The 260,989-nt window shown below is 43.2% G+C and overlaps 4 protein-coding genes across 22 annotated transcripts; 3 read left to right on the plus strand and 1 right to left on the minus strand.

Annotated features, from left to right (window-relative positions):
- Window positions 1-3,239: 3,239 nt before the first annotated feature.
- On the plus strand, window positions 3,240-53,634 carry IKBKE (inhibitor of nuclear factor kappa B kinase subunit epsilon). 2 transcript variants are annotated; one of them, XM_035123119.3, is made up of 21 exons: window positions 3,240-3,639; window positions 6,607-6,903; window positions 7,499-7,639; window positions 13,245-13,374; window positions 14,054-14,235; window positions 15,838-15,998; window positions 16,182-16,292; window positions 17,770-17,949; window positions 19,465-19,661; window positions 20,048-20,112; window positions 27,480-27,571; window positions 30,473-30,574; window positions 34,218-34,293; window positions 34,749-34,858; window positions 38,389-38,465; window positions 39,736-39,775; window positions 40,346-40,447; window positions 44,494-44,590; window positions 46,042-46,142; window positions 46,607-46,678; window positions 46,847-53,634. In XM_035123119.3, the coding sequence occupies exons 2-21, from the start codon at window positions 6,817-6,819 to the stop codon at window positions 46,872-46,874; spliced, it is 2,151 nt and encodes a 716-aa protein (XP_034979010.2). In that variant the 5' UTR covers window positions 3,240-3,639; window positions 6,607-6,816; the 3' UTR covers window positions 46,875-53,634. The 2 variants fall into 2 exon arrangements, with proteins under 2 accessions (XP_034979010.2, XP_088530467.1); XM_088674341.1 differs by lacking the exon at window positions 13,245-13,374.
- Window positions 53,635-61,325: 7,691 nt separating this feature from the next.
- Window positions 61,326-158,565, plus strand: RASSF5 (Ras association domain family member 5). 3 transcript variants are annotated; one of them, XM_060277129.2, is made up of 6 exons: window positions 61,326-62,001; window positions 93,542-93,663; window positions 149,910-150,032; window positions 152,325-152,622; window positions 153,741-153,856; window positions 156,050-158,565. In XM_060277129.2, exons 1-6 carry the CDS (start codon window positions 61,341-61,343, stop codon window positions 156,200-156,202), a joined length of 1,473 nt encoding a protein of 490 aa, XP_060133112.1. In that variant the 5' UTR covers window positions 61,326-61,340; the 3' UTR covers window positions 156,203-158,565. The 3 variants fall into 3 exon arrangements, with proteins under 3 accessions (XP_060133112.1, XP_088530480.1, XP_034979561.1); XM_088674354.1 differs by lacking the exon at window positions 61,326-62,001 and adding an exon at window positions 62,432-62,452; XM_035123670.3 differs by lacking the exons at window positions 61,326-62,001; window positions 93,542-93,663 and adding an exon at window positions 114,146-115,369.
- Window positions 158,566-159,358: 793 nt separating this feature from the next.
- Window positions 159,359-183,429, minus strand: EIF2D (eukaryotic translation initiation factor 2D). 3 transcript variants are annotated; one of them, XM_035123667.3, is made up of 15 exons: window positions 181,599-183,429; window positions 180,201-180,391; window positions 178,698-178,781; window positions 177,657-177,747; window positions 176,671-176,778; window positions 175,744-176,051; window positions 174,306-174,423; window positions 173,443-173,488; window positions 172,038-172,141; window positions 167,157-167,318; window positions 166,685-166,774; window positions 164,859-164,954; window positions 163,010-163,130; window positions 160,636-160,810; window positions 159,359-159,563 (listed from the first exon to the last, which is right to left on the minus strand). In XM_035123667.3, exons 1-15 carry the CDS (start codon window positions 181,652-181,654, stop codon window positions 159,493-159,495), a joined length of 1,821 nt encoding a protein of 606 aa, XP_034979558.3. In that variant the 5' UTR covers window positions 181,655-183,429; the 3' UTR covers window positions 159,359-159,492. The 3 variants fall into 3 exon arrangements, 2 of the variants coding, with proteins under 2 accessions (XP_034979558.3, XP_034979559.3); XM_035123668.3 differs by having other exon boundaries at window positions 180,201-180,420; window positions 181,599-181,845; XR_015951107.1 differs by lacking the exon at window positions 163,010-163,130 and having other exon boundaries at window positions 181,599-181,863.
- Window positions 183,430-190,761: 7,332 nt separating this feature from the next.
- On the plus strand, window positions 190,762-208,659 carry DYRK3 (dual specificity tyrosine phosphorylation regulated kinase 3). Of its 14 annotated transcripts, none has more exons than XM_060277132.2 (5): window positions 190,762-190,917; window positions 193,545-193,660; window positions 193,981-194,038; window positions 204,312-204,390; window positions 205,739-208,659. In XM_060277132.2, the coding sequence occupies exon 5, from the start codon at window positions 205,760-205,762 to the stop codon at window positions 207,308-207,310; it is 1,551 nt and encodes a 516-aa protein (XP_060133115.1). In that variant the 5' UTR covers window positions 190,762-190,917; window positions 193,545-193,660; window positions 193,981-194,038; window positions 204,312-204,390; window positions 205,739-205,759; the 3' UTR covers window positions 207,311-208,659. The 14 variants fall into 14 exon arrangements, with proteins under 14 accessions (XP_060133115.1, XP_088530472.1, XP_088530476.1 ...); XM_088674346.1 differs by lacking the exon at window positions 193,981-194,038 and adding an exon at window positions 198,245-198,388; XM_088674350.1 differs by having other exon boundaries at window positions 193,549-193,660.
- Window positions 208,660-260,989: the final 52,330 nt, after the last annotated feature.

Genomic DNA, 260,989 nt, shown 5'->3' on the forward strand with positions numbered 1-260,989 from the left:
CACACCAGTATAGGCAAATGAGCTGGTATAAATACATCTCTGGTATACTCCTCTGGTATACCTTAGGGGACCCAGGTGGCGCTGTGGGTTTGACCACAGAGCCTAGGGCTTGCTGATCAGAAGGTCAGCGGTTCGAATCCCTGTGACGGGGTGAGCTCCCGTTGCTCGGTCCCAGCTCCTGCCAACCTAGCAGTTCGAAAGCACATCAAAATGCAAGTAGATAAATAGGAACCGCTACAGCGGGAAGGTAAACGGCGTTTCCATGTGCTGTTCTGGTTCGCCAGAAGCAACTTTGTCATGCTGGCCACATGACCTGGAAGCTATACGCCGGCTCCCTCGGCCAATAATGCGAGATGAGCGCGCAACCCCAGAGTCGGTCACGACTGGACCTAATGGTCAGGGGTCCCTTTACCTTTATACCCCTCAGGCTCAATATCTGTAAAATGGGTGTTTTAAAACAATATTCCCTATGTGCTTTATTTCATGACCGTGTGTGAGAGCCACCTGTAGGTTGTGGCTGGTTCACTTCCTTAAACTATTTTATCTGCATTTGGATTGTTTCCTGCTTTCTGGTTGCAGTCTGAATCACAAAAGCCACCATGGTTAGAGTGTCAAACTAGCACCTGAGAGATCAGAGTTCAAATCCCACTCAGCCATGAAGCTCATTGGGTGACAGACCAGTCATTTTCCTTCAGGTTAGTTTACCTCATGAGGCTAAAACTGGGTGGGGGAGAACCACGTACAGGAAGATGGGATATAAATGTGGGTGGGTGGTGAAATTAAATGTGTTAAGGTCAGGTATCATGTGTGGATAGTATTGCCAAGATAGCCAAAAAGGTGTAAGGATATATGTGGCCAGGACCGGCACAAGGTGTTTTGCTACCTGAGGCAAAGGACAAGGTGCCCCCCTCCCTTCATGCACTGCACAGATAAACCTCATTTCAACTTCTTTGGCGATCACTCGGAGCTGAGTAAGATTGTCTTCCATGAATATGGTCTTAACAGTGTGTGCATAAGTGACTGTGGAGGCCATTTCTGGATCCACACGTCCTTCCACAGTGGGGACATTGGTTTTTGGGCAGCAGTTAATCATGGCGAGGGTTTGCCAAACATGCTTTCCTCTTAGCACGTTTCTCCCTTTTGTCCTGAGTTCGAATGTCTTCAAAGCCCATGACACCATTGGTAAAGGCTGTTCTCCAATTGCAGCGCTCGCAGGCCAGTGTTTCCCAGTTTTCGGTGTTTATACTACTTTTTTAAAGATTTGCCTTGAGAGAGTCTTTTGTCGAACACCAGCTTTATGCTTTCCTTTTTCTTTTATTATTATTATTATTAATTAATTAATCTTTATTGAATTTAAAATAGATATAAAACAAAACATTCAACTAAAATACCAACAAAAAATACACAACAACAAAAGTAATACACAAATAAACAATCAAGAACCTTCAAATAAAACTTATCCTATATTCTGCCATATTTATCAATCTAACTTCTACATCTTCATTTCAATATAAATATTCACCTCTTCTTCTCCATATCGGCTTCCCCTTTTCTTCCTCCCTGGCTTCAAAGTTTTTAACTTACCTATGCTTTCCATTTTCAAGTTTGGAATAGAGTACTATAGTGGCTTTGGAAGATGATAATCGGGCATCTGAATGACATGACCGTCCAATTAAGTTGATGTTGAAGAATCACTTTGACACTGGTGATCTTTTTCCAGTACACTGGCATTAGTTCGCCTGTCTTCCCAAGTGATGTGTACAGTGTTAAGACAACATCCTTCACCAATGCTAAGGGGAGCAAGCTTCTTAGAAGATGCACACACACACACATCTGCTTTCCATCCCTTCCCTGCTCCTCTTTGCCCGCAACCCTCATCAGCATCTGCCACCTGAGGTGCCAACCCCACTCTGTCTAATGGTAGGGCCGGCTCTGCAGGTGGGCAACCAGCAACCTCGGAGCAAATTTCAAAAGCCACTGGCCAGCTGGCAGCGCTGACCTCTAGCAGGAGCAACCTGTTTCCCCTCTGGCAGCCTGCAGAGAAAAGAGGAGGTGTAAGAAGCGACCGGGAAATTGAGGAAGGCCCCGCCCACTCCTTGATTCAGCCCCGCCTCCAACTGAGTGGCCCTTGACAGGTGACCCCTGAGGCAAAGTGAAGCTTGGCAGAAAGAAAAAAGGAGTGAAGAGAAAGGGCTCTGCTAGCTATTTTTACTTTTAATTTCCAGAATTAATAACACTGCCACTTAATTGTTGGCGAGTGGGTTCCACATGTTCAAGCAGAAAGGGACACGCTTCAAAAGTAAGTCTGCTTCAAAAGTAAGTCTGCTTCAAAAGGTTTGTTAACAGGCAGGGCCAGATTTAGGTTTGATGAGGCCCTAAGCCAGGCATCCCCAAACTTCAGCCCTCCAGATGTTTTGGACTACAATTCCCATCTTCCCCTGTTAGCTAGGGATCATGGGAGTTGTAGGCCAAAACATCTGGAGGGCCACAGTGTGGGGATGCCTGCCCTAAGCTACTGAAGGTAATGGGGCCCTTTGTATGTCCAGCTGTCCTTTGTCAACAACAAATTGTCGCTGTTTTTTGTGTTGAATATATGGTAATTTATGGACCTAGTAGGTATCTAAAGCCATTTGCACATAACAAAATATGTGTTTTATCAAAGTAATTGTTGAACGGAAATCTATTAAGAAGAAGTATATTAAAAGTGAAATACAATTTAGAAATACTGTATATGAATAGTGAAATAATTATTAAGCTCTAGCTTAAAATGATTTTTTATTAATAACAAACTTAATAATGCAAACACATTGACATTTGGCAATAACAAAGTTCCTCTAAAAAAAATATATCCTTCCAGTAGCACCTTAGAGACCAACTAAGTTTGTTATTGGTATGAGATACAGTATCTGAAGAAGTGTGCATGCACACAAAAGCTCATACCAATGACTGACAAAGTTGGTCTCTAAGGTGCTACTGGAAGGATTTTTTAATTTTTGTTTCAACTACGTCAGAGCAACACAGCTCCCTACCTGTAACTAAAAGTTCCTCTAGAAACAGAATTTTCAAAGACTCATAATCTAATCTCTAGAAACTTGCTATAACATGAAATAATAATAGCAAACCAGTGATATTTTAGGGAGCCAGCTAGTACCGTAGGCGCGGCCCATTACTTACACCATAGGAGCCTACACAACACAAAACACTGTTGCTGTATGTAGATTTTATTTGTGGTTTTTTTTCTTATATTTTGGAGATGTACACCATGGTGTTTTTTTCTTTAATTTTTTTGGCGGCCCCCAAGAGAGTGGGGCCCTAAACTATAGCTTGTTTAGCTTATACGTAAATCCGGCACTGACTGGCGGCGCAGAGGTGAGGAAAGTGAAGGAGGATTCGGCACAGCCGGCGCCTGATTCCTCCCGCCAGCTGCTACGGGGAGGGCCGAGAAGACTGGTGTGTGTACCTTTAAGAGAAAAGGAAAGCAGGAAGTCGCTCTGGGGCAACCAGAGGAGCCGCAAACTGACTGGGTCGCCTGCGCGGAGCTTGCACGGGGTCTCGCTGAACAAGTCACCAAGCCTGCCAGTCCCTCGGAGGGGAGTTGAGCTGTGTGATCTCTAGAGAGGACCGACTGTCCGATTTCAGGTAGGATCCTTTGCTCGCATATACCTGTGAAGATCGGCAACCGAGCTGCTTGATTGATTACTTCCTTGCGTCCGGCTTAATTGGCAGTTGTTGGAGATGAACGGTGCCTGTACACTTGCTTCCTGTAGGGTGCAATTCCTATCCTATTTTTGGTGTGTTTGTTCCTGCCTGCAATGCCGTGTTTGAATTGCCTTGACATGTTTTTGTTTTTTTTTTAACTTTCTGCAAGGCATGCAAGGAACGCGTATAAGGGCTAGAGAGATGCAAAGGTGGAGTGTATATTTTCGTGGAAGCATGCTTTATAAGGAAACATTTGCTGTATTTCTTTAATGAGCCCCAGAGGCACTTCTGAGACTTTTTCACAGGGGATGCAGCAACTGTTCATTTAATTTTGACACCCTATTTATTTTATTTACTAAATCGATGCCCTGAACACCTATATAATGGATATTAGCATCACAGCATTAACGCCACAGCCTCAATATCTTTTAAGACTGTGATGTCCTCTCAAGAGTGGAGTCTGGGTGCTTCCATTTAATCAAAGGTGCTAATGCACTTTTAACATGACCGCATCTATTTGAGGTACATTACATGCTAATATAAACATGTCTTCTTGTCATGCCTTCATAAGGAGTGCTAAACGGTGTTCTTACCATAGCTAGCAAAACGGCCCTTTTGAAACAGTGGTATCTGCTGTTTCCTTCTGTGCTCAGGGGAATAAAACAGCCAATATATCAGAAAGCCTGGTGGATTCAGTTTCTACTTGCCATAGTACAGTACAGAAATTAGGGGATTTTTTTAAAAAAGGAAATTGGTCAATGTTCAGGGAACTTTCCTCTCCCCCTGTGTATGCTGTATGTTTTGGGAATGACTCCACAGAGGATATGCTACAATCAACACTAAAACATTGTGCCTTACTAGAATAGCAGGGATACTAGAACTTTTGTTAAGAGGTGTGTATGTTTTGGCCCATTCATGTGGTGTGAAGGTGGCTGCCAAGGTTGTGAGTTCTTCACATTGGTTGACATTTTATTTGCAGCCAGCATTCCTATAGCTTACTAGGCTAAGGTGGAATTGATATGGCCAGGGGTCACCAATGGCGGAGAGAACACTGTTGAGATCTGCCTTTGTTTCATGCTGGACAAGAAATTGTGTGCAATTGATATAAAATGGATGAACATAGTTTTGGATTGAATTTTTAAATTAATTACCCTTGAGCATGTACAGGAGTGTGCCACATACTGATGGACATGAAGGATGGGGCTTTCCAAGGTTACTTCATGCATTATATGCAATATCTCTTAGGCCTGGCAATTGTTCAGAGATCACATTCCTTGAGCTCCTCCTAACATGGGACCAAATCCTGATGTGGCTGCACTTTTGCTAAAAATACACAACCGAACATAATAGGTCAGCGCCAGCAATTCTGACAGCTGAGTGTGTGTGTGTAGGCAGAACATAGCAGTATAGAGAATATGGGGAACTGCCTTATACAGTGGTACCTCTGGTTAAGAACTTAATTCGTTCCGGAGGTCCGTTCTTAACCTGAAACTGTTCTTAACCTGAGGTACCACTTTAGCTAATGGGGCCTCCTGCCGCCGCTGCCGCGCCGCTGGAGCACGATTTCTGTTCTCATCCTGAAGCAAAGTTCTTAACTTGAGGTACTACTGGTATTTCTGGGTTAGCGGAGTTTGTAACCTGAAGCGTTTGTAACCCGAGGTACCACTGTACACTGGTGCCTCACTAGACGAATTTAATTCGTTCCACGGGTCTATTCTTATAACGAAAAATTTGTCTAGCGAATCCCATAGGAATGCATTGAATTTTTTTTTTTTAAAAAATTGCCCATAGGAACGCATTAATTGAATTTCAATGCATCCCTATGGGAAACCGCGATTCACTAGACGAATTTTTTGTAAAACCAATTTGTCTAGCGAGGCAACCTCCGCTAGAAAAATCCTTTCTTTAAGTGAAAATTTTGTCTTACGGGGCGTTTGTTAAGCGAGGCACCACTGTACAGTACTGAGGTAGGCAGCTGGTTCATTTAGCACTGTTTTGCATACATTGACAGTGACTCTTTAGGGATATAGGCAAAAGTCTTTCCTTGTCCTACCTGGAGATGCTATAAAACTAAGCTAAGGCTCTTGCCCAAAAGAACTAATATTTATTTATTTATTTAAATTTGATTTATGTCTCACCCTTCATCATAAGATCTCCCTGGGTGGTTCACAGAATAAAATGTGGGATAAAAACAAGTAAGTAATTAAAAACAAAACAGCAATACGATAACCCCCCTTTCCACAGACACGTTTAAAAGGCTGTAGAATGGCAATCAGCCAAAGGCCTGGTTGAAGAGGAACTGGTGCCTGGTGCCTAAATTTATTAGATTTCGATATAAATATATAAAAATACATGAAAGCCTCGGATCATTCAGGAATTCTACTAAATGCTGTAGTACCGTAGAATGGCTGAAAGTGGTGCTGATATAGAAAAGGAGGTGCCAAGTATACTTTTGGCTCCAGATTTGCATTATCACCAGACTGATGTTCTCTAGGCATCACCTTACAACAGTTCATGCTTTGTTTCTAGCCGCAATGCAGATCTGGATGCAAATGTATACTAGATTTCCAAATGAGATTATTCTAATAAGCATTCAGCCCTGTATCTTAAGGGTTAGCTTAAGGTGCTTAGCTATTTAAAATAAAAAGTAGAAAATGGCCACAAGAGATACTACTGTCTTTGATGAGGAACTAGTGAGATAAAATCTTAATCATAGCCAACTGTTGCTGCAACATGGAATTTCATTATTCTTTATGCAAGAAGCCGAGCATTTCCTCTTTCACCTGCTGTTTTGCAATCCTTTTGCTTTCTGAACTAACATTAGGGTTAGGGTGGCTCTACCTCGCTGGAAGGATTTTGAATGGTATTTTAATCCTGTGCCCTGACCATTTTTGCTTACTGCTCCAGGTGGTTTCCTATCCCACCTCAGACTTCCTTGCATTCAGAGTCTCTCCTGGAAACGGGACTTGGATTTCCCAACATCATTTTGCATAAGTGAGAGGAGAAATTGCTCAGTTGATGGAAAACCTGACCAGCTTGTTTCCTGTCTGCTGGTGACATTTGCTGCCTGCTTCCATCTACCTTGCAGCGCGTAAGCAAACCACTGCCTTTCTGGCCATGCAAAGCACGCTGAACTACCTGTGGAAAACGGATGATGTGCTGGGTCAAGGTGCCACAGCCAGTGTGTACAAGGCCCGTAACAAGGTGAGGAGGCTATATATATATTTATATATAACTAGGATGCCCTGTGAGTGTGGTGTTCAATTAATTTTATTACTTGTTTTACGCTTCACAAAGTAATTGCACAACATAAAACTGAGGCATAACGGTAAAACGAGTCTTAGAGCTGGAACATAACATAATTGTTATTTTCACCTGCTCACTATTTATCCCCCTCCTCCTTGTTCCTTTTCCTTTGGATGACAAGCTTTATCTGCTCTTTTGCTTTTTATCTTCTTCTAGGTCTTTTATTGCATTTTTATTATTTCTGAGCACCTTGGGTGCTATATGGAGGAACAAACGATATAAATGGAATCTGTATCTGTATTGTATTTGAATCTGCGTTTTTTAAATTGTTAATCACTTCAGAATATTCTACAGAGAATATTCTACAGAGCAAATGAAATAGCTGGAACTCATGGGAATAAGTAAACTAAATATGGTGACTTGTCTGCTGCATGTTTTGGAGATGTGCCTCTCTCCTCTTTCATGTTTACATGCTGCAGGGTCATATACGGTAGAATGAATAAAGGTTCCTGAAACCCTCCCCTTTGTTTCCTCCCCGCCTCCGCCCCCCCAGAAATCAGGAGAACTGGTTGCTGTGAAAGTCTTCAACAATGCCAGTTACATGAGACCTCAGGAGGTGCAGATAAGGGAGTTTGAAGTGCTGAGGAAGTTAAACCACCAGAACATTGTCAAGCTTTTTGCCGTGGAAGAGATTGTAAGTTGTGGTTTTCACTCTCAAACAAAGGCTGATATATGTGTTATGGGTGGTGTGATAACGGTGGCATTGTGTAACACCCCACTAAAACGTATCTTAACTGAACACTGTGTATATCAGGCACCCCCAAACTGCGGCCCTGCAGATGTTTTGGCCTACAACTCCTATGATCCTTAGCTAACAGGACCAGTGGTCAGGGATGATGGGAATTGTAGTCCAAAACATCTGGAGGGCCGAAGTTTGGGGATGCCTGGTGTATATGTTCTCCCCTCCATACATAGCGTACTGTTACTTTAGCCTTGCCTGAACAGCACTTCTGTTTATCTGGTCACTTGTTTATACTAAATCTGCACGTGGAGTTATTTGTTATTTTTGGCAATGGCACACCAGCATGTTGGACAACATTGCCTTCTTCGGCACAGCATTCAGATCAGAGGTAGGCAGTGTGGTGCCCTCCATATGCACTTGGACTGCAGCTCCAACCTGCTCCAGCCCACATGACCTGTAAGTCCAGCTTGATGGGAGTTAGGAGTCCAACTTTGTCTGGAGGACACTACTTGGGTACCCTTGATTTAGGCACTTGCTGACCTGCTAGCCCATCAAAGAATCCCTACTGCTGCCTTAATTTGTGCCAGAGCTCCTTGTCAACATCCATTTTCAATGAAAGAATACGGCCATAGTTCTGTGGTAGAGCATCTGTGTTCAGCAGCTATTTAAACAAAAGGGAAATTCCATGCATGCAGGAAGGTTCTTGGCTAATTTCCTGGCATCTTGAGGTAGGGCTGGGAATCCAGGAATCCTGGAGTGGTGCTGCCAGTCAGAGTAGACAGTATTGAGACGGATGGACTCATGGTCTGACTTGATATAAGGCGGCTTCCTATGTTCCTATTTTACAACATGCCAATGCCTACATCTTTCTGGGAATTTCTTTCCATATCTGTGTACCACAGAATGTTATTAACCTCTCAAAATCCTGAGGTTTGAAAGTGTTTCCAGACAAAGAGAAAAGCAACTTAGGCAAGCGTAGCCAATGTAATACCTGTCAGGTGTTTTAGACCATAACTCACATCAACCTTAAATGCCACATTGGCTACCTCTGAACAAAAAATTTGTCTGATTGAAGCTTTTCCTAAATAATAATAATAATAGGGTCCTCTCAGCTTGTAGAGAGCTAGTAAGACAGTAAGACTCTAGAGTGCTACAGGCAGGGCGGTTTTTTAATTTAACACTTAGGAACACACAGACTTCAATCATACAATTTTTCCTACCTGCATTCTGAAGTGGTATAGTCTCAGGAGAGCTGTACTGCATAGTTTTTTTAAAAATTATTTTTGCCTAAGCACACTTGAGCTTTAAGCACACTGATGAATGGGGGCGGGGAATTCCCCTCATAAGGGAATAGAGGAATGAGTGTTCATAGCCATGAAGGAAGTAGAAAATGCAAACAAGGATAAGAGGCAGTTCCTCTGCCTGCTGGCTTGCATGTAAGACATTGGATTGTGGTGTCCCTGGTTTCCAAGTTTACTGTGCCATTCTATCTTTTGTAATCTCTCCTGAGGACCAGTCTCAGCATATGTTGTTCTTAGGAATGAAAGGCAAAGGTGTCGTTTTTTTAAAAAAATAATATTTTATTAATTTTTTGCATAATAAAAAGAACATACATAAGCAAACATAACATATTTTCCACCTACTTCTGTCCACCCTCCAAGAGCCCTCTCCTCCCACAAGAGGATCCCCCGAAAGATGGGCAATCGACAGTGGTTCATTTTATGATTGAATTTCTCCCCACTCCTCCCTCCCACCCCCAGAGCCCCCCCTGCCACCAAGAGGCTCCAGGTTTGCAGGAGAGACGCAAGTGGGTATCCATCCAACCATCTATCCAATCTTAGTACGCACTCAAAAAAGAGGAGCCAAAAAAGAAAAAAGAAAAAAAAATAGGAAGAAAAAAGAAAGAGATTATTATTAGCTAATCATTTTTCATAAACATTGTTTTTATGTGGGCTTCCCCGATCCCCCCTCTATCTGATTTTCATTTTTGAATCATATTTAACAGTTTTCTTATCATATTCCTCATTCTATTTTTAATCTTTCCAATCTTATATTAATCTGCTATCCATATTCTTTAATAATTCTCTTTTATTCCCATTTCTCACCCCCCTCCTCCCCCGTCCGCCAGAACCCCTCCTGCCACGAGGAATCCCAGAGGACGGAAAGAGGAAGGGAAGTGGATCTTTTTCCAGTTGGATCCCTCCCCCCTCCCCGTCCCCCCCACCCCAGAGGCCCCCCCTGCCACCAGGGGCCCCCAGCCTGGGGACGACCGACAAGAGAGGGAAAGCACCCAACCATCCCAAATCGTCTTGCCAAAACCATTTTTCTAATACTCCCAATTACTATTACATCCTAATTCTACCAAACATACAATCTTGTTCCCTCCCTTACCATAATTTTCTTCCAAGGACCTCCTTATATTTTGAATCTCTTTTTTCTTTTACCTTCCCAATCTTTAATTTATCAATTATTCTCAATTTTCCCTCCCCCTCCCCTGATCACGGCTATTCCCTTCCATTCCAACAAGTTCCAAAATCAGCAATCCAGTTTTCAATCCCTTTTTATCCATCCTAGTAAACAGTATATATTCCATCCTCCTTCAACCCTCCCCTTTCTTGACATGTTTTACAACCCCAATGTCTCTGTCCTCCCCCCAGTATTCCCATCTTGTTTGCACATTGTTTTTCTTGTGGGTTTCCTGCCCCTCAAACAGCACTTGTTCCACCCCCTCCAAAGGGGGGGTATTCCAGATCTGAATTTGGTCTTTCTCCTCTTGTATATCCAAATCATCCTCGTCTTCTTTGATTGAATTATGGTTCGATTCATATGTCCTATCATCTTCTTTCACTGTTAATTCACTTATGTCCTGTTTCTGTACATCCTGATTTATTTTTTCCATTTGCTGTTGAATCTTATCCATTCTGATTTTTATTTCCCACAAGAGTCCCATGACTTTTCTCTGGAAACCAGGTGCATAGTCCATTGTTGACATTTTTTCCAGCTCTTCAAGGCCAGAGCAGAACTTGAATAACAGGAAGTGGTCACCAATAATAACTATTCCGATTTCAGCCAACTGGATGCATTGAGTCCATTCCAACTATTATTACCTTGCTTTTTATTTCAATCTGGCTACAACAAATCCGATTTAAACAGTCCAATCTCTACTTTCCCTCAGTTCAGCCTTTTATTCGCTTAAAAGTCTCTAAAAATCCATTCCAATATTTCTTTTATCTCCTCCCCATCCGCTTGCTGTTCTGTCCGGGTTGCCGCTTTCGGGAGGGGGGAGGGGCTTCTCTCTTAAATTTCCACTGTTTGCAGGGGTTTCCAACCTTTATATATACAGCTCTCCCCCTTTGCCCTGCCTCTGGGGGGAGAATCCTCTTTTTTTCGATCCTTGGAATTGTTTAAGCTACAAACTTCCTTTCCCTGGCATCGGGTAATACTCCTTTTACTGCTTCTTCTTTTCATCAGTGGGGGGAGATCGGCTTCCGTTTTTAAATCACACCCCCGTTCCGAATTTGAGATCCATTAAAATTTTTAAGTCCTTTTACTCACGGTTCCTGATCTTTTCAATCCTTCTTTAGAAAGTATCTAGCGCTCTCCGCCTCCGGTTCGGAGCTTCTCTCCGCAAGGGCAACGATCGTGCTCAAAATGGCCCCCACGACTTCAACCCTTCCTGCACCGGCGCTCTTATTAGAGCTTACCGGCGAGCTGGGGAGTCGGAGTTGGGGCTCCGCTGAGCATTTGCCCCAGTGACGCTCGACACTGGGTTCTATGGGGTGCAGTGTCGCTCCCGCTGCTTCCCCCCCCCTCGCGAAGACGGGCTGCCTCGGAGCTCGAAGCAAACCCCACCGGACGGCGCTGGCGCTAGACCGGAAGCCCCCGGCAAAGGTGTCGTTTTGAGTGCTAGCTGCTTTTGTCACCCATCCGGTCTATATTCGCAACGAGCTATTAGTAGACTGGAAAATCTTACCAGTCCAGGGGCATTGAGGCAGCCAAGTGTCTGCGTTGTCACGAATCTGTTTTTAGTGTACATTTAAGGGCTAGTGCAGGCATAGGCAACCTTGGCTCTCCAGATGTTTTGGAACTACAACTCCCCTGACCACTGGCCCTGTTAGCTAGGGATCATGGGAGTTGTAGTTCCAAAAAATCTGGAGAGCCAAGGTTGTCTATGCCTGGGTTAGTGACATGTTGTGTGGAAGCTACGGTACATTCCAGATGCAGCCCATCCCAATTTTTAACAGATCAGTATATGAAGAGTTTATCCTTTCCCTCCCCAGCCATGATCAGGATGAAAAAATCCTACCCTCTGGCACAGCTACCAGGGTTAGAAACTAATGGGAACTTTACATGCCCCCATAGCTTGTGTGTGTGTGTGTGTGTGTGTATGGGATTTTTGTCCTAATCATGTCTAGGAAGAGAAGGAATAAATCTTCCCTGAATTCTCATGAGCTGCGGTGATTCCCCTGCACCTGTAATTAATTGAAGAAAAAACAAGACATTGCTGCATGCTAAATTAGGTCCGGAACTGGACCTAATGGTCAGGGGTCCCTTTACCCTTTACCTTTAAACCCCTGTTATCGGCATGTGTGACAGTTGTGTGAACTACAGTGAATCACGGATGGGATGAGCACAGTTGCACACAGATCCTGCTTGTGGGCTTCCCATGGGCATCCGGTTGGCCAAATGAGGACAGAAATGTTGGACTAGATGGGCCTTTGGCCTCATCCGGCAAGACTGCCCTCATGTTAAATAATATGCAGATTTCCCCCCAAACAGTAGGAATTAACTTGAGAACACTGCTATGACCAAGAGGACTCATTTTCATCCTACGGTGGGAATGTGCTTTGAGATGCTGACCCAAAAGGACTATGGGGCTCAAACCCAGATATATACACAGGGATAATTAACCCTTACTGGTCTTTCTGATTTCAGATCAAGTGCTTATATGGTCTCATCTTCACTTCCTTCTGCACGCTACTTCCATCCTATCATTTGGAAAGGGACTCAAGATACACAGAGATGAAGTGTATCAAATGGGCAGGGACTGGGCTGTGTCTGAGAGTTGCTTACTTGCCCCCATTACTGTACTTTGCTCTCTTCAGTTAGCTCTTTTCTGAATAGAAAAGTTGATTAGCCAGAAACTACATGTGGTGTATAGCTAAAAAAAAATGCACACACCTCCTTTGCTCGCAACTGCTTTTACCTTTTAGGAAAACAGATTAAAGCCCCCATATATTTTTACAAATGAGGTTAAAAGCAGCTTTGTGGATTTTCAGCAGGGGGAAAAAACAGCATAAAGGGAAGGCTTAAGAAGCCCCCTCCCCATTTGGTCTTTATCTTCCTCTTCAGATAACCAGACTCATCAGTTGTGTTGTGTAATCATATGACATGTATTAGTGCCCTTAGTCTTGCAGGGGATTTATGCTAGCTTCCACTGTAGCAGCATGAGATGTCTGGAGCACTAGCACATTCTGTAATTGGGTGCATGCTATCAGGCATATGGTTCAACCCCTATAAGGTGGGATTTCATTTTTGCCCTCAAATTCAAACACAGGAAAGCTGCAAACAGAAGGTGTTGGTAATGGAGTACTGTTCAGGTGGGAGCCTGCTGAGCCTCTTAGAAGACCCAGAAAATGCCTTTGGCTTGTCAGAATCAGAGTTCCTCATAGTGTTGCACTGTGTAGGTAAGTAAGTGTGACTGCTCTGTGGGCCAAGATGAATCTTACATCCTCCACATGACTTTGCACAGCCTTCAACATAATCATAGCTGCCAAGTTTTCCCTTTTCTCGCGAGGAAGCCTATTCAGCATAAGGGAAAATCCCTTTAAAAAAGGGATAACTTGGCAGCTATGAACATAATGCTTCCTGTGTTCCGATACAGTGCCATACTAAATGCGACATAATAGTGTGTTTACTTTTTAAAACATAAGTAGCCAGCATGTGGGCAGCCAAGCAGGATCAGGATCACAGTATGGGAGGGTGGGGGCTTTAAGCCTTTTCCTCTGGCATGGCCCTCATTGCAGTTGCCCCCACCTCACATATGTGCCTAGATAAACTATTCACAAGTGAAATCTGCCATGGTCTGGAAGGATCAGTTCTAATCAGGACCCTGATAGGGACAAATACATAAATCCCCCTCCACCACAAACTGTCCCAATCCAGTTCCAATGCCCCACATGCATTGGTTAATAAACAACTTATAACCATAGATCTAAGCCATGGTTTAGTTTTATGTGTGAACCAGACCATTGTGTATCTTCACGTTACTTTTGTCATGGGAGAAAGCCCAGAGAGACCAGAAAATTCTGATTCCTGTTAGTGCCTTTTAATAGAAGAATGTTCACATCTTCCTTCCTTTTTTAGTTGCTGGCATGAACCATCTCCGTCAGAATGGGGTTGTCCACAGAGATATCAAACCCGGAAACATCATGAGGCTGGTTGGAGACGATAACCAAAATATCTACAAACTGACTGATTTTGGGGCTGCCCGAGAACTAGACGATGACGAAAAGTTTGAATCGGTTTATGGGACGGAAGAATATCTTGTGAGTAAAGTGGAATGCTGGAAATCTTTTTATTAGTAAAAGAAGGCTGAAGATTCCAACTGACAGATCATTTGGGGGGGGGGAGATCCAGAGTGGACATTGCAATCTTCTGTTTCCAGAAGAAGGGAACATTTAGTGGGGGTTACTGTGCTTGGTGCTATTAGGGTGGTTACGTGTGGGTAACCTGCAGAGTAATCCAATGAAGCTGGAGAATAGGTGATTCAGAACAGATGAAAGAAAGTATAGGCTGATTAATAAGCTAAAGAATTTGCTGCCCTAGGATGTGGTGGAGGCTTTAAAATGGGATCAGACAAATTCATGGATAATAAAGCTTTCAATGGCTGCTGGTCATGATGGTTGTATTCTGCCTCCAGGTTAATCAAGCTATTGATTAAATTTGCATAAATCTATATCTGGATGAAATTGATATTTCTGAAGCAAGAAGCACATATTCTTCACTTTAGGTTATTCCCATTTTATAGGCATTCCTCTTTTTTGGGATAGAAAGGAGAATACAGTATATTTTTAAAAGATGGTGCTTTCCATCTCCTGCTTTTAGACGTAATATTATTTAAAAATATATTTGCGTGTTTAGACCTTTAAACCTCCCCCTTAAATAAATTCAGACAAGAAAGACTCAAATTTTGGTTTAGTTTTTGGCATAATTTAGGCCACAACTTTATTGATTACAGCAAGTGAGTGGTTGCATAGGCTCTGGTTCGACTAGCTCCCTGCACCCTTGCAGGTAGTGTTGACCCAGGGCACCAGCATAGGTCAGCCTAGGGTGAACACCTGGAATGGTGGAAAGTCGGGGACATGCTATGTCCACCACCCAGATATCCCCCTGGACTCAGGCACGGGCACAACCCCCTCTCAGGGGTTGACCAAACCATTGAGTCCCTGGGTTCCTTTAACGGAATACCCTTCACATAGGGATGGTGAGAGCGTTCCCCCATCCCTATCACCTGAACCAGAGCCTATCCGCAACCTTACAAGTTGTGACGCTTTACTACGCGGCAGGCGAAACCCAAATGGCACCAGCCAATCAGCCAAGTGGGGGAAATTCCTGCTGTGTCCCTGTCCCAATGACAGACGATACACAACGGCATAGCAAGGTCAAGCGCACAAGCCCTAAAAGTAGGGAGAGGTGGGCGGGTGTTCTGATGCACACACCAAAAGAGAAAGCTCTGGGTCATGTGCATAGGTATATATAGGTCTCTCGATCTGTTTAGCCTGCGTCCCATTGGCCTGATAAAACCCTGCATCGAGGGAACTACCAATTGGGTGTTGTGGCTATCCAATCATACCCACCCACAACACAAGGGTTTGGTTGCCAGGTCTCACCACAACACGTGCCCTCTTTAAGGGAGGACCCGATTTTCTAAAAAACTGCTGCTTGTTTTAATGGGAGGTAGGGTTTTTTAGTTCAGTCATTCATCTGTTCTAATCTAACTGATCAACTGAATATTGCAGATCTAATTTTAGCATGCATTACTTATTTTACGTATTCCCTATTTTCATTTGTGGGTTTGAAAAGCTTGAATGGCCTTAATACTCAAGCCGTCTTTCCTTTTTCCTTTTCTTTTACATTATCACTTAAAGCACCCAGACATGTATAAGCGAGCAGTGCTGAAGAAGCCCCAACAGAAGGCTTATGGGGTGACCGTAGATCTTTGGAGTATTGGGGTGACATTTTACCATGCAGCCACAGGCAGCCTCCCATTTATCCCATTTGGGGGACCACGCAGGAACAAGGAAATCATGTATGTATTTCGTATGTTTTCTTGATTTGCCTGCTTTATCTCTTCACGCACTAAAAAGTAGGGTGGGGGTGGGGAGAGAGGAGGGAACACAACACACCCAATTTGATGTTACTTATATCTGTGTAAGGGTTATAATCTCACCATTCTTGCTAACTCCTAAAGATGGGCTGCTTCTTTCAACAGGTACAAAATAACAACTGAGAAACCTACTGGAGCTATAGCAGGAACCCAAGAGCAAGAGAGTGGAACCATCATTTGGACCTATGAGCTTCCAATCACATGCCGGCTTTCTGTGTAAGTACCGGTAGAAAGGGATCGGATAAGCTAATGATCAAGAGTGTTAGAAATTCTGCAGCACAATTTCTTTCTTATCTTAATCCTTACCTGGGAGTAGACAATTTGCATCTGAGAGACTGTGGAACTCTGGCAGGCTTTAAGAACCTCCATCAAATTGCCTAATCCTCATTTAAATACCGTACATGTAAATCAGTCCTTATCACCACCTATCATCAACACCACTTATCCACGAGTTTGTATTTTCAGCTGTAAAAGGCTCCCAGGTAGCTTACATATATCAGTGAAAAGACAGTCCCTGCCAAAAGGCTTACAATCTAAAAGACACAACGCAAAAGGAAAAGAGGTGGGGAGGGAGCATGAAAAACTTCAGCCCAGGCACTACTGGTAGTTCTTAGTTGCAAAATTATGCACTGTATGGAAAAAGTTACTTCCCTTTGTCTGTCCTGAATCCATTGCCACTTTCATTGGTTGACCCCAAGTTTGGATGCCTATGAGAGATGAATAAATATTTCTGTCTATTCCCTTACTCCATACCAGAGGCAGGCATAGGCATGGTTGGTTGCTACATGCCCTTGGTTGATGTCTATTCCTTACCAGTAACATTTGAACTGAATATCCCATAGAGTTGCTAGGATCATGTGGATTCCACTTAACCCAGCATCCCCCTACTCAGTTGTGTCCACCATGTACGACTGTGTATAGTACATAGGTCAAGAGTATGGAACTTTCTTTTTTTGCTCTTGAGGGTTGTATTCCTGTGAAGCATGACATCTTGTCAGTAATTGAATGTGAATGGGTTTTTGTTTGGGATTTTTTCCCATTGGAAACATATCCCACCAGGCAGGGATACTATTAAAACAGAAGTTGGGCCTTCTGTTTTAGCAGTTTCTGGCCACATTAGTTAAGAGCAATCTGATCAGGCAGACTTAATAACAACACCCTCTTTTCATGCCAGCACTTTGACAGACAGCCATTGTGGGGGGTAGAGCTTGATTGTCTCTGCAAGACTGGCTGCTTTGGCCACCTCGCCAGCTGCTCTGGCTTACAGCATCCCTCTGTTCTCAGACGAGGAGACTCTTTAGGGAAGGGGGCTTATTTTTACTCATCAGGCTGGTTTGAATGAGGGAGCAAAGAAAGCTTCTTGAGTGGTTTCAGGAAGAAGAAAGAGTGTGACTCAGGCAAGAGGGAGGCTGCAGCACAGAAAACCAACTGGAGCTCTGGAAGCATCTTTAAGATGCAAGGGGCCCTTCGTAGAAATCTGATGAGGGAAAGTATCTATTGTGGTATTAATGCCGTGAATCTCTCTACCTATGCTCAAACTGAATCTTTGTAAATAAACACAAATATTACTAAATGCCAGAAGGGTCCTGTGCCCTTCTTCCAAAGGAAACTGATTCACACTGGAAGAACGTCTCACTGCTTGGAAAATTGGGGTCAGCAGTAACACCTGGGTTTTCTCCTCTACTCCTTACAGTGGACTGAAGAGGCAGCTTGTCCCCATCCTTGCAAGCATCCTAGAGGCTAACCAAGAGGAGTGCTGGGGCTTTGATCAGTTTTTTGCTGAAACCAATGACATCTTGCATAGAAAGATAATCCACGTCTTTTCTTTGTCGCAAGCTACCATGCACAAGATCTACATCCACTCCTACAACACGTAAGGATTGTTGCCTTGGGCAGAGAAAGGAGTAGAATCCAAGTGCCCTAATCTAATGCTCAGGCCAGAGTTTTACTACAGGTTGGCAAATTAGCTATAAAATAGTTGAGAAAGCTTAAGTTGCATATACCGTAAATAACAATATCCAGAACTCAGGATTGCTGTTGTGGCAGCACTCTGCATTCTAGAGGTGGAAAGATGAGTTCTGGGTTTTTGAATATTGGAGATAAAGTATTTGGTTAAATGAATAGCTAATGTGCATTGCATATTAGGCACTAGGTGTTTTGGAATTGCTATATAAAAAATAGCTGTTTCCTCCTTAAATTGCTGTTTCCTCCTAGTTTCTGACAAGATCAGAATATTCAACTGCCTATTTTTTTTATGAATGACTATTGATTGAGAACCAATTAATTCTGCATGGCTGACTTCACTTCTAGGAAGCAGTAGGTGGGTCACAGTCATGTTCACCTGAGTGACTAATGATATGATGGCTGCCTTAGGGAGAGTAGTCATCTAGAAGAATAGTAATCTACGGTAGAATATATGAAATAGGTTAAGGCAGAAAGCCTGAATGATCCTGCATCAATTTAAGTAGGTCTAATAAAATATCATATTATTATTGATGATGATGATGACTATTATCATCATCACCATCCACTACCATCAAGGGTTTTTGCTTTGCCTGGTGTTCAGAAGAGACCAGCAGGCACTTTCTCTTGAAATGTCAGTGTTCTGGGAGGAAGAGTTGCTCTGTAACTATTCTTTTTATCTTTGTTTTGAACATTTTATCCTGCATTTCTGTTAAAATAATCACGGTGACTTGGGAGACTAGTATGGGCATCTGGTGTGATCCTTAAGTAAGTCTCTGTGGTCCCTATTTGACAATATTTGGCAGGGGATAGAGTGTCATTTCATTCCCTACATCAGGTATTTTTAACCCAGTTTTGAACATTCGCATTCACCTGAGTGCCTACCGTACTATAATAGGTACATTTTGAATAATTTATTGAATGTGAGAACAAAGCTGGCTTGGCCAGCTTTCCTTGGCCCAGTATACCCGAAGGAGCATCTCCACCCCCATCGTTCTGCCCAGACACTGAGGTCCAGCTACAGGGAACCAGGCAGAGGGCCTTCTCGGTAGTGGCACCCGCCCTGTGGAATGCCCTCCCATCAGATGTCAAAGAGATAAACAACTACCTGACATTTAGAAGACATCTGAAGGCAGCCCTGTTTAGGGAAGTTTTAAATGTGTGACATTTTAATGTCTTTTTAATATTTGTTGGAAGCCGCCCAGAGTGGCTGAGGAAACCCAGCCAGATGGGCGGGGTACAAATAATAAGTTGTTGTTGTTGTTTGTTGTTGTTGTTGTTGTTGTTTGTTGTTACTACTACTACTATTATTCCTGGGGAAGGAATTCTAGAGAGGCTACTACTGCCTGTCTTGGATAAAGAAGGGGTGCTGGTTCATTGTAAATGAAAACAATGATCCTTTATCCCTCTGCTTTGTGTTCTTCAGAGCCCCCATATTTTTAGAAGATGTCTTCAGGCAAACAAATATACCTCCCCATCACCAGGAGTATTTCTTTGAGGGTTACCCCTATGAACTGGAGCCTAACTTGCAAGCGCATCGTTTCCCCAAAACCACTGAAACCTGCCCTCTTATCATGCTGAGCACAGAACTTCAGGATCCAGTGATGCTGAGATACAGAGATCGTGAGTTTGTGTAGTTTTCATGCATGTAATCTCTTTGCTTACTATGATTCTGCATTCAAAGCTAGGTCTATACTCATTTTACTCCATACAAAATTGACACCATAGTCCTGTTTATATGGAAAACAGATATAACCCAGGAAGTTCCCTGCTCTGTCGCAGACTGGAGTTCATAATCACCATACATAGCCATATTTATGGATTGCATTTTTTGGTCACTAGATGTCAGTGTAGCTCCACAGCTGCAGAGCGACAGCATTTCTTTCCTAATGGGTGCACATTTTGCCTAATTTTCACTATGGTTTCTCTTGCAGCAGTGCCTTTTCCTTGATATGGAATGTGGGGAAAGCTTGTGCTTTGATTTTTTTTATTTTGTTTTTGTGTTTCAGCTGCTTTGGAGTTCCCAAAATTCCCCCCAAAAGTTGATGTCGTTGCAGATTGCAGCACAGCAAAGGTATACCTTGCTTTCAAGCTTAGGAAGACTATGGGCAATTTGGAAGGGCTGTTCCCTGTCTGTTTCTCACCCAGGCAATACAGGAATTGAAGGCTTATGGCTGGCATCCAGGTCCATGTGCTCTGATATCCAGGAATGGCTGGGAAAAGGAGTAGACCGGGCTTCCTCAACCTCAGCCCTCCATGTGTTTTTGGCCTACAACTCCCATGATCCCTAGCTAGCAGGACCAGTGGTCAGGGATGATGGGAATTTTAGTCTCAAAACATCTGGAGGGCTGAGGAAGCCTGGAGTAGATTATTCAGCACACCCCTCTTTTTCTATCATCTAAATCTGTGGTCAGAGAGAGATGAACCACTCCAGCCTAAGCCCCAGGTGATTCAAGTGATGGGAAGGAGGAGAGAGAGAGAAACATTGCCCAAACCATTCCAGCTCCTTATCCAGCTGCATCCCTTTTGATTCCGGGGGCTGACTGCAGCTTAAAAGGATAAGCAACCTGCTGGATCATGCCCAAAGTGTCGCTCATGAAATTGTTTGCAACTGTAATAGATGGCAAGGAAGGCTGCAACCTTCACCTGTGTCACTTAGCAGATATATATCTGTACTTGGAGCTTCCATTGAGTGATATCCACTGATATGCAGACCTTTCAGAACCATCTAAACTAGACTCCAACCTCACTGTCTTTGGAACATGTGCATCAGAATGCTTCCTCCCCACAGCTAATTTGCACTATAAAAAATATCTCTGCTTCAGACAGTGACTCTTAAGCCTTGATCTCACTGAACAAGGCATTTCTTTGCTGTTATGAAAATGGAGCAAAATATCTCACTGGAAATTGCACTGAAAAAAGGTTTTGTTTTCGGGGTTGTTGTTGTTTTTGCTTTGGCGGCTTCGTTAAACAAAAACATATACGGTATTTACATTAATATTAAAATGCTGTGGAATGCAAGTGTGTGGAAATGCGACACCCATCCACTATGTAGCAAAATCGTTAATGGATGTTAAAACTCAAAAGAGCATGATCCAGATCCCCCTCCCATGATGATGGAAACTGGAGTGTAACTGTGAGGGACAGGGGATATCGCGAAGTCCCTCCCCTCCTGAGTTCAAGCCAATCACCGAGCACAGGGGAAAGCAGAGAGAGTTCCGATTCCAGTAGGGAAGCAGGAAGTCGGGTCCGAGGCTCAGGCAAGGTAGAGGAGCCAGGGTCCCAGGCGGGACAGGAAGGGGCGAATAAGGGAGGGAGACCCATCCCCCCAACGCCAGAACTACGCAGAAAGAGGAGGGGAAAGAGGATGGGTCTGCCAAAGCTTTTGTGTTGGAGAAAGACGCGCCAAAAGCCATTAGGAGGTTCTGAAACCGACTGATCACATCACTCCGTGTAAATAGCAATGACTTTAGCACTGTAAATACGCAGCACCAATAAAAGAATAAAATGCAGAGCTGCGTAGCGTCGTTACTCTGAAGTAGTCCGCTCCGGCCACTGTGACAGCAACCTCCTAATCCTTTTTGGGCTACTTTGGAGTTGCCGGGATGAGCGTGTCAGAGGCGGAGAAATGGCGGCAGATCGCGGAGCAAGCCCAGCAAGAACTGCAGCAGCTGTCGCTGCAGGCGCAGGGGGAATTGAAGGCAGCTAAAGAAGAGACTAGGAAGGTCCAGGACGACCGGCTACAACTTGCGGAACAGGTGAGAGCGCTACAGGAAAGAGAGCAGGAATTAAGGGCGGTGGCGGTAGACCTCCAAAACAAGCTGGATGCAGAGAAAAACAAGGCGGGAGGGGCACCCCAAGTCCAAGTGCTGCCAGGAAGGAGAGCCGGGACCCTAGTAAGCAAGTTCAATGGAGACCCGAGGGAATATCAGGGCTTTGAGACTGAGATTGTGTATGCTCTTGAGCTGCACCACGCTGAGTTCCCTGATGATGAGCACAGGGTAGCGTTTATTGTGGAGCACCTTACCGGGGCAGCCAGGGAGTGGCTAAGACCGTTAATCGCAACAAAGAATCCTTGCATGAAGAATGTCAAACTATTTCTAGAAGGTTTGAAAACGATGTATTCGTCCGATAGTCATATGGACCAGACTAAGGAGGAACTTCATAATTTACGCCAAGGAAATATGACAGTTCGCGCGTATTGGGCGAAATTCACCATGCTGGTGCACAGATTGGGGTGGGAACTCGAGTCACCCCCAATGCAAGCGACGTTCTACTTGGGGGTGCATGAGGAGGTGAAGGATGAGCTCTCAAGAGGTCCAAAGCCCAGTAATATGGATCAGCTGAGCAAAGCGGCTCTGGCGGTGGGGGTGAGACAGGAATCCCGGTGGAGCGACAAGCAAGCAACGCGCGCAAAGCGGGCTTGGTTCCCACGGTCGCAGGAGAAGCCACTCCCCCAACAACCCTTTCAAGCCACGCCTGGGGCCAGTCAGGACCAGGAACCCATGCAGATTGATAGCGCGCGCGCGCGCGGGCTTTTCAAACCCCAGCGGCGCCAAGACGCAAGGAGGGAAGGGGCGGGAATTGCTTTCTCTGCAACTCCCCCCAGCATCTCGTCAGAGACTGCCCACATCGCAGGGAGTGGCAAGGAAAGGCGGGAACGGTTGTGCCCTCCCCCACTGACGCAGCACCACAGCAGGGAAACGGGAAAGCCTGGCTGCAGGAGACAAGGGGCAGCAGCCAGGCACAGTCAGCAGACAACAGCCCCAGCCCACCCACCCGCACAGAGAGGAGCAGAGCCAGCCCACCCCTCCCAGAGCAGGAGTGGTTCTAGAAGTGACGCTCACGCTCCCAAATGGCTATCCCCTGACGGTCCTCGCCCTAATTGACAGTGGTGCCTCAGCGAACTTCTTCTCGAGAAACTTTGCAGAAGAGCACCAGATCCAGCTTCTGCAGCTGGATTTTCCTCTGCACGTGGCAACCATTGACGGCAGAGAGCTGCTGGGAGGGGCCATCACTCATCAAACCCCCCCCATGAGAATGACGGTGGGGAGGCACTCAGAGACACTGGCATTCAACGTCACCACCACCTCAGACCCCCCCATCGTCTTGGGCATGAGCTGGCTGGCGCGCCACGACCCCTCCATCAGTTGGCACCAGAGATGCATCACTTTTGGATCGGACTTTTGCCTGGAACATTGCATGCAGCACCAACCAGGGGAGGGGCCTCCCATAGCCACGGTGGCCACCATGCACGTCAAAGGGGGTGAGGCGATACCCAAGCCGTACTGGGACCTGCAGGAGGTCTTCAGCGAAGCGGAGTCCGACCACCTACCCCCACACAGGCCTTTTGACTGCCAGATCAACCTGGTGCCAGGGGCAACTATACCCCCAGCCAAGCTGTACGCCATGTCAGACCAGGAACTGGAGGATCTGCGCGCTTTCATCGACAAGAACCTCAAGCGGGGGTTCATCAGAGAAAGCAAGGCAGCAGGGGGCAGCCCGGTCTTCTGGGTGGACAAGAAAGACACGCAACAGCGCCGTCTTGTGGTGGATTTTAGACGACTGAATTCAGTGACAGAGCCAGTGGCTTTCCCCATGCCCAGAGTGGATGATCTCCTGACAGCGGCACGCAGGGGCAAGATTTTCACCAAGCTAGACCTGAGGGGGGCGTACAACTTGATCAGGATCCGGGAAGGCGATGAATGGAAAACCACGATGTTCACGCCTCTGGGCTCCTTTGAATATCTCGTGATGCCCTTCGGGTTGCAAGGGGGCTCAGCATGCTTCCAGGCCTTCATGCACCACGTCCTGGGGTCCCTCCTTTTCAGGAAATGCTTGGTCTTCCTGGATGACATCCTTATCTACTCCGATGACCCAGTGCAGCATGTGAAGGATGTCAGGGAGGTGTTGCAGCGCCTGAAGGAGAACCACCTGTATGTGAAGCTGGAGAAGTGCAAGTTTCACACCAAGGAGGTGGACTTCCTAGGCTACAAGCTGTCAGACAAGGGGCTGGCGATGGACAAGGACAAGGTGCAGGCCATCCTGGACTGGCACAGCCCCAGGACGCGCAAAGATGCCCAACGCCTGCTAGGCTTCGCCAACTTCTACAGGAAGTTCATCAAGAACTTCTCCCGCGTTACGGCTCCCATCACTGACTGCCTGAGAGGCAAGCAGAAGTTCAGGTGGACACCAGAGGCGCAAGCAGCGTTTGAAAGCCTCAAGAGGGTGTTCGCCTCAGACCAGAACCTGTTCCACGTGGTTCAGGACGCGCCCCTACGCGTGGAGACAGATGCTTCTGATAAAGCTGTGGGCGCCATTTTGTTGCAACTGGACGCCAACAGAGAGTGGAGACCCTGTGCCTTCTTCTCCAGGAAGTTGACCCAGCCAGAGCGAAACTACACGGTGTTTGATCGGGAACTTCTTGCGATCCACGCTGCGTTCCAGCACTGGAGACACTTCCTGGTGGGCGCCAAGCACCCCATCCAGGTGTGCACAGACCACAAGAACCTGGAGTTCTGGAGAACTGCCAGGGTGCTCAACCAGCGGCAGATACGGTGGGCAGAGTTCTTCTCGAACTTCAACTTCTCCATACACTACATCCCGGGAGAGCAGAATGTCAGGGCGGATGCCCTCTCCCGCAAGCCAGAGTACATGGAGGAGGAGGCGCCACCGGCACCCAGGCACATCTTCCCCCCGTCAGCTTGGTCCTGCGGAGCAGCAGTGGTAAGCGAGGCAGAACTCACAGCACTGACGGCAGCGGATGAATTTGCCAACCGCATCTTCAGAGAACTGAGAAGGGGGGGGGGAGCAGGCAAAAGACTTTGCAGAACGCAGGGGGCTGCTTTTCTACAAGGGTGCACTGTACCTGCCCACCACCCAGCTCAGACGTACGGTCCTCAAGCAGATGCACGACAACCCAACGGCGGGTCATTTTGGGAGGGATAAAACCACTCACCTAGTCATGAGACACTTCTGGTGGCCAGGGGTGCGGGAGGATGTGAGGGATTATGTAAGGGGCTGTGACACCTGCCAGCGGGCAAAGGTGGTCAGAGCGCCACCAGCAGGTTTGCTGGAGCCCTTAGCCACACCGCACAGGCCGTGGGAAGTAGTGTCCATGGACTTCATCACAGACCTGCCCTCATCCAGGGGCAAGACCGCAGTGTTGGTGGTGGTGGACCTCATGTCCAAAATGTGCCACTTTATACCGTGTGCCAGGGCGGTCTCTGCAGAAGAGACAGCCAAACTGTTTGTGGATCACGTATTCAGACTGCATGGATTACCTTTAAGGGTTATTTCGGATCGTGGCCGCCAATTTGTTTCCAGGTTCTGGCGGCGGCTCATGAACCTCCTGCAGGTGGAGGTCAGCTTGTCGACGGCTAGACACCCGCAGACCAATGGACAGGCGGAGAGGGTCAACGCCATTCTGCAGCAGTACCTGAGATGCTACGTCAGCCAGCGGCAAACGGACTGGGTGGATCGCCTGCCACTGGCAGAATTTGCCTACAACAATGCGGTGCACGTCTCCACAGGGGTGTCGCCCTTTAAGGCCAATTACGGGCGTGACCTCAGATCTTTCCCAGAGAGGGAGGAGGAGGAGGAGGAGGAGGGCCCACAGGCTGAGGATTGGGCAGAGGAACTGGAGACGGTGCACCAGCAGCTCAAAGAACACTTGGAGAGAGCCAAGGAAGCGTACAAGAAGGGGGCAGATCGCCACAGGCGACCGGGGGAGGTCATTAGGGTGGGGGACAAAGTGTGGTTGTCCTCGGAGGGCCTTCCCATCAGAGGGCGATGCAAAAAGCTGGCGCCCAGAAGGTTGGGCCCCTTCACGGTCACGCAACAGGTCAACCCGGTGGCATACAGGCTGGCACTGCCAGAGGACATGAGGGTGCACCCTGTGTTTCATAGATCGCTGCTGTCGCCGTACAGGGAAAGCAGCAGGCTCCGAGACAGCGAACAAACCCCTGAGGGAGGGGGGGAGAGGGAAGGCAGGGAGCAACTCAATGAGGCCACGGCCATCCTGGATTCAAGGTGGGGGGTGGGGGGACTGGAGTACCTCATGGCATGGGAGGATGCTCCACCGTCCCAGAATGAATGGGTCCCAGCCACTCAGATACAGGAGGAATTCCTGGTAGAAGAATTTCACGCCCTCTTTCCCCATAGACCCAAGCCCTGGCACATGGAAAGGGAGGGGGAGGGGGAGGAAGCACGGGAGAGCAGTTCACCATGGCGCTGGGAAGCGGAGTTTGAGGAACCAGAGGATGAGGTATGGGTGTCACCGAGATCCACCCAGTCAGAGGAAGGAGCAGATTGGCAGAACATTTTTACCCCCACCAGCTCTGACGCCACGGACTTTTTGGGATTCCCATCCTCCCAGGCGGAAGGGGGGGGCTTGCAGGACTGGGGGGAGGTGTTCACACCAACGGGCTCGGAAAGCACTGAGTTCTTAGGCTTCCAGTCGTCACCGACACCTGGGGGGGACCTGGGGAGGGGTGAAGGAGAGCTTGGGAGGGGGGTGGATGTGAGGGACAGGGGATATCGCGAAGTCCCTCCCCTCCTGAGTTCAAGCCAATCACCGAGCACAGGGGAAAGCAGAGAGAGTTCCGATTCCAGTAGGGAAGCAGGAAGTCGGGTCCGAGGCTCAGGCAAGGTAGAGGAGCCAGGGTCCCAGGCGGGACAGGAAGGGGCGAATAAGGGAGGGAGACCCATCCCCCCAACGCCAGAACTACGCAGAAAGAGGAGGGGAAAGAGGATGGGTCTGCCAAAGCTTTTGTGTTGGAGAAAGACGCGCCAAAAGCCATTAGGAGGTTCTGAAACCGACTGATCACATCACTCCGTGTAAATAGCAATGACTTTAGCACTGTAAATACGCAGCACCAATAAAAGAATAAAATGCAGAGCTGCGTAGCGTCGTTACTCTGAAGTAGTCCGCTCCGGCCACTGTGACAGTAACCATATCTAAAGAGGCACAGGTTAGCCTCCTTTGCTTTAAAGGATAAATATTCTTAGCTCACAAAATCCCCCTTCCCTCATCCTTGCTTCTGCTCCATTTTGGTATCAGTCACCAAACTCAAACAGCTCTGCTCCACTCTTGACTTCAGGCAGGGAGAGGGTGGGTATTTCCTATAATGGCCAGTCTCTTTACTATTCGGCATTCTCCTTCCATCTCCAGCCACAGACTATCTCCTGGTTTCTTGTTGTCTACGTCATCTCCCTCTAAGTGGTAACTTTCTAGAGTATTTTTAGGGTCCAATATTAAAACGGTTTTTTAATATTGTGTTTTAATGTTGTGACGCATCCTGGGATCTTCGTGTGAAGGGTGATTAATTCCTCATCATCTCTGTGTGATCTGGATCATGTCTGTGTATATCTGGGAACTCTGCAAGGTGGCAGCTCTGCAGTATCCAGGGCAGCCATATACACTGTTGCTTTATCCTTTAGGGTGTCCTGACTGCAACTCACCAGACGTTGAGGATATCTCAGTCCTTTCTGCAGTGTCAAGAGCTCATGCTCAGAGGCCTATATTGGGTGAGGTAAGTAAAATGTCTCCTGCTGGTGTGTTGCAAGTGATACAGCAGGGTCTTTTTTGACAGCTGATCAAGGTGCCTTGAGCTTCAGTTCAGGTCACTAATTTCCTCCAGCTTTCCCAAACAGCTTACAGCATGCACATTTATGTGGCTGCCTATAGGCCATATACCACTACTGTATAGCCTATTATAGCGAGTGAGCAAATGTTCACAACTGCTTGCCTAATTTGGGCCATTGTTCTCTGGCTAATAACATGTTTTCATTGTTGTTGTTTTTTTCCTGTTTCTTTTTCCACTCAAGTCTCTTTTGCTTGGCATTCAGAGGAGGGCAACCAAAATGGTCAGAGACCTGGAAACAATGCCTTATGAGGAACGGCTTAGGGAGCTGGGTATGTTTAGCCTGGAGAAGAGAAGGTTAAGAGGTGATATGATAGCCACATTCAAATATATAAAAGGATGTCATATAGAAGAGGGTGAAAGGTTGTTTTCTGCTGCTCCAGAGAAGCGGACACGGAGCAATGGATTCAAGCTACAAGAAAGAAGATTCCACCTAAACATTAGGAAGAACTTCCTGACGGTAAGAGCTGTTTGACAGTGGAATTTGCTGCCAAGGAGTGTGGTGGATCTCCTCCTTTGGAGGTCTTTAAGTGGAGGCTTGACAGCCATCTGTCAGGAATGCTTTGATGGTGTTTCCTGCTTGGCAGGGGGTTGGACTGGATGGCCCTTGTGGTCTCTTCCAACTCTATGATTCTATGATTTGATTTGCATTAAGGTCCCTGTTATCCTTCTACAGAGCAGTGAGCAATGTAGTGCCCAGAGTGCAGGTTTTTATTGGTGCTCCTCATTCACAGAGTCCTAGAATTGTAGAGATGGAAGGGACCCCGAGGGTCATCTAGTCCAACCCCCTGCAATGCAGGTATTTCAACTAGATCATACATGACAGATGGCCATACAACCTCTGCTTAAAAGCCTCTGAGGAAGGAGATTCACCGCCTTCTGAGGGAGTTCATTCCATTGCCAAATATCTCTCATCATTGGACAGTTCTTCCTGATGTTTCTTGTAACTTCAGCTTCTTTTTACCCACTTTATAAACTTAAAAGGCAACAATAAAGCACTTGGTGCTTTATTAAAACAATATACATAGACCCAGATGAAAACTTTGAGTAGGAGTTTTATAGATTCAGTGTTTCCAGCATAATGAATGATATGTGATAACATTTTCATTCCTCTGTGCAAGTTTGCTTTCCCCCCCTTCAAAATAACCAGTTTCCAGCCTAGTCAGTGGAACACCATGAACTTGCTTCATGTTACAGAAATAAACAATAGTGGGGGTGAGTGTGTGCAGAATGAATGGATACAGTGGCTTGAAATTGTCACACTTTCCAACATGTCAGGAATTACTTTCTGAATATAGAATGTCAAAACGAGACATGGAGACAATCATGTGGCTAATGTGGGAAGGAGCAGCTGAGCTGAAGGAAACATTAGCTGGTTTATAGACAATGTCTGTTCCTGGCTACTCCATACATTTTGTGGAGAATCCAGTTAACTAATAAACTCCAAGGCATTCTGAGAAAAGTCATTTCTCACATTGTGCACAAAAGGCCTCAAGATCCATTACAAGAAAGGGCTTATATAAAGAGGCATAGAGTTATAATCACTCATTATATAATATATTTATCTAACTTAAACAAGGCTGCTTCCAGTGCAGTGGTATACTCCAGAGCAGCAGTGGCTGGAGTGGGGATGGGACTAGAACTGAGCTGAAATTCCTCAGAAATATACCTCTGTATTCAGCAGCAGGAGTGGAAGGGCATCACCTTTGCTTCAGAAAGGACACAAGTACTTTGTCCTCGCTTTCTTCTCCAAGCTCACATTTCCTAAAAGGGTAAAGGTAAAGGGGCCCCTGACCATCAGGTCCAGTCGTGTCCGACTCTGGGGTTGTGGCGCTCATCTCGCTCTATAGGCCGAGGGAGCAGGTGTTTGTCCGCAGACAGCTTCCGGGTCATGTGGCCAGCATGACAAAGCTGCTTCTGGCGAACCAGAGCAGCGCACGGAAACGCTGTTTACCTTCCCACCGGAGCGGTTCCTATTTATCTACTTGCACTTCGATGTGCTTTCGAACTGCTAGGTGGGCAGGAGCTGGGACCGAACAACGGGAGCTCACCCCGTTGCAGGATTCAAACCGCCGACCTTCTGATCAGCAAGCCCTAGACTCTGTGGTTTATCCCACAGCGCCACCTGGGTCCCTATTCACATTTCCTACACCCATGTTTTGGTACTCCCACACTATAGCCTTCTTCTTTGCTTTACAGGAAACTAATAATTGGCTGTAAGGGCCGGACAAAATTGTGTGGAGGTCCTTAGCTCGTCGATTGAGACATCCATGTCCTAGAATACAGAGGGGGGGGGGGTGTCAAATCAACCTTGCCTTTCCTTCTAAAATGCACTGCAAACAAATCAGTGGTGTCTTAGACTCACATACTCCTGACTGCTGTCATTAAAAAGATCGCCAGAGGCCGAGCTATATATTGCAAGAGAGATCCGTGATTGGCTCCCCCCTTCCCGAACAATAATTGAACTCTTGTTTTGCAGGCGGCGGCAGCAGCAGCAGCAAGGAAAGGCAGTTCAATCCTTGCTTTTGGGCACTGTTTTCCAGATCAGAATCTCTCCCAAAGTTGCCCTTCACTGTGCAAAGCAGGGGGTGGGAGATCCAGGCATTTTTGCTGTGGGTGGGGAGTGGACAGTTCAGTTCGAGGTTGTCAAGAGAAGATAAGTCTCCATTTAAACAGGGAATAAGTGGAAGATTGTGAAATGTGTTTTTACAGCATAAACGCAAGTCTATGCAAGAGACCTGAGGCCCATATAACCAGAATTTTTGGTGTTACCTTTTTTTTTTTTTGCAGTGAGACCCTGAAATTGGAGTGTCTGCGGATTCTAGAGAAGAAGCAAGGTGTGATGGCAACACTCAGTTGCTTGCAAAGAGAAGAGATGAAGGTTCTGCTGCTGTAAGTGTTGCTTTTCAGTGGTAATTGATACAGCAGCCAACCTAGAACCCAACATGCATTACACCAGTGATACCCCTAGGACAGAACCTGCCCTATTTAGCAAAATTTGAATGAGCTGGCCCAGACTCAGCTGGTCAGGCTTAGTGCATTTTGAAATTAGTGAAGAAAAACACATTGTCATCTATAGAGAGGGGCCCTATAAGACCATTAAATTAAGAGTCTTAAATTACTTAACTGCCCTGCTTCGTTGCATAAGAGGAGTATTCTGTCCTGCAGAAAAATGCCAGGGTCTGAAGCCCAAGCTCAGAGAAGTGCTTGGATTATCATGGGGTTAATAATGCTTTGGGATTGCAACTGCCTTCTCCCATTAGATGGACAATATATCTCTTGTCACGGGTGCAATGGGCTTTCTGCTTCACATATGTGTTTTGTATGTGTGCTTTCCATTTCCAAGAGGAAGGTGCAGAAAGCCTTCTTCCCTCTCATTCTGCAAGATGTTTGTGTGCATACATATACATATATATGATCAAAGACATATCTCTTGGGGACAGAAGGTTGGAAGCTGCTTTGTATTCCCCGTTTTTAAAGGGGGAAATGCTTCAGTAAATGGACAAACTGTTAGGTGGGCCAGTTTGCAATATCTGGACAGAAAGCAAGCAGTGCTATGTTCTTTGAGGATTGCTGCATAATTTGGCTTTCCTGTGTTCACAAAGGGAGATAAATCAAAGTTCTTGGTGGGCAAATAAGAGCTTTCCATGAAGCACAAAGTAGCGTTAAAATATGTTGCCTGGCCAACCCAGGAGGGGTGAGACGCTCTAAACCAATCAAGTCTCATTATCTCTTTTCAGTTGCCCAGTTTGCCTTTAAAAAACAAACAAACCCAAAAACCATCTGCCTCTTGAACAATATGCAGGGCTGCAAAAATTCAAGTGCCTAGAAGCCCCTGACACCTAGGTTGGGTGAAAGGTCAGATGCTTGGTTTGTCTTCCTCCTGTGTGTGCTGCTGTTTTTAGAAGCAGATGGGAGCAAAGAATGGATGGATCAGCATGTTTTGTATCACATGTGTTCATTCATATCTCTGTTCCATCCTATTTTTTGTGTTAATTTTCAGTCTCCTGTGAATTAGAAGCCTCCATGAGCACAGGAGGCTCCCTGCTGCAGAGGTTTGCTCTTCGGGTCGGGCGGGGGGGCTGTATACCAGGGGAAGGGGTTGCATGAAAGCGGGTGGGCCTTGCCAGTACATACAACCCACTCTTCCTCATGTGAGTTTCACAGCATGAAGAAACAGCATACCTGAATAGGTTTGGCCTTTAGTCCGCTTCCTCAGCAAAATACTTTTCCTCACTACTTCAGTGCACAAACTATAGCCACTGGCTAGGGCAGAGATAATCAAGATGGTGCCCGTGGCCTAGCCAGGGGGCAGCTCCCCCTCCCCAATCAAGTAAATAAATAAAAATACCTAAACCAATTGCATCACAGATAACTTGGTTCTGCCTCCCCCTAACATGAAGCCTGCCGCCACAAAATAAATCCTGACTGCGCCCATGTTGGTGCCCTTCCAATACTTCCATCACTGGCCACATTGACTGGGTCTGCTGGGTGCTGGAATACCTTGGCTGCCCTTGGGCTAGAGCAGGCATCCCCAAACTGTGGCCCTCCAGATGTTTTGGCCTACAACTCCCATGATCCCTAGCTAACAGGACCAGTAGTCAGGGGTGATGGGAATTGTAGTCCAAAACATCTGGAGGGCCGAAGTTTGGGGATGCCTGGGTTAGAGGGACAGCTCAAGTCAAATGATGATTATTTCCATGTACGCTTCAGCTCTGTCACCTCACAGTTGAGCCCTGTCTGAATGGAAAGCAGCAGAAGGCAGCAACAGATGACCAAAATCGTTCCAAGTCAACTATCCTCTCAATATTAATGCTCCATTCTCCATCTCACCAGCTCTTATGTTTGCAGCCTTGGGAATAGATTTCTTCACAGAGCAGCCTAGAGCAGGGGTCAACAGACTTTTTCAGCAGGGGACCAGTCCATTGTCCCTCAGACCTTGTGGGGGGCGGGACTATATTTTGAAAAAAATTAAAAATGAATGAATTCCTATGCTCCACAAATAACCCAGAGATGCCTTTTAAATAAAAGCACACATTCTACTCATGCAAAAACACCAGGCAGGCCCCACAAATAATCCAGAGATGCATTTTAAATAAAAGGACACATTCTACTCATGTAAAAACACACTGATTCCCGGACCATCCGCGGGCCGGATTTAGAAGGCAGTTAGGCTGGATCCGGCCCCCGGGCCTTAGTTTGCCTACCCATGGCCTAGAGGCTTGTCCAGATACCTCAGGGAACTTGGAGCAGTACTTCCCCAGATCCAGAGGGCTTGTGCTGATTCCCTAGCAGCCAGCTGCACTCAGCTTGAGACCATTTGTTTGGGATCAAGTGTTGCTTGCTATCTAAATAGTTGCCTTCTCACGTCCCAACTGTGAAGCTGCCCTGGGGGAAAAGATATCTTGGGTTGTTGTTTTCTGGAATGCCTCCCATTTGCCCATTGGTGCCGTATACTACTGAACCGTGAATGTGGAAACTCACCATCTGGAGGAGCTAGGAGATCACATTTTTCCACAGCAGGAAGCTCTTAGTGCCTATTAAGTGGATCAAGATTCATTGCTGTTTACAGCCAGGTTGTGCTAACAGACAATTAAGGCCAAAGAAAGAGGATATAATTTGGGTGAAAGGGGACAATAAGCAGCCTCTTCTTCTTGAGGGGTTACCAGCAATAACAGAGGCAACTGCCCTTTTTGAACATTTGTCCCCTGTTTCATAGGAGCTTAGAGTAGTGGCCGTGTCTGGCTGAGATTTCTTATGTTCTGTATTACAGAGTACAGCAAAAATAGTGGAGCCACAGGGATGAAGTCAGAGAGCAGCACTGCAATTTTGAGCTTTGTGCAAGTGGGGGAAAGGAGACTGACTGCTTATTAAAATTTTAAAAAGCAACGATGTAGGAGGATGAACATGTTTGCAAGCCCATAATTACCCAATGCCATCATCTGCCAGGAAATGGCCCAATAAATGCACAACCTTCACTTCTCCAGTTGACACCTTGGCTTCTCTTCCATGGGTAGCAGCTCTCCTTTCCCACCTCATTCCCTGGGTCTTCTCATTTCCAAATACAGCTGCCTCTTTGTCCCACTTGTGTCCCTGTGTTGTTGATGTTTTCCCTTTCTCTCTCTGCTCTCCATTTCAGATTCCTAAGCTTTGTTTTTTCTTTCCCTGCAGCTTGTACGTAGCTCCAAATTCCTTTCCCCTTTGCTTCCTGGGAAAATGTGGTTTTACATCACCACCACACAGACACCAGCCAAGAAAACCACTGCATTTTAAGTGCTGCTGTATGTGGACTGTTACTGCATGAGAGTTTCCTGTGATGCAGTGGGTAGCGAACAACACTTCTCTTCCCCACTCCCACCATTCCATTTTGAAAACTTTTTGCAACAGTTCTTCTTTGTATTTATGAAAATTTCTTGGGTAAATTGATTTCCCCCCCCTGTTTTGGTTACTTTGCAGTTATAGAGATTGGTAAGCCCCTCTGAAGACTGATCAGAAACTGTTCCTCTTTTTTTTTGGGTCCCATTCACCATAATAGGTGCGAAACTATTGCTGGGGTTGGCGAGATTCCAGAGATTAAAGGCCTGGCGGAACTGAAAACAAGACTACAAGCTGTGAGTGATTCCCATGACCACCTGTTAATAGCAACTTAGACAGCTGAGAGTTCTGTGTGGCAACTTCTCTTGTCTGCAAAAGGTCTGATCTGAGCCAGAGCTACTTGGGAAAAGAGGTGGCTGTGTAATGATTGATAAACACAAATGGGTTAAAGGAATAGAGTGGGTGGTCTTCTTTTTGATTGATGGTTATACATATATACATGTTGTACATACATGCTTAGCATTGCTGTGAGAACTATGATAAAGTTGGATTGTATCTAATGACTTTATATAAGTATCTATAATAATATATACCTAATGCATGTGTGCGAGCAAGAAATGCTGGTTTTGTGTGAGAGAGAGAAAGAAAAAGAGAAATAAATAAATGTAAGTTTTTGGTGGATATCAATGCAAGATCATAGATGTTCTGTAGTGAATCCTTCTGGTCTTCCTTTTTGTCTTTTCTGGCTCAGGTTGAAGAAATTTCTAAATGTTTCCAAAGCATCTCTGATCACCAGTCGGTTGTACAATGCATTCTGTCTGATGTGGGAAAGAAAAGGAGTCAAATAAAAGAAGTCAGAAGGTTGGTAGAATAGTATTTTCAGAGTTAAAGGCTGCAAGGCACTTACGCAGGAGTAAGTCTAGGTGAGCACAGTGGGGCTCAATTCTGAGTAGACATACATAAGCTTGAATTGCAAGACTTAGTATAAGAGTAATGGTTGCTTAAATATCCGTATCCTAAAAATCTAGAGGGTTTTGGTGATATCAAACCATTCGTTATAAATATAGTACAGAGGTTGATTTCTTACAAGTGATTTCCTGAGCCTGGTCCAATAAGGGCTTATGTCTCTGATTCCATTCCAATGGTTGCAAGAGGAGGAATATAATTTTCCTAGGGAACGAGATATTGTGGCCTTTGTGATAACTCCACAATAGATGTCCTCTTAGGAAGGGTTCTCTTCTAACCAGGCTCTTGTAGATGGACCACCTGCTCTATGTGTTTTCAAGTAGCCAAAAGAATACTTGTTTGTTTGTTCATTTCAAATTTCTCGTCTGAGGCTCATGGGGCGGTTTATAATATTAAAACACAAAAATATGTAACATAACAGCAAATGAAAACAATAACACTCTCCCCGTGGAGTGGAAAGACTCCATTTTATTTATTTAAAATATTTAAATGTCACTTTTCTACCACAAATGCATTCAAAATAGTTAACAAAATAGGAACACTAGAACAACAAACCTGATGTTCATTACTTCAGTATCAATGTATAAAAAGAACTAAACCCACCAGTAAGCAGCAGATAAAAACAGTATCCCTTGTATAGTCTTTCTTACCTCATCTATGCCAGTCTAATCAGTTCAGGTGGTATTGCTTATAATAGGTTTTGGTTATTGGCATTCACAAGGAACTAGTGCTTTTTGTGGACTGTCACCTCTCTAAGCTTCCTTACCAAGCCATATTATTAATGCTGGCCAGCAAATGACTTTGTGACACTGACTATGATGAGCACACCATAAAAATAAGTGACAATGTAAACATAGCCTTGATTAAACTCCAGCCACTGGGGAAGCAAACAGCAGGTTTCCAAGTGCAATCTATTTTGCCTCTTCTGTCTGGAGAAGCTCAGCCAGGCTCTGTCTTCGTTGATACCTTAAACCTGTCTCAAGAGATCCTATGTTCAAGCTTCGGGTAATAATAGTCTTGAGACCAGAGCCAAAAACATCCCTCAGTCTGAATATGCATAATCCTCCAGCAGTAAATAGCACATTCTCAGTGAATGGAGCAGTGCCTGATACCCCGCCTCCCAAAAAAAGCAGCTACAATGCGAATGAGTTGTGGAATCATGTTGATGAAATGTGAAGGGCAGTACTGATAAGGTAAGGTATCGAGCATATATGCAACCCAGGGAAGGAATGATGCCCTAGGATGTTTCAGGCAGCAGTTTGAACCTGGCAGGAAAACCTTCACCAGCATGTAAGTTTAGAAATGAACACCTTCCTACACCTGTGAAGAGGTGGGCTTGACTAGTGGATAGCATGCAATCTCTGTACATAACCGAGACTACCAAAAATGAGTTCTTGAAGTTGTGATGCAGCCATATTGGCAGCTAGAGAAGTATTATGTGACTTCTCTGAAGCATCATTTGGAGAGAGATCATATGGATAGGGTGTGGTCAGGGAACAGGGCAATATATTAGAGGTAAAAAGTGAGAAGCCCTTGGTGGGAAACTATCTTGCGCTGGGGAGGAGGAGGAGGAGGAGGACGCCTGCCCATGAGTTCAGACCTTCTGCTGAAGCTCTTCTCCAAGTGCCTTTCTCAGCTGAAGTGTGATATGTGACAAAAAAAGAAGGCTTCTTTGGTGCTGGTGCCCCAGTAATGGAACACCCTTTGTATATTTTTGGTTGATGCTGCAATATTATTGCAAATATTTTAAGTGCATGCAGCCTGGTGAGTAACTGGGCTCGCATTTCGAAGTCCTTTGCTACGCTGCTGCTGGAGAGAGGTGAGGCTTGTAATCAGGGAAATCTCCATGCCAAGCATCACAGGAAGGAAAGGAGCATCACTTGTTTTAGTGTCCGTTCTTGGATGTGTTCATTCCTCTCAGCTGACTGTCTCAATACTTGTCAGCCATGCAGAGCTTGTACTGATCTCATGCTTGCCTATGCAACAATTGTGTGTAATACTGGCTTATATGTGGGTGATGCATTTCATGTTGGTGCATAAGACACAGTTCATTATAGCTTCGTTTCTCACTTCCAACTTTGTGCCAAATTGCTGAGCAAGCAGAAGCTCCCATCCATATGCCTTAGTAGGAAAATAACTTTTCTTCATTTAATTTACATTTCTCACATTACATTATCTTAGCAATTTGGCTGGTGAAAGTGGTTAGTTCACATTCTCAATTAGTGCTAAGGCTTCCATCAGATGCATCATTCCAGTGTTTGGCACAGCACTCAGGTATTTGTACAAGAAAACCGGCATCAACATTGGCCTTACTGAGACAGATTGAGTATACCAGGATGGACGTTGCTAAAACCAGCTGCAATGTTCTTGTCTGTCTGAGCTCTGTCTGTGTCTGTGCCTGAGCAAGTCTTTAAAACTGTCTGTGCTCCAGTTTCCCTTCTGCAAAATAGGATTAGCAACTCACCTCTTTTCCTTGTAAAAATGGTGTGAAGACTTATGGAAAAGAATGTAATGGACCAGATACTGCAGTAATGGGGAATAAAGAAATGGGGGGCGGGGGCGGATAGAGAGTTAATAGAGAATAGTGAGCTTAAAGTATAGGCTTTGAGCCTTTGTTTTCTACATGTTCAGAAGAGTCATGTGGTGCAGAGCTATTGCATTTGGATGATCCTCCAACCCAACATATTGAAAGTGAGAACATCAGGAATGAGACTAGGCAAGAACACATCTTTCTGACATGCAAATTATTCTGAACATGTAGCTCAGCTCTTGGCTATCCTAGCAGGCAGTAGATAAACATAGAATCATAGAGTTGGAAGAGACCACAAGGGCCATCCATTCCAACCCCCTGCGAAGCAGGAAACACCATCAAAGCATTCCTGACAGATGACTGTCAAGCCTCCGCTTAAAGACCTCCAAAGAAGGAGACTCCACTACACTCCTTGGCAGCAAATTCCACTGTCGAACAGCTCTTACTGTCAGGACGTTTTATATTTTATATCTAAATTGACTTTGTAATGATGCAGTTCATTTTACTATTAGGAGTGGCACCAGAAAGGCCAACAAATCTTTCTCAGTATCCACAGCTGATTCTCCTGTTTGTGTCTTCTAGGGACAGACAAGTGTTGGTTCACTGACATCATTGAGGGCTTGCAAGAAAAATTATATGATTGTGCATCAGTTTCTAGATTTCTGGTGAAGGCTGTTCATACCAACATTGCTTCTTGAGATGCAAGACTGTGCTTGGAACAGAGCTAACAACGAGAGTTAGTGCAGTAGCTGTCTTGCCTCCCACTCATTCCTTTCTGGACCAGGTCCACTGGGAGTTTTGTTACAGCAGACACAGCCCTTGGCCCATGATGTCATTGAACTGATTAGTTCATTTCTTTCTATCTTACAACTGGCTTCCCAAACTGGTTCTTCAGCATCCAGCAGATGGAGGCTTGCCTTGACAAGATGCAGCTTATCTACAACCAGTTCAAGAAGACCCGGAAATGCAGGGGTGAGTTGTTGATGATGATGGTAGTCTCTCTTATATAATCATCAGCTTGCACAGATTTCATAAATCAGAGGTCTGTTAGCCACTACCAGGGCAGGTACATCTTTAAAGGGTCTGATTAGGCAGATTCCTTGAAATACTCAAATAGCCCCAAGCAGGCATCTTGGCAGCAGTATCTTGAAACAAACAAAAATGCCACATGAGCACTGCTGTACTTGGTGATTTGAGCCATCCATTCAGCAGCACCTGTACCGATAAGATAACAGTTCTGAAAGCTGTGGCTAATCTCAAGGCTGCTCACCCCAGTCTGAAAAGCAAGGGACTTGTGGCTGCTTTGCGTGCAGGTGCTCATATCTGCTAAGTGCCTGTGTAGACTGTGTCAGAACAAAAGTTTATTAAGTCTCAAGTGCCAACAAAGTTTCTTCTTTCACAACAAAAGGGAAAGTTGTAAGCCTTGTTTTATTTTCTGTGTGTTTCATCCCTGGGGTCCTCACAAATTGAGAAAAATGAAGGAACGGCTTCTAGATTGCAGGCAGAAGCCAGTGGTAGTGATGTGCTGGAAGCACCTAGAACAGGTGTGGAGGGCCTTTTGTTCTGCTGCATCAAAGTAACATGTATACGTTTCCGAGCACAATTCAAAGTGTTGGTGCTGACCTTTAAAGCCCTAAATGACCTCGGTCCAGTATACCTGAAGGAGCGTCTCCACCTCCATCATTCTGCCCGGACACTGAGGTCCAGCAATGAGGGCCTTCTGGCGGTTCCCTCATTGCGAGAAGCCAAGTTGCAGGGAACTAGGCAGAGGGCCTTCTCGGTGGTGGCGCCTGCCCTGTGGAACGCCCTCCCAACAGATGTCAAAGAGGAAAACAACTACCAGACTTTTAGAAGAGATCTGAAGGCAGCCCTGTTCAGGGAGGCTTTTAATGTTTAATAGATTACTGTGTTTTATTTTTCTGTTGGAAGCCACCCAGAGTAGCTGGGGAAACCCAGCCAGATGGGCGGGGTATAAATATATTATTATTATTATTATTATTATTATTATTATTATTATTATTATTATTATTATTATTATTATTTAGCTGGAAGCACCTAGAACAGTTTCTCCCCCACCCACCGCTCATTGGTTTTCACTGGAAATGTGACACCTCCCTGTTTCCTATTGGTCTATCTCGTAATATACTTTATGTGAATGAAGTACTGGTATTAATCTGTGAAACTGCAAAGTCCTGAAGTCATTCCCTGGAAAATCTACTGATAAGTTGCTTTTTCTTTCTAGGCCTGGGCTACAATGAGCAGCAGATCCACAAGCTGGATAAGTAAGTGTAAGAGTTTGTGTATAACAGACCAGCTGAGTATCGGATACTTCTGGTTTGTATTCTGTTGGTCTGTGGTTGGCCATTAAACTTTCCTGAGCTGCTCATGCTCAGATTGTCTGATTCAGGAGTGAGTCACACTATATCAATCAATAAAGTTTCATTGAGGCACTTGAATAACAACCACCTCATAATAGCCTTGTGACTGTTGAGAACCAGCACCCTTCTTTGTAGTAGTAGGAATATCACATGCAAGGGGAAAACTAGCTTCTCCTCTTCCATCAGCTGAGACAGGGAACTGGCTTTCCCTGCTCACAGGAACACAGCAATATGCCTTATACCAAGTTAAAGTATTCATCCATCTAGCCCAGTGTTGCTCTAAAGTCTCAGACTGAGGTTTTTCACATCACTTATTACCTGATCCTTTTAACTGGAAATGAACTGAATTTGCGAGGTTCTTTGTGGCTAATAATCTTGTTGCATTAGTGTGGGTGTTTGCTTGTGGTTTTTAAATGCTTAAATTATGAGAAAAAATGATGAAATAATGTACATTTTATTTTGTTTCATTTTCAGGGTGAATTTAGGACATTTAGCAAAAAAGGTTCTTTCAGTTTTCCAGGACAACTGTTTGCAACAATACAAAGCTGCTCTTTTGGCACATGGAATTATAATGAGGTAACAGTGTTCCTAGCACATACTCTCACTGGCTGCTACTAAAGCAACAATGCTCATTTATATTATTACACCTAGATCCTATCTTTCCTAGAAGGTGCTCAGGGTGGCATACGTGGTTTTCTCCCCCCTCATTTTATCTTTGCAACAACCCTAGGGAGATAGGTTAGGCTGTAAAAAGCTGGCTGGCCCAAGGTGAGCTTCATGACTAAGGTGGGATTTGATTCCTTGTCTCCCAGGTCCTAGTCCAACACTCTTACCGCCACACCACAATTTTCCCCATTCCAGGCTCTTTCATTCCATATGGAAGCCTAATTTGCTATGTTACCATCATTGAATTGTACACACATAAGGTCAATTCATGGATGATAAACACAGACCTCCTCGAAGAGACAAAATGCGCTTCATTTGGAAGGTGAAAAGAGAAGGGAAGTTCAAGAGAGGAGCTGAAAGCTGCATTCTACATCACCTCTGTGGATATAAGTCCTGCCCCTTATTGACCGTTATGTCCTGTGCTGCTTCAAAACACATTTCTGCCAGGGAGGAGATTTTCCAACTGGGCTTGCTGCCAAGCCTCATAAGGAGGTCAACAACAGAAAGTTGGGCAAAGGCTTCAATTCATAGCCCCCTCTCCAGCATCTCTCTCGAGTATTCCCCCAACAACAAATTTATTTATTTATTATATTTCAAGTATTTATATACCACTTTTTAGAAAGGATCACAAGTGTTTTACATAAACACACACACCAGAAATAAAAATAGTACATAAAGCAATGAAATTTAATAATATGCTCTAGAAAGCAAGCATCAGAATTCAAAAGTAGGATTGTACTCATTCAAGACACATCCCCTCACTCAATACCCACACAAATTTCACATCTGCTACCGTAACACATCTGTATCTCAGTCAACCTCATCTATTTGTGAGGTTCTCTGTTTGAATAGTGTTTATGGGATCTGCAAAATGCATCTTGTCCTAATTTGCTATACCATGCCAGCAAACATTTCCAGACAAAATGAAGACCTTTGAATCAAACAAAACGGAGGTGAAATCATGCTCATTGGCAATAATACGGTTGCATCCAGTGAAGTTGTCTTGTTGCCACAATGACTTCCACGTTTGCAACAGGATTTCCTCTCCCTCTCCTTTCCCTGTGCAATAAAGGGTTGGGGTAAATCCCCAAAACAGATTGGAGGTTATGGAGGTGTGCTGGGAAAAGAGAAAAAACCCTCACCGCACAGGAGAAAGTCCTTATGCTAGTGGGATGACTTTGTTGGGTGCAGCCCATTGCCTTTCTCTGCAAGGGACATTGCTTCTTTTCAAGCTCTGTATCTAGCTTTGTGATTGGTTGTCAGAATGAGTTGTGTTCATTTTTCTCATTAGCGTCCAGTGCCTTTCTGAAATCTTGGAATTAACTAGGCATAAGAGTTTATTTTTCCCTTCATGATATAGTGCACAGCAGGATAGTTGACATTATAAACAAAGACATGCTGTCGAGCCGACGTTAGTACCCATTTCACTGGACTACACATTGCAAATTTTCCCAAGCCTTTGAGTTGGAATATTGATGAACTTCTTTGTTTTCAGTATCAAGCAAGTTTCTCATATTGGAATGAAGCCATTATTAAGACAAAGAGCAGCACTTAGAAAGAATGATTTTATGTTAAAGGGTGTTTGGGGAATAATGCAAAGAGCAAATTGCCCAGTGGTGATGGAGAGTCATGCATTGACTTATTACTTTGGAGAAAAGTGCAGTCACTTAAGGAAGTAACTGCAACCCCAACTGGGGGGTTTTAATTGCAAAATGCTTTTGAAGCACAGCAGCTTTTTCAATCAGGTTTCAAAGGGCCTGAAGGTTTCTGATGATACTAATCATAATTAGGGTTGCTTGAGGACTTCACTGGGACTGACTTCTGAAGTGTACTCATCTGATCCACATCTACTAGAATAGGTTGTGGGTTGGACTTGTAGTCCTTCAGTATCTGGACTCCCATCAAATTTTACAAGGTGGTCTAAGGGCGGGCTATTTGTTTTTAACAGGTAGTAGCTGCTTGCATATGGGACGCGGGTGGCGCTGTGGGTTAAACCACAGAGCCTAGGGCTTGCCGATCAGAAGGTCAGCGGTTCGAATCCCCGCGACGGGGTGAGCTCCCGTTGCTTGGTCCCAGCTCCTGCCAACCTAGCAGATCAAAAGCATGTCAAAGTGCAAGTAGATAAATGGGTATCGCTCTGGCGGTAAGGTAAACGGCGTTTCCGTCTGCTGCTCTGGTTCGCCAGAAGCAGCTTTGTCATGCTGGCCACATGACCTGGAAGCTGTAACGCCGGCTCCCTCGGCCAATAATGCGAGATGAGCGCGCAACCCCAGAGTCGGTCACGACTGGACCTAATGGTCAGGGGTCCCTTTACCTTTACCTCTCTAGCTGCTTGCAGTGGCTCCAGGGTATATTGCTGCTTCTGCACAGTGAAAATGAGACCAAAATGCCCCTGGAACTGTGGAAGTAACTTACTTCCAGAGCTCCAGGGAGATTTTTTTTTGGACACGTTTTCATGGTACAAGGCAGCAGTGCACTTTTCAGCTGCTCCAGAGAGCTAAAACATTTTTTTATGAAAGAAAATGAAATGCAAAGCCTTGAAACACATTGTACGTACTTTTTTAAAAAAGGGAATTAAATGTGTGTGGATTTTTGTTGTGAAAAAGAATCTATCTTTAGTCATGATTAGTCTTCCCTTGCTGTGACAAAAGCTGTCACACAGGTTGTCAAAACTGAGGAGTTCAGAATCAAATTAAGCAGCAATGACATTGGAAGGAGATTCAAGAATCAGTTCCACCTCTGAATCATGCTGAAGCAAAATATAATTGCATCATCATGATGAGTAAATAAAACTATTGTACTAGATACTGTAGCTTTGTTGCATCCTAGTAGATACCATGAGTGAAAGATTTGCATCAGTAGATTTAAGGTGTTTTTTTTTTTTTAAAGATGCCTGATAAGTATCAATATGATCTGCTTTAAGGCTTCCATTCTACATCCAATTATTTCAGATTAAGCCCCATTGAGTTAAATGATTTACACATATAGGTTGATTTCAAAGGGAATGAGTGAAGCATGTACATACCTTTCCTGTTGAAATCATTGGAACCTAGCTCATGCTCTGCTTTTAACATTAAATCTATCCACTTCATTGAGTTAATAACCAAATTACAGTTTACAGTTTTCACAGTGATAACACATCTCCCTGATCTCTTTATAGGTTTTGGTTTCTAGTATTTTAACAGTGTATACCCATGGTATAGCTTTGGCAGATATATGATCTTGCAGAAAAGTATAAATATTGTTAACTAATATGTGCACATCATGTTGCATCATTTCATTTACTGTTCCTTGATATCCAGCAGTGCTGTGATCTTCAGGGGTTGTTGTTTTTGTGTATATGTGTTGATTTGTTACTTTGTTTCTAATTGCCTTTTTTGCTCTTGGTCCAACAAGTTCCCTATTAGCTCCTTTCTCAATCCCCCCAAGGCACAGAGCAGAATGAAATAGAATTCTGTGTATTTTACTATTTTTATTATGTTTTAATTTTTAATGCATTCTGCTTTGAGGGGCTTCCGCCCAAAAGCGGTTTGTAACTTTCTAAAATAAAATTCACTTGTCTATTTATCTTACCTTTGTTACTGTGAAAAATGGCCAATCGGATGTGGCTGCTTTGATGTGGAAGGACATGTGGATCCAGAATTGGCCTCCACAGTCACTTACAGACTCACTGTTAAGACCCTGTTCATGAAAGACTTGGCTACAAGTGATCGCCAAAGAAGAAGCTTTGATGAAATGCCTGGCAGGGTGGTGGTGGTCCTAAGTAGATTCCCAGAGACTCCAAAAACTATATCACTTTTTTGGAACATCATTAGTGCTGTATGACGTTGCTATTCAAATCCATGGGGAACTTGTGGACCTGTGGCTGAGCACTTCTTTCCGTTTTAGAGCAACCTAAGCTCAAAATGCCTCCTTAGAAGAACTGTTTGACTACACTTGTTGTCTTATCCCTTCAGGAAGGTGTTTGACCTGAAGAAGAGTCTGAAGAAGCTGAACAGATCTTTAACCTCCTGTGGTGCAGAGACCTCAGGGTGCCAGGATTGCCTTGATAAAGTACAGTGGCGATTTTTCTTCTTCTGCCATTCAAACCATTTCAAAAACCAACAGCAACCTGAAATTAAATTTAACTATGTCCAGTTTATTATAGCTCTAATCCATGGGTGTGTGTTTGCACAATCTGCTCTGGGGTTTCCCAGAGCCTCTGGTTCAGATTTGGGAGCAATGCAGGGGGAGGAAGGGAGGGAAAGTTCTGTTGCACGAGCGGAAGTAATTCTGTGGTGGCTTGGTTAGATTCAACCTCTTATTTGTACCTCAGTTGATTTAAGTGTCCCAGCTATCCAAATCCACAATGTGACCCCCGTGTGTCACTCTGTCAGGGCCGGATTTAGGTTTGATGAGGCCCTAAGCTACTGAAGGTAATGGGGCCCTTTATATGTCCAGCTGTCCTTTGTCAACAACAAATTGTCACTGTTTTTTGTGTTGAATATATATGTCCATGCAGTCCATGCAGAATGTAGGCACCCTATATATAGAAATGAGCAAACTAGTGATATTCAGAGGGAGCAGGGGAGCAGGCGGGGCCCGCTACTTACACCATAGGAGCCTACACGACATAAAACACTGTCACTGTATGTAAGTTTTATTTTGTTTTTTATCTTATTTTTTGGAAATGTACATCCAGGGGGTTTTTTCTTTAAAATTTTTTGGGACCCCCAAGAGAGTGGGGCCCTAAGCTATAACTTGTTTAGCTTATACGTAAATCTGGCCCTGCACTCTGTCATAAAAGTTGGCTTTATTTTCACATTAGATTAGCTCCATTCTCTGAGGGGTGGAGTTGAAGGGTAACTAAGCAGAACGGCAGAAAAGTAATACAAAATTGTCCAGGGATGGGCAGCACTTGGGATATAAGGACTGCTCTTGCTTGTTTGAATGCTTAGTCTGCTCCTCCACAGACCACTCCCCAAGACTCTGCCATTTCTTTTTGTCTTTTTCTTGATACCACCTTGTGCTGGAGGAATTTTTCAGCATCTTTTGGACTTCACCAGGGTTATTTCAGGCTGGCAGGAGTCCAGGACCAAAAGATTAATTCAGACTGGCAACTAACCAGCTGTTTATGTTGTGAAGGTCTCACAACTGGCAAGAGTTCCACCCAGTGATGTAATGAAATAACGGTTCAGTGGAGAGTCGCCCCATCAAAAGCAATGGAACCATAATTGCAGTTACTGTATGCATAACATAGTTGCCTAAATCACTTGTTGCAAACAGGATCCACCTTTAACGGGTATATGCAAGGAACATTGTACGTACTCACTCCATTGTTTTTGTTCTCTGTTTTGCATTTTGCTTCCCCTGAATATTTTCCATTGGAAGTAGGACCTTTCATATATAATACTTGATTCTCGCATTTTGAAAGGCAATTCGCTTTTCATAATTTAATGTACAAAGTGTAGAAGAGTGCTTGGTACACCTGTAGTGATCTGTGGTGTTTTTCGTTTTCTTGACAGGCTTTGGATGAGTTGCCTCAGAGAATCCTCCAAGGCAACAAAACACAATCTGCACCTACACAAGTTTACATGAACGAGAAGCACCAAGACATGGTGTTTGGGTATGTGCACACAGATGTCACTGTCAAGGCATATGGAGTCTGGATGTTTTCTGGGTGTGCTTCTTTTGTGCACCATTGTAATAATTTATGATGAAAAACAACTAGTGTATGGCACATATTTTAAATATATCCCTTACCCCTCAGGCCAGTGTGTGTCATGTGAGTTGATATATTATCACATTCAAAACGTGCTAAGCCACCTTCCACCAGTAATTCCAGTGTGGTTTACAACAATAGAATATAACTCCAGTAAGAACAACATAGTGAAATACATCACAATCTACAGACCAGCCAGATATCACCCAGGCATGGTATTAACAATCTGCAAATGCCTGGGTGAAGAAAATGCATTGTCCAATGTTCTGGTGAGCATCTGCTTGGTCATGCATAATTAATAATTTTTAAAATGCATAATTAAATAAAAAAAGTTGAACTGTACTTTTTTGTGTGTGTGTCTTGAACAGGATGCAAGAGCTTCAGGACCAGATGAAAATAGTAGCTCACAATCTCCAGCTCAACAATAGCATCATCCAGCGGTAAGAGGTTCTGAAATCTCTTTAGCAGCATATAAAGCTATGCCTAAGAGAAAGTACTAAGTGTGATAAGAAAGCATTGCTCTCCGAAGACTGAAAAATGTATGCATTCAAAAGGCGAGTTGTGACTACTTCTCTAATCCAAATGACCTTTTTGTTTTCTTTCTCTAGGTTAAATGGTGTTGCACCAGGACTGTAGGGATGAGAATAGGCTGCAGAGCCTGAAATTATAATGTGGGTAAATCCACATCGTTGAAGACTTATTGGGGAGAAAACTTCATTGTTGAGTCTTAAAGATGCCTATGCATTCTACCTCCCTGCTGTAGCACTTTGATGTGGATTTAAGAGAGTGGACCGTCTAATCAGCATACCTCAATAGAGAACAAAATGTGTTTGATGTGTTAGTTACATTTTGAGAGAGAGAAATATTGTTTCCCACCCACCCAAATTTTATTGTTTGCTTACTCCTGTCAATCTTCAGCAATGGAACTGGAGGTTCTTTTCCTTGGTTCAGTGAGAGCTGGCATTTTGAAGCTTGTCATGCACTTTTAACAGGCACTGGAGCCTCACTGAACCAAACCTGGCTAGCCGGCTGCCTTGAAATGTTTGTTGTTAAGTACTAGAAATACTTATCTCGGAAGCAAAGAAACTATACCTCACCGTACTGTTCCTTGGTTGACCTTTGTTCATTGATGAGCCCTTTCTGGTACAGTAGTCTAATGTAAAAAGGATCCTAGGTTTGAGGGACCAAAGTTGTGTCCCCCAGGCTTCAAGCAGTGACTCAGAAACTAACTTCAAAAAGAGACGTCAGAGAGTCTGGCAAGTGGGCATTATCAACCTACAGTAGTGCTGTCTGCAAACAAGCCAGGTGTAGATGCCAGTACAGAGACCAAAGTAGGATGTGGCATGTGAGAAGCTGGAATCCCCCAAGGAACTAATAAACTCTGCACTGAAGCCCTCACAGTTTTCTGCCTTTCTTGACAACTATGGCAATGAACCCATCTGGAAGCATCTGAATAGTGGTAAGAGATGAGACGTTAAGACAGGGTTGGTTTAAAAACTGCATTCACCAAAGGAGACACACGGGCTCTGTTTGACATGATGGAACATGATGGAGAAAGTTGTCCACTTCCCGAGAGCTGTCCTTCCTGCTACAGGGCTTGCTTGGTTTGGCCATGTCTCTCTCTCTCTCTCTCTCCTGGGCTTTTTGATTGTCTGTTGGAACCTGGCATTGTATAGGAAGACTTACCGGGAAGAAGTCTTGTGTAGGAAGCCTTGCTCCTTGCCTGTAACTGCCAGTCAGGTGAGACTCACCCCCCCACCCCACTTGTCAGGGCTGCTTAGTCTGAGAAAACAAAACTAATTTATCTTCTTTTGATCTGTTGGTTAGAGTGGTTCAAGGGGCACAATAGAGCCTTGGTCGCTCACAGTGCACATACCCTTTTTAATAAGAAAAAAAACCTTACTCTGATGAGAAAATATTTGTAGAAGGTTTAGTATGTAGGTTGTATTTTTGTTTTAAGCGTATTGATAGTTTTAGTGTATTGATAGATATAATGAGCTGTTGCATTGTTTAAGCGATGTGGTCACATTTTAAAACATTTTAGGCATACACATAAAAAAGTAATGCAAAGCGTGTTCCTGTGTTTACCAGTGCAATTGTATTGCATCCCCTGAGATAAACAACAGACATGTTTACTGAAAGTACAACAGGAAATCAGTGGGGGGAAATTCTGTTTTAAAACACTCAAGGACTTTTTGCCTTGCATAATGGTCGTAGTGTTGAGTTAAGAGTACTGGTTGTGTCAACCCTGGGTCCAACCCTGGATCAAGGCTCTTATCTTTAAAATTCAGGAGGAAACCAGGGTCACTTATGCATATCTTCTTTATGCCAAGTTGGAATGGAGATGGGAGCACTCTGGGATTCTCTCAGTACAGTCATACCTCGGTTTAAGTCTGCTGCGGTTTGAGTACTCTCGGTTTGAGTATTTCGCAGACCCGGAAGTAACACTTCTGGGTGCCGCAGCATGCGGATGCGCAGAAGCGATCTGTGCGGTGCGCACATGCGCAAAAGTGTTCTATTGGCGCTTCGCGCACACGCAGAAGAGGCGCTCCGTTTAAGTACTGCTTGGGGAGCAAATGGCTCCCTGGAACCAATTGCGTCCTTAAACCGAGGTACCACTGTATTGAGTGTCACTTTCTGCAAGGGCTGCGGAACATTTTAATTATTATTTCAGCTTGCTTTGGGCTGATTTCTCTGGTGAGTTTATTGGCTGTTTTACTCACTGGTTACTGTTTGGTTTTATTTGTTTTTAATCAAAGTGGCACTGAGTGCTTTAGAAGACTGGACCAGACTTTTCTTTTCATAACCATTTGTTCCAGACCTGTCTCCTAGTCTGCCTCAATATACTTTGCTGGATTCAGGTGGTTCTAGGTGTTGCCCACTAAATAGAAAATGGCCAGGATATATTTCAGGCTTGCTTTTGGAAACAAGCCAAAATTGATTAGGATAAATGGATGAGAGAGGCAGGTGTCTTGTTGCTGCATGTATGTTTAATTATAAATGTTTTGCTTTCACCCCAAAGCAGAGCAGGCAAGCAACACACTTCCAGGTTTCTGGTTTGATTCATCTCAAGCTTACAGGCCTGGTGTGTGTATTAACTTTTTCATCCCAAAAGGCTGTGAGCCAAGTAAAGAGTCTTCTGCTTTCCTTTGATTAAAACAGCAACAACGAAACAGCTGGGCAGATAAGTTAATGTCAGCACAGAGAAGCTAAGGCTGACGTAGAATTGTTTGGTTGTGATCCAGGAGATTCCCCCTTAGAGATGGACAACAAGGGCTGGTGCCCTTACATTAGGGCAGGCATCCCCAAACTGCGGCCCTCCAGATGTTTTGGCCTACAACTCCCATAATCCCTAGCTAACAGGACCAGCAGTCGGGGAAGATGGGAATTGTAGTCCAAAACATCTGGAGGGCCGAAGTTTGGGGATGCCTGCATTAGGGCATCTTCCTTCCCTGCACCCCCAGCAGCAGCTGCTCCTCAACCTGCCTCAGAAGCTGCTTTTGATGTACAGTCACATCTAGTTCAGCATTTTCTACCCTGACTGGCACTGGATCCCCAGGTTTTCAGACAGTCCCACTTGGAGATGCAGGGGACTGAACCACGAACTTTGCGCATGCAAAGCACATGCTCTGCCACTGAGCTGTGGCCCTTCCCCTCAGTTTCTGGCTCTGTTAAACCACACAGACTGAACCACATGGGAGCTGCTGCTTTATGATGCTCCCCAGCAGAGATGCAGTATATAGGTCACCTGCATATTCCTGCACTGCAGGGCGTCGGACTAGATGACCCCCAGAGTCCCTGCCTACTCTACAGTTCTATGAAATACTGCAGCCACGTGGGCAGAGCCAAACACCTGGTCCCATCCAGTGAAAGGGGGCTCAGCTATGGTATACAGCCCTGTGGATCATGTTAGCAATTTTGCTCTTGCAAATTAAAGATGGAAACCGGTGGGTTTCGTAGACCAGTTGAAATGAATGAACCCGAGTTAGTCATGCCCCTTGACTTCAGTGGCTCTGCTCTGAATAGGACTAGCATTGGCCGCAACGCAATATATATATGTAAGTTAAATATTTGAAGTTGACCTTTTAAAGAAAGGGGAAAAACCTCAGTGCAACCTAATGGATGTGTAAGCCATTCAAGAATGATAATGAAGACAGATTTTATTTATGCTGCAGCAAAGTAGTATGCAGGAGTGGTGAATCTTTTGGGAAAGGCATACAGTGGTACCTCTGGATGCGAACGGGATCCGTTCCGGAGCCCCGTATGCAACCAGAGCAGTACTCAACCTGAAGCGCCGAATCTGCGCATGCTCACTGTGCGATTCAGCGCATGTGCATGCGCAAATCGCTGAACCCGGAAGTAACCCATTCCGTTACTTCCGGGTTCAGCACATTCGTAACCCGTGTTGTATGCAACCCGCAGCATTCGTATCTAGAGGTATGACTGTATTACTAAGTGCCAAGCTTCTTGTTGCAGGACTACCGTAATTGCAGATTGGTTTCCTGATTATTCCTCCCTTAAAAAAAACAAAACCAGAATAAGCTGCCTGAAGATGGGTGGGTTGGGTGTGGGAAGGTGGCTGGCAGGGTGAAGTATTAAGCATTTCATTCCTCCCCACCCAAACCTCCCCCCTCTGCTTCCATTCAGTGCTTCCTGAAGCAGCTTTTCCTCTTTAAAATGACAGTGGAGTACCTTGGCATGCATTTGAGAATGACATCTTTTGGTCTGATACTCTCTATTTTCTCAGAGGTGTGCTGTGGGGCTAAGTGAAACTGAGATGATGGGAGCCTGACCGAATATTTAGTAGCTGGTGGGTATTGCTGAAAACAGCATTTTAGCTCGGTGGTGAGGCATGTTGACTGCAAGGATTTGTCATGCTCTGCACCTTTTAACCATTTTTTATCCTTGGGCTTTACAAGCCCCTGGGTAATCCTCAGAGGCTGCCTGCTGACTCAGCTATGTGCCAGCAGCCGCAATGTGTCAAGCAGTGATATAGGAAGCCCAGGGGTCTCTGGGGAGCCAAGCATTAAGATGATATCAGGAAGCTATTTGCCATTGGAGAAGCAGATGCATATCCCTGCCTTGCACCCTATCCAGCCTGCTTAGTAGGTGATTTATGTGCCCAAACCCCAGTGGACGGGAGCAGGCATAATGCAAGGTCTCCACACTGCAGATGGAGCAAACCATTTCAGTGATAAATGCAGTGTGCAGAAAAATTGAACGGCTGCGCCGAACATGACAACACCTCCCCTTTCTGAAAGCAAATATTTTAGAATTGGGAAAGTGGGTGGTTTAGAAAGGAAAGGCATTCCCTTGGCTGCCCTTTCTCCCACCCCCTAGACACAAATCACTGTCCATGGGCTGTTAATTTCCCTTCTGTGCTAATAATGCTACCTCTGCCGAGTGACAATGAATCTTCAGAGCAGGCACCTGCTACCAGGCGGTAACCCTGGTGACAGGCCTAGTCGACAGACTTGAACTATGAAGCCAACACAGGGATGGTTAAAATGGAGGGATGGTTACTTCAAAATATGGGAACAACAGCATATTATTTGAATATTTGTAGCTGGAAAAGCTGGGGGGGGCAGGTGCGCTGTTTCCCTGCAATGTGGTCTCGTCCTATTGGGAAGGGTATGTGAATGAAACAACCATGTGAAGTGGGGTTAAATGTGTGGGTCTTTCTTACCCAACTGGCATCCCAGGGGAACCAATCTTCTGGAAAGGTCTAGCCATATAGCTGGCCCCCACCCACATGGTTGCGCCATTCAATGTCTCTTGCACGCACACCAGCACCATTGAGATTATCCATGGTTGCTTCCAGACAACCTGCTTGTTGAATGTTCAGTCTGATTTGCTTGTGGAGAATGGTATACAATGTCACATCAAGCAATTGTTACCCCACATTTTCCTGCCACCTTCTCTACTGCCGAAACTCTGTGTGTTTGTTTGGAAGTAGGTTTGCTGTGCAAGAGCATCAGACCCGTTCTAATGACGTAACCTGAATTTGCCCCTATGCGCTTGAATCCCACCTGCGAAACAGTGACAGATTGAAGACACCCCATGCTTGAAGACCTCACATTAAAGCACCTTGTGACGTGAGTTAGGTTGAAAAAGAAAAGAAAAGAAAAAGTCTTGACCACTGTTCTGTGTCTTCCTAGAATCTAGACCATTACCACATTCCTTTATTTCCCCCCACCGCCCCCATTGTTTGAATAACCCAATAATGTAGCCTATCCCAAGACTTTTAAATAGCACACCTCATAATACATTTTCTTGGCATGAAATGCTGACTCTACCACATCTCTGAGCAACCAAAACCTCTCACGCTGAGGCAACCTGACAGGGCCCCTCTATCAACATGATCTAAAGAGACTTCATGTTCCCTCCCTAAATTCAGACTCGGAAGCGATGACTGAGTCTGTCTTTCACTTTCTGATGCTGCAGCTGGGCTCACATTAAATAGAAATCCTTGGTGTTGTGCTGAACTTTGGTAGATTTGCTTGGTTAGTTGCTCACTCTGGTTCATTACCCCTACCCAGCAAGGGGCAAACTGCATTTGGAAGAAAGAATCTGCTTACAAATATCCTAGCCACAAGAAGCTGTTTCAAAAGCTTGAGGGGAAATCTCCAGCAATCAGCCTCTGGGATTTCATGTGTGGTGTTTCTCACCTCAGCCCAGTCATTCTCATCACCGCTTGAAAACGAGGGATATCAAGACTGACAGGACTGATCTCTGAAAGGATGGTTCTTCACTGAGCAGAGTTGCCCTTCATTTTCTGACTATTGCGTTGGCTAGCTCTAATAAATGAATTGTTGTTGAAGGCAATGTGCAAGGGCAGTAGCCTGAGAAGCTGATGCTTGCACTCCTGACAAAGCAGCTGTTGACCACAAGCCAGTATCTACAATAGAAGCCCACTTCTGTGTCATGTTTGTCCTATGATTCTAGGTGTTTGTTTTTTTCTTAAATGTTATGCTGGTGCCTGTGGGCACTCTGTTGCAATGGAATCACCCTATTAAAGTAGATTCATTTGTTCTTGTACTATTGCTCCATGGAAATTACGGTAAATGGAGATGGCCAAGCTACACTGCTTTGTCGATTCCGCCCTAAGTGGAATAATATGTTTACATCAGCAAATACTTTGATGTGGAATCTCTTTTGGCCTCCCTGGAAGAGCTTTCTAAAGCACTACACCACTGTCAAAGCTAAACCGCCTTAAAGTAGCAATTGCACATTAAACATTCCTTTAATGTGCAGAAAATAGAACTCTTTTTGTCGGGTACATTTGGCTTGTTCTTAAATGTTTACTCTTTCATAAGAAGTATTTTCCCTTCTGACTCAGATAAACATTGGAATGTCTGTACAAGAAACTTATAAACTCCTGGGTGTTGTTGATGATGTTGTTGTTGTTGTTGTTATTCTTTTAAAACTGATTATCTCACAGGCTTCTTTATAATTTTCAATATTTGATTACTATGCTGCGTGGCTCTGCTGAGTTTGCTGGAGTACATTAACTGGAGTTTCCAACCAGTCTTTCTTGGCATGTACACAAATATGCTGACACATGGAAATGCAACCATTTCCCGCCGAACAAAATATACTTTCTGCGCAGAATAAAACCAAATGACTGATCCAGAAAGAAATATGAGAAGGGCTTAGGTCTTTAGCAATTACAGTATATGTTGAAAAGATAGATACATGAGGGAGGTTAGAGAAGTTCCTAGATCAGGCATCCCCAAACTTCAGCCCTCCAGATGTTTTGGACTACAATTCCCATCTTCCCCAACCACTGGTCCTGTTAGGTAGGAATCATGGAAGTTGTAGGCCAAAACATCTGGAGGGCCGCAGTTTGGGGATGCCTGTCCTAGATGAAAGAAGGGAGGCAATACAGATCATGTGTTTTATGATGTGCAGGAGAAAGGAGACATGCTAAAGATCCAGAGATAAGTCGTGTTGATACCTTAAAAATTGTTAGATTTTTTTTAAAAAAGTATGCAGGCATCTTGAAAAATTTCAGAGTGGAAATGGAACTACAAGTAGCTAGTGAGTGTTTGCTAAAGAACAAATCTTATTTTTTTTTCTATAATAAGGTACCCAGTTTAGTGGAGAAAACAAGTAATTGACAATATTCTTTTTATAAGCTTGAGACTGGTGGACCTCTGAAGTATTGCATCCTGTTTTGCACACATTTTAGCAAAAGACAATATTCATGTGAGAACAGCAACAAGAAGAAGACTGTAGTGGGGACTGCAGTATTTGGCATAAGGCTGCCCCCCGCCCTCGGCAATACCAAACACCCTCATTAAGACAACAGCAACAGAACTCATTGTGTACAAGTGAGCCCTGAGATGAATCATTTAAGCTAGCCAGGTAATGCTCAGTGGAAATCTGGACTTCCACACTTTATGCAATGTTTCTTGAAAGAATTGGGATGGGAAGATTTGTTTTTCAATCCAGCCAAGACTGCTTTTAATAATAGTTATCCAATGCAAATGTATTAACATTTTTAGTCTGCAATCGAAACCCCCTCTGTGTCAGGCTGGAGGCAAGGAAGGGTTTGAACAGAGGTGCCCCTCCACCCAGCCTCGGTGACATCTGCTTACAGAGTAATGCCAATGACACTCCACCAGTGTGGGTGGTAATGCTGCCGTCAGGATCTCTGCCTGTGGCCGTTCATGGAAATCCTGAAATGGGGTGTTCTGGGGATTGGGGGGGGGGCTGAGCATCCCTTGATCCTAAGCCAGCCCCGTTGACATCATCTGATGACATAGAACCCATCACTATGCTAGCTCAGAGCTGGTGCAGCAGTTTCTCTGGCTGCCCACCCTGGATGGCATAAAAAGCAGGGCTATATATACAGCAGTATCCCTGCTGCTTCATTAAGCTCTGCCACTCCCCAGCTGGGGATTGGATGGCCACCTAAATTTCCTGGCATCCCGTTAATGTTTTTATTTTGATGGCTGTTTCATAACTACTTCTTGTGGTTAAAAGTTTTAAAATTTTAATATTTTGGCCTTAGTAGGGATTGTTACATATTTTGACTTCATCGTGGGGGTGGCTGCCTTGTCTTTGTTCAGCTTTTGAAACAAAATGAACACATTGTAATGCTTACTACATTTGTTACTAATTACAGAGCTGGGGGGGGGGGGACGGCAGCATGGTGGTTGTCCTATTGGACAAGGACTAGGGAGAACCAGCTTCAAATCTCCACTCAGTTGTGAAGCCAACTTGGGCCAGCAGCCACTATCTCTCAACCTAACTTCACCTCACAGGTAGGATTAATCCTGAATGAGGATTTTAAGAGGAGGAGGAGGAGGAAGATGAACCATGCATGCAGCCTTGAACTTGGAGGGAAGAGGGGGCATAATGAAATAAATGGACACTACACCTCTGTCCACAACCATGTTAATGGAAAACCCTAAATCGGTGGGAGATGGGACCTCTGACTTAGGAGCAGAATACAGGCCTCTCCCCAGACTGCACCTCATGTCTGTGCCCACCTCAAATACTTTTGCCTGGCTGAAATGTGCCCTTGGAGTATGGTATGGCCTCTCGCTTGCCTTGCTCGAGGAGTGCTGTGTCTGTAGAAAATTCTAACTTTTGCATGGCTGGAATGTACAGGAACATCCACTGCTCCACCCACTTTTGTCTCAGCACTACCCAACATTGTCATGCGACCCATGAAAGGTTTACCATAAGGTCTTCAGGCTGAAAGAGGTTCACCACCCCAGACCTAGAGCTTTATTATTTCAACAAAATCTATTAAATTGTGATTTTCTTCCTCTTTGAAAGCACCACCATGGTTTTTCTGTACAATAGTTGTGTTTTAGTATGTTTTTCTTTCTGTGCTAGTATCAGTGAGTTTCTTTAGCGTGCCTTGCTATCTGCAAACATCCCTGGACTTAAGAGTTCAAGGCTTTAAACTCTGTATGAACAAGGGTAAAGAGATGCTGTGTGCAAAGAGAAGGCCAGTGTGATTGTATTGCACAAGACAGTTCCTCTAAGGGATAGTTCAGCATCTCTTAGAGAAGCGTGATCTCTGGAAAAGTTCCCAATTTAGACTTCTCAAATCCACATCCACCAGTGTGTGACTCTATGCTTTCAAGTACTGGGAAGGAACTTCTAGAGAGGGAACTTCATCTGGGTTGAACAACGAGTTAAGTGAATTAGCGGGGAGCAGACAGTTGGGGAAATTCCTTAACTCTCATTTGAAATAGTGAAAGAAATTGAAAATAAAACTACTTTTCCTACCCATTTTCCCAGTTAAACCAAAATTTCACAGTGAAAATAATCAGCTGGCACTTAGGCCTGTAACAGGCAGAACTTCACAAGAGACTCAAAACTGCAAAAATTGGATCTGGACACAGTTGGGTGATTCCCCCCCCCCCGCCCTTGGCTGAGAGTTCAGGTCAGTTTAGCAGCCACTTAGAGCTCTGACCCCTTGGGAATGCTGTGATATTCATGAGGAGGATTACATTTAGATGTTCGCTTCAGTTAGGGCTTGGAAATCCAAAACTTTATCCGGGCTCAGGTCTCACAATTATAGCGACGACAATGGAATCTGCAACAAAATGTTGCAGTGTGGAGGTGTGCCCCCCCTGCTCAGAATTCCAGCTACTCCATTCCATTCCTCCTCTCATCTTATCTCCCCACCTCCAGTTCCATGGCCATTGCACATACTTAGTCCTCATTGGGTATTTTTAGAGCTTTCCTTCCTTATGAAGGTTTTTTTTTGTCCCCCACCCCAGCCCACCCCGATGCCTGCTGATACCTCCTATTCTGGGTGAGTGAGTGCTATTTTGGCTACATAAGTAACTGCACTCTCACCATGAACATCAGAAATACAGGGAAACATATTTTATATTGCAATCAGAGTATCACCCTTCGACTCTAAGAGTTTACCGATCACCCCCCCCCCCCAGGAGATATTCCAGGAGTAAATGCTGTTCTGGACTTCTGACCCAGGATACAGTATACAATATCTTCCTGAAGGAAGAATAGTCCTGAATTTATGTTGCTTTGGGAAGGAAAGAATGGCTGGATATGAATGACAGAAGCTCACCTCTCTTAAAGTTGGGCTCCAAATCCTATTGTAAAACTGTAAAACACAGGTAGTGTTTTAGAGTACTAGTGGCTACTAGTACTATATACTGATAAATGCAAATTACTGGTTTTACAGATTTTTGCATTTATCAGTATATAGTACTAGTAGCCACTATATAAAGGGCTCTTATAAAGATCATTTAAAAGATAAATGCAAATTACTATATCTTGGATACAATATATTCAATAAGTTCTATCACATTAGCCAGTTACAGACATCCCTTTCATAGAATGATGCCCAATGTTAGCCATATTCAGAGCAGCTCCATTGGCATCAATGCATTTAAGTAACTTACATTCATTCATTTATTATTAAGTAATGCAGGTTCAATTATCTACTCTTGAGTAAGACTAACATTGGCTAACCCATGATCTTTTCTGACCTTCATTTAGGAACAGTGAGTTTATGGTTAGGGGTAAAATATGACAATTCCTTGAGCCAAAGTCAACAAATTGCTACTCCCAATGGAGGCCCACAAGCATATTGTCAGATACTAACTTAAACATCTGTACATGGGTGCGGTGCTAACAGACCATGCGTCCTGTGTTTTCCAGAGTGGCCATATAAATCAGATTTTCTTCCTTGGCTGTCAGAGCTAATAATCTGCTCTCAGCTGTGGTCTTTCCCCTATAGAATTGAGATCTAAAGGGCAAATTGCTAATTAAAGACAGATTGTATTGAATTTGTGACTCAGTGTGAAATGGCAAATATTCTTTCAAATGTGCCTGATGGATTAACTATTTTAAAGATATTCATGCCTTCCAGGGGGGAATATCCATCTGATTTGTCTTATGCTCCTCCTCTTAGATGAACATTTACTGTGTTAAGACTCCAAAATTTGTCCTTGTCTTAGGTCATTCATTCCCTTGAGACCAGTTACCTGTGATATAGGGGAAATGGAGAATTCATCTAGCTATTCCAGACTTTACCCAGTTTATGTGAAAAGCAGGTCTAAGAGGTTTAGATCCAGTTCTGAGCTGACCTTTTCAACTGTTCTCTATGGTAATATCCCAACGTGGTGGGCTAGAAGTATTCTGAAATGATAACGAGCGGCAAAAAAATCAGACATAAGCTGGCTGTAAGTGTAAATGAAGCATCTAGTTAGAAAATAAAATCAATGTACCCATCTGTCTGATGTGTGTTTAGCCAAAAGTTAATGACCACCTTTGTTATTTAATTAATTTATGGGGTTGTCATTGTGGCAACCATGAGAGCAGTGGTGTCTTTGAGAACATCCCCTGGTGCCTTCCAAGCCTTTAAGTTCCCCTGTCCCATACATTGCCCCCTTCCTCATGAAGTGGCAAATGTGGTTCTCCCCCCCCCCACTTGAAAACTGAATGATGAGGCTGGAAGTGTGATGCTATCTCCTACTTCCTCTTCCAGCTTGTGAAGACTCAGCAGTCAACCGAAAGTGAAGCAAACGAGGAGGTAAGGAAGGAAAAGACAGCTATTGGGGAAACACAGAAACTGGGGCGGGGGGGGGAGTGTTGTAGGAGTTTTATTTGAAGTTTTATTCTGTTTTAGTCCTCTGTTGGGAGCTGTCCAGAGTGGCTGGGGAAACCCAGCCAGGTAGGCGGGGTATAAATGATAAAATTATTATTATTATTATTACTTTCTCCATGCAGTGCAGAATTTTATAAATTTTCATCATGTTACCCCCTTTTCTCTAAACTAAAAACTCCCAAATCTTTCTTCATAGGATATGTTTCATCCCTTATTGATTGTTTTATATGTACAAATTGTATATGATGTGATCCTACTCATTCTTTGAGAATTCTGTATCCATGACTATTCATGGATGGCTTCATGTGGTATGTGTATTGGGGGGCCAGAGGGGAAATGCAATTGTTGCTGCAAGTAATACTGGCATGTGGCATTATTTGGAGGTGGATGATCAAGGTTTTGCAGTGAGAGGTTACTGAGTGGGTTGTGTCCAGAACTGTTGGTTCTCTTTCCCTGAGAGGAGGGAGCATTATAGGTGTGATTGCTGTCACTCTCATTTTGTGATATCTACTTTCCTCTGCAAACTTTCCCTTTTGGGTGGAAAGGCAGACCCAGCATGTTAGCTCTAAGAGGCAGATTCTTTATCTTGGTGTTTACATAGCCTGGAATTTCCCTGAAAGGGCTCGCTTAAATCCGCAGAATTAGCTGAGCTGGGTAAGCAATTAGGTCTGGATAAAGTTTACATGATCCAGAGGCAGCACAAGCTAGAGTTTGTAAGTGAATGTAGTGATGTATGGAAGTGAGAGCTGGACCATAAAGAAAGCCGATTGCCGAAGAATTGATGCTTTTGGATTATGGTGCTGGAGGAAATTCTTGAGAGTCCCATGGACTGCAAGAAGATCAAACCTATCCATTCTGAAGGAAATCAGCCCTGAGTGCTCACTGGAAGGACAGATCCTGAAGCTGAGGATCCAATACTTTGGCCACCTCATGAGAAGAGAAAACTCCCTGGAAAAGACCCTGATGTTAGGAAAGTTGGAGGGCACAAGGAGAAGGGGACAACAGAGGACGAGATGGTTGGACAGTGTTCTCAAAGCTACCAACATGAGTCTGAGCAAACTGCAGGAGGCAGTGGAAGACAGGAGTGGTCTGGTGTGCTATGGTCCATGGGGTCACGAAGAGTCGGACACGACTAAATGACTAACCAACAACAACAACAGAATGTCTATCCCGGCTTGGCTGATTCAGTCAAACTTGCCTGCTGGTGCTGTTAGAACACAAATGCAGGCAGTCAAAAGGATCAGTGGTAGCAGGGTCAACTCCAGTGTGGTTGGGACCAGGGGGTGCTGCTGTTTTAATTTCCCAGAATGCCCTGGGTGTAGGGCATTGTGGGAAATTTAAAATGGTAGCTCCCTGATGCATTTTCCAAATAGGGGCCAGGGCAGGGGTCAGGAGTGGCCTGTGTGTAGCTGCTAACTGCTGCCCATGCTGGGGTTGGTTACCTTGGGAAGGCCTATCAGCACCACAATGTTCAGTGCTGTGCCTCTGACCATTCTCTGGAAGACCTGCTTACACTTCTGTGGAGCAAGCAGCACATCCTGTGAAGGAGGGAGAGCCTGATCTAGAAGTGAATAAGCAGGTTCACTAGGCATGAAGGTGAAAGGGTCTGAGCACAGCTATGCCTGGCTCCTCCATAATGCATTTTCTGCCACCTGGGCTAGAATTGCATGAGACGAAGTGTCCCTTGATGTCTCTTGCCTCTGTCCTGAAATGCCCTCCACACTCATTGCAGAGCCTCTGCCTTTCAAAAGAATGGGAGCTAAGCTTACTTTCCAAAGGGAGACAGGATGGGGCTCAGAATTTCTGAGAACTCATAGCCTCACCTGTTCCAGTGTTAACTGATGCCCGCCAGGACTGGTCGGGTGAAAGGCAGGAAGATCTACAATGACAGGCAGAGCCACCCACTGACTGTAACTGAGAGGGCTGGCAGGTGGGGGTGGACTCAGACTGGTGGGGCAATACCCTATTCGCCCTAACGGTCCAGCTTCCAGCGCGCTCCGGGAAGTTTCCCTCGTTACCGCAGACAGCAAGGGGGGAAAGCACTCTGCACATGCATAGAGGCGCCCTTATTTTATTGCTGCTATTTTACACAGCCGCATAAAACGGGCGCTGCCGTTCTCTACGAAGAAGAGTTCCTTGCTCTTCTAGGGTTTTTTTTTTTTTAAAAAAAAAAAACCTGGGCGAGCCTTTTTCTCAGGCGGCCAGCTCTCTTCTTTCCCTTCCCGCGGGCTCTAGCTGTGAATGATCCGCTCTCCTTCCCACGCAGCTGGCGGGGATTTCGAGGTAAGCGCCGGACTGCGCGGCGGCGCAAGGGGCGTGTGCAGGGAGCGCAGCCGGAGGAGCCCAGCCGAGAACCGCGGCTGGAGACAGGCCGCCCGCCCTCTGCCTGCCGCTCGCTCCACCCTCTCCGCCGCCTCTGCAGGTCCCTCTTAAGAGCGCCTGCGCTGCCGGCCACCCTCCGGCAGGTCGGAGCTGCTTGGGCCGCCAGCCTGCTCGCCATGGCCATGGCTTCCCCGGCCATCGGGCAGTACCCTTACCCGCTGCTGCTGGAGAAGGAGCAGCAGCGCTTCCTCAGCGCCAACGAGAGGAAGAAGATTCTCAAGCGCTCCGCTGCCAATGACCTGAAGCCGCTGCCGCAGCCCCGGCGCAGGCACCCGCCGGAGCCCGCGCAGCAGCAGCCCCACGCCCAGGGGGGCAGCATGGCGCAGTGGGGCGAGGGCGGCGGGCCGGGCGACGACGAGCCCCTCGACAGGAAGGCTGCGACAGAGCGCGACCACCTTGGAAGAGCTGCTGGCCCCGAGGCGCAGCCCAGGACCGACAAGTTCCTCGACGGCGTCCCGCTCGCCCCGGCGGACTACGGGCTGGCGCTGGGGGCTCCGGTCACACCCCGCGAGGCTCTGGCGTCTCCGGGCACGGCGGCCAAGCCCGCCCGCTCGGGGCTCCCGCACCACCCGCACCCGCAGCACCACCACCGGCTGCGCCTGAGGTCCGCGGCGCCGCGGCTGCTGCCCGACGTGCGCACCATCTTCGAGCAGCCGCGGGACCCCCGCGTGCGGGAGGAGAAGGGCGAAGGGCACCGCTTCGAAGCCGTCGCGCTCTGGAGGGGCTGGTGCGACCTGTGCGGGGAGGCCGTGCAGCAGCGGGCGCTGCGCTGCGCGAGTAAGTGGCTCTGCTTTTCACGTCGAAGGGCTCCCTCCCCTCCCCTCCCTCTCTCTGTAGACAGGGCAGCCCCACGCTTTAGACAAGCCGGCGGAGGCGAGGGAATGGCTCGCTGGTGGGACTCTGCTCCCTCCTGACCTGAAGATGACCCCTAATATCCCCCTTGTATATGATAAGAGGCAGTGCAGGTAGCTGATCCTCTAGCCATCCTAAAACGACGGCACCCCCCCCCCCGTCCCAGGGTAGCTTCTCCTTGCCCCACCTTTGCAGGGGTCCCACCCTTCGTGGCGTGCAAGCAGATCACCTCTGCTGGCCCAGCCTGTTCTGATTTGTGCACAGTCGATCCTCCCCTAATCCCTCCTGAATTGTTACTGCCTCTTTAAAACCAGAGGGATTCTCCAGCCTCCTCTCCACCGTCCCACCCCGTCACCCGGGGTCGCCTCTTTTGCAGGTGAGTGACCGCTGATTCTCTGCGTACATAGCGCAAACCAGCGGTAGCTATTCCCCGCCTCCACCATGGCCGGCCAAGGAGACTCCTTTTGTAGGACACTGGAGATATTCGCGCCTTAAAAAAAAAAAAAACATCGATAATGTATTGTCCCAAGGTAGATAATAAACGTTGTAATCTTGTTGGATCCGATCTGCATTCCTATCAAAGCACTGCACTTAGAAGTCCTGGAGGAGAGAGCGCAGCTTTATTGGAAGTCTGGCGCAGGCACTGATTTATGTTCAAGACCTGAGTGCTAGAGCCCTTTTAAAAATTTCATGAGGTATGTTGGACTATTTGCTGCCTTCTATTTGAGCTCCGGCTTTGAGAATTCCAACCCTCTTTGATCCTAATTAACGAATTGGCTTACACATCCTTTGAGTATTCCGTTCTGAAACTGCAGCACATCAATCAATTAATAAGTTGGTGCAGATGTGTTTTGCAAGCCCTCTTATCATCTGCGTTGTTCATCTAAAATGCTTAATCTTTTCAACTTCGTGTTCACCATTCAGTCTCCTGTTGGGAAATTCCTATGTAAACACACCAACGGGATCAATCTGATCATTTGATGTACATACTTTAGATAGGTTACTAGCTGTTCAGATGAATGTCAGCTGTGTTCCCTTGCATGGTGCTTATTTGTTAGGGAGGAGAAATTACTTTAGTGTTTTCCATTTTACTTCACTGTTCCACCTCTTAAACCTTCAAGTGGTTCCCTTCCTTGCTCTCTGACTTGTGTGATCATTTACAAACTTATTCCATTGCTGCTGTTTACCACGCTGTTGCCAGCCTTTTCCATAGGAGCCTATCAGTAAATCACTTGATGATAATGTAGTTGGGTTTTCTGTGCATGACTTGTATATGATTCGGTTAGAACTGCTGTGCTTTTTGATGTTGTCTCTCCTTTGTAGAGTTATGACTTTTGTGCCATTAAATTTTGCCACTGGAAGTTTTACATGGCAACTCTGTTTTTAATTCAAATGTGGAATTTGATTTCAAAACCGGAATCTTTGAAACTTGGAGTCTGTTGATTGTTTTGGCAGGAATTACATGCGAAATCTTAAAAGCTATCTAGTGCAGCCAGTTACATGGTAACAAAGACAGTTAAGTACTAAATAGCTGTTACATGCTGCCAGGTACAAAATACCATTACGGTACTTGTCAGCTGGTACAAGTATGAAACACTGTCCAACATTGAATTTGTCAAATGTGAACAAATTAAAAGGCCTGTGCATTCATAGCTAGTACTGCAAATCAGACAGGCAAATGCCAGGATAGACAGAACAGGGTCTAATTTTTATTTTTTAATCCCCCTGTAACCTCATTGGGGGATCTTCAGATCACCTGCTTGTTGAGCATTTGTCCTGATTTATTTTATTTGAAAATGTATTATTGGCTCTTTCATAAAATAACAAGGTTATTTTTATAACCTTTCATAAAATAACAAGAGTTAATGCTTGTGAAATAACCAATGTCTGATACGTGTGCGTCAGACATGGGTTATTTCACAAGCATTAACTCTAATTTGTTTTTTGGGGAGGGGGCAGTGTAAATGATGTTGCATCCAAGCAAATGTTACCATACACTTTCTAATGCATTTTCTTGTCACTTCCCTTACCACAAAAGTCCAATCTTTCAGGGAAGTGTGTTGTGTAAGATGTGACAATCAACTACAATGGCACATCCTGAATTTGCGGGTACAGTATATGATTTGAATATGATTGGGCTTGTGCCTCCTGACCCCATCTCCAACCTCCATATGTTCATGTGTATCGTTTATACATGTCTACACCTGAATGCACAGAGGGTCATGTGATCCAGGGCTCTGAAAAATGATGATTTTTTTTCAGGGTGGGGGGTGGGGCGGGCTCCAGGCAAACACTGCACTTGCACGTGAGGAGGTCAGAAGCAGGGCCAGCAGGCAGGACCCAAGTAAACCCCTTCAAGATGCCTAGAACCAGGGGTACCAACTTGGAAAAAAATATCAGGGGCACCAGGTAAGCCCCCCCCCCACAATCAATCACATGACATGGCACCTACACACACTTTGAATGGCAATGCCCATTAACTTTGTGGGGGCTCTTCAAATATTTTACTGGGGAAGCCAAAGGGACCTCAGCCCCTGGGAGTTGGCTCCTATGAATAAACAGGCTCATGTATGCGAAGACTGGAGCAGCATAAGAGATGCCTAGGTTGCTTCACAACTGCTTCCCTTGCCTGTCCTAGAGTTATCTGAAATACATTTTTAATTGGATGGGGCATCTAGTGATTTGAAATAGGTTTATTCAGACGTGTTCTGTTTCACTTGCAAATAACCCTAAAGCACCCAGTATTGCGACAGCGGCCTCTGCACATTTTATAAGCCATTCATTATTTGTTATGATGGCTGGATGAGCATGTGAACATTTTCCTGTGAGCAGTGCTGCTCCTGGCTGAGACCTCTTCTATGGCTAATACACATTTCCTGTTTTAGTGCTGAATTGTCACTTGTCTTAGAGGTAGCTACTGACTCTACTCCACCAAGTAGTTGAAAATGAAGGCTGCAATTCTGTACACAAGTCCTTTTGCATTTAATGATACTTTCTTCTGAGTACACATACAGGAGGTTGTAGTGTGAATAGTGCGTAAAAGTGAAACGGTCGTGTTGCATTCTTGAATGGCTAATGGAGTGTTGTATATTGTCTGGCTGACTGTACTTACGTAGTAGTTGTGTTCATGCTGCAATTCTGTTTGTGTGCATTTGCGTTTGGGTTCATTTATTTTTTCCAGTGTGTATGAAAAGTTGAATAAAAAGCACTGGCAATGCTTATCCATTTCAGGCATTTCAGTTCCCAGGAGCTGAGCCACAAGAGCAGACGTGGGAGACCTTTTGTCTATGGAAGGCGGGGCCTTTCCTGCAGTGGCATCTCCCTGATGGAGTCCCCTCCCTGGGGAAATCTGTCATCTTTCCCTCCCTTTGTTCTTTCAGGCCCACTTGGAATACTTTTTTTATTTTATTTAGAAAGATGAATTATTCAGGAAGGATGGTTTTTTGTTTTTGTTTTCATCTGTGGATGTTGGCTGGCTTTCATTAATCCTAAATGACACCCATTAAGAGTGTCCTAAAAGATAACCCTCTCCCGGAAAAGCAATCAGCCGAGATAGATAGGTCAGATTAAAGTCTTTTATGTTCCAAGTTTTAACAAATTAGAAGTTTTTCGTTTGGGTATGTGGTACAGGTGAGTCTAACAAGATTTTCCTGTGTTGTTGTTGTTGTTGTTTTTTTAAAAGGATATATAAGATGCATTCATTTGTTTACCCCGCCAGAAGTTCTGATTGTCATAATTGTAATAATAACTTTAGCATATTTACGGGGTGTGTAGGGGGTGGGATAGGCACCATTTCCCTAGCATCCCTGCAGAAATGGGGCAACTCTCCACCAACCCTGGGGCTGGTGTGGTTAGCTTCCTCTCCTGACTTCTTTTGGAAGGAAGTGCAGGATATAAATCAAATAAATAATAATTGTTGATGGGAGGGAAAAGAAGAAAAACTTGTGTCCACACCCCCACTCCTGTTTTGCCCACAGCAAAACAGCAGGGCAGTGGATTTGCCCATGTATGAAGTATTTTGAATTCCTCTTCTAAGTAAGACTTTCAACACACCTATCGGAGAGGGCATAATTTTCCTTGCGTTAAGCATGTTTGTGTGTGTGGTCAGCACATTGCTAGTGGTTTTCAGCTGAGAGTGTGCCTAAATCTGTCCCATAAACTGACTTGGGATTTGAACTAGGAGCTCTCAGCTCCTGGTCTCCTAATCGTTAATCTGCACCTAGCAGCCATTACATCTCAGTGCAGCAGAGGAGAGAAGAGAAGGGATACAGGGCTACTCCACTGGCACAGTTGAGAGAACAGAAACCTTTGTCAGTTTCTCCTCCTCGAACTTTTCCACTGCAGCTGGCTATTACCTGTTTCCCCCTTTTTAATACGTAGTCATAAAGTAAGCCATGGCTGGGTTTTTAAGCATTTGAGAAATGTAAGACATACCCCGAAAATAAGCCATACTTCCGCGCCGCGGAAACCAACCCCCAAAGGCACCTCCACTCACAGAGTCACTCCATGCGGCCAGCACTGCAGGAGCACGATCAGCTGTGAAGCGGTGCTCCAAGAGCTCCGCTTAATAGCTGATTGCGCTCCCGCCTTGCTGGCTTAGGTGGAACGCCTGAGCCAGCGGCCTCCATCTGGCCCAGCTAAGGACGCCTGCTGCCCCGCCACCCGGAACCGGTGGCTGCTGCAGCGCCGAACACTCAAGAGAGCCCAGCAGCGCCCCGAGCCAGCGCCCTGAGCCGTAAAAACTGTACTGGTAATAATAATAAAAACCGACATCCCACCGAAAGTAAGCCACCTTGTGTTTTTTTGAGGAGAAAAAGTTATAAGACGGTGTCTTAAAAAAGGGGAGACACAGTAGAAGAACTTGTAGCAGTGGTTTCTCTTTTCTTCCTCCTCCCTCTCAATCCATTTTCCTTTTGTGTTGCCACTTTTAGTGGGCGGGGACTGCCTTGTTTGTAGTGACTATGATCTTGTACTCTTGTTGCTAGTGCTAAATTTAAATTGATCACATCTCAATACAAGATTCAACTGTGCATACGGTATCATAATTGTCTTGGACTAAGCTACATTCCTGCATTTGACAATGTGTTTGTGTGTTTCCTGCTTGATCTTCCAGATCCAGCACAGTCATTTTTATTGTTGCTAATGTAGTCTTAAATGGATTATAATTGAACCATTATTTTCAGCAAGCATAGTCTTTAATACTTCTTTTGGTTTGATCCAACATTTGCTAACATTTGAAAGGTTATCTCCGCAGTTGCTAAATAACATTTTCCCCATGAGGATTAATCTAATTAATCCAACTTTCTCTGCTTTCTGGACATAACTATAATCTTCTTGGGGGCGTCTGCTTTATTAGAAGTGTTTTTAGAGTTAAGGGTGGCTCCTAGAAATTAAGAGTATACCTTCTTGCCATATTAGGCAAGACTAAACCCATCTTTTCAGCGTCATCTTCATGCCCAGAACTGGGTGTGGTGTTTAAATTGTTAGTATGTCATAGATTTATACAGTAGGATATGTTTCTGTTTCCTGTTTTTTCTAAAATTCCTTAGGCATGTCTGCCTTTCTAACACTGCGGTGCCTTGAATTGTATTTTCATGCACCTAATCACAGCCACTAGAAGAACTATTTGTTGAAGAGTAACTGCTGGTTTATAGGCTTGGTTTGCACTTAATACTCTATGCCATGGCTAAGCATGAATGTGGCAGCATGGTTTGGCTTAGACTTGTGCTTAGACTGTTGTTCTTGACTTACCATTTATGGTTGGTATGGAGCAGACAAACCACAGGGCTGGGTTTGGTGATAATGCAGAACAGCCAAACTGTGGCTTGGTAGCACTGCTGGAGCAGCACTGAGTGTGGAGAGAAGCAGCCACATATCTTTCCTGTGAATTATCCAGGAAATTATCATACTTAGCTATGGTTTGTCTTATCTTTAGCTTAGTATGAACTAGACCGTGATCTGTGTGTGAGTGGAGAAACGAGTATGTTAGAAACATAATCCCATTAATTTGCCTTAAGTGCTTCTCTCTCTGTGGGGTTGCAAGCTTTAATCAGTTCACTGGGATCATGACATGCACAGAATCATAGAATTGGAAGGTCCTCTGAGGATCATCTAGTCCAACCCAAATATGCAGCTGTGCCATATGGGGATCGAACCTGCAACCTTGTCGTTCTCAGCACCATGCACTAACCAGCTGAGCTATCCGTGTCTGACGTATTTTTAAAAAAAACAAAAGCTAAGAGAACAGGAGCCCTGTTGGGTTAGGGGCAAGTACATGTGTACCCCCTGTGCCCAACCTGTTGGTGACTCTGCTCAAGTGCAGCACAAATCTCCAATTTAGCATTACATCTAAATGAGCCATTTCAGTGCTCCTGTGATGGCTATATGGGCTTACCATTTTATTCACTGCTGAGATGGATTTGATGGAAAAAAGATCTGTCAAAATGCTTTCCCGCTTTCAGCTTGTATCCCAAGCTTAAGCAGACAGGTTTACCCTGCATTGCAAGCTATTGTGGCTATCTCTGGGTATAAAGGGAGTTGATGCGTCTCTTGGAAGCCATAGGCAAGAAAACACCCACCCACCCACCCTCTGTAAGTGGACCTGAGCATTTCATTCACTCTTGACCAGAGACTCAGTGACGGTCATGTCTGAATTTAGGATTCCAGCAAAACATGCAATCAGACTTTCACTGTTGCCCACTAGGAAGATGTATAGCTATGTTTTTTTTTTAATTCACTGAGGCAGCCTGCCAGCTTGGATGTTGCTGCTTAATAAGCTTTGCAGTCCAACATTTTGGCAAGGGGTAGAGCTGGCACAAACCTCAGAGCATCTCTTCTTCCAGCCTGACAGTGTTGCAGTTTGATTCCCTGCATAGCAGGAGAGCTTTCCTGCTCCTGTAGCCAAGTGTTCGCGTGCTGACCCCTCTTCACTGCCATCCTGATTTCACATTTTGGCTTTCCCTCCAATTTCAATCTCCATTTTAGTATTTCTCTCTGCGATGTACACAGACGCAGAAGAGTGACTGCAGCTCAAATCTGTTCTTTCAGAGCCATTTGAAAATGAAGGGCGATTGGAAGAGGCGGCCGGCACCATATGGTCCTGCTGCATCATATTAATGCTGCAACATTATGCACAGCTCTGCGATTTTGTTGCAACAATATGTCACAGTTGGTCAGTTTTTTTTCATTGAAATTTCATTGAACATGGAATGTTCACAATAGCATGAATTCCATCCCATCTTTCCAGCTCTGACACTTTCTGGACTTGGATCCCCTGGCCACAGTAATCCACCTACTGTTTAGACCAGGCACCCCCAAACTGCGGCCCTCCAGATGTTTTGGCCTACAACTCCCATGATCCCTAGCTAACAGGACCAATGGTCAGGGAAGATGGGAATTGTAGTCCAAAACATCTGGAGGGCCAAAGTTTGGGGATGCCTGGTTTAGACTCTTGGGGCTACCCCTTGAAGAGAGATAGTCCAGCAGCGGCAGCTGGTTCAGAATGTGGCTGTGAGAGTTCTGAGCAGAGTGGCAATGTGGATCCATACAACACCAAATCTCCAGGAGCATCTTTCTCCATACCTGCCAATTCAGTCCCTGAATTATGCCGAGGATGTTCTTCTCTCCTTTCAAGGACAGAGTCTCCTCTGTGGGGCTACCCTGGCTGTGGAATTCCTTCTCCTTGGAGGTATGGTTGTCTCCCTCTCCCATGGAACTGAATAGTCCCAGATCCTTTCTTCCTTTCTTTCATGAGTTCCCCTTAACCATTAACCATGGTAAATGATCACCAGGTTTCACCCTTAACAAGAAATTGCAACTGCTGAAAAAGAAAACAACTGTCTTATAAACCTGCTGCAAAAGTCTGTCGGAATCCCAGATGAGTTTTGGAGTTATGTATATACAAATATACATTTATAGTCTCTTTATAGTGAGCAGTGTATCTGCAGCAGAGTGAATATGTGTTGTCAATAATTGCTTTTTCTTATCAATTGCATGCAGAAACATATTTACATAGACAAATTCCATATCCTGGATATATAAGTACAGTCATACCTCGGTTTAAGTACGCTTTGGTTTGAGTACTTTCAGTTTAAGTACTCCGTGGACCAGTCTGGAACGGATTAATCCACTTTTCATTACTTTCAATGGGAAAGTTCGCTTCAGGTTAAGTACAGACTTCCGGAACCAACTGTGTACTTAAACCGAGGTACCACTGTACACAGTGTACACTGTACCACTGTACTACTGGGCACTGGACACAGGTGGCGCTGTGGGTTAAACCACAGAGCCTAGGGCTTGCTGATCAGAAGGTCGGCGGTTCGAATCCCTGTGACGGGGTGAGCTCCCGTTGCTCGGTCCCAGCTCCTGCCCACCTAGCAGTTTGAAAGCACGTCAAAATGCACGTAGATAAATAGGTACCACTCTGGTGGGAAGGTAAACGGCGTTTCCGTGTGCTGCTCTGGTTCGCCAGAAGCGGCTTTGTCATGCTGGCCACATGACCTGGAAGCTGTACGCTGGCTCCCTCAGCCAATAATGCGAGATGAGCACGTAACCCCAGAGTTGGTCACAACTGGACCTAATGGTCAGGGGTCCCTTTACCTTTACCTTTACCACTGTACAGTACTGATGAAAGTCTGTATCTGAATCCGGGGATGATTTAGTGCCAAACATCTTAACTAATTTTTCTAAGTAATTCTCTAAATTGTTAGATTGTGCTGTCTTTTTAACAGAAGAAAAGCAGCAGCAAGTGCTGACTCCAAAAGGGGTTTTTTGCTTGATGGTTTTTGGGTTGTTGTTTTAAAAAAATGGGAACTAAAGCGGTTCTCTTCAAATCTGCACATCATAACAAAAAATCCCTTCTTGACGCCATTCTTCATTCAGCAGACACTCCCTTTCCAAAAGAATGATGTTGGGCAGATTCCTCTTTTGCTTTTTGTGCTACAATTAAACCTGGGTGTGTACTGATCAGAGAGCACTCGTGTCAAAAGTGCAAATGCATGGCTTCCTTTTGACTTTCTGCTTTCTGTAGGCTTTGGGGGAACAAGCCTATTTCAACAACACCTTCAGATACTGCTTTTGAGGCTGGCTGCTTATCTTGTCAATGTTTAGTTCAAATCCTGACCAGTTCAGAGAGGTGCATCTGAGGCTTGTTTGCTGCAGAAGGCAGTAGGTCCTGGCAGGCAAGGTGTTAAACTGGGCTAGCATGCAAACTCCTATTCACTTGAATCTGCATCCTCTTGCACCTGTTGTGGTGTGAGAAGGGGCTTTCCCCACAAAACCAGTTGCTGAGTCCTGTATGAGGAATATGCACATAAAAATAAATAAAAATGAGCTCCTTTTTGTGCTTCACTGATATTTAAATGTGAATCACCAGGCATGAATTTGTTCATTATTAATCTGTACAGTGGTACCTCGGGTTACAAACGCTTTGGGTTACGAACTCCGCTAACCCAGAAGTAGTTGCTCCGGGTTGCGAACTTTGCCCCAGGATGAGAACGGAAATTGCATGCTGGGCAGCGGGAGGCCCCATTAGCATAAGTGCATCTCAGGTTAAGAACAGTTTTGGGTTAAGAACGGACCTCTGGAACTAATTAAGTTCGTCACCCGAGGTACCACTGTATACTCTTTAGGTTATGTTAAGTACTATAGAAATAAATGACAATATTGATGATGATGTCCAGGACACATCCATTCTGCTTTTCTTCTGAGGGGAAGGGAAAAATCCCTTGTCACAGCTGGTATAAGGAACTGAGGGTCCACAGGGTAAGCCTTAGGATAAGGTGGGAAGGGCCCAGGGTGGGACTACTACCTGGGAAAAGAGAGATATATTTGTGGTGGGTTTTTTTTTATTAAGCCAGGACATGCATGGAAAGGAAGCTGAAACAGATCTGGCAAATGTTAAATTGTCAATTTATTCAGCAAGTGTTGTGCAGGCAACTCTCAACTTGATGCTAGGGCCTCATAGAGTCAAAACACATTGGATTCAATAGTGAGTGGGATTGCCAAAGGCTTTTGCTGGACCCCTTTTTATTTTTTAAAATTTCCAAGTGTGTAAAGCTGAATGGGCACAAGTTAAATGGACAAGTTGTGAGTTACTTGTAATGCAAACTGGACCACTTCAGCTTTGCTGTGAAAGTGGTTGTGTAATTATGGTTCTACACAGGGTTGGCAGGGCAATTTAAGTTTCCACCTGAGCAATTTACAGTGTCTCAGCATATTCTAAGAATGTCCTTATTTAATAGGAGGCCTCCATTTTGAGAAGCCTGGAATCTTCTGAGGGTCTTGGAGTTGAGCACCTTTTCCCCAGCCCTGCTCCTGAAAACCAATTGAGGTGTTGGGCATGTTAATGTTAATTGAGTTGTTGCGGCTGCTCCATATATACACTCTTATTATTATTCTAGGGTCTTCTGCTGCTGAGTAGAAGTATGTGTATCACTGCTACACCTCTGCAGTTGAAAACTGTTCACTATGGCCTACTGAATAACACGCTCAGTTGCCCAGGCTCTAAAGGAGAAAGAATGATGGTTATTTCTCTTGAAAGAATACTTCCAGAATTGAACTGCTTGCAATTACAATTTTATTAGCCTTTCCTTTTTAAAATAAAGCATGTCTAGCCCCCCACCACACCCCCATTTCTCCTCTTCTGCTTTCCTGGTTAGTGCATGCAGTGATTTGCGCCCCCCCCCCCGCAGACCCAGGTGGCTGGCCAGCCAAGTGTGACCATTGCATTTTGAGAGACCATAAAATGCTGATTGCTCCACTTGAGTGTCTGTGGCATGTTGCTTGCAATCTATCCCCAAAGCAGCTGGTAACACAACTTGATGTGCCACTGGAATCTCAGTCAGATCTGGTGGTGGAGCCATAATTCTAAGTGACAGAAACAAAACTTTAGTGTCAGATGCTTTCCCTCATAGATATCTAAACGGTCCTATCTGTGTGCCATTATTGATAGGGGAGAGTCATGGAATGTATACTGCCTAGAACTTACTTTCATAATAATATTATAATATGTGGGATGCTTCATTGGAATCAGGCACTGGTTACACCTGCACCTTTGGCAAGTGAGTTTGCTTTCTGGTTAGGTATTACCCAACTATGCTGCCTCGAAATTGTGTTTGGAGCATAAGATGCTGCCTTCGACCATTGGTCCATCTAGTTCAGTATTGCCTACAGTCCCTGCTCTGCACAGGCTTGTAGAGGCTCTCCAGGATTTCAGGATTTTTGCATTTACTACATTTATAGCCTACATTTCCTCTAAGGAGCTCAAAGGGGCACAGATAGTTCCTCCACCCCCACCCCACCTCATTTTATCCTCACAATAATCCTGTAAGGTAGGTCATGCTGAGAAATGGTGACTTTCCCAAGGTCATCTTGTGGGTGAGGAGGGATTTGAACCTACATCTCCCCAGTCCCAGTCCATGGCTCAAAACCATTGTGCCACATGGGCTCTTCTTGAGGTTGAACCTGAGCTTGAGGTTTTTAGCATGCAAATCATGCTCTTCCCAACAATTACACAACCTGAAATCTAGCCCCTGCTGGAGCACTGTATATTTATTTTAATTTGCATAACAGCATCTATGAGGAGAAATTCTAATGTAATAAGTGTGTTCTGTTGCAAACACTCTTTGGATTGTTCGTAGTTGACTGTGTGAAGAGTGAAAAGTGTGTTTTATCCCTTAACTGAAACCAGAGAGGGACATTGGGTGGGAGCTAAGTTGGGAGGTTGCCAAGAAGCTGCAGCTAAACCGACACTGTGGCTGACTGTGTAAGTTGTGAGATTTCAGTTATGAGAGTTGGCAGTAAGATCCAATTGGTCAGGATGTTACAAGTCCTTCAGTGGACGTTCTAGTCAGAAAAGGCGCAGGCTCCTGCTGTTTGAAAGGTCAGTTGGGCAACCTTTGGGAAACTGAAGAGATTTGCCAATGGACTAAAAAAGAAGAGAATCTGTAAAGCCTTTAGACAAGCCTGTGAGAGTCTGGAGCTGCGAAGCAGCCAGAATCCAGAGAAGAGAGGAGCTGAGGGTTTTTGTGGCAGCAGGCAGCTGCTGAAAAGGAAGGTGCCGACACCTCCAAACTTGAAATCACTGAAGTAAGATGGCTTGCAAACGAAGAGGACCACACCAGTACTAGTTCTTGTGAGGTTGGTTAGGCTTGAAAGACAGCGACTGGCCCAAGGATACCGACTGAGCTTCATGGCTGAGGGAGGATTCAAGTCCTCTCTTCCCAGTTCCTAGTCTGACGTTCTAACCATGATGCCACATTCCTTCTCCACTGAGCAGGCTCTTTTACAAACAACAACAACCTGCTTAGTCCAATTAGGTGCTTTTTTAAAAGGATATTTGGGAAGTTGCTTCGCTACAAGGCTTAAGAGGTAGCTGTGGCTGTTGCTTCCTTGCATCAGTTGCTGTCCTTGTCTCTTGCCTGCCCTTAAAAGCAAGCCCTGCAATTCTTGTCACACTTCCCTATGATTCATGGAACTGTGTAAATTTTTAATAACCCCTTTGTCCTTTGTAAGTGTTTGTTTTAGGCAGCTCATACCTTTAGTAGGTGTGGGCATTCTTTTGACAGTACTTTGCAGGAAATAATAGCTATTAGAGAATTTCTGTTCTGCCATTGCTCCTTCAAACAGGAGTGGTAAGATTTATTTTTTTCACCTGCTGTGGCTGCTTTTGACTCTTCCTGTCTTAGTAACACACACACACACACACACACACACACACACACACACACCAAGGTCTCCTCCCCACATTGTTTCAGATGGGATATCTGCTATCTTCATTTATGGTATGCTAATCTGCTTGGTTTTTTAAGGTTTGTGGGCTTTTTACATTTCTAAAAACTGTTCTGAGAATGGAGGCAGTGGCTTCATGAGCAGTGGCGGAGGAAGGGGGGTATGGTGGGTGTGGTCTGCCCCGGGTATCATCCCTTGGGGGGTGACATTGCAGCGCCCCCCCGGGGACGCGCACCGCATGGACGGCATCCCCATGGGCAGCTAGCCCCACCCCCGGGGACGGCTAGCCCCACCCCCGCAGGCATGTGCGCCGCTCCAGGGGCCAGAGCAGCTAGCTCCGCCTCTGTTCATGAGTGACATAGGAGCCAGTCAATCAGTGCTGCTCTGAGGAAGGGAGAGGTGTAGCCAGTCAGGACTGTGTACAGCTCTACTCTGAGGAGAGTGGAAAATGTGGTTTCATGGTTGACACAAAGTATGGCCAAAAGTATGTCCAGAACACAAGCTCGCTTTGTGTATATGAAGGGGTAAATGCGACTGTGCCACTGGCCCCAACCTCAAAGTAATGTGGCTTCCCCTTACTCACCAACTGACACCCATCTGCTAGGCATAGACACCCGACCAAAGGAAGCCTATAAGAGTTGACATCCTGATCACAAATGGTTCCAGTTCCCAGGGAAATGTATACAGTGGTACCTCAAGTTACAGACACTTCAGGTTACAGACTCCGCTAACCCAGAAATAGTACTTCGGGTTAAGAACTTTGCATCAGGATGAGAACAGAAATCACGTGGTGGCTGTGTGGCAGCAATGGGAGGCCCCATTAGCTAAAGTGGTACCTCAGGTTAAGAATAGTTTCAGGTTAAGAACGGACCTCCAGAACGAATTAAGTTCTTAACCTGAGGTACCACTGTATGTGCAGTCTTTGGCTCAGGCATTCATGACCTATGTAGGAGCAGCCAATCTGTGACCCTCCAGATGTTTTAGACACAGGTTAGCCACTCTGTCCTAATGCATTGGCAGTGTTTGAAATTAGCCAATTGCGGCCAGGTGAAGATGCCTGGGTGCCAGGATGGTGCCTGACATTTCCACCATCTGGAGGTGCATGCCTGGGGATCATTGGATCTTGACTGTTTTCACACACTAATACCACATCCTATAGAATTCTATCAGTTATCTTTTATGTGCACAATCAGAATGAATTTCAGGAACCAAAATGCTTTTTCTGTGCAGCCTGAGCAGGAGCAATGGACAGTGTTATAGTTAATTGTTGTAGCTAATAATAATAATAATAATAATAATAATAATAATAATAATAATAATTTATTATTTATACCCCACTCATCTGGCTGGCTCTTTCCTCAGCCACTCTTGTCTTCACTCTCTCCACCCCACTGCCCTGCTCACAGTTGTGAAGAATATTCCTGGGTTATGAATGGCCTATTAATATAAAAAGATAGGAATAGGCCAATGTACACCATGAATAAAGTGACTTTTCTTTAAGTTCTCTAAGTTCTTAACCTAGCTCAGGGTTGTCATTTGAGCTAGCCAGATGTTTAACTGATAATCGCAGTCAGTCCATCATTTGAAAAATAAAACTTTCCTAAAAATGGCAACCAGACATTCTGATTTGGCAACTGTAACCTTGGTTTAAGGAGCCAATTATGTATCTAATTGTTGTCATCTTACCCTTTTATGCACAACTTGGGACCTGGATCCCTGAAGGCTTGTTCCATGCAGACCTGTCCATATGCCAAGTTTCTTGGATGAGGTGGTCCTGGTTGTCCTTCATGCTGCTGAGGTCCTTCTTGTGACAACCTGGAGGGAGGGTGTCTTTTGCATTGTAGCACCCAGTTGATACACTTGGATTGAAGGGGGCTACAATACTTACTTTTCCCTAGTAGGTTCCCTGCTAAAATTATGCACACCTGCAGCACTCTTAATATAATATGGGCATTCTTATCTTGCAAATATTTTCCAGGCTTATTGTTTCCTGTTACAATTGGTGTCAAGTTCAAGTACATGGCTAAATACTAATAACAAACTTCCAGTTAATGTTTATAGGCAAATAGGGCTTTGTTTTGTTCCTGCCTTTTTGTAGTTTGTTCAAGAAAAAAAACATTGTTCAGTTTTTAAGAAGCCAAATTTTTAAATGCACAGAGATCTTCCATTCGGTCTATTGCTTGTTTGAAAACAAGGCCATAATGAATGTGAGCATTGAAACAAAAAGAAAATATTGGTATATTTATATTCAATTTTACATAATCAAGGTATTGCAAATTGTTGTTTTGACTTTCAAAAGGCAATGGAATTTAATTGAGATACGGTAACCTTATCACTTCATAGCCATTATATAAATTGGTCCTTGATGGCTTAATATTTTCTGACCAAGCTGTTCAGTAGAGATTGGATATTCTTATCTAGGCCTGAGAGGGTTAAATGTCCCCCTAGGGTAGGCATGGCCAAACCTGGCCCTCCAGATGCTTTGGGACTACAATTCCCATCATCCCTGACCACTGGTCCTGTTAGCTAAGGATGATGGGAGTTGTAGTCCCAAAACATCTGGAGGGCTGAGTTTGGGGATGCCTGCCCTAAGGGTTGGGGTGGTTGTGATTGTCTGGAGAGTGAACCTTTTGTAAGACGTAAGACACAAGAGGTTAAGCCTTTTGTCCTACAGAAGAGTAGTAGTTAGGATTCTAAGGCTGCAATCCTTCAGTAAGCACCACTAAACTTAATGGGACTGAGTTAGTGCATAGGATTGTATTCTAAATATATTTCATGGATGTCTGCAGGTGTTTTTCTGATGGGGGTGGGGAGCAAATAAGCCAGTCAAATGTAACTAGCATCAAGGAACAGGTCTACCAAGTCTGGTAGATCTGATGGCTGAATTGAAGTGAGGTCTAGGTAGATCTGTCACCTGAGAAACTTGTATTACTGGCCTGACCTTTCATTGCTACTCAATGGGTAGGCCTGCTGTCCATCAATCAGTAGACCTGAGTATGCTACGAGACATGTCCATACCGATTACAGCAATGCTCACCAATATTTTGACAGTTTTGCTCTTCATAGCTACTCCTGACAACTTTTAGGCTACTTCTGACAACTTGTGGACAACTAGTAGGGAACATAATTTGAGGCTGAGGGCCACATTCCCTTCTGGGCAACGTTCCAAGGGCCACATGCCCATGGTGGGTGAGACTAGAGGCAAAAGTGGGTGGAGCAATGAATGGAAATGTTGCCTCTTTGTACAGAAAACTAATTTTTAAATGCATTCACACACGGCTCTGCATCCTCCATCTAGGCATGCATGAGGCATTACTGGAGTTCAAGGACTCATTCCAACCAAGGAAAAACACTTGGGGGCACAGCAGGGCCAATATGGGGTGTCACCTGGGGAGAGTTTTCAGAGAAGCCTGCAGGGCTGCATTTGTCCCTTTTGTCTGAGGCTCCCCACTCCAGCTAAGTACACTTAATTAGACTCAGTAGTGCTTACTTCTGAGGAATCCACTAAAAAAACAAAGGGGGAATATCATGCCATGTAGCTAGTTCTAGAACAGTGCTAAGATATATATTTATTGTCACAGAACAGCTGGCCTTGTATTTGTAGCTAATCACCTGTTTTAAACTTACTAATACCTTGGAGATGAAGAAATATGTTACTTGGCATATTAAGGTTACTGGTTTTTATTGTACTCTAAAATAATATTGAGATTAAACTAAAATGCTGACAGAAAATAGGAGCCAGCGGGCTGAGAATATTTGAAAGAAGCTTTCCAGAGAAAGGGATGGTTCCTGTTCTCTCTCATTACTGTAGCCTCTTCCGTTAGGTTGCTTTATCTTATCAGGCAAAAAGCCCCAGAAATAGAAAGTTTTCCATGCATTACAGGAGCAGTCATGGAAGTTTGTGGACTGTGGTGTGCACGTTTTTGTTATTTTTAAAAAAATGCTATACAAAAAAGTGAAGGGCAGGAGCTGAAAATTAACACTCTTCATTTTGCAACCTTAAGTTCCGGTGAACATGCATTTGCTGCTTCCAATAGCATTCCGCATTCAAGCACTGCCTGCCTGCCTGGGTTGCGTTTGCCAGAGGAGGCTATTGATCTTATGTTAGAAGAATGACAGAAGGGAAAGCAGAGGCTGCAGCTTGCTTTGGATTAGTAACAAAGAGAATCCGCAAGATCTTCAGGCATTTCCCTAAGTCAAAATCATGGTCCGAGGGTCTCCACCTTCAACTCAAGAGGCCCAGCAGAGAGGCCTTGCTGCCTAAAGGTAGGTTGAAATCATTCCAACAAACTTCTGCACCGATTCTAATAACAAACCACAAGATATGGGGTAGTGGCTACCAGTAATGTGTACTTTAGCTTTAGGTCGAAACAAAATAAAAAAATTCCTTCCAGCAGCACCTTAGAGATCAGGTGTTAGTGCCGAAATGTTGATGCAATTGGGCAGTCCAGTCATTATGGGTATAACAAAAACCTTCAGTAATGGGAACTTTTTTTTTGTTACAGCTCATACCAGGGGTGCCTCAGTAATGTAGTACATCAGTAAATGACTGCACTTTTGCTTTGATAATAATTTGGTTTCAAATGCTAGACTTCTAAATGTAATAATATGCCCCTTAATAATTTTCAAAGCATACCGTAATTTTGGTCCTTTTACCTATGTTGTGTTTTTCAGATCATACTTGGGCAAATGGAGTTACCAAGGCATTTTGTATATGGACTTTAATGCTGTAAGCAAATGTTTTTCTGGTGTTCCAATTGCCATTTAGAACTCACTGCTAAAGAGTACAAGAGGCTGAAAAACATTCAAAGTCAAGGGAAATATATTAGACATATTTCTGTGCTCTGTTTTACTGCTCATGCTAATGGCATCCTCCTGGATTCTGTTATTTTGAACATCAAACACTGAGTAGATACGATTTCCCCCCCTTCAGTAGCCTGTACATTGAAAAAACCATATGAACCTTAGTTTTCTAAGTATTTTATATAGGGAAATGACCTGTAAAATGAAGCCGAACCAGTTCTTTAGGGTGAGGTTGGCATGTTTGCTTCTAAATGAGCCTACCCTTGTTCATCTGTGACCTTTCAAGTTACTCAGAATCTCCGAGACGGGGAAAAGACTAACTTTAGATCCTTTCTAAAGGATAGGTAGAAGGGTTATATAAAACTCTAAATATGTTAAAATTACGTCGCTTTACTCTACAGAGTTCGTATTGATTCCTTGCTGCCCCAATTTCTTTCTTTCTTCAGTGTAAGACTGCATAAGTGATGTATCTAGGTAGAAGCCTGCCCATAATTTTCATCATTATGGATATCCCATGACCTTCACAGAAACGAGGTTTAGCAACTGACAGCATGAAATGGGAACTGCCTTAGTCTTTCAAACAGGCCAACAATTATTCAACAATCATTTCCCTTCATTTTTTTGCCTCTGAATATGAGATGGAGTTATGGATTTAATAAAATCAATCAAACATGGATAGCCTAACTGAGGCCAGTGGGACAGCTGTACTCAAGTGGTATCCTGCTGTGCAGTCTAGTATAAAGCTATCCGAATTTTCACCAACTAATTCTGATTTTAGGGTCTCAAGTAAGTGTGGGGATTTAATTATTTTTGGACCTTGTGGTTGAATTCAACATATTAAAGCACATCATTTGTTAAAATTGACAAAGAGGAGATCAGCAAGCTTTTAGGTGGGTTTCATCATTTGTCCTTCCTAGAAACATGGTGTGATGATGTCTGCCATTTTACAGCAATTATATATATATTTCAAGCCCAAATAATTGCTTTTTGCAGCCTTCTTTTTTACAAGCCAGGGAGAAACCTTTATTGGAATAGGTGCTTCTGTCTAGTAGTTTTTATGTACTTACTTCATTTTGGTTTTGGTTCTACAAATGCCATTATCTCAACAGAGCTATGTATGCTGTATCTTAATAAAAGTTGGTTTAGTCAATATTCCTGTTGGGTGTGTTCCAGCTCACTGAGTTTTAATGATTTATAATACAGAATTTCTATGTAGACACCAGACCTTCAAGAACAGATTTTCATGTATGGGGTGCATAAAGGCGTTGCTGCCACTTGCAAATATGAAAATAGACTCAGGTGTTGCTACTTTAAGAAACTGGGAGCTCTCCTGGTTGTGCTAAAATGTTTCCTTGTTGCATGGGGTATTTACATTGTAGTATATTGAAGATCAAGGTTCCCACAGACAGTATGAAAAGGCCATGGGATATTTAGTTCCCTAGTTTTAACTGGGAATGCAACTTACTCTATTGAAGTTGCATTGCGGAAAAAATTATTGGTTTTTTTTAAAAAAAGAAACAACACTTGAATATCTGTGTACAACGTTGTGTCTCGCTTCCAGTGGCTCTTTGTGAGCAACGTCATGTGGCTTCATTCTAAAGCATAGACTGAGTTTCTAAAATTAGCTTTCTCAGCAAGTCACTGAAGTGATTATGCCCATTCAGGAGGCGATAGTGACTACAGGAGTGTTGCTCTTAACCCCCTCCCCCGAAGAAATGCCAAATGGCTGCAAAAATGGATCACTGACACAGTAATGAAAATGTTAGGGTTTCAGAGTAAGCATGCATATTTTGACCTGGTTGTTTGCACTGGAGAACAATAAAGCCCAGATTCTTGAATTTTGGTTCAAGCTTAGTTAGCATGTATTTTAGCACTAGAATATATAAGGGAAGGTTTTGCACATATGAACAGAAGACTGACAAGCACTAAGACCAGTACTAAGAATGTACTTGCTAGCTAGAGACTAAATGGAGTAAAGGAGAAAGGCACTATAAAAGTGCCCTACAGCAGTGTTTCTCAACCAGTGTGCCTCCAGATGTTTTGGGACTACAACTCCCATCATTCCTGACCACTGGTCTTGCTAGCTAGGGATGATGGGAGTTGTAGTCCCAAAACATCTGGAGGCACACTGGTTGAGAAACACTGCCCTACAGTAGTACCTCAGGTTACGAACACGATCCGTTCCGGGTCGCAGTTCGTAACCTGAAAAGTTCGTAAGCTGAACCGCCATTTTGCGCATGCGCAAAGCGCTATTTTCACGCTTTGCGCACACGCAGAACGTTCGTGCGGCTGAAAATACTTCTGGGTTTGCGCAGTTTGTAACCCGAGTTGTTCGTAACCCGAGGTGTTCGTAACCCGAGGTACGACTGTATTCATTAAGTGTGGAGCCATAATGTGACAATTGCAACACTGACTTTTTAAACCAGACTTAGTGTTTTAATTAAGACCCTGATGTTGGGAAAAGACCCTGATGTTGGGAAAGATTGAGGGCACTAGGAGAAGGGGACGACAGAGGACAAGATGGTTGGACAGTGTTCTCGAAGCTACGAACATGAGTTTGACCAAACTGCGGGAGGCAGTGCAAGACAGGAGTGCCTGGCGTGCTATGGTCCATGGGGTCACGAAGAGTCGGACACGACTAAACGACTAAACAACAACAACAACAAGTGTTTTAATTCCATGGCATACCACTTTCCCCCTCCAATTGAGTTATCATTCTTAATAGCTTCTCAGACTTAATTAAACACATGGGTTGCATTGTCACAAGTTGCATTTCTCTGCAATAATGAATTATTGCTTTTTATGGAAATGCTTGGAGAGGGAAATGGCAAGCCTTTGTTTGAGTTGCGAGACAATACTTGTGCGGAAATAAAATACAGTGATGGCATGCAGGCCCTTTCAAAACAGAAGAGTATGTTAACCAAGGAAAATATTTAGAAAAGTGTGCATGTTCATGCTTGAAGTAATAACTTTCTGTAGAGGTCCAGCATTGTGCAATCAACTCAAATTATAATGCATCTAATGCAGTGGACCCTCGGGTTGTGAACGGATCCGTGCAGGAGGCACCTTCGCAACCCGTGTCTGTGTGTCAGTGCACGCGCGGGTCGCAATTCGGTGCTTCTGCACATGCACAAAGTGCAATTTAGCGCTTCTGTGCATGCGTGTGTCAAAACCTGGAAGTAACCCGTTCCGGAACTTCCGGGTTCGGCGCGGAGCACAACCTGAAGATACACAACTGAAGCAGCTATAACCCGAGGTATGACTGTAAAGGATTTGCATTTGGTATGTAGTTCCTTACAGAGGCACCATCTTAAGGAGATTGAGGGGGCCCATGCGTGATGCTGTGCAATGCCGCACAACACTACACAATGCCCTGATGTGTGTGTGATGCCAGGGGGCAGAACCTAACACCCCCTGAATATTGCGGGGGCTCAGCCCTCTTAAAAAATACTTTGGGGGCCTCGACCCCTAGAAGTTGGTACGCCTGGTTCTTTATATCCAGCTTTTCCTGTCATTCAGTTTGTACAGTACCGGTAGCTGCCTCAGTATTTTTTCTTGGGGTATCCTCATGCCTTGCCCATGCCTGTACCTGTACCTGAATATTTTTTGTCTCTTTTGCTACTTCCGTGATTTCTGATGAAGCAGTATCTTCTGTTTATGTCTGGGGCTCACTAGCTGTCTTCTGCTTTTTGAAGTTGCTGGAGGTATCTATAACTAAACAAATAGAAACAGCCCTGTTTCTTGCCTTTCTTTCTGTGGAAACCTTATATTGACATCCCATGTGCCATTCTCTCACCCTTCAACCAATGAAAACAGTAGCACTAATTCTTTGTTTCCCAAGAAAAGTTCTTTTTTACTGATTTCCCCAAACTTTGTCATCACTTTTGGTTTCTATTCTGCTGGGTTACTTTTGGTTTCTAGTCTCGGCCACCCCCACCCCTACTTACCCCTCAAAAAACAGGTTCGGGTCCAGCAGTACCTGCAAGCTCCTCAACTGATCATAAAAAGGTGCTGCAATTCTTTATATTATCACTGTGTTTCTAGGGTATCCAGATCTTATAACATTTCCACAGCATCATTAGATCTGAACAGGTAGCATTCATCTGAGTTGCCTGCTGGACCAGGAAGATTTTCCTCCAGAAAATAGCAAAGAGTTAAAGTCTGGCAGCTACTCTCAGTAGGTTCCTTAAACCTCTCATAGATCACTCTAAACCTATTGTTGACTAGCTGGATTTGTGTGTGTCTGTTTACATTAAAAAATTAAGTACATTTAGGATTTGAGGGGGCAAGTGCCCCCCTGCAGAAACCAAAGAGTACAAACTAACCACTTAGGGGCAGGGACCCAAGTTTCAGGGAAATTGCATATCTGGTTTTATGGGAACGTATCATGAACATGCAGGGTTATTTCTGGTGATGTGGGACTTATAGAGAAGGTTTTGCTCATCTCTAATCTTAATTCCTTGCTAGATGGAAAAACACAGTGGAATATAGGGACATTAAGCTTTGCAATGGCAGGCAGAATTATAGCTGGCATAAATATTGGGTTTGGACTGTTTATGTATCTTACATACATTGTAGATGTCAGGAGAGAAAATAAAGAGGATGGACTAAAATTATCATTTTGTGTTGTTGATGCTAATGTGGCACAAAAATGGTGTGTGATGGGGCAACCAAGGAATCTCAAATTCTAATGCACTAGGGCTCAGATGTCCTACTGCTTCCGCCCAATATTTGATCCCCCCCTTTGCTTATAAGACTATTGAGCATGTAGCACAGCTTAATGCCAATGAGACCTCTCACTACCTGCTGTCTTAATTTGCACCTCAGAGACATGATAACTCAGCACATGCAAACTTATGTCATGCCATGCATATTTTGATTGCTTTAAGTACTTAGCAATACCCCTGGTGTGTGATCATGTAAGGACGGGAATGAATTTCTGTGTGTTGGAGTAAAAACATTTATTTACTGTCTTGTTGCTGTCTGATGTGTGCTGCTTTGCATCTCGTATACATACTGGTGATGTGTTAAAATAACCCTGAAATGGACATTCAGCATACATCGATGAATATGCCCTACTTTTCTTCATTCTGTTTGTTGCTGCAGCTGTGATACCATATGCCACTTGGTGCCCCAGGATAATTGTTTTAGGATCAAGATGTTAATGCTCATCAAGAGGTCAATATCATGCTTGGGTAGGCTAGAAGACTTTTGAATAAAGATGGGTGATCACCCACTTGCTTGTCCCCAAAATCAGTAGGATTCAAGTCAAATACTCCACCAATACCACCTTTTGATTATTATTTTTTTCAAATGTTCAGCTGGAAACCTTAAGTAATTCCATTTCCACATCCCTCTAAGCCTCACCACCTCTAGTTTTCCTACTTTAGCCAGCCAGGCAGCCATCTCCTCCAAGGTGAAACCTTCCACATACATTCCAGGGCTTGTTAGCCTGCACAAGGCTTCAGTTGCTTCTAACTCTCTGCAGAGACAACATCTTCTGTAGCAACCTCAGGAGGAGGACATTTCAGCCTTCCAGGCTCTCCTGGAGCTATCCAAGGTCCTGTCCTTGGCTGCTCTCTGCTTTGAATTGGTTTCTACTGCAAGCTTCCAGCTACCACCAAACTGGATGGGGAGGATAAGTCCTCTCCTCTCCAGTGCCACCGCTCCCAAAAATTATTAGATAAGTTGGAGAGAAACAGGCGTTTGGCTCTTCAGGTTTTGAGTTGACCCAGAAAGTGCCTTGAGCTGTTAGTTTAGAGAAGACCCTCCCCTGGATGCTGGCCCATACTTCCCTATAAGTAGGCTAAAGGACCAAACCACACATGACATTACTAAGCACCTTGTTTGCCCTGGAGTGAAAGCTTTTTGTGTCATAGATTGAGTCCCCTGCACTAACAACCAGGAACCTGGCATGGTGGGGTTGGGGGCTTAAACTTTTAGCTCCCTGATGAAGGCCCGATCCAGGTTGGAGTGAATGAGAGCTTCCTTCCCCAATGCAAACAACTGCATGTGCTGAGGCCACAGCAGGACTGTCCAAAAAGATATTACAACAATCCACCCTTTGAAAAATGAGTGGAAACAAAAATGGGAAGAGAAGTTAACTAGAATGTGTAACATGCTGTTGAATAGCCAGAAGGTGAATGAGAAAGCATATAGGAGGAAGTGAGAGAAAGATCTAAAGAAAATAGCTCTGGAGGAAGTCTTGGAATTTTTGCACGCACAAGGCTTGTGGTTTTCAGTGCTAACTGGATCTAAAGACAGTTTCCTGAAAATGAGTAAACAATAGAATTTAACAACACGGAAGATGTGAAAAATACTATAAGAGGTAAAAGGAAAATGTTGGGCACACCAGCAACCCTAGAGGTTTCTGCAACATGTGGAGTGTAAAAAAGAATATTAAAAAGCTGCTAGATTTTGGAAGATGGTGCCATAATTAGTAGTTGTTCCAGGCAAAAGTAGAAATGGACCCAGTTAAACTTCGTTAATAGTTAATAATAGTGCACTAGTGAAGAGACCAATCCCCATATTATTTATACTTTTTACTATAACAGGAATTGAATATGCAAGATGGTTGAAAAGTAATGGAAGCTTCTCTATCACAATACTGTTGGGGAGAATATGGAAGCTGATAGAAATTAAATGGACTGTTCTTGTGAAAGATTCTGAGAATTAGAAGAAAAAATTAAATAGCTGGGTTCTGGCAGTTCAGTACATTAGACAAAAGATTGGATTAAAAGATTCAGAAATAGATTTTTTGTTATTATGAAGTATTGGAGTAATAAGAAGGGAAATGTAATGTAAAAGTGTTGATGGATGTTTTCCTTTCCTTTCTCACCTTCCTTCTGATTAATGGAAACCCATTTAGCATTAGTGTGTAATTACAGCCATGGGCACCTGCATGGCCCCACAGTATGCCAACATCTTCATGGCAGATTTAGAACAACGTTTCCTAGACTCCTACCCACTCAAACCTCTCTTGTACCTACGATACATTGACGATATTTTTATTATCTGGACACATGGACAACAGACCCTGGAAACCTTCCACCAGACATTCAATGACTTTCACCCCACCATCAACCTAACAATGAACCAATCTATGCAAGAAATACATTTTTTGGACACTACTATAAAAATACAGGATGGACGTATAGACACCACCTTATACAGAAAACCAACTGACCGACACTCAGACCAACATGGCTACCTACCTGTAAATAAGGAGATGCCATGTAGTAAGGCAAAGAGGAAGTTGCAGTGTGTGTTAATTTTGTTTCATCCTTCCAGGGTCTCACATTCCTAATATGTCTGCTGTGTTACTAATCATACATTTATAGTGTTCTTATCTGGACCTTAAATGTCCTTAGTACCTGGCATCTTCCCTGTTGGTGTTCTTAATATTTCTAATGGTATTAATACTAATACTTCCTGGGTTTTGCACTTGCATCTTTTGTATTTCATGAAGCAATGCTATATGTTAACGGTTTTGTATTGTACATATAATTATAATAATTCATTTAAAAATACACTAAAATACCTTTAAATGTGCATTTCTGTCTTTGCCATATGCACACTCCAGCAGGCGGGGAGAGATGCTGAAAAGAACTGGAAGTTTTTAAGGTTTCTAGAGGCACCAGACGCCTTGCACCACACCTGCCAAAATTCCTTCTTTGGCCTAGCAATTAAAGGTGCAGTAGCCTTTCATTCAGCCACCCTCGAAGTGGCACATGTGAAATACTTAGCTTCGGACAAATGTTCATGATTTTGGATGTATATATATATATATATATATATTGCATGGGTGGAGCAAAAGCTCAACAACTTTTTGTTTCCATATTTTTACCTCCTGAAATATGGCAACCCTACTTGAGCTTAATTAGTTGTTGAAATGGCTAGGTATGTATTTCAGCCCAAGGTGGTGACTTGAGCTCTGGAATGAAAAGCTTGCTAGCGTTGCATTAGTCCTGGAAGTTCATATAATGTGTACATTCATGTTTGAGTGTACACACTTATTGTTCGACTTGGGAATGCTCTTGCACCTTATTTATTGATTTGAAAGTGGATGTTGTGCCCATTCATGCTGCAAAACTCAGAGTTCATTATATGAAATGCATATAAAGTGGGTGAGAGAGAAGCTGCCTGCAAGAGCAATAAAGCCTTTAATTTATTTTTACAAGGTTTCAGTTAAATGTGTGCTCATATTGGGGTAAGTCTGGAATTGATGCTGTTGTCTGGATTTGATGCACAGATAAGCCCTGCATACTTGAACAAAATCTCCCCGAAAAAGTACTTGATGAGCATATCATACTGGATAAATTAATTGATACATTGCCTCTCCTCTTTTGAGTTTGTGAATGCACTAGTCAGCTTCAGAAGTTCCTGGTGCCAATTTTGCTTTTGGTCCCCAAGTGAAAAATCAGTAGAAGCATATTTAGTAATGCGTCTGCAAAATTCTCTGCTTAAACCAGGGGTGGAGAAACCCCTTTTAGATGGCAGGCCAGATCCAGTGATGAACACATTTGACAGGTGGGTGGGTTGTCCACCTGTCCATTCCAGCATGTCATATGATGTCAGGTGGAGCTGCCAAATAGCTGAAACAGTGCAGCATGCATTTAGTGCTAAATTTTAATGGCGCTGAATGAAAGCCACACGTGCAAAGGAACAAGTGGGAGTGCTCACTAAGACTACCAATTGTTCCTTTGCAGCTGTGACTTTACCCAACTCACACCTGATGATATGGCTGTGGGGTAACAGTCTCTTGAGCCAAACATTCCCCATGCATGACTTAATAATGTATGTTGGAGGCTGATCTGACTTGCATTGGGACGCTAGAGCTGTCTTTTCCACTCTTCCTGGCTTTAGGTTAGTATCAAGGCATGGCTTTGGCGAAAGTGGAGGGTGAACTGTGCCAGCCTTCATCCCTCTCCTGCTTTCTAGATATTTCCTCGTTTGGGAAGTGTGTGTGTGTGTGTGTGTGTGTGTATGCCACCTTGGGGCAGGTAACCTCAAAGTGGTATAAAATAAAATAAAGTAGTTTGGAAAATACAGTGATTCAAAGAAACAGCAACAAACAAAATCTCCCAACAAGAGTCAGATATAAGCGTACTATTCGGCTGGCCTGCCATAATAAACAAACAAACAAACAAACAAACAAACAAACCCTGCCCATCTAGCTGGGTTTCCCCAGCCACTCTAGGTGGCTCCCAACAGAATAATAATAATAATAATAATAATAATAATAATAATAATAAATAAAGCGATAAAAAATCAAACATGAAAAACTTCCCTAAATAGGGCTGCCTTCAGATGTCTTCTAAAAGTCAGAAAGTTATATAAAGTGGCCTTCCCTTCACTAGGAACTAGGAAGCTCTCCTGCAAAACACCAAAGAAAGTGTCCAGGCCGGTCACGATAATTTAATTTTAAATTATTTTATATCCAAAGTACAAAAACAAAGAACAAGATGAAACAAAATAAAGGATTGTATCATGATAAATTGAGCAATTGAACAACATATTAAAGTGAGATAAGGCACATGGAGAAAAGAGGGGACAAAACGTAAATTCATTGGCCTAGACCCGGTCGCCCAATGTAGGCGTTCCCATAATACAGCAAGGATGGGGAACCTGGTACCCTCCAGAAGTTGTTGGACTTATGCTCCCATCAGCCTGAGCCAGCATGGTCAGCTGTCAGGGATGATGGTGTTGGAGTCCAACTTGGTCTGGAGAGCTACAGGTTCCCTGTTCCTGCATTAGGAGGATCGTTAACATGAGAGAATCTCACCTGAGCAGGTTCCTCAGATGAGTCATGAAAGATTCATGTCCAAATGACTGCTTTATTCCCCCCCCTGAAATATATCTTTATTGTTTAAAATTATAAGACAAACATAAACATAATCACATACAGAACACATAAAACATACACTAATAAACAATAATAAACCTATACCTTAGATTACACCTTTATAACAATAATTCATATTTTCCACAAATTATATTCTAAACAAAACTCATTGAAAATGACTTCCAATTATTTCCAATTGACTGCTTTAAGTGGAAAATGATTATAGGGGACCCAGGTGGCGCTGTGGGTTAAACCACAGAGCCTAGGGCTTGCTGATCAGAAGGTCAGCGGTTTGAATCCCTGTGACGGGGTGAGCTCCCGTTGCTCGGTCCCAGCTCCTGCTGCTCGGTCCCAGCTCCTGCCAACCTAGCAGTTCGAAAGCACGTCAAAGTGCACGTAGATAAATAGGAACCGCTACAGCGGGAAGGTAAACGGCGTTTCCGTGTGCTGCTCTGGTTCGCCAGAAGTGGCTTTGTCATGCTGGCCACATGACCTGGAAGCTATACCCCGGCTCCCTCGGCCAATAATGCGAGATGAGCGCGCATGCCACCTGTTCAGGGCGAGAGGCGGCGGCGGGGGAAGAGCTTCTCCCGCCACCGCCTCCTGCCTGCCTCCCCCGACATGAGATGGCACTTATGCCGCTGGTGCGCAGCGAGGCGGCGGGGGAGAGAAGTGCTTCTCCCCCCGCCGCCTCCCGCCTGTCTTCCCCGGTGGTGCGGTGCGGTGGCTCCAGGGGACGGAGCCGAATCGCAGCGGGCGCTGCTTGCCCCCACCTGTCTTCCCTGAGCCAAGGGGAAGACAGGTAGGGACAGGCGCCACACTGCCGCGTTTCGGTTCCGTCCCCCCTGGCGAAGGAAGATTAGCTGTCAGCTTCCCACGCTGACAGCTGATCTTCCTTTGCCGCTTTCTATAGCCGCACTTCGCAAGACGAAGCGGCGGCCATAGAAAATTTCGTCGCCTTACGAATGCCTCTTGCAACGCAAAACTCTTTCGTCTAGCGAGTTTTTTGTTGTGTGAGGCATTCGTAAAGCGAGGCACCACTGTATTAAAAAGCAGGTGTGAGGGATGGAGAAACTCAACATCATCTACAAAGTTACGCTGTACTTAGAGCAGCCACCTCGGGATAAATTAATATATTCTAAAGTGGTGTGAGAAATAGGATTGCTAGTAAACAAGGTAGCAAAACCTAGCCAGTAGGAGAGAAGAGTAATCATTTTCCACTTAAAGGTAAAGGTAAAGGGACCCCTGACCGTGTCGGGGGAGGCAGGCGGGAGGCGGCGGCGAGAGAAGCTCTTCCCCCGCCGCCGCCTCTCGCCCTGCACAGGTGGCATGGAGCGCAACTTCAGAGACCCCTGAAGCTGCGCTCCGTGTTGGGGGAGGCAGGCAAGGCGGTGGCTGGGAGAAGAGAGCTCCTCCCCCCGCCCCCTTGCACACAGCCGGCATCGGACGGGGCTTCGGAGACCTTCTCCAAAGCCCCGTTGCATGCCGCCGCCAGTCCCCAGAGCCTATAGGAACGCATTGATTACGTTTCAATGCATTCCTATGGGAAACTGGGACTCGCTAGACGAAAAATTCGTTACACGAATTGACCCGTGGAACGAATTAATTTCGTCTAGCGAGGCACCACTGTACCTTATTTTCCACCCTTGGAAAATGCCTTCTCGCCTCGCCACCTGGTCTCTCATGTTCATAACTGAGTTGTTTACAAAATGCTCACAGTTTGTTGAATATAGCAAAAGGACTCCTGATACCAAAATAAGCGCTCGCTTCTGTTCTGTGGCAGCTGCATTTTTAACAGCACTTTGCATTCCAGGAGCTAATATGCATTTCTGAGAACAGACAGATAGAGAAATGCCGGGTAATTACTGTTTCGCTTTTGAAGCCTCCACCACGATATACTACAGTACTAGAGTACATTATACAGATTTAGTGCAGTGGTAGATGCCAAGCACAATAAACATTTTGCATTCTGGAATGTATCTGAATGCTGAATAAGTTCGTTTTGTTCCTTCACCTTTCCTACTCTACAGCTGCTCCATGTGCCTGAAAAACCCACATCTGATTGTTCTGCTGATTTTGTTCATATCTAAAGCAAGTGGGGAACATATTCCCTGATGGGAGCCCAGCTCCTCTTTTTGTCCTGGAAATATATACATGTTAATAACTTGATCCTAAACATGTCTACTTGGAAGTAAATTCTGAGCTCTGTGGGACTGATTTCCTAGGTGACATGCTTGGGAGGCAGTATGGTGTAGTGGTTAGAGTTCTGAACTAGGACCTGGAAGACTAGGGTGCAAATCCCCATTGAGCCAAGAAGCCCACTGGGTGACCTTGGGCCAGTCACTACCTCTCCCTGCCTAACTTACTTCATGAGATTGCTGTAAGGATAAAATGGAGAGGGGGGAAAGTTTATACGCCACCTTGAGTTCCTTAGAGAAAATATTAAGCAATAGTGATTTAAAAACCAAGGGTGTAACATTACTACTGCATAGTTTCTGGTTTTATGATATACAGTTTACTTGTGTGTGAATGCAGCTTAAGTACCCATATTCAGTGAGATAAATGTTGGTTCCCCCACACTTCCAAAATAATATTTTTTACAAGTGTATGGACAGTGGTCTGTGAGATTTCCTATTATCTGCAGCAGTACGTTAAAGAATTACAGCTTTTCTCCCTCCTCAAGTTATCACTTTTGCGTGAGAGGAATTGCTTGCTATTCCCATGAAAGCAGCGTTTAATGGCCTGCATATACCGTGGCCAGCTGCCTTTACATTTTCATTTTTAATTACAGCGCTTTGCAGGCTTTTGGGTTTATTGATTTCTTTACTTCTCTCCCTCCCGCCTAACTCTGAATCCCACGTGCTGTCTCCTACAAGCCATTTGACTCCCTAGCACAGCTTCTTTGCATAAAAGGAATAATGTTTTATTTCTACAGCCATGAATTTTGATGAGAATGAGAAGGCAGCTGATGCTCTCCAATATTAACTGGAGGGCTGTGTGCTGTGCTGTGTGTAGCATGTTAATTTTCACTGATTTTACTGCCCCTGATTTTACTGATGACCCATTCACCTAAGAGCTTGCTCAGATCACAGCTACTCATGTCAAAGGTATCGTAATAAGATCATACCTGAACTGTACACACTGGGTCGATTGAATGTCATGGATTGCGTCCAAGGGATTATAGGAATTATAGTTTGGTGAGGGGGTTGGAACTCTGTGTAAGGCAGTGGTGGGGAACCCAGAGGTTGTTAAACTCCCATCAGGCACAGCCACCATGGCCAGTGATCAGGGATGATGGGAGTTGTAGTGCAGCAACATTGCCGTCAAAGCACATCAGTGCTGTTATAGGGATGGAGGAGAATTTTGCTCTGTCTGCATTTTTAAGTGCATTGATTTAATTCATACCTCTGAGATTAATACACAGATCAGAAAATAATAGCCTTCAGATTTTGCACTTCTTTGGATTTTTCAGATGCAATGCCAAAACGCATACTTCAGTCATTTTTAGACATTTACTGTGGCAAATGCCAGTGTAATCATGCCACGAAAAGCCTCAAATTTGTAGTCTAAATGCTACTTTAGATTATGAAGCCTGTCCTGTCAACTTGATTTCCAGAAGGATTTTACCTTTGCGGATGGTTGGTGTGTGTGTGTGTGTGTGTGTGTGTGTGTGTGTGTGTGTGTGTGTGTGTAGCAGCTCCAAATGAGACACTAACATGGGACTGGATGCTGAATAACTATGGTGCCCATGGTTATGGGGTGTATGAAAGACTAGTAATTGCTTCTTTATCTGTAGTTATGTAAAATATGTGTATGGGATGTTTAAGATGTCCCCTATTAGGTTTGAAAGACATTTTTGTGAGATAATGTAAATTTCACCATGTATTTCTATGTATTCTGAAAACCTGATTGTTCAGTTTGTGAATTCAGTCTTTAGATATCTTGGCTGTCTCTCCCCCCCTCCCCCGCCCCTTATCCCTCCACACATTTTCTCCATCTTAAAAACTTCAAAATGCACACATTGAATCAACCTATGATTGCTATTGAACCCATGTCCTAATTTGGGTTCAATTTGTTTTTCCTCCCTAGACTGCAAGTACACATGTCACCAGGAATGCAGAAGCCTCATCCAGCTGGATTGCAGCCAACAGGAAGGACAGACTCGCAGCAAACCTTCTCCAGAAAATACCCTAACACAAAACTACAGCCAGGTATGTACTGCAGTGTTCCCATGATGCTTGAGGAAGAAAATGGAACAAAGTGATTTGCATCTCTGGAAGCCAAATGGTGCCAGCATGCAGGGAGAGCTCATTGACAGGTTTTTGCACACACACTGTGAATGGTATCTCAGCAAAGCAAGGGGCCTCTAATTTCTGCCTTTCCCATATCTGTTTGTTGGGCTGGCGTTTCTTCAGATAGATAAGGCAATGCTTCTGAATGAGACAATCCTAAGGCTTGCCTTCACAACAAATAGCCGTTCTATGCTTAAGATTACACATAAGGTCAAGTCAGACAATTGGCATCTTACCTGCTGTAGCACCTCCTGTTTTAGAAGCTAAGTACTAGTGTTAATGTGAAAGTAAGTAGGATTCATCCTGTTACATTGGTAGCCCAGGTATTTTGTTTCATGGGCCAAGCGGCATGCAGGGTAATAAAATCAAGAATCATTCGTTCGCTCTCGGAGCAATCTGGTAAAAGTAGCAGGATGTATTTCTGAGCGTCTTTTGTCCTGCAGTAAAACTAACAGGGCAAGTTGCCTTCATACAGGGTGTTGATCATGGCAATGGGACTCCCACTGTAAAATCTCTGCTCTAAACAGAGGGTTTTTGAGGGCAGCCTGTCATTAAGAGGTGTGCACACCACATGCAGATTTCTCTTGAGATTGCACTCTCCTAAAATGCAGTCCCAAAGCATTATATTTGCTATAATGAAGAATGCAGCACTTTTCTAATGGGGATTCAAGGATTAAAAATGCATGGGTCTTATTGGAACGAGGGAGATGGAAACATAAATTGGAGCTTTAGACATTGCCCTCATCTATTCCTTGGAGCTGAGTATGGTCTGCCCTTTTCTTCATCTGAGGCAGGCCTTGCTGAAAATGAATTTCTTGCCTCATGGGAAATGCCAAATCTCTCATAACACTTTTCATGCAGTATCAGTCTGAAATATTCAAGTTTTGATCTTTAATATTCTGTGTATGGGAAAGCCAAAGCCTTTTGTTCCTGTGTCCTTTCTTTTGTGTGTGTTTGGTTTTACTGTGAACACAAGGATCTTCTGCTCTGTGATTTCAATGCCTTTCAGTGGAATTTGTGCAGGACAAAGTTACGGGGCGTGTGCCTAGTGCAGCTGAAACAAAACCTTTCCGCCCTTCTCTATAACAAATTCCTTATCTCATATTCTGTTGTGAATATCCAACATGTCTGATAGGCTTTTGTCTTTGCTTGCTGCATACACACACTTTGTGATGTGGATAAAACGTGCATTTTCAGGGTTGTTTTACAGATTCTTCAAAGGAAGTGTTTCTCCTCTCCCTGCCAGTGGCAAAAGTATTCTCCACCCAGGTTTAAATGGCATATCTACATGATCAATGCCAAAAAGGCATTTGGCCTTCTTTGCACAAAGTACCTCTCCAGTTTTTATCATCACGTCCTGAAGAAGTTCTAACTCCACGGGGAAAATTTTAATTGTTCTTTTACAACAAAGAGCATCTTACAAACCGAAGAGCAGGGTGCCACGTCAAGATCAAAGCTTTCTTATGAGTACAAATAGAATGTCATTGCCATGCCTGTAATAATTTGTTGTTACCCAGGAATTCTGAAAAAAAAGCTATGGAATAATCTCCAGCGCTGCATAATTTGTCTAATGTAGTTGTCTGTTGATTTTGTATGGCCCTACATGTGAAAGCAAGCCAGCTCCGAATTGTTGCTGCACCTCTTGAAAAGGGTAGTGACATCTTTGATTGGTACTTGATCTGGTATATACTGTACCTGCAACTTTAAAATCTGTTCTGGTTAGCAGTATTTACACTCACATTAAGCATTTCTGCAAGGATGGTGAATGTGTGTCTTTTTAGATGTTATTGGACTCCACCTCCCATCAGCCCCAGCCAGCATGGCCAGTGGTTAGGGATGATGGCAGCTGTACACAAACAACATCTGGAGGGCTACCGTGCTCTAATGGAGAAATCAGTGGAGCTAAATGTATTTGTTTAGTTTGTTATACAAATTTAGAACAAACTGAAGTGAAAAGTCATCCAATAGGTTTTTGACAGCAGCTGTGCAACCCAATTTAGAAAACACTTGAGGTATCCCACCACAGTGTCCAGCTTTTGGCTTGTTTCTATGAAGTTCAGACACAGAAAATATCTTAGTAGGGTGTGCACTAGATTTGCTTAATCCCAAGCAGAAGCATTGCATTTTGGAAGGATTCTGCGCTTCTTGGAGGTGAAGTGTGATCCGTAACCAAACAAGGGTCCTCAAAGTACCTTGCAACACCTTGGTGATTCAGTCAGTCACACACACACACACACACACACACACACACACTCACACGCTGCAGACAACTTGTCTGCTGAAAGCAATGAGCTAATGTCTCTAAACCTTTGCCATTTAAGGCAGGGGAGAGGTGTGATGGAGGGAAAATGCCAGTGTGAGAAGGCAGAGGAGGGAGCTCTGCTGTGACAGACAGATCAGACAACTTGTGATCAGAGGGAATTATTTTACCAGGACTTTTCAGTCCCAGTCCTTTTTGAGGCATGATGGTGGTGGGATGTTGAAGTAAATGATATTGGTGCATTTGCTCTTCCACAAGTTTGGATGGATTTTTCCAATTGTCACTCCAGCTTAAATCAAAATATTTTGCTTACCTGTCTGTGCGCAGTATTGTGTGGGGCCCTTATCTAACATCATTGAATAAGTCTCCACAAACAAAAATGATAGGGGAGGGGAAGCAAATCCCTCTTCGTTTCCCTCCCCAGCCCCACCATCAGTGCTAAGACACCTAGGATGTGGATTGGAGGTGGGTATCAATGGCCACCCAGGATAGAAGGCCTGGAAGCCTCTGTATACAGAAAAGTAGCCCTCTAGGAGGTATGGTCTGTGAGTTCAGTGCTACAGCAACTGAGATTATTTCAGTAAATCTAAAGTGAAATGAAACTCAAATGGATTTCCCCCCTCCAGCTTTGATACCAAACCATGTTCCTGCCCAAACCCACTGACCAGCACCAGAACCAGTGGTGGTGGGTAACTAGGTAGGTCACAGGAATGTTGCGTGTAAAGAAGCCTGACCTAGATGCCTGAACTGAGTGTGACTTCTCCCTCAGGAAATACTCGTCTAAAGATGAATTCTCCCATGTTGACGTTGTTGCCTCAGAAATGTTCTGAACAGTCTGATTGGATTATGCCGGAGAAAGTGACAAACTGTAAACCCTGGGTGCTCGTGTTTGGGCGTCAGGTAAGCCATGGCTAATGGTTCACTGCGAACATGCAGATTATTCCTCCTCACTCGTGAGTGGGATCCATCAACCGCATCCTTGACTTAACATTATACATGAACTGGGGATTCTGTTTTGTTTCACTTGGCAAGCCGAAAACACACCTTGGTTTTAGATTGTACTTCATGTGGAGCAAAACAAACCATGGTCCCTGGTTCGGATATCATGCTAGGTCAACCATGGTTTGTTGCTTCTGCTCACTAGCAGAGATGAGCAAAATGTGAGTGACCTGCATGTGCATGGTGAATCATTAACCACAGCTTAATGTGACATGTGAATGCCTTCTGTCTGTCGATCTCAGTGTTGTCCACTCTGACTAGCAGTAACTTTTTCCAGATATCAGGTAGAGGTCTACCAACTTATCCTTCTAGCTAGAGATGCCAGGGTTGAATCTGTGGCCTTCTGCATGTAGAAAACAGGAGCTCTATCATTCATCTATGGTGCCCACTCTGATCCATGCACACATTTTTCTCATTTATGCTCAAAAGTAAGCCTTCACTTATATACCGGTAGTAATATCCCAAGGCTTGATTTTTGAGACCTCTTATGCTGGTGCTAGGATTTTTCTTTTAGTTCATGCTCCATAGCTGAGGCTGTAAAAATATGCAGAGAGATGGGTTATAAAATGTGACCTGTGGGTTAATTGTTTATTATATTTACATTATGCCTTTCCTCCAAGGAGCTCAAAATGACATACATTCTTCTCCCACTCATCAATTTATTCTCATAACAATCCTCTGAGGTAGGTTTGGCTGAAAGACAGTGATTGGCACAAGGTCACCCAGTGAACTTCATGGCAGAGTGAGTGGGGATTTGAGCCCCCTGGTCTTCTAGATCCTATTCCAATGCCTTACCCACTAGGCTGCACTATATATGTTTGAGCCTCCATTTGCGAAAGGCATGTATGTGGCTTGTTCATAGAGCCAGATTTGTTGCCTTATAAGGCCTCTTAAATCTCAAGAGCTATAGACATGCTAAGAGACATTTGAACAATTTGCTTTCAGGCTCAGTCTCCTCATCCATAAAATGGGAACAGTGGTGACCTGCCTCCATAGAGAACAAACCAAATAAAGACTGTGTATAACATATTGTGCATTGAAAAGTCTCTGTGAGTGCTAGAGTGGAAGATATTGGCTTTGGATCTTGCAAAATTCTGCATGTGTTTTGGGGTCCAAGATGCCGAAATGGAATGAAAAATGAAGTGTTTGATGGGAAACTTATGGACATGATAATACCTTGGAGGGCAGCTATTTCCCTGGGAGAAAATGTTTCAATTGCATACATTTTAGAGGCCTTGCACTCCTCGGTGAAGTTAGATGCTTACTCGCCTTCTGACAGGCAGCTCTTATTTTTCACTGTACACAGTAGCTAAATGTTTTACCCAGAAGCAGCACTTGGGGGAGCTGGAAGGCAAATGAATGTAGTTGCAGGCAGGTATAGCTTAATGAGGAAGGTACTGTGCAGTGACAAAGGTGTCTTGGCAGCACTGGGGAGCAAAGCAGACTTTTGCAAAACAGCTTTTGCAAAGCCACAGCGAAATGCCACCTCCCCAGTTTCTATTGCATGTACTGGCATTTGAAATTTCCCTGTTTCATGTTGAGCAAACTTCAGAATGCATCATTAGAGTTCAGCTGTTTCTATAGTATGACTGCTTGAATCTTCCACTCGACTAGAGAGCAGGTGGCTCTCCATTGATATGTCCAAATGCAAAGTTGGTGACATCTAAAAGATACTTAGTCCGTAATCGAAACCCCCTTTTTGGCAGGCCGGGGGGTGGGTGGGTTAGGAATGGGTTAGGCAGAGGTGTAGGAAGTACTCCTGGTGAGGTCCCCAGTGACATTCTGGGGGCGGGTAGAGGGAAGGACTGAGGTAGACTGGGAGAGTCACTGGATTCTGATCCAGCCCCAATGGCATCCCTTGATGGTATCGGAAATGTTCTCATCCTAATCACTTGATTTGCCTGCCCCGGTCGGACTTGACTTTTAAAAATTTAACATCCCCTTTAGGTATTTATATTTGACTGTGAGAGAGAGACAGACACAGGTAAAATTGGCAATAGATTTTGTTGTTGTTGAGTTTCTCTGTGTAGAGCCCATCCAGCAGAGTGGATGTCAAGTTTATTTGATAGTTGTCAGAAGAGCTAATGACAATTATCTCCAATAATCAAAAGTTCATTAATATGGCATCAGATTTGTTCTACAAGTATGGCCAAGAGATTTAGGCTACAGTAAAGTGCATACCTTGGAGCAAGTCCCAATGAATTCTATGGGGCTTACTTCTGAGTAGACACTTACAGGATAGCAGTGAAGCTCCTGACTCCACCTCTTTTTCTAAGTCATCAAATATGGCTGCGAAATGATTTTTGATTCCCCTCAGACAGTCAGTTCTCCTCAGGATGACGAGAATATCCATTAAAAGTACATTATCATTCTGCTGACACAGCAAGATCAAATATTAAGCACTGAATGGGTGTGTCAGGATGTGCCTGAGATCACAATACAGATTTCAGAACATCTGTATTATTGACTGTACCTAAAGCAATATAATGAACTAGCGGTATGTTGTCACTTCAGAACACTGGTTGCAGCTATAAAAAAATTGACTTAAGCGTATTGTAATCTTTGCTACTACTAAGAAAAATTCTCTTCAACAATAATAAGCTGATAGCAGAAGGCTAAATTTGTGGTCGCTTTCAACTGAATGATATTTGAGCTTCAACTGCTGATAGGGTTTTTAATAATAATAATAATAATAATAATAATAATAATAATAATAATAATAAATTGTACAGTTTTGGTGATTTTAACTGACTCATTGGCCAAGGTAATGAGTGTCACTTTCTGTCATGGCTTTTGCTGTCAGTAAGAATTACACCAGTAAATTCTATTAAGTCACTTCAGTCAACTAATCTATTTACAGCCTGTTCACAGCTCCTTATACGATCAGTGAAAACAGTTGGTCCTGGCAAGTATTAACCGCTCTTAATCTTAACCTGATAACTGCCATTTGTCCAGATTTTAATTTGTCTGAATTAAGTTTAAGATGTATTTTAATTAATTGATGCCTGTTTTTATGTATACTGTGTTATTTATATGATGTTAGCCGCTCTGAGCCTGGTTCCGGCCAGGGAGGGCAGAGTACAAATAAAATGTATTATTATTATTATTCATAATAATATTAATTAATTAATCACACATATTTACCTTGCCTTCTTTTGAAGACTGGGGCAAGTATTGTATGAAAACTATAAAATGAAGTTGTTGGGTTTTTTAATAAAAAGTTTAAATGGCTCAACCACCCAGCCTTTATAGATCAGGTTGAGTCAAGTGGTGCTACATCACTTCTGGAAGATGCTGTAATGATGCCAGACTTTCCAGAGTATTATGGTCGAAGTCAGGGCTGGTAAACTTATGCCTCTCCAGATGTTGTTGGACTCTAAGACCCATCACTCCCAGCCAGAAATACCCATTGTTGAGGGATTATGGGAATTGTTGTCCCATCAGCATCTGGTGAACCACAGGTCCTTCATCCCTGGCCTGTGTAATGGGGTGCATTTGCCACAATCAATCAGGAAGACAAAATGGGTAAGGTCTGTCATTGCCAGAAGGCAAGCAAAGACGTGTAAGTTGACAGTAGGTTGTGTGGACACTCTTCTGTGTAGCAAGATCGAGGAAGATGGTGGCTCAGCACTGGGCACTAAATCTGGCTGCTAGAGTCACTGATGTGAAATTCCTAGCAGTCTACAGTTCACCATCAACAGCAAGCTGGAAAAATATATATATGTAGGGACAGTTTTCCTGCCCCAACATGACATTTCTTTCAGGTTATTTAGCTCTTGCAATTTTGCCTTAATTTTTCAGCAGTAATGGTTCATGTCAAAATCCATTATACCAGCACTATTAAATTCATGCTTTTCTACAGTTTCCCCCCACCTTGGGCTCATTTTATGTATACAGCTGGTGCAGCAGCAACTCAGGGACACAGTAGTTGTGAATTGGTGTGTGTGTGTGTGTGTGTGTGTGCATGTGCACACGTGTATGGATGGGAGGGAGAGAGGAAGGAAGGGAGGGAGGGAGAGGGAATCACAACTAAAGACCTGACAGATGGCCATCCAACCTTTGTTTAAAGAACCTCCAATGAAGGAGAGTTCACCACTTTCTAAGGAAGTCCATTCCACTGTCAAGCAACCCTTATCATCAGAAAACTATTCCTATTAGTCAAAAATCTCATTTCTTGTAATTTGAATCCATTGGTTTAGGTCCTACCTTTCTGAGCAGCTGAAAAGAAGCTTGGTTCATCTTCCCTGTGACAGCCCTTCAGATAAAGAAGATGGTTACCATGCCATCTCTGCCTTCTATTCTCCAGGCTAAACATAACCAACTCACTCGACCATTCCTCTTAAGGTTTGGTTTGCAGGCCCTTGATCCTTTTGTTCACCCTCCTCTGCTCATGTTCCAGCTTGATAATATATTTCGTAAACTTGGTGCCCATAATTGAATAGCAGTAGTGTGACTTTCCTTGATGTGGACTCTCTACTTCTGTTGATGCAGGCTATAATTACATTAGCCCTTTTTTGCAGCTTTTGTGTGTGGACTTGCACATGCGCGCGCGCGCACACACACACACACACACACACACACACACATGTATGCACTTATGTTACCCCAATATATGTTTTTGCCCTGGATCTTTCCAAAGGGTTTAATAATTATTTTTTGTTTAATTACTGGAGTGTCACAGATTTTTCTACTGATTTTTCAACACTACCTTCTTCTACCCATAGTGTAGAGGTTGTCATCCTGGCTTCCTCAGATGTCCATGAGGTCCCCTTTCATGCCGCTCCCCTCTGCTTAAATTAGGCTTGAAAGGAACATTATGTTGTATCTGATAGACTAGGTTGTGGTTTGTGCTTGGTTGCAATTCATGTGTTTCTGTACAGTTTCTCTAGTCTTCTAATGTGGCCATGGGTCCCAAAAAGCTAGCAATCCCTTCCACAGGGTCTCAGCAGAGTGCATACACCCCGATGGAGTCTGATACTTCAGGTGCTTTGTAGATTTGTAAATTCTAATTCCATCTCAAATGAGGCTAAGAAAAGCTTCTCATATATTTTGAGCTCGCACTGTATTCTGCATTTTTGTTCAGTTCGAAAGTTCAGACCTGGCAATCATTCTGAAAAGCAAAGAGAGACTGTGCGAGAACCTAAATTTAGACATAACCAACTGCAAGCAATGGTTTTTTTGTTTTTTGTTTTGTTTCTTGCTTCCTATTCCTTTCCTCCCTCCCCAAAGCTATACGTTAAAATAAAATTTTAAATAGAACTACCATTGAGACTTGAATTGTTTTGACAGCACAGGGGAGCTATATACATACATATGCAGAGATTCTGGTGTGTGTTCCTAGCATATCAGAGATTCTTCCCAGCAGAATGTGTATTAAAACAGCCTGTTTCATCTTCAGAGTGACAAAACAGTCAATACATTGTTGATGGTCCCAATAATAAAAATACAGGCAGTGAGGCATTCCCATTCATCATTTTGACACTTCCTTGGTGTGCTGCCTGGTCCAGCCCATGAGGGAGGAGCCTTCTTTGCCAAATGTACTCTAGGAAGGAGGAAATGCCAGAGGCTTGAACAAATGCAGAGTCCATTTTAGGGGGTGAATGGTGCAAATCAGGCTTTATCTCCTATGATGGCTAGTTTAAGAGCTCTTGAGCAGCAAGACTGTGCCTTGTTTTCTGTCATCCATTTTGCACCTGAAGCAGTGACCAACTCATCCTTGTCAGAAGAGATGAAACTTGCTCTCTTATATCTACGTATTGTTCTGATGTACAGCCTAATATTAGCCGGTGTTCTGTCTTGATCAAAGACCTGAATAAATCAAGATTCATTTTCATTCAAACTCTCAGGGAGAAGACTTTTATAGATTAACATTGTTCTGTTATAAACTTACGCCTTGCTTCCCAATTTTGTACAGCTGTCCAGTGATATAACATAGGAACTTGTTTGCAACTGATGATTAAAAAGGTAAAGGTAAAGGGACCCCTGACCATTAGGTCCAGTTGTGACCGACTCTGGGGTTGTGATGCTCATCTCGCTTTATTGGCCGAGGGAGCCGGCATACAGCTTCCAGGTCATGTGGCCAGCATGACTAAGCCGCTTCTGGCAAACCAGAGCAGCACACGGAAACACTGTTTACCTTCCCACCGGAGCGGTACCTATTTATCTACGTGCACTTTGATGTGCTTTCGAACTGCATTAATTTCCTTGCCTTCCAATAAAAGAAAGTATGTTAGGCAACTGTGTTTTTATATAATAGTCTTATGTTCACCCCATATTTCCAAGAGATATGAGAAGTTTGGGGGCACTACACTTCTCTGGATTTGATTTGATTCCTTCAGAATGAGGTTACTGGAGGCTTACAAAATTCTGTAGTACAGGTATTAGAATTTGTTCACAAATGTACAGTTTGAGCATAGGTCTGGTTTAAGGAGGCATACCCTAAACCAGAGTTCACCAGCAGGGTGCAGACAGCAAAACTCACTTGCCCCCCACAAAATTTATCTAGAAGCAGTGGCGGAGGAACCCTCTCTGGCAACCGGGGCAGGCCTGTATGGATGGTGCATGCGAGTGGCAGCCCGTACGGATGCCCGTATGGTTGCTGAGCATGAGCGGCAGGTTGTACACACTAACTCTGTGTGTGCCCTCAGCCGCTCTGCAGGTGGGGGGATGCAACAGGCCATCTTGTCACCCCCGGGGCAGCCCGCCCCCTCCGCCCCCCTTTCGTACACCCCTGTCTAGGAGATAGGCAGTGTCAGGGGCAGGAGCCAGGACCAGGTCAGTAATAACTCACACGGTGTTGGTGAAGTTAACTCTTATTTCAAAGAAACAAACAGCTCAGGAGGCCAAGCCTAGAGAGCACAGGAAGTCTTCCCGGTAGCTCTTGCCCCAACAAGGCAGTTAGGAGGACTGAAGGTTCCCGCCTTCCCACAGCTCCCTAAGTCTCCTCCCCCCCCAGTTCATTCCCAAGCAATCTGAGGCTTCTTTGTCTTGTCTGTCTTTGCTCCACCCTTTTCATAACTCTCCAGATTCTGGGAGACCAGGAGGGAGGGGATCTAGTCACCGCAAGGGTGAAGGTAGCTTGGCTTCTTCACCAGCCTGACTCATTGCTGCCTCTTGCCCCTCCTCCTCCCCAGCCTCCTCTTCTGCCTCTGATTTTGGACTGTCACAGCCTCTTCCTGCTCACTAAACCCTGTTACCTCTTCAGCTTCCGGCACCACCTCCTCCCAGTCTGCTCCCTCTTCTCCCTCTGACCACTCATTTTCGTCCCACCATCAATCCCCTGACTCTGAGCCATCTTCCCTTGGGAGTTCCCTTGGGGATTCCCCAGCTGGTGCCTCCCACCACTCCTCTGCACCCAGCCAGTCCATGACAGGCAGCTGGATCTTCCTTCCCATGCTTCCATTTAGTTTTTCGATGTCTCACTCTTACCTGAACTATAGTCTGTCCTTTTTATTCTCTTCCGTAGACTTAAATTCCTTGATCCTTAACTGGGTGTGGTAGAAGGCATGCCCACTTTCAGGTATTTCCTAGCGATTTAAAAGAATTAAGCTACAGAAAGCAATCATCCCGTCTGGGGTAGGACTACTGGGTTTCCCCATATTGTACTTTGGGTGCTCCAGTGTGTAATATCACGGTAAGTGTAAGTGCTGTCAGGAAAGTCAGCTGGAGTTTCCACAGCAAATGAGTAACAGCTGTGTGTTTACTGCACTTCTATAACTGATTGATTGCCTGGAAAGGCCCTTGTGGTCCCAACTCAGTCTAATCATTTCAACTGAAAACAGATTTAGTCCCGCTGATGCCAACTGGAGTAAATCAGTGAGAGACTGTGCCACTTTGGCGGCTTTGCCAGCGCAAGAGGATCTGATGTTGAAGAGCTGTTGGAAAACCTGTACTTGAAATATGAGCAAAAGTATGTGTCCTAAGGGCGAACCGACAGGCCTTGCTTGGGTGTTCCCCTCAACACACAAAGACTTTATGCATGGACATGTGGAGTGGGGGTGGCATGCAAGCCCCACCCTCCAGCGTTCCTTGGTGTGTAGGCTTCAGAGCCAGCTCCCAAATGTGGAGATCAGCAGAATACACTTGGAATACACCTCTTCAGACATTTCCACTAAGCATGTGCAGGTCCGACATCTGGGAATGTTGGAGGCAGGCCTTGTGTGCAGGCCTCCTGTCTCCATCTACATATAAAGCCTCCACATCTTCTGACAAACACTTAAACAAAGCTGCAGGCATGCTAAAGTGTGGTGAAAGGGATTTTGAATGCCCGTATGCAGCATCCTGAGGCATTTGTTTTGAGGGTAGAGAATGTGTTCAAACCACTTCCACTTGAGATAATATCTCTCTTTCTCACCCAAAGTTTCAAAGCTTCTTTTGAGCCTGGTTTCACATGTTCATAAGAGCATAAGAAGAGAATGCTAGATCAGGCCAATGGCCCTTCTAAACCAACATCCTGTTCTTACAGTGGCCACCCAGATGTCTATGGGGAATCTGCAAACAAGCCCCAAACACAGGAGCCCTCTCCCTTCCAGTGGTTTCTAGCAACTGGTATTCAGAAACATTACTCTGGCTGTGGAAGCAGAGCATAGCCATTGAATCTAGTAGCCATTGATAGCTCTTTCTTTTATGAACTTGTCCAATCCTTTTTTTTAAAAAAAACCCATCTCTAAGTTGGTGGCCATCACTGCCTTGTACTTTTTAAAATCTGTCCTGAATCTTCCAGCGTTTTATGAGGATGATACAGTCGTACCTCGGGTTACGACCACCTCGGTTTGCGAACAGTTCGGGTTACGAACTGCGCAAACCCGGAAGTGTTTTCGCCGCGCGCGCACCCGCGCGATCGCGCGATTTGCGCATGCGCAAAATGGCGGCGCCCATCGCGCTCGGTTTGCGAACTATTCGGGTTACGAACTGCGATCCGGAACGGATCGCGTTCGTAACCCGAGGTATTACTGTATAGATTTTTACACAGTTGTAGTTGTCTGACTCTCTTTAATCTGTATTGCTGGATAGTGGTGTGTTCTGCCTACCAGCTGAAGTATGAAAAGGGTTTTTTGCAGAGGTGTTTTTGCAGTTATCCCAATGTAGTAGAACTGTAGAAGTGATGGTTGGTAATGTAAATAACTTGGAGGACATGGTCATAGAGAGGAAGCTGAATGGCAAAAAAATAAAATTCCTCGATCATTCAGCTGCTGTGAACCATATTAATTTCAGAGCACTTAAGCATGTTTAACCCAATTTTGGACTGTGGCCCAGGCCTACAAATATATTCTGATCTATGTCTACTCATCTCTCAAACTTAAAAGTTGATTCATTTTAGCAGCTCTGAAACTTGAACCCTGCTTTTGAACTGTTGTTTGCAGCTTTAATGCTTATTGGTGCCTGGGACTTTCTTTTATGTAGCTATTTGATCTCATGGATGGCATGCATGTGCTACTTAAAATTTGCCATCTAAAGATGGTAACCATAACCCATCCTTCAGAAACAAAGGCTTTCACTGGTGCCCCATGGCATGCGCCTCAGACTCTGAGCTTTCATTAAAACAAACAAGCAAACCCTAATTCTCCAGCCCTCCTAGAAAGAAAGTTTAGGGGTCAAAAATGTGCATGTACCTTCTAAGTGATTTCTGTGAAATGAGAGTGTGGTGTGGCTACGTTCTATATATTTTCTGGTACTGAGGAATGCTCCCTATTGCTACTAGACACCGACAGCATCAGTGTGCGTAAAATCAGGATTGTGCAGTCTTAACAATCGGGACCAGCGGGACATCGCTGACTTCCCGTGGAAAACGCAAGGTTGTTGCTGGTGGCTGTCTCTCTAATTTTGTTGTGCTACATTCCCCATGGCAACCATTTGACGTTATGCCATTCCCCTGCTGCTCTACAACTATTTTGTGACTTGCACCCTCAGTACTCTCTCAAAATTTGAAATGTGCCTACCGGTTTACTTGCTGCATGGAGTGATAATCATAGCTGGAACTGGGAAGGATTCTGGCTCTTAACAGCTTGGCTCTCTGCTGTGAGTGTTTGCATATTTCATATTGCTCAGGAGTGCTGAACCTGTGGTCCTTCGGATGCTTTTGGATGGCAGCTCCCATGACCCTTGGCCAGCTTGGGAACAGGGATGGTGGAAGATATGGACCAGCAAAGTCTGATGGGCCCCAGGTTCCCCACCCCTGCTATAGTTGTTGCATCATCCTCATATCTTATGATGCCTTGTAGTTAAGATACACTATCCCATAAGATGTTTGGTATACATGTGGCTCTAGTGCACTAACCATACTGTCTTTGTGAAGCACTGCAATTAGGCTAACATGCTCTTTCTAATATCCCACCATGACATGAATTGTGTAGCCTTTTGCAAGTTGTAGAGGTCATCGATGTTCGTACACTCTTGCCAAAATATGATGTCTTTGAAAGCTGTCGCCTTTTAAAGCATTTTGTCTGCCATTTTTCTCGTGTATTTGTTGCAGTTAAAATTTAAAGATGGATTAGCTGTATATCCATGATATACTTTCATGGAGAGAAAATGTTAGTCATGTTCCAGCACTGTTTCATAGATTTACCAACCTGGATGTTTGGAAATGAAAGCAAAGTAATATATTTTAAGCCTTAATTTAGTTTTGAGTTAGCTTTTCATGGTGTATTCCCATCACTGCACTGTCTTCAAATGGCCTTTGCCAAATTCTGCACAGCTGTTCTGACAGAAATGTGTGTTTCACACAGCTCATCTTACAAAATGGAGCTGCTTGCATTCAAGGAAACTTGTGTGTGAGAGAAAGGCAGGCAGTGCACATTAAACATGTTGGCATATTCAGATTTTCTAATTGTGGGAAGCATACACTTCTCAAATGGTGAATTGTTATTTAAAATTATCTAGGTCTGCACTGTGAGGGTTTTAAGGCAGTCAGGTGCTTTGTCCATTAAAAATGACTTCCTGAAACATCTGCCTCTTGTGCAGTATCCAGTCTGTTGATGTTTACCCCTAAAATCATCTGCCATGAAAGCTGCTTCCTGGCCTACCCCACCCCCTGCTTTCACAGTTTGGACAGGGACAGTTTTAAGTAAGGTGAAGAAATCTATTCATATTTTCCACATCAGGCTGCAGCCTATTCAGTTGCATTTTGGAAAGAAAGAAAGAAAGAAAGAAAGAAAGAAAGAAAGAAAGAAAGAGAAAGAAAGAAAGAAAGAAAGAAAGAAAGAAAGAAAGAAAGAAAGAAAGAAAGAAAGAAAGAAAGAAAGAAAGAAAGAAAGAAAGAAAGAAAATGCTGGGTAGGGGAAACTATAGCTATTGGAACAGGATCATTTTTAACAGATTCAATAGGTGAGAACAAAATTGTCCCTTGTTGTTGTTTAATCGTTTAGTCGTGTCCGACTCTTCGTGACCCCATGGACCATAGCACGCCAGGCACTCCTGTCTTCCACTGCCTCCCGCAGTTTGGTCAAACTCATGTTGGTAGCTTCGAGAACACTGTCCAACCATCTCGTCCTCTGTCGTCCCCTTCTCCTAGTGCCATCAATCTTTCCCAACATCAGGGTCTTATCCAGGGAGTCTTCTCTTCTCATGAGGTGGCCAAAGCTTTGGAGCCTCAGCTTCAGGATCTGTCCTTCCAGTGAGCACTCAGGGCTGATTTCTTTCAGAATAGGGCTTTCTTAGGAATAGGGCAAAAAGAAATAGGGCTTTATTAGGGACAATTTTCCTCTTAAGGAAACGTAATACCAAAACGTATATCAAGAAGCTTACCCTGAAAAGGGCACTTTGGCCTGCAGCCACCTCTTGGGAATCCTGGAGCAATCCTGGGTCCTACACCGGCACCTTCAAGACTTGCATGCATGGGATTCCTTGACTGAAAGCATCCCAAGTCAAGATTGTGATGGTCAGGGAAATGGTTCCTCCAACATGTGCAAGCTTGGGCCATTCTGGGAAATATTGACATAGGGGTGTTTTAAAACGGGTGATACCCCCATGTACATATTGAGATGATAAAGCTCCTGTCCCGACTCTTTGGCTTGTCTTTTTTCCTTGCCCTGTAGGGGGCTATGGCATCTCCAAATGCTAGTTTGGGAGGAGAGAGTGGCTGTGCCCAGAGTGGCTGGGGAAACCCAGCCAGATGGGTGGGGTATAAATATATTATTATTATTATTATTATTATTATTATTATTATTATTATTATTATTAATTTGCACTCTGCAGCCAGTGCACTCCCACTGCTGGTTTGGGAAGCAGAGTGCATGCAGATAATCCATATCTATCCTGTTGTTACTTATGAAATATTGCATCTTCAATCCAAATCAAGTATAGAACTGCACAGCTGTGTTTTAAACTGGTAATCATTACCGTAAAGTATACAAAGCCGGTGTTTCTAACCTCCTTCTCAGGGTCTGGTAGATGGGTTAAGTTTGAAAGAACGGGGGACAGGTCTGAAAAAAATCCAGTCTAGCCCCACTTCCTCCACTGTCCTAAGGCAAATGCATGTGGGGTGGAGAGAGGAATAAGGGGGGGGATCTGGGTGTCGTCTTCCCTCTCCTTCCTGTCAAACATGGCAGGTCTTTATTTAGCTTTATATGCACACAGCAGATTTTAAAGCTACCGGGGCATCTTCACCTTGATCTGTGACTTTCCTAGCCTTACTCACACATCACTCTCTGTTCTGGCTACATGTGGTGGGGAGCAGGATGATCCAATAACCCTTTGCTGCCTCAGCTGATGGCTGTATGTATAGATTAAAGGCCTGCATTTGTACAGTCCATGCATCTAGGTCTGATCCACACAGTCACATCTGAATATTGCTCATATTGCATCTTGACTTTGCCAAAGTGATAAGCTTAATTTGGATCATGGACCTTCATCCTCTACTTCAGTAGCTATGACTCATACCATTCTCCTACATTGACATTTGCATTTAGTATGTTTTATTGAATTGCTAAATGCCCATGCTTTTATGTTCTGGCTTGAACAAATGTCTTTCCTTTAGATATATTTAACTTCTAGCTTGGGTCATTTTGAAACACCTACACTCACCTGCTTGCTGTTCTGGTCTTAAGATGTGGAGTTATAAAGTGATTTCTCAGGAGGCTTGGAAAGGTGACCAACTCTGACTAATTTGGAAAGAACGTGGGCTGTCAAACTTCAGTTCATGTGCCACATACACCTGATCAGCATCTTCAGTTTTCTCCTGAGTGTAGCAAACTAATAGGAGGTGGCAGTGATTGAAGTGCCAGCATTAAAACTGATGACCCTAATCTGATTTTGATCTGTAGAAAGTCACTCCAAGGCTGTGGTTGAATGGGGGAAATCGGAAACCTTGCTTGGACAGGTGGGGCCTCTGTCAGTAACAACTAATCCTGCAGCAGTGGATGACATTATCACTGGGTAGCAGCTATTATAGCAGGTTGTCACAGTGCCAGTACAGTGGTACCTCGGGTTACAAACACTTTGGGTTCCAGACTCCGCTAACCCAGAAGTAGTACCTCAGGTTAAAAACTTTATCTCAGGACGAGAACAGAAATTGTGTGCTGGCGGTGCAGCGGCAGCAGGAGGCCCCATTAGGTAAAGTGGTGCCTCAGGTTAAGAACGGTTTCAGGTTAAGAACGGACCTCCGGAACGAATTAAGTTCGTAACCAGAGATACCACTGTAATGGAAAGCAGGGCCCATTCCATCAGCTCTGCTGACAGACTATCTCCACTGGGCTCTTGCTCCTGAATTTCTTCCCCCTCCACTCTTCCCTCCCCATCACTTTCCCCTCTTGTGTCATGTCTTTCAGATTGTGAGTCAGCAAACAGGGACCGTCTTGTTTTCGTTAATGATACGTAAGCCACTCCGGGAGCTGTTTGCTGAAGAACAAGTTAAAGATATAAAACTTGTTTGAAGAAATAAAGTGCAGCACTGGAGTAATGTCATTGTTTTAGTGTTGCTGAGCTGACAAAGTGGTTGGGACAGCCCATCCAAAGCACTTTTAAATACAGGAGCGGCAGGTTGGGATTGCAAGCTAGAAATAATAACAACAATGCAAATTGTGTATGGGAGGAGAAGTGGATGTTTTGCAGCTGATGAGTTTCTGTTGATGCAAGGCTGAGAACATGAGAAACCAGGCTGCTCCAAGGATGATGACAAGCTTGTGCAAGTTTGCAAGCTGTGCCATTTTTGTCAACTTGAGCATTCTAGAAATCTCTACATAATTTTTTGCTTAAATGCTGTGTATATCCTTATCTGGTCATCTAATAACTTATTTAACTCCTTAGAAGTTTTTTTTAAAAAAAAACACCCAACAACAATACAAACGTCTTCTTTTGAAAAACAAACCCTATAGACAGACGTTCTTTGCATTTGCTCCAATGATATTTTACTGACATAGCACATTCCAGCTTCACACCTAGCCCAGTTTTGTAGATAAAAGTATGCAGTTAATAATGTAAGAAGTGGATCAGTTCATGGCTCCATCTATCTACTCAAGTATCCTGCTTCCTACAGTGCTCAGCTAAATGCTTCCAGAAAGCCCACAAGCAGGGGGCATAAAGCCAGCAGCCTTTTTCCACTGCCCACAGGTATTCAGAGGTACACTGACCCAGAACAAGGACAGTTCCTTAAGCTATCATAGCCTTTGATATAGCTCACCTCAGTCAATTATGTTTAATCTCCATTAAAAAAACCTATGTGACACACTTTTCAGACATTATGTTCCTTATGATTACAATCATATGGACCATGAGAGCAGCTGGCCCTACTCCTGCCATTGCATCTCCAGTGACCTAGCTCTGCTACGATCCTTGTTTTGAAAGTCTGAAGCAGGGAATCTGTTCTGTGTGCAGAGACTCCCCACACATTTGAGAACCCTGCCAACATAGGAGCCAACTCCTAGGGGTCGTAGGGGCTTCTGCCCCCAAAGTAAAATATTTCAGGGGGTTGGGCCCCCACAAAGTTGATGGGCATTCCCATTCAAATGGTGTGTGTGCACTGCATCATGTGATATTATGCAGGGCAGGGCTAACCTGGGCCCCCACAATATTTTATTCAAGTTGGCACTCCTGCCTGCCAATATGGGATTCAGGTGAGGAGTTGAATGCCCAAATAGGGGTTGGTTCCATAGTCTTCTCCGCATCTTGTGGCAGTGATTTACATGTATTGGTTATGCATTCTATTTGTCTGTTTATTAAATTTTATATGCCACATTTTCTTCCAAGGAGTTCAAGGCAATGGTTCTCTCCTCTATTTTATCTTCACAACAACCCCTTGAGTTAGGTTAGGCTGAGAAATAGTGATTGGCCCAAGGTCACACAATGAGCTTCATGAGGCTGATTCAAACCCTGGCCTCCCAAGTCAAAGCCCAGCACTCTAACCATTACACCACACTGGCTCTCATTATATATGGAGAAGAAATTTATTCTATCTATCCCAAATCTACTGCTATTCAGTTAACAAACACCACGACAGCTTAAAATATTGAAAAGGATTGAAGTCTTAACTTCTGAAGGTGGCACCGCTCAAAGAAGCAGCTTCAATTTGTATGCAGGTTTATTTGGGAAAATACGGCTCTTTGTAGATTCCTGGGCCCCAAGGCATTTAAACTTCACTACTTAATGCAGCAGTCCAAATATAGCAATACCATAGATTTAGTTTAACAGTGTCATGGTACTAGTCATTGCATTCCCCCCCCCATTCCAAATGCCTTTTTTTAAAGAAACCGCACAGTATAAACTAAGGCTTTTTAATTGAGCTGTCAACCATTTCAATATTTCCTTCCTGTATATTTCCACTGCTATCCCATCAATGTGTACAAGACTTGCTGATTTTTTTGCCCTGGTGTGTCTTGCTTTAGTACACAGGTTCTTGTTGGTTGTCAAAGTATAACCATAATATTGCAAGATGCTGAAGAACCTTTTTACACCTGCTCTCTGAGCAAGAAGGATTAGCTGTGAAGTGGAGGCTGGTGCCCATTACAACTAATAGGGTGGAAGGCAGGGAGACCAACAGCAGGTGGTGCCAGAGGCAATAGCAAGTGAAGCTGGAGCCAATGATAGATGGAGCTAACTCATTCTGGTTTTGTCCCCATCCTCTTCCCTGTTGAGTTCTACATGGGCAACACTGAGCTTGAGGAGGAAGAGGAGGCTAGCATCCAGTGTCACCCACTGGGCTGGTTGCAAGTAAGGAGGCAGGCAGATGGGGGCAGGTTGAGTTTGGTGGGATAGTGCTCCATTTCCCTATTGCACCAGCCTCCACTCGTCGTAACTGTGTACTGTAGATCCTATAGAAGGCTTTGTGTTAAGACTCCTTAGATTTTCAAAACGGCTTTTGAAAATGAGATTATATTTCATAAATATTGTGAGCATAATTTCTTAAGGAAGTTAAAGAATTGGAGAGACTGCTTTTAGTTTCTCCTTTAGAAATGCATCCAAGCACTAAGTTCCAATACTGGGACCCACCTGGCATGAAGATGGAGGGGGCAGGCGTGGGTAGCTCCCTGGCAGCAAATCTGGAAGCTGTATTTGGCTCTCCTTAAACAGGTGTGAGAAGTGGCAGCTAAGCCTGCTGCACTGGGAGACTTATCTTTCCCTTCAACAGCATTATTAGGTGTCAGGTGTGGAAGCAAACAAGTGGGAAAGGAAGAGCATGACCGGTTGTGCAGAAGGAGTGTACTTATGTGTGGAGAATGACCATAGATACATTTTAAAATGCTGTTTTTGCAAAGGAAGGTGCATGCTGAACTTTATGTAACTGGACAGGTGGCCTGTGGAGAATTTGGGGGGGCAGGGGGGTAGGCTTTTGTTTCAAAGCACATGCCAGTATTCTTGGAGACAGTTAACCTGGCGGCTCAGAGGCTGAGCAGGACTTCAGCCTAACCTTGGGAAATCAAAGGCAGTAAAATATTCTGGGCTTTCCGGCTTAGGCTCAAAGAACTGTGCTTCAAGTGCCTCCAACATAGCAATAGGTGACAAATGGAAAAGTCTAACCTGATGCGTGGCGATTGCTAAGGTTATGATCAAAACTGCCATTTCTTTTTGTGCCAGCTATGCTGAAAAATCATCCTGACTGTTCTAAAATTAGCTGCAGAACACAAGAGGCACTGGCTGGTTCCTTCGCTGGTGTGTTGCTAGGGGAATCTATCCATATCTCTCTCATTTTGCACCAATCCAACTGGTTAGTTTTTAGGGCTGGGACTGAGTGTAGAAGCACCATCATGACAGGTGGCATATTGTGTCTCTAGAGATTAGTTTTTTGTTTTTGTATGAAATCTCCAATAGATGTTTAACCTCTACTGTTAAAAGTGAATGGGAGGGTGCTGTTTGTAGACTTCTAAATAGCCTTGCTCTGCATCACCACACCCCATGACCATTCCTAGCTTTTACCATTGTAAGGTTTGTTTGTTTTTACCAAAAAAACAAAAACTAGTTAAAACAGTTTCTGGGCTAAGATGAAATGGATGAGGTTGGTTTTGGACAGCTTTCGTGCAAGATAGGAATGCATTAAATTACCAAAGGATATGCACCTGGATAGCAGTGCATTGGAGGTTTGTTAAGTGATATATTTTTAATCAGCTGCTCTCATCTCTGTCCCTACCTTTTGTGAATGTTGTTATGGACACTGAGGAGCTAGGAGCAGGCTGTCTCCTCCCCTGATGGTGTAACTCGACTTCTCTGTGTGTCTCAAACGGTGCCAATCAAAATCAGCTGAGATGCTGACAGCCTCCCCGTTAAGAACCCGCTGCAGAAACTGTGTGAGAAATCTTGCAAGAGGAAGTGGCTCAACTCTGCTCGACAGAAAGCAAGCAGGAAGGGGGGGGGGAGAAGGAGGGAGGTGATGCCGTTCTCGCAACCAGCCTCCGTGGGCTGCAGGCAAAAGAATCAAGCCACAGATGGGGAATGAGTTTGTAAGCAGCAACCACCACCACCAGCAGCAGCAGCAGAGAAACCCCTTCGGGTCCGGCACCACCCTCTCCACTTCTGGCAATGCTTAGTCCGAGAAGGGAGGTTGGTGGCTGAAGAGAGGAGAGGTGATCCCCAGCAAGGCTCGTTTCTCCCTTAAAGGAGACGTCACCGGGTTTGCTGAGCAGAGAAAACTGTTGCAAAGCATGGCAAGTGGGAGCTGGAGAGGCTGACGCCGTGCTTGCTTGCTTGCTGCTGCTGAGATTGCCTGGAACTGGATTGGGAAACAGCGCTGCTGCCGCAGTGAGCGGAGAATCCGATGGTTACCTGGTTCTCTAGCTCACAGGAGGGCTTCACGTGCGCCCAGGACCCGGGATCCCCTCTTGGATGACGGTCGACAACAGCATGAGCAGTGGCTACTGTAGTTTGGATGAAGACTTGGAGGACTGTTTTTTCACAGCCAGGACCACCTTATTTAGGAGCGCTCAAAGCAAATTTGCCACAAAGGTAACGAGCTGTATGGCGATTCTGTAGCAACCCCTCACCCCCTTCTCAAGAATCTGTATGCAAAATCTATTTCTGGCTGTCAACATTTAATGATATTCTAGCTGCATTCATTTTACCATCGTTGCAGTGCATGGGTAGCCTTGCTCAGTTGCAATGGCTTGAAAGCTTATCTTTTTGTCATTTCCCTTTTTCAAACTCTGATCCCTTCATAGTCGTCCAAGTGCTTGTCTTTGACACCTGTTAACTCTGACATTCAAGGAACAGCAGCCTCACAGAGACCATGCAGTTGTCCTTCACATATAATATTTCTGAACATCTACCTTCTCAAAGGGTGTGTGAGATCCGTTGCTAAACTGAATGAATGACATTGAACTGTATCATCAGCGCATTAAATCTAGTGAGACTGTGCTGGTGTTTCATTTAATTTTAAAAAATATGCATTATTGCTTGGAAGATTTTTATCCTGGTGTGGATATAATGAGTCAGAGACTGTCGGCGAACTTGCATATACATGTAATTATGATTCTCAGAGCTGATGGGCATATTCCACTGCCCCTTATAGTCATATAAACCTAATATGAGGGGAAATTTTGTCTGCTCCTCTGGTTTTACATGGGTTTTAGAATTACGAGGTTACAACAAAATAAAATTAATTACGCTAATCTTGCTCTTTTTGCTTCTACCATGCAATGTATTTGCAGTGACTGTAATGACTAAATGAAGGCTTAGCAGGCTGGATTCAGTTTAAATCATGGAGATTTAAAATTGCCACAAAAAGAGCAATATAAATCCAGCTTCCCGTGTTGTAATCTGCATATTTCCTGAACGTATGGAGCAGCAAATTAGTATGTGTGACAGTTAAAACACAGTGGTTTTTACTCATTTATGAGGAAAAGGGGACAGTTGTGAAATTAATGGGTTTCTTTGCACACATGCATTGAGCGAGATCACTTACTCAATTAAGTGCTCAGAACTTTCCAGAAGTAATGGCTTAGAGTTACTGGGTAGAACAGTGAAAGTAAATGCTGAAGCTGTTTAGCTGGTAGAGTCATAAATATTCATAATTTTGAGAAATGAACACTTTGCAGAACTCCAGCCTTTTTTTGCAGGAGGTGGGGGGGGGGGCGGTAGGAGAGAAGCAAAAAAAAGAAAAGAAAAAGTACCACCAAGGTGGGTTTGGGGATGATTCAGGATTGTGTCTCCTGGGTCCTAGCACCTGTGTCAGTCCTTGGGCCTAGTATGGAAGATCACAAGAAGAGCAATACATAAGCTGTTGTTGTGTCTCTAATGCTCAATCTCAAAAGTTAAAACTTTTTTTCCTGCCACTCTTAATGCTTTTATATAAACTATTAATGAACACATTGATGGAGAACCACCCATTTCTCTTTAACAGACTAGTCAGGTAAATGTCAGTATATTTCTATAAAATTTAGGTTTCATTTTAGAGCTGGATACTTTTGAACAGAAAAAATACCATAGCTGAAACTAAACAATGTTCTTCTTCTTCTTCTTCTTCTTCTTCTTCTTCTTCTTCTTCTTCTTCTTCTTCTTCTTCTTCTTCTTCTTCTTCTTCTTCTTCTTCTTCTGTTGTTGTTTTTCATGAAATACTTAACATTTTATGTTTTAAGTATCTTCTTCTTCTTCTTCTTCTTCTTCTTCTTCTTCTTCTTCTTCTTCTTCTCTTCTTTTCTTTCTTTCTTTCTTTCTTTCTTTCTTTCTTTCTTATTGAATTTATATACCACCCTATACCCACAGGTCTCAGGGAGGTTCGCATAAACAGATTACAGTATATAAAATTAAAATAAAAGCAATAACCCAATAATACCCCCCTCCAAAGAGCCACATTTTAAAGGGGTATGGGATATAAATCAGATCACCCAAAGGCCTGGTTGAAAAGGAACATTTTTGTCTGGTGCTTAAAGGTGTATAGTGAAGGGGCCAGACGAACTTCCCTGGAGATAGCATTCTACAGACGGGGAGCCACTGCAGAGAAGGCCGTTCTCATGTTACCTCCCTCTGGAGTTTCACCCTGAGGCTTAGACTTTCAGGCTTAGGCTTTTAGCAAGAGGTCAACAACCATATACTGTCCAGCCTTGTACAGGCACCCCCCCCCACTTAGGCGTGTTCTACTCGCATGCTACCACATATAAGCATGGTGCTGGGAAATAAATAAATAGAATCATGCCAGGAAATGGTAGCAGAGAGTTGAAGAGTCGTCGTAGCTTGAAAGGAGACTCTTCGGAGCTTTTGTAAGCTGCTCAGCCTCCCTGCCTAATAGCTGATGGGCAAGGTAGCACAGCCACCGCTGCCACCGCTTTCCCACGCCGCCTCCAGTTGGTCCCAGAGCTTCAACTCTAGATAGTTTGGTACCAAATGGAGAGGGAGCAGGTGATAAAGCTGGAGAGCTGGGGAAAATAGGCATTTAGAGGTGTTTTAGAGGGTGCTCCCCACTTTATGCAATTTTACTTAGGCGCGCGAAGACCTGGGACATAACCCCGCATAAGTGAGGGGACGCCTCTCAGGACTATATCTATTCCAAAAGAGAATGCTATGAAACAATATGAAGATTAGGCACATATTTGCAGTTGTTCCAATTCTATCAATGTATTTGTGTTTATGATATAATTCCAAGGACTTGGAGGTAATAAAGTAGAGGCTTCCTTGCCTTGGCATATCCCACCCCTACCTTTCATGTCCCATCATGATTAAAACTAATTTTGCAAATTATGATAAATTGTACCATGGAAAATTCAGGTCCATGCTGCTATGACAAATTATACATGCACAGCCATCCACATCAGTGTGACATTCCCAACTATCTGCTGGATAGGGTCCATGACATTTTTGTATCCTGGTGCAGATTTGAAACTTTGCTCATGTAGTCATTATTTTTAAAGGAAAAGATAGCAGTAGGGCTACACTTTTGCACACAACGATGTCCCCGACTTCAAGAACATTTTCACATATTTTCAAGTCCATTTTAAACTGGGCATTTGGCTCTTGTTCCTCCAGTACCAGAGTGAACTTCTCCAAGTTTGTTTGCTTTTATAAAAAGGAAGTAAACAGGTTCTTCTGCCTGCAGTGACCCTCTCCTTCCCCTTCATTATCATTATACGGTGACCGAGGCACTGAAGCAGGATCAGGGTTGATAACTCTGAAGCAGTAAGGGGGAAGTCACTCCCACAGAAAGGATTGTTTCTATGCTACGTTGGTTCCCTAACCAGCTAGGTTTGTCTAAAGAGAAGGGAAAGACATTTTAGGCAGGAGTCTAGTTTAGGAACCCTAAAGCATTGAAAGATTTGGATCAGTGTAAAACGAGCACTAGGTGAAATCCCTTGCATAGAAGTTTGAGCCTAAAGCTGCTTTTAGCTCTAGAGGAGGAAGTGACGTCATACCTCAGTGGTGTCTGCTTCTGTCTGTGGAGAAATGTATTTCAATTGTTTTTTGTGCCCTTTCGGTGCCCAGAAAGAATAACTGTTTGGGGCTCATCTTTCTAAAAAGTGTTGCAAGCATACTTTACAGATCTATTCTTGCCAAGTGGTGCCGTTCCACAGTGCAGACCACAATCTTCTCTTTTCCTGCTTCTTTCCTCCTTCCCCCTCAAACTATTCTCTTTGGATTTCATATGAACCAGAAGGGATTTTTCTTTAGGTCAGTTTAATAACCTACCTCATCTGCTGCCATTTTTCCTTTAAAAAAGGCTTTGACTGAGTCATGTCTGTAGGCGATCTATAAGATCAAAATCTTCTATATGTTTCTGCTCCAGTGCACATGTTGTTCCTTTCTTTTTGCGTGGAGGCTAGAAATGTAGAAACAGCCAGACAATATCAATGAGTTGGCCTATCTAGCCAAAATTTCCTCTTTCAGAAATGATGGCTAGCACCAGATGCTTCAGAGGAGGGTGCAAGAGCACACAGATAACTCACACTCCATTATGTGGGATAATTTGCCTCCGTTTAAAATATTCTGGAATCATTAGTGACTTTGGACTTAAGCCTGGAACATGGGGGTTGGTTTCTCTCCTTCACTGATACCATGAACTATTTGCATTCTGTTTTGTGTGAGAATTGCTGAAAAACTGAAAAGTCAAGTTTGGGGCAAGGTCAGTTAGACCTCAACTGTCTTTGCCAGAGCTTCATGGCATTTCTTCTATGAACATTCAGTATGTATCTACAAGCTTAAAGTTAAAGGACCCCTGACCATTAGATCCAATCGTGACTGACACAGGGGTTGCGGCGCTCATCTTGCTCTATTGGCCGAGGGAGCCAGCGTACAGCTTCCAGGTCATGTGGCCAGCATGACAAAGCTGCTTCTGGTGAACCAGAGCAGCACACGGAAACGCCATTTACCTTCCTGCTTTAGCGGTACCTATTTACCGGTATCTACTTGCACTTTGATGTGCTTTCGAACTGATAGGTTGGCAGGAGCTGGGACCAAGCAACAGGAGCACACCCCATTGCAGGGATTCGAACCGCCGACCTTCTGATCGGCAAGCCCTAGGCTCTGTGGTTTAACCCACAGCGCCACCTGCATCCCATCAACAAGCTTACCTATAGTTTATTCCTTGCTCTGCTTGATGGCCAACCTAAGAGAAATATCTCCAGAAAGCAACAAGACAAGTTGTCATCATGGCATATTTTCTAACCCCCAAATTCTTCTGTTGTGGGGACTGGCATTCTTGATGAATTATTCCTTGCTATCTGTGTGTAGCATCACATTGCCTTTAATGGGAATTGTAAGTAGCTAGCTTCTCCCTCCCCTGGCTTTTGGTTGGCTGGAGGGCATAATTTAAGACTTTTAAGAAATTGTTGCCGTCTCCATTAGAGGGACTATTAAAACTGTATGATTACTTTTGGCACGGATATAGGTACCACTCCGGCGGGAAGGTAAACAGCATTTCTGTATGCTGCTCTGCTTTCGTCAGAAGTGGTTTAGTCATGCTGGCCACATGACCTGGAAAAACTGTCTGTGGACAAACATCGGCTCCCTTGGCCAGTAAAGCGATATGAGCGCTGCAACCCCAGAGTCGTTCGCAACTGGACTGTCAGGGGTCCTTTACCTTCACCTATTTTTGGAAGGTTTAACAGAATGACGGGCATGGCATGTACTGAACAGTGGGAGTAACTTGCCCCTTGCAGCACCCAACATTCTTAAGGAAGTGAATGTCAAATTATGGTAAAAAGTATTTAGAAACAAATCATGTCCCAATAGAGTAAAAGAGCAGATGGTTTACAAAAGGGTAATTGATAATCTCAAAAGCACTTGATCACCTTAAGAACCTCCTGCTGATTGCTGGACTGTTGGAATGAAGCTGATTGCATATGGTAGGAAGGGCGAGAATAATTGCATATTGTATGAAACAAATAGGAAGCTTTTCCTATTTCTGCCACAATTGTGAATCACATAAACTAAATGCTCCCTGACTCCAGGTTTTAAATACAAGCTGTTTGGTTAAACATGGGTCTCTCAGTGTGGATGGAGTTTTTCCTGCCCCTTTAAGAATCTTCTGGGATTGTTATTAGAGGGGAGCAACAGGTGCAGCTTTTAAATATGGCCTTTGTACAACTCTTGTGACGACATACAGAATGCCAGGAGCACCAGCTTTGTTTGGGGAGGTTCTGCATATAGGAGACTTTTGAGAAGAAAGGGGAAAGCTGTATATATGGGGGATGCAAATTTTTAAAGATCTGTAACCTCTCATTATTTCAACAGAACAGTGCAAGGGAAACCATGCTGGCTTTCCTAGCAGTTGACCCTTTTGTCTCTCCAAATGCAGACTAATCACCAGGGATGTATGTTACAGTGAAACTGAACCTGCAACCTAATACTAAGGTTTCTTGTTGTGGGTGGTTGTGTAGTGCTCTGTCTTATAATGAAATTCAATAGGGACTGTAATTCTGAGATGCATAGGATTATGGCACTGAATCTTCTAACACAGACTGATGTACTAAGGGTTATATGATGCTTCTTGACCAAACCGTAATGTTATATATGATACTTTATATAGATCAACTCTCTTTCTCTCTCTGTGTGGCCATTTATATATTATTATATTTTTTTAAAAAAAAAACTTGCAGATACATTATAGCTAGCTTTAATGTTCCTCTCATCCCTTCCTCTTCCTTTTAGTTTTCCTTCTGTTGACTTTTTTATTCCAGCGATTATTTTGAGCTCATAAAACAGACATTGGGAACTTTAATCCTAGTGGGAAACTGTTGGTCCACATTCCAGTGCAGCCTTCTGAGTAGACTAAGGGCAATGGTTCCTCAACAACCCTGGTCTATGGCTGCAATTTCTGTTTCGAAATAAATCAACAACTTATGAATCTGTTGTAAACAGAGGCCAGATTCAAAAAATAATTTACCTGCTAGGACAAGAACACATAAGCCTTGTGAATTTTTAATATTTATTTATTGAATTCCTCTCAAGGGAGCTTAGGACAATGTACAATAAAGAATAAAACAACAAAATGCATCCCATTAATAAATATAACCAGATATAGCTCTAACATCATCAAAAAATAATCAGAATTAAAACACTGACACAGACCAACCTGCAGCTGTTGGGAATTGTAAACTCTATTAGTAGCCTGGTTCACACATTGCACTAAGCCAGTGGTTCCTAAACTTTCCTCCTCTATGGACCACTTGGAAATTGCTGAGGGTTTTGGTGGACAATTTAAATATTTTTTCTGTCTGTTGTAGCAATTCACTGTGCTAGAAGCTGTATAATTCTAAGTGCATTGCCTCTTTTGTTTGCTTTTATTTGTTTACTTCCTTTTGCTCTGTCTTTCATGTACCTAAACCTCCTCTCTGCTCCTTTCAAGTGCCTTTCCCTCTACCCCTCAGGTCATTTCTGGTCACCTTGTGGATGGACCATTGGGTTCATAGAACAATGGAGCAACTGCTATACCCACTGCTATTCACAGGCAGCCATGGGCCACCTGAGTGAAGTTCACAGACCACCAGTGGCCCACAAGCAACAGTTTGGGAACCTACAGCTTAGCAAGGTCATTTGTGTGGTCCTCCTAAACGAGGTACCCCCCAAACTTCAGCCCTCCAGATGTTTTGGACTACAGTTCTCATCATCCATGACCACTGGTCCTGTTAGCTAGGGATCATGGGAGTTGTAAGCCAAAACATCTGGAGGGCTGCAGTTTGGGGATGCCTGTTCTAAACCATACTTTGGCTTAGTGTGATGTGCAAACCATCCCTATATTATATTATATTAACCTCACCCCAAAGACTCATTCTTCCACTGTCTCCTGTGACAGATGGATGCCAACTACTGAGCCAAAATGCCATAGCTCTAGTCTGATAGACTATGGTGCAAGACCAGATACAGAAAAAGTGTATGTGTCTTCCAGCAAAAGCCTCATGTTGCCAGAAAGATGAGTCAATTAGCATGTTCTAGTGAGTTATTTCACACAGGAGCTTGTTGAGACAGGTAACTAATCAAATATGTGGAGGAGGAAAGGAACTGAAGAAATCCTAATCTGGCAAAACTGTGAGGGTGGGGAGAGGAATTAAATAATATTTAATCTGGAAAAAAATAGGGAATTAACCTTAACATGAGGGGTCCAATGGTACACAGAACAACATCCTTCAAACCATTCTCCCCCTGTTTGAAAACGTTTGCTATGTTGATATTTCTAGCAGTGTTGCTATGGTACCGTGTAATACTGCAGGCAGACTGACTTCCTGGCTTGCTCTTAAATTCTCAGCAGATAACTTAAAAGTTAAAGCACCTCACTTGTGCAGAGGAGAGGCTTTCTTGCATCTGCAAATCAATAATAGTGCTCATTTTAAACCTGAAGGTAGTGGTTAGTCTGTTCAGTTTCCCATAAGAGTGTTAGGTTTGGAGACTGAATATAGGACTAAGATTTCCACTGTTCTGTAATCAGTATTCTTAGTGAGTGCTGTAGTATTAATGGGTGTGATTTTTCATTTTAGCTGAGAGAGTATTGCAGTGGAGTTTCATACTAGTTGGGGTTTTCTCCAATCTGGGGCCCTGCAACTTCCATCTGCCCCAGCCAGCATGGCCAATTGTCAGGGATGATGGTAGACTAGCAACACTTGGAGGTCACCAGGTTGAGGAACACTGGTACAACTCTGTTATCACGATTATACTGAATGGGTGCACTCTGCTTACATTGTGACTAGTCACCAGGTAGAACTTGGTTTTGTGAATGGGTTTTTCATTAAGTTGTCAACCTGCTGTAGTCTTAGTGAACTTGAGTGTATGCAAGAATGTCAAGTTCCTTATTGCAATGTTTTGCAAGAACAGTATATGCAATAACAATATTAATCAACATGTAATGTGGGCAGGAGGGGAAAGTTGGCTGTTGACTTTGCCCTAGCCAGCAACATCTTACCTTCACTTTGCAGTGGTGTCCATGACATTTGACAACGTGGAATGAAATGGGAGAATTCAGTTAAGACATTTGCATGTTATCCTATACTTTTTTGCCAGAGCAGAAAAAACCCTTGTGATAATTGCTATGGTTACTAACCTCATTTTTAATTTATCTAATGCTTCTCTGTACTGAGTTACAGGTGAGCAAAAATTCAGGTGCTTTTTCAGTCCTGCTCCATTTCTTCTAGGTCTTTCTGCATGGACAGTCTCATGCAACAGGAACATGTCATTTAGCATGGAGGCCTCAACTGGTCCAACGTGTTCATCATATAGAGTCCAGTATATAGACTTAAGCAGTATAAAAATTGTAGAAGTAATCTGTCTCACTGTCATCTGTGATTGATTAGGTCTAGTTCCATCTAGTGCAACATCTTTTGGAGAGAATTCCAGCCACCAGCAGGTACTAGTTGGCCAGGTGCATATGAGCAGTGGACCATCAGTGAGTTGCTGTCTATCTACCTTCTGGTATACTAAGGCATCAGATCTGCTACACTGGTTTTATTGTGGACAGGCACTTAGAGTAAAAATCCTTACCAAAAAACCCATCCAATTTCCCCCAACACCAATACTTGGGATGATCTCCAAAGAATTATTGTGGCACCACTGAACGCAATTTGGTTGAAGCCTCATTATGGCTGTGAAGTTGAAGACCTGCACCCTTGGAAGTGACCTTGGCAGCTAGGAGTACAAGCCAGTCTTGCCAGCCAGCCAGCCTAATTTAGCTTAGAACAGTGCATTGTGGGTGATGTAGGAATGCTCTTGCTTAAAAGGGCAAGCTCACCCCAAGTCCTCCCCATAACATGTAGTATCACTTCCCCATGTTGTGATGATACTGCATTGTGTGCTTCCCCACCCATATTCCACCCCCATTGTCTGCTTCTGATAGTAATCAAGGAAGTGCACAATCTATAAGCTTTAGCATGACAATTAAAAATGGTCTTAATGAGGTGGAGGTGACGACAGATTTGCTGTATGTTGCTTTTTCTCAGTTGTTGCCTAGAACAATAGTGCAGTTTTCCTTAGCTTGATTTTGGAAATTTCCATAGCCCAGTATGTCTTCCTGGCTAGAAAGGGGCTTTCAAGACATTGCACATGTTGCACATGTTGCTGTGAAAAGCACTTGAAGCTAAGGAGGCCTGGAATTGGAACCTGGAGTTTCTAACGCCCACTGTAATATCCATTAGCAGGCAGTGTTTCTTTAGTCTTTCCCTGCTGCTTCTATATGTCCCTGCAGGCATGTTCCTGAATTATTTAAAATATTTACAACGCCATGCACCAAAGTTCTGAGCCTGGAGCTAAATTCTGAGCAGACAGTTAAGAGTAATTTTTCCATTTCATTTCTAGTGGATTCTACCAATAAAATGCAACATTGTCTTGAAAAATATTTTAAACTTCAGTGTAGTGGTCATCAAGGGAGCTGCTTTTGTGAATCCGGTTTATAAATTGCAGTTCTGAAGCATATTGCTTTTTGAGCCAAGTCAGGAACAGTAGAGGGCCCCTGGGTTGCTAATCCAGAGGAAATAGGTATGAGTGGGAGGGAAATGGTGACTTGGTGGTTCACAGACTAAACGTTGGGATTTAAGAGATAATGGGTAGATCTAGAATGAGTGAATGAACTCTGGGTGATACTCAATTAGTATATTCCTTTACAAACTAAAAATGAGTATCTAAACTATACCTGATGTCTTGATCACAGATGTACTCTCCATAGCTTAATCCACAATAATTATTGGAGACAAAAAGGGTTTCCTAGCATTTAAGAGTAGCAGGGCTTTTTTGGCCGGAACTCAGTTCCGGCACTGTCAGGTGGGTGCCATTGCCATTATAAGAGAAAAGGCATTCATGGTAATTTCTGGCACCTCTTTTTCTAGGAAAAAAGCACTGAAAAGTAGCGTTTAGAACTAGAGGCCCCATAAAATATGTTCTTCTTTCCATGAAATAGGTAAATTCATGTATAGTTAAAATGGAAATGTGAAGCTGCCTTTCCATGTGAAAAAAACAAACCAAGGTTCAGATAGCAAAGTTAACAAAAAACTGTTTTATTCTATGGTACCACAGTATTTCAGCAGCAAAGAATTTGGTGGTCTCTCCCCACACAACAATATTTTGATTGAATGTTCACTGAAAGGAAATGGACTTTTGTAGACCTTTTTTTGACAGAGGTATGCACCTTAACTTCTCTGACTAAAATCCATTAAGATCAATGTTCATAAGAAGATGTTGAAGGCTGGGTGCAGTGTATGAGGGTTTCGTAACTGTGCATGTCTGTACATAAGTTTTCTAGGGTGGTGTTTGAAATCTTCTTGAGGCATTCTACACAACAAATGCCCTTCGTGCAGATTTGCCAACAGGAGGCATTTCAATGAGTCACCTCAGAGCCAGGTATTTGGAGGAGACACCCACTATTAAGAGTTTGTTCCAAACGAAGCTTGGTTCTGCCAACCCACACAAAAGGAAAATGGATGATTATACAAAGTGTCTTCTCCACTTCCAAAGACACAAAGCCAGATTTTATGGAAACAATGTCTCCTGTTTTTGAAATCAGTAAGAGGAATCTTCATTTTTTTAAAAAGAACTTATGCTATCATCCAGTTGGATGTCTTCTTCTAATCCATATATACTGCCTCAAGGATCAAAGGCAGCATGTCAGAGAGGGCTACTGTGCTTTCCACAGGCTTTTGTGTGACTACTGAGGGAAAGAGGGAAAGGAATTAGCAAGGTCTTTTGTCTGATCCAGGGTGGTTCTTTTCACCTTCTTAAATAGTTAATTTGTGGGACAAAATTCCAAAGAGGATACAGGCAGCATTGTAGACAAAATGGCAATAGAGTGTTTCATAAAGAACATAATGTAGGAAACAATATACAGGTGAAGTAAAGGGACCTAGGTTTTGAGGCACCCAGTGTTTTGAGATTAAGTTCATCAGAAAAATTAATAGTGGGCTAGACACTGACCCTTCATTTCCAACTTTCCATCTCAAAGAATGCTTGGTCTGCCTCTTATGCAAGTTAAGTAGCAATAAAGGCTTGAATAATAGTATTTCTGAAAGATCTGTCAATCCTCTTCAGGAGTAGTACCCGTAACTCTGATGGAGCAGAGTTGGGTTTGATTGAACTAAAGGTTGAGGTGGATCTTATGACTTTCACCAACAAACTGTCATCTCTGTCCATCTCCTTGTCAAAGCATGTGTCAACTTTCAAACAAAAAATAAATGATCAAATTTAGTGTGTGTGTGTGTGTGTCCTCTTTAGGTTCAAGCTAAGCTTGTGCCTACTGATTCCAGGCCAGTCTAATTTTAGATGTGTGGCTTTTGGCCTAGGGCAAAAGCCTTTTTTTCTAGGGGTAGGCAACCCAGTTGGGAGTTGTGGGCTACATTCCTTCAAGTAAAAATGGTTGGGGGCCACATAACTACTGCCAGTGGTCTAGTCTGAAGGCAAAGCGGGTGAGGACACCCTTTCTCTTCCTTCACTTCTGCCCCCCTCCATTCATTCATCCGGTTCTTTCTATTTCCATTCATCTTTATTTTGTCACATAGTCACAGTGTGGCTGCCCTCCACCTTTGCTCGAACCATTCAATTTCCTTCTGCTGAACTAATAGGAAGAATAGTCAAATTTTCACTCACTTTTTGAACTACAAGTAGGGCTTTTCTCTCCCTTCTCATCCTGTCAAGATAGATAGCTTGCTTGATCCTGTTGGGTGGCTTCCTTTAGTTCCAGAAAAGTCAGCCCCCAAGCAAACAACTATTTTTGAATCTCTAATACATCTAATTGCTATGTTTCAGATCTTCTTCCCCCACATACTTTTGCAAGAACAGCAATGGGAGGGAGATAACATTGAATCTTTACATAAATAAACTACACAGCTGCTGTGGGAAAAAGAATAAACAGTTTTTCCTAGCCATTGGCTGAATCTTTTATGACGTGTGACTTAAAAAAAGCAATTTCAGATTCAACAAACTATAGCTTCATAATGTTCACACAAGAGCATAATGTGGATGCAGATGAGCTTCTGCTTCATAAACATGTGCACCATGGTTAAAATATGAGGCAACGTGACTTAATGTTGGGCAGTTTACACAGATTAATAGTTTCTTTCTTCAATGTCACTTTAAACTAGTTGAAGCATGATGATACAAAGGGTGAAAGCTCATTTGCATTAAAATAATGATGCCATTTACCCAGCCAATTTGTCTTGAAGCAAAGTTCCCAAGCAGTTTTGCACATAGGCCTCTTTGTGATATGTTCATGACTGTCAGTGATCATGTAGGAAGATCACAAATGCATTGAAATTGCAGATACTTCAGTGGCAACCTTGCAAAACCATCACCTCTCTGGCCTGAAAAGTGCCAGGGTATAATCTGCATGAAACCTATTTGGAGATTGGATAAATTCCTTCATCATATCACTTTTCCAAACATGGTAGTTCTGCCTGTGTTGGTCACCTGTCCATCTGCACAGCACATAGGAAGACTAACTTGGCCATTGTGAGATGCCATGTCTGGACAATCAAAGTTGCAATAAAGTTTTAATCCACAGGGTGTTCCTTCATTCCCCTCAGCTTCTGGCAGAATGCTGAGCTGAAAATGGGAGGTCAATATATCAGTTTGCTGTAAATAACTTAAAGTAAACAAATATGCCTGTATTGATTAGTTTTTGTGCTAAGCAGGCTCTAGTAGGAGGTGAGCCATGGGACACTAAGTGCCTCTGTGTTTATGTGTGAAAGTTCCTTTTTTACCCTGTTTCTGGATCCCTTAAACACAGGATTGGCATATACTACAGCATGCCCTTTCACTGAGCACTAAATTAGTTTGTGTCCTTGAGGGGGGGGGTGGCATTTGCTGTAACAGCATGCAGCCCATATGTTTACTGTGAATGTTTGTGCATCTTTTAAAAACAGAACCCTAAAACCACTAAGTTTCCAAATGTTTTCCAACAATCATAATCTCAGTTGATAGCCATGATGCCTATGGGATAAGACTTTGAAAATGTTAAAGGCTTACACACAATCACACAAAAAATGCAGCCCTGTGTTTTTGAGGGGGGGGTTACTTCCTAGCCATTCAGCTTGTTAGTCCCATGCTTCAGTCATCACCATAGCTCATATTTTCCAACCAACCACTCTTAATAACTCATATCATGAATAAATGGCTTTTTAGGTAAGTGCTATACTTCGGTTAAGAAGCTCCTATAGCTAACTAGGCTATGAACTACATATGTCAAAACCATGAGTATCCCAAAGTGATAATGCACATTGCATGTTTGTGCTGCTTTGTTCTTATCAAGCCATGTACAGTATTTGCTTTTGGGTGGGTGCAGGGTGGATGTAATGGGATTATATATTTCAAGAATGCTGGGAACACAAACCTTAGCCAGGGTCGTTGTGTTGGGCCCTAATGAGCCCCTGTCCTCTCTCCACAGGGGACAGTTCCTTGCTGTGGCTGGGGTTCAGAGACATTATTTGAAATACACACATTAACGCTAACACTCTTAACGCATAACTTGTTGGCTCCTGTCTTCTTTATCTGCTCCTGATGTGAGTCAAAGGATACAGTAGCCAAGGTGGCAATTCTAGAACACGGATGGTGGAATATTAAGAAGTTTAGAATTTGCTGTAGATCAGTGATGCTAGGTTTTATATTCCCAAACTGAGGCCATGTCATCTTAAGATGTCAAGTCTATTTATCCAGAATTATCATTTTCATTGTTTTGGATCAGGTGGCCTCTCTCTTGACAAATCAGAGGGCTGTAATAATCAGAACTGAAGTGCTTAACAAATGCACACACATATGTAATCTGTGCCAGTATATTTTAGTGAAAATACTTTAAATAAACTTTAAATGTTTCTCATATTTAAAATCTAGTTGATTTATCAACTACCACTTTTTTCAAATAAAACTAGTTTCAATAAAACAATATTTCAACTTGCTTACATAAGTGTTGAAGCTCAGAAGTGTAGATCCCTAGGAAGAGGAAGACAGATTGGTGGTAGCCTCCCTTCACGAAGCTACGGTGTTGTATATAGTATCTGAAGAAGTGTGCATGCACACGAAAGCTCATACCAAAATAAAAACTTAGTTGGTCTTTAAGGTGCTACTGAAGGAATTTTTTTATTTTGTTTCGACTCAGACCAACATGGCTACCTACCTGTATATAGTATGATGATAAAAGTAGAAGAATAACTGATGGGTGATGAACAGGTTTAAGCACTTGAAAATCTTTATTGTGTAATTTCCCCTGATCCTGCCCTCTAGATACAATTGTCTCTGCTTATATGGCTGGGAATTTCCCAGCAGGACTTTTTCTACCAGTAAAACTGGGGGGAATTATGCAGATTACTGTACTGAAACTAAAATATGATCACATACATAGTCTTTCTCATAGATAGTTGCCCTAAGTTTTCTCACATATCCTTCCATCCTTAAATAAAGATATCTTTGAACTTTCTTGATGACAGGGGTGTGCAATATTTTCCCATTCATTTTAAGTCTTTCGTTTTGTTTCCATTCCTTTCGGTTGCATTCCTATTTGTGCTTACCATTTATTTCAATTAGAGGCTCATCTGGTCATCTGCTGCCTATAACTTTGTTGGATTCCATCCAAATAGCTTTTTTTTCTGGTATTTTGTAATTCTCCCAAAGGATCAGGCCTGTCAGATTTCAGGTGGGAAGGTGGGAAATGCCCCTACTTTTTCTGTTTGTCAATTTCATTGCTTTGTCCCTTCCTCTCTTTTTGTAACCGGAAAAGTAGCTGCACTGGGCTGTTGGTTGACTACCTGAAACCCAACTGTGTCCACCAGTTTTTCTCAGGAAATTATAGGTCCTTTCTACAACTGAAGATTTGTACCTAGATTTATTTCACCAACCTCAAATATACATGTATCTGCTGTGGTGGAGAGTAGAGTTAACTATGGCCTCTTATCCTCAATCCATTTTGTTGCCGAAAGTTCCAGGGTGAATGGTTTCTCTGACAGAAACTAATACAACTGGATTGTTTTAACATGGCAAATGTTTCAGACTGACTAGGAGCAAGGATTTTATTTCAGCCCTATTCCTGTGCCTGGAGTAAGGGGCATTGTGCAAAAGCAAGCAGCCTTTCTCGTGCCAGAGTTTGCAGAGCAGGTGCCAATGACATCCTGTTTTAGTTTTTTGCTATTAATAGCAGGGGTACAATGTGGATATATAAAAAACAGTAAAATATGAGGGCAGCCTCTTTGAGAAGTGCATGAAAATAGCAAAATCAGAAAATGTCAGAAGAACCAGGAAACTCACTAGTGTGTTAAGCCAAGTATATTTTTGGTGTAACACGCTGAAATTTTAGTGTAATTCACTGCTGAATTTCACAGCCTCATCCTCAAAATACACAAACCATTTTGTTTCCCTGCAAATATTCCTTTCCAGAGGAGGGACTCCTGAGGAGTGACTGAGGAGTCACTAGGCTGAATTTCCAATTGAGATGGATAGAAGAATATAGCATAAACGAATTGGCCTACTATTGTAGGAGTCTGACCTTTTGGCCTGTTTAACTCAGGCATCCCCAAACTTCGGCCCTCCAGATGTTTTGGGATACAATTCCCCTCATCCCTGACCACTGGTCCTGTTAGCTAGGGATCATGGGAGTTATAGGCCAAAACATCTGGAGGGCCACAGTTTGCCTGGTCTAACTTACGATTCTCTCTGATTTCTGGGACAGTTCTTTTCTCTCCATTTAATATGTGGTCCTTTAATGGGGATTGAACTTCATACATGCAAAGCTAAATGACCCCTTTCCTGGTGGGGGAGGTGGTCTTGTGCAACAAACAGAGCAGGTATCCCATCGTATATCCACATCCTGTGTTTATAGAGTGTGGTATTGGAAATATCATGGTCATCACTAGAGTTTCTTAATAGAATATTTCAAGTATTCCCTGAAAATTAGGGTTTGATCTCCCTTTCTATGATGTGCTTATTTTCAGTAGTTCTAGTCTGATTGTTGTTGTTTAGTCATTTAGTCGTGTCCGACTCTTCGTGACCCCATGGACCAGAGCACACCAGGCACTCCTGTCTTCCACAGCCTCCCGCAGTTTGGTCAGACTCATGTTCGTAGCTTCGAGAACACTGTCGAACCATCTCTTCCTCTGTCATCCCCTTCTCCTTATGCCCTCAATCTTTCCCAGCATATTGCACTTCATACCTGCCAGTCTTTTTTTCTGTTAGGAAATCTCAAACCATCAAAAATTACTCTCATAACAGCCCAGTGATGTGTGACTCACTGACTCAAAACTGCCTAGATTTTTTTATGTTTCAGCTTTTTGTTCTCTCCCTCCTATAAGGAGGTCAGGCTGACATCCATCCTTCCCCCATTAGGTTTTGTAGGGGAAAGAACCCAAGTCTTCTTTATCGACGTCCAGAGCTATAACTACTAAACTACCATACTAGCTGTCTACATATAGTTGAGGAAGAGAGGGCAATTTAACCAGTAGTAAGTGGGTTGTGGAAATTACAGGGTGGGTTAACCAAGTAGCAGGTAAGAAGTTGGGATTTCAGGATAGGGAATGCAAATGAAAATTGTGCCTATTAAAAAGAAAGAAAGAAAGAAAGAAAAAAGCCGCAGGCAAACCTAAACTGTAAAAACCAGACCATTGTATCCCACATAAAGGAAAGCCTGTTTGTCCTGTGTGTGGCACACTCTCGGTCCATCAAATGGAGGATTGCCATTTAAGAAAGCAGTAAAACCAACTCTCCGTAGTTTCTCATTCTTTGTGTGTTTGCTCAGGGACCCGCAGGCAAGCTTTTTGTTGCACTTTAGGTTACATTAAAAGCAGAAGCTGTTACCCTTACAAGATTGCCACACTTCCTGTTTTCAGAGTGACAGGATGAAATGAGCTGTTAACAAACATTGTCTTGGTAATCTCTTTGTCAGTATCTACTAAAAAAGGGTAATACTATGATCAGTTCCATTTGCACCGAGATGCTAAAAGAAGGAGCCCTCAGGCTTTTTATGTGTGCATGAGGAGAGAGGACCCATCGAACAACATACAGTGTATGTGACAATGACCCAAGTACCTACACAAAGATGGGATTAATGCAGTGTACCTTTTAACAGTGATATGAAAACAGGCACACATTATCTGTTGGGGATCAAAGTACAGTAGGTTCATAAGGTCTGGTACGTGTGTACTGAGTTTCATGGGCGCTCAGACTGACTGCCCAGCTGGTGGTGGATTTCTTCAGTGACCTCATTTTCCTCATTCCCTCCTTGGTGTGCTTCCTGGCATAAAAGCTGCCCAGGTCCCATGCTGTGCTTTGAAAAGGCTGCTCTGCCCCTTGTTTTGCTTTGGTGAACTGCTGCTTTGACTCACTCTGATCAGGAGGAGGAGGAGGAGGTGGAGGAGGCAAGGCATGCTGCTGTAACAGAGTGTAGTGTAGCCTGCCCTGTTGTAGCCACCATCTCAGCCATGCGGCTGCAGCCCTGGGAGTTCAGTTGCTACCTGGAGACACATACACTGCCCCCCCCCCCAATTCCAGGAAAGGATCCAAGTCCATGAAGCTGAGCTGGAAAAACCCAACAAGTTCATTAAATTGGTGCTCAAGGAAGGCAAGAACCTCACTGGTACCGCCACAAATATTTTTTACTGTCCAAAGAAAGTTCATCCACTCAATGAGAGACTTTTAAGTTTGTTTTTCTGTTTCTGCATCTTCAATAAACATTTGGAAGGATGAACTCTCTTAACTTTCTGAACAATTTAGAAGATGAACAAGAGATACTGGCCCTTGGTGTTAATGAAAGTCTGCTCAAGTCTCTAGAAAGTTTAAGAAAATGGCAACTTGGAGCTGTAAAGGCAGAAAATGAGAAGTGTGGTAAAAGAAACAGAACTACAGTTCGTCAGTACACAAGCATTTAAATATATTGGCTAAGGAAGAAAAAAAACCTTCAGCCATTGGAGACAGACTACCAAGTGAAACAAAACCGAAAACATTTTTTACAAGCTGTCCCTAGATTAGAATATGTGTACAAGTTACAAGAGGTACAAAAGCAAAACAAATTTGAATTGAATCTGTTTTGGCTTTTTTTTAAGGGGGGGATGCTCACTTTCTGCCATCAGGATTGCAAGCTTGCCGAAGATTTGACCACTACAAAGTGGCTCTGCAGATCGATATCCAGACTACAAGAAATAATAGAATAAAATTGTTTGGTAGGAGCAAGGTTGGGCGTGGATGACTTGGAAGTTCTCACAAACAAAATCAAGCACAGTCCCCAATAACATAAAACAGCAAATCAGCCCGCAGTTGAAGGCTACCTTCGTGTGCATGGGGAAAGGAAGATGCTTCTTTGCTTTCATAATAGGAGTTTTTGAACACACTTGCAAAGGCTGCTCAGAGTGACCCACACATATGATGATTGGCATGGGGTGTGTGTGTCAAGATTACTTTTTATAGTCTGGCAATAAATGGATAAGGCTCTGGAGAATTGTCGCTGCTGTTTAAGAATTGTTGGCTTTTGGTTTTATTTTTGAATTTTTATCACCTGTAAACAGAAGGGTAGGGTGAAAATAGTCTGAATAAATATATTTTAACAAATTAAAGTTTGGTAAAGGTAAAGGACCCCTGACAGTTAAGTCCAGTCGCGAACGACTCTGGGGTTGCGGCGCTCATCTCGCTTTACTGGCCAAGGGAGCCAGCATTTGTCCGCAGACAGTTTTTCTGGGTCATGTGGCCAGCATGACTAAACCGCTTCTGGTGAAACCAGAGCAGTGCACAGAAATGCCGTTTACCTTCCCGCCAGAGCGGTACCTATTTATCTACTTGCACTTTGACGTGCTTTTGAACTGCTAGGTTGGCAGGAGCTGGGACTGAGCAATGGGAGCTCACCCGTCACAGGGATTTGAACTGCCGACCTTCTAATCGGCAAGCCCTAGGCTCAGTGGTTTACACCACAGCGCCACCCGCGTCCCACTTAAAGTTGGGTAGGTACCTCATAAAAGAGTGAATGAACAATGGGTGTGGAAGCACCCTTGGACTGGAAAAGTTCTCTCATTAAACTTGTTCTTTTAAAGTACTTATTGGGCCACAGAAGTTGCCTCCAGGATACTGACGAGAAATGCATGTTTTGCAATAATCTTGAATATGTCCAATTTCAAGCTCTCTTAAATGCTTAATGGAAATGGCAACTTAAATTCTGTCTCTGATTGCAGACCAAGGGAGATTGTTTTCTAATGCATTTTAGAGCCTGAATTGCTGTGAACAAACAGATTCCCCCCCATGTATATCTGTTATTTTCTTTTATTTCTTACCATGGGCTATTTTTAGGGTGATGCTTGGTTGGCAGCTCCCTGATGCTCCAACTCAGAATTATGGTGACATCCTTGCTGGGTGACAGATCAGTTTCCAACACGGGTCAATTGTGTGTGTGTGTATCTTTACATTGTTTGCTGGCAATGGGAACAGTTGAACCATCTGTCACTAAGCACGGAGGTGCAATAAGAACAAATTAATTCCACACCACATGCAAGATGACTTGCTAAATGACCTTCTAGTGGGAAGTGCTAGGACTGCTAAAACTCATATTTGTTCAGTGGCAAAATGTAGTGTTAAATTTTAAATGTATGAGAAAGGAAATGGATTTGTCTGTTCACTGGTCAGTTACTGCCTTGTATTCTGAGGCAAACCAATCTTGTAAGCATTTTTAAATTGATCTTGGGGATATATTGGTTAAAACCTGCATGAACCTCCCCCCCCCTTTAATAACAAGGTAACATCTCTACTTCTTGACCTCTTGTTTTCTGTATGTAATCTGCCGTAGTGTTGTCTAGAATCAAAATGAATTCTTGCTGTTTTATGTTGGGTTTACAGTTTATTAAGGATGTGCAAAACCTTCTAATGATTAGGAATGTATGGCCCTTTTTCAAGCACCCAGAAGGGCTAAAATTAATGTGTGCAGTGGAGTGAAGGGAATATGTGTATTTATTAGAATGTGTTTTAGTACATTGTACATACTTGGAGTGCACCAAAATTTGTGGGTGCCCAGCCCCTTCATGGGGAATTTTGTGGGTGCTCGGGCACCCAGGGCCCCAGGGAGTTTGCTACGTACCATGACTGTCCACACATATATTTCTGAACGTGAGGAGGAACCTGCCATTGTGCTGCTGTTTCCCTCTCCACATGTTCACTTCAGCCTTTCTTAATGTCTGGAAGAGGCTTGTTTTCTGGATAGAATAGGCACTGTGTGACTTGGTGCCTACATCATGCGAAACCAGACCATGAGTTTACAGAAGATTCTGCTTGTTAATGGTAGTGACTAAGGGTAGGAACCCAAGTATGCCATGAGTGACAGTGTGGAAAGAAGCAGTTCTAGAGCAGTGTTTCCCAACCAGTGTGCCTCCAGATGTTTTGGGACTACAACTCCCATCATCCCTAGCTAGCAAGACCAGTGGTGAGGAATGATGGGAGTTGTAGTCCCAAAACATCTGGAGGCACACTGGTTGGGAAACACTGTTCTAGAGAACATACAGTCAAGATGAGGAAATCTAGAACATCCATTTTATAGCACAGCTGTATGAATTGCATTGTGTTATTCTTTGCATGACCCAGTCCGCTGCCTGCAGTGTTTATAAAGCTTTCAGCAGCAAATATTGCACTAATTGTTGGGATTATTTTTCCTCTTTAAAATGGGGACTTGCCTACTTGAACAGGAGTTATGAGGGTTATATTTATAAGCTAATTTGATACTCCTCCTGTGATAAATATAATGGAAATAATTTTATAATAGGGAGTCTTATGGGATTGTCACTCAAGTATATGAATTGGAAGGCAAGGGAATTAAGGAGGGAATTGGAACTGAATTCTCCTAAGGAGAGTAAATGAAGGGAAAGAACTGCTTTGGAGCACTTCATACATGTCGTTTCCTACTAGAAAAATGTGTCCTTGCAGGCTGGGCGATAGTGACTGTCCCAGGGCTATATCCAATGAATTTCATGACAACAAAGAGATTTGAACTTGGGCTGTCCACATTCAGACACTCTAGCCACTAAATCACGTGGCCTTCTGTACAGAAATCTGCCACAAAATGCAGGAAATACCAGGAAGATGGAGATGGAGCAGGACAGACCATGTCATCCCCCCCCCCCTGTCATATACCAGCATTGAAACAGTTTTAAAAGTCATTGCAGACCATGTTAGTTTGAGGTTGGTTTTGTGGGATGTCCTGTAATGTGGTTCTATTGTAGCACTTCCACTTAAATGAACAAGTCATAGATGGTAATCTGTGGTCCAGGAAATGATATATACCGTATATCTCTATACAGTGTTTTTATATTGTAATTTTATGTTGTAAACCACCCTGAGATCTACAGGTGATAATAATTTTCAGACATGGCCTGAAGAGATCAGGTAAAGTCTGCTTCCAGACGGATGGTTGTTGTGGCATCAGTACTGCTTGTGTATGCAAGTTTTTGTATCTTCCTCATGATCAATGCTTTTCCTGGGGGTACTCAATGGTACTCATTACTGGCACCTTTTTTCTAATGATAACATGTGGCAATTACTGTAACAACTTCATGGTGAGGACCAGCACCTTTTTTCTTTAAAAAAGCACTGCTCCTGATACTGTTATCATAGAAGTGCCAGCACATAATTTTATTTTATTTTTATATGGTTCTCTTCTTACTGAATAAAATCTCTTAAGGAAAAACAAAATGGTGCAGTTGTGGTCAGGTGAGGAGGAAGCAGGTGTAGGGGTGTGGCCTTAGAGACCACTCACCAAAATGATAACACACACCTGACACCCACCCCAAAAGAAGAAATGCTAAGGAGCATGTACAGTAGCAGTGACAATAGTTATTTCTGGTGGCCCAGTCTATACAAGGATGCATAGTTTCATCAGTTGTCCCATGCTGAAGGCATGTCAGAATAACAATCCAGTGTGGAGGAGCTAGCCTCTCAAAATCTCAACACCTGTGGGGGATTACCTTCAACATGGTAATCTCAGTCCAAGCACCATGACATTGAAAATAATAATACAGAGGTCTTGCACAAGACTTTTTAGCAGAAGCTTGTGGCTAAATATCAGCCTTGCTCAAGACTTCGGTGTTATTATTTTTAAAACCAACAAGTGGAAATAAATGTTGTCTCCCCAAAACCTCCATTTTGCCCATAGTAAAACATGATCTACAGGCGGCTAATGTTTTCTCTTACACACCAGCAGTTAATTTTTTGAAAGGTGTGCACATAGAGGTAGAGAAATACCTGCATATGTTCCAGGAATGGGTAAGGCAGTGATGGAATGAAAGGGAACACACAACAAGGAAATAATTTCTTAAGGACCACCCACTGGTATTGATTAGACAAATTCTGGAGGCTAAAGTGACAGTGCCTCCACTGTTTGAGGCAATGTGCCTCTGCATACTAGTTTCTTGGAACCACAAGCAAAAAGAGTGCTGTTGACCATAGATCCTGTTTGCAGGCTTCCCTTGAGTATTTGCTGGCCACTGTGACAACAGAATGCTTGACTAGATTTCTGGCCTAATCCAATAGCCTGTTCTTATGTGATCTGGAAATAGCCAACCACTTATGAAAAACCTAAGGAATGCGTGAATGCCACACATTCAAATGCAAATTGCACACACAGAAAAAATGGATCTAAATCATCCCTTTGCAGCACCACTGGAAGCAACCTGTGTCAAGATAATGCCTAGAGCTATGAATCCTGGCAAGCAAATGCACTTCTAGCATCTCATCCTGTTACTCTTCATAGTCACAGCTGTGGTGTTTTTCAGTACTTAAAGTGAGGGGGTGGTAGCCTCAGACAGGATGTAGACACACATTACAAAGAAAATGGTAAATGGAATAAGCAAGAGGTAAGCGTAACTTTGCCGTCCAATAGAAAAGAGATTGAGAATGGAATTGTGCTTAGTCACCTCACTGCTGAATAATGTTTGGGAGACAGAAACTAAAGACTGGGGGCATTGATTTATCAAGTCCTGTTGGAATCAATTATCATTTGATGGCCTGGTGGTATGAGCTCCAGTCATGAAATAGTACCTTATTAAATGAAGCAGTAGTGCCCCTGTTCCCTTCTAGAACTGGGTCTAAACTGTAGATCCATTGCTGGAGGAGTACGTAAATCTTGCCACTAGCACTTTTCTGTTTGTTGATGTAGGTTCTGAGTTGTAAGTTTAAAAGGTACTACTACGGAAGCGTATACAATCTCTGCAAACTTCCTTTCTGTCTTATTTGTCAATGTTGTGTAAAGATAATTAAAATGTTAATATAAACACGAAATAACAAACCATATTGAATCACAGTAGAAAGATGTGTGCCATATCAGTTCTTAGTTTTCTAGCATCACATTTGACTAAGCAGTTATATTTGTTTTCCTTCTGTCGTATGAATATACTTTGTAAGTTACACATGTACTTTGTCCTCATTTCCCTACAGTCCCTATGCACAAAGTAGACCCACCTGAAGACAAATACTACCAGCCACCTGAAGGCAGAAGGGGATGTGATAGAACCACCTTTGCATGTGCCCGAAGACCTAGTTATTTCTCATTTCAAAAACCCGCACAACCTGTTCTACCAGTAGCAAAATTGGGACAAAAGAGAAATTTGCACTGTGACTTGGAGAAGCTAAGTAACAGCAGTTACCGTCTTTCCCACATTTTAAGACACCGTCTTATCACTTTTTTTCCTCAAAAAAACACTGGGTGGCTTATTTTCAGGGAATGTCTTACTGGTATTTTTATTACATCAGGAGCAGTGCCCCTCTTTCTCCCTGTCTCCCTGCGGGGCAGGACTCTTGACTGAAAGAAAATGACGGGCAACAGCCACCACCAAGCTCCATGAGAGGGAGTCTGAGGGAAGGGAGGTGTGTGCATCGCTGGCCCAGCCCTCTCTCCCCGGCCCTGGGATGTTCGTGAGGGAGGGAAGGAGCTCCTCCGAAGGGCTGCTCTCTCTCTCTCTCCCCTCCCAGGTGGGGACTCACTTAATAGCAATCTGCTACACTGGAGCTTCTTAAATTTAAACCAGTACAGTATAATGGAATCTATCTGTGTGATGCAGTCGTAGCAGTAGCCTATACTAAAGCAAATAAGGATCTCTACCAGCCAGCCAACTGCCCAAGACTTAAGAGCGAAAGTTCCAACAATGTAGCACTTTGTAGCACTGATAGCAAAGAGGCTACCGGCTGAGATACTGTAGAAAACAAAGCAGCCAGCTGAGCAGCAATTAAGATGGTAAATGGTAGCAATTAAGTAGCAATTGAGCCAGCAGAAAGCGGGGTGAGATAATCTGCTGGTCCTAACAACCCGTCCGTGTTTCTCTTACCCACAAAATGTTAACTTTTGTGTAGGGTGTAGGGCAGTGTTTAGCAGCTCCTAAACAGCGAGAAGGGGAAAGTCCTTAATCCCCAGGGCAAGGACTGCGCCACCGGCAGCGATCCCGGTACCGGTACAAATCCTTAAAGGGGAAGCTCTACAGACAAGCAATGGAAAGAAAAAAGAATCCTCACTTTTTAAAAGGCTATTAAAAGGGGGAAAGGTGGGGGGAAGCGAGAGGTGGGCTGTGTGTATGTGTGTGTGTGTGTGTGTGTGTGAGAGAGAGAGAGAGAGAGAGAGAGAGGCGGGGGGGGGGAGAGAGAGACGCGCACACAGAGTCTCTCCCTAAAGGGGAAGGCAGCGTCTTCAATCGCCCCTCTTTTTTCCCTCGTGCTTTCATCTTCTCCCCACCGCAAATGCCACTTTTCTCCTCTTCACCAAGCAAGCAGAGCTCACACAGCCTAGCTAAAAAAAAAATATTTTGGAATCCTTTTACAGGTATTTTAAAAAATGCTTACAGAAACAGGAGGGGGAATCACGAGGCTGCAGGAACGGCTCTACGGTGCATTTTTACAAGCTTTTAAAAGAAATACGTGTCTTTGGAGCGACAGTAAAATGGGGAGAGATTTTTATGGGGGAGAGTTGGCTGGCGGGAGGTGGGAAGGGTCTATCACTATGTCTTATTTTCGGGTTATGGCTTATATCGCGCAACTGCTTAGAAATCCTGCTATGTCTTATATTATGGCTACGTCTTAAAAAGGGGGAAACACGGTATCTTCTCCAAACAGTACAAATGAGATAAGACTCCACCTCCCCTGCAAGCCTTTTGGCAGTCACAGAGAGATTGAGGGAGAGGCAGAGATTTCTGCCGTTTGTGTTGTGTTATGGAGAAAGTATGAAACGGATCTTGTGGGGAGGGAGCTGATGGAAAAAATAAATGGAGGCTGGCTAAAAAGCCAGGTGACTATTTTTGTGGACTTCTGTAAAGTGCTATGTGTACAAGAAGTGGGAATAGATGAGACCAAAACTCTTAACAGAGTGGTGGGAAACCTCTGGCCGATGGAGTAGTCCAGGGGGTCCAATTTGGCTGAGGGGTGCTGCGGACCTTTGTGCCTACAGAACGGTCAGTCATCAGCACCTGTCTTATGCCTGCTCATTAACACTACAAACTGCATAAAACATTTTAGAAGCTCTAGGTTCAGTCACTGGAAACAAAGTAAAACTGTTTTTATAGGACACACTGCCCTTTTTATTAAAGGTTTTCTTGGTTTACAAAGAAATGTGCAATGTCTCATTTGTTGAGACATTGGGAAGAAAATGGGAAGAGAGGTAGATGGGAGGGTGGGTGGTGGGGGGGTCGGGTGACGGTGTTTCTATTTTGATTAATATATGTGGGGGGTTTTTGTCAGCGTTGTTTGTGTAGGTTCTCTGTTGTTCACTTGTGTTCCTTTGGTGGTGAGAGATGTTGGGGTTGGCCTAGGGCAGGCATAGGCAAACTTGGCTCTCCAGATGTTTTGGAACTACAACTCCCATGATCCCTGACCACTGGCCCTGTTAGCTAGGGATCATGGGAGTTGTAGTTCCAAAACATCTGGAGAGCCAAGGTTGCCTATGCTTGGCCTAGGATATGGTTGTTCATTTGTGATTGGCTGTGGTGGTCTTTGTTTCATGTGTGAGTGGGGTGGGTGAATGTTTTGGATCAGGTTAGCCATATTGATTTGTATGCTCTTGGTGGGTTTTTGTCATTGTCTTGTTGGGCTGTGTATGTGATAAAAGGGAGCCAAACCGGGGTGAAGTCGTCTTCTTCTGTTTGCCCCCGTGTCAGTTTCAGTTTATTGGTTAATTTTTTTCTAGTAAGGCTGTTTCCCATACTGTTTGGTACCATTGGTCCATGCTTACTCCTGACAGGTCTCCCCAGTGTCTGGTTATGGTGTTCCTGGTTGCTGAGAGTAAGTGGGTTATGAGTTCTTTGTGATGCAGGTGGGCATTATTGTCTTGGAAGATGTTTAGCAAGGCCAATTCTGGGGTTATTTCTAATATTTGCTTGGTCAGACACACTGCCCTTTTGAAGATTAATGTGCTCACCAGTATAACAGCCTACTAGCATGCTGATGGTAGAAAATGAGAAATACAAAAACATTCAGGGTTGTGTATGTTCTGTGATTGCACTGTGCAAGGGTGACATTTGGTACTAGGAGCACAATTCCATATTCTGAAGAATTTCAGAATCCACCCCCAAAATCAATTTCCCAATCCTAAGAAACCTGTGGAATTTCAAGAAGCTTGGCAGACTTTCCAGTGTATATGGAGCATGGCATCAGTGCTGTGGCAGAATAACATAAGGCCAATGAGGCCAATGGCACATCTTAGTCCAGCATCCTGTTCTCACAGTGGCCACTTAGTTGGAAACCTGCAACAAGACCCAAGCACAAGAGCACTCTCCCCTCCCACAATTTCCAGCAACTGGTATTCAGAAGCACACTGCCTCCAGTCTTATCCTCCATGAATTATCCACTCCTCTTTTAAAGCCGTCCAATTTGACTTTCCCCTTTTCTGTAAATAGCAGAAACATAACAAACTATTCAAAGTAAACAGATAAATATTTGCACATGTTACAGAATTGAGCTTTTGTGATGCAGAATTCCCCCCCCCCCCAGCTATATTTAATGCACCAGGTAAACCGTTCTGGCAATAACATGTCTAGCATCATGGCTCATGGAGGATTCTGCATAACTAAAAGACTTCCACACACCAGCAGAATTCAGTTCAACAGAACTGCTCATTTTGGTTTTCTTTTTCTCTGAAATCAGTACTATAAAAACTAACTGTATGAGGACTGCTAATGTATTTGAACCATTAAGATCTATCCTAGAGATGAAGCTTTTCTATTCTTTCACCCATGAAAAGGGAGCTGCAGTATGCCAATCACTGCTGTAAAACTGGTCCTTTCCATGGTTCCAATTTGAAAGAAATATCATCTTTATCTTGAGGCATTCCTGTATTATCTACAGCTTGCCGACTCTTAGTCTTATGAGCTCCGGGACTGGGATGGTCTTTTAATAATAGGTCATTGCCCTTTCTAAGAATAAAGCATTCATCCTGCAGTTCCTTGGCTTTGTTGCTTTTTATGAGGAGGGTTTCTTTTGAGGTGACATCTGTTGCATTGAGATTTGGATCTTCTACCTGTGGCAAAAGGGGCAATCAGATTACAGACAACTTCAAATATTCATCTGTTTGTAATTTTAGGAGCTTGGTCTCTCAAGAAATTTATTTCACTAGAAGAATCCATCAACAGTGTGGGGCACAACACAATCTTATACTCTTACAGCATGGGTGACATTTTAGTGAAGGTGAAGAGGAAGTAGACTTCGCTTCGAACACAATGACATTCAGATGCACACACCTTGATATAAAATTAAAAAATTCCTTCAGTAGCACCTTAAAGACCAACTAAGTTTATATTTTGGTATGAGCTTTCGTGTGCATGCACACTTCTTCAGATACAGTGTATCTGAAGAAGTGTGCATGCACACGAAAGCTCATACCAAAATATAAACTTAGTTGGTCTTTAAGGTGCTACTGAAGGAATTTTTTTATTTTGCTTCGACTCAGACCAACACGGCTACCTACCTGTAACCTTGATATAAGTTTATGTCTGTCTCCTTATCATCATGTCCCTATTGGTATGTTTCTTTTTGGCTTTGAGCAGCCACATGCAAAGGGGTCATAGTTTAAGGTCTTTCTGTAAATCTCACCTCACACCCTGTTTCTCCAAAAATAAGACGTAGCCATAAAATAAGCCATAGCAGGATTTTTAAGCATTCAAGGAATATAAGCCATACCCCGAAAATAAGACATAGTGATAGGCGCAGAAGCAATGCCGGCTGCAGCAGGAGAAGGAGAGAAAAAAATAAGACATCCCCTGAAAATAAGCCATAGTGTGTGTTTTTTGGTGTTGTGTTTTTTGAGGAAAAATAAATATAAGATGGTGTCTTATTTTCGGAGAAACACGGTAGTAGGATACAGTGTTCCTTCTCTCTTATTTTTTGCCCATAAGAATGATGGAGTACTTGATAAGGCACTGTAGTGAGACCAAGGAGATTGTGAGCCATTCCCAGTGGGCTTGCAGCCCTCCTGTTCATCTTCCAGTTCTTTGGGCACATGGGAAATTTGCTGCTGCTTCTGTCCCAGATTTCTGTCTGCAAAATAATAATTTATTACTGAGAGGAGGGTTAGGAGCTTAAAATGAGCACCTTTTTTCAGCAATCTTTCTTGGATTTCTCCTACTCTCTAGATTTCCCAAACTTTGGTCTCCGTCTGTTTTTGGACTACAACTCCCACCATCCCTAGCTAGCGGGACCAGTGGTCAGGGATGGTGGGAACTCTTAGTCCAAAAAGAGCTAGAGACCCAAATTTGGGAAACATAGGAATAGGGCACCTGTGACCCTCCACATGTTGTTGGACTCCAACTTCAGCCAGCATGGACAGCCATTAAGAACAATGGAAGTTTTAGTCCAGCAACAGAGGAAAAGTTTCTCATCGCTGCTCCTGAAACAATGGTGTGTGGACATCAGTTTTGTATAGTCTATTTAAAAACAAACAAAGCAAGAGCAAGTTAAGATGCTTGTGGCAACGTAAAAGTTAATAGCTTCATTATGGCATAAGATTTCATGGACTAGAGTGGATTTTTGTCCAGGAAATTTATTCCATAATAAACCTGTTTAGTCTTTAAGATACCACAGGCCTCTTTGTTGTTTCTCCTACTCTGGACAGCACAGCTACCTCTCCAGGAGTCGAAGCAAAACTTCAATCTCCAGCATGGTTGCAAGAGTATGAAGCTGAATTTGCTGTTAAGGACATGCAACAGGGAAAAACACCAGGTCCATATGGCTGCCCACTAGACTGGTATAAAGAACTGGATTGTGGTGTTCTTGTTTTAAACTCAAAGCTGTTTTTATAAAGAAACCTATGCATTTGGTGGTTTCTTCCAAACTCAGTTGTGAGACTATGAATTAATTAGTCTGAAACCCAATAAAGAACATACTCTGTGAATGATAGACTTATAAATACCTTTAATTAACCCAGGTGATAGCCTAGCGGTTGTGTTGGCAGAGAGAAGTTGGAGAGTTATCAAGACAATTATCCACAAAAATCAAGTTGCTTTTATTTGACAGAGGCATAGGCAAGTTATTGCTTTGGTTTATTTGATGCTTTTGTGGTGTTTGGACCTGCTTTATCTGCAGAAAGTCCCAATTTAAATCCGCCACATATCCAGGTGAGTCTGGAAAAGACACCAGAGTGAAACCCTGGTGAATCGCTCCCAGTCAGTGTAAAAGCAGGGATGCTAACCTGTGACCCTTCCAATGTTTCTGGACTCAAACTCAGCCCCACCCAGCATGCTAATGATCAGGAAATGTGGGAGTTCTAATCCAGAAAGGTCCAAGGAAACCATTCTGTAATCTATTAAAGATAAAACCCATCTGTTTACCTTCTCCCACAGCTATGTGCTCCTCCTCTGGCTAGCTGTGTTTTTCTTTCCAAGTCCCAGGGATGGAATTCATGACAAGACAGTTGGGCATTCACGTTGCTGCTGGGAGGCTGCTGGGAGTGTTTTCATTGGCAGATCATGGGTTGGTAGTCTATGCCCTGCCCAATTCAGCATCCCCACAGGGAAGAGTTGTTAGGAACTGTCCCCTGGCAGTCAGTGGCCCCTGTGGCAGGAGGCCTCTGACATTAAAAGGATTTGATAATCATTCTCCCCTCTTTTTGCCTTAGTTTTTCAACAGGTTATGATGGTTACACTCCAGCTCATGTAAGTCAGTGTGAGTTTATAGATTTCAATGGAGGTAAGGCTGGGCCACTTACCCTCATGGACTGCCATTGTCCCCAGTATTGATGGAAAAATCAAAGGCATTAATAGTTTGATTATTTAGCACCTGCAGTTCCATCACTCTGGTGACACTCTGCACATTGTTCATTTAATGACTCACCTTCATATCCCTACTGTGTATCTAAAGTTGTTTATTTCCCTTCTAAATTCTCCAAAGCTCCTAATTGCATTTCTCTTTGGTGTCCTGGAAGTGTGACAGGTCTTGATTACTGGTGTGTTTGATTGCATCTAAAGATTAATGGGTGGATTTACATAAGGTCCCACATGGGAATCCTCCCCTATGTTCTGATTTGGCTTCCTTTAAAAATAGCGTACATTGAAATGAGAGAGAAAAGAGCCTTTGCCTCTCTGTGTGTTTCCTGCATGCAGTAATTGCTCATTCAGGTTACACATTCATTGATCTAATTCCTTTTGTGACTGTGAGAAAAGTGATTGTTTAGGAAGCATGCAGGTTGTTAATACTTCCTGCAATTTTTGCAATTGGCAGGGAGATGTGTGAAACTGAAGATAATTGTACATGTATTATTTGCATGGAGAATGCACATTCATCTATTAAATACGGTTGCAGAGTTTAAAGTTACTAGTAGCTTTCAGTTGCATCCTATGTTGCAAAAATGAACTTGCAGGTAGAACAGGGCTTTTAAATTGCTGCACTAATTAGAGGTCATGAATCATTAGTTCTTTTCCTAGTCTTCCACTGATTGACTTATGACCCTAGAGCTTCTCTGTGCATTGATTTCGCCCAAACTATAACAGTACTTATTGTCTCTAGCTTTTATGTGTTTGTTTAATAAACAAGATAAAATAAGCTAAAATTTATAACCTGCTCTTCTAGTGTCCACCAGGGCAGCTAACAACAATTAAACTATAAAATGGTATTGTACGTTTTATGCAGAGGAATCAACTACCGGTAGGTATCAATAATAATATTGTTTTGTACCACAGTTGCTCTGCTATCTACAGTGATTACACTTAGATGTGTGGTGGCCAATGTTCTGCCCTCTAGATGTTGTTGGACTCCAGTGCCCACCAGTCCCAGCATCATGGCCTAAAGATCAGGGAGTGGGGGGATTGCAGTTGAGCAGCATTTGGAGGGCACCACATGAACTACTCTTGTGCTAGACTGTTTGCAGCAGCTACGATGAGCATACTTCCTGGGCGGACTGGGGTTATCAGGTTTGCTGTGCCTCCCATCCAAAAGCACTATCACTGCTGGGAGAAATGACTATCTGCAATTTCTCTGATAAACTGCATGGTGATAAAAATTATCAATCCTTCTGTGAAATGAATGATCTTAATTTCTGCAGTGCTCATGTGTCCTGCAAACCAAATGAAACAAAGCACAAAATTACTACCTCATCCAGAGTCCGGAGATGCCCATGGCTACAAGCTTAAGAGGGGTTTCTGTAGTAAAAGCTCATCAGACTTGTCTCTACTGTAGTAGTTTGGCTCACGGTTCTAAGAATCTGTGCTAAAATCCAAATAGAGTGGGTACTCTACCCAACTGCAGGGCCAGCCCTATCATTAGGCAAAGTGAGGCACCCTCTTCAGGTGGTAGTTGCTGCATGACAATCTTGGCAGCCCCTTGGTCATTCCCCTCTTTGGAGGACAGAGCTGTGTGTGCCCAATGGCCTGTCCTCCACCCCTAAACTATCCTGCTGTCCATGTACCATCCCTTCATCACCATTGAAGTAAAATTCTACTGCCAGTTCAGTCAGCTTCTGTACATGGAATGGGCGTGGACATGCCATCATATTTTTGGGCACAGGCAGCAAAGTATCTTGGGCTAGCCTTGCCCAACACTACTCACATTCTGTGAAGAATATTTCTGTGGCTTCCATCATTGACAGTGGGGGCTCTCACTTTGTGTTTGAAAGGCTGAGTTCTATATGGTGTTGCTTGAGAAGTCTTAGCAATGCTGCTTTTACATCAAATGCAGTGAAGTATCTTCTTTTTAAAAAACAAAAACAAAACCTGACTATGTGTTTTACTCACCTCTGGGGAATATATTTCCCCTATGCAAGCTCAGGTGGCAACTTAGGCATCGCCCCATAGGAATGAGATCACCAAAATAAAGGACACTGACTTGCATAACGTGCAAATTTGTATATATGCAAGCAAATTTAGATGTTATCATTGTAACTTAAATAGAAATAAAATGCAGCTCACCATAGTGTGAAGTGTAGGTGACCTGCATCATCCTTCACCCGCTGTCTTGGTGTTAACTAGTGAAGGGGACCTTTGGAGCACCTGCTCTCCTTTCTTGTGTTCTTTATCATTAAACGAAACTCAGCAAATCAAAGACTCTGCTCTGTAAATTAGCATACTTGGCTACCATAGCTGCCAAGTTTTCCCTTTTCTCGCGAGGAAGCCTATTCAGCATAAGGGAAAATCCCTTAAAAAAAGGGATAACTTGGCAGCTATGTTGGCTACTCTAACTCATTTCACTTATTTGGTTCTTATTTTGGTCTTTTCCAGTTAAAACAGTCTGGTACCCTTTCTGCCTTGAACAGTGCCAGTTCCCTTCCCCTTGCAATCAGATTCTCCCACCCACTCGGGGTGTGTGTGTCTTCTGTTGAGTATTATACACATGGAACAAGTCTTACAAGCCCTCTGGATTTAATTTCTGCTGCTAAGCAGGTCTGCTAAGTCCTCCCGTGCCACAGATAGATACATTTAACAGTGTAAAATGTACAGGAAAGGTGTGCTGGGCAGAAACCACCTGGGGGCCTCTGAAAAAGGCTATGAGCAACATCTCTGTTGGTTTTCTGCTTTTCCCATTTGGTCTGAAATAGGCAAGATCCCAGAGCAGGTTGAACCAATGTATCACTGAAATGTCCACTTATCAGAACTGCAACAATAATCCTGCTGTTATCGACTGCTCAAATAGCAACATCCCATGTATCGTATAAGACTATAATGTCACAGTAAATGGCTCGGTGGGATAATGGTCCTTACAGGCTAGATAAAACCAGAATGTCGCACTAAGAACCATTCTGTTTAACTGTTCAGAAGAGTCCCACCAGAATAAGCGAGTGTTCCTCAGAAGATGCCTTTGGGGAGCCCTGTCCCACTGTTGTTTCTCAGCATCTGGTATTCAGCGATACATAGAGTCAGGATGTGGAGGCTCCGCTTAGCTATAATGACTAATTGACATTGATTGGCATATCCTCCATGAAAGATGCTGAACACTATGCTGAGGGAATGGTGTGCTGCTTCTCCAACTGCTTTGGGAATATATCACATGCTCTGGTGTCCTGTTTAGGTGCCCCAATAGAGGTGGAGGCTCAGAAGGCATTTCTGTACCCTGGACCACTTTTCTAACAAGAAATGCAATGTATCATATGTCATAGAAAGTTCTGGTTTGGGATGGGAGGGAGGTCAGTATGTTCATTGGGTAACTACATATCAATGTGTTTGTGTTCGTTCAAGAGATTGTATGGCAACGTCCTTTGCCCCCCCTTTCAAAATTCTGCAAAAACATCAGCAACCCATCAGCCAACAAATTAAACACTGAAGTTTGAGTGACATGCAGAATTTTTTTTAAACAGCTTTGCAAAAGTAACTTAAGTACTGAACTGTACTTCCATTGGTAGAGAAATTGGAAGGGATTTCGTACAGTGAACATACCCACCCCTAACAACCAAGGTCATTCTCTCCCCTCATTCTCTTCTTTTTGGTTAGCACCTGGGGAAGGAGTTCCCATTCATGTGCATATCTTACTTTTAACCTGTTGATTGAACTTAACGAAGCTTAGGCATTTTAGAAATGATTAATGTTGCTTTATTGCTTGCCATCCTGGGTTCCTTTGGGAGGGGTGGGCAGGATATGAATTTAATTTTAAAAAGCAACAAATAAGAATAAAACATACAAAATGAAGCGGGATGTCGTAGGATAATGTCAAAAGCTGCATGAGCCAACTGAAGTGTTCCTTTTTGTTGCTGTTCTAGAATGTAACAAAACCAGTGGAAGAAAAAGAAGAAGAAAAACCTAAAGCTCCTACTGTCCAAGAGTTGAAGGAGAAGATTGATAATTACAACTCAAAAGTCAACAACTGCTTGCTGATGAAGCTGGTATGTACTGCATTTTCTGTGTTACTTGTTACTTTTAGGACAGTAGTGTAGGTTCTTGTCATGCAAGCTACAAAACAGTATATTGAAGCTGGTCCCCGTTCCCCCCCATGGCAGTTGTAGCGGAGATATGCCTAAGTTCAAAGGTGAACCAATCTCCACCCCATGGCCCTTGTACTCATCGGGGAAATGTACACTTTTTTTTTGTTCACCAATAACACATACAACAAATGAAACCCTGACTTCTGAGAGTGGGCGTTTCCCCGACTGGGGTGGCCACCTAACTCCTGCGGCAATGTGTGGGGAGGATCTCATCCACAGCTGAAGTGCAGGTGCTTTATATAGCTGACCACCAAGACAAAATATAAAAAGTATTGATTTTTACCACTATCCTTCCCTATCTTTTGGGTAGTCTTATTATGAGAGTACAGCATAGCTCATTCATTCATAATCAATAAGTTCATTAAGAATGGACCAGGGCTTCACAAGGAGTAGATGGAAAAAAGAAGCAGCATTCACGCTTATCACAACTCTGCTTTTCAGAGGTAGAGTACTTGGGCTCCAGTCTGTGTCAATTCCTCTCACACCGTGTTGGTCGATGTGCATGATTGCGTTTAGATTGTACATTACTTCATGGATGCTGCTGTGCTTACCGGAACTGATCAATATAGCAAAGCTGAAGTAACATCCCGGCCAAACGGATATATAACATCCTGAGCAGTACAGCTGCTGCCATCAATCTGTTCAGTCTTTTGGTGGACCATCTTTCGTATCAAAACAACAACTTAGGGAGCAGATTTTTGAGGGTGCATAGGAGTTGGGGCCAGCCCAAGGCATTTCGGCCACTGAGTTGAACCACAAAATGGTGTCATCATCCCTGCCCCACTTGCCAGGGAAGAAGGGGGAGTGTCACTTATTTTGTGAAGCTGCGGTGTAATTGGTGTGAGCCATAGAGCAGCTGGGCAAAACTGTTCTGTAGCTAATTTTGAATCTTCAACTGAAGCATTCTGTAGCCACTACAGCAAATGATTTTCCACAAATAGCTCTCTTGTTCTAGCCCAGATGAATCAAGATTAACACAACCCAGCCACCTCCCACTGTGGTTTAGCAGCTGCGCCATATCTCATGCCCATATATATGGAAGCAGAAGTGTTCATTTTTTCCATTACAGGAAATGTACCATCCAAGGTACCAGGACCTTTGATAATTTGCTTTCAGTTGGCATTCTTGGTTATGTGCTCATCTGGAGAAACGACAGCCTAAACTCTGCAGATACACAAAGAGAAGGCGCCTTCAGAATTCAGACAAAGGAAAGGGGGTGGCTTTTTCACCCAACTCATGTTGGCCCGTGAGTCTTTCAACAATGACTTTGCCTTGCTAAGCCTTGCTTGTGGCTTAAAATGCCCCAAGAGAATGGCTAGGAGTCATTGCTAGTGCAAGTCAGTAAGTGATGCTCACTCTTGTCGTTTACCATCCTGTTTCTTGGCCCTTGTTGCTCCATTTGTCAGGTCACATGACTGCAGGAATAATAGAAGCCATAAGTGGCAGAATTTAAAACAATAAAGTCAGAAGACTTAACAACCCTATATTCAAGGTTGGGGAGAAACTGTGGCTCCCCCAGGATGATGAGAATTGTAGTTCAGCAGCATCTGAAAGTCCATAGGCTCTCCAACCCTTCTGTACTCCTTGGTTCACCCCATTTGTCTCACTTCTTTCATGCTCCTCTGGTCTCTAGACCCTACATGTACCCTTCTCCTCAATCTAGAGTCTGTCTTCATTTGCACAAAATGCTAAACTTCTTGTAGGTTTCATAGCGTCAAACCCTGGGCTAAGAAAAGAGCATATTAAACAAATGTTTTGTTTTAAACCAGGTTCCCTGCTTCACATGTAACACTAAGCCTACATCCTTTAAAATAAAACTCATCTCTGACAAACTCCTATTCCTAGATGTGCAGGCAGAGGAGAGCCCAACTTTTCACTTGGACTTAACCAGGGTTGTCAACTTAACACTAAACCATGGTTTGGAGTTACATGCAAACACAGCTTATGTGTGCTTTTGCCTGAGGGAAGTGAGCATTCAGAGTGATTGCACTGGCTCAGCCCATCAGTACTGAATGTTTCCCCCATCCCATTCAGTTGCTTCTGTCAATAGTCAGTGAATAGCTCTGAAAGCTTTCTGTTTGCTTTTATGGAAATAATTTCTGTGTCCCATATTTCAAGAAATTCAGCAAACAAAATAAATGCCACCAACCCTGCTTTTTAACATCTTTTCAATCTTCATTTTAATTTCATCAGAATGATGATGGCACTTACACAGGCTTCATCAAAGTTCACCTGAAACTTCGCCGGCCTGTGACGGTGCCAGCAGGGATCAGGCCGCAGTCCATCTACGATGCCCTCAAGGAGGTCAACATGGCCAACATGACAGAGAAGAGAACATCCTTCTACCTGCCACTGGATGCCATCAAACAGTTGCACATCAGCAGCAGCACCACCGTGAGTGAGGTGATCCAAGGACTTCTGAAGAAATTTATGGTGGTGGACAACCCACAGAAATTTGCACTTTTCAAGCAGATGCAGAAAGATGGTCAAGGTGAGATAGTGTTCCCTTTTGAGACAGTAATAACAATAATGTGATAGGGCTTCAAAGAAGAGCTTCTTGCTTCTTGGCCGAGTCCTGCGCTCCACCTTCTCCCACCTGGCCTGGGAGGGCAGGGCCCTGACTCACTCCAGCAACAAAAGCTGAGGCTGCTGAACAGATGCTTGAGTTGGGGTTTGTTTAGGAGGTTTTTTTTGTTGCTGCAGTTGATACTAATTTTTATTGTATCTTTAGATCATATGCTTTATATGGAAGTCGTTCAGTTTGGTTGTACACTCTTTCATGTGTTTCATTTCTGGTTTATAGCTATAATAATTTATTATTTATACCCTGCCCATCTGGCTGGGCTTCCCCAGCCACTCTGGGCAGCTACATTTGTTATGTTTGTAATTCTGTAAATCTGTTTATGTTGTAAGCTGCCTTAAGCATAGTTTTAACTATGGGAAGGCGGCATACAAATAAAATGATGAAGACGATGCTAGCCTGTTTCTATCTCTTTGTTTCAATGGTAAAGTCCAGAGCAGCCTCCCCAGATCTGGTGAGATCCATGTGTTCTGGGCTGCAACTTCCACTACCCCAACCATTGAGTTGTGTAGTCTAAACTATCTGGAGGACAGAGTTTGAGGAAGGTTGCTCTGTAAGCCCCATTTGTGCTTAGAGTACTCTTCCCCCCCACTTTTACAGAATGGTCCCAGGTAGTTGCAGTAGAAGGCTATGGAGAAATTATGACTCAATTGGATACAACTGGGTGCTTGTAGTGTGTCTTGGAGCCAACTGGAAGTGTTACTAATCCGCCCTATTACAGATTTCCTTGAGGGATATACTGTAAATGGCTGGCGCTAACCCTCAGTTCTGAAGAATTTAAAATAAATGTTTATGAAATACTGTAGTGGTTCACAGCTAGCCACTCCTTTGGGAAAGGGGGGAAAGAACTGCAAAACATCACTTGGGTGCTGCAGCCTTTTTTTTCCCTTTCTGTCCTCTCCTTGACATTCTGTGGGCCTTCAAAACATGGAGAGGTGTGGGAGGGCTTTTTATATATATAGTTGAAATATGTGCCCTCCTTTTCAAAGGCCTCAGGTGATTCTCTCATGTTTTTGTCCCCTCTGCAGTTCTATCCCAGAAGCTCTCGGTAACAGAGTACCCTTTGTACCTCCGGCTACTAGCAGGTCCTGACACAGACATTCTCAGTTTTGTGTTGAAGGAAAACGAAACAGGGGAAGTTGAGGTAAGTCTGGAAGCTGCTTGCCTTTCGAACCTGCACAAACACGTTCTGCTCTCAGAAAGCAGGCAGTCACATCACACAAGCAGCCATTTGCAGTGGGTGGAAAAAGCACACTCCCTGCTCTTGTGGTTCCCCTGCCTTGTTACTCATGATACGGATTATTCGGTGCCAGCATTTGAAAACGGAAGGAATAGAGGCAAATAAAAGGCTCCTTGAGCCAATTCTTTTAAGGCTACATTTAATTCCCCTTTCTTTATTGTTTACACTTGGCTTTCTTTAAAGTTTGATTGTACCTGTAACAAGTCAGCCTCTTTGCAGAGTTCTGAACCATAATACTTAAAGTGCTTGTTTTTAAAGTTTAGGAACAGGGAGCATATGGTTAATCTTCAAAAGGTAGATGAGCTTGGTGCAATATTGCAGGTTAGTCATTTGCATCCATGGATTACCTAAATGCATGCTTTCTCCACTCTCACCCAACCCTCACATCATCTGTATCAGGCATCCCCAAACTGCGGCCCTCCAGATGTTTTGGCCTACAATTCCCATGATCTCTAGCTAACAGGACCAGTGGTCAGGGAAGATGGGAATTGTAGTCCAAAACATCTGGAGGGCCAAAGTTTGGGGATGCCTGGTCTGGTTGCACGGGGACAGTAATATAGCAAGCAGATAATTCCAATGTGTTTTTAAACTAGAGGCCTGAGCTAAAGTATGGAATTATACCATCTCCTTTTTCTGTTGAGCACAAGAAACAACTTCTAAATTAAGAGTAGGCATGCCTTCCAGAACTGCCATAAGCTGCTTTTCAAAATACAGTTTGCTGGCAAAATGGAAGTTCTTGGAGGAGCAAGGATTCCCAGTAAAGTACACTTGCTTAGAAACCTGATCTGACTGGACGCCCCAGGTCTTTAACACCTTAAAGAGTTACCTTCTCTCTTCATTCTTCCTCTTATGGCAAGAAAGGGGAACCTGTGGCTGTTGTTGGGAGTCCCAACTCCCATCAGTCCTGGCAAGCCAGACAATGATCAGGCAATGCTTATCTCAAGGCCCACAGGTTCCCCATTTCTGCCTGAGAGCATCGTGTTCTGTAGACCCAGCTCTTACAGAGCACATTGGTAATAGAAAATGTTGAAATTCACGCACAGAATGGGTTTTTTCTCAGGGTCATAGTAATCTGACACCTCAAGAATCTCATGTATTTACACATTTCACTCCATCTCTGGATGGTGACTGTGATTCAAAGGGGTGCATATATGGATTGCTCCTTTTTTACTTTATTTCCCCGTGTCTCTAGTTCAAAACATGCTGTCACTGAAGCCCCAAACCACTTTTTATACTCCAAAGCTGAACAACTGGATTGGGTGGTATCTTTGAAAGGGAAACAACCATCGCTTGGGATTTTTGCCTTGAACTGCTGTGCTTACAGAATGATTCCCCAACCCATTCTTTGAACTTGGGTTTTATTTTTTAGAGAAATCTTTGGAGAATTCACCCTTTGAACTGTGCGAATTGCAAAGTTTGGGCACCTGGATTTTTTTTATTTTATACCACCACCTGGCTTAGTAAATCAGGATATGAACAAGCGCTGTTCACCTCCAGATAGCCCCTTCGATCCTCCCTGCAAGGGAGCAGCAAAACAAGTCAGGATTCAGCTCTTAACCATCACTTCAGGGCTGCCATGTAAGGGGAAGCTATGATTAATGTCTTATAAGGAAGCCAGGATATTAAACTACAGGAAAGGAAAAGCAAGGGTCTTGAGCACCCACAAGCAGTTAGTGCATAGTGTGGCTTATTAAGTGAGGAATTGATTGCATGAACTGGGCCACTGTCTGAACCTTTTTGAACTGCAGCTATTGAATTAAAGGGCGATCGATAAAACCTAGCAAACTCTATTCTAGAAAGCCACCCCTTAAGCATTTTGGAACTCTTTTTTTTGTGGTGTAAAGCCAAGTTGGGAAAATTATATAGGGGCTGTAATTTTTCCTGTGGGAGGCTTCTGCTTTCTGGGTCTGAAGGTTTCAGTGTAGTAAATGAGGTAAAATGAAAGACTGGGGAGGATGAGTTACTTTGTGGGGTTTTCCTGCAGAAAATCATGTCAGTTAGTCAGGTCACATCTAGTATCTACCCACAGACTTGGGATAAATGTGTATTTTCTGTCTGCCAATCTAAAGTTTGTGTGTGTGTGCTTTTTCTCCACAGTGGGATGACTTCTCTATTCCAGAGCTACAAAATTTCCTGGTGATACTAGAAAGGGAAGAAAAAGAGAAAATCCAGCAAGTGCAGAAAAAGTATGACCGGTTTAAACAAAGACTGCAGGAGGCCTTGAAAGAAGCAAATGGGAAGCCTGGATAACCCAAACTTGGAAGTGTGGCTAGGGATAAACTAAATTTCAAAAAATATATATATTTAAAAATGGAAAGAAACCCCACCCAAGCAAAACCTTTTTTTCCTCAGGACACTTTTTCAATTGGTTGTAGTCCATTGTGTGTGCTCAGAACTGGCAACTATAGAACAGGAAATTAAATGTCCCAAACCACTGACCCTCCAGAAACCAAAAATGAACACTGCTTCTTCCCATCTCCCCTGGTTGTACAGAACAGAATAGACAGGAAACTTTGCAGTGAATGGTGAATATCCAAGGAATTGGATTGCTTAAGGTATAACCACCCCCTCCCCTTCTCAATGTATTTCAGTGTGAGTTTAACCCTACAAACTAGTTTTGAAATATTTCCTCTTTGAGGCTAGCTTAAGGATTAAGTTGAGTCTGAACCTTTTTGAACTGCAGCTATTGAATTAAAGGGGGATCGATAAAACCTAGCAAACTCTAGGTTCACACAAGCATTGGAAGACTTCAACTGTACTACCTTCTTTTCTTCTCCTGCCATCCCAGTACCTTTCCATGTGGATTTATGTATGTGTGGCAGAAGTGAGTTGAACGTGTTCTCTGTAGTAATTTAATCACATGGGACGGTTATTGCTCTGGTACATGTGGACACTGTAGAGGATGCCAAACAGACTTGCACAGAATGAAGAGAATGAATGAACGAGATGTCAAGAAATCTGTAGAAGTAGAACAGGTTTTGATGAGCTTTAGAGTGCTTTGGCCTTTGAGCAAAAGAGTTTATATTTTCACACAGGAAAATAAGGTCAGTTTTGTTTTTGTTTTGGCAACACTGCAGGGTTGTTTTTTTGTTTATGCTTCCAGCCTAATATTTTCAACTTAGAGCCCTTCCTTCCAGTATAGAGATTCCTCTTACCCAGTAGGAACTGGGACCAGGGTGCAGGTCTGCTAACGAGCCAATTTGGGGCTCATCTCCCAGCACTGGAAAAAAATGGAATTGATTATGTCATTTGCATTGCGAAACTGTTTCGTAACACCAGAAGGCCCACATCTACGTTTTCAGAACTTGGCTACCCTCTATGACGTTGTTCGGAGCAAAGTTTGCTTTGGGAAGGCAAAGGAAGGAAGATTTGTTTCTTTCTCAGGGCTGAGTGCAGGGGTTCTACACCACAGCTGAAAGGGCATAGAGCTCTCAGGTACCTCCAAAGTTATCTTCAGGAAGTCCACCACCACCACAGCATCCCCCATAGACAGTTACTCAGTCTCTAATACCGCTGTACAAGATGTATTAGCACAGCACAAGGAAAGCAAGACGCAGATCCAGATAAGCACATGCAACTATTGAACCCAGGCAAGAAAGCACTCGATACTCTTCCTAAGCGCTGTTGAAACTGTTGGCCTGGCACACTGAGGAGGGATCCCAGGATGTCTGCCTCCTGCGCCACCACCAAGAGACAAGAACAGGAAACAGTCTTTGTAAGTCACTGACTACTTCTCCCTAGGAATGTTGAGTATAGATAAATATATATAATGTCATGTTTTATTTTTATTTTTTTAAAGAACTGCTTTTCAATAATGGCACTCTTCCTTTCCCTGCTCCCCTCACCCCCATCCCATAACAGCATGTCTTGAACATTTTTAATAGAAGGCATGGCTTCTTATGCAATTTATGTGAATGCTGCTGACTAAGCCACCTGCAAAAACAGGCGGGCATTATTTTTGTTTTGTTTCTTTAAAAGATTTTATATATATAGCTAAGGGGCATTAAGTGGAGAAGGGGGGGGGAAACCACCACGGAGCTTGGATTTTGAGAGAAAGCTTAGCCACTTCAGCGGTGGCAGAGCAGACGCCTTAGAGACAGGAGTTAGAGCAGGCATCCCCAAACTGTGGCCCTCCAGATGTTTTGGCCTCCAACTCCCATGATCCCTAGCTGACAGGACCAGTGGTTGGGGAAGATGGGAATTGTAGTCCAAAACATCTGGAGGGCCGAAGTTTGGGAATGCCTGAGTTAGAGGAAGCCCTACCTTAAGAAGCGCAGACTACTGCTGGCAGTGCCTTTGTTAGTATACTGTGTTGCCTGCATCATCTGTACGTGTGTAACTTTTTTTTCCTTTCGAAATGGGTCAACTGTAAAACATGTACAGTCTGTAAAGAATGGAATTAGTGAAAAAAGCTTACGTGGTAAAGTAAATAACATTTTTGCCATGCTGGTAATTTATTTTTACTACTGTTTCAACCCTATGACATTTTGTTGAAAATGTCACCTTCCTTCCAGCTTTTTTTTTAAAAAAAGCTCCTAAAGATATCTGTTCATGCGATACAAAATTATGTTAAGAGAAGCTATCGGAAATAAAACAGTCTCTGATGAAGTTGTTCCGGGGAGTTGAGTCGGTTTGTGTTCCTCATGCCCTCCTGTGGTACGTGGTAGCATTGCAGTGTGTAAACAAAGGCGGCAACTAATCTTTTAGGGAGGGATCTTATTTTTCAGCTGAGCAAGGGCTAAAGAGCTGAGCAACAGCTCTGCACAAATAAAAAGCTCTTTTAGCTTCTTTGCACTAGGGTGAACAGAGGGGCTTTTCCCGAGCACGTCTTCAACACAATTTACATGTTCACTACAATTTCCCCCTCTGTCTTAGCTTACCTGAGGGGATATGAACGAGCAGCAGAGAGATACGTATTGAGGGAGGAAGTTGTGTCTTCCTGCGACACGCTCTAGTTCACAGTGCAAGAAGAAAGGAATTTGCCTGTATTTCAACTCAGGCAGCTAATCGTGTTGGAACAGAAGCACCCACAACAATGCATCATGAGACGTCTTTACCCCAAGTACTTTTTGCAGGAGAGATTCCATTTCTAAATAAATTTCCTAACTGTAAAGCACTATAACAAACCTGCTTATTAAAAAGCAGGTAAAAGCGCTTGGGGAGGGTTTGCCGAGGGAGAGAACGAAATCCACTATCCTGGTATAAACTGTACCTCACTATTCTTTTGATCCTCAGAGTCCTGTGAAAAAGAAAAAGAAAACCAACACCCACAATCTTCAGGGGATACCCAACAGCATGATCTGTTAGTATTAGTAGTTTTTACACTTGGACCTATTTGTACTAGAACAGTGCTCAGGAAACAAGCTGAGGTGTTCCACAACAAGCTATGGAGATAGTCCAGCAAAGTTATTGGGAAAAGCTTCATTTATTTTCTTGTTTTAAATAAAATCCATTATTTTATAGGTAAGGCAGCTGGATTAGTCATTTCTGTTGAATAAAATATTTATAAATAAAGTTCTGACTTTGATCTTCAGACCTGGCTACTTCTTCCGGCCCATCTTTGGTGCCTTCTCAAGACCCTGGATGTATTTGCGAGGTATCTGGTAGTCCTCTGGAACAAAGGCAACATGTAATCAACCTGTACTTGACAACTCAAAAGCTTAACACAATAGGACTTGCAGCTTACTAAAATTCTAAAGCATTGTATACTTAGGGCACTCGCCTTACTAAAAAATATACTCCTGTGCATTTTTTAATCTATATATATATAAATGTAGGCATTGTGCACACGGATGTAACAACCTTTCGCCGTAACCGCTGAACCAAATTGCATCAAATTGGGGCAAAGCGTACCTTGCCCATCAGGGAGGGATCCGGCGTAATTCCCCCCCAAAAAAACCCACACCTTTCACACCTAAAATAATGATTAAACACAAAAAGTGGCACCCCTATTACACATCACCAGCAGAGGCTCTGAAGACTCCAGCAGCGAGGACAAATTGTTACATCACCAACCACCGGCCATTCCACCCCCATAGCCCAAGGACGGACCCCACCACCGCCACCCCCACGATCAAGGCCCTACCCCGACGTCCCCACCTCCGTGCCTGCCCCCAAAGGCCCCAACCCCCCGCCGCCCGAGAACCGAAAAACAGACAGGCCGCAAAACCTTAGAATAGCCTCCACCTTAGAAGAGCACATCTTAGAAACTGATCAGAATATTATAAAATCAATTTAGGGTGCAAGTAAAGCCCTATTGAATTCAATAGGATATGCTCCTGGGAAGATATTCCTAGGATTGCACTGTTAATCTAATAAGTGGCTAAACCTTCAAAACATAATAAATTATGTTATGAGTTTGCCATGGATGAGGGGTGGAGAACTTCAGGCCTGGAAGCCAAACTTCGTATGCTGGGCCTCAGCCCTTTCCCTAAGCTACACCTTCCATTAGTGCTTTGCCTGGCTGGTATATCACCCTGTGATAGTGCCTCTTCTGAGCCTGAATGGAGACTGTGTGTGTGTGTGTATGTGTGTGTGTGCGCGTGCGCATGCACATGTCCCAGCACCTGGCTTTTGCATTGCTGGAATATAGCCTAATGTGCAAAGGTATGTTCATTGCCCTTCCTGTTTTGGCCTCTGACTCCACCCACCACTGGTGTGCTGCCCCTGGCATAGATACTTACCCACCAGCAGCTTAGCAAGGTGGTGGATCTGATTGCCTTGTACCTGGACCTGTGCTCTGTCCTTTGCTCCCGGAAGTGTGGTGACAGTGGCACTGGCCTGAACTTTTTGCTGGAGAAAGTTGGCAACAGCCTGTGGGTCTAGCCCATACAGCTCAAGATTCTTAATGATGGTTACCTGCAAACCGAAAGGAAAGATGGTATTACTTTGTTGCACTAACATACGATGCTCAATCATTAGTGTGCAATTTTACTTTCGTACATTCTTACAGGCTATGTGTTATCAGCAAAGTTGTTTTCATACCGTAGGTCCTTTGCCTGTGCATCTTAATAATACCTATGCTTGACAATGAATAGGAGCAATGCATGTTTGACAGCAGGCATATTGCACAACCTATGTGATTTAAGTGAAAGGCATACATAAATGCAAGAGACTAACTGAAGCACTGGTTCATCCTGATTGGTGGTGGGGGAAAACAGTGTAGCAACAGACCAAATCTTAAATGATTACCGTGTTTCTCATATTATAAGACATGTCTTATATTTATTTTTTCCTCAAAAAAACACACTATGGCTTATTTTCAAGGGATGTCTTATTTTTTCCTCCTCCTCCTGCCGCGGCCGGCATTGCTGCTGCGCCTATCACTATGTCTTATTTTCGGGGTATGGCTTATATTCCTTGAATGCTTAAAAATCCTGCTATGGCTTATTTTATGGGTATGTCTTAAAATATGAGAAACAGGGTAGCTCATATGTTTTGCCCTAGTAGCTTAGGAGGAAGGGATGTTGGTTAGGAAAGCTGGAAGTGGGGATAAATGCTAGCAGTGGCCTGGTCAGATTCACACATCACCCATTAAGGCAAAAGCAAAAGGCCCAGGCCAAGAAGCTCCTACAGCGACCACCCCCCAACCAACCCACCCTTCTCTGAGGCAACTTCAGGATTTGCTTGCCCAAAGGGGAAGGGAGAAGAGCCCAAGCATGCTAGCTTCTGCCCCTGCGTTTTGAAGACAGCACCACCAGCTGACTACATTTTGAAACACTAATATAAATGAAAACTACTTTGCATTCCTTCAGAGAAAGGCAAAAGAAACACCAATGTTAAAACAGTGCAAGGGCCCATCCCACCTGACTCCCAACCCCTGGCTGAGTCATGGATCGCACTGGGCTGAATTATTCATCTCTACCTGAAAAAATGACAGCTTTGTATTGGGTTGGTTTATTCCTAGGGTCTACCTCTTGCACTCAAGCATGCCGGATACCATCAACACCCTGGACCACCACTGTCAAGCCCTAATGCTGCATCTGTGAGCTGCAAATAGTTCAGGCCCACACACGCACCATTAATAAAACTATTATTCCTGTGGAACTCCCATCAGATGTCAAGGAGATAAGTATACAACTTTTAGAAGACTTCTGAAGGCAGCCCTATATAGGGAGGATTTTAACGTCTGATGTTTTATTATGCTTTAATATTTGTTGGAAGCCACCCAGAGTGGCTGGGGCAATCCAGTCAGATGGGTGAGGTACAAATGAAATTAGTATTAGTAATTAGTATGCACACACAGGGAACAAAAAGCTGCTAATGACCCAGGTACTCTTCCATGCAGCTCTTCCCCACAGTCTGTTTTGGCCTCTTCTACTGCACTGCTTGGCTGCTCCTCTGGAATAGGGATACACATCCAAGAGGGCAACACTCATATTAAGTTGCCTTCTATCGCTTCAGACTATTACTCTATCTAGGTCAGTAGCATCTACTCTGACTGTGGGCAGCTCTCTAGTGCCTCACTCGGAGACCTTGCCCATCACCTGCTATCTGATCCTCTCCACTGGAGCTGCCAGAGACTGAACCTCAAGAATTTTTGCAAGTGAAACATGTGCTGCACTCAAGCTATTGTTCCTCCCTTAGGTCTGCAACATGTGCCTTCCATCTTCCCGGGGGAAGCACTTCGGTAACACGCTTTCGGAAGTCTCTGTGCAATGTATATCCGACCCAGCTGCCAGCAGGTGCTTCCTACTATCCTCCTGAACTAGGGCCAACAGATATCAGATAAGCTCTATACTGAGAACTTCAGTTTATCTCCTGATCTGGCCTTCTCCGCCCTGCCCTCTTCACCCCCGGGTGGTTGAAATAAATTACAAACCATGCACCAGTGGCATTGTATGGTGTCAGTGTAACGTCTGGAACTTATACCTGATCCCCAGGGGTGCAGAGAGGAGGTAGGGCTATGACTTAAGCCCAGGAATGCTCAGCTGTACAGGCGGCACATGCTAGCCCAGTTGTCAATTGCTTTCTGTGGCAATAACTGCAGCTCTGGTAGTTATAAACAGCCTTCCCCACTCTCCATGCACTGAAGACTTCTTTTTTCCTTGCCCTTACCTTTTTATTGCACGCTCTTTGTGCTATGTTTATATCAATGGGATCATTGTTTCCTTTCCTCACGATGGGGTCATGTCCAAAAAAAGTCACCTGATGGAAGGGCTGTAGCTTATCCAGACACCTGCCACAAAAGCAGTGCTAAGATTAAGCTTATCCAGGACAACACAGAGGGATGGCAGCTTTCTGATTTAGCTATTCCTGCTATACTTAAGTATCAAGTACATCTATTCAAAGACTCAATCTGATACAGCTTGCCTTTATCCACCTCAGGGTTTTATTTATTTGAGTTTAAATTATTCTTCCCAATGGAGCCCAGAGTGGGAATCATATCCATCATTTTTTAAAAGTATTCTAAAAACAGTTACAGTTAACTTAAGAATGTAAGAAAGAACTGTTATAGACAACTGCCAGGAGCAGTATTCTTCAGCCACCAAATGCCTGGGTGAAAGGTTGGTTAATAATGATGGAGGCTGATTTGTATCCCATGTGTAGGATGTATACTAGACAGCCATAGAGAGACCGAAAGGATATTAATTATACTTCATCTAGCAGCCTTCATCTATGTGATACATGATGCTATTCCGTAACAGGGTTATTCTGGGAAAATCTCTACTTAAAGTACTATCAATATTATGTCTTAAAAGGTTTTTGTGATTACAGACGACACTGCCAGACAGACATAGTTATGTTATTATCTTTGTACCTCTCCTAATTCCAAAGACTTTAAAAAAAGAAAATATAGTATTATGATCCTCAAGGTAACAAAAGAGAATGGGGAGTTTTAGAAGGTCCCAAAGCCAAGCTTGTTGTGTTTACTTTTACGGTGGCCATGCCTGCACATCATGGGAAGCAAATTACAGTCCTACCTCGGTTTAAGTACGCCTCGGTTTGAGTACTTTCAGTTTAAGTACTCCGCGGACCCGTCTGGAATGGATTAATCCATTTTCCATTACTTTCAATGGGAAAGTTCGCTTCAGGTTAAGTACGCTTCAGGTTAAGTACAGACTTCCGGAACCAATTGTGTACTTAAACCGAGGTACCACTGTATAAACCATGGCTTACCAGAACAAGCAGCTGCTCACTTGCTCCCACTTTATTCTGACCCACCTGGAGCCAGGAAAAAGAAACTGTGAGGTGAGGCTTAGCATTACCTGCGAACCAGGACTCAGGGTTAGTTTCTGTCCCCATGAAGCCAAGGTTGGTTCTTGGTCTGTGGCTCGTCATTTGTTTGGGGAGAGAAACTGCAAATATTGGTTCGCATGGAACACTAAGCAGAAGGTGTGGGGGGGAACCTGAGGGGCCTAGAGTCAGAGAAATAAGTGCACAATTCACTTTTGCACGGTTTAAACAGACACTCGCATCCATGCAAGCAAAAGTCACTATCAGCATTCAAGGACATGTTCCAGCCAAGCAAAAACACTTGGGAGTGTGAAGGAGCAACAGTGAAGGGTGTGGGCTGAAGGAGGGAGGGTGCTCTGGAGTCCTCAGGGCTACATTTGGCCCCCATGCCTGATGTTCCTCACCTAAGCACTAAGCCTGTACAGTATGTTTCTCTCTTGGCTGAAGAGTGAGTGGAGAAAGGCAAGGGGTCACTGAACAGCATGCAGTAATCCATAAGCTATGGTTTACCATGATGTGCAAATCAGGCTACTGTGTCATAAAATTCCAGTCCGCTTCCATAACACAAAGCAACATAGCACTAGACCTTAGTGACAATTTTAACCTTTGAATGGTTTGGGCTTAGCCTCCTTTTGCAAACATTAAAAATACCATAATACATAGTGGCCTGCATTATAGGAAATATTGAGGCAAGTATATGAAGCAGCAGTAGGAATCACTCCCCCCTCACCTGCTCAGGAGAGTGTCCCAGCTAAGCTTTGAAATTTCATGCTGCTCAGATTTGTCCAACAGACAATCGCACAAGATAGGATTCACCTTTATAAAGCTGTAACAAAGTAAGGCAGATTTAAAAGTCTGTTCTCAGCATGATCACCTCATCACCTGAACTGGAAATGCATCAACATCAAGAACATGTAGCCCTCTACAGATTATAAAGATTATGTTTGTCTCTTTACCACTTTGTTGTTAAAAGGTACAAAAGGATTTCCAAAAGTCACACTGCACTTGCACTATTATATAGTAAGTTGGGTGCTAAAAACCTTACTTGATTGCTGAAAACTTGAGAAGGGATTATGTAAAACAACATGTCCTCTTTGCTTGTAAATTATGTCTGAATATGTTGCTTATCAAGTGCTGTTTTTGCATGTACGTCTCTTAAAGATAATTTAATGTTTAAAAATTATTTGCCCAGTTAATCAAAGGTCACCTGTTACCTGATCAAAACTTCTAAAGATTAAGCTAACAGATCAACCTACAGAACCACATCACTAAAAAAAGTGATATGATTAATCAACTAAGATGTCTTTAATCTTGTGGCACTCCTAAATTAGCCACAAGATCATCTTACCCCACATGTGCCCTCTTGAATGCTTCAATCAGTGGAATTGGCACTCTACAAATGCCACATAATACCCACTCCACATTTGTAAGAACTTGATCATTTAGTGGCGGCACCTGCACTTTGGAACTCCCTGCCTATTGATAGCAAGCAGGTGCCTTCACTGCATTCTTTTAGCACCTGCTAAAAACATTATTGTTTAGGCAAGTCTACCTAGATGCTTATCTACTTGCACTTTGATGTGCTTTCGAACTGCTAGGTGGGCAGGAGCTGGGACCGAGCAACGGGAGCTCACCCCGTTGCAGGGATTCGAACTGCCGACCTTCTGATCAGCAAGCCCTAGACTCTGTAGTTTAACCCACAGCGCCACCTGGGTCCCTATCTACATCAAAGTGCAAGTAGATAAATAGGAACCGCTCCAGCGGGAAGGTAAACGGCGTTTCCATGCGCTGCTCTGGTTCGCCAGAAGCAGCTTTGTCATGCTGGCCACATGACCCGGAAGCTGTCTGCGGACAAACGCTGGCTCCCTCGGCCTATAGAGCGAGATGAGCGCCGCAACCCTAGAGTCGGACACGACTGGACCTGATGGTCAGGGGCCCCTTTACCTTTACCTTTTTTACCTAGATGCTTAGAAAGTTAATGTGAATCCTAACTGGTTTTAGTATTCAAACTTCTTGTTAAACTATTGTGGTACAATTTTCCTGATTGGGGTGGGGAGGGGAGTTTCAATCAAGTGGTGTATACATTCTATGAAATAAATAACAAAATAAATCAGGAAATGAACACTAGTTTAAAATTCTTTTAGGCACGATATATGGGATACACCTGCACAAGTCCTGTCTGTCTGTGTCTGTGTGTGTGTGTTTGCACACCAACACTTGTTGAGGATGGACATACATTTGAGCACAATCAACACTGCACTTGGGCCCATCTATACTGCAGAGGTATATATAAGAGAGGGACCAGGACAGGGTGCATGGTCCATCTGACCTGAGTGTTCATACAGGGAGTGTTCATAAAGGGACTTGTGATAGGAAAGAGTGCTTGCCCTTTCTAGTAGCATTTCCCACATGTATCAGCTTAGTGCTGTAATGGTGAACCACGAGCATGGGAAACTACTGTGCAAAATCATGGCTGCAGTTATCCCTTGCTATCAGTACAGAGCAAGGAGAGTAGTGTTGCAATCTCCCTACTAAGCAAGCTTTGGTTTTACATACTTTTTGTTTGTTTCATCAACCAACTCATTAAGCTTCACGTAGTTGATAACAGCACTTCTCACTTCACTGCTGGACAGGGTGTCGCCTTTCCTGGAGGAAAATTGAATCTTTGTTACTTGCTAGGTTGCACTACGGAAGGAACAGCAAATGATCAGCTTTTGCAAATTGGCTATTTTAAGTGGGGGAAACACTCCAGTAAGGAAGCTGTTCCCTTCGTTTAGAACACCACTACCACCATACAGGAGAAATGATCCAACCAAACCAAACTGTTGAACTCAACACCCAGAAACATTCGTGTTTTCAGATTCATTTATTTTTCTGCTGGGCAGGCTATTCACTCTGAAGTCTGCTACACACACACACACACACATACACCTTTAAGGACTTCCTTGGCCCATCATGTTCTGCAAGCAACAACAAGAGCAACAACGTAGGGAACAAGTCAAGTGGTTCATTTTCTTATATTACTTACTTATATCCAGATTCTTGGAATAAGGGAGCCATTTTGGATGAGATGCCATAGAGTGGTATGATTTCAGGACAGTGATACGGCTGTTCTCCATCACCACTTCTGCTATCCTGGACAGACAATTCAGATGCTGCTATTTCAATAGGTACTACAAAAGACCTAATGCTGAAAAGCAAAATATTTCACAGAGTTTACTACCATTTCGTCATGAGGGCTATTCCCGTTCATGACTGAGAAACAAATGAGTATAGTGTTGCGTCCTTGTCATTTCCTAGCACATAAGCACCCAAGACCAGGCATCCCCAAACTTCGGCCCTCCAGATGTTTTGGACTACAATTCCCATAATCCCTGACCACTGGTCCTGTTAGCTAGGGATCATGGGAGTTGTAGGCCAAAACATCTGGAGGGCCGCAGTTTGGGGATGCCTGCCCAAGACCATTCCTCTCATTGCAATAACACTGTGCAAAATCCCTCAACACGTTTGCTTACACAAAGTGGAAGCACATTTCTGCCTCTGCTTCAAGCTGGTCCACGGAACAGATCATCATCTTGAAGCCATATGCTCCAGCAGTCACCTAGTGTTCAATACTGGAATGATGTGGCACAATATGGTGTCTTGGTCTGGCCTCCCATCCTACTCTATGCTGCAGGGCTTCCAGCATGAGAGGCAATGTAGCATAATGGTTAGTGTGTTGGACTAGGACCTGGGAAAGCAGGGTTCAAATCCCCACTCAGGCATGAAGCTCACTGGGTGACCTTGGGCCAGTCACCATCTCTTAGCCTAAGCTATTTCACAGGTGAAGGATGAAAAGAGGAGAACCATGTTTACCACTTTGAGATCCTTGGACGATAAAGGTGATATATAAATGTAATAAATAAATAAAGCCACAAACCCAGGGCAGAGAATTAGCTCACAACCCCAACCTTCTTAGCAGCAAATGAATATAACTGATAGCTTAGAGTGAGTATCCCTGTATGTGTTCTAATATGCACAGAGGAGCCATGCAAGGACATAAGAGTGCCAGGTACATTGTGCAAAAGGGAAGGCAGAGTTGGAAACTGTTTTTCAGCCTGCGGGCCACAGTTCCTTCTGGGAAACCTTCCAAAGGCCACTTCCCAGGGGTAGGTGGGGTCTGAGGCGAAAGTGGGTGGAAATTGTACCTTTGTAGAGTAGGCTAGTTTCTACATTCTACATTCTACAGTACGTTTCCGAACACAATTCAAAGTGTTGGTGCTGACCTTTAAAGCCCTAAATGGCCTCGGTCCAGTATACCTGAAGGAGCGTCTCCACCTCCATCATTCTGCCCGGACACTGAGGTCCAGCACCGAGGGCCTTCTGGCGGTTCCCTCGTTGCAAGAAGCCAAGTTGCAGGGAACTAGGCAGAGGGCCTTCTCGGTGGTGGTGCCTACCCTGTGGAATGCCCTCCCAACAGATGTCAAAAAGGAAAACAACTACCAGACTTTTAGGAGACATCTGAAGGCAGCCCTGTTCAGGGAGGCTTTTGATGTTTAGTAGATTATTGTGTTTTATTCTTCTGTTGGAAGCCACCCAGAGTGGCTGGGGAGACCCGGCCAGATGGGCGGGGTATAAATAAATTATTATTATTATTATTATTATTATTATTATTACATACGCTTGTGCACCCATCTCAATCCTCCATCCAGATAAGCAAGAGGCATTCCAGCCAGGAAAGAAGAAATAGTGTGAATCATGACCCGTAGAGGATGTGACTTGGGGAGCGTTCCAAGGGCAAAACAGACAGACCTGGGCAGCTGCATCTGGCCCCCTGGGCTTGAGGTTCCCTACCCCAAGGAAATGGATTACACGTACCCAGGTCAATCTGATACTGGCCAGGGGCAAATGGACAGCAAAACATCAACTAGCAATGGCAGTCCTTCTGAAAGTTCTCTGAATAATCCTAAAGCAAGCCAAACAGAGCACCCTAGACCTGGCCTCCAAAGAAGCCAATCTCCGGAGGAGAGAAAGCGTGGAGAAACGATCCAAAGTCTTAGGTGTCTCTCTGGGCTAAGTTCCTATGCAGACCTAAACTAAAGCCCACCCGCCCCCACACACTCTGCCAAGCCTTCTCGACATCACAAGTGCCCATTGTGACAGAGGAAAGGCACAGCCCTGCCTGTTCCAGCAGATAACAGCAGGAACCTCGCCGTCCAATCTACCAAGGAGGCACACAAATAAGACCTTGTAAAAGATACTGTAAAATGCGAGCTTCACAATGCTATGTGTATGTGACATCATAGATGGGCGGGGGAGGAGACAGTGTGGAACCCCCCCGAGGGAACGAAGCCCAGCAGCCCAGCAGCAAGGAGCGGAGCCCAGACATGGTCCCCAAGGAGAAGGGAGACGACGGGCTGCAGTGCATCTTAATTACCACCAGAGCGTCACCACTTCTGGTGGAAGTTGGAGGGAGGCTGGCAAAGCGAGCATGGGCAGCGGCAGGCAGAGAGGACAGGTAAGCACAGCCAGTCCAAATTTTTATGTGGAGTTGGAGTGGGACTTCTGTGTGGGGTAGGAAGGGGACAGAGCAGGACGGGCCTGTAAGCCCCAACAGTCCCAGCAAGCAACTCCTCCCCTTTCCTTTGCCATTGTTCTGCATCCTTTCTCATTCCTAATACTTCAGTATCTACAGGTCTGCTGACAATGCAGCCACAGGTCAAGGGGGTGGGCCCTTCCAGAGGCAATGGTAACTATAGTGGTAATAAACTGTCACTCTGGATACGATAAACAGTTATGGAAGGAAAGTGGTTGGGATTGACAAAAACTCTTCAGTGCCTTCAACAAGTGAGCATCAAGGAGAGGTTTCCAAATGCAGCAGTAGAGAGAAGATGAAAGTATTGCTTGCTAATTGTCTCCCTGATATGGTGCACGTCTTAAGATAAGATAAGATAAGATATCTTTATTGTCATTGTCCCTTTGCAGAAACAACGAAATTACTTGGTTGCTACATCCACTCAGATAAAGCATTCCGCATAATCCAAAATTACAAAACCTAATTAAAAACAGTAAATATAATACAAAATAACAAGTAAAATAAGATGACTTCAAAGTCCAGACTTAAAAGGCACAAGAGTCCTAATTAGGCCTGCAGTGGTCAAAGCGGTTATGCCAGGGGTTGCCAACACATATGCCCACAGACGCCTTCCCTGGCACCCACATCCTTCACCTGCTGACATTAGGCTTGAAGGAAGCATTCTGCTTTTCCAGTTTGTGAATGTGCCTATGGGCCCCAAAGGTTTGGCAACCCCTGGGCTTTGCCATGCAGGCATTATCGTTGGGCTTCTTTCTTCTTTAGCAGCGAAATAGTATGACTCAAATCCTGAACTGTGGAAGACTGGAGCAATGGTAGAAACATTACAACTTTTTCTGAATAAGGAGAAACTAAACTGTAGCATTGGAGTTTGACAAGAAAGGGCAATTTGTTTTAGAAAAGTGTTCTGTATTTATGGACTTGCCAGTAAAGTAGTGAGTTTCTAACAGCTGGTGCAAACAATACCTTGGCTAAGTTTTAAAATGTTTGACAGTTAAGAAAACCAGGATCCTAGCCACAGCCTGGGTGATTAATGCAAGCTACTGCTGTGATGTCTCTGGAATTAGCTATTAACTCAGAGTTTAAGAACTGGCTTATTTAGGTTGCAACACTGGGAGTAAGTCCTACTGAATTCAAAAGGGCTTATTCCTGTTAGCTCCTTATAGGAGCAAGCGCCGCTGGAATCTACAGATTCTGCATTAAACCAGTAATGAAACACTCCATTTGTGCACAGCTTCCAGCGAGCAACCTCTTTTCATTATTGCGGATCTTAATATCTGTACTGATCAAAAGTAACATGAGAAGAAGCCTAAAGCATTAGGATACATGGCCAACGACCACTGATATTTTAGTCTCCATTAATGTCCTTAATGCCTTTCGCCAACTAACTTATTATCACATTATGTAATGATACACTGTTAGCGGGATATGATTCACCACCTGCAAAGTAGGGCTCACTAACAGCATGCCTTCAGAGGGGCTCACTGACAGCACACATCAACTTATTGGTGCCAAAAGTGAGCCTTGTCCACCTGCCAAATTGGCCTACGGGGGCTGAGGGAGGTAAGGATCCAGCTTGCTGGCTAGAAAGCATAACTTTACACCTTCATGCTTGCTTGCTTTGCTGCATGTATTTTCCCAAGCCATTAACACACACAAACACTCTGTTCCCTAATTGCCTCTGCTGTGGACTAACGCCATCCTCATTCCTATAGTGCTTCCCAGCAAACACCCCTCTCATCCGTGGAGCTTATTATTGAGCATGTTGGATTCTTGTAAGGTCATGCACATCTTTGCTCGTTAATAGATCTTTCTTGTACTGCTGTTTGTGGACAGCAGCATGTTTACATTTCTGCCTTCTCTAAATCAACTTGAGAGATAGCAGCTTATCTAGGATATTGCCTACAATTACACATCTTTTATATGAGAGATAAAATACCTTTCAGACCAGAGAAAAAGAGCAACATCTCTTCTAATTACAGTGGTACCTCTACTTACAAATAACTCTACTTACGACTGTTTCTACTTACGAACGGAGCTCCGTCCGCCATCTTGGATGCGGTTTAGATAGGATTTTTTCTACTTACGAATTTTTAGATAGGGTTGCTTCGACTTACGATTTTTTTCTTCCAATGCATTCCCATGGGATTTGACTTACAATTTTTTTCTACTTACGAATGTAATTCGTAAGTAGAGGTACCACTGTAGCTATTGTGCTCTTAAAGGCAGCTCAGCTCGTTAACGAGCATCATCACAGGAACAGAAACCCAAACCATCCATTTAGATCTTCTCCCTCAATATTTAGACTTTGTTTGCACAGAATTGAGATTCTCTTACCTTTCATGCCTCCAGTCCACATTCACAATGCTCTCTACTCCCTTATTCAGTTCCTTCACCTGGAGGATATTTTGTTGCTGCATTGACTGCAGGAACTTGGAGAGCTAGAAGAGACAGAGGCAGTTAAAACTGGAATACAAGCAGAGCAGCAGTCCTTAACAGTGCCTGTTGCAGTGACTGCTCCCCCCAAAGAGCAGTGAACGGGGGGGGGGAGCCAGTGGACTTACAGAGTTGACCATTGAATGGGGGTGGGGTGGAAAGAAGAGAAGTCCCAGCCTCCACAGTGCAGGTAGAGGCATGGGATATGTGTGCTTGCACAGAGAACGCAGCATCATGGTTCGCATAAGGTACTACAGGCCCGGGCCCTACCCCTTGCCACTCTCTGGCCAGTGCTCAGTGGCATCAGTGCAGGAGGTACAGCCGCCACGGGGCTCACTGTTGGGTACTGTTAAGAGTGAGACCACCAGGTGGATGAAGACCATCAAGTCACAGGAAAGCAACCTTCAGCTCCCTATGGAAGCTCAAGGAAACAGTCCGATTTGAAAGTGTAAGGTGGCATGGTGGGCTTGTAGCCAAGTTGGATGATCATTTTTAAGACAGATTAAAGGTATAAAAGACATGTGACAGGGTGCAATCTATAGTTCAAACTCTTTAGTAATATCCCCTGTATTACCTGAGAGGTTATGTCTTGAAATATGCAAAGCTTTTGTGGGCAATTTGTTAGTAACAGCATGTAATATTTTTTGCAATGCATTTTGGGGGGGGGGACACAATGGTTATCCACAGAGGACAAATGGCTGTGTAGAGTTTGGCAAACTATGCTAGATCTTTTGCAAATATGGAAAGGGACAAATTTGCCAGGACCATTTATTATGCACATGAAAAATGCAAAAAGCAGTATTCTGGTGTAATTTTTAAGGTAAGGTTTTGTTTGGAAATATATTATGTTGTAATTAAAAAAAACTTAGTATGTTTTAATGATACCTGCATAGTGATATATACACACACACACACACACACAAATGCAATATTAGACCAGAATTTTACAGTAGTTCTCAAATTACTTACACTATAAAGTTACTGTCAGTCAGAACTAAAGGATAGGTACACTTAATCCTTTCAATAAATCCAGGTCTCTGTCTCTAAGGCTGCAATCCTATGCACACTTACTTCTAAGTAAACACTGTGTATATGACTGTGCTATTAACCAGCAAAATCATCTGAAGATTTCTCACACATCAAGGATCTACATGCACAAAGTGCCTTACAGAAAGGGGTCACAGCTTTGGGGCAGATGATCTGTGGTGTATGCAGAAAATCCCACATTCAAGCCAATGTTTCATTATTATTTCTTTCCTCAACCTTCCACGGTACAAAAAAGGACAACAACAACTACAGTACTCACTTTTTTGTAGCTTGATTTCTTTATGTCTAGTTGTTGACCTTGTGGACTGTTGGTAGATTGAAAAGAAAAGAAAAACAATTATATGCAAGAAACAAGAGGAATTAGGCCTCTCTCATTTTTGGTGACATTTAAGAAAAAACATGTTATGTTTCCAGGCTTCTCTAGCTAAAATATTCTTAAAACATGGGCACACAGATTGGAAAGAATTTAAATGTCATATAAAGAGAGCAAATGGTGCCTCCTTCTCCATCACAAATTCAAGCATAAGTACTTAAGAAGAATCTGCTGGATCAGGCCGATGGCCCATCTTGCCCAGCATCCTGTTCTCACAGTGGCCAGCCAGATGCCTGTGGGAAACCCGAAAGCAGAACCTGAGCACAAGCGCCCTCTCCCCTCCTAAGGTTTCCAGCAACTGGCATTCAGAAGCATTAGTGCCTCCGACTGTGGAGGCAGAGCTTAGCCATCATGGCTTGTAGACTTTGATAGCCTTATCCTCCATGAATCTGTTTAATCCTCTTTTAAAGAGGTGGCCATCACTGCTTCCTATGGGAGCAAGTTCTATAGTTTAACTATGGCATTTGTTTTATTTTCATTATGCTTTTACTGGAAGATAGCTTTAGCTCTTCCTTGTGAATCATCAAGAGACGGGGGAAAACAGAATACCCTGTTATGTGCAGTGAGCTTTTCAAAGTTAAATCACGTGAACAAAAGTTTAACCGGTGTCATATTTGGAGTATGCCTTAAAGCAGACTCTGACCCATGCAGTTTGCCTACGAGTTCTTATAGTGACAATGGCTGAGGCACAGAGTCCTGCGTACATGCAAGGCTTCTACTCCTGACTCTTGCGATCTTACTACACGTACCAACATGAGAACATGTAGTTGCGGAGAAAGGTGCTGGTCAGTAGAGGGAGCTCCGACTTCTTCACTTTACATTTTAAAGCGTGGAAAAAGCACTGGTGAAGCAATGCATCCATTTGCTCTAGAAGAAAATACAGAACTGTTTGTTCTCTACAAGCAATGCTATTTGTCTAGAAAAAGAGGTGTCAGAACTCACCATGAACGCATCCCTTGTTCTCTTATAATGGCAATGGGGCCCACCTGAGAGGTGCTGGGACCGAGTTTCGGTGAGTTCTAGCTTAAAAAATAGCCCTGCCCACGAGCCTCTGCACAGAATGCAACATGGCCTAGTTCACAATGTGTCACTGCCACCTTGTCTCAGCTCCTGCCTATGCCTACGAATTGTGTCAGTGTTGAAGAGGGAAACAATTTCAGTGCCCTGCAGCGTGGTCACAAGTTATACCACATACAAGCCATTTGGTGGCTTATCCCTCTTCTTTGTCTGTCACAAAAATATAGTCACATGAGGCAATAAATGAAAGGAAGAATGTTAAGTTCAGCATTGTCTCTACCAACATTCAATTTCAACAGAAGGAAGCTGACACACTAGCAGTGAGCACAGAGCTTAATGAAAGCTTCTTTCACATTACAAAGTTAGTAACAGGGTATAATGCCCTATACAGTGGTACCTCTAGTTATGAACTTAATTCATTCCAGAGGTCCATTCTTAACCCAAAACTGTTCTTAACTAGAGGCGTGCTTTCGCTAATGGGCCCTCTTGCTGTTGCTGCGCTGCTGGCACACGATTTCCGTTCTCATCCTGGGGCAAAGTTCTCAACTCAAGGTAACTCTTCCAGGTTAGCGGAGTTTGTAACCTGAAGCGTTTGCAATTTGAGGCATTTGTAACTCGAGGTACCACTGTACAAGCCATGGTGTGTGAAGGGGATACATTTGTTTGGATTTTGTTGCTTATATCACATGCCCCACCAGTGGATATGCTGCAGGGAATCATGCTTACACATGTGTCCTATAATCTACACACCTTCCACACCCACACCCGCATTAATCTCACACATTACATCAGGGATGTGCAGCCTACAGCCCTCCCAGACACTGTTGGACTTTAACTCCCATCAGCCCCAGCCAACATAGACAATGGTCATGGACAGTGGGAACTGTAGTCCATTGTTCATCTAAAATCAGGATAGAGGGGATGTGGTCCTTCAGATATTGCTGAAGGACCATCTCCCATCATCCCTGACCCTGGCCATCCTGGTTGAGGCTAATATGAGTCGAATTCCAAAGATTTCTGAAGGGCTACTGGTTCCCCATTCCTGCATTATAGGGCACACTGGAAATGCACAGAGTATATATGCTTAAGCTTGTATAAATGAGCAGTTCCGAGCAAAAGGTTGTTACTAGAACTGATCTAGAATCCCTGTATATAACCCTATAATTTTACCTTGTGGACTCCTACTGTCTTCTGCCTCCTGAGAAACATCTACCGGGAGGTTGCCCTCTTCAGTAGTTTCAGCAGTACCATTTTCATTAGGTTCCTCTTTTTCTGTCATGTCCACACTCTGAATAGCATCTTCCATGCTTAGATTTCTAATCCCTGTCTGCAGGCATGGGTCAATAGGGTGGCTGTTTTCCTGTGATTCGCCTTCCCCTTCTCCAGCCTCTTGCTCCTCCTCTTCAGCATCCATCATCTCTGAAGACTCTGCTTCTAAGGGGACTATTGTTGGTGGACATGACTTGTCACCAAACTCCCTTTTTCAATTTAAAAAGAAACAACAAAAGCAAATGGCACAATAAGACTTGCTCCAAATTTCAATTTCAGCAAAACAGAAACTCAAAGCAAAAGGTCTAGACAGGGCCAGTTAAGCTATGAAGTCGTGGAGAACCATTTTCTTCACTGTAAAGATTATGAGTCAAACAATCTGGAAAAACTGATCACATCATCACATTTATTTAATGCTATTGCTGTGCTAGGGGTCAACTGACTGCCGTAACTACAGCAGGACCTTAATAGCACAATCTCTCTCAAGTCCATAAGCTGACTTTCAAGTAGTGTGTGGCCTTAAGTTATATTCATTCACTAAGAGTGTTTTTTAGGATGCACTATAGAAGAGTTCTCAGTGTCGCCACAACAAAAAGGGTTCAGAGTTTTCTGATTTGGTGCTGTGGAACTGAACAGTTTTTCTTAAGTGCTTGTCAAAATCATGCACCTACGCTTGGTTTCTATGCAAGGCTACTTGCATCCTTCTTATACTTTGCTCAGGGCTCCCCCTTCTCTAACCTGAGTCTTGGATTAGCATGGGGGCAAAGGCTAACCATGTGCTTTTCTCCTATTGTGTAAACGGTCAAATAGTTTTGGTGATACACCCACCATAAGTGATCCATATATGTATGCAGCACTGTGAAGCCTTTTCCTTTCATTCCAGCTGCGACCATCTCTGCAGAGGACATGGTAGCTATGCCAATGGCCACAGGGGCACTGAAAAGTAAAGAGAGTATAGCATAAAGCAAACAGCTAAATTCTTACTCCAACTAAAGCAGCTCCCAGCTAAGGAATCTCTCTCATTTCAGACATGACGACCAAACCATGGTTTGGCTGTGTTGAGAACATACTTAAGGCTCTTGAGCTCCCTCTTCTGCTTGCACACCACAGTTCAATCCTGTACTTCTTGGATTTTGGTTACCACTGTTTGCCATGATGCACTGTAAAGTCATAGATTTCCTCTAAACAAGAATTGTTCAAACCATGGTTTCCACTTCAGCTTTGGAAGCAAACAAGTTTGCCTGACTCAGCCATCCAAGCAAACTACGGTTACTGGAAAACAGTCTGTGTTCCAAAATATGCAAGAGAAGAAGGGAATACACAACCCTTAAGCATGTTCACGAAGAGCTGAGATGTCTGAACTGGCCAATGAATAATGCCCCACAATGCGTGAAAATCAACCCTGCTGCTGGAAGCCCCAAATTGTTACGGTGAATCCATAGAAGGCATACACTGTGGCACACAATCAGAGTCAAAATGAACAGGAGTCTCAGAAGGCATTCCTGTTGTTTTCTACTTGCCTTCTTTTGAAATCCAAAAGGGATGGGACAATCACACACCTCTCCATTCAGGCAAGCAAAGGCCAATGGCCCATTGTAGTCAGCCAAAGGCTCTCGAGAAGGGCATGGCTGATGAGGGGTGTGACCCAAAGTGGGGTGCAGCCTAAGGAAAATCCTGAAGGCCAGTATGACAGGCCTGGAGGGCCACATTTGGCTGATTTTCCCACCCTCAATTTCAGCTCTCAAAATGCATTCTAAGAACCCCTTCAGAAAGAGGTAAATCTTTTTAGCATTAGCCTTCAGGAGAAATCATACCTGTTTCCCACCAAGGTGATGGCACAGAGAGTACCCCGATCTACCTGAGGAAGACCATAAGAGGGCACTACAACCCCTGGAAGCATTAGATCTGTGGAAAAGACCCTATATTAGAATCTTAACAAAATCTTAAAGACACCAGTGGCTTCAAACCTTGTCCCCCACTGCTCTTTTAAAAAACAAAAACTGACAAAAATACTGCTGTCAATGTCTACATGAAACAAGGGATTCTCCTGGATGGCTTCAAACCTTGGCCCCAATTGCCAGTGCAGCTCCAATCAGCCCTGCTACCATCAATTCTGCCGCTACAAAGCCAAAATGTATCAACTAAAATGTCAATTGTTGTTGTTGTTGTTTAGTCGTTTAGTCGTGTCCGACTCTTCGTGACCCCATGGACCATAGCACGCCAGGCACTCCTGTCTTCCACTGCCTCCCGCAGTTTGGCCAAACTCAATGTCAATTACACATTAGTTATAAATCACAACTTTTTCTTGAGTTTGGAACATTTTTATTATAAACTAGGACTGAGAGATATAATACTGGCTTTCTACTTCAGGCAGTAATAAAACTGTCTGTGTTTTTTTAAACAAAATATTTAACAAACAGGTAAAAGGCCTGCAAGGTTAGAAAAAGTTTTGCTGGGTGTCTAAAAGAGTTGCTTAGAGGCATTCCATAAGCAGAGCACTACAGCTCTGGAGGCACTTTCTCCCTGGTTGCCACCCTCTTCATCTCTGATGGCAGAGGTACCCAAAGAAGAGCCTCAGAGGGAGATTCTAACATTCAAGCAGACCAGGCTTTATTTAGACATGATTTTCCTTCCTAATAGGAAAAAAAAACCTTGAATACCTCAGTTTAAACTGTCATGTCAATGACAAAATCAATTTATTTACCTGGAAATAAACCTCACTGCCTTTCAAAGGATCTTACATCCAAGCAGCATGCTTAGGACTACAATATAACAAGCCCAATCATGAGAACCAGCTCCACAACAAGGCAAATGTGTGGTGCCATGCAAAGTGGCTTTGAGATCCATTCCCTTACCTGCTCCTCCTGCTAGTTTGTGCAACACAGGTGGCCATGTGGAAAAGGCGGGGAGAAGGTGAGGATGAGACCACAGGGTGTACACTGTTCCAAAAAGAAAACAAAATGCTTGTGGAATTCCAGCATGACACACATTACCTGCCTCCATTTCTCAGAACTGATAACCATTAATCTGAATTTAAAATTAGGAAGTGGAGCCTGAAACAAAATATTTGCAGTGTAGAGTGCTCCTGCTCAGGATTCTAGCCAGGATTCATTTTTCAGGATACTCCATGCTGTTCCCCTCCCCACCTTATTTTCTATTACCCTCCCCTCCCACTGCCAACAATCAAGACAGCACTCCATGGCATCTCAGTGCAAGTAATTCCCATTGGACTGTTCCCCTTTCCCTTGGGTTTTCCTCCCTTATGTTAGTTTTAACTTCCAAAGCTTAGGGGGGTCCCCCAAGTCTGTTGATATCTCCCTCTTGTGCATGGGGGGGTGCCATTTTGGCTCCATAAGCAATGGCACACACAGCCTCAACACTGGAATTTTTTCTTTACTAAAAAGTATTTGTATTTTTTCAGCCAGGAAAAAATCCCAGACTGGCTTACACACATAAATAATAAGACAGACATAGGAGCAATGGTGGTGAGGAACCAGAACACACAACCCAGCTTCTGTTTCAAGATACTTAAACCAAACATGTAAAAATGATGTGCAGTGAGAAGATAGTTCAGACACAGTAATCTTCGGCCAGTAATCCATGGTTTTTCTGCCTGAGAACAAGCTGTGTGCCTGTGCACTCCTTTCTCGATCCTCTGCTCGGAGGCCAGTATTAAATTGAACATAGCAGGAATTGTACACCAGCTGCTGCACTCATAATTCTTTCTGAACAACCAAGGCTGGAAAGCAGAATCTTGGCTGTGCAAAAGTTAAAGAAGAGGGGCCTCTGCCTGCCACCCCATAGCATGAACTACATGAGCCCTATTTTCGGGCATTCACTATCCAGCTTAACTGAAAACATGAGGCGGTCAGCTCAGGCTAGCTCCCCTCCCCTCACTATTCCTGCCACCCTCCACAAATTCAAGGGTGATTATCTGTAGAAAGGAAACCACTCTGATTCTTCAGGATTCTACACTGTGCAGAAAGCCTCTGCTAGTATAGACTGTCTGCAATGGATAGGCTATTGTCTTTGAAATTGTGGAGTGAGATATAGAGATAGAGGGGTTCGCATCCACTCTCCCACTCCCCTCATGTTCATTTTAGCGAAATAGTGAATGCCTAGACAGAGCTGTACTAGCAGTGTATGTTTCAGGGAGGGACAATTCATGAATCAAAGACAGTATGTTGCCTACCTCTGACTGAGCACATTTACACCATAACTGACACTCTTCTCATTTTATATACGGGAAATGGAGGCTTAATATTATTTTGCAACTTGTCCAAAGTGAAACATCAAATTAAACTCAAACCTCCCCAGACCCAGAACAGCAAACTGCCTGCAGAAACATATTTCTGTACCTGTTGGATACAGTCTCTTCTCCATTTCAAAAAGGACTGGTATTCTGCCATTAGCATAGACCGTGAGAGCATCTCCTTTGTGAGCATACAGTTTAACGACATTCAGCTCTTCTTTATTCGGCACAACTTCAGATAGCTGTTCAGATGTGAGGGTGGGAAAAGTTGCTGCGACATCATTTCGTAATTTCCTCCTGCAAGGTCAACGACACAATTCCATTATCTAAATGATTAAAATAAAATAAAATTTATTTTTTAAAAAATGGTGCCCAATTATCAAAGCCATTCCACTATCTTAAATCAGAAATGCCAGGATAATGCCCATGGGTGTATGAATGTCTGCAGAGGCCATCCCTGATGCCCACAATTCTCCTCCCCCAGCTGAAATTGATTTTTAAATAAACATTCCGTTGTACCCAATAGAACACTTTGGTCTATGTGTGTGGTGCCCATGACAAGTTTGTGATGGCAGTTTGCAAATTTGTCATTTAATATATTCTATTTTTGCTTGGTCTCAGTTTATTATGTATAGGGAAGTTTTTAATGTTTGGTGTTTTATTGTGCTTTTAATTCTGTTGGGAGCTGCCCAGAGTGGCTGCGGAAACCCAGCTAGATGGGCAGGGTATGAATAATAAATAATTATTAATAATTATTATTACAACTCTATTACTCTAAATCTTGGAGGAAGACACATATTCAAGTTTTAAAAGACCAAAACCTTTAAAAGACCTTCTAAATATGCATGCCAGAGAAATAAAACAGAGCAACTTATTTATATCCCAACTATCACTGTGAAGCCATAACCCAAGCACTAATTACAGATCAGCCATCAATCTCTGCATTTCACATGACGCATAAAATTAACACGTACATGTACAGAAATTGCACTTTGAGGGAGGCATAACTTGTCATTTTTTAAAGTGTATGTTTTCCGCTAAATGTAATTTTAGGCAGCATCCTGTAAATCTTCATCATGCTTGGTTAGAAAGCATGGCTATTTACAACCAGGGCCAGTGCTACCACTAGGCCAGCTGCAACCACCTAGGACACAGGCCTCAGAGAAGTGCAGTACTGACCTTTGAAGGGCAGTTTTATTCACAAGATTATTCGAAATAATTTATGTGCTAAAACATCTTACTTGAGAAAGATAATGAAAAATTGTTGTATTACTCAACCTTGCCATTTGAAATAAATTTAGCAGTTTCGAGTTTTGTACTTTTCATTTTTTTTCTATAAGGCATCTATTTTTGAAAAGTGAAGTTAATTATTTTATTTTTTTCTGGGGTATTGCAAGCAGTGAGCGTTGTCTAAGGCGCAAAACAGCCTGGCACCGGCACTGTTTACAACGGATTAACGACCAAGGTAAATGCCTTGAAGGAAAAGGAAACAAGACAAACTTACCTATCAGACCCTTTGATAGCAGTGTTGGATTTAACTCTGAAAGCTTTAGCAAACATGGCCAAAGAAACCCCAAGGCTTCCGTTCTGGCAGGTAAAGAAATATCGTGGTTTACTGTCCAGTGGGGCGTAGGGAACGCCTTAGAAAACAACACCCATTAAAGCAGCACTTTATCAGAGAGCGGCCATAGCGTTGGTGCCGCAGCAAAATGAGTCCGTGGGGCAACAGCTTGATCTCTCCAGCTGCGACTGCTTCCTGCTCTGGTGACGTCAGAGGCAAAGGCAGCGCGTGATAGGCTGCGCTTCCTGCCGCTTCGCTTTTGCTCAGCGTAGAGAGAGGCTGGGCGGGATCAAGGCATCGTTTGTTACAGCGCGAGCTGTGCTGGAAACAGGAAAAGACTCAGAACTGAGCTACGTGGTTTGCTTTGTGTAGCTACTTGCAGGATCAGGCCTTGGGCTTATTTGGTGCTTGTTTGCATTTCCGACTTTGCTGGAAAACCCCTTTGTTTCCTGGTTTGATTTGATCTGTCGATTGGCCGGCATGTCAACTGTATACTGATTTCTAGTTATTAGGATTTTATCTCAGGGCTTACCGTATTTTAAAGCTTTCCTCAATTGTAAAAACGTAAAGTAATTACATAAGGTAGTTTTATAGTGGCTAGAAGAGAGTTAAACTCCCCACTTGGCCATGAATCTCACTGGTTGACCCTGGGCCAGCCACCAACTTCCAGCATAACCTACCTCACAGGGTTGTTGTGAGGATGATATGGAGAGGGCGAGAGTCATACACTGAACTTACTGGTGAGATGCAAATGCAATAATAAATAATATATATCTTAGTGCTATCAGGACAGGCAAATATTCTATCTGAGCAATTTTTTTCTAGCAGTTTCATCACTTGGCATTGTTTTTTCCAAATTTGTTGGCTTTTTTGTTTTTTGTTACTGACTAAAATTTGGTTACTAGAATGCTATGGGTGAAGTTGTATCTAAGGAAAAACACATTTCAATATGTTGGCATCTGTCTGTCTTGGAAGGCAATGGAGGAGTGTGCCTTTGGGGGTGAAGATTAGGAAGTTACAGCACCTGCTGTGGCTGTAGAGACTAATATGGGAGAGAGATGTGTTTTGTTGCAGCTGGGGCAGATGAAGGCACCTGGTTGTGCTGCTGCAGATGCACCATGGTATTTCTTCTCTCTGCACTCCTCCCTGTAGTCATTCCTCCTCTGGTCACTGCTATGGATGCATGACCTGACTGTTTCAATGCACTGCAACCATCTGCAATCCCACATGATGGGGTTGGTGATGTCACATTTGCAGACAGCTTTGTAATGCAGAGTTGGTCTGCCAACGGACCTGGTGCCTAAACCCAGCTTCCTATGGAGTGTGTCCTTGGGGATCCTGCCATCTTCCATTCTTTGGACATGACCAAGCCAGGGTAAATGTTGTAGAGACAGGAGTGCAAACATGATAGGAATGTGGGCTTGGGAGAGCACATCTTTGTTTGAGACTCTGTCCTGCCATGTGATGCCCAATATCTTTCCGATGCAGCGCATATGGCATCGAGATGTCACACCTGTCGACTACGTTGCCCATGGCTCACTTTTATACAGCAGCATGTTCAGCACACCAGCCTGGTAGTCCTTCATCTTGTTATTGTTAACATCACATTCTCCCATAACCTTTGGAGAGGCGAGCCTTGCCAATACGCTTGTCCAGTTTAAGTGTCGATGGAGAGGTTGCTGGTTAGGGTGGAACTCAGCTGAGGCATGGAGTGCTGGTGATGTCCCGACTCAGGATGCTGGTCTTTGTCAGGCTGATGGTAAGGTTCAACTCCCTGCAGGATTGGGCAAAATGGTTGATGAGTCTCTGTAGAGCTTTCTCAGAGTGAACTTCAAGGCTGTGTCATCTGCAAACAACATCTCTCAGATAAAGACCCGCCAGGCCGCACACTTGTTTTAGCACAGAGGTGTGCGAGGTTGAACAGACCCCCGTCGCTTCTCAAATGAAAGTACAAATCGCAGACTTTGACTATATGTATACTGTACTGTTTTTGCTGAATGAAGCGTATCCCTATTAAATAGATGCAACTGGGTTTCCTAATCATGGGGCTATTTAGTATTACAAATAGTGTTACAATCACTTGACATTTGTCTTGGACCGTTTACAGCATAGCAGTAATCTGAAGATTAGTATTTAAATCCTGAAGACTCCAGGACAATCATAGGGTTTTGGCAGCATTCCTAAGTTAGCAGACAGTCGAAAAAACAAGATGTTCTAAGAGCCTGCAAGTGGCCTATTATTTAATTACGGTATTCAGACTGCTGCTTTTCTAAGGAGGGTACAGGGACTACAATCTGAGTGAGTTGTGGGTACTGAAGATGGCCATGAAAGCATTAGCAAACATAGTGAATGGCGTAAACCCAGAGACAGTCAGGAGCAAGATTCTGTTGCCTTAGCTACAGGGTTGCATCATCCTGGAGATGTAAAATACAATGCGGCAAGGAGAGTCCAACTGTCCATGGCAATTGGGCTGATATACTACATTATTAGGGGTATCAAAAGTCTAATGAGCTAACGAAATAACAGGGATTATATGCGAAAGTGGGGGAATATGTACAAAGGATCGCTAGAGCAAAGGAGTGCAGACTTCAGGCTTGTGGGATCTGTTTTGAGTTTTACTAGAACCCTGAGATCAACTAGAACCAGGTGCAAAGGACATAAATTTAGAATTAAAGGATCTGCTGAGAACAGGGGTTTTGTGTCGGAAGTGAAATGAGCTTACAATCCTCACAAAATTCTATTTCTGGTCACTCCAAGCTTTCTTCATTGTACTTATTAGTAGGGTGGAAACATGCTGTTGTTGTTCCTGTTACTTGCTGATCTGCTGCACATCACCCAAAGATCTACCAGTAGATCCACATCTACCTTTAGCTCACCCCTGACCTAGAAGTCTTCACTTCCCTAGGATTTCCCCTGAAACTATATATCTGATGAGGGTCATCCTCCTGTCATCATAACGATACCATAAGGGAGATTTCCAATATGATCCATATAAGTAGCTATAAATGGTCTTACTTTCATTTGGACCTAGTGCCACATTGATCTGTGGTCGCATGTCAAAGCTGGTGTGGCCAAAGTGTAAAGCGGCCACAGACATTCTTTTAATTTTGGAGGTTGGGAGTGTACTGTAACAAAAACCTTTTGGCATCACAGTATCACAGCAAGGGACTTATGGGAGCTTTCATTCTTTAAAAAACCATGCAAAGCCACAAAACACCTTTTGGCATCACAGCAGGGGATCCATATGTTGTTGTTTTTTAATGACTTGGTGGGAGGTCTTGTGGGACCACAAAACCCAGCCCATGGGCTCCTTTTAGCTACTGTTTGTTTTAAGACATGCACAATTTTTCTTTGCCAAAGGCTGCACTTTTACATTAAAGAGGTAAGCGGAATGTGAAGGCAGGAGAAACTTGATTGGCTAGTGACTTTAACTACTGTCCTTCTCATGACACTTTCCAATATAATACTGTGCATTTCTGCTTGCATCAGAAGGTATAGCAGATAAATTAGTCAGGTAAGAATGTGCTTCTGTGTATACCTTTTGGGGATAAGCCCCATTGACCTTAGTGGAACTTCAAAGTTAAAATGAATAGAATTGCACTGCAAATGTTTAAGGTTTCTACTTGTCATGATCTATGCAAACTACAATCCTAAACACACTCATTAAAGAGTAAGTCTTATCAAATTCAGAGGGACTTATTTCTGAGTAAATACACATAGGAGTGTGTGGGCCAGTAGCCTTCTGCATATCCATAAGGATGAAAGTCCCTGAATCTCTGAAACTACTATCTAGCTGTATCCAGTTGCAAGATTAGAGCAATTAACATTTAACTCTTAATTTAAAGCTATTTCAACATTTGTCTGGCTGCTTCTGATTTGCTTTAAAAAATGATTCAAAGCCCAGGCACATCAAGCAAAAATGTGTAAAACATTCTAGGAAGAAGCTATTTGATGGAAACCAGAGAATAACTCATACTCTGAATATTGTTCATTAAAATCTGGTACATGTAAAAACAAGATGAGTAAATGTTCTGGTTTTATTCTATTTCTACCTTGAAATGGTGAAATACTATGGCTATCACAGCAGAGTGTTTATTATTCTCCATAGGCTGCATTTATGTAAAATATTTACATACCTGATTCTTTCTACATAAAGAGAGGAAGCAAAAACTCCTACAATGTGCTTGTTGTATGTTTGCCTCAGTGTAATGTAGTGTGAATTGAAAATCACATCTCACCGATAACTCCTATGAAAGGAACAAAGTTGGACAGCCTTCAAAATAATCTTGAGCAGAGGAGGAATTGAGCTTTTCCAACCTGCTACCTTTGACATATTGTTGGGACTGCAAACCCCACTATTCCTGAACACAGGCCATCTAGCTGGATCTGCAGTAAGTTTGCAGTTCAACAATATCTGGAGGGCACCAGGTTGAGGAAGGCTGGATTAATTATACCACTTATTTGTTTGTTTATATCCCATCTTCATTTCATTTTCATTCATTTATTATTTATATGTCACTTTTTACTCACGAGTCACAAAGCTGCTTACATACAATAAATAAGAACATAGTAAAGGGACCCCTGACCATTAGGTCCAGTCATGGACGACTCTGGGGTTGCGGCGCTCATCTCGCATTATTGGCCGAGGGAGCCGGCGTATAGCTTCCAGGACATGTGGCCAGCATGACTAAGCCGCTTCTGGCGAACCAGAGCAGCGCACGGAAACACCATTTACCTTCCCACCGGAGTGGCACCTATTTATCTACTTGCACTTGACATGCTTTCAAACTGCTAGGTGGGCAGGAGCTGGGACCGAACAACGGTAGCTCACCTTGTCGTGGGGATTCGAACCACCAACCTTCTGATCAGCAAGCCCTAGGCTCTGTGGTTTAGACCACAGCGCCACCCACGCCCCTGAGGGTACATAAGAACATAGTAGAACATCACAATTACAATATAAGTCATATAAAATAATTACAAATCTTCAGTAAAACAACAACCTTCTATAAAGCACCATTAATAAAACAACTTTTAAAAAACAGGCTAAACAGCACAGCCGTAAAATAAGTAATAAAATTCACAAAGCATTACAGCAGTCATAATCCACAAAACGCTATTAACAATGTTGACAAACTAACAAAACATACTAAGCACTCCCATGTGTTCAAAGTAGTAGACACAATCATGTTCCCCATTTCATTTTATGGCCCAAAGCCACCCAATGAGCTTCATGGAGAACCCCAAAGATACTTGACTGTAGTCTATATGGCATAGTTTTCCTGCTTATCTTTACACTGACGATATGAGAATCTGTCATGAATTGGCCAACCAATAGCTAATACGGGCTTTATGAGGTCCAAAATCCATACTGAGGCAATACGAATATTAGTCTTTTTGGTTCTTAATTTTTCTACTATTGTAGGAAAAAGCTATTTCACAACTTGTGTCAGATACGCATTCTTATTTATTTGAGAGGTAACCGAAATACAAACCTCAGCCATGCATCTCAAGGGACAACCTGACTGACTTGCCTCCATATTCTAAGATAGAGCACAGCTGGTCTGGGATAATTCACGTGGAGAGGAAATGTGATTTTCACATGAATTTTCACAATATTTTTTTAATAGACCATTCCCTCTGAGACTACAAAGCATAGAAATCAATTAGAATACAATAAATGGCAAACCTGCTAAACACCTAAAATGTGATTAGGGTTGGGAGGCAGCAAATATTTATTGTGACCTTTGCTTCCCTTAAGGAAAATGGCATGGTACAGCACATATGCCCCAAGAGACATAAGGAAGGCTGTGATCCCTGTTAACAGCACCAGATGGCTCTCAGCATTGCTTTTTGCAAAATTATTTGATATCCTTGAAAAGAAAACCCAAATATTTGATCATGGGATATTCATATAAAGCCTTATTCAGAAACCCTTTCATATAAGGAGGGTAACATTCCAAATTAAACTCTGATGCACACCTATTAGTGCTAATGAGAGTGTTGTTGTCTAAAGATGCAAGAATAGTTAACAAAAGGTATCACTTTCAACCGTGAGGAAGTCAAGGGGAGTTTTCAGCTAAAAAGAAAGAAAGAAAGAAAGAAAGAAAGAAAGAAAGAAAGAAAGAAAGAAAGAAAGAAAGAAAGAAAGAAAGATTCTAAGAACTGAAGGATGGATAAAAACTCACTTTAGGGATCAGGAGAAAGGAAGGCATATTGAACACAATGTTTGTTTAGCTGCAGTTTGGTTGAAGTTATGTCAATATTTTTCATTCTTAGTACAAAATTGAATTTTATATGTGGTAGCAGGGTGTCAGCAAATAATTTTCTCTGCATCCCAAGCAATTGCTTGGGATGCACAGAAGCTCCATCAAAAAAAACAAAAAACCCAAAACCTTTTCTTGGCTGCATACAGATAGCATTCAACACATTATGTTTTATTTTGATTGGCATAGGCATAACTTGAGGACAACTCATAATGTGTAAACCTATAAACAGGTGGACAGACTTCAGGTGTTGCATTCTATTTTGTTCTGCTGTACTGTTTTCAGTGCCTGCTAAAAACTTTTTTGTTTTGGCCCAACCAATTATGTAAAGTTGGAATGTATTTTAATATGTAATTTTATTTTATAATAATAGAATTGTAGAGTTGGAAGGGACCCTAAGGATCACCTAGTCCAACCCCCTGCAATGCAGCTGTCCCATACAAGGATCAAACCTGCAACCTTGGCATTATTAGCACCACACTCTAAGCAACTGAACTATCCATATATTTTTATTTTTTATTTTTTGTAGGTCAGCTTGCTTTTAACTTCTTTCTTTTATCAATAATTTCAATGTGTGTGTGTGTGTGTGTGTGTGTGTGTATATATATATATCCCGCAGTTTGGTCAAACTCATGTTAGTAGCTTCTACGATATAGTGGTGTACAAATGCTGTTAAATCAAAACAAAACAAATATTATTAGAATCCTGATGCCTACCAACTGGAGTGAGGTGCAAAATATGTATCCGTGTCCCTGCAGGGCTGACCCAAGACTGAGGTGAAGAACAAGATGGTGCCCCTGTTGAATCTTACTTCAGTACTGGTGACAGCATTGCGCAGTACACCTGGGGACAGCAGGTTGCATTGAGGGAGTGTTGTTGTTGTTTAGTCATTTAGTCATGTCTGACTCTTCGTGACCCCATGGACCAGAGCACGCCAGGCACTCCTGCCTTCCACTGCCTCCCGCAGTTTGGTCAAACTCATGTTCGTAGCTTTGAGAACACTGTCCAACCATCTCATCCTCTGTCGTCCCCTTCTCCTTGTGCCCTCAATCTTTCTCAACATTGACCCACCATTGTCATCCTGTAGGACATCATTTATATTAAAAAGTCTATCAAGCTATATCAAATTTATATGAAATCCGTATCAAGCAATGCCAAATTTATATCAAAAGACAGGACTTCCGGGGAACGGGGGGGGCACCTGACACTTTTTGTTTGACATAATTTGTATGACTTTTTGTATGTCCTATGTTGTGCTGCATTCCCTTTTCACCATATGTCAGCAAAAAAAATAGGTGGGACCAAGGCCAGTCCAAGACATCTGGGCATCTGAGGTGAACCACAAGATGGTGTCCCCCTCCCTGCCAGGGAAGAAGGGGTGAGTGAAGATCTAAATCAGGACCCCAAGGTGGTCTACATCAGGATCTGCTGCCTCTGTAGATCCTGCTGCCTGAGCCAGTCACCCCACCTTGCCTCACTGATGAAGCAATACATGTACATTTTACATTTGTACAGTAGGCTAGTATCTACACCCATTTATACATCCCTCTCTCTTCTCCATCCAGACAAGCAACAGGCATTATCAGAGTTCAAGAACACAGGGAGGGCCTGGGGAGAGATCCAAGAACCACATTTTGGCTACTGGGTCTGAGCTTCCCCACCCTTGCCCTAGACAATCAGGAGCCCAATTTGTCGGGCATTGTATATTCCACTCAACAAAACTATGTTACAGATAAGTTCCCAAGCAAAGCTTATTTAAAACACAGCATATTGCTGAAATCCTATGCACACTTTGGTGGGAGTAAGCCCCCACCAAACTCAAATGTTCTGTGTGGGCAGGCATACAATTACACTGGAAAGAAATGTAGCCTAGTTTTAACTAGTTTGTCAGATTGAATGTGTTTTGGATCTTCTAGTGTCACGGTGGGCATACACTTGGTCTGTTGCTGAAAGTATTCAAGCCTGGGAGTTACACAGAACTGTTTGGTAGGCAAAAAGATAAAACAGGAGCAGGGGAAGCTGCCTTTTATCAAGCCAGATCACTTGTCCATCAAGCTCAGTATTGTTTACCGGGATTGGCAAGTGGCTTTCCAGGAATCCAGGATGTTAGGCAGGGGTCTCTCCCAACCTGATCTGGAGATACTGAGTGTTGCCCTTGGGACCGTCTACGTGCCAAACAGTTGCTTTATACTACTGAGCTATGGTTTTCCTCCTTAAAATAATAAAACCACGGTTTCTTGGAAATCTTATGAGTGAAGACGTATACCCATGCGTTGCAAGCGTCTTGTGGTGATGCGGACACCTTAAAAGATCTGGCAGCTTTGTTTAGGAGAACACTTGTGTCAGACCAAGAGCTTGCTGCATAATAACTGTTAGGGCAGCAGCCTATGCTGCAATAAGCGCCAGCCACAGTGCAAGTCCACGAAAGCTCATGCCATAATGAATGTGTTAGTCTTCAAGGTGCCACAAGGCTCTGTGTTGTTGTTACTGTATTCGAATTCGACCTGGCTTCGCTGCGGACGGACAAGAAGCGCTTTTTGAGGTCTCGGCAAGGTTCCTAAGGCGTGGCCCTAAAACACACACACACACACACACACACACACACACACACACACACACACACGGGTTGCTCAAATGGTTTTTATTTACCAAGCCGCCTGCCAGCACCCCCGCCGCCTTCTCTCTCCCCACTCTCTCCCCCCTCGGCGCCCTCCCGTTTCCTTTCTCTTGTCCCCGCTCGACGCCTCCTCCCATTGCGCAAGCGCATAGAGGGCCAAGCAGACGTTCCCTTAGCAACCGCGCCCTGAGCACTGCCGCGGCCCCGCCCGCCGTGCTACAGCCTCAGAGGAGAAAGAGGCGAGGGAACGAACGAGGCAGGCAGGCAGCGCGAGCCGCAGTGTGGGCCTGGCTAGGGTGATGGGGCGCAGGGGCCGCGGGCTTCCACCCCGCTACCGCCATGATGCTGCTGAGCAGGAAGCCGGAGGGTCCCCTCACTGCAGGTAATAACGGCCCCTCCCGGGCGGGGAGGTTAAATGGGTCTCCCTGGGTCTCTACCTCGGATCTTATTCCTCTCCCCCCCCCCCGACTTGGAATGGATCCCTCCACTCCTCGAGGCGAGAGGGCCTTTGGGCCATTCGAAGACTCGGAGAAGGGGGTCCCGCGGGGCTTCTCGCGGAAGAGGACAAGAAGAGAGGCGAAGTATCGATCTGTATTATTGCATATGCAGCCGAACGCACATGCCGCGCTGGCCCCGCTTCCTCGGAGAGAGGCCACGTTGCGCCTGCCTCGTCCACCTTCGTTTTGTGCAACGGGGATTTTGAGGTGGGGCCCCCCGATCGCCTACATTGGGAGGGGAGGCTGTTGGGTTGTTTTACGAAGGAAAAGAGTCTTCCAAGCGATCTCGCGTCCTGCCCTGTGTGTGCGTGCGAGTGTGTGAAATCCACTTCTTTGTTGCTGCTTTTTCCACCCTGTGCCCTTCCGTTAGATCGATTGCGAGGAGTTTAAAATGATAACTCATCCGTTTTAGGTGATCTGGATCCGCAGTATAATGCAGCCGGGGGGGGCATATTGTGGAGGAGGATGGCGGGGGGAATCTAGCACCAGAGAGCGGGATGGTGGGAGAGAAAGAGGCAGACATGAGGTTGCGGCAAGCTTGTTTTGAAGCTAAGGGCCGGCCGGGTGGTTTTTTTTTTTTTTGCAGGGGTCGCGACGAACACGGCACCGTCGGCAAAAATGCTAAAAGCCCGGTCCTGTTGTGGGTTAAGCCTTGTTGCGGGATTGGCCGCAAAGTAAACATGCACACGATTGCAATCGGAGCTTGTGGATTGCATCCAACTAAGTTTTACTCAAGGGTAGACCTACCGGAAATAATGAGCCTGGGTTAGCCATGTTCCTTGTTTTCAATGGGTCTGTTCTTGAGTAGGACTAGCACTGGATTCGGCCCTAGGTGGTGGTGGAGGATGGAGTCGAGAGAGAGAGAAAAATGCGGATGAAGCCTCGGGAAGCGTGTCGGGACCGGTTCCCCAGGAGACCAGGGGGAAACTCCCCATCGCACGAGAGGTTTAAAATGCCAGTCGGGACAAAGCAGCCTGCGTCTGATTTTAAAGGACAAGCTGGCCTTAGTTGGGAGGATTGATGGGGCTGCCTTATGCTTCACCATAGGAAACGACGTCGATTTCAGCCTTTTCTTTCTTTCTAAGGTTCTGTAACAATTGCTTTGTTCAGTCTGGGCAAGTTTAACGCCAGGGAAAGGTTGATCAGTATGGATCTGAAATGGTCTCATGTTTCAGGGCACTTTGTGTGTAAACGCATATCCAAAATACTCTATGACTTTAAGAGACTTAGAAGCAGGCCAGATTCCTTCAAGTCACTGCCAAATTCTGCATAAGGAAGAATTTTTATTTTGACATTTTTCCATTGGCAACTTGGTTGACTTCTTGTTAACTGTTTTCAATTAGGACAAGGAGCATTCCTTTGTTCAGATCAGCAGTACTCCCCATGTAACTATTTTGTTTGTTAGTTTTGCAATCCAAGCTTTAAAAGAAAGGCAATTTCTTTAGTGATCAAGTAAGGCAGGGTGAGGAACCTACTAGGTATTTTTCTTTTCCTTCACACCATTGATTTTTCTGTTTCACTGTTTCTATAGAACACATTTGTTAAAACAGCATCTTCAGGAATAGAATACTGTTTTATAGCTATGCATATATGTCAGTATCAAACTCTGGTCTGTGGCATTTATGTGGGGGGGGGGGTCGACAATAAATGCAGCATTCAAGTGAAAATATAATAATTTGCATAGGCCAAGGATAATTGGTTGGAATATAACTTCTAATTGGAGATCAGTTTAAAACAAAAATGTAGAAAATTAAGATAATACAGTATTTACAGCTCATTCTTTTGCATGTTTGCTTGGAAGCAAGCACTACCGATTTCAGCCTTAGTGTAATGTTGAAGGTGGTGTTTTTACAGTTACCGTACATAGCAATATAATATTTGTAGACAACTGTGTTTGTGACCCAATACACGTATTGATTGTGTAGTAATTTCTTTTTCTGGAACAATTATTCTCCGTCACATTAAGCAGACATTGATTCATAAGTGCTGTGCAACACATTTCCACTTTTACTTAATTTAGAAGGAATTTTATTTACTATTTATTGGCTTATTTTGCAACCTTTAAATAAAGATGTTACAGAATTGTGTGCTCCTCTCAGATAATTTTCTTTAAAACACATTCCTAGCTAAAAGATTTTAAGATTTTCTTGATATTTGTGATAAATGGACCTGGTTTGAGAGTTTGCCCCATAAACAAATCCTAAAGCTAAGTGAACATTTAGCCTAGTGATATGGAACCTGTGGCCCTTCAGATGTTGCTGGACAACAATTCCCATAATCTCTGACTTGGCTATGCTGGCTGGGGACAATGAGCTATGGAGTCCTAAAACATGTTGAGTTTCCAATATCTGATCTAGCTTTAATAAATCGGTTTTTAGCTGTGTTATAGTTGCTGCTTTTTTCTTTCGTTTCTTCATCCTGTGCAAATTTAAATGGCTTACTGAAAAATAAATTATAAATAACGTTTGTATGAATTGATGTTAGTTTTTACTGACCATCTTGTTATTTCCAGCCAGGTTTGGAGATGGCTTGTACGATTCCTACATGAGAATAGATCAGATTAGATATGCAGATCCTACAAATGAAGAATGCACCCCTTCTGGACTTCCATCACTGGGGAGACCTAATGTAAGTAATTTCAGGAATCCTAGATTCTGTCTCCAATGTTGCGAAACATTAATACAGCTGTATCCATGAGGAAGGTCGTAATAAAGCATTTTGTTCTTACTGACTTCCAGGCCCTAGGATATGCTGTTTAGCATGATCTAGAATGTTACTTAATAACTAGGTGCAACTCATGATACTAATGTATGTGTGTTTTATTAATCAGTAACTCATTCTTGTCTTAACAAGTACAGCCTTGTAACTCAGTTTTCTGGGGGTAGTCGCCCCACTGCTGCTCTGCCTGCCTTACTGCTTCTCTTTCCCCCTCCCCTATTGTACCATAGTCCCAGGATGTGCTCATGATGTGGGAGAGGGCCTGGTGACAACAACAGGCATGCCCAGGTAAGGGAACAGAGAGCAGCTTTAATATCTCTTGACAAGAGAGCTAATTAAGAAGTGCCAAAAGCCTGCCTGTCTCTGTGCAGACAGTATACCTAGCACTTTAGAGGTTCTCTGGTCCTTTCTGCAGTGGCGAAAAATATGTTTAAAAGCTGTCTTCTAAATTTTCAAGCTTGTTCTAGACATCCATTTGTATTCCTCAGGGGAAACATCAATATATAAAGTTAGAAATAAACTATTTATTTATTATTTATTGAATTTCTATACTACCTTACACCTAGAGGTCTCAAAATACTATTATTGAATTCATTCTCTTCCAGCTTACATCAGAGTAAAAGTTGCAAGAGCAGCTCTTCTGTGACTTTATTCTTTCAACTGTTAAATAAATCAACTTTCTCTAGGATAAGACAGAAGTAAAATCTGATTAGTGAAGAAGCAAGCCATGGATAGTAGAACTGATACTTGTGTTTGTGCTCTCTTTGTTGGTCAGAAGTGAGAGAGATCACACTATAGGTGCAGCAGTCTGCTGTGTTATCTGGGGAGCTGTGTCTGTTGCATTTATACTTGGCACTTGACACAGGAGTACTAGGACTGCACCTGTGTGTATCTGAATATACTTTAACTTTTATATGCAACTAGGCATTTATAGGGCTGAAATAGTACTTTTGTGTTTATGTATTATGGGTGTTGTTTTTATTTCTTCATATGCTCCCATTAAATAAGGGACACCACTGTTCCCTGTCACTTGAATTCTATTTTTATAGACATGATAGATGTTTTCATCAGAGTTGTATTTCTTTGGAAGCTGGCTGAAGGGGCTCATTTGGGTTGCATCAATTATATCCAGCTGTGGCAATGATCTTAACTGTAAGATGATGTGTAAATACTTTCCAGCAACAGGGGAATTCTATTCTGAGTGAAACCAAAGATTCCCTGCATAGTCTGATCACTGAGAGAAGAAACTGGCATGTACACTTTTAGCATTCTATCATGCCATGATTGCTTATTGGAAACTTGTGGCTAAAAGCCAGAGGGGAGTAATGGATTAGAATGTGACATAGAGATGTGAAAGCAAATGCTTTGGGTCAGATTATGACGGTCATAAACGGTTGTTTGTCGGCTTGTGACACCTAGTAATACTTTTTGCCTTCCCCCTGTCTTGGCAAGTGTGTGTATGTGTGTGCATACACACATATTCAAATCATTTATGAATGCATATAAAAGGGAATACTGTTTTTCTAGGCCATCATTGAATCTTGTGCCCTTTAAAAAAAAAAAATCAAACATCCATGTGCCTGTTCAGATTATTTATGCTGTGTTTTCTTGTAAACCCTTTCAGTCATGGATTTCTTGCTTTTTGTAGTACAGTTCTCTGTGTAGTGGCTTCTTTAAAAAGTATAACTAAAGATTATATTTAAATCTATAAAGGCATTTGCCTTATTAACCCAAGTGAAAGTGAAGAATATTTAAATAGCTTAAATGCTATTTGTATTATCAATGAGGTTTAGGGAGGAAATAAAAAAGTCCAACGTATACAACCAGCATCTGCTTTAAACTTTACCTAAGGTATACATTCCTGAATGTATTCAGTTAACGAAAAGGTTCATACCATGGGTTTTTTTATGGGATTTTGTTTGCTTGTTTTTTGTTTGCCTTTCCCCTCAACCCTCCAAATACTTTCCCATTCTGAGCATGTGTGCAAGGTTTTTTTTCTGTACCATGCGCACATGCAATAAAAACAAAACTTCCAGGAAGTGCCCAACAGTGTAAGACCAAATGTTACTAGCTTTAGTTCTCATGTTTCACAATGAGCAAAATGAAGGCTTGTATTATTTTGTGGGGGACAATATCTGTTTCCATTAAAAATAAAAATGGTACTCAGCTCTAACATAAAAGTGCCATTTTCCTGACTTTGTATAGTTTTTGTGCAAAGAGTGTTAGAGGTCTTGTGCACAACTGCCATGTTACTTTTTAAAAATAATTTAAAAGTCTGATATGTGTATTGCAATTATAATCTCAGAAGTAATCCACCAAAGTTACTGGGTGGAGGTCTACAGAGAATAATTCCTGAACTGTGCATGCCTTTAGCATGTGGCAGTCAGTGGAAATAAATGTTTTTGTTTGGCTATAGGGTCCGCCTGAAACAAAAACTGGCTAGGTTGTGATTAGGTGAGGCGCAAACAGAAGGGGCCACCCACTAAAACATCATACACATGACAAATTGCCCCCAACCCACACAAAAAAATGCAACTGGCTTCCATACTAGTGATGACCACTAATGTATAATAGGGAAATTTTTGCTTACTGGATTTTCCACAGTGAGGGAAATCCAGATTAATTGTAGTACTATGGACTGGAGTTTTGATGCTGAGAAATTTGTATGGACACTTGAGAAACCTATGTGCACAAGCAGCACTGAGTCTACAATAAACTGTCTGGAAATGCCCTTGTCTTCTAATACTGCAGTCTTAGTGCTCTAAGGAGTTAGTCCTATTGTACTTACAGACAGTCCTGAGCATGGTTACTCAGAAGTAAATAGCGCAATATTAAGAGTACAGTGGTGCCTCGCTAGACGAATTTAATTCGTTCCACGGGTCTTTTCTTATAACGAAAAAATTCGTCTAGTGAGTCCCATAGGAATGCATTGAATTTTTTTCGAATTGTTTTTTGCCCATAGGAACACATTAATTGAATTTCAATGCATTCCTATGGGAAACCGCGATTCGCTAGATGAAAACGCATTCGTCTAGCGAAGCAACCTCCGCTCGAAAAATCATTTCGTTAAGCGGAAATTTCGTTAAGCAGGGCGTTCGTTAAGCGAGGCACCACTGTACAAGCAATCTTCCAAGGCTAACCTATATTGGGAGTGTTCAAAAAGCTGATATGAACACCACACCACATGTGTTGTCACTCATTTCTCTTGGCTGCTAACAGCTAGTCTATGGGCTAAGTAAACTATGTAGTCCAGCTCTTGCAAGAGGAAGTGTTGGAAGCAGGGTGACAGGTTACTCTGAAGTCATCTGGTTGGAAATGGAACTTGTAGTTAAAATAGTAATGTGGGTCAGTCTGCCAAAAGTCATCTGATTATTATCCAGCTGGCCATTCTACTGGAGACAGGACTCTTTGCATCCCAGCTGTCTCAGGGAAGTCAGGTTACCAAACATGAACAACAAGATTTGGAATTCTAACCAGGTGTGAAATGTGTTGATGGATGAAAGGGGAGAATGGGAGTTCTTTGCTTTCCAGTTAAGCCAAGGCAAACAATAGGAAAGTGGCTTCTGACACACCACAGTCTAAGCACACTTACGCCAGCTGGAGCACCATAGAATTTGGCATGAATGATCTGTACTGGCAACATTGTACTAACATCAGGGTTATGTTGGCATAATATCACAAAATAACCAGCTTTACCTCTGTTGTGGTGTGACATCCTGCAGATGCAGGGACCAATAAAGGTGGTGTAGGATATGGTGGAAAGAAGCCATCTAAATCATAAACTCTCTCAGACTCTGCTCCTGGCCCCTACGTCAGTTACACTGACATAAAAATGGTGAGCCCATTCAACTCAGTGGAGGGTTGAAACACACTATAACCCTCCTGCTCTGGCCAGAGCTTCACAGACATAGGATGCAGATAACACTGCACTCAATTACACCACACCTACAGCAGCATATAAATCCTGACAGGCACTATAGCTCCAATGACAGCATGGGGCTTTGTTAGGAATATTTGGAGCATGCAAGGGAGAACTTTAGTAATGGGAGCTATGGAGAAAGGGCACTTTACACAAACAGCCTCATCAGCACACCTTTAGGAAGAGCAGGTTGCTAACACCTTCTTGCAGCCCCTATCGGTACTCTGTCTTTAGTCTCCACACACAAACAGCAAGATGCATGTTGATTCTGCTACTATACCTAGGGATGCACACACACCACACAATTAAGCATGGGAAGGGTACCATGCTTCATAGTGGCCCCCCTCACTCCCACCCACCCCACTTCAGTATTGTCTACTGTGTATTGGCTAACCATTCTTCCTCCCTCCACAGCTAGTAGCATTGCCACCCACACAGGAGAGGTAAGTACATGCAGAAAGGGAGGGGGAGGCCAGTGGCCATGAACCCCCACATGAAGGTAAGCTCTCTGTTGATGAATGGCAGGAACTGCACTCTAACCATTGCTTGCCAAACACTCACGATCCCTTTTGCAGTTGGGGGCATGGAGCAGAACTAAACACTGCAACTGCCTACAAGAGATCAGTAAGTATTGTCTTGGTGATCGCAATCCACTCCCCATTGGGGGTTGGGTGAAGGGAGACAGCACTCTCTCACACACACTTGATCAAAAACACCAGGTGAGCATTGTGGTTCAGGAACTATGTGCTGCAGCTGCTGACCATTGTTCTCTACTGTCTGTGTGCCCCTCCCTTGTCGCTCCATAGTCTGACCTTGAACAGAAGCTGTAGCTTCTTACTCCCAGCAGCATTGCAGACCAAGTGAAGCCTTCAGCATTACCAGCCTCAGTAACCTGTATGATTCTGGCTGTTTCTCTGTGGGGTTGCCAAATTTCACTTTTCCCAGTGCATAAGTTGCATTATGGACAGTTGCACACTGTGGTGACAGATGGCACTGCAGAGTAAACTGCACCTGCTATCCTGTTGTCTTATACAACTTTCATAAAAGTCTGGCAACCCCATCCACGTGTCTTGGATGGTGTTTAGTAAAGTGCTTGCCTTTTGTTACAGCTGTCCATTTGTTACTGGAGGTGAGCAGGTTGGGATCATTTCCACACCCCCTGAGTATGTTCTGTCTTCTGCTAGCCTCAGGAAGGGACTTTAAATGTAAAGGGTCTTTGGGGAATTCTTTGCTATCAGGTTTGAAGAGATGCAACATTTCCACCCACTTGCCGTTTTACCTCCAGGTAAAAGGCAGTCTCCTCTGCTCTCACAAGCAGCCTGGTTACCGCCACCGTGATGAATGAGGCAGGCAGTTTGGAGGTGGAGGAGATAATGAGCAGACCTGGGCAAACAAGCATGAGGGATGTTTGACTAGATGGGACCAATGATACAAAAGGCAACCTACGTCATCTGAAAGCCAGGCAATTGACTCATGCAACACTCCTCTGACACTGCACTGTTTTCCAGAGGAAGATTGCATCTTGGTTTTACCCTAGAAGCTCTTGCCTGTGAAATTTGTGCTATTCTGCTGGGTTAGGGCTCATAGAAAGCTGCATCATACTCAGACCATCTAGTTCAGTATTGTCTAAGTGACTCTTCAGGGTTATATATGAAGAAGAGTAGAAGAAGAGTTTGGATTTGCTATCCCGCTTTATCACTACCCGAAGGAGTCTCAAAGTGGCTAACAATCTCCTTTCCCCTCCTCCCCCACAACAGACACCCTGTGAGGTGGGTGGGGCTGAGAGACTTCAGAGAAGTGTGACTAGCCCAAGGTCACCCAGCAGCTGCATGTGGAGGAGCGGAGACACGAACCTGGTTTCCCAGATTACAAGTCTACTGCTCTTAATCACTACACCACACCGGCTTGGAATGGAACCATTCCAAGCCCCATATAGATATGAGAATTGAACCTTTATCATGTAAGCATGCTCACTGTGATAGGACCCTTTCCCTCATGTACCCTCTTTGCCCTGGTATGCACAGCTAGTAGCTCAGGAAGGACACGATGACCACAGTCACATGGAACACTAAACTATATTCTAGTGCTACATGCACAAACCTCTCCAAGCTCAAGTAAAGCATTGAGCTCATGCACTCTCCCTCCTCCTGACACCAAGTTTGTTTTTTGCCAGTAAAGAATCTTGGCTTAGCGTTTTGTACAAACCAAGGATCCTGTTTTAAAACAAACCATGGTTTGTCTCTAAGCAAGCCTCATTAAAGCATGTGTTATGATTCTGGCTTGGTTAGTATGGTTAGTATTTAGTATAATCTGAACAGGGTTGATGCAATGCATCCTCCTGTGGCTAGGTTATCATCTGCTTAGTGGAGTGTACCATGTACGTTCTAGTTCTACCTACTCCCACTTTTGTATCTGACATGCCTGTTGCAGGTACCAGTAAGACATGCAAAAGGTGAGTCTGACCATGTTTCTGCCATCCCCTAGTAGGGCCCACTTCTTTTGTATCCTGGAGCTCTATGCTGTGAACCATGACACTGTTTCTGCTGTCCTGCCCATTCTCTCTTCCATTTTGTATTGGGGAGTCAGAAGGGTGATTTTGTTATAGGATAATATACCCATCTTTTCCCTCTAGAAGGAGTGCTCAAGCAGGCTTACCATATATCTGGTGAACACACACATTTTTTATGCTGCTGTTGCATGTCTCCAACTTTTGATTTAAGAATTGATCTCATTTAAGTTACACTGATACAACAGCAATATAAGTGGTCACAAGTGTATCTGAGACCATATGACTTTGTTTCAATGTGTCATGGCTTAAGGCTGCTAAAAATATAGCATAACTGAAACATCTTGCAAGCTGAAAAAATATATTATTTAAATGTATTGGTGTGAAGGAAGATTACTGCATGGAAATGTTCACAAAATATTTACATGATTAGAATACAGTAGCATTAATTTTGCAGAATTGTGGACTCGAATTTAAGGGGAAATGTCAATGAACTTTAAGTACAGCTCCTGTGGGGTCTGGGGGAAAGAGTATTTTGCCCTAAGAATTCAAACTCTTATCGAGAGTTAATCTTGAATAAATTAACACTATGGGATACAGTCATAACTCGTATTGCAAAAGACGCATGTTGCGTCTTTTCGGCTTGCGAACGCGGCAAAAACTTCCGGGTTTTGCCACGTGCAGAAGCGTTCTACGTGCTTCGCACATGAGTAGAAGCGCTCTATCATGCTCTGCGGTTGCACAGAAGCGCCGCTCTAGTTGTGGGCTTTTCACGGTGTGAACGGCACCCCGGAACGGATCGTGTCCGCAGCTAGAGCTACCGCTGTACAGTTGTATGTAGTTCTGCAAGTGCCTCACCAAAGACTCCTGACCGAGCTTAGCAGTCATGGAATAAGATAAGAGGCCCTCTTGTGGATCAGTAACTGGTTAAGAAACAGGAAGCAGAGAGCAGGAATAAATGGACAGTTCTCCAATGGCAAGATGTATCAAGTAGAGTACCCCCAGGATCAGTATTGTGCTTTTTAATTGGTTCATAAATGATTTAGATTTAGGATGGAGCCAAGTAAGCTGATGATACCAAATTATTCCAGGTGGTAAAAACAATAAGGAACTGTGAAGAGCTCCAAAATACTGTGTAAATAGGCAATAAAATGGCAAATGCAATTAAATGTTTTAAAAAGTGTAAAGTGATGTACACCATATACATGCTCATGGGGTCAGAGCTTGAAGTGACTGAGCAGAAACAAAACATTGGCATAGTGGAGAGCTCAATGAGATGTCAACCCAGTTTGCAGCAGCTGTGAAAAAAGCGACATGTGTTAGGAATGCTTAGAAAATGAATTGAAGATAAAACTGCGAGTATCATAATGCTGTTATACAAATCTGTGGTGCAACTGCACTTGGAATACTGTACACAGTGCTGTACTGTCACTGGATCGGTGGATATGGCTTACCCAAAATGGCCTGGCACACCTAATTGGGACAACAGAATGGAGGATCCCCACCCCTGACGTAGACTAACAATGTCTGTGTACAGTGGTACCTCCAGTTGCGCACGGAATCTGTTCCGGAGCTCCGGTCGGATCCCGAGGTGTGCGTATCCGGAGGTGCCACTTCTAGGCATGCGCGTGGCATGGTTTAGTGCTTCTGCGCATGCGCGCGCGGTGAAACCTAGAAAAATACTTTCGGGTTTGCCACATACGTATCCCAAAGGTGAACGTAAGTAGAGGTACAACTGTACTTCCCAAGTAATCTTAAACAAAGTATTGTTGAAAAGTTATCATAGTTAAATTTTGATACTTTCTTTCGTTGATAGTGTATGATGGGGCCCATTTAGTCCCTGCGCCCCTTTTCTTCAGCGTACAGTAGTCTCATATTTGACAAGTTTGTCAAAATAGATTTTGTTTTGGAAAATGCCTAGCCTTATTCAGAGTACACAGTGCGTGTAATATGTGTGTCTGTTTTCAGGCTTTTCATAATAGAACGTTGGGCTTTTTCTGAAACCTGAAACAGACTTTTCTGTTCTTCATTTTGTAATATATTAAAAGTATTTTTCTAGGTCTTCTGGATTTTTATTGGTTAACTTACTTTGCATAATAATTGTGTTCCAGTAGATGAGATATAGCAGTTAAGCAGAGGGCTAATTTGGCTGCTAATTACAGTCTTAAAACGTGTGTTTTAAGGGGCCCTTGAGCTCCACTATCATGTTTGGATGCCTTTTTGACAGTTCTGAAAACAGAAGCAGACATGCTTTTTATTGTAGCTTGTTCAGGAGAGATGAGAAATGTTACCTGTAGGGCACTGTGCTAAGAAATGGGTGGATGTTAAAAGGATATTAATACTTTATAGGGGATGCGGGTGGCGCTGTGGTCTAAACCACTGAGCCTCGGGCTTGCTGATCAGAAGGTCGGTGGTTCAAATCCCCATGACGGAGTGAGCTCCTGTGCTCGGTCCCTGCTCCTGCCAATCTAGCAGTTCGAAAGCATGAAGTGCAAGTAGATAAATAGGTACTGCTCTGGCGGGAAGGTAAACGGCATTTCTGTGCGCTGCTCTGGTTTGCCAGAAGCGGCTTAGTCATGCTGGTCACATGACCTGGAAGCTGTCTGCAGACAAACGCCAGCTCTCTCAGCCTATAGAGCGAGATGAGTGCCGCAACCCCAGAGTCGTTCACAACTGGACCTAACGGTCAGGGGTACCTTTACTTTTAATACTTTATAGAAGTTGAAATTCTTTGTTATTTCCTTTATCATTTTCCCCACCAGCAGGAAATGACTGAGTAATGGGAACTGGGCAAAGAGTGGCATAGCTGTTTCAATTCTAGTACATTAAATGGTTGCTTGATGTCGGGAGGCCCAGGTCCATACTCAGAGCAGTGCAGAGAAATGAGAGATGGAGCTTTCTCAAGCTAATGTCTTCCTGTGGGAGTTTGTTGCAAGCCTGTGTGTGCGTTGTCACTGTGTTCGTACAAAAGACTAACCATTAGTCCTTGGTTCTTAAAAACCAATCAAACCAAACCCAAATAGTTTTCTAACTTTCTTCTTATCAGCATGACCTCAGTTTATTTCCTTGTAGGATCACTGTCAAAATAGAGAATGTGTTGTGAAACAAAATACTGCCCTAGGAGGTATGAGGCTTAATCATACCATGCATTTCTTTCAGAGCAAGAGAATGGGGAAAGAGCTATGTCATGGAATCAGGTGGTCAGTGGCTGGGAGTTTGCTTTCTTTTGGAAGGGAGGAGGCTTTCCTAGGCAATATAGATAGCCAATACGAAGAAGGATGTAGCAGGGAATTCACCTCAAACATGTATGTCCATTTACATGCTTTGGGAAAATAGTTGTGGAAAACTAACTTGATCATAGTCCTCTGATGTTTGCAAAATATGTGATTTTGATCATGGAAAGGAAGTTAGGTGCTGAGGTTGGGTTTGTAGGGAGAGATGGCATTTCTATGCCAAGTAAGTATGTTTCTGTTTATGGAAAAGTGGTTGTCACTCTATATTAAATTTCTCTCTACAAATCCTGTTTGGTTTTTTGAGCCATTAAAACAATGCTTCTCTGACACTTGCCAAGTTTTATATTTTGGAGCATGAAAGCTGGAAACTTGGGTTTACAGAACACAAAAGCTGAACTCATTCATTTCCAGCTTCCAAGTACTATGGTTAGGCACATTACCCACCATCCTTGGGGCAGAAGGGGCCAAGAATCTTCCTCATTTATTGGTCAGAGGGAAGAATCTGAATCTCTTCACCTTTAAGTGATAGCAGAGTGCCTTTTTCAGACATGTGCCTCTTTGTTATGGTGTGTTAATCCATAGCAAGTATCAGTTTTTAAATGCTATACTTATTTACCATTTTATTTCAAGGAGTTACCTTTTAAATTACAGATAAACATAGTATGCTGTACAAAATTGCAGCTCACTAAGGTTCAATTCCAGTTTGCTTTTCTTATATTGGCTCCTTAATTTTACTGTAAATGAAGAGAAGAATCTGGAATTCATCAGGCAAGCGGTGGATTGGAAAGCAGACATTTCTGGATTTCTTACGGAGTTACAGAGAATTGGTGTCATTTTGAATTATTTGCTGCAAGTGGCCTTCTTATTCAGAATTTTACACTGTCTGTCATTCTTTCTCTGCAGTTCAGCCATAAGCCCAGCGAAGAATGTGTTACTAAAATGCTAATTCTCTGGATCATATTTTCTATGAGTTCCTGGAAAGGTGTGTGCTTCAAAATGTACTGTCTACATTTTCCAGGCAGATATAGCAGTTAAGTAGTAATCAGGAAGAACAGAGAGCTTTATCTCTTAAAACTTCTTTTTCTGAGCCAATGGGATAAACTGTGTATTGGCATTTCAGCGGAAAGATATGCAAGTTATTTTCCATGAGTTGTTATTTTGCTGCTATGTTGGGATGATAGACAGTAACTTGCTATACAGGAAATGGATAGCATCACTCACCAGTTATCTTCAGACTTGTGTATATTTTTTACTGAAATGGAAGTTCTATTTTCAGTTTCAAGGATTGGCTAACTTTATTTTGAGATTAAAGGCTAGAATGGAAAGCAGATGTTTCTGCACTTTCCACAGTTGTACAATACAGCACAGCATCTTGTAACTTCCTTGCAGTGCAGAACTAAAAGCAGTATGAACTTTAAATGTTTCTGTTGCCTCTCTCCTTGGATAGAATTTTAGGTCTACTTTCGTATATTACACTGAAATCTTGTAAAAATGAGAAACTCCTTTATTATGTTTTCTTACCAATTTCAGTTTGCTCTTTTCACTGGGGAAAATATTTAGTCCCTTATTGGCACAGGATAGCAAAAGTTCCTTCCTTGGACAGATGCAAAATGTGTTCAGTTCTGCCTTGGTACACAGCTTCAAATAGTGGATTAGAACTGTGGATAGACATATGAGAGTAGCATGGAGCCCTTGGTAACAAAATTGGAATTCACCCGTTGCCCTGGCCACCATTCCACTTGCCTTTTGAAAAAGCTTCTATCATAACCTGCTTCTGCTTTGCATCCCCTCTGTGTGCCTATTTGTGGTGTTTTGTATTTTTTCATCCTTGTAGTTTGCTTCCTGTGGTTCTAAGATGGCAAATATGCATACTTCAGCTATGACTTGGCTTATGCCAGGGGTTGCCAACCTGGGCCTATGAGCACATTAAAAACTGGGGAAACTGTCAGGGGCACTGCACGCATAGCAGAACCCCCGAGCCCTCACTGCAGCTTATTATGTTGACTACAATGGAATGCTGCTTCAATACCAATTTAAGTGGGGGGTGGGTCCCTGCAGACACCAGGAAAAGCTCTGTAGACTTGTGTGCCCATGAGAAACACATTGGCGACCCCTGGTTTAATGCCAAACTTTCAGCACCTGCCCATATGTCGGGTAGGTGTTGCATAGCTGCTCTTGTGCATGCTATTGCGATTGGTTGCTTCTGAACTAGAACAGAATTCGTATATTTGTACATGCGCCATCTGAAAAGCTTATCTCATTGCTTCTTTGCTTCCCCATTGTTAAAATGAGAACTGAAACTAAAGATTTTCTTTGTTTCATCCTAACAGGTAACTACTAACCCAATCACAATGAAGGACCATCCTCTGACAGGGAGCCAAGTCAAAGTGGAGCAGTTATTTGAAGACTCTGGCAACAGAAGAAGCAGTACTCTCCAGTCTTCAGGAGTAAATGGCTCTGAGAGGCCTTTTCCAACTCCAGCAAAAGACAAAAGCGTTGATAGCATAAGTACCAACAAAAATAGTGGCAGCTTGACAAAAGCACACAAAACCGGAAGTCAGTCCCCAGAACAAGCACTGAAGCAATACAAACAGCAGTTGTCAGTCTATGAGCAGCATGAAATACTGAACTTTCCTGAAATTTATTTTGTAGGTGCAAATGCAAAGAAAAGGCAAGGAGTCATTGGAGGTCCAAACAATAGTGGATATGATGATGAACAAGGCAGCTACATTCACGTGCCTCACGACCATCTTGCCTACCGATATGAAGTACTAAAAATAATTGGAAAAGGCAGTTTTGGCCAAGTAGCTAAAGTTTATGACCACAAAAACCACCAGCATTTGGCCTTAAAGATGGTACGTAATGAAAAGAGGTTTCACCGGCAAGCAGCAGAAGAAATACGGATCTTGGAGCATCTCAAAAAACAGGATAAAACTGGCGGCATGAATGTTATTCACATGCTGGAGAGTTTTACCTTTAGGAATCACATATGTATGACCTTTGAACTCCTGAGTATGAATCTCTATGAGCTGATCAAAAGAAACAAATTTCAAGGCTTCAGTGTGCAGCTGGTACGAAAGTTTGCCCACTCTATACTGCAATGTTTGGAGGCTCTTTATAAAAACAAAATCATACATTGTGACTTGAAACCTGAAAATATTCTTCTAAAACAACAAGGGCGGAGTGGAATCAAAGTGATTGATTTTGGATCCAGCTGTTTTGAGCACCAAAGAGTCTACACTTACATACAGTCTCGATTCTACAGAGCCCCAGAAGTCATTTTGGGAAGCCGTTATGGGATGCCCATAGATATGTGGAGTTTTGGCTGTATTCTTGTGGAACTGTTGACTGGTTACCCTCTCTTTCCTGGGGAGGATGAAGGCGATCAGCTAGCTTGTATGATGGAGCTCCTTGGAATGCCCCCACAGAAGCTGCTGGACCAGTCCAAGCGAGCCAAAAACTTCATCAATTCAAAAGGCCATCCTCGTTACTGCACTGTAACGACACAGGCAGATGGGAAAATGACTCTTAATGGCAGCAGATCACGTAGGGGGAAAATGCGTGGTGCTCCAGGCAACAAGGACTGGGTCACAGCATTAAAAGGCTGTGATGACCCCCTGTTTATAGAATTCCTGAAAGAATGTCTTAATTGGGATCCTTCTGCACGGATGACTCCTACCCAAGCTTTGAAACATCCTTGGATTTGTAAACGAGTACCTAAGCCACCCTGCATGGATAAAACATCAGGCAAACGGATTGCTCATTATACAAGCTCTTTCCCAGGGATAGGTTCCAGATTACCCCCAGTTGTTGGGGTAGCCAACAAACTACGAGCTAATCTAATGTCTGACTCAAATGCCAATATACCTCTATGCACTGTGCTACCAAAATTGGTCAGCTAATAGAGAATTACATATTCCCAGAGTACATATGCTGTGTTTTTAATTATATCCTCGAAATATAAAAAGATAACAGAATGCGCAGAGGTCTTGAAAAAAAAGAGAGAAAAGAAATGGATTTTTATTGAACACTAAATCTTGTATAAACACCCCCCCCCCCGAATCAAAACATAAGCATTTTAAGGGCTATGATTGTTTTATCAAGTTGTTTCAGCTAGAATGTGGTGCTTGTTACATCACTTTTGATAGGTCAGCACATTTGTTTTGTTCAGTGAAGTTACGCACTGTGTAACAGATGGATTTTATAGCACTGTTGTAATAAAACTCAAAAACCACTGCTCATGCGGACAGTCTCACTTAGCAGACAGTTTGCTGCAAACCACTTCAATAATAAATAAACTATGCATTTAATTAGCCACAAGTGAATACATCAAAGAATGATGGTCAAAAAGCACAATATTTTAATATCTATTGGTTGCTGATGTTGTAGTAATTTCAATGTACTGAGTGCCAGACTTTGGTGTTTTTTTCTTTGCCAGGAGCCCTTCTTAAATTTGCTTGCAGTCTGTGGCAATAAAACACTCCTAAGAAGAGTGGGTGCTGTCCTAAGGCTACGAAGATACAGGTCTTGGGACTCTAGGTATAATGTGCTTGGTTCCTTTCCCTCATCCATCCATCATGCAAAATTGACTGAACTAATCTTTATAATTTAGCATTTGTTTGTGGAGGTAGAAATGTCTCCTTGCCTTTTAGTGTCATTATTTCCCCGAAGGGTGGTTCTGTTAGTGTCTTGCAGCAAAAACAACAAGAGTCTCATGGTAACGTAAAGACTACACCTAATTTATTGTGGCATATGGTTTCGTGGATTGCAGTCCACCTCATCTGAATGAAGTGCAGTCTAGTCCATGAAAACTTTTGCCATAAAAATCTTTCAGGTGTCACGACACTCTGTTCTTTCAAAGTAAGCTGCTCTTAATTTTAGTGAATTAGTTCAAGGACAAACTGTTTTAAAGCAAGTGCAGTTTCCAAGAGGTTGGGGCAAGGTTAAAATGCCAGTAATTAAAAGTTCATTGTGGAAGTGGGTTCCTGCCCTTGAGCGATTTGCATAATCTGATTGAGGGTTCAGAAGTTTTGTACAGTAAAATGTAATGAGATGTAGCAGTGTCTGATTACTGGAAAATAAAAGGTGGAAGATGTGTATTAATGGTTAAGATAGAGAGAAGTTTGCTTCTGAGTTTAAACCTCCAAACTTACATTATTTGGCAGTCACACACTTGTTAAGTTTCACAGCAGTTTTACATATACCTGAGGCACATTTTACAAGCAGTACAAGTTTAACAGATTTACTCTGACTGAAAAAAGTCTCCCAGCCAAAGGTGTTGTTAGTGTGAACTTGTGTCAGATGTTGATCAATCAGTTAAGTCAATGAGTATTTTCGCTCAGGGTGGAATCCAGCATTGTATGACCAGGCTTACCTTTCTCCACCCTAGAGCCATCCACCGAAAATCTTTTCTGTGGAATTGGGGAAACTTTCAGAACTCGTTTGGGGAGGCTACAAGCGGAGGGGAGGAAGGGATACCTATTTCACTTGTGCACCAATAGTGTTGGAACCAGTCCTGTTTCTGCATTTTATCATTTGTTGACCCATTCTGTGAGGTTGTTAATACTTGATAGGAAAAGAGCCAGTCACCAACAGGCCAATATGCATTATAACAAATATTACACACAGGATACAATAACAGCATTTTTTCTATTCTCCAAATACATTATCTACTTTTAAATTAAGATTGTCTTTATCTGTAATGTATATTCCAAATTGCATTTGAATTATTCTTATTATTGGAGTTATTTGTACGCTCTCAGAATACTCCTTCCCCACTTGGGCTCAGATTTTTAAGAATTTGCATTCAGTACCTGAAAGCCATGCTGCACCTATACACAACCTGCCCTGATTCAAATTAAAAACCCTATGTATAAGTCAACTGGGCTGTACTATGATCCATATATCCACATGGGATTCTTATTTGAAATGGAATTTTTAAACCTGCAAATACAACAGTAGCAATGGTCACGATGCCAATAAGTCCTCAAGATGGTTTATAGGTAAAAGGCTACTGTAGTATCTCAGTCCTTGGCAGCAGAGATTATGAGTGGAGGGAAAAAAAGACTGCAATAATTTAGTTGAAATAAGCAAATAGGTCATTAATATTGCAGGTAAGGAAACAACAGCCAGAGAAGAAGAGCAGTCTTCTATTAGACACTTTTCTTTGGCATATGGTTCAGTTGCATGCCAGAGCTCAGAGTAACAGTCATCTAACTATCATTTTTCTTTTGCCATCCTTTCTGTGAAGACAGGCAGACTTAAACTTCTCTCAAAGGTATCTAGAAGCTGTTTAAATTTCGTGTAGCTTTATCTACAATGGCAGTGAATATTTTGTTCGTATTTCAGTGATCCTAATTCACCTGTGCTTTAAAATTACCAGGAGTGAAACAGAGGCAACTTCAGGAACTGGAATCAATTATCAATAAAGCCTTTTTATTACCCTTTAGGCTTAGTAATTGTAAACAACTCCCCCCCCCCTGGAATAGTCTTCAGAAAGTCTTTAAATTAAACTGTGGGTCTTTTTAAACTAACACCCTGTCCCCTCCCCCTTTTTGACTGAAATGGCTCATGTATGATGATCTCAGCAACATCTCTACTAATCCCAGGAGGACAAGCAAAAAGCTGAGTGCGCACCCAGACCTTTGTACTGAGAGATCAGCTGAAAAGTTCACTTCTCTAGAATAGAGTAATAGCATTGTAAAAACTAAGAGCTTAAATATATCGAACAATTTGCACTACTTAGTTATTATAGTTACACTGTGTCAAGCATAAAGTGCATGCTTTCCCTAAAAAAGTTGTGTGGTTTTTTTGTTAATTTTGTTCTAGACTTGTTTGGCCTCCTACCAGCCCCATTGGTAAAGGAGATCAATCACTTTGCAAACATTCGATTTAGTTTTTAAATCTGTAATTAGTGATTTCCTAAATCAAGCAGGAGAAGGGATTCAGTAGGCTACAAGGCCTCTACCAACACATGATTCTATGACTAAGAATACGTTCCAGATTGTTAATAAAAACAAATTTCTCTCTGCCGGCAGCCCTCCATTTACGTGTATCCAATATGCATGTGATCGTGTATATGTGCATCACACCGAACCCGGAAGTGACCCAGACACGTCCTATAGACATTACTGAAATGTCACTAAAAGGGCGCTGAGGGTTGTTTGCAGGCTTTTCCAATGGGTTTCAATTAAACACAAACGGGGGGCTGCCTGTACTAATATATGTGCTATGTTGGATAGAGCTGTATTCCTGAATTAAAGCAGCAGCAGCAACAACAACATATAGGCAATTAACTACAGTACCTTTTCAAATGGGATAACTGATTTAAAATACTTTTTAATGTATGGTCTGACTTCTTCCACAAATTTCAGCCCTATAAAAGAACTCTAGCCTGAGAGTGTTAATAACATTGGAAAGATTTATTCCCGCCATGTAATGCAATTACCGTAAGTGAGAACACTTGCCTAGGTTAGTACAAGATTCCACTGATGCTAGCCAATATTGTGTACTGTCTCTTTCAACCTCCGTTATAAAATGAGAAGTATCTTAAATCACTGGAATAGTCAAATGCTCTTGGAAAATGATGTTTGCAGATATTTGGATGTAATCATTTTTACTGCTAAGACATCTATTAATATTAGAACTATGTAAGAGGTTCATTAGTAAATACGGTATGCACTGCTAAAACTACAATTTAATGTTCCCACTTCTTATCTGTTGTGCCATGCTTTACCATCCTGCATCCATTTCCATGCAATACTGCTCAAGGGGCAGTATCCATCTCCATAATTTCAAGGATTTTCACTTGCACAATGGAATTCCACCCCCTCCATGTACGTAAACCACACCCTCCCCAAAATGCTTCCAGAACAGATTTAAGGGGCACACAGGAGAAGGAGAGGGTGGGAGTTACATTGTGCAAGCAGAAATCCTTGTGCTGATGGAACTGAGGGAGTTAGTGCTACACTGGATGCCATGCAAGGTTTCCAGTATGTTAAAATCTGTCTAGAATACTTGAGTTAGTTTTGAAAGTTGTTGCTTCTTTAACAAGGTGAGCAATGCAGTGAATGTTGACCTGCATGATAGATTTATCTCTGTGTGGAGGAACACTTTGGAAATGTCCAGTTCTTAACTTTATAAAGTGAAAATGAAAAATATTTCCTAAAACTGTAATTAATGTATTCTTTTTGAAAGTAGTTTTCTTTTGCTAAAGGCTGTGTGTACTTCCAAAGAAAAAAGTTAAAACCAAAACAATTTGCTCTTACTATTTTGCAGTTAGATAGTGAAATCAAAATCCATCAAAAGGAACCAACATCCACTACTTTGTAAGAAATACCCTGTACTGTAGTCTAAATCTGATTTCCCAACATGTGTCATGACCTGGAGTTAAATCCTGTGCAAATGGCTTGTGGGCTTTAGAAGTAAACCCAAAATAATTATTGCTTTTGGTTCTTAACAGGTATGATGATATCTCTTACACCGTTTTGTTGTGTTGTGTTGACATAACTGAATGTCGGAAAGGCTCAAGTCTTACAAATAACACTTGGGAACAACTCTCTGGGCAGCTGGTGGCAGATCTGTAGTAGTGACCATTACAGCTTGCCTCATGCATAGGTGCTGCTTTCAGCAAATAGTCATTCAAAACACCTGCCTATCTGAGCACCTTATGGTGAAGTGTTGCTTGATCATCTGCTCGGATTAATTAATCATTTAGCTGATGGTGAAATGAAGTTTGCTTTGTCAAAATTTGTCCAGTACTTTTGTGCTGAAGAAACAGAATTCTGAGTGGGTGTGAAACCCATTTGCAGCTGATGTCACACAGTTGCTTGTGCAAAAAGAACAACTCATTGAACTGTCATATGATAGGACCCTCAAAGATAAATTCTCAGAAGTGAGTTTATCAGATTTTTGGCTTCATGTTACCAAAATTGCTCAGTTACCACTGAGTATCCTGAGCTTACGGATTAAGTGATGCCTGCGATGCTGCCATTTGGTAGTACATAACTTTGTAAGACAAGCTTTTCAGCAGTGATTGCTCTGAAGATGAAATACAGTAGCGGGCTACGTATCAGTAATGATCTGAAGCTACGTCTGACAACCAGCAAACCCTGCACTGACCTACTCATTGGCAAAATGCAGGCTCTGACATCCTGATTCTTGCCAAAATGGACTTAACATCAATAAAACGATTTAAAATCCTCATACTTCCATTTTATCTAACACTGCTTATGTAGCTATGTATTCGCAATAAATTTTTTGTAGCTTATGAAGAAATAACCTACAATCAGACGTTTGGTGTTTACATTCCCAAAAACAAAACTGAATAACCTCGTAGGTACTATAAATATTTCCACAAATTCCAGTAAATTTGGGGTTCTGGGGCAACATACCAAAAAGGCTGGGAACCACTGGTTCAGATGGTCCGTAGATGAAGCAACAAATGAATAGGAGTAAAATTTTAGCTAGTTTTGTCCCTAGCACCATGCCTTTTTAATGAATTTACTATGCCACATGAGTGATGGGTCAGAGAGGTTATCAGTCACTTATGACACATGCATCAAGGTGTCCCGTTTACTCCCATGAACACATTTTATAGCTACTGGTATCCCTCAGTGTTGTGACTATTGCTTGTAAGTATCCCTGAAGCTAATAGATCATGCAAGCACTGCCATATATAGTGTACTATAATTGTTTGTGCACATGAGTGTAGATAGATACAAACATCTACAGAAGGTAATCTTCATGTTTAAACTCTTGGGTTGATGTATGTGTCTTGGAACTTGTTTCTAGATCTTCACATCTCCACTCATTTGAGTTCACATGTAATAGGCCACCCTTCTTCCTCCATCATATTACGGCCATCAACATCTGTGGTACTCTTGAGTGAGTTTGTGTTGTCCTCTTTGACCCATTAAAGAAAGTGTTGTACATTAAAGAAAACGTGCTATGATTTCACCCTGTGGTTGTTGAACGTGAGCTCTAGTCATTAGTGTCATGGAACTGGACATCTTAGAATCTTGCCATAGCATTCTTCTGCTGTCAGTCTTCAAATATAACTCACAGAAACCCAGACTGGACTGGAAATGAAAACCCAGCACAAATCACTTAACACTGATTTTCTTTGAATCCAAGCCTGTGCTTCTGTACAGTAGGTTACCCAATTAGATAGTTGCATAGTTTGGAGCTGAAGTTACAGGCTGTAAAAAGCCCGCCTTCACAGCTGCGAAATACAAGATGATATGCTCAAGAGATTTTGTGCAGAAGCAGTTAATCTTCATGAAGTCAGTCTACCAATAAGTAGCCAATGTAACCTCTCTGGAGGAAATGCATTCATTTTATGCTTAAGGGTACTTTCAAACATGCATTCCTGGGTAGAAATGGGAAATAGAGCACCTGTGTTTGGAAACAGATATTTTCTTGGGGGGGGGGAGGAGAAAGAAATAAGATATCGGAAGGGCCCTCCATCCCATGGGGGATAGAGTTCCTTTGTTGCATTGCAGTTCTTTATCTTATCTTTGATTGGTAAGGCTCTCCTTCAGGTAGTGAACCTGAAGAAGTAGGGACACATCATTCTGTTCAGCTTTGATCTTTCTCCTGAGCCATCCTTGACTTTTTTCACTGGAGGCAGAGATGGATTTATTTCTCCCATTCTTGGCAGTGGATGGAAAGGGAACATCTCTCAAGTGCATTCACTGACAGGCTTGTCAACTTGGGCAAGAAAGAGACTCCTATTGAACCACTAGAATAAATATAATTTATATAATGCCATGAGAAGAGAGCAGATTGTTCCACCAGCCAAGCAGAAATGCTCATGCTGATAGAGCAATCTCCTTAGCACTTTGTTGAATTCCTCCCATGGTTTAGCATTGTCTGTGTAAACCCTGCCAAACTATGTGGTTTGTTGACAGTAAAGAAAACAATTTGAAGCTACAGTGTGTTGTTGGCTTACAAACCTTGGGTTTATTTTAATTATGACTTGGTGATACATGTGAACCCAGCACCCTTCCTTAATCCTAGTTTATTTGGCCATCCTGCTCCAGACACCAAACTACAAAGGCACAAGGCAAAAGATTCATAGAATTGTAGAGTTGGAAGGTACCCAAGGGTCATCTAGTTCAATCTCCTGCAATGTCGGAATCTCAACTAGCTCATATATCACAGGTGGCCATCCAACCTCTGCTTCAAAACGCCCAAGGAAGGAGAGTCCACCACCTCTTGTGGGAATCCATCCCACTATTGAACAACTCTTAAAAAGTTCTGGTGTTTAGTTGGAATCTCCTTTCATGGAATTTGAATCCATTGGTTCAAGTCCTACCCTGTTGAGCAGGAGGAAAACAGCTTGCTCCATCCTCAGTATGAAAGTTCTTTAGATATTTGAAGATGACTATCATATAGCTCTGTCTCCTCTTTTCCAGGCTAAACATACCTAATTCCCTCAAACTGTCCTCATATGGATTGGTTTCTAGACCCTTGATAATATTGGTTGCCCTCCTCTGCTGGAAAACAAAGCAAACTTGGGACGAACAAGCTACAGTTTGTTTGATAGACTGTGGTTAAACTTATGGTTTGTGTGAATCAGTCCATTCAATCTAGTAGGACTGACTTCTGTGAAGAAATAAAAATAGACTGTTTATGCCACAAAGGCAGCTACAATGAGTGCTTTTGTTTATGCAATGAATGCATATTACAGAATTGTACTCCGGGCTTGCAGTTTGCTTTATCTTGATGCAGAAATCTCTCTCTTAATGCAGAATACACATCACTTGTTAGAGTTGCTTCACAGGATTAGTAGTGCTTGGTTCAATAAGTGCTATGTGCCTTAATAATATTGTGTGTGCTATGCATTGGTGGAGAAGGGGAAGAAGTCTGCATAATATCCATTTTAAATTCCACCTCACCCCACCTAAATTGGAAGGCTTTGGCTGATACACCAGCAAGTGATTTTGTTAGAAAATAATAGGATAGCCATCAAAGTATTGGCTCCATAAAATGAATGCATTCAGAATAATGTTCACGTTATGACAGTGAGGGTATATATATATTATTATTTTTACTCTTCTGGAAAAAAGATCTGTAGTTACTCAAAATGGTTTTGCAGAAGGGAAAACAATATGACCCCTCATTCTTTGGGCAGAATAAAACAGCTGCATCCTCAACATTTTCTCACAGTGTTGTCATCAGGCTAAATGGAATGTACACAAAGGTAATAAATGTTCAGAGAGCTGCTGCTGCTGCTTGCTATACATAGACGCAGCCAACTGCAGACTTCTGCAATGCAAGTCTGTACATATAAGGAGTGAAGGTACTGTACAGTGCAAGAGAATTAAAAGCAAATGAGGACTCCTTAGTCTGATGGTGCAAAGTTGCACAAGAGGGATTACTATAAACTCATCAACCAGATACTGACCCAAATTTCTTGGTGTGAATTACTCTTATCCAATGATTTATTTACACAACCTCTGATCAATTGGAGCTCTGATCATTCCTTGCTGCAGCGGGCATGCGGTGACAAATTGACGAAGGATCAGTTTGGGTATGTGCAGTTTGGGTATTATTCAGAGCCCAGTGCTTGCAGGCTCTCGAGGCTAGGGACTAGGACAGAATGTGCTCCTATGTTTACTACTCTTATTTATCTGAAGTATTTTTACTCCACCGTTCAGGCTTTGCAGAATGGTATAAAAATCAGACAGTCCCTGCTCTCAAACGTAGAGCCTAAAACATACAATGCAAAAAGGAAAGGAATTGTGAGGGAAGAGGAATAAAGCAAATTTTAGCAATAGATCTTCATTACAGAGTTACTGTAATGACCAGGTGGAATGCAAAGAGCTAAAGGAGTGTAAGAGCCAGAAGTTGCAGGCTATGTCTGTAGATTTATGAAAGATGGAAGAGTAGGTCTGGAGAAATAGATTGTCCTGTTTTCACAGAACTTGCAGAAATGGGAGTCTTTCTCTGGAGATGTGATGCTGGATCAGGAGAACTTGGTCAGTTTCAAAGAAATCAAAATGCACAGTGTGAAAAGAAATGTCAAACTCAGCAATCTGATCTACCATGGTATATGCAAGGGATGCCTGCCTTTAAAATAGTCAGTGCTCTATAAAAGCCCATGAGCTGTAGTGGTACACCTCCCTCCCATGTCCCTCTAACATAATCGTGAGGCTTTGTAGACTCAGGTGCCACCAATGGCATTTCTAAGAGACTTGGGATATAGGCCCATGACTCAATTTTTTTAAATAAAACTTGCACATGGTATTTTAAGTCTCTGGGAAACAAAGATTCACCTAATGGGTCCTGCTACTGGGAAACCCATGCAGGAACTTCCAGTAGCACAACAGGGCTCCCCCCCCCACACTACTGCCTGAGAACACCACCCCCTTGGCCACCTACTAACACCTACTAACCTGGGTGTCAATTTCTTTGGCTGACATTTTATGTCAAAGAAGAATTAAGCACGTACGCTAGGCACTGGGGTGTGAAGTGGAAACTTAAGGGGCCTTGGCTTTTGAGTCTTAAGATTCATGAGTAACTTTTTATTGAACTAAACTGCATGATAATGCTTTGCACTTCATGGACTATTGAATAACATTATAGGGGCTTCAGGGGAATCCCTCACACATTGTAAGCATGATTGAGAGGGTCATGATTTTGTGCTGTATGAGTCTGTACCTCCACCCCCTGGCTGATGTGACTGCCAGCCACACACCCTCACCCAAATGTTTGGCATGTGAAGGGGCTATATTCCCTTTTGCATTGAGAAACCTGCATGCACACATCATCTTCACATGAATGTTGGATGCATAGCTTGGGTGATGCTAGCTGGCATGGCTCCCCTCACACATGCTTTCAACATGTGAGGGGTTCATGTGACCCCATTCCTTCGCTTGTCATTTTAGAACCTATTGTGATAAATACAGTAGATGAAACTGTTTACATATGTGACAGGATAGATCTGAGTTTGAGTTGTTTCAGAGACATGCTCACAGATGACACATCTCATAAAAGTCCAGCACTCCCTATTTATTTTCTGTCCCCCTCACTCTTCATTCCTCTCTTTGACCTCTGGCTGCCGCACCTCTCTTGATGGTTAACCTGCTTTGGATGAGCATCTCTGTTTTTTTTAAAAATAATCTATTTTTATTAATTTTCCAATTAAAACACAATTATATCACATTCGTTATTTCAAATTATACAAATACATATCAATTAAACCGAATATTATGCCAAATCATATAATATTTTCTGGAGTTCCCATGCTTCAAAAATTTGGGGATTCCTCGCAACCGTCCTGCCGTCTTTTTTTAAAGTCCAAATCTTCACTCAAAGTCCAAAATAATCCTGATCTTTCCCCACCAGTCACTAAAATGTTTTCTTCTTTCATCCGATTTTTTCACAGCTGCTGAAATAAGTATCAAACGAGATTTCACATATATTTTTTCTCCTGTGTGAGTTTTAATCGTTCTGCCCCCCCATATATCTTCTGTCTGGAGTATCCTGTTGCGTCAGTCTTTCAACACGGAGCAGCGCCATCTTAGAAAGCTTAGATCACTTTCGCTTTCTTAAAACTTTTTTAAACCAACGATCTTTGTAAAATTTACAGCTTTTCCAGGCAAAAGATACAGCCGTCACATTATGCATATACTCTTGATAAATTTGTGGCTCTCCTTGCCCTGTAGCTGAACTTAGCTTCAGATCGCTGTTCAAATTCAAAGTGCGTCACAGCCATAAATCCACCGAACGCATTCCAGGGACTACGGCCATCCAGTTAGAGGGGGGCTTATCTCTTCAGCAGTTTTACAACTTCAAAAAATATGCTCAATACAATAGATTATAGAGTTCATTACTCACTCAGGTATTATTTATCTCTCATTTGTTCCAAACAAACAAGGACATCACGTCCGGGAAGGTATGAAGTAACTCGTAGAGTATATGAAAAAAATAAAAAAGCTCGCTTCCCTTCTCGTAACGTCCCTATCAATCTTTCTTCCAGATAAAATACAGCTTTGACTTCTCACCCTCAGCAGCACAAATTCCTTGGCAGTAAACAGAGCTTCTGCCCCTCCTTCCGAAGCATGTCCATGAATTTAAGCCTAATTATCTTCTTTAATCATGGAGATCCCACCGTGCAGATTAGCGTCCGGGAGTGCCGACATTTCATGAGTGCTCTCAGCCCAAGCCCCACCCCACCCCTTGAACAGTCGGGGTGGGTTTGGGGGCATCGCGGGCCCGCGGGCCCTCTCCGTAACCCCCAGAGAGGTAGGGGGGTTGCCGTTAACTCCCCTGGCAACTGCCGAATTCCTCATGAAGGTCGGAGGGATGGAACAAGGGTCAGCCATTCCTGCAGGCGGAAGCGGAACTCTTGGATGAGCATCTCTGATGTCATAGATGACCTGTGTTGGAAGGGTGAGGTCATAGCCCCTCTGGGTGTCCCTGCTTTATGCTCTGAAGTTGCAGGCGGCCTGGGCATTTATTTATTTTGGGATAGTGATGAGAATTGAATTCCAAGTTTCACTGTCAGTTGTTAATTGAATTCAAAAGTGCATAAATATTTGGGCCACAGGCTTTCTTTCTTTTTAAAAGTACAAATCAGATGACTGATTCTGGAGGCTTCTGATGTCCAGTCACTCATTATGGATATATGAAAGTTGCTTCTGGTAAGAGAGATATCACAATTCCCCTTTGGTTTCTCTTGTTTTTAGGCTGCACATCGGACAACTCTTGCGTTTTTCATAATAGTTTTCATGGATGCTTTTAACAATGCTAGGTGCTTTAGGGATACCTGAATAATTTAGAATGGTAATGCATTCTGATCTTGGAGCTTGCTATGCTGTTGCAATGTTTGGTTACATTTGTGGAATGAAAAAAATCATCCTCGATCAATGCATGGTGTTGATAACAGATAACATAAATGGAAAGATATTTGAGCTCTGGGTATCCAATATTCTTTGCTATAAAGTCATCAAATTGGAAAGGTTGTGGATGTAATTTTACACCAAGAGTGTTCTGCATCAACTTGCCACTAATCATGAAAATAACATGTGCAAGTGGAGAATGAAAGCTATAGGCATGGAATCTCCCTTCATTGTTCTTGTTATTACAAGAGCAGTTAATCTCAAAGGTATATGTACTGTCCATCTGCTCTTGTCTGAAGTTATTAGATGTATCATGGGAAAAGTCAGTGACTTGACAAAAGTATTATTTCCTAGGTGTAGTCTTGAATGCCTCTCCTTTGTTTGATTTTTTGCTTCCTTGTATAGTCTGTAGATACACCCTCTTTTGAGCACCTTTGTGTATAACTTGCAGAAAGAGAGAGAGAGAGAGAGAGAGAGAGAGAGAGAGAGAGAGAGAGAGAGAGAGAAATAATGCCACATAATAATAAGATAAAGCCAACAGTGATGGTGATAGTGAATGAATAGATGCCAGTTCAAGAAATTTTTGAAATTAAATATTCAAAGTGACTTTTTGCATAAAACCGGAGCATCAATCAAGTACGAGCAAGGTTAAGTTCATGGGCCAGGATGGAGCCAGCTGACTGTATCTTGGCCAAGAGGCAGTGATGCATCCAGATGTAGACCTCATACTAAGGGAGCCTGAGCCACATTATCATTTTCAAGAGCAAGGGATTGCCCATATAGGCTGTCTCTAGCAAAGGGTAGAAGCTGAAAGTACATGAACTTAACGTCAAATGAGAATCCTAAATTGCAAGGAGGAATTTCCTGACACTATGTCTCATTCTGACTGGGTTCTCTGCTTCATGTTATTGTATGCTTCCAGTGCCCAATCTTGCAAAGCTCCCCACAAACATTGCCAATGTGTGGTTGGCTGTGTCCAGCAGTCTAGAAAGTATGTTTAGGATTTGCAGCCTCAACCTGCTAATCTCTCTCAGTCTCTGTGCTGCTTTATGATGCCTAATGCTAATTTACAAACTGCCATCAGACTTTCAGTACATTTCAGCCAACAAGAGAGTTTTATTTTTGAGGCACACTACTTTTCCCCCTGCTGCTCAGCTGCTGTTAATGACATTGCATTGCCCTCTTGATAACCCCACCCTGTCTTGAAAAGAGCAATGTGCCAGATTACTCTTGTGTGCCTATCACACAGCCCAATAATGAGATTGTGCGGATTATCGCTCAACCTAAGTACAGTTTAGATTAGGCTACAGTTGGCAGAAATGGTCAAGTCAGGTTACAACAGGAGATCTCATTCACTTGTAGTGAGAAACGATAGGCTAGAGGCAGTTGATTTCGCTCCAGTGTGTTGTTATGTCCTCATAGGACAAGAGCACATGTGTTTGTGGTCCACAGCAAGGAGAATGAAGTCAGATTGCCTTCAGCATTTTAACCTAGAGTGATTTCTCTGGCACATTAATGGCAAAGGTACCGTATTCATTCTCTTACAATCTCCACCAGCTTCCTAAAGCCATTATTTCTTTAGAGCTGATGTCTCTCAGCATCATATGCAGCCAAGCATTTATTAAGTTTGATGAGTAAAACAATGTTCTGTAGAAGAACACTATGCTCCCTTGAGTAAAATCTCTACTCCCAAGCAGAAGCTCCCTCACCTATAGACGTTGACACAAGTCTAACATTATCTGAAAACTACAAAGTACAGGCAAGCAGTGATGCAGATTGTTTGGAAGTGGTAAAACTGGCCGTGCAACTAAATTGCATTCCCTCTTTCTATGAATGGTAGTCAACACTAATCCTTCTCAGAGTAGATCTATCAAAATTAATGGAATAATTTAGGTTCATTAATTTCAGTAGTTCTATTCTGAGTAGGACTTTAATGAATACTACCCTGTGCTTCCAGGGTGAAGGTAGGATTATGGGGAGATGGATAAGATGCTCTTGTATCTATGCATCTGTCCTATGGTGAAAGTTATGAAGCTCTCACCATCTCACATAATTTGAGAAGCATGGAAGAGGAAGCATGACTTGCTTGTGCTTCCTGCCTTAGTACTGGCACATATGAAGAGTGGGTTAATTCTGTTTCTATTGAAAAATTGGGCACATAGAGCTACTATAAAAAACACTTTTCTGTATTTTCCAGCAACACTAGTGTGGACTTCCAAAAATTCATGCTAATCATACATTGGAGCTAATCATACATTCCACTGCTAAATTTTGAAGAATGCATCCCTTTGCCATTGTAGTAACACTATGGGTACAGCTACTCAGAATGTTTTAGGAGGGATCATGTTCTTTTACTAATCCTATATGGTTATGGTAAAAAGCCCCATACAGGCAATGTATTGGGCTCATTGTGGTACCCAGTGCCTTTTTTCTCGGGGTACTCAAGGGTACACAGTACCGGCACCTTTTTTCTAGAAGAAAATCATTGGTGGTATCTATTTGTTCAATTCCACTTGATGTTAATGCAGAAAATTGGGAGCATGGATACTTCCAGGAAGAGGTACCTTTTGCTCCCCAGTGTTGCTTCTCTAACCATTCAAAAGGATTTTCAATGCACTCCTGCTGCAAAGAGATATTTTGTGCAAAACGCCAATTAAAACAATTCTGGGTGAGCACATCTTTATAACAAAAGTATATTCAATTTGTCTTGATTTAATCCCTATTTCATTGTCTAATATGTATTTGTTTTATTGGGAGTCACCTTGAGTACATTTTGGTGTACCAAATCAGGATAGAAATGACTGGAATATATTTAAAACTTAGTAAGCCCTTCATAGCAAAGTGTCTTATATATATATTTGTCAGTTTTGTCTTTGGTATCTTTATTGGGATATAGTTGAAGGATTATTTCCAAGCAGCAGAGCTAGGAGAGAACGCTTACCTGAGCTGCTACCAGACAAAGTAGACTGTTCTGGATTACATGGACGAGTGGTTAGATTTAGTAGCTCCTTAAATAATTGTTTATCTAGCTCATGGGTGGGTAAGCTTTGGCCCTGTGGGACACATTTGCATCCAACCCATAGCCTCACCTTCTCAACTTCAATGCCGGCCTCAATGATCAATCTTAGGGGAGAAAGGTCCTATTTCTTCAAATGGGATGTTTCTCCCAAGACTAATTGCCACATTGAAAGTGTGGGGGAGGCAGCTGGTCAAAGAAGTCTCAAGTGCTTAAGATCTCTTCAGTCAAAATATTTTTTTGGGGGGGGGGAAGGAAGAGGGTTAAGTGCTAAGCCATTTAGCTGGCACATTATCTATAAGGAGGTGTCATCACATCCTCAAGAAAGTTCTTCTCTCTGTCAGTGTTATAAATAAGTGTACACTTGAGCTCTGGTGTAGTTACAGCTATGCTAGCAATAGCAACCAGCTTGACTGAGGAAGCAGGCACAGCATACGCTCAGCTCAAGGCATTTCCCAACTGAGTCAACCCCCATCTGGGACATAACCCGTCCAGCCCTCAGTGTGTCAAGAAAAGTGGGCTTATCTCAAGCCTCGATGATTTCTGTTGGCAAGAGCCTTGTGGCCTTCCACACCTAAGAACTATAGTGTTGCATTTGAATCGTTGGTTGCTGAGTAACTAGGAGGTGAACAAGGAAGCAATGACACTGTGCCTTTGTTTTATTTATTTTGCTTTCTTTTTTTAAAAAAATGAAAATCTTAAGGAGAGCTGTAACAATCAATGTGTTCTTTTAGAAACATCCACCAGCAAAGGGATGTCTGAGAGTTAGAGAAAAATTTAAAACTGGCTTTCTCCACAATTGAGTCTAGGCGGCAGCTGCAACAAACATCTGCCCCACAGATGCTGACTTCCCAAAATCCAGACACTGGAAAAGAAGTAGCAGCAAAAGGATTGTATGTTTAACTCTTCCCCTGCGTTCTGCTCCATCACTCTGAATTGGCACCCGCACTTGGGTGTGGCTAGGTATTTAAAGGACTCAGGGCACAGGGCTATGGTGCCAAGGTACAGCAATTGTATGTATGCTAATTTATATTTTTAAAAGCCTTTGGGAAATCTTAAAATAATGTGTGGCTGGGATCTCACCAGCACCATACTTTGCAGAGCGCCCAGCCACCCTGTAAGTTGTTGTTGTTTTTAACTTTAAAAAAAAAGAGAAGGAAAGGGGCAGGAGATTTGGGGCCCAATGTAAAAGACAGAAGGCTCAGCTCTGCCCCTCCATCAATGCCTCTACCTCCTCAAACTGCTTCTCCACCCTAGAAGGCTTCACAAACATGTTTGCCCTTGCAAACACTCATTGGGTGGAGGGGTGGGAGTAGTAGTTAGGCACCCACTCCTGCTGCTGCAAAGCAGTAGAACGCTTGCTTAAAGTGTTGGGGTTTAGTGTGTGTGATTCTGTATGATATTCCGTTAGCCCCTAAGGAACCTGGGAACTGCAGTTCTGCAGCAGTTCCAAGAATTCCCTTTTTAAAATGCTTAGCTCATATACAGAACCAGAATCCCCAAGGTGCCTTGACAGAGAGTCAGACCAGAGGGAATTACTGCCTACAATACAGTGACCGCCACCAGTTCTCCAGTGTCAGGGGAGACTCCTGGCCCTACTTGGAGATAATAATAATAATAATAATAATAATAATAATAATAATAATAATTTATACCCCGCCCATCTGGCCAGGTTCCCCCAGCCACTCTGGGCGGCTTCCAACAGAATATTAAAATACAGAAATCCATCAAACATTAAAAGCTTCCCTAAACAGGGCTGCCTTGAGATGCTTTCTAAAGGTCTAGTAATTGTTATTCTCTTTGACCTCTGGTGGGAGGGCATTCCACAGGGCGGGTGCCACTACCGAGAAGGCCCTCTGCCTGGTTCCCTGTAATTTGGCTTCTCGTAGCGAGGGAACCGCCAGAAGGCCCTTGGCGCTGGACCTCAGTGTCCGGGCAGAACAATGGGGGAGGAGACGCTCCTTCAGGTATACTGGACCGAGGCCGTATTCCAGATGTCTGGAATTGAGTCTGAAAATCTCCGTATGCAGAGTATGTGACCTATTACTGAGTCAGGTCACTTCAGTTAAACAGGTTGAGATTCATGAGGCCCAGTGTCTCTCAATCATACATGTTTTATACAAGATTTAGCAATAAGAGGATGTCTATGTGGATTTTGGCATAAGCTCAGAAAGAAACCTGGAATTTTGAACAGGCAGCAGGACTTTATATTCTGATGAATTCTTTAACTGAGAACATGCATTTAATTTCTGTAAATTGTGAAGCTAGATTTTTTTAAAAAAAGGTTAGTACTGCCTGGTGAGATTTTCAGGACTCAAGGCATAGCTGTTCAATACTTTGCATTGCTGCCTCGTGACTACCAGGGCAGTTAATTTTGCAAAGGGAGAAAGCAGGAAAAGTAATCTATTTTCCCTTTAACTTTCTTCTGACATAGTATTTGCAGTATCTTCAGAGAGTCAATGTTTTTATCAGAGAGTGTGCACACAGGAACATTCTGCATGAGGGAGAGATGAAAGAGCTGAGTCAGATCTGGGAAGGGTGGTTTTGCTTGTATATCTCTTCAAAAAAGCATGCTCAAATTGAATTTGCTAATTTAGTGCATGCACTGAAGAAAACACCCATATTCTTTATGCCCATATTCTTTATTAAGAAAGGACATTTGTATGCCAACGCCTTCCAGGTCCTGCTGAGCTTGTACTTTTTTATTATATGCTATTTATAAATGCATTTTTAAGCCACTTTATTGTCTAGATTATTATAAATCCTATATAAATTTAATAGGCCCAGGATGGGTGTTTTATGGATGTGAAACATCTGTGTCTGGGGCCCGTTCCAGTGTGTGTGTTTTTTAAATTTCATCCCTAGGGGTGTAGAAGTGAAGGCAGAATATTACGCCATTGCTTTTCATATGATGACATGTGTTTAGTGTCCTATAGAATCGGAATTACATGCATGCTAGGTAGCAGCTGAGCTTTATTTCAGATGACACCTTGGGTGTCAAAATGACTAAGATTAAACCTGATTTCTTGGTTTTATTGTGTATGAGACATAAAAAAGACAGAGTCCTATTTGCTTTAGAAGCGTCAGAGAAAGGAAGGAATGAATAGTGGCAGTATTCATCGCTCAGCCAGCTGGTGGTGTTTCATGTTTTTGGCAGTGACAATTGTAGAGAGTTAAGCTGCCATGGAGATCCAATTTAATGTGACTGGGGTCATTCCAATGCAATCAGCACATGGCTCCAAGTCCTTCATTCCTCTCGGTGTGAGACAGATGAGACCAATTGGTGAAATAGCACAATACCAATGGATTGGGTGTGTGTGTCCATTCTCTTCTCCCTGTGATGATATGCTTATTCACAAATGTTTCCATTTCCCTTCTCTGTTTCTAGCAACCAAAGGGTAGAGCTGGGTTCAAGAATGACCTGCTGACACAGCTCCATTGGATAGAAAGTTACAAGAACATCAGCTTTGAAAAAATAGCCTTTGATTCACATTTGCCAAAGAATAAAACTCCCAAGTCACATATTTACTAAGGAGGGCTGGCTAAATTCTGATCTAACAGCCGCCCAGAGTGGCTGGGGAAATCCAGCCAGATGGGCGGGGTATAAATAATAATAATTATTATTACTAATTATACCTGCCATGGCAGCTAAACTGGTTATATTTCCCCAAAAGTTCTTTAACATTTTTGTTCTGTATGTCAGAACAGAATTTTGGACAAGTGGAGTCTTAGAATCAAAGTGTTTTTATTATTGTTATTACAACCTGATTGCTTAAGGTAAATTTTTAAAATTTGAATTAAAACCAGAAGGTTGCATATTTTTGTTGTATGAATATCAGTTCAGATGCTAGCTGTTAGCTGTGAAGTTGACAAAGTGGTTGTCATGCTGTATTTGAATTGGGATTAATTCTCTAATCAACTCATGAATCTCTGTGTTTCTCAATTTCTTCATTCTGTACTACTTAAAGGTAAAATCTGTGCCCTGCTTAATGGTTAACTGAGCAAAGCACTGAGCAGCAGAATAGTCCAGATAATCAGATTCAGTTGTTGGCTTGAAACGGGGACATTAAGCCTGTGTAAGGCTCCATGAGCTCTTAAAGCAATTTCACTATTAAAGAAACAGATCTTCAAACCAATCTTTTTGGTAGTAGCTGCGTAATGCTCTCCCTAAGGAAGTTCACCCAAGACCTTGTTTTTAAATGCCCTTGGAATGACTGGTGGTTTTAGGTTAAGGTTTGATGGGTTTGGATGCAGAATCCAGAACCCTGAGAGTTTGATTGTGATTGTTTTTTAATCAGAGCCATAAAAGATCCTTGTGGCTTTTAAGAGTCTTGTTACATTCTTAGCAGTATCTGGTGAAATATCAGAATCCAAAAATTATGCTAAATAGGATTTCCAGTCAAGAGGAGTGGGGGTCATGGGGTCAATTTGCTTTTTATGTTCTCAATGTTCATCAGTATGTTCAGTAGAAACTGAGTCAACAGTGTGATGCAGCAACTAAAAAAGCTAATGCTATTCTAGCATGCAACAACACAAGTATAGTGTCTAGATCACGTGAATAGTACTGCTCTATTCTGCCTGGGGCAGAACATATCTAGAATACTGTCCAGCTCTGGGTGCCACAATTTAGGAAGGATATTGAGAAGCTAGAATGTGTGCAGGGGGGTGACCAAGATGATCATGGGTCTGGAATGGTTGAGGGAACTGGGGTATGTTTAGCTTTATAAATAGGTGATTTAGAGAAGATATGATAGGCATCTTCAAATATTGTATCTAAAGGGCTGTCACATTGAGGATGCAGCAAGCTTGTTTTCTCCTGCTCCAGAGGGTAGGACTCGAACCAATGGATTCAAGTTCTAAGAAAGGAAATTCCGACTAAACAGCAGGAAGAACTTTCTGACAGTACAAGCTGTTCAATAATGAGATGCACTCCCATGAGAACCGGTTGTCTCCTCTTCCTTGAAAGTTTTAAAGCATAGGTTGGACAGCCATCTGTCATGTATGATCTAGCTGAGATTCCTGAATTGCAGGGAGATGGGCTGGATTACCCTTTGGGTCCCTTCCAATTTTATGCAGAACAAACATCTATATTCCAATTCACCATCATCCTCAACTTTTCTTGGCACAGAATTTTGAGAGGTGTGAGGATTTTCCATCTGCTATTTCATAGTGCAAGACTCCCAATTTATAAAATTACACATGGTGCATATTCTAGTTACAGGTAGGTAGCCGTGTTGGTCTGCCATAGTCGAAACAAAATTTAAAAAATCCTTCCAGTAGCACCTTAGAGACCAACTAAGTATGCATGGTATACTATGCATAACTATAGTATACAACTATGGTGCATGTTGTAGATTATGCTGTGTTAATAAGTAGAAAGTGGGGCATGCAGCAAAATGTTCCCACTCCCAGAAGACACACACAGCACTCTGGCCACTGAACATGCTTAGAATTCAATGGGCTTGTCCAGATTCCCTCACTTACATTTCCCCCCTCTTTAAAGTTACTGGACCTATGCAAACATTTGGGTTGTCCCAACCCTGCTGATACCCCCTTCCTGTGCACGGATGATGCCATTTTGGCTATATAAATATAGGCCTTCAGAGAACGAGTTCACTATTAAGATACAGGATGCTGATGTGGTGATGCAGTTCAGGTGTATGACATTGTTCATGCCTTACCCAGCGTTCATTGGTCCATGGACCCAAAACTTCAGCTATGATCATGTAGATGTTTCTAACTGGCTCTTCACAAGCCAGTGTTCTCGGTGTCTTCCAAGATCTTAATTGAGTCATGCCCCAAAGAGAAGGTGAATACGTTTTTATTAGGTCTCAATGGGTTTGAGCCAAGAGCTCTCTCTTAGTCTGTTGATGACTGATCTGAACTAGGGATGTTTTGAAGTGGCCTGGGGAACTGTCTTAGGGACACAAGGTCTAAGAAGGTGAAAATGCCTGTTTAGCCCCAACTTTCCCACAAGGAGTCTTTTAAAAAAATATATGCAAAGTACACACAGCCCTACCAAAACCAAATGTAAACAAGCTAGCCTTTAAGAAACAAACTGGAGTAATTGTGGGGGAAAGGAAAGATTTGCCTCACCTACCTAGCTGTTGCTATTATGTTGGTTGCTATGTAAACAGTTTTATTTCTGGCTCACACGGCATACCAGGTTGTAGGTCAGGGCCATTTAATCCTACATTATTGGTTTATGTTTGCTGCAGCCTTCGTCCACTTCAAGTTAGGATGAAAGCTTCTTCAGCATTACTCAGGAGCAGCTGTTCTGGCCACCATAATGGCAGTTGCTGCTTGAGATCCATTGCTGGCATAAAAGTTTTTTTTGTCAGCACCAGAAAATAGACAGTATTCCCTCCCTACCCCTCTCCCTTCCCTAGAGCTGAAATAGCTGCCACCTGCTAAGGAATGCTGCTAAGACAAGCCGATGACAGGCCTGAGATGGACACAGGAACGTTGTCCAGCAGGGTGGAGATTACTAGAAATCTGACAAAATCTTTTCTAATTTTATGTGGTGGTCAGGGGCATGGAATGGAGTGGGGGAGCAGTTCCTGTTCTCTTTTAGCTGTGAACAAAAAATGAGTAGATTCTTTGACAATCTTATTCCTCTTCTGCCATGTAGATCTTTCTAATGAAAACATCAGTGCAGTGAAACATTAGTGTTGTTTCAGCAGGGATAAGGGAGCACAATAAGTCCCCCTTTATTATTTCACTTGCTAATTTCGGATGTTGCACCTCATACAGCACAGAGTTCAGTCCTGCTGTGTTTTAATACCTAAGTCTCTCCATCTGGCCTTTTATATTCAACCTCACACTAAGAGGACTGGTCCGAATCATTTTTCTGCCTGTGGAAAAGGACAAAATGGTGTGTTCCGCCATTCCATGTTTAGAAGCTAACTGGGCTAGCAGTTGAATCTTATTTTGATTCTCATAATGGGGCCATGTCCTCAGTTATGACTGAGGTCAGCAGGCTAGTTATGGGTGTGCAGACCATGTGATACACATAAAAGGTAAAGGGACCTCTGACCATTAGGCCCAGTCATGACCGACTCTGGGGTTGCGACGCTCATCTCACGTTATTGGCTGAGGGAGCCAGCGTATAGCTTCCAGGTCATGTGGCCAGCATGACTAAACCAGAGCAGCGCACAGAAACGCCATTTACCTTCCCACTGTGGTGGTACCTATTTATCTACTTGCACTTTGATGTGCTTTCGAACTGCTAGGTTGGCAGGAGCTGGGACCGAGCAACGGGAGCTCACCCCATCGTGGGGATTCGAACCGCCGACCTTCTGATCAGCAAGCCCTAGGCTCTGTGGTTTAACCCACAGTGCCACCCGCCTGATACACATAGTTCTGCCTTAAAACAGAAGGGTAAACCAGCAGGCTTCCACCACTGGACCCTCAGCAACTTCCACCTGAGGCAGTCACCTCATTCTGCCTAATGATAGGATTTGTCCCAATCAAAGCCCCAAAGACCCATGCAATGCCATATAGGGTTGGATATAGCCTGTTTCATTTCACCCCTGCAAATGTAATGCTAATGACCTTACATGTGGCTAGAGTGCCACAGGGCTGAGGGCAGCTGTTGGCATAGTAATGCTGTTAGCTGTTCCAGTACAATCACCAGGTTACATGCTTTTGCCTTGTCCTTGAGTCAGAAATTGATCTTAATATTTTGATTCTTTGACCTGTTTTGCCAGGGCACTTGCAGCATTAGTTCTGACCTAGTTTTTTAAAGTACTGTACCACAAATGGGATGAAATAGTATATATATGGGCTGCATTGTTAATGCAGCACCATAAAGCACTATACTATGCTGGCTTTTCAGGGACGTTATGCTGGCAATGCAGATATGCTGACATGTATATTCCTATTATCTTCACTTTCCTTAGTAGACTTTAGGAACCTAAAAGTTATCCGAGGTAAATTGCTATTACCTATTATTATATACCACCATTGTGCAGTTCTTTCAAGTGTTCAAAGCACTTCACACACACTATCTACGTGTAATTCTTCCAGCAACCCTGTATGGTTAATTGGTATTATTATCCCCCCCATGTTGCAGATGGGGGAAGGGGAGGACTGAATCTGAAAGGGAACAGGGGGCACCAGTTATTTTGAGTCACACAGAATCATGATTTGGAATTTTGAGTGTTCTTTGTGTCAGTCACAAAATGACTGCTGTGGGGGGCATAGGATAACACAAAATGGCTGCCACATCTAAAGGAGTACAAAATCAGACGGTGCAGGTATATCTCCCCACCCCACAATAATTGATTCAGGAGAAAGGCTGGCATAAGCAGTCTCTGTACTCAATCACTGGGAGAAGCTCTTTGCACTTCTCCTCTGTTCACAACATCAGGGAGGGTGCTCAATCCTGGCACTTCAGTGAAATATGGGCATGTTGGGGGTGTTCATTGTAGGAGTGGCTGAGCTAGTGCAAACATGAACTGAGCAAGGAGAGCAAGCAGTCTCTAATGCATTGTGGGTTTTTGAGGGAATACCTACTCAGACTTTGCATGGGTATCTTGGGAGGTACTGGTAGGCATATTGGTGTGTGCTGGTACCACACTGACAGCCACTGATATAGGCTGCATTCACATGGCAATTTCTTCAGTTTCCCTGACATTGCCCTAATTGTAAATTTCTGCATTATATTTGAGCTTTCACGCAACGTAAAAGCCATGTTGTTACAAACGGATTACTTCTGGAACCGTTCAACATGGAAATGAGTGCTTAACGTCCACTTGATTCTGTTAAGATTTCTAAAAGTGGCTTTTACATCAAATGAAAGATCAAATATAATACAGAAATTAAAGTTAGAGAAACAGAATAAACTGCTGTGTGAATGCGGCCCTAGTGAGTTTCTGGCAATACCAATATTCCTAATTCATAGCTCAGTCTTTTAGCCCCTACTGCTACACTAGTTCTCCAACTATATACCGAACTACACTCACATTTTGGAGTAGTGAAGTGGGACACAAAATTACCCTAGAACAAATCAAATTATTTGCAAGTTCACTGGCCTTTGGGCCACTATTCCACAGAGAATTTTTTCCCCTTAAACGGGGAGTACATCATCTGATGCTCCGCAGTCACCAATGTAATGAGAACTTAAATGGAACCTGAGTGACTTTTTTGCTCCTGCCTAGGCCAAAAAAGTTGCTAACAGTAAGAAAAGAAAAGAGGTCAAAAGCTATTTTGACCCTCTTGGCTCTTTCAGACAGAACTACTCTGGGTTTGGGGGATATCAGGCCTCTCTCTCCTCTTTAATGGATGTATATGGAGAGATGCAGGCAGGCTGCACTATTGGATGGGCGTGACCAAATCCAAAGCAGTGCCTATTCCTGCCACTTGGCCTGCTCTTCCTGGGCAGAGGATGTTCCTCCAGAGTCTTCTTATCTGGGTTTGTGCCTTGGCAAAAAGGTTCCTGACCTTGCTAGGGTTTTTTTTTACTAGCATTGCTGCTGGAGACAGACTGACCCTAACCCCAGCCATGGTCTCAGACGACGACTGCCTTTACTGATGCTGAATGGAGTTTATCAGATCTAAATGCTCAAATATTATGCTGTTTTTGGCTTTGATTACAGTTGCATAATGTGTGCGGTGTTTTTCTGTTCAGTGAAACTGCAGAAATTGGCTCCCTAGGTGGCAGAACACAGGGGTGTTGATGTACAGTAAACCTGAGAGCCCTGCTAAGTCGGCATTTGGATTAGGCTTTTTAGAGAAGTTGCTGAGGCAGAAAGGTTGGAGCCAAGCATAGCCTGCATTAGCTGAAGGGGGAAATGGGCGATAGGCTCTCTGCTCAAACCCATTTACCCTGAAGCTGGGAGCCAGAGGTGCAGTTAGATAATTTTAGAATCCGGACTTAATGGCCTTGCAGGGTGGGTGGGGGGCTACTAAGATGGTAATGTGCATTACTTAAATACACTTAATATTCACTTAGAGTTAATGATCTAAAGGAGCCCCTCTTTAGATTATGATATGCATTATTTCACTTACTTCAATATATAGTACTAGGGCATGTCATTCCAGAGAGTAAAACTTATTTTTTTGCAAATTTCTTCAGTGAGCAGTCTTAAACTAAAATCTGCTATTATTTTTGTGACTGGACAACATTTATCGTGATAAGTCTGTGCCCAACGAAGAGGCACATAAACTGCTTTTGGAAAACCAAAGAATTTTAATTTTAGCTTCTGAAAATGTTAGGTGATACTAAATAAATATTAATATATACAACCAGTTTTAATTATTTCTGTGCAATTTTAAACATATTTTACTTACCAAGCAAAACTAAATTATGTCAATTTAACCTAAATATCTTTGGAATTCCCAAGTCAGGTTACAACTTCTCAGTGCCCCTCATTTTTGGGGGGGAAATTCAACATGCCCGAAAATATAGTAAGCCAGCCAAGCTGCATTGGGGACCCCTGGACTTCTGTCCCATAGTCCTGTCCTGACAGCATCACTGCCTAGAATGGAGATGGAAGGAGCTAGCGGAGTATGAACAGGAAGCAAAAATGGTGGGGGGCAGGGCTAGCTCTATTACAAATGAGTTGGAGAGGGCAACAGTCAATGCCTGACAAATGGCCCTGAATAAATCAGCAGCAGGGTTAAGATTTCATTTTCTAAAAGTTGCTGAACAGAAGCATAGCTGTCAAGTTTTCCCTTTTTTAAAGGGAAATTCCCTTATGCTGATTAGGCTTCCTCACGAGAAAAGGGAAAACTTGACAGCTATGAACAGAAGGCTGATTCCTCATCACTTCAACAAAGCAAAGGAAGGTAAGAGAACAAGTAAGCATTCAAACAGATTCATTGTTGCAGTGACTATCATTTTTCTGGCATAACTTGTCTTGCTTTCAGTTAATGATTCATATTTGGGGGTCACTCTGAATCTGGAAGCCATGCTTGGGGGGGGGACCAGTTGTGTGTAAATCTGCCCAATCAACTGCAGTTCTGACCATGGGCAAATTTTGAGGCATCCATCGCCCTACCCAATAAATAGCATCTGTTCCAACACATACCTGGAAGTAGATGTTTCGTTTCAAAACCTGGGACATGTTCCAGGGTTGGCCAGTGCATGGCAATATTTCACAACATTTATTTATTTCATAAAAGTTAAATACTGCTTGATTATAATGAAATCTTAAAGCAGTTTCTAATATTACTTTCCTTCATAGTGTTCATTTAGCCATAAAGTTAAAGGCATCCCTTCAGTTTGTTCTGCGACCCCTTAACTTTGAGGGTTTTACTATAGCAGCCAGTCTGACACTTGGCATCTTGGCTTTGAGACCTGGAAGACCTGCTCCCTGCCTTACTGGCCTTTTCCCACCTAGCCTGGGAAGGCAGGCCCCTGACTGACTCCAGCTACAGAAGCTAATGTTGCTGAAGGGGCCAGAGACAATCTTGGCTGACTCTTAGTGCAGATCCAGGTCATGGAGCCTGTGCTTCCACAGCTGCTGTCCACCATGAACCACCATTGGAAGGATTAGCAGCAACAGCAACAGCAGATATGTGCTATGCTTACAATAACATTTCATTCTCTTGCTAATTATGCTGTTTTAAATTTGCATTTTTTACTTGACTCCCTTTAAAAATGTTTAAGGTTTTTTTTTTGCATGCTGCATTAAATGTGCAGTGGGCCTCCTTTGTAATGTTTTATTTTGAAATATTTACTATTATATTTTAGTTTCCCATTGATTACATAGCTTTGAAAGTATGCTTTATATTCGACTTTCTTCAGTAATGTTTTATTCTGGGTTGTTTTATTTGATGTTTTGATGTGTTGTAAACCACTTTGAGATTGTTTTCTTAAAAAAACAAACAAACCCAATACGGTATAAAAATCATCACCAGTTGATATGATTTAGGTCACATCCACACCATATGTTTAAAGTGCATTGCTTCCTCCAAAGAATCTTGGGAACTGTAGTTTACATATGACAGAGCTACAGTTTCCAGCGCCCCCAGGAAACAACAGCTCCCAGAATTCTTTGGGGGAAGCCATGAGTTTTATATGTGTGGTGCACGTGTTGACCTTAGCCCTTATTTAAAGTAATGCACAACATAGAATCATTTTAACAAGCTAAAGAATAAAAATATCTGGCCGTATTAACTGCTCAGTGGCTAGTTGGAATAACAAGATGCGGTTTATTTTAAAAATTCAGTTGGCCACCTGATTCTCCAGGCTGCTGCCAGACCAATGGAAAAAACTTTCAGCCCAGCTGTGCCCTGGGGAACATGTCAATAGAAACAATAAATGCTACCCTGTGGGTCATACAACTTGGCCTGCATATGCCTCTTTGGATTAAGGCCAGTGGCTGGAGCTGTTTATTGCTAATAGAGTTAATCTCAGTAAATCTTGTCAGGCAAATGCCCTTTTGTTGCTGGCAGAGGGGCAGAGATAAGGATTTCAGACTGCATTGCAGTTGCCAGCACACACATCCTTGCTCTTTCATGCAACTGGAAAAGCTGGGAATGAGCTGTTAAGATTTATGCCAGAATGATGTTACTCTGGGCACTTATCATGAATCATGAAATGATGTCGAGAATTCTCATTTAGGAAGAGTCTTGCAGGGAGAGTAAGTTGTCATGCTGCACACCTAACCTGTCCTCAGTGATCTGTCTTGCCCTGAATCACCTTGAACAGTTGACAGACTGTTCCATTACTTCTGTAGTCGTTGGCATCAGCCCAAAGAAACCCATCAAGAATGCCAATAGTGTTCAGTTTCGATACAATGTATTAGCAGGGGTTGATGGATGGGAAAGCTTTAAGTGGATTCTTCAATTGCCTTTTACAAAAAGGCGGTAATAGATCTAGGGGGTAAAATTCCTAAAGGAATACTACTGGAATCAGCCAAGCTTATGTCAAAAGGCTCATATCACAATTAGACTATCTCATTTACAGACTGCTGCCCAAACAGCAAAGTGCTAACAGGATGAAGTCTATAATCAGCAGTCCATCTTTGCCACTTTTCTTTTCTGGAAGAGTTTGTGCTTTTGAGAGGTGTGAGACGGGTGAAAATTCAAGATACAGTACTAGTTTTTGTCTAGCAGTGGCAGGGGTAGGGAAATGTTCCCCTGTTGAATTTCTGTCTGACAGGTGATTCATAAAAGAAGGTTGGAAATCTTACTCTGGAGACTGCTGAGAGATCTCCCCCCCCCCCCCGGCAAGGCCTGTAAATCATTTTTTAGAGTCAGCATATAGAGAAAACAATAAAATGAAGCACATTAGGGGAAATGGTGAGTCAGTATCGCAAATAATTCAACTCTTCTCCTCTGAAGCCCTCTGATTCCACTCCACACCTCAGATAATGCCCTTCAGATGACAGCCCAGTATCTCAAATGACAAAGGAAGAAAACCAATAATTCAGTGAAGTCTGTCCTGGAGATTAAGCCCCAAACATTTGTCCTGACACCCTTTGTTACTGCACATTTTTGAGAGCTCTGAATGGAGACTCATGCTTCAGTGCTTCAGAATTGGCTCTTAGCATGTTAGGTGTGAGCAGAACATGGTTTCTTCCATCATAGCCTACCAAGCAATTGCAAGTTGCTTACAACAGACCAAACTGTGCAGTGTAGACATTCAAAACTGCGGATGAGTTTGGAATGTCACTACAACTTCCATGTCAAGGTTTCCAAACTTCTGTGTCAGGGTTTCCAAACAATTTGCTTAAGGTGGCAACTTCTTATTGCTTTTCTAAACTTGAACATCTTCAATGGAATCACGCAGAGCTTTAGCGTTATGATAAGCATCTCAGCTGTGCCCAGACAGCCTTTGCTTCCTGCAGCTGTGCACTGGGCTGTGGAGTTACACTCACATGGCTGGCATCTCTTCATACCATTCCAACTGCCCATTGGCATGCACAGTAATGTGCTAGTCATAGCTTTGGCCGCTTTGGGCTACTGCCCGGGAATGGGCCCAACAGTTTTCCAGGCAGGTAAGAGAATCAACAGAGGCTTAGTCATGGAGGCAGCAGAGCTACATGTCCAGACAACAAAGATAAATGGTGCTGAGGACTATTTAGAGTTTAATGACCAGCAGGGACAAGTTAAATGTGCTTCCATTAACTGTTCACCCCTGAATTATTCAGTTCTCAATATTCAGTTATGGTATTTGTCTTCAAGCCCCAGCTGCTAAAATAAACATCTGAGCATACTTAGAAACAAGTTGCCAATCAGTTAATAATTGATAAAAGCTTGAGTGTGCTTTTTGTTGTTGTTTAGTCGTTTAGTCATGTCCGACTCTTCGTGACCCCATGGACCAGAGCACGCCAGGCACTCCTGTTTTCCACTGCCTCCCGCAGTTTGGTCAAACTCATGTTCGTAGCTTCGAGAACACTGTCCAACCATCTCATCCTCTGTCGTCCCCTTCTCCTAGTGCCCTCCATGTTTCCCAACATCAGGGTCTTTTCCAGGCAGTCTTCTCTTCTCATGAGGTGGCCAAAGTATTGGAGCCTCAGCTTCACCATCTGTCCTTCCAGTGAGCACTCAGGGCTGATTTCCTTCAGAATGGATAGGTTTGATCTTCTTGCAGTCCATGGGACTCTCAAGAGTCTCCTCCAGCACCATAATTCAAATAATTCAAGTGTGCTTTTTAGTGCAGCCTTAGGCTGTTCCCATAAGATGGAAATACATTCATATGAACCTGCCCAATTGTCAGCCATCACTGGGTGCTCCTGCCTGTGGAGGCGAAGTGAGTGGCATATGGAAGGCCTGCAAACGCCATCTTGGTAGCAAGGGTGCCAACTTGAACAAAACATTGGAGTGGCCTAGGTAAGCCCCACCCTGCATAATCAATCACATGATGTGGTCCACACACACCATTTGAATGGCAATGCCCATCAACTTAGGAAGGGGGGCTCCTCCTCAAATATTTTATGGGGGGGGGGCTGAAGACCCCTTGGCCACTAGGAGTTGGTTCCTATGCTTGGTAGTCAAGATAACCCCAGGAGGAGTTATGCTAAGACCAGACCATGTCATTACCGAGGAGGCAGATTTAGTCGTTGTTTGAGGACTATCCCTGTCTCCGGGCATGGTCTTGACCGGACGGATACTGGAATCAGCAAGGGATACCCACACGACCTGAAGGTGCTGCTGTGCAATGCCAGGTCAATAATTCATAAGACCACTGCCATCCATGACTTGATTGTGGATGGATGACTTGACCTGGCATGTGTAACAGAGACTTGGTTGGATGAAGCAGATAGGCCTGTCCTTGCTGCTGCTTGTCCATCAGGTTTCTCTTATGCACAGCAACCTTGTGGGCGGCCGGGGGGGGGGGTTGCAGTGATTTTTAGGAAGTCATTAGTTTGCACCAGGCGTCCTATTGGGAAGACCCAGTTCTCTGAGTGCATGTTTTGGAAGTTGGGCAATAGGGGCAGTACAGGATTCCTTTTGGTGTACCAACCTCCCCGCTGCACCAAGGATTCCCTGCCTGAGCTGCTTCAGGTCGTGGTGGATGTTCTCCTGGAGACACCTAGTTTGGTTGTCCTAGGGGATTTTAACATCCACACTGACACGACCTTACGCGGGGCCGCTCAGGACTTCGTGGAAAGCATGGCCTCCATGGGGTTGTCCCTGAATAAGTCTGGCCCAACTCATAGCCACGGACATGCGTTAGACCTGGTGTTCACCTCTATGGATGCTGGTGATCTAAGTAAAAGCGAAACTAAAGAAGTGCCATGGTCAGATCACTTCCTGGTGCAACTGGACTTCTCTGCAACCCTTCTCCTCTGCAGGGAGATAGGATCAATTTGAATGGTCCGCCCCCACCACTTAATGGATCCAAATGGTTTCCAGAGAGTGGTAGGGGATGCTTTATCCCATGTTGATGGTCTTTCAGCTGATTCCCTGGTGGCTCGCTGGAATGTGGAGTTAACCAGGGCTATTGACTGTTTGGCTCTGAAGCACCCTCTCTGATTACATGTTTATATTCACTTGCTTTCATATATGCTAAGTGGCTTGTTTTGATGCTGTTCTGTTCTGCGGGATGCTGGGCTCTTGGCCCAGAGAGAGGAGCTATATTTAAGCTTTGGGTGGTTGCCACCTGCGATCTTACCAGTCAGGTGAACTGATGGGAGGTTCTGGCCAAACTGACATATGCTGCTTTGTGTATAAAGAATGTATAAATGTTTGCTTGGGTACAGACAAGTCATGACGACCTATCACTGTTGCTGTGTTTTCCCTGCATCTGTAAAGACTCTGCTGGCTGTGCTGTAAGTCTTGTTCTCATAATAAGGCACTAGAATTGATCACTCTAGAATTTTCGACATCCTTCTTTGGTATCCCTGCACCAAAACCATTCCCACAAGCCCTCCTTTGGCCTGGTGGATTAGGACAACCCCCCAGTGTCAATGTGTTTCCCTTTACTTTCTCACATAGGTCAGGCTTCAGATCCCGTACTACTGTCATAATCCTGGAATCGCCTATCCAAGGCTTATGGGTTTACCAAACTAGTGGGAAAGCTTTTAAGTGACCAACAAGTCACCTGATATTTTAAGTATATCCACTTGTGGGGAAGGAATGCCACTTGCTATGTATAACTCCAAGCCATTTACCTTCTTCCCACAAGGAATACTCCCCAGCCTCTCATTGTGGTGCTGGATGGCCAACCATTCTCAAAATATGGCCGCTCATCCTGGCAGCAGAGAAGGAAGGAGCTGAAGTCCTTCCATCTGCTCCTCGCTACAAGAGTGCCAATTTGAACAACTGGCATGTCATGAGGGGGAAAGCAGATGGGTACAGTTGGCAAAAGGCATGGAAGGGACTTCCAGCAGAAAGCTGTCAAGACTATACTTGACAGAAGAAAGCTGTCAAGACCCCACCCATTCCTATTTCAACACCAGCCTGCATGCCTTGCAGATTTGGTTGCATTTTGAACATAAGACAGTCACCCTGTTTTTAATATTCCTTTAGGAATTCATACAAATGGTTGTTCTGACTACAAGACCCTCTGCCCCTGAAATTGCCTCAAGCACATTTTACTCAGTGGCTGAGCTTTCTAAATCCCTGAAAAACTGAAGCACATAATGGAATTGCTGACATGAAGCAGCCCAGCAGACAGCTACATGAAGAGAGCTATGGTCACCAGCTGGGTTTATTACTGTCATCACCTGGCTTAGTGAATAGCTGGCTTTCCTGACTGCTCATGTGGCTGGGCCAAGATCCTCCTTTAGCCCACTGCGTGGAATTTAAAATAAACGGTCTTGTTTCTTTAAAATAAACTGTTTCTTTAAAATAAACGGTCTTGTTTCTTGACTTCTCAGCATAAGTAGTTGCCCATGTTTAAGAATGTTATGGTAATTCCACAAAGAGGAGGAAGAACAAGTGTGTGTTTGTGTTTTGAATTAGCACTTTAGTGATGTAGTTACTTGTTTATACTGTTTCAAGAAGGAAAAGGAGTGAAAGGTGGATGAAGAAAATAACTTCTGGCATACAAAAGAAGGACAACAATGACTTATTTGTAAGGATCTTCCCTCCCACTCACTACACCTCCAGGGAAAAAGTATTGTTTCTTTAAAAAAAAATGGGTACACTGCGTTTCTGTTCTATCAAAGCTCTCAAGGTGATTTTATCAAGGCCACTGGTCACCATGTTAAGTACAGTCATAGCTGCCAAGTTATCCCTTTTTTAAAGGGATTTTCCATTATGCTGAATAGGCTTCCACGCGAGAAAAGGGAAAACTTGGCAGCTATGAGTACAGTATCCTTGGCTCAGATGCACATATACAATTTGCACAGGGAGGCAGGAATACTAGACATATAATACATACAAACAACTCAGAAAGAAGGTATTAAGCTGGAGTAAAGAACAAGAGAATGTGGGGCGAGTGCTATCCAGGTTTGTGAGTTTAGGGCCAGACTAGACTGGTATGTTATTGTGGGTGTATTCTGCAACATGTTCGTGATGCAATAACAGTGTATTAGTGGTGGGTTTATTTTGCTTTATTAGTAGTTCTGTGATGCTTCCCCAATGCTACCACATTATTGCTGTCTTGAGTGGCTTAGTGCAATAAAAGTGTGTGTGTGTGGGGGGGGGAATTAAGCAGATCTTATGGGGTAGAAAAAGTTACTGGATATCAGCAGGAAGTTACCATCATCATCATTCTTTATTCGACCGTCAGTCAGAAAAGATACATTTCTCAGTACAAAGTTAAAACATCTAAGACATCTAAAAAGTAAAATAAAACATGGGCAGCACTAATAAAGGCTCTACAGATAAACCCGAAGGTTACAGAAAGTTACAAGATATGCACTGCCTGAAAATTAAGCATTGTGACCACTGCAAAACTTCTGCAGGTGCAAACAGTATTGAACGTGGGATTATGCATGACCACCCCAATACCATCATGAGCAATGCTAATACGTAATATATTGTTTGTTTGTTTGTTTGTAAAATACCTGCTCTTCACCAGCAGATCCTTGTGAAGCTTACAATAATTTAAAATTCAGTATTAAAAACAGTTAAAACAAATTACAGTCATTGGAATTGAGGAGGGGATGTCCTGAAAACACATCTCAGGTGTGAAAGGCTGGGGTAAAGAGATGTGTCTTCAGCATTCCCAGAAAGCTGCCAGACATATTTCTGTGAAAAGGGAATTTCACAAATTAGGGCATGGGTAGGTAAACTAAGGCCCGGAGGCCAGATCCAGCCCAATTCCCTTCTAAATCCGTCCCGCGGATGGTCCAGTAATCAGTGTGTTTTTACATGAGTAGAATGTGCCCTTTTATTTAAAATCCATCTCTGGGTTATTTGTGGGGAATAGGAATTCGTTCATTTTTTCCCTTCAAAATATAGTCCAGCCCCCCACAAGGTCTGAGGGACAGTGGATCGGCCCCCTGCTGAAAAAGTTTGCTGAGCCCTGAATTAGGGGCTGCTACAGAGAAAGTGAGGAGGAATTAAAGAACCTTTTAATAAGGGTGAAAGAGGAGAGCGCAAAATATGGTCTGAAGCTCAACATCAAAAAAACCAAGATCATGGCCACTGGTCCCATCACCTCCTGGCAAATAGGAGGGGAAGAAATGGAGGTAGTGAGAGATTTTACTTTCTTGGGCTCCTTGATCACTGTAGATGGTGACAGCAGTCATGAAATTAAAAGACGCCTGCTTCTTGGGAGAAAAGCAATGACAAACCTAGACAGCATCTTAAAAAGCAGAGACATCACCTTGCCGACAAAGGTCCGTATAGTTAAAGCTATGGTTTTCCCAGTAGTGATGTATGGAAGTGAGAGCTGGACCATAAAGAAGGCTGAGCGCCGAAGAATTGATGCTTTTGAATTATGGTGCTGGAGGAGACTCTTGAGAGTCCCATGGACTGCTAGAAGATCAAACCTATCCATTCTGAAGGAAATCAGCCCTGAGCGCTCACTGGAAGGACAGATCGTGAAGCTGAGGCTCCAATACTTTGGTCACCTCATGAGAAGAGAAGACTCCCTGGAAAAGACCCTGATGTTGGGAAAGATCGAGGGCACTAGGAGAAGGGGACGGCAGAGGACGAGATGGTTGGACAGTGTTCTTGAAGCTACGAATATGGGTTTGACCAAACTGCGGGAGGCAGTGGAAGACAGGAGTGCCTGGTGTGCTCTCGTCCATGGGGTCACGAAGAGTCGGACACGACTAAACGACTAAACAACAACAACAACAACAACAACAGAGAATGTGCTCTGCTGCACTGCTGCCACATCAAACTTCTAAGGGCTGCAGAACTACCAAGAGATCCCTGCTACTAATCTTAATACCTGAGGTGGTCTTTAGGGAGGAGGCAGTCCCTCAGATATTTTGGTTCTAACTTATTCATAGCTTTAATCACTAGCGTGAGCTCCTTAAACAAAAAAGCTAACTGGCACCTTGCTTTTAATCAAATGCCTGGTTTTGCATGCCTAGAAATATTAACTGAGAACTTGGTGGAGAGAGGGGCTGTGACACTGTCCCCCTTGCTCTGTACACCTGGGTCCACCCTTGAACTCTGCCTTTAGATGAGGTTAGGATTAGGCCCATCTTTATGTGCCCCCTCTGGAGCATGGCAGAACAGGTTAGACCTTTTCAGTGTTAACACATATAGAACTTTATGTGATGCTCTTCCCAGAGAAGGTTGCCTGGTGCCAATACTGACATCTTCTTGGCACCAATCCCAGTTGTATCTTCTTGGCACCAATCCCAGTTGTTTCTTTTTCTCCAAGATTTGAATGTTAATCCCTTGCTGTATTTCTTTCTTCGCCTAGGTAAATATTTTGTGAACATGCTGAAATCGCTTTCAGTTGTGGTGTTCTGGGTTTTTTTATGTATTATGTATTGGTAATTGGGAGGTGGGGGTAAGTTACTTTTAGACTCCTTGTGGACAGTGAAGAATAAAATGAATGAAGGAGGAAGCAGAGGACGCTGTGAAAAGACGCAGGTGATCTGCTAATTTGTTCTTCATGTAAAGTCTGACCTATGTGCAACTATCAAAACAGAAAAGGTTAGTTTAGACAAGTTAATGTCCAAATCTTTGCCTGTTAGGCAGCTGAACCCACAAGGCAATCCATGCCAGTTTAAACAGACGGGCAATAGTGCAGAAGGAAACAACTGATTTGGGATTTGCTTTATCTTTATGTTGAGAAGGCAGCAAGTGCTAATACAAAATGAATGTGCACCCTTATTTGCATAGATATTTAGGTGTTTCTGTTTCATCTATATAGGAAACAAATTGCAGGCTTTAAAAAAAAAACCATGAAGCTATCGTGTTTATTGCAGAACTCCAATCCGCTCCCAAGCTATTCAGAGGCCCTAATTGGGATTAACAATATCTTTCCAACTCAATTACCCTTGCGCTAAAAGCAGCAAGCAGCATTATTTAAATGCTTTGTAGAATTTTAAGCATGAAAGACCAGCACTTTGAGGAATAAGCTGCAGACATGCAGTCTTATCCGTTCTTATCCTAATCTATAAGGTAATTTCCCCATCCTCCTGCCTCATATCACTTATAGAAGCCAATAATGATGCAATTTATTGCATGCTGAGCAAAATGGTTTAGCGGGTTGGTGAAGTTGTGCTGCAAGAATGTAGAAGATGTGAAATGGAGGCCCTATCCACTTTCTTTTCTTAACATGATGGTGGGGGCACAATAGCTTCGACTTGCAATCCACATCCTTAAATGGCTATAATGGGTGCAAGCCTTCCTACTCAGTTAGCTCCTGAATCAATCTTGACCATTTAGTTAGACTTAATCACACTTCATTATTCCTGCACTGTCTCAGAACTCAGAACTCAGGTAGATACAATACTTTTAAAAAAGACAGTTAAAAGTTTATATAAGGATTATTGTTAAATCTTTCACTATTTTGAAAAAAAATCACCTCCCACTTGTCATATATGTTGTTTAGACTGTGTATTATTAAAATTCCACTTAATAAGATTTGTGTATGTTTTTGCATTCCTTTTACCTTTAGTTCTCAGCAATAAACGGGCTCATTAGATTTTATCATATCAGTGTCCATAGACAATAAGGATATCCATACAGGTTGCTACCCTCATAAACTACCTATATGTTCAACAGCAGCCTGACAAGCAGAAACTGAAGAGTGATACCTTTCTCATCACTGCGTTTCCATTTCCACTCACCATGCAGGTGTGAAAGGTACAGGAAAAAAGGGTAACTAATATATTGTTATGCATTCTCCAGACTGGACATTCCAGGGGCAGTGCTCACCCTGGCTTGGTTTCCTGTGTAGGAGACATTACTGGAAGCCTCAGCATTTTTAGCTAATATTTGCATATGTTTAGAAATACACGTGTTTGAGTATATGTGAAGGCAATCAGCACAGCACTGCTACAAGGCAGCAAATCCACTACATACATCAGATTCCCTAGAGAGACATCCCAGAAGCTTTCTTGTGTTCTGCCCAGCTTTTCCCTGGCTATTGAGAAAACACGCACTGGTCATTCTGGGTCATTAGCCAATAATCTGCTTAACTATGGATGGCCATAACTATATATTCACAACTAGCATCTGTTTCAGTAAAATACTATCTGTGAAAATTCAAGCCACCATGTACATAGCAACAGAGATCTATCCTAAATATGTACTTGGTAATAAATTGCATGGAGCTTTTATTCAAAGAAATGCACTTGGGACTGCGGTCCCAGTCTTTAAAGGTCTCGTCATATTTTTCACATTTTAATTTCATTTTTAGACTCCAGATCCTGTTGAAAGTGCATGAGTTAAGAGCTTATTCACACAACCGTCTTCAGACCTGTGTACTGATTGTTTCAGTCTATGTCTATGACATCCTTTCCCCTTTGATTCCCAACTGCTTTGACTGCACAGAAGTTGCACCTGCTGCTATTCACATGCTTCAGTCAATTCAGGTTTTGTCATATCAGGAACCCTGAAGAATATCATTCATGGTCAGTGGTATGTCAATAACCTGTATGTGCTGGTGGATGCATCACGTCACGTGAAAGCTAATATGGACAGCTAAAATCCTGTGGGGTTTCATGCACTCAAACTGATATACAGCTAGATTATTGGAAGGGACAGAATGGAGGGGCTGAATACAACGATTGAGATGGAAGAAAGCTGTCACAAGAGGAATAGCTGCCTTCAAGCCCCTTGCCGACTTCATCACTTCTCTAGGATTTTCTACCCTTTGGCTCTTTTGTCAGGTTATGGATACAGGCCAGTGGCAGCACATATTGTGATTGTGATTTCATTGATGCCACAGTCTAAGCATCACCATTATTTGTAGCATATTACCCAAAAGGTAATCACCAGTGAAGCAATGTTGCTCTCTGGGGGTTGAGGTGCTGAATTGCAGCCTCTTGAGAATCACTGGGGAAGAAAATGGAGCTGGCAACCTTGCTGTTATTTATGCCGATCAATAAATCTATTATCTTGTTTCCTCTGCTATTATTCTACATAATCACTGGCTTATTCAGTTTACCAGCCAGCGCTGGAAGACGCTGAGTCCCATGAGGTAAAAGGTGGGGTGTAAATAAATAACATACTCACCGCCAAAATCATAATGCTCAGTTTAAATAGTGCCAAGCCAGCAAAGACTAGTTTGATTAACCAACCCAATTCCCCTGGTCTTTCTGAGCTCAGAGCTTGTGTGTGCTGCTGACAGGGATGTTTCCCATAGTATGAGGGAAGCAGCCATTTCCAACCCTCCCTCATGTGAGCTGGTTATGTGGCCTGGAGCAGTGGCAGAGCTTCATGCTCCAGCACGGGGGGGGGGCAGAGCAGGTGGGGGTGGGACTGGAGTGTGTCCCGGGGGGGGGCAGCCACGATGGCACCCTATTGAGATCACGCTGCCAGGGGTTGTGTGCTCCCCCCACACTCCTCTTCCGTGGCCTGGAGTGAAGGCCAGCAAATTGTTCAAATATCCGCCAATTTTCTGCAAGGATGGGGTATCTACCAAACTCTCCTGCCCTGCCTCCTCCCACTTCATGCAACAGACTGCATGAAGACACTCCATTTTATAAATAAATATAAATATATACATTCTTCATTTCATCAGCACCAGATCTTACATATGAAAGGGAGTATACCTAAACTCACATGTTATGGAAAACTATGAGGCAATGTGCAACTAAATAGTTGTGCTAGCACAAGGAGTTGTGCTGGTGCAATGGAACACCCCCCCCTTCTGCTACCTCCAAATTTTCTACAGAGGGCTGGGGGAGTCCCCCCATCAGATTTAGGGGCTGGGGTGGGGCTTGGAGATGGGAAGAACGTTCCATGGCACAAGAAGAAATCCTTGTGCTAATGGAACTTCCACCTTAGTGCTATGTTTCATACAAAGCATGGTTTCAACTTCGACTACACTCCCACTCTCTTCTACTCTTCTTTCATGCACTGTCCTCTGTGATGTCAAAATTTGGGGAGCAGTGGTTTGTTTAACAAATCGAGAACCAAACCAAGGTCAAACTGTAGTTTCAGATCTTGGCTTATTCCCAAACCATAGTTTAAACAAACCACAGTTTCCTGAGTTCAGATATTGTGAGAAACTTTGTTTAGTTTGATATCAAAAGTTTGTTCTCATGGGGAAATACAGGAGAACAGAGGATATGGGTATGCAAGCGCAAAGTATTCTGAACCTAGTTCTCATAATGAGAAACCACGGTTTCCTGTTATGTCTGAACTGAGCCTTATTCCACTGCTCTTTTCCTCCCTGATGACATCTTGTACAAAAGCTTCTCAGAGTGTTTGATTTTCTCTGTGAACTACATGCTCACTGTCAGGCAGTTCTGTGGAAAGCCCCTGTGCTCAACAAAAGGAGAATTTAAGCAGCTTGAGTAAAACCCTGAAGTCATCATGGAAATATTGTGCTTGATATTTCACCCTCCCTTCTCCCCATTTTTGAGCTTTTCCCCATGGATGCCTTGAACTGAGACAGACTTTGATGAGATGACTCTGGTGTAATCGCTTGGGTCAGTGTATTCCATTCACATCCACACCGTCTCAGCCAGGAAGACTACTTTGCACATTACAGTGCACTTTTACCATCACATATGCATCGCGTAGACACATGTGTCAGGGACAAATTGCACAATGTTAAATAAAATCCATTCTGCGCTTCAGTTCGCCTGTGGCATTGCTTTACAAAGTTTGAGTAAGCTAATGCAACACTGTGTCAGGAGACAACATGAAAGTGAATGTAAAGATGGGCCAGTTAAAAACTTCCAAAAAGGTTGGTATGCAAACAAATTGCTGCTGAGCACTGACGAAAGGGGAAGCAAGTTGTGCTGCACTGCAAGTGGAGCAGATAAGGAAGGCGAGAAGTTTCCGTTAGTGCTATGACTCGGAACAAAACTGTATGTCAGAAATGGGGAACCATTTCCAGGCTGAGGGTCGCAGGAGGGTTGCCTGCTCATAGCTCCTCCTTTGACTCCATTTGTCCAAAGAGCTGAGCTGCAGGGGAGCCATGAAGAGGCAAGGCTGTACTCTGATCACCTCATCAGAAGTTTGGAAGAAGTGAGCAGAGCTGTGAAAGGAAGCAGCTCAAGTGGAAACTTGTAACAGGTACCAAAGCTTATGGTTCTAATTGCTGCAGAGCAAGAGGGGACCATGGGCCTTTGGAGGAGGACTTCAGGAGGGGCTGAGACTTAGATGCAGGGCCAGCTGGAGAAATGGTGAGCCAGATGAAGAAGCCCTGTGGCTTACATCAGGCCCATGGACCAGAGGTTCCTCACCCCTGCTTTATATGATGGAAAACAATGCAAAAATGTACTTTAACATTTACGGTATTTATTTTTAAAAGCCTTCCAAAATAATTGGAAGGGGTGGGGATCAAGACTATGACACATGGAGAAAGTGGTTTTACTCTACACATATGATGGTCACAGTCAAAAATTTCTGTCCCCCTCAAAGGTGTCCATTCATCCTTTCAGGTTAAATACAGTATCTGCTTGCAGGAAAGCACTTTCTGTTGGATTGTGACACTGGAGGAAATTGTTCACCACCTCTTTGTGTGCTGTGGTCCTCATCCTGATTGGGGTCCAAAATAGCATAGCTGCTATTTTGAAAGTTTTTCTTTAAAAATGACACCTAGATCCAGCTGAAGCCAGGGAGAGGATTAATACATTTCAAGTTTGATAACAATGTGGGTATCAACTTTTTCTTCTGTTTCAGTGTATCTGAAGAAGTGTGCATGCACACAAAAGCTCATACCAATAACAAACTTTGTTTCGATTACGGCAGACCAACACGGCTACCTACCGGTATCAACTTTTGATTGATAGATCTGAAATGTATTGTGCTTCATCTTATGTATGAAAGGCATAAATTATTCACCAGAGTGAAGAGCATTGACCTACCTGTAACTGATTTGAAGCTGTTTAAAAGATTGCACGTGTGGGTGGTATAAAATCATACAGACTGAGATCCAGGTTAACCTGGATGGAGCATGCAGTGAATATATGTAGGGCACAGGAAGTAGCTACAAAGCAATCGAAAGGGCTTAGAATAGCAGGGACAAAACAAAACTGGATGCAAAGAACTCTTAAGACAGGCAGCCTCAGAGAAAAGCAACCCCCTAGCACTGGCACATGCTCTAAACAGAAGGAAGTGTCACTTGCAGAAGTGGCAAAAACTTACAGCAGATGCAGCAAAAACCATTGCATAAATTCATGCCCAGCATATGAGAAAGGAGGGAAATAATATTTATTCATCACAGTTATCTCTCACTTGCCTCCATGGGAAAGAAGGCAGAACAAGATGGCAAATGTTGCTAAAATGTATAAAACTATAATGTTTAAAACTAGGGAGGGACAAATCTCAAGGCAAATATATATATATATAAACTGGCAGAAACAGGTGAATACTTGCATGTTTTCTTCATCAGTCAACTGAATTCTTCAGTTGTGGAAGACAAATTGTATGTGGATCTTCTCATCACAAACTGATTTATTTTAAATTGTACACAGGGGCGTGACTGCCTAATCCAATAACCTTTTTATAAATATCTCATCAATTCTTGCAAATCAGGTTAGTAGCATATCCAAGGGAAAGACTGCACGTAACTGATAAATGTAATCTGTGGATGTTTCCCAATGGGTGTTAACTGTGGGATCAGTGCTTCTCATGCATGGTTTTTAGGTAGGTAGCAGATTTTGGTGTGTAAGCTATCTCAGGTGCAGTGGCCATAAATGATTTAAATTTGAAAGAGCTAATTTAGTAAAAGGAGATGTTTTCTATTTGAGCACGGATCTGTTGACAGTGCTTCGGAAACGTAGGCAACAGTTGCCCTTTTCAGCAACAACACAGCAGCATCTAATCTTGCACAGTTGACATCTATTAAACATAGTTAACTAGAGAAAGAAACATGTTGAGATGCATACAGTCTGACTCATACATCCGTGGAAAAAACCCATAACTGTAGAAGAACAACAGAAATGATTGGAGGAAATTTTCAGAAAATGCTTGCATAACTTGTCTAAGAATCTTAAGATGACCACTAGTCCTAACACCACTAATCCTAATGCCAGGCTAAGAGTTATCAGTGCTGATGCGCTATTTAGTGCACATATAGAACAATTTAGTTCAAAGGGAATAATGTGGTGTCTACAAGAGGAACAGAAGAGATCTGCGGAGCATTCAAAGCCTTGAGCCAGTGATGACTGAAACAATGGGAAAAATCTAGACATGTCCATCAAAAGATACAAACAAGCTAGACTAATCTCAAGAGAGAACAGAAGGAACTGCTGCAGGTCACGGTGTCAGTGAGACTCACTTCCGAGCAGCTTTTGGGCCCTGAGAGCCCTATAACTACAGCAAGGATCAGAAGGAGAAGAAAAGCTATTATTAGAAACAGACACAAATATTTCATTTTTTAAAAAAGGAGGCTAAATAGGAACACTCGGGTTCCTACTGTCTTTATTTAGCCTCCTTTAAAAAATCTCTAGGGAGTGCTGTATGAAGGGAAACAGTCCTGGGGAACCCTAGCAGAACACAGAAACCTAAGTCAGTTGTAGATCAGTTACATTTAAAGCTGTGCAGAGTTAAATAAAAGTTTGTTTTCTATTATCAGTCTCCTGTGGCACCAATTTACAAACTTTGCCACAGCAAATGTTACAAACGGAATGGACTCCAGCTCCCTTCTGCATGGGTGTGCTATCATTTAATGGGGGGGGGAGGAAGAGTGTGTGTGAAGTGACCCTCAGGAACATACTGTATATCCTGGCTCTTTATAACATTCTCTGCTTCTCAAAATAAATAAATAAATGTAAAATCCAGATCTAATCATAATCTTTTCCGTTTTTGATTACTGGCTGGTACTTTTCCTGCTGTTTGGCGCCACCTAGTGAATTGCAAGGTGGTGTAACAAACGCAAAAAAACACATGAGATTTGGCCATTTTCACCTGTTGCCTAATTCGTAATACTTATCATAACCACACACATAAATTGGTGTAATGCAGGAGTTGTGTGATCCGATCTCTTAATGCCTCCCCCCATTTTAAAGCAGCCCAAAGAGGGAAGTGTTCCAATTTTGACTGGAGCAGGTGGGCTATAGGATAGCGGGGGACTTTTAATCCTTTCCACCACCCTCATTTTTTGCTATCTAACATTCCCTCCTTTTGAGGCTGATATTAAACCAATAGTAAAAAATAAAAAGACAGATGCTTGTGTCATGCCTGCCTTTTTCTCTCTGTGGGTCCAAGGGCAGCTTCGGGAAGGTAATTTAGATTGGGGGGGGGGAGGATTAGAGCTACTTTGAGCAAGATTGGACAGACACGCAGCTGCTTCAAAGTGGAAAACATGACAAGAAATCAGATTTGTGAATCTCTCACATCCCATCTTCCCCCTTCCTGCATCTGCCCTCAGGGGTTGCCCACCAGATTATCTCTCCAAGCTGACCATGTATCCCCCCTTCTATGTTCTTTCTTTAACCCCCCCCCCACAAGCTGTGTACACATTACTGGCTTAAAATGCTATTAAGGTTGCTCTGTTTCTCAATCCAGTTCAAAGCTGGATCAGGACTGTAGTTAACATCATGTGTATACCCCAAACTGGTGGTGGGAGAGCAGGGGATGTGGTGTAAATGGGAGTGTTATATGGTTTTCCTTTAATCCTGTGCAGTTTTCATTAGCTATGGGGTTTTACGGAGCATTTTTTAGAGTCTTGTTTTTGTGAGCACACTGTGCCCTTGTAGGGTGGACTTGCAGCCATCTAATGTGTCATTTCCACCACTAATAGCTGTGGAGCCTCAGTGTTGTCCTGTTTTATCACCTGAGTCAACAGTCCTTGGCCTTTCACAGCATAGACCTTCTCTTCCTTTCAATCATGTGTAAATCTCTCAAGCAGACCAATACTTGCCCCTTTTTTTGGGGGGGGGAAGTCTTCTGCATTAGGTTTTTGAGAGACCTCTGCTCCAGAGGGAAAATGCTGTTGTTGTTTTTACTAGATTTGGTTGTTGTGAGACCCTTTGGGGCACTTCATAGATACCTGGACTGGCAAAGGGCTTTGTTTGGTAGAGAGGGGACCCTGCTGCCTCTCCCCTAAACACCACAGATAAGATTATTCTTAAACTATCACCTAACAGAAGACACTGCTGCAGAGAAGAAGGAAATAAGAGAAGCAGGGTATCCCATCATTTTTGCTGAGACCAGCTGCCTTTGGCTATCCCAAACTGTCACCGAGCACCAGCCATTTTGTCAAGCTTCCTGAACAATTTTCATTTCAGCTCAGTGCTATAAGAACTGTAACTTCACTATTTATTTGGTTTTTTTGTAACACATGAAAATCTGTAATAAAAAAACTAATTAAAGAAGTGATCTGTAACTTTTAAGAACTGGTGCTTATCTTCCTCGTCCCTTATCATCCTTTTTCCTTACGTGCTGTAGGTTTCTTTCTTTCTTTCATTTTCCAATTGAATGTGGTGCTGGTGGTGGTGGTAAATGTAAAGTTTCCATGGAAGCTTATTTGTATTCTTTTAAAATCTATTCTTGATTATTGTATAATTGTAAATTGCCTTTAAATTTATATACAAGGCAAGTCATGGATTATTATTATTATTAGTAGTAGTAGCAGCAGCAGGAGTAGTAAACCTGAGGATATGGACTGCCCTGGCTGTAGTTTTGTATAAACAAGACTCTGAGAGCCTTTTCAGCTAAAGAGTGGGATAAAAAACTTTTAAATAGGTAGATAATAAATGCTCCACCAATTAATGTTTAAGAGGAAAGAACTGCATGGATCATATACTCACAGGATCACAGGTTTGTTCAAACCCAAATCTTATCACAAAACCCTGATTCCAAGCCAAATCTTCATATACACACACACACACACACACACACACACACACACACACACACACACTGTATTTCCATCAACAGATAGTATGAATTTCCTCAGAAAAACTTCATCAAATGTGCACACAAGTAACCCATGTTGAGTTGCCTGCTCCTTATTCTCCTGCTGCAATTGGCATTCTTGTGTTATCTTGGTTTTTCTAAATTAGTCCATACTAGCAACGCTGGCCCAACTGCAAACCTCTCAGATTCTGTGATGCAGCTATTAAAGGCACCAGAATGGACAGCCTTGCATGGAAAGGGACCCTTCTTCATAGAGCCTTCTCTACCCACGCTATAACAGCATATCTTTGGAACCCTAAATGAGAAATGAGTTTTTTACTTCATAAGCAGAGAACCGGATGCTCCTACCCATGCCTGCTGTTCTGTTGATTTTGCTTGAATGTTTTGAAGGGAGGAAGAAGGAATCATGTTCTGCATAGCTATTACTGCTCCAAAATCCCATAAAGCAATTCCATAAAGTGTGATAGCTTCATTAAAGATTCTTCCAGCAGTACTAGTGTCAGGGGAGGCTTTGGGGGCAGACGTCCAGGGTCCCACTCAGCAGGATGGGGGCAGGAAAACCCCAAACACAGCCAGTCTCGCCCACCACATATTGAAGCAAGCAGAGTAATAGACATTACCATCTAAAGAGATGGATGTGTCTGCATGCATGCAAACGAGACCATTAATTTCAGAGACTAAAATTACCTAACTACACCACCAAGAGATTCTTTGATCTTTTATTGCTGCTCTGTGCTGGTCTTTTAAAAAGCAACCACGTACAGACTTAACACATGTACAGTTTCAAACCCCATGGTGATCAGGGCAAAAGGATCAGAAAAATACCTCATTTGTAACAAGGATTTCCTGAGATGCTGCACGCCTTGTGATTAATAAGGTTTCTTGGTAGGAGAAATATTAATTTAACACAAACACTTAAGAGCTAACATAGCTGAAAATGGGTAATAGGCTCCTGCTGTTCTGCAGATTCCAAGGCCTTCCAGGAAGAAGACATTGATTCCCTGGGAAGGTTTTTATAATTTATATGAAATGCTGCCTGGCAACTGATAGATTTAATCGCTTTGTGATCTGATGGATGCCACTGGCGCCAAGAGATAGCTTCTGAGCCTGTCATTCATGACATCTGGGTGGTGAATGGCATACAGGCACATAAGTGATGGCACTGGCTAGTCATGAGTTAGTATATACACCAAAATGCAGCCTTACTTTATTAAAAATGCCATGTGTGAACAAGATGGCTTCCTTTCCCCACTGCCATCAACTATCTTTTCCTTATGCTTTCTAAGACTGTAACACTGCCGGCAGGGACCCATTCTTTATCTTTTTATACAGTGTGTGGTCAATATTGTTATGTTTGTGATGGGGGTCAGACTCCCCTAAATCTCCAGATTCAGTAAAGGGTTAGAATTTAAGCAACCCCCTAAATTCCTGGATCTAGCAAGGCTTGGAAATAACACAGGCCAGCTTCCTCATGAGGTAATCACTTGATAATGGCTGAGTCACTGACCTAACAAAAGGTAGGGCCACCAGGAGATTCAGTGCCTGTCAGTCCAATGGGCCCTGGTTTTAAATGAGAAGACAAAAGGCCAGTACTCTATTGGGTTTTTTTTTAGGGTTGCAGTTGGCAGTGACAGGCTGTAAAAGGAGAGAGATAGCATGGCTGATTTCTGTTTGGGATCAAAGGCTGCTGCGCCTATGGGAGAATCAAAAGACTGTGCTGGAAACCTCTCCATTGTAGGCTAAGGTTGCACATATGTGTAAAAAAAGCCATATATCATGCAGTGGCGTAGTAATAGGGGGCGGGGGACAGCAGGCTAGGCGGGGGTTAGCAGGCTGGACAGGGCTGACCACCTCCGACGGCCGCCACCGCCGTGGAGGAGAAGCCCCGATGAAAGTGAGCCTGCCTCACTCCGCGGCTTGCCTCCGCGGGGTGCCTTCGGGTTTGCCGCCCCGGGCAGCCAGGCGGCTAGCTACGCTGATATCATAAAGACACCACAATCTCCACTGTGCCTCATTTCCAAAAGGACACACAAACCCTGGGTAAGCACCTGAACCCCTCAGATCTTGCACTTCTTGGAGACTGCAGTAGCGTGCAACAATATTTTATAAAGAATAATGATGGTATTGGTGATGATGGTATATTGGTCTAGTTTTGGATAAAACAAACTTAACATTTTAATACAGTATTGGAAAAACCTAGGTTGAGAGGGAAGGTAAAGATACTTGAATTAAAAGGCCTAGAATCAGAGGCACAAGAAATTCTACAGTGATCCAATGAATGACCAGTCTGTTTATGCTGCCTAAAAGTTGCACAATTTCTACCCATTTTCTGCAGGAGAACCACATATGTTTCATCTAGGTAGTACTTGCATTGCATTTTACTATCGTTTGGCTTGATCACATTTTACTATTGTTCATGCAACGTCTCATTGCTAAGAAAACACAGTTCATGCATTCTCACAGTCATAGAAATGGGAAGGGCAGCACGTCGCCCTCTGCCTGTTTTCTCCGAAAGCTACTACAGCACCACCTCACTAATTTTGGGAGTGTGCCACCATTCACCTGCCCACCAGAAATGCCCTAAAATCCTCTAATAAACTGAAACACCCAATTAACTTCTTTGTATTTCTATCTGACTTAGCTGTTTAAATTATCTTCCACACTGTTTATTTTGTTTATTATACTGTTCGGTTGCAACCTGGAAGTACAGCCCATTGAATTTAATGGGCCCTACTTCTGAGTATGTGGATATAGGATTCCACTGGTGGTCCCCCCCCCCCCAACTATTGTGAACTGCCTTGCATGGAAAGACCAGGATATGTAAATTATAGTGATAAGGTCTTCTGCTTGCACAACAGGGCTTTCCCCCATGCCCCTGAAATTGGCTCAAGGGAGAGAGGGTCACCAGAATTCCCAGAACAGCTTGTGGGGAGAGGGGAGGGGTCTTGTTTCATCTGCAATATGAATGGACTTGGACCCTGCAGTCACCATCTGAGACCCTTCTTCACGTGCCCTCTCCACGAGAGGTCCAGAGGGTGGCAGCATGAGATTATTTTATTATTATGCTATGTATTAATATGATGTTTTTATTATTATGCTGTATGTTCTTAATGTTGTACACCACCCTGGGATATTTGGATAAAGGGTGGTATGTAAACTGGAAGAAGAAGAAGAAGAAGAAGAAGAAGAAGAAGAAGAAGAAGAAGAAGAAGAAGAAGCAGCAGCCGCCATGCAGACACTCCGAGTTCTCAATCCCCCAGAAGTCCCCCCTTTCTTTGAGAGGTGAGTACTGTACTCATATGTATATACAGATATATGCAGATACCTGCTTTATTACACACCTTTTTAATCTATCTACTGTATAGGACACATGAATGGACCTGCTATCCTCAGAGGCAGATTTAGGTGAACGCAACTGGTTCATTCTTACTGGGCACGGAGCCTCAGGCACAACTATGATGTAGTAGAATGGAAGGTGAGAGGTGGAGGGCACCAAATTTTGGCATCACACAAAACACCATTGAAATTTAGGAGTCCAAGGTTTGCCACTGCCTCAAACAACGTGTGCAGAATTATTAAAACTAGTCATTGTGTGAATGTGCAAATACCGTACGCCTTATTCTGGGGAGCAGCTTTCTCATTCATCATTGTTTAAAACAAAAACAAAAAACCTTCCGCTTCTACCAGGTTTCCAATTGGTTATGTAATTTTATTTGAATTATGACATTAACATGACTATGGATCGGTTGTTCCCTTTTGCCTAACCAATACTTTGTGGCAGCCTGACGTTTGAATGAACAAATCTGAATCTAATCTGAATCGGGCCCTAACAGATGCCAGGTTTCAGAGTAATAAATTGGCTCTGAGTGATTGTCCCTTATCTTTGAAGTCCAGTTCTGGGGATCGTTGGTTTCTTTATTGGATTCAGAGCGAGTTAATTTGCCACTGCTGGGATGTGCTTTGTTCTTTGCAAAACTCATTCTCACCTCTTGGCCTTTCTTTGACACTCATCCTCCCTGCTCTGTTATTCATGTCCCTTCTCTTCATGGGAATTGATTATAGATAAACACTCCTCAGGAAAGAGGAGGCTTTGGCCAACGCAATGATTAACTCACTTATGTTTTTATTTGCGGAATTAGAGATGTCTAATAAATACAAAGTGACTAAAATGGAGTGAGGTTTGTTAACTGAAATCACCCTTGGGAGAAGATTTCTTCTTTGCATAGAGGTTTTGCTTGCATGTTTTGTTTTGGACAGCACAATAGCAAAACCTATGCCACTGTTAGCCTGAATAATAATAATAATAATAATAATAATAATAATAATAATAATTTATTTTTTGTATGCCACGCATCCGACTGGGTTACCCCCACCACTTCCAACAATAGATATCTCTTCCTTACCTACAAATAAGAATCGCTGCCACTGTGTTTTAGAATGGAAGCAGACTTGGACCATGGCATGGGGGGTAGCAAATTAAAATTGCCTCCAGAAGCAACTATTTGACCTGGAAGGGAAGATGCTATTTTTACCTGATGTGGCTTTCCTGATACTGGTGTGATTTGGTGTTTGTGCATGATTGATTTTAAATTTAAAAATTGTGCACGGTATCACATTTCTCAAAGCAAACCAAACGGTTCCTCTGTTCCATTTCCAGTTGAGAATATGAAGTTATCAACTAAATTGCCAATGATCTAAGCATAAGTAACAAGGGTTAAACCTCCATGCCACGCTCTTGCTTTGGATCAGTGGCTCTCACGGATTATATATTTCCATTGTTAAATATATATGAAGGTGATCACGTATTTAAATGTACACATAGTGAAAGGCTGAATCTGTGCTCAGAGAATAAAAGTCAAGCCTTCCATCCTCAGCCGCATTCCTGACATCCCGGACTCTACGTTCTTCCGGGCTTCCACAGTTGTTGTCTCTTAAATGATGACATATGGGAAAGCCCTCAAAGCTTTCCTAACCTATCACAGTTTGGGAATTACTGCTATAAAGGCTTCTGCCAAGCCTGGAGCAAAAGCATGGGTTTTGGAAAGCAACAGTAACATGATAAACCAGCCTCTTGTGTTGAAAATTCCCTTAGTTTCAGAAGTATTCTCATGGCTTGGTAAAATGCAGCAGGTTCTAAAAGCAGATTTTTCCAACTGCACACATTCCCCATCAGACTTAAAAAATAAATAGAAGCTGAACGAACACAAAGTGTGCTTTGATCCTTGCTCATACCCTGTATCAGTGGTGGTGTTTTTCCATAGGAGTCAGTAATTCTTATCTACTATACAGTGAGAATCCGTGTATGAACCTGCCTTAGTTCAGTAACGAACGGATGCGAAACCAGGAGTTATTTAAGGGTGTTTACAAGGATGCAATGACCTGCTGAAAGAGGAAGGCAAAAAAGAGGAGGCTCTGAGGAGAAAGAGGAATATGGTTTGGGAAGTTTAAGTATGGGGAAATGACCGTGTACATGCTGTCATTTAACTGCTTAATATGCTTAACTGCTTAATATGCTTAATAAACGTCTCTAATACCTCCCCCCAAATATTTCCAACAGCTTCTTATTAGCTTTCCAACTACCCCACTTTTTGTGCCCAACTGCACACTAACAAAAGCCTTAGTTTCTGAGCACAATTCAAAGTGTTGGTGCTGACCTTTAAAGCCCTAAATGCCCTCGGTCCAGTATACCTGAAGGAGGGTCTCCACCCCCATCGTTCTGCTCGGACACTGAGGTCCAGTACCGAGGGCCTTCTGGCAGTTCCCTCATTGCGAGAAGCCAAGTTGCAGGGAACAAGGCAGAGGGCCTTCTCGGTAGTGGCACCCGCCCTGTGGATCAGATGTCAAAGAGAAAAACAGCAAGCAGATTTTTAGAAGACATCTGAAGGCAGCCCTGTTTAGGGAGGCTTTTAATGTTTAATCGATTATTTTATTTTATTTTTCTGTTGGAAGCTGCCCAGAGTGGCTGGGGAAACCCAGCCAGATGGGCGGGGTATAAATAATAAATTATTATTATTATTATTATTATTATTATCATCATCATTTATTATTATTAACAACATGAGCTTTGCTAGATTAGACCTTCGGCCCATCTCATCCAGAAACAGCGGCCAACTAGATGCTCATGGGAAGCCCACAAGCAGGACAGGAGGGAGATAGTTCTCCCCTGCTTTCCAATGCTGCCTCCGATTCTGGAGAGAGTAGCCATTATGACTGGTAGCCACCCTGTATGAATCTGTCTAATCCCATCTTTTTAGAGATTGCAAAAAGCCAAAGATCCACGTAACTGTTGATGTGTAGGATGCATACTATATTCTGTACAACAGTGATTTCCATGTAGAAATTTTGCCTTCAAAATCTTTGAAATGCCCCTTAGTATCACAGAATCATGGGATTATAGAGTTGGAAGGGACCCGATCATATTATTATTATTGACCTCATTGGCTTGTCAATAAATAAATAAAAGCTTCAAAATATTACTAGGCCATCTCTCAAGCAGACACTCTTTCACATTTGAATTTGGTCAACTTGATTTGTGCAGCCACACAGCCCAGTGCAGGGCCAGCCCAGTTTGACCTAGTCCATGTTTATGGTACTTAAACTTTAGGTCTTTTTGGACTGGACACAGAATCCTGAAGGAACCAACACTAAATTTCTGTAGGCACAATGCAGACTCTTATATAGTGATGAGGCCAGATGTTTGCATGATATGGCTTAGGGGGTCACATTTTGCCCACTCAGCTCTCATGATACATACTAGCCATACTCCAAAGGACATTTGGAGACCTGTGGGTGTAGGGTGGTATATAAATAATAATTATTATTATTATTATTTTCCTGCTTCTAGCTCCCCATGCAGAATAAGAGAGCATCTTCCACCCTGGTGGTGTGCTCTTTTGCATGCCTGTCGGCAGCAAACTGAAAAGTATCCTTCATGATGGCTGGGGTCATCCCAACCTCCCTATGAAGAACAAGAGAAATGTGTGCTGTTTTATTTCACCCTTCATTCTAACTTACGTCAGAAGCGAAATTGGCCTTTCAGAAATGCCAAAGGCTGGCCTGACATAGCCTTTAATATTTGCCTTCTGTTTGCTTTGTGGGAACAGAAGGGAAGCATCTACTCATTGTTGGCATTTTCTGCACCAAATATCTGTGTTTTCTTAATCAACGCACTTCAAGTTTGGAACATTTCCATAATTTGTATTGACTCAGCCGTCTCTGTCCATTCTGCTTCCTTTATGCTTGCAAACTGAGCACATTCACGTACCCTGGGTGAACAGAAGGCAAATCTCAAAGGGATCTTTTAAAAGCTTTGACATATTATAGACCAACATTATAAAGTATTGCACAACCCACAGCTGCTTATAGGATTGGGTGACTATATTATGGTACAGTAGCAAGCTATGGCACAGTTGCATTGGTATCCTATGCAATGGTGATTACATGAGTGTTTTTAACAGAAAAAGTATTTACCGTATGTTGCTAGTGGGTGCAGTAAAGGGTAAAGGGACTCCTGACTATTAGGTCCAGTTGTGACTGACTCTGGGGTTGCGCGCTCATCTCACATTATTGGCCGAGGGAGCCGGCGTACAGCTTCCAGGTCATGTGGCCAGCATGACAAAGCCGCTTCTGGCAAACCAGAGCAGCACATGGAAACGCCGTTTTACCTTCCCGCTGTAGCGGTTCCTATTTATCTACTTGCATTTTGACGTGCTTTCGAACTGCTAGGTTGGCAGGAGCTGGGACCAAGCAACGGGAGCTCACCCCGTCACAGGGATTCGAACCGCCGACCTTCTGATCAGCAAGCCCTAGGCTCAGTGGTTTAACCACAAGATATTGGCTCGTTTCAACCCAGTGATTTTTTACACAACTGTATACTGAATATTTTGTTCTTTCCTGACTTTTCTCATGCAAATCCCCATACATTCATTTCCGTTCTCAAGAGGATGATTTTCCTTACTTCAAAAACCTTTAAAGAATCTCTACATCTCTCAACTATTGTTTCTGGCCCAGAAGATCCCAGCCATAAGACCACTTCCTTTCTGATATGTGAATCCTGGTAAGCCTATCTGTTAGGGAAGGGCCATAGCTCAGTGGTAGAGGGTCAGCATTACATGCAGGAGGTCTCGGGTTTATTCCCTGGAATCTCTGCATACAGCTGGGAGAGATCCTTGCCTGAGACCCTCTGCCAGTCAGAGATGGATGGATCAATGCTCTGAGTCAGTGTATAAGGCAGTTTCTCAAGTTCCTTTGTTCCTGTCTGCACTGGGGCAAATGTGTATCTATTTTTAATTTGTTGTTGTAAGCCACCCAGAGAACACTGTTGTGGCGAGTCTTACATTGTATTGTAAATAAATAAAGTCACTGTAAGTACCTTTAAAAAAAATTATTTAGCCCAAAGCTATAAGTCTTCTGAGACGTCACAGCTTCTTCACACACTTTCATTTCCATTAATAAGAAAGGGAAAGTAAAGGTAAAGGTAAAGGGACCCCTGACCATTAGGTCCAGTCGTGACCGACTCTGGGGTTGCGCGCTCATCTCGCATTATTGGCCGAGGGAGCCGGTGTATAGCTTCCAGGTCATGTGGCCAGCATGACAAAGCCGCTTCTGGCAAACCAGAGCAGCACATGGAAACACCGTTTACCTTCCCGCTGTAGCAGTTCCTATTTATCTACTTGCATTTTGACGTGCTTTCGAACTGCTAGGTTGGCAGGAGCTGGGACCAAGCAACGGGAGCTCACCCCGTCACAGGGATTCGAACCGCTGACCTTCTGATCAGCAAGCCCTAGGCTCAGTGGTTTAACCACAGCGCAGTAAGTCTTTGCTATGATACCAGAGAGTTGAGCCATCAAACACCTGCTTGGAATTGATGTTGTTTGATGGCCAGGAAGAGATCAGCTGCAATAACTACATACAGT

The sequence above is a fragment of the Zootoca vivipara genome, chromosome 7 (assembly GCF_965207765.1).
Source record: "Zootoca vivipara chromosome 7, rZooViv2.hap1.1, whole genome shotgun sequence".
In the NCBI taxonomy this organism is placed as follows: Eukaryota; Metazoa; Chordata; class Lepidosauria; order Squamata; family Lacertidae; genus Zootoca; species Zootoca vivipara.

What these genes read in the sequence shown, in the direction of transcription:
- EIF2D (XM_035123667.3), bottom strand. Translation starts at nt 181,654, where the DNA reads ATGTTTGCTAAAGCTTTCAGAGTTAAATCCAACACTGCTATCAAAGGG. An exon ending in ATCACCTTGGTGGGAAACAG is followed by an intron (nt 176,779 to 177,656) that starts GTATGATTTCTC and finishes TTTACTTTTCAG; the next exon opens with TGCCCCTGTGGCCATTGGCA. An exon ending in AACTACATGTTCTCATGTTG is followed by an intron (nt 173,489 to 174,305) that starts GTACGTGTAGTA and finishes ATCTACCAACAG; the next exon opens with TCCACAAGGTCAACAACTAG.
- RASSF5 (XM_060277129.2), top strand. Translation starts at nt 61,341, where the DNA reads ATGGCCATGGCTTCCCCGGCCATCGGGCAGTACCCTTACCCGCTGCTG. An exon ending in TAACACAAAACTACAGCCAG is followed by an intron (nt 93,664 to 149,909) that starts GTATGTACTGCA and finishes TTGCTGTTCTAG; the next exon opens with AATGTAACAAAACCAGTGGA. An exon ending in ACGAAACAGGGGAAGTTGAG is followed by an intron (nt 153,857 to 156,049) that starts GTAAGTCTGGAA and finishes TTTTCTCCACAG; the next exon opens with TGGGATGACTTCTCTATTCC.
- DYRK3 (XM_088674342.1), top strand. Translation starts at nt 191,010, where the DNA reads ATGGATCCCTCCACTCCTCGAGGCGAGAGGGCCTTTGGGCCATTCGAA. An exon ending in TGTGCAACGGGGATTTTGAG is followed by an intron (nt 191,240 to 193,548) that starts GTGGGGCCCCCC and finishes ATTTCCAGCCAG; the next exon opens with GTTTGGAGATGGCTTGTACG. An exon ending in CATCACTGGGGAGACCTAAT is followed by an intron (nt 193,661 to 205,738) that starts GTAAGTAATTTC and finishes TCATCCTAACAG; the next exon opens with GTAACTACTAACCCAATCAC.
- IKBKE (XM_035123119.3), top strand. Translation starts at nt 6,817, where the DNA reads ATGCAAAGCACGCTGAACTACCTGTGGAAAACGGATGATGTGCTGGGT. An exon ending in CATAGTGTTGCACTGTGTAG is followed by an intron (nt 13,375 to 14,053) that starts GTAAGTAAGTGT and finishes TTCCTTTTTTAG; the next exon opens with TTGCTGGCATGAACCATCTC. An exon ending in GATGCTGAGATACAGAGATC is followed by an intron (nt 19,662 to 20,047) that starts GTGAGTTTGTGT and finishes TTTGTGTTTCAG; the next exon opens with CTGCTTTGGAGTTCCCAAAA.